The sequence below is a fragment of the Natrix helvetica genome (genome assembly GCF_964273705.1).
Source record: "Natrix helvetica genome assembly, chromosome: 7".
NCBI classification, from domain to species: domain Eukaryota; kingdom Metazoa; phylum Chordata; class Lepidosauria; order Squamata; family Natricidae; genus Natrix; species Natrix helvetica.
Genome location: NC_138558.1, coordinates 73,448,525 through 73,707,620, shown reverse-complemented (window position 1 = coordinate 73,707,620; position 259,096 = coordinate 73,448,525). Strand labels below are relative to the sequence as shown.

The following is a 259,096-nucleotide window of genomic DNA, read 5'->3' as shown; positions in this document are numbered from 1 at the left end:
ACACACACAGAGAAAGGAGAGAACAGAAAGAGAGAGAGACACACACAGAGAGAACAACAAAATTGAATGATGGTTTCCAAGGACTTAGCAGCTTGTTCAGGACTGAAAGTTCGCTCAGTGCAACAATGCAAGATTTGATTATTCTCTGGGGTGAGCCTGTTCAGGGGAAGCACAAAATGGACAGAACAAGATGTCTCCGTGGGGTGACAAGATCTTCAAAAGGAATTGAGATCTTATACTTCCCCGAGGCCTGAGGCACCAAGTGCCAAAGGTTGATCCCAAGGTAGAACTTTAACTGAGGAAATCAGAATAAGTTACTGTATCTTGAGGAGGACAAAGTCTAAAGTCTCATCAACTTTGCTTGCTGGAGGACTTTAACATTTGAGGGTGTAACTCAATAAGAAGACCGAGAGAAATAGCCAAGGGGGAAGTGGTTATTTAAATTGTCAACTTATGTTCCAAAGCACCAAAAGTCAAGACAAGAAGTAATGGATGAAACCAACCAAGGAGAGATTCAACCTAGAACTAAGGAGAAATTTCCTAACGGTGAGATCAATCAACCCGTGGAACAGAAGTTGCCTTCAGAAGTTGTGGGAGCTTCACCCCTGGAGGCTTTCAAGAAGAGACCTGTCTGAAATTGTATGGGGTCTCCAGCTTGAGCAGGGGGTTGGACTAGAAGATCGCCAAGGTCCCTTCCAGCTCTATTCTGATTGATTGATTGATTGATTGATTGAAATAAGAGGGAAGATTTAAGACCAACATACGACTGGTGTGGTGGCCTAGAGGTGGAGCCCTCACAATCAGGAGGCTGTGAGTTCAATCCTAGGTAGAGGCAGATATTTCTCTCTCTGGGCACAATGAGAATATATCTGCTGCGAACTCCATTTGCAACAGGAAGGGCATCTGGCCAGGTAACACTCAGCTGCATTCAGTTGCCTAGACTCCACCTTGCAAAGGATTATGGGATCATTAAATGACCCCCAAAAATATTTAAGACGCATAACAGGGGCTGCAATCTTTCACCTATCTTGCATACTGAAGTCAAAGCATGGCTGACCCTGGTCGCCTTCACGGTTTCAGGAAAAAACAAGGACGGGAGACAAACTTGTGTTCTCAAAGAACTTTAGCACAAATGTTAAGTGGAAACAGGGGTAGGATTCAGCCGGTTCGAATCGGTTCGGGAGAACTGGATGTTGCAAAGACCAGGTCAGTGGTAGGTTCCTACCGGTTCTGACCACTTCAGCCGAACCGGTAGTGGTTTGGTGCCCTGGGTCGCTGGAACCAGCAGCGACCCAGGCCTGCCACACCTCCAAACTGGTTCTCCTACAGCGGCGCCATCTTAATTTCAGTTCTGCGCATGCACGGATGTATTCTTTTCATTTTTTTAATGTTTTGCGCATGCACAGACATATGTACATGCAAATGTGCATGTGTGAAGAGCGTGTGTCTGGCATGCGTGCAAGCAAAGCGAGTGCTCTCGCGCAACATTTTTGCGCGCACCGAACCGGCAGTAATGCCGGCAGCAACCCACCCCTACACCAGATGGCCCTGCCCACCCCTCCCCTCTCAGGAGTCTCCATGCTACCCGTTCATCATGCCAGGTAAGTGCAGGGCCCGTGGAGGCTATGGGAGGGCAGACACACACACCCCGGAAGTCCAGAAACGGGCCAATTTCCAGCCTCCGGAGTCCGGAGGAGGCCGTTTTCACTCTCCTAGAGACTCAAGGAAAGCCTCCGGAGCCTAAGGAGCGCGAAAATCCCCCCCTCTGCTGTGGTGCATGAAGCTGAGTAGGCCACACCCCACTTAGCAACCAGGCAGACAACTGGTTGCTAAAACTTTTGAATCCCACCCCTCAGTGGGAGCCTCGAGATTCAGTGCTCCTCCATAAAACGGCCACTACATGAAGGAAATCAGAATAGATTTGTCGGTCCAGAACAAAGGCGAACAGAACCCAAAATAGGATAACAACTTTTATTAGACACACACACACACCCGTCATCCCCCCCCCAAAAAAAGAGCACATGCTTTCAAGAAGGCAGGTAAAAGAGGAGCAAAGGGAAAAGCACCACAAAGGTTTTTAATTAGGCTTGCGAAATGTGCCAGCTGAAGCGAATGAGGTGCTCCGAGCCACATGGACAGATGGTGCCGCCTTCTGCCATTGCAAAGGTTTGCATTTTGTAGAAGGATTCCATAGGAAGGCTGATGTTTGGTGTCCTGTAAGCTTTGAGCCCTTAGATCTGTTTCTCAACCTTGAAAGTATATGGACTTCAACTCCCAGAATCCCATTCCCCAGCCAGAATTAATAGATTAGAATTGGAATAGGAATAGGAATAGAATAGAATAGAATAGAATAGAATACGGAAAGAATAGAATAGAACAGAACAGAATATGGAAAGAACAGAACAGAACAGAATATGGAAGAATAGAATAGAACAGAACAGAATAGAATATAACAGAACAGTACAGAACAGAATATGAAAAGAATAGAATATAACAGAATAGAATAGAATATAACAGAACAGAACAGAATATGAAAAGAATGGAATATAATATAACAGAACATAACAGAATATGGAAAGAATAGAACAGAACAGAACAGAATAGAACAGAACAGAAATATGAAAAGAATAGAACAGAACAGAATAGAATATGAAAAGAACAGAACAGAATAGAATAGAACAGAACAGAATAGAATAGAATATGGAAAGAATAGAATATGGAAAGAATAGAATAGAATGTAACAGAACAGAACAGAATATGGAAAGAATAGAATAGAATATAACAGAACAGAAATATGAAAAGAATTGAATAGAATATAACAGAACAGAATAGAATATGGAAAGAATAAATAGAATAAAATAGAATAGAATAAAACAGAACAGAACAATGTGGAAAGAATAGAAGAGAACAGAATAGAATAGAACAGAACAGAACAGAAATAGGAAAAGAATAGAACAGAACAGAATAGAATATGAAAATAACAGAACAGAATAGAATAGAATATGGAAAGAATAGAATAGAATATGGAAAGAATAGAATATGGAAAGAATAGAATAGAATTGCAGTTGTAAGTTCAGGACAATCTTGTTTAAAAAGCGAGTGGCCTTTGAGCATGTGACTGGGACTAAGATCTTGATTTTTTTTTGCAGCGTTTCCCAGACACCAACCCTTCCATTCCAACTCTTGTGGTGTGAGAGCGGCCAGCAGAGCTGGCAGCAGATTCAGCCAGTGAGGAGGTTGGGGAGGGACATGGGCCAGTCCCGGTGGCTGGGGAAGGCTCTGAGGAGGGCTCTGTGTCAGAGGCAGAGAGGGGTCCAGAGCCATATGCCAGCTATCAGCTGCCTTCAGAGTCAGACATCAGTGAGGCAGAAGAACAGCTGGAGCCTGTTCCAAGTGTGTGCATGTGCAGAGTTGCCAGACGAAGGGAAGAGCTAAAGAACAGGGGTCGACTTGGGAGTAAAGCCACAGGTGGACGATGGATGGCTGAATGGCCCGTCCCAGAGGAAATAAAAGAGGAGCGAAAGGGGAGGGGGCTTTTGCAGGAAACAATTTGTTCCTTTGGTCATTAAGATTCATTTCAGGAGTGTGAAGATCTGTCCGTGAATCTCAGAGACTCTGTGCCAAGTCTTTCCTTGCAGAGCACCTCACTTTTTACATGGCAGCTTTCCAAAATAGATAAGGTCTGTGATCATAAATATTCCTTTGAAAGACTGTTTACCAGGCCTTGCTGGATGTGAATGAGAGGAATTCACATTCATTTAATAAAAGGGGTTTTGTCGGGACCAGGACTCTGCCTCGGACTTTTTGGGGAAGCCTCGGTCAGAACACCAATTTCCTTTGTGCATGAAACCCATGCAAAAGAAATCTAGAATGGAAATCTTATCCCCTTTTGGCGTTCAGTGAAGGAGAGAACTGTTGAATAGGTCCCAGATTCTCTACTTATCTCTAATTATGCCTTTTTATTTTATTTTGTCGCCCCAGGCAGGGTATTAACATATCTGGCAGCCTGGCCTTATTTTCACAGAACGGCTGTCATCACAAATCATAAAAACCCGAATCTATAACAACGTGGCCCTTTGAAGATCAATTTTTATTACATTCCATGACTTATCGTATTAAACTCCTCGCTCCGTTCCCGCATACCGTCGGCTTCCTTTCTTTCTCATAACACTGTTTTTCAGAGAACTGCAGTTCGTCCTCGACTTACGACAGTTCATTTAGTGACCATTCAAAAAAAAAAGAAAGAAAGAGGAAGGGAGGGAGAAAGGAAGGAAGAAAAAGGGAGGGAGGGAGGATGGAAAGAGAGAAAGAGAAAGAAAGAAAGAGAAAGAAAGAACAAAGGAGGGAGGGAATGGAGGGAAGGAAGGAAGGAAGAAATAAGGAGGGGAGTGGGAGGGAGGAAAGGAAGGGAAGAAAGAAAGAAAGAAAGAAAGAAAGAAAGAAAGAAAGAAAGAAAGAAAGAAAGAGGGAAGGAAGGAAGGAAGGAAGGAAGGAAGGAAGGAAGGAAGGAAGGAAGGAAGGAAGAAAAAGTGAACAAAGGAGGGAGGGAAGGAAGGGAGGGAGGAGGGAGGGAGGGAGGAAAGAATGAACCAATGAACAAAGGAGGGAGGGAAGGAGGGAAGGAGGGAAGGAAGGAAGGAAGAGAGAGAGAGAAATAGAGAACAAAGGAGGGAGGGAAGGAGGGAGGGAGGGAGGGAAGGGAGGGAGGAAAGAAAGAAAGAACAAAGAGGGAGGGAGGAAAGAAGGAAGGGAAGAAAGAAAGAAAGAAAGAAGGAAAGAAAGAAAGAAAGAAAGAAAGAAAGAGGGAAGGAAGAGAGTGTGAAACAGAAAACAAAGGAGGGAGGGAAGGAAGGGAGGATGGATGGAGGAAGGAAAGAAAGAATGAACAAACAAACAAAGGAGGGAGGGAAGGAGGAAAGAAAGGAAGGAAGGAAGGAAGAGAGAGAAAGAGAGAACAATGGAGGGTGGGAAGTAGGAAGGGAGGGAAGGGAGGAAGAGGGAGGAAAGAAAGAACAAACGAACGAACAAAGGAGGGAGGGAAGGAGGAAAGAAAGGAAGGAAGGAAGGGAGAGAAAGAGAGAACAAAGGAGGGAGGGAAGGAAGGGAGGGAAGAGGGAGGAAAGAAAGAAAGAGGGAAGGAAGGAATAGAGCGTTTAAGAGGGAACAAAGGAGGGAGGGAAGGAGGAAAGAAAGAAAGAATGAACAAACAAAGGAGGGAGGGAAGGAGGAAAGAAAGAGAAAGAAAGGAAGGAAGAGAGAGAAAGAGAACAAAGGAGGGAGGGAAGGAGGGAGGGAAGAGAGAGGAAAGAAAGAAAGAACAAAGAGGGAGGGAAGGAAAGAAGGCAGGGAGGAAGAAGGGAGGGAGGAAAGAAAGAAAGAACAAAGAGGGAGGGAAGGAAGGAAGAAAGAAAGAAAGAAGAAAGAAAGAAAGAAAGAAAGAAAGAAAGAAAGAAAGAAAGAAAGAAAGAAAGAAAGAGGGAGGGAGGAATCCCTTTGGCAGCAATGGTGATTCACTTCTAAATTGTTCCCGAGAAACTGCATGAATTTGTCTCTAAAGTCAGCAAGAGAGGTTATACTTTAAAAAAAAACAAGTCTTTCTCTTACACAACTTTGGACGCCAACAGTAAGGAAAAAAAGAAGGCTACTTCCTGCTCTGACAGGAGGGAACTTACCTCCTTCCTTTCCCTAGAAAATCGGATTCAGACACGCCCCCCCCCCCTTGCAGGGAACTTCAGAATTTGGCCGGGCAGCCAAAAATGAAAAGTCCTCTTAACATTGTGACCATTTGCTCTCTTTGGATGCAGCCGCTTAGGATCCATGAGATATGGCTGACACTGGAAAGGCTCCAGCTGGGAGAAATCTTTCATTTTAAAAAAATATATTTTTAATTTTAATAACAGAATAACAGAGTTGGAAGGGACCTTGGAGGTCTTCTAGTCCAACCCCCTGCCTAGGCAGGAAACCCTATACCGTTCTAGACAAATGGCTATCCAACTTCTTCTTGAAAACCTCCAGTGTTGCGGCATTCACAACTTCTGGAGGCAAGGAGTTCCATTGATTAATTGTCCTCACTGTCAGGAAATTTCCCCTCGGTTCTAAATTGCTTCTCTCCTTGATTAGTTTCCACCCATTGCTTCTTGTTCTGCCCCCAGGTGCCTTGGAGAATAGTTTGACCCCAGTGGTGGGTTGCTCTTACTGTCTCTACCAGTACAGTTCTCACAAGGCCGTGCGTCCATTCGTGCACATGCGCTGCGCACACCTGCGCACTCCCCCGCCCCTGCAACACCCAGCTGCTTGTCGGAGCTCATTCAGGTGCCACACGCTGGTTGACCAGTTGCTTTAAAAAATGGTATAGAACGCGGGCGGGCAGGTGGGCCAAACAGGCCACCGTACCGGTATGCTGTCAGCTGCTCTCGACTACTAGCGGTACGTCCGTACCGTACCGGGAGAAACCCACCACTGGCTGAGTCCCTCCTCTTTGTGGTAGCCCCTCAAATACTGGAACATTGTTTTCATGCCACCCATAATCCTTCTTATCAGTAAATTAGACATACCCCAGTTTCTGCAACAGTTCTTCATATGTTTTACCCTTCAGTCCAGAGGTGGGTTCCTACCAGTACGGACCACTTCGGTCAAGTAGGCAGTAACTCGGCTGGCCACGCCCTCAAACTGGTTTACCTACTGAGCATGCACGCGGAGACACCCGAAGTGCATCCCTGAGCAAAACGGCAGTAGAAGAAGCTTCAGTCCCCTAATCATGTTTGTTGCTTCTTTTCATAACTCACAACAACAACAACAACAACAGCAACTCCAGAAGGTTTAAAAAGTGTTGGCAAAAACAGCCTTCTCCAAAGCGCAGATCTTCAGAAGCTGGAACACTGATTTCCCACGTCATCAGCGCTGGGTTTCACATTTTGTTACCACTGGTTCGCGGGCGCACACGTGCCCCTTTGCACATGCACCCGCCCTTCTGCGCATGCGCCTAGTTGCCATGGGCGAATAGGCAACAAAAATAAAATAATAAAATAAAATAAAATAATAAAATAAATAAAATAAATAAATAAAATATAAAATAAAATAAAATAAAATAAAATAAATAAAATAAATAAAATAAATAAAATAAATAAAATAAATAAAATAAATAAAATAAATAAAATAAATAAAATAAATATAAAATAAAATAAAATAAAATAAAATAAAATAATAAAATAAAATAAAATAAAATAAAATAAAATAAAATAATAAAATAAAATAAATAAAATAAAATAAAATAAAATAATAAAATAAAATAAAATAATAAAATAATAAAATAAAATAAAATAAAATAAAATTTGTACTGTTGCTGTAGAATTTTTTGGGGGAAATAAGCATATAATTAAATAGCATACCATGGGAAACAACTGAAAGACAACTAAATCCATACATACTGTAGGAGGAACTGAGATTCTTTGAATGTTGAGAATGAACACTAGAGGGGACTAAAGGACTAGATAGAATTAAATATATATCAGTAAGTGAATCTTTCAACTAAGTTTTTAAAATGGTCAATGGTGGTACAATTTTTGAGCTACTTAAAAAGTTGTTTGAAAAGAGGACACCAAGATTAACACTAGACCAACAATCAAGCCGTAAAGAACTTAGGCAAACAAACAGTAAAGAGCAGCCTAATCAAGGAAGCACCAAGAAGAAAACAACAGTCCCACCAATGCTGACATGGGAAAATAGCTAGGTGTTGTGGGCTGCCAGCAGACTCCGACAGTGAGGAGGTTGGAGAGGAACAGGGGACAGTCCTGGAGTCTGAAGAAGGCTCAGATGAGGGCTCTGTGTCTGAGGCAGAGAGGGGGCCAGAGCCATATGCCAGTTATCAGCTGCCTTCGGAGTCAGACCACAGCGAGGCAGAAGAACAGCTGGAGCCTGTTCCCAGTGTGCGCATGCGCAGAGCTAACAGACAATTGGAACAGCTAAAGAACAAGGATCGACTTGTGAGTAAGGCCACAGGTGGATGATGAATGGCCCCTCCCAGAGGGAATAAAGAGGAGCGAAAGGGGAGGGGAGTTTGCAGGAGACAATCAGTTCAATTCATGAAGGTGAAGATCTGTTCCTGACTTCTTGCCAAGTAATTGCTGCTACAGCATGGAGTTTCAAAGATAGCGGCCTGGCAGCTCTCCAAGCCCGATAAAGGTCTGTAGCTGTGAAATCTCTTGATTGTTGGCTGGGATTTTGCTGGAGAGGAATTCACTTTAAGCTAAATAAAAGCAGTTTTATCGGGACAAAGAGTCGGCTTCCTGCTGCTGGCGAAGCCTAGGCCAGAACACTAGTATATAAACAGAAAGCAAAGCCCACTTCCTTCTACACTGATGATATTACCTAGTTGGGTCATGAAATGGCTGCAAGAAAACAACCAGGCTCAGAGAGCACCAAGGACTTCATAGAAGTGCAGATTGTTTTGCATGAAAGCAAATTCAATGTTTTAGAAGACATTGTTAAGATAAAATACAGGTAGTCCTCATCCTTATGACCACAATTGAGCCCAACATTTATGTTGTTAAGTGAGAAATTTGCTAAGTGAGTTTTCCCCATTTTACAACTTGTCTTGCCAACTTTTGTTAAGTGAATCACGCCCCCAAACTGGTTCTCATGCGGAGCTGCCACGCACAGACCTATTTTTGTGCAAAAGCCTACGCGCGCAGAGAGCGTGTCTGGCATGCATGCGAGCGAAGAGAGCACGTGCGCACAAAATATCTGCGCGCACCAAACCGGCAGTAATGCTGGGAGCAACCCATCCCATCCAATTTTGGTCACCACACTACAATAAAGAGGTTGAGACTTTGGGGAAAAGTGCAGAGAGAAGCAACGAAGATGATTAAAAGCCTAGAGACAAAAACATAGGAAGAACGGTTGCAGGATTTGGGTTAGAGAAAAGAAGGACTAGGGGAGACATGATATCAATATTCCAATATTTGAGGGGCTGCCCCAAAGAAGAAGGAGTCAAGCTATTCTCCAAAGCACCTGAGGGCAGGACAAGAAGCAATGGGTGGAAACTAATCAAGGAGAGAAGCAACCTAGAAATGAGGAGAAATTTCCTGACAGTGAGGACAATTCATCAGTGGATCGACTTGCCTCCAGAAGTTGTGAATGCTCCAACTTGAAGCTTTTAACAAGAGGTTGGACAACCATTTGTCTGAAATGGTTCAGGGTTTCCTGCCTGAGAAGGGGGTTGGACTAGAAGACCTCCGAGGTCTCTTCCATCTCTTCTTCTGATTTTTTCCCCCCAAATGGTTTTAAACTGCCAGGAAATATGATATGTAAGGGTTTTAACTTAGTAAAATATTTCCTGACAACACAAAAATTACTTTCCGAGCATGGAAACCATTATAAATCTTTGGCGTCCCTCCTCAGTCTTTTTTAGATACATGGACTGAAATATTTGTTTGCTAGATATTTCCTTTCTCGTGACACAGGTCTTGGACAGCTCATGTCACACTGGGGGGAGAAGATGCTGCGGTGAATCACGATGCCCTAGTTTGAGTGCCTTCTCGGCCAAGGACTTAGCAGCCGAATGCTTCGTTCTTCTTTGCTTTGAAAATACAGAATAACAGAGTTAGAAAGGGACCTTGGAGGTCTTCTAGTCCAACCCCCTATTCAGGCAGAAAAACCTATGCCATTTCACACAAATGATTGTCCAATAACTTCTGTAAAACCTCCAGTATTGGAGCATTCACAACTCCTGGAGCAAGTTTGTTCCACTGATTAATTGTTCTCACTGACAGGAAATTTCTCCTTAGTTCTAAGTTGCTTGTCCCCTTGATTAGTTTCCACTCATTGCTCCTTGTCCTATCCTCAGGTGCTTTGGAGAATAACTTGACACCCTCTTCTTTGTGGCAGCCTCTGAGATATTGGAACATTGCTATCATGTCTCCCCTAATCCTTCTTTTCATTAAACTAGATATACCCAATTCTTGCAACCCTTTTAAAATATGTTTTAGTCTCCAGGCCTTTAATAATCTGTGCTGCTCTTCTCTGCAATCTTTCCAGAGTCTCTGCATCTGTTTTGCATCGTGGTAACCAGAACACTAGGAATCCTGCATCCAGTTTTGGTCGCCACAATGTAAAAAAGATGTGGAGACTCTGGAAAGAGTGCAGAGAATAGCAAGAAAGAGGATTAGGGGACTGGAGGCTCAACCATATGAAGAACAATTGCAGGAATTGGGCATGGCTAATCTCATAAAGCAAAGGATCAGGGGAGACATGATAGCAGTCTTCTGATATCTCAAGGGCTGTCCCAAAAAAGAGGGAGTCAAGCTATTCTCCAAGGCACCTGACGGCAGAACAAGAAGCAATGGGTGGAAACTAATCAAGGAGAGAAGCAACTTAGAACTGAGGAGAAATTTCCTGACAGTGAGAACAATTAATCAGTGGAACAGAAATTGCCTCCAGAAGTTGTGAATGCCCCAACACTGGAAGTCTTTAAGAAGATGTTGGATAGCCATTTGTCTGAAACGGTATAAGGTTTCCTGCCTAGGCAGGGGGTTGGACTAGAAGACCTTCAAGATCCCTTCCAACTCTGTTATTGTATTATATTGTATTGTAAGTGTGGAGTTAACCAAAGCAATAGTCTCGTTTTTAATATTGGTGATAATTCTGGCATACCTTACAGTGCTTGTACCACCACACAATTATTTGCACGGTGTATAGGTTAGTTCTCAACTTATGACCGTAATCGATCCCCAAATGTATGTTGCTAAGTGAGACATTTGTTAAGGGATTTCCCCCCCCTCCCAGTTTATGACTTTTCTTGCCACAGTTCTTACGGTAAATGAATTGTGGCAGTTGTTAAATTCATAACCCAGTTGTTCCACAAATCCTTCTCTAGTCAGAAGGTCGCAAAAGGGATTCATACAAAGTGAGTTTTGCTCTGTTTTACGACTTTCTCGTCACGTTCGTTAAGTGAATCACTGCAACTCTTAAATTCGTAACATGGGCTGTTAAATGAATCTGGTTTCCTCACTGACTTTGCTTGTCAGAAGGTTCACGCTGCAACCGTCATAAATCTGAGTCAGTTGCCAAGCCTCCAAATCTTGGCCACATGACCATGAAGATGCCGCAATGGTCATAAGTGTGAAAATGGTCATAAGTCACTTTTTCCAGTGACGTTGTAACTTCGGACAGTCACTAAATGAACTGTTGTAAGGCGAGGACTACCTCTATGATTCTTTTGACATCAGGCTCCAGGTAAAAGAAATATCATCTTCTTCTTCTTTTAATGACCCCATAATCTCTTGCAGGGTGGAGTCTGGGCACCTGAATGGAGCAAACAGAGCGTTTTAATGGCCAGATGCCCTTCCTGTCGCCAATGCAGAGTTTTGTTTGGCAGATACAGTATATTCTCATTGCGCCCAGAGAGAGAAATACCTGCCTCTACCTGGGATCGAACTCACAGCCTCTGGACTGTGAGGCAAGAGCTCTACCTCTAAGCCAACGCAATGCACATCCAGATAACAGAAATGTAATCGAAGAGCCATAAGAAAATGGCTCGAAGAAATTACTAAACATCAAGTAGATATGAATTAGTAGACCGGAATTATTTCTATTGGGAATACTTACAAAGAATTATGACAAAAAACCCCACAATATTTAATTATACATATCATAACGGCAGCGAGAATAACATAGGCACAAAATTGGAAGAATAACAATATGCCAACAGAGAGGAAGGTTACAATGAAAGTGTTAAAGTGTGCAGAGACGGAAACATTTACAAAAGAAATAAAAGAAAAGGAGGAAACAGAATATTATATGGTGTGGAATGAGTGGAACATATGGCTAGAGAACAGGTGCGAAGCTTAAGGAAAGACTAAATGAAGAAGACACAGAAATTAGCAATGTATGGGTAGAGGTGAACAAACATGTATAAACGGAATGAAGGACTGTAAATTAAGGACTGTATATAATCGCATCGTATGTATATAGACAAAGAGAAACTGAAATAAGGGGGGGAGGAGTGTATTTACAATGGATGTATGTCGAGGTGAAAATGTTGTACAGAAGGAAATTGGGGGGGGGAAGAATTTTTTTTCTTATTTAAAAAAAACCTAATAAAATATTCTTAAAAAAAAAGAAAGAAATGTACTTTTTCCATTTTGGCCGGGCAATCTTGATGCACCTGGTAGGGAATCAAATCTACTTAAGGGTCTACATTGAAATGTGATCCTGTGCGACATATTGTCAACCTTTCTCCCCTTTTTTTCCCTTCAAACCCTTTCGCTGCCCATCAGTCAGATCTTTGTGATTTGATTGATGTGGCTGCACGGGCTTGAGTAACCGATGAGTTTGCCCTCCACCTGACCCTTTGCTGGGTGTTCTTCTACCTTCACCTGTATCCTTTGAGGCTTCTATTATGTATGAGACCCTTGTATGATTCCGTTGCCTCTTGAATTATTCTACGCAAAGGACCTGCCATTAAAATTCTAGAGATGGTTTGTATGATCATTTACGTACATCAAGGGGAGATATTCAACAGGTTCTGACAGGTTCTGGAGAACCGGTGGTGGAAATTTTGAGTAGTCCGAAGAACCAGCAAATGTCACCTCTGGCTGGCCCCAGAGTGTGGTGGGAATGGAGATTTTGCAATATCCTTCTCCCTGGAGTGGGGAGGGAATGGGGATTTTGCAGTATCCTTCCCCTGGAATGTGGAGGGAATGGGGATTTTGCATTATCCTTTCCCTGGAATGTGGAGGGAATGGGGATTTTGCAGTATCCTTCCCCTGGAGTGGGGAGGGAATGGGGATTTTGCAGCATCCTTCCCCTGGAGTGGGGAGGGAATGGGGATATTGCAGCATCCTTCCCCTGGAGTGGGGAGGGAATGGGGATTTTGCAGTATCCTTCCCCTGGAGTGTGGAGGGAATGGGGATTTTGCAGTATCCTTCCCCTGGAGTGGGGGGGAAATGGGGATTTTGCAGTATCCTTCCCCTGGAGTGGGGAGGGAATGGAGATTTTGCAATATCCTTCCCCCTGGAGTGGGGAGGGAATGTGGATTTTGCAGTATCCTTCCCCTGCCATGCCCACCAAGTCACACCCACAGAACCGATTGTAAAAAGAATTGAATTTCACCTGGATGGTCTCAAAGACGTTTTTTCAAGAGGCAATTGGACTTTCTTGGTGGGTTTTTTTTTCTTGGAAGACTCTTGCCCAACAGCCGGCACTGGGGTTCAACAGTGGACGGACACACAGGGCAGAGAAAAAGATTCTGCAGAAAACACAGCTCCACAGCACAGTCCTTTCAGCTCCATACCCATTGGCGCCACTCAGGTGACCCCGAGGATACAGGCAAGCCTCCAAGTGGCCTCAACAACTTGCTAAAAGGATGCAAATGTCCAGCTGTCTGCAAGGAGCGTGAATCCTTCCATCCTCCACCATCCAGTCAGAGTTGAAGAAGCTTCTTGGATGAGAAGCGAAAGGTCTTCAAAGGAAAAACAAGGACGTCCAGTTGCCTCTTGAAAAAAAGCACCTCTGGGAGTGTCCCAGTTATTGTCTCTCAGCCAGGTGTTGGCTACTTTGTACTTGCACCTTTGGTTTTTCCTCCCTAGGTGAAAAACCTTAATTTTCTCCACCTTAAATTTCATTTTGTTGGATAGGTTTAAGTCAGGGGTGTCCAAACTTGGCAACTTTAAGACTTGTGGACTTCAACTCCCAGAATTCCCCAGCCAGGAATTCTGGGAGTTGAAGTCCCCAAGTCTTAAAGTTGCCAAGTTTGGACACCCCTGGTTTAAGTCTATGAAGATCTTTTTGGCTCCCAAGATTGTCTTCTGGCGTGTTGGTGATTCCTGGCAGCTTGGTGTCATCTGCCAATTTGATGAATTATGCAACTGTGGGGAGAGGGGGCGACTAATAAGTTTAAATAAATAAATAAATAAATAAACTCACAACATCATCATCTCATCACGCATCGTAAAAAGGACCCCAAATATGTGGGTTGCCAAAATCCAGAGACTCCCTAAATGCAGCAAACCTCAATTCCTATGGTTGAATGGGGTTTGGGTTCCGATCTGGCAGGAGGAGCATGTGCAGCTTCCCAATTGAAGCGCTATATCTGTGATGGCAAATCTATGGCATGTGTGCCAGAGGTGGCACTCGGTGCCCTCTCTGACAGCACATCAGCCGTTGCTCCAGTTCAGCTCCACTGCGCAAGTGCACCTGCCTCCCGCCGGCCAGCTGGTCTTTGGGTCTCTGCTGCGAATGCGCGGGGCTGGAGTGCATGGGGGCAACGTGCACATTTGTGGGGGTGGGGCACGTGAAGGGGATGCGTGCACATGCACGGGCAGGGTGCATGTGGGAGGGGGGGCACGCACATGCATTTTGGGGGTTCAAGGCCGCTTTGGGCCCTCAGTCCAGAAAAGGTTAGCCATCACTGCCCTGTATCATAACACAGCGGTGTCAAACTCAAGGTTGCGGGCGAGATACCGGCTGCAGGGTGCTTAGATCTGGCTTGCGGGGACGTACTGGAAACAGCAAAGGACAGGCCCTCAGTGCTTCTGCCAATGAAAAGGGAGCTCATCCAGGGGTCGGTTCCGTTCTGTTACTGCCATTTCACCCAGGGACGTGCTGCGCGCATGCGCCGTACTAAAAAAATTGCCACCGAGAGAACTGATTTGGGGGCATGGCAGGCCAGGTTATTATCTACTTGGCCGTCCAAACTGGTAGGAACCCACCTCTGAGCTCAGCCCCTCAAGCTCCATTTTTGCTGGCAGGGGGATGCAGGAGAACGTTATGGCTGAAAACAGAGGTTGCGAGGACTCCTCGTGGCCCTCGCGAGCTCCATTTTCGCTGGCAGATGGTTGCAGAAGGCTGTCGCGGCCTAAAATGGAGTTTGGGAGCCCGTTTTCCCTGGCAGAGTGCTCTGGCCACCACAGGCGCTCCTGACATGAGTGACATCAAGCTGGCCATGCCCACCCCAGCCCCTCCGAGGTCAAACACAACCCCGATGCGGCCTTCAACGAAATCGAGTTTGACACCCCTGTCATAACACCATCAATGCATGGAGGGGATCCAGTTGTGACCCGTTCCCCATCTTGCAGATTTTCTCTCTCTCCCCCCCCCTCCCCATTCCATCCCTGGGTGGATTTTATTTGAAATCATGTGGGTCGCACCCTTCACAGAGCTTGAGTTACCATAGACGGTATTCACCATTTTAAAAAGAAAGTTGGGAAAAAGGAGAACAGAATATTGGTGTGGAAACGGACAGGTGTGGAAAGTACAGTGAAAACCGCAGGAGGGAAGAAAAACAAGGCAGCTCTAGTGTTATGATTTAAAATTGTTTTTATTTAGAATTATTTTGTGTTGTTCTATTGCTCCAAAAGTCAGGCATCCAGTTTTGTTCACCGCACTATCAAAAATACATTGAGAGTACAGAGGATGATTAGGGGACATGTGAAGAACAGTTGCAGAAACTGGGCATGGCTAGTCTAGCGAAGAGAAGGACCAGGGGAGACATGAGAGCAATCTTCCAATATTTGAGGGGCTGCCCCAGAGAGGAAGCGATCAAGCTATTTTCCAAAGCACCCGAAGGCCAGAAAAGGAATAATGGATGGAAACTGAGCATGGTAGAGATTCAACCTGGAAATAAGAAGACATTTTCCAACAGTGAGAACAATCAACCCGTGGAACAAAAGTTGCCTTGGAAAGTTGTGGGAGCTCCATCCCTGGAAGCTTCAAGAAAAGACTGAACTGCCCTCTGTCAGAAATGGTGTAGGGTCTCCTGCTTAGGCGGGCGGGTTGGACTAGATGACCTACAAGTTTCCTTCCAACTGTTAATCTGTTATTATTCTGTTATTCAGAAGCTGTGGGAGATCCACCACTGGACACTTTCAAGAAGGGACTGGACTGCCATCTGTCAGAAATGGCGTAGGGTCTCGTGGTTGGGTGGGGGATTGGACTAGATGACCTACAAGGTCCCTCCCAACTCTGTTAATCTGAAAGCATTCTTTTTTCAATACACATTGGAGTTTGGGTCCTAATAATATTTTCCTTTATTCTAAATTTGTTATCCTCCTTATTTACTATTTATGACAATTATGTGCCTCCTTAGCTCCAAGGAGTGATCTGAAGTGCAAGGAGATTGTTTTACGGTTACATGTTATTAATCTTGAGACATAATTTGGACTCTGCCACGGAATAAATTCAGTGTGGATTACAACACCGACTTAAATCAAATCAAACACTGGGTCCACCACAGCATTGCTCTACCTTTGGTAGGTTTCTGAAGGGTCTCAAACCCCCAGTCCAGATGTTTCTATCATGTGTGCAAACTAAACTTAAGAATGATTCTTCTGAACACATTTGCTTGAACCTGTTTCAAAGTTTAGTGCTTCAAGTTGCAAACTCAAATCCTAAATACACATATTCTGCTCACTGATGGGCCAGAATCAAAAGCTAGTCAAAATAACAGAATAGCTGTTTCGTAGCTATGCTAAAGAACATCAAATACAGGCAGGTCCTCAACTTCTGACCACAGCTGAGCCCCAAATTGATGTGAGAAATTCATTAAGTGAGTTTTGCCCCACTATACGATTTTTCTCACCGCATTTATTAACTGAGTCTCTGCCATTCTTAAATTAGGAACGCGGTGGTTAAGTGATTCCAGTTTCCCCATTGACTTTCCTTGTCAGAAAAGGGATCTCGTGGACACTGCAACCGTCGTAAATGTGAATCCATGGCCAAGCATCAGAAGGTAAATCACGTGATCATGAGGATTCTGCTACGGTCATCGGTGTGAAAAATGGTCATAGTGTAACATCAAAGAGTCACTAAACAAGCTGTTGGAAATCGAGGACTAGCCATAATCAAAATTATTAAAACGAATCATTTTACCAACTTCTAATTTCTACCTTTATTATCTAACCATTGATAAAGCAAATCCCAAGTTAAAAAATATTCTGTATCTTCTTTGTCTTTTATCTTTAATGTTAACCTAACCATTTCCGCACAATCTAATATTTTTTAAATTATACTTTCATCTGTAGGAGTTTCCTCATTTTTCCAGTGTTGTGCAAATACAATTCTTACTGCTGCTGTCAAAACATGTAATATTAAAAATACATTGATCATATTTTTCTGGCAAGATACCTAACAAAAATATTTCTGGCTTTTAAATGTAGGTGTTGCTTTATCGTTTTCTCTAGCCATGTAGGTAGTTTTCTCCAAACTATTTTTGCCTTTGGACATGTCCACCACATACGATAATACTAGCCCGGTATCTGTTTACTAAATACTTATAATATGTTAAAGAAAAAATATATATAAATATTTTTTTAAATGAATCATTTTAGTAATTCAAATTGGTAAATCAATTTTTTAAAAAATAAAATTAAAAACCATGATCTCCAGAAACATGTATTAGAATTGCAGCCCTGTTGTTTTCTTTCTTTCTTTCTTTCTTTCTTTCTTTTTCTTTCTTTCTTTCTTTCTTTCTTTTTCTTTCTTTCTTTCTTTTCTTCTTTTCTTCCTTTCTTCCTCTTCTTTTTTCTTTCTTTTTTCTTTCTCTTTCTTTTTTCCTTTCTTCTTTCTTCCTTTCTTCTTTTCTTCTATTTTCTTTCTTCTTTCTTTTTCCTTCCTTCCTTTCTTTCTTTTTCTTTCTTTCTTTTTCCTTTCTTCTTTCTTCTTCCTTTCTTCCTTTTTCCTTCTTTTTCCTTTTTTTCTTTTCTTTCTTTCTTTCTCTTCCTTCCTTTCTTTCTTTCTTTCTTTCTTTCTTTCTTTCTCTTCCTTTTTTCCTTTCTTTTCCTTCCTTTCTTCCTCTTCTTTTTCCTTCTTTTTCCTTTTTCTTTCTTTTTCCTTCTTTTTCCTTTTTCCTTCTTTTTCCTTTTTCCTTCTTTTTCCTTCTTTTTCCTTTTTCCTTCTTTTTCCTTCTTTTTCCTTTTTCCTTCTTTTTCCTTTCTTTCTTTCTTTCTTTCTTTCTTTCTTTCTTTCTTTCTTTCTTTCTTTCTTTCTTTCTTTTCTTCTTTTCTTTTCTTTTTCCTTAAAAAGCTTTCCAGATAACTAAAACACTCATGAAGAAGACCATAATGAAAAAGATCCACATGAAAAAACGGTCCATCACTTTTGCGACTTTTTTCCACTCCACGCCTTTGGCGTGGTTGGCTTTGTGGCGCCTCACACAATCGGCGATATATTCAATGTTCTTGACCAACGCTCGGTAACAAGAGCAGCAGCCCACCGGGTCCCGTATCCCCAGTCCGTTCGCCTCGTTCTCTCCGTCCATCATCTTCTTGAGGGGGGTCCCGTCCCTGATGCCCACCTGAGGAAGGGACTTCTTTCTCTCTTCACGTCTGCCATGCTCTGTTGGACTTGGTTGTGACGCCGATTCCTGCTCTCCTGCACACTGCAAACTGGTGCAGTTTTCACCCACGTCGTACACAAAGAAGATCTTGGACATGTAATCCAGGATGATCACCCTGGCCCACTGGGGGACGGGCTTAGCTCCGGAGCCACAATAATGAATATTCATTATAATGATGGTTAGCGCCGTCGATGCAGTGATCATTGTCATGGTGGCGATGTAATATTTCCCTAGGATATAAAAATTAGAGTCACAAAAAAAAAAAGAACAAGGGTAATACGGGTTGTTCCCCGCGTACGACCGCAATAAAGCCCCAAATTTCTGTCACTACGTGAGATATTTGTTAAGCGAGTTTTGCTCCATCTTACGACCTTTCTCACCACCTTTGTTAAGCCAATTACCGCCGTTGTTCCATTAGGAACGCGGTTGTTAACTAAATCTGGTTTTCCCCGTTGAGTCTGCTTGCTTGTCAGAAGGTCGCAAAAGGGGATCATGTGATCACACACACACACCACCGGGGCATGGCGGGACCATTGTAAATGTGAGTCAGGCCTCCGAATATCAAATATCCGAATATCAGTTACCTGACCGTGGGGATGGTGCGGTGGTGGCTTCTCTGTGACGGGCCCGACCCTCTGGAACGACCTCCCCCCTGACATTAGAATCATTACTGACCTCCGCTCCTTCCGTAAGGAACTCAAGACCCACCTGTTCCAATTAGCTGGCCTGACCCAATCGCAATCATGATCTAATCCCTTGATCTTCCTGACTGGTTATTTTAAATTGGGGTATTTTAATTTGGTTTTAATCATTAATTAATCTAGGCATTATTGTACAGACTTATGTTTAATGTGTTTTATGGGGTTTTGTAATTTGCTGTATATAATGTTTTTTATAATGTTTTATTCTGTCTGTACACCGCCCCGAGTCCCCTAGGGGAGAGGGAGCGGTTAACAAATCCAATAAAAGTAAAGTAAAGTAAAGGTTGCAGGCAGTACGCCCTCTCAGTGTGTCCTTTGTGCCTTGTCCTGGGGTCATCCCATTATCGTTTGTGACTTTCTGACCAGATTCGCTTAACGACTGTGGAAGGAAAAGTCACAACGCGGGGCACAACTCCCTCAGCAACTATCTTAGCAACAGAAATTTGGCTCTCAGTTGTGGTCGCAAGTCAAGAATTAGTTATATTACCTTTATGTGCATGAGTCTGAAAAATACTCATTAAGTCTACACACACACAGAGATACATATATCTTCAAACTACAGTTTCTCCTCATTTAGCGGGCTGTCTCCAAAAACAGCTAGGTGCAATCTGATTTGTGTTTTAAAATGTTTTTTTTTTAATTATATAACATCTTTGTTGAAACGCTGTCTCGTTTTCATAAAAAATGGGACCGTTTTTGGCCTGGTGCTTCTCTGCAGAGAAGGGCAAAAGCGGGACATGTGGAGGCCTTCGGAGACCAAAAACATTTTTAGCAAAGACAGGATATGCGGAGGATTCGGGAGTCCAAAAACGGGCCTGTTTTTGGCCTGCAGAGTGCTTCTGGGAGCTGGGGAGGGAAAAAAACGGGATGTGGGGAGACAAAAAACTATATTTCCTCTTGTTTTCCTCCTCTAAATCTAGCTGTCTTATATCCTGGTGCGTCTTATAATCCGAAAAATATGGTAAATACATGCAAATACCTACCTGTTCTGTCCCGTGATTCCAATGCATATGCAGACCCAGGTTTGGCTGTCTGCCACGACTAATTATCTGATTATCTGATTATCTAGACCCGCGCCAGTCCGGCTTTCGCCCCGGGTACAGCACAGAGACGGCCTTGGTCGCGTTGGTAGATGATCTCTGGAGGGCCAGAGATAGGGGTTGTTCCTCTATCCTGGTCCTATTAGACCTCTCGGCGGCTTTTGATACCATCGACCATGGTATCCTGTTGCACCGACTGGAGGGGTTGGGGGTCCGGGGCACCGTTTTGCGGTGGTTCGGCTCCTACCTTTCTGGCCGGACGCAACGTGTGTTGGCAGGGGAGCAGAGGTCGACCCTAAGCCCCCTTACTTGTGGGGTGCCACAGGGGTCGGTCCTCTCGCCACTCCTGTTCAACACATACATGAAGCCGCTGGGCGAGATCATCCGTGGTTTCGGGGTGGGATATCATCTGTACGCTGATGATACTCAGCTGTACATTTCCACCCCGAACCACCCCAACGAGGCCGTCGAAGTGATGTCCCGGTGTGTGGAAGCCCTACGGGTCTGGATGGATGACAACTGACTCAAGCTCAACCCTTCCAAGACGGAGTGGCTGTGGGTTCCGGCCCCCCGGTTCAACCAGTTAATCCCATCTCTGGCCATTGGGGGCATTCAACTCGCCCCCGTGGAGCGGGCGCGCAATTTGGGCATCCTCCTGGATGCCAGGCTGTCCATGGATGACAATGTGACAGCCGTGGCCAGGGGGGCGTTCCACCAGGTTCGCCTGGTGCGCCAATTGCGCCCCCTATTGGACCGGGACGCCTTACGCACAGTCACTCATGCGCTGGTGACGTCTCGCCTGGACTACTGTAACGCTCTCTACATGGGGCTTCCCTTGAAATGCACTCGGAGACTGCAGTTGGTCCAGAATGCGGCCGCGCGGGTGATTATGGGGAGTACTAAGTACTCCCATGTGACACCTCTCCTGCGCGAGCTGCACTGGCTTCCTGTGGTCTATCGGGTGCGTTTCAAGGCCTTGATTACGATCTTTAAAGCGCTCCATGGCTCAGGACCTAGTTACCTGCGGGATCGTATTCTGCCCCATACATCCCTACGACCCATTCGCTCGCACAGAGAGGGACTTCTCCAGGTGCCGTCCACCAGACAGTGCCAAGGGGCGGCGCCTAGGAGCAGAGCCTTCTCTGTGGCAGGCCCAGCCCTGTGGAATGACCTCCCTCCGGATATTAGGACCACCACTGACCTCCGCTCCTTCCGTGTAAAGCTCAAGACCCACCTATTCCAAATAGCTGGCCTGGCTCAACCATAACTTCATAACGCTCCTGACGGGTTTTTTAATTTGGAAATTTTATTCAATGGGATTTTAAATTGTGTTTTTTAATTGTTTTCACTCATTAGTCTACCTCCTCCATGCACATGTATATGTCTTTGTTTCTTATGTATGTATGTTTGTTTTTATCTGTATTTTATTTGCTTTGATTGTACGCCGCCCCGAGTCCTTCGGGAGAGGGTTGCGGCTAATCAAATAAAATTATTATTATTATTATTATTATTATTATTATTATTATTATTATTATTAATTAAAGCGCTCCATGGCACAGGACCTAGTTATTTGCGGGATCGTATTCTGCCCCATACATCCCTTCGACCGATTCGCTCTCACAGAGAGGGACTCCTCCGGGTGCCGTCCACTAGGCAATGCCAGCGGGCGACGCCCAGGAGTAGGGCCTTCTCTGTGATGGGCCTGACCCTCTGGAATGACCTCCCCCCGGATATCAGAACTACCACCGACCTCCGCTCCTTCCGTAAGAAGCTTAAAACCCACCTGTTCAATTTAGCCGGCCTGGCCTAGTCCCAATTTTAGTCCCTCAGGTCTGCATTTTTAAATTTTTAGGGGTATGCTTTTTAGTTGGTTTTAACTTTTATTATTCTGTACAGCTGTGTTTAGGTTTAATTCGCTTTTAAGGGTATTTATCTTTTGTATTTGTTTTTAAGGAGACGCCTGTACACCGCCCCGAGTGCCTTCAGGGAGAGGGGGCGGTCTATAAATCTTGTAAATAATAATAAAAAAATAATTACATAGATAAAGCCACCCCTTGGCTGGAAGCCTAGAAAGTTCTCTTCGCAAACACAAGATAACACTTACAGAAGGCTTTCGCAACGGCTTGAATATGGACTGTTGTCTCCTGCAAAGATTCCCCTCCCTTCGCTCCACTTATAAACTCCTTGGGAGGGGCCACACCCTTAACCAGCTGTCCCTACTTCCTTCTATGACGTCTTCTCCACAGCTGTTCCTGTCTCCTATCAATTCGACGTCTTCGCACATCAGGGACAACCTCCCTTTGTTCCTCCTCACTGCTCCCTGACTCAGATGCCACCTGGTGGCCAACAGGCTTCTCTAGTTCCTGCTCTGACTCCAAACACCCTCCAGAGTCTTTCTCATCCTCCAGAGCAGTCCCATAATGGTCTGAGCTGTCAGAGTCCAACAACAACTCAGCCGGCCGCTGCTGGACCACAACACCTACCTATCAAGGGCACGTTGTCAGACGGCGGCATGCTTTCCGCAACCATGAGCTGGAAGACAGTTAGAGAAAGCAGCACCGTAACCCCGAGAGATACTTTTTCTCCAGAGTCTGCAGGAAGGTAGAATCCCAGCGGAGCAAGGAATGATATCAAGAGACAAGGAAGCAGCAGGTTAAATATATAGAATGAGGACTTCCTTTTCAAGATGAGAGTGAAGGTAACATCTGGATAAGGCTCGGAGCAACAACCGTAAGTAATCACGTTCTTCACAGCTGGCATGCCATGGATCTCCCACTCCACGTCTTCTATGAGGTCCGAGAGGTCGCCCGAGTCTAACATGGTGAAGATGTCCACTTGGTCCCCATTGTAAGTCCAAGAACCAAAGGTCAGGTTGCACTGCTGGCTGTCGAAAGGAAAGTAGGATACGTCCACCACGCAGGAGCTCTTCGTGATGGCCGGGGCGTCCCAAGTGATCTTCCCATCGGACCTCAAGACGATATTGGTGTTCACCGGTTCAGAATAGTCATCATCAGCCCTAAAATAAAAAGACAGAAGAGTCCAGAGCAATATTATTCACACTGATCTATTTAACTATTGACATTTATCACAATCTTACAAATATAGAAAACATGGTTGGGGTCACTTTCTTGTCACCCTGGGTCTCCATCTTGTTTTGCAACAACCCTACTCCTTCTGTCTTCTCAACCTCCTTTCTCTACCTTCTCCATTCCTCCTCTCCTTCCTCTTTTCTTCTTCCTCTCCCTTTCCCCCACTCCTCCTCTCTTCTTCTGCTTCTTGCCCTCTCTCCTACTCCCCTCCCTTACTTCCTCTGCTTTACCCTTTCTTCCTTTCCCTCCTCATCCTTCCTCCTTCCCCTCTCTTTCCCTCTCTCCTCCTCCTTCTTACCTTTTCTCCTCTTAATTCCCCTCCCTTACTTCCTTTGCTTTACCCTTTCTTCCTTTCCCACCTCTTCCTCTCTCCTTTCCAATGTTGCCCTTATTTATTTTCTTTCTCTAATGGATTCTTGGGGTGACCCGATGTTATGAGAAGTACGATTATCTTGGCTAGGAGAGTTGCTGTTGTGGCTTGCCAGCAGCCAGCAGAGCAGGCAGCAGATTCAGACAGTGAGGAGGTTGGGGAGGAAGATGGGCCAGTCCTGGAGTCTGGGGAAGGCTCTGATGAGGGCTCTGTGTCAGAGGCAGAGAGGGAGCCAGGGCCGTATGCCAGTTATCAGCTGCCTTCAGAGTCAGACATCAGTGAGGCAGAAGAACAGCTGGAGCCTGTTCCCAGAGTGCCCATATACAGCATTGCCAGATGAAGGGAAGCCTGTTTGGAAGCCGTTGGGGTCTGGATGGGGGACAACAGACTCAAGCTCAACCCCTCCACAAAGCACCACAAAGGTTTTTAATTAGGCTTGCGAAATGTGCCAGCTGAAGCGAATGAGGTGCTCCGAGCCACATGGACAGATGGTGCCGCCTTCTGCCATTGCAAAGGTTTGCATTTTGTAGAAGGATTCCAGAGGAAGGCTGATGTTTGGTGTCCTGTAAGCTTTGAGCCCTTAGATCTGTTTCTCAACCTTGAAAGTATATGGACTTCAACTCCCAGAATCCCATTCCCCAGCCAGAATTAATATATTAGAATTAGAATTAGAATTAGAATTAGAATTGGAATTGGAATTGGAATAGAACAGAATATGGAAAGAACAGAACAGAACAGAACAGAACAGAATAGAATATAGAAAGAACAGAACAGAACAGAATATGGAAGAATAGAATAGAACAGAACAGAATAGAATATAACAGAACAGTACAGAACAGAATATGAAAAGAATAGAATATAACAGAATAGAATAGAATATAACAGAACAGAACAGAATATGAAAAGAATGGAATATAATATAACAGAACATAACAAAATATGGAAAGAATAGAAGAGAACAGAACAGAATAGAACAGAACAGAACAGAAATATGAAAAGAATAGAACAGAACAGAATAGAATATGAAAAGAACAGAACAGAATAGAATAGAACAGAATAGAATAGAATATGGAAAGAATAGAATAGAATATAACAGAACAGAACAGAATATGGAAAGAATAGAATAGAATATAACAGAACAGAATAGAATATGGAAAGAATAGAATAAAATAGAATAGAATAAAACAGAACAGAACAATGTGGAAAGAATAGAAGAGAACAGAAGAGAATAGAACAGAACAGAAATATGAAAAGAATAGAACAGAATAGAATATGAAAATAACAGAACAGAATAGAATAGACTATGGAAAGAATAGAATAGAATAAAATAGAATAGAATTGCAGCTGTAAGTTCAGGACTCTCTTGTTTAAAAAGCGAGTGGCCTTTGAGCATGTGACTGGGACTAAGATCTTGATTTTTTTTGCAGCGTTTCCCAGACACCAACCCTTCCATTCCAACTCTTGTGGTGTGAGAGCGGCCAGCACAGCTGGCAGCAGATTCGTCCAGTGAGGAGGTTGGGGAGGAACCTGGGGAAGACTTGGAGTCTGGGGAAGGCTCGGACGAGGGCTCTGTGTTGGAGGCCGAGAGGGGGCCAGGGCCTTTCGACAGTTATCAGCTGCCTTCAGAGTCAGACATCAGTGAGGCAGAAGAACAGCTGGAGCCTGTTCCCAGAGTGCCCATATACAGCATTGCCAGATGAAGGGAAGCCTGTTTGGAAGCCGTCGGGGTCTGGATGGGGGACAACAGACTCAAGCTCAACCCCTCCAAGACTGAGTGGCTGTGGTTACCGGCACCTCGGTTCAACCAGTTGACACCATCACTGGCCATAGGGGGCGAGCAATTGCCCCCTGTGGAACGGGCACGCAATTTGGGCGTCCTCCTAGATGCCCGGCTGTCGATGGACGACCATGTGGCAGTCGTGGCAAGGGGGGGCGTTCCACCAGGTTTGCCTGGTGCGCCAATTGCGCCCCCTACTGGACCGGGATGCCCTACGCACGGTCACTCATGCGCTGGTGACGTCTCGTCTGGACTACTGCAATGCCCTCTACATGGGGCTTCCCCTGGGACGCGCCTGAAGACTACAGCTAGTTCAGAATGCAGCCGCGCGGGCCATCACGGGGAGTACCAGGTACTCCCACATAACACCTCTCCTGCGCAAGCTGCACTGGCTGCCTGTGGTTTTTCGGGTGCGTTTCAAGGTGTTGATCACCATCTTTAAAGCGCTCCATGGCACAGGACCTAGCTACCTGCGGGATCGCATCCTACCGCACACATCCCTGCGACCAATTCGCTCTCACAGGGAGGGACTCCTCCGGGTGCCGTCCACCAAGCAATGCCAACGGGCGGCGCCTAGGAGTAGAGCCTTCTCTGTGATGGGCCCAACCCTCTGGAATGACCTCCCCCCCGACATCAGAACTACCACCGACTTCCGCTCCTTCCGACAAAAACTAAAGACTCACCTGTTTCGATTAGCCGGCCTGGACCACTCATAGTTTTATCTTACTTCCTGGCAGATATTTTAATTGGGGAATTTCATGGGTAATTATTTTAAATTTAATTTTTTGGGGTATTTTTAGGGGTTGTTTTTAAATACTGCTTTTAATGCTTTACTTGAAGGTACAGTTTTATATAGCCTCCTCCATTTATGTATTTATGTATTTATTTATATGCAGCCTATTTGTGTTTTAGCCTGACTGTACACCGCCCCGAGTCCCTTTTGGGAGAGGGGGTGGTCTAGAAATACGAAATAAAGTAAAGTAAAGTAAAGCTAAAGAACAGGGGTCGACTTGGGACTAAGGCCACAGGTGGATGGTGAATGGCCCCTCCCTTAGTGAATAAAGTTTGCCCCACCCTCCCATCCCCGCTGTTCTCTGTCCTATATTCTCTTGTTTCTTTAGTTCAGCTGATTGCCGTGTTGAACAACAGCTCAGCTCACCAGCGCTGACACCGAGGGAAGTCTTTGAGTGCTACGCATTCATGCGCAAAGCGTGTGTTAGGCGTGCATGCTCTCTCATAGAACCGGTAGGAAAACATTTGGAATCCCAGACAGGCTTACTTGTTGTAGAGTACAATGTCTGGTCTCCATACCAGATTGCTGGGGATCCGGATGGAATCTAATCCATCGTATCTGTCTTTGTCCCACTTCAGATAGGCATCGTGCCACGTCAGGCGTATCCACAGGTAGACTGTCAAAATTTGGTTTCTCTCATCCTAGAAGATAATTACAGCCTTAACTTGGGAACATTGGGAGGTGTTTATCCAACCTGCCAAAACTTAAATCTCTAAATAAAAATAAAATAAAAAATCAACCGCTCCATTTGGTTATTATTGCTTATTAGGTATAATTTATTAGGCATCAAGTGTATTGTGGACCAGACAGTGTCTGATACCAGCTTAAGATGGTGGTTGATCTATTCTAGTATTATCTGTGGTCAGTCCATCACTTCAGACTTCCTGAATTTTTCTATCCCTTCAAATTCTCTCTTATCATGATTGTGGATCATTGAAGGTGGACTGTGATGACCCGGGGCGTGGCACAAAGGCAACATAGACAGAGAACATGTATTAGTCCCTTTATTAACACCAGCTGTGCCCCCAACGCCCCTTTCAACTCTCCAGCCTGGAGAAAAGCTCTCCCACAAACCTGTAACAGCCTTTGGCTGAAAATACTCCAGTCCAAATGTTGTAAGCAGAAAACTTCCAAGTATAAACCCAGAAAGGCAAGATAAGGCAATTAATCCGGCAGGGCAAGCAAGATAAGGAGTTCCAGAAGTGAAGTAGCATGGCAATAAATCAAACCAGTTGGGAGGATGCCAGGAACTCAGATAAGCAGTTAATACCAGATTATCTCAGTGTTTGTTTCCGACAACCCCCCTCCTATTTGCCTCTCCTTTAAACTCCATCCCCAGGTGTGCCTTGTGAAGGGAACCAGGGCCTTTTCCTCCCTTGTAAGCTATGCAAACTCCGTTGCTCTCATCTGCATTCTTACCTGCACTCCCTAGGATGAAGAGGGGGTGGGCCTTCATCTGAACCCCCTCTCCCTTGTTCTACCTCTCCCCTGCTCTGCCCAGCCTGACTTTGCCCTCCCCCAGTTTCCTCCACAACCAGCAGAGCCACTCTCCCGCTCTCTTTCAGCTGTTCATCTTCCCCCTTGGATTCAGATTCCGACGGGGGCATGACAGCAGACCTTCCTGCCACCATAAGATGAAAATCATAGGGAAACATAACAGGTTTCTGCATCCCATTTTTGGTGTCTGCGTGGCCCATTTTTGGCCTCTGTGCACACCATTTTCCACCCATTCTGATCCCCGCTGCCCAGAACAGGCAGAAAATGGGGCATGCAGAGGCCAAAAACAGAGTATGCGGAGGCTGAAAACGGGATGCTGAGGCTGAAAATGGGGCACCTGGTGGCAGCAATAGGCAATCCCTGCAACCTGAAACAGGTGATCGTCGGGAGGCCCAACCATCAGCTGCTTGTGTTAATCTGGCTATGCTAAAACTGAAACTGGCTGTTTGCTGCAAGGAGGCAAATTGCTGGTAGGCAGATTGCAGATTCCCCCCCCCCTTTTTTTTTTTTCCTCCCCAAAAGCTAGGTGCGTGTTATACTTCAGAGTGTCTTATACTCCAAAAAATACGGTAAATTCAATGGCATTGAAGTCTAATCTGAAAACCTCTCATTATACTGTTGGAAGAAATGTCCTTCTGGGTTCAGGTCCAAGTGGGGAAAAAGACACTGGAGACATGGAGGCTGCTTGGAAAGATGGTTTTAATGGTGGACAGGACCACATGGCTTGAGCCCTGAACAAAAAAGGTGATCACATGCTTCAGTGTTGGTGGAGAAGAAGAGAAGGGAAAGGAAGGGGGTGAAGAAGGGCTTGCAGGGCTTTTTATAATCTGTTCTGCCCCACCTATCTGTTTCCTGTTCCTGTGTAAGAAATGTATTCTGATTGGCTGTCAGACTCACATGGGCCCGGGCAAGGGCAACCCTCTAGGCTGAGTTTTGAATCCAGGTTTGGTTGAGTTCTCAGATGCCATGTGGTCAGTTGAGTAAAAGGCAATATTATCCTGCCTTCATTCCCATCTCCCTGGAGCTGAAGGGGAGAACTCTTTATTATGTAAAGTGGACTAGCTTGGCCTTCTTAATGGCCCATTGACAAAATGGGGATGGGCCGGAAGCTGCAGGAATTTACTTTGTGTTTAAAATGTGTTTCTCCCTTTTTCACATCCAGGAAAATATAATATTCTGCCTTTTCAATATTTCCTGGGATATTTCATTTTTCTGGGAGAGGGCTGGGTGATAACCTCCTACAATACAAAGCATATGAATCAGATTTATTTAACATCCTAGTCCAGTGATGGCGAACCTTTTTTGGCGGGGGGAGTGCAGGGGGATTGTGCGCATGTGTGCCACACCCATAATGCAATGCGCTACCCCAGAGCACATGCACACCTGACCAGCATTCCCCCCCCCCCCCATTTTGCATGCTTTTTTCGCCCTCCAGGCTCCAGAGGCTTTATAGGAGCCTGGGGAGGGTGAAAACAGCCCCCTGGAGGCTTCAGGAGCTTCCCAGGAGCGGGAAAAAACAGCCCTAGTTCGGGAACGGACTTCCAGTTTGCTCATAGGGATGGTTTTAGCCCTCTGGAGCCTTCAGGGGCCTTCCGGAGGCTTCTCTGAAGGTTCTGGAGGACAAAAAATGATCCTATGAACAAACCGGAAGTCACCTGACAAATGGCTTCGCATGCTATAGGTTCGCCACCCCAGTCCTAGTCAAAACCAGGGGAGACACACAAAGTCTTTAAAGCTTTATGAAAGGTCAACCTGGCTCAAAAACAGTAACTGTGAGAGGGATTTTAGAGTCTTAATGGACCATCACTTAAATATGAACCAACAGTGTGTCCCAGCAGCCAAAAAAAAAAAAAAAAAGCTAATGCAATCCATGGTTGTATAAACAGAAAGGTAGAATCAGGATCATGAGAAGTATTTATACCATTTTATAAAAGACCACACCTGGAATACAGCATCCAGTTTTGGTCACCACATTATTAAAAAAAAGATGTTGAGACTTTGGAAAGAGTGCAGAGAAGAGCAACAAAGAGGATTAGGGAACTGAAGGCTCAAACATATAAAGAATGGTTGCAGGAACTGGGTATGTCTAGTTTAATGAAAAGAAGGACTAGGGATGACATGATAGCAGTCTTCCAATATCTCAGGGACTGCCCCAAAGAAGAAGCAATGGGTGGAAACTAAGAAGCAACTTAGAACTAAGAAGACATTTCTTGACAGTTAGAACAATTAATCAGTGGAACAACTTGCCTCCAGAAGTTGTGAATGTCCCAAACTGGAAGTCTTTAAGAAAATGTTGTCTGAAGTCGTGTAGGGTTTCCTGCCTGAGCAGGGGGTTGGACTAGAAGACCTCCAAGGTCCCTTCCTACTCTGTTAATTCTGTATATAACTTCTTAAATTCCAACAAGATTTGAATTGGAAAGTTCAAAACGTTTATTATTCTGCCTCTACATTATTTCGATGCTTACCATATCTTTGATTTGGGAAAGCGTGATCTGAAGGGTAACATTCAGAACCATGTCTGTATCTTCCACAGGCCGGAGGGCATTGGAGTAATCTTCAAACAGCTCATTAAACAGCCTCTGAGCATATTTTCCTTGGGCGGCGTCAGTGCCTGGGTGGAGCCAAATTTAAATTGTTCAAAACAGATATTTGGAAAAAGACACGGGCAAACAATTGTTGCGTTCAGGGGAATGGACCGGCAGCAAGATGGAAAAATTCAGGGAATGGTGGGATTCAATTTTTTTTACTATAGGTTCTGTGGGCGTGACTTGGTGGGCATGGTGTGGCTTGGTGGGCGTGGCTTGGGAAGGTTACTGCAAAATCCCCATTCCCTCCTGATCAGCTGGAACTCAGGAGGCAGAGAATAGATGGGGGTGTGGCCAGCCAGAGTTGGTATTTACCCGTTCTCCGAACTACGCAAAATGTCCACTACCGGTTCTCCAGAACTGGTCAGAACCTGCTGAATACCACCTCTGGAATGGATTCAGGTAATCCTCAACTTACGACCATAATTCTCAGATCCCCGTGGTCACGTAATCCAAATTCAGATGCTCAGCAATTGGCTCATATTTATGACCGTTGCAGTGTCTGGGGGTCATGTGATCCACTTTTGCGACCTTCTGACAAAGAAAGTCAATGGGGAAGCCAGAATCACTTAACAACGGGGTTACCAGTTTAACAACTATGTCTTTATTATTTCAGACAGATGAAAGTGTAATCAAAAAAAAAATTAGAATGTGCTGAGATGGATAGATTGACACTTAAGATAAAAGAAAAGGGAAAAAACAGAATACTTTTTAACATGGGATACAGTGGTGGGTTGTTAACCAGTTTACTACTGGTTTGCTCGCGCACGCATGCGCAGAAGCGTCACCCTCTCACCGCTGCTACTGCTGGTTCAACCAACTGGGAGCAACCCACCTCGGATGGGATATATTTTACCAGTGGTTAATTAACAAAAGTAGAGGTTAGAATTTAAAAAGTATTCAAAGAGAATAATAAAAACTTTGTATGGAAAATTTTGCAAGATGGATAACTTCATTGTTTTATTATTTTAAGATTAATATTGATGTGTTTATTAAGATTACTAGTATGATTATGGTTATCGTAGTACCTTTATTTAAAATTAATTATGCCCAGACAATATGCTGTTCAAATAGACATGGAATTTATGTTTTTAAAGAAAAAAAATGTACCAATAAAACATATATTTAAAAAAAAAAACCTGCACTGCTTCACTTAAAGACGGTGGCAATGAAATGGAGCAACATTCATTTAAGTTAACAACTGCACCAATTCACTTAACAGAAAGAAAGGTCCTGAAGGGGAGCTTAACTCCCCTTAGCAAATGTTTCACTTAGCAACATAAGATGTTGGGCTCAATTTGGGGTCCTAACTCAAGGGCTAAGACCAGGGGAGACATGATAGCAGTCTTCTAATACTTGAGGGGATGCCACAGAGAGGAGGGGGTGAAGTGTTTTCCAAGGCACCCAAAGGCCAGACAAGGAATAATGGAAGGAAACTGATCAAGGAGATTCAACCTGGAAATAAGGAGGAATTTTCTGACAGTGAGAGCAATCAACCCATGGAACAGAAGTTGCCTTCAGATGTTGTGGGAGCTTCATCACTGGAAGCTTTCAAGAAGAGACTGGACTGTCAGAAATGGTATAGGGTCTCCTGATTGGGTGGAGGGCTGGACTAGATGATCTACAAGGTCCCTTCCAACTCTGTTAGTCTGTTATTATTCTGTTATTCAGATGTTGTGGGAGCTTCATCACTGGAAGCGTTCAAGAAGAGACTGGACTGCCATCTGTCAGAAATGGCATAGGGCGTCCTGATTGGGTGGAGGGCTGGACTAGATGATCTGCAAGGTCCCTTCCAACTCTGACTGCCTGTACAAAATAACTGGTTCCTTCTGGAAGCTACGATTCCCACTGACCTATAAAGGAAATGATAGCAACTGCAGGGAATCAGTTTGGTGCTAGCTTTCCTCCCCCGTCCTTCCTCCGGCTCCCAAAAACCCTCTACTTACCTTGAAGCCTTCCTGCTGTGAAAACCACGAGCGAGAAAATCCCAATAGCCTTCATGGCAGAGACGGACACACATTACAACGCTTTACCAGCGACGAGAGCCATTATTCTGCCTTACAAAGCCATCACAATCTGTAGCCAGATTGGTCGGGCTTCCGTGGGATCACTTTTTTCGTTCCGTGATCTTGCTCCTTTCGGGCCAGGTAACTTGAGAACGAGTGGAACGAAGCGAAGGGGGATGGGGATGAAACCAGCCGCGGGAGTTCAGCTCAGCGCTCACATTTCTCCCGCTTCCTAGAATTACCTTGTGCGCACTCTCCCGTTGGAAGGCACCCCCAGAGTTGTGTAGGAAGTTAGCCCCCTCCCGCTCCCCTAGAAAAATGAAATATTCAAGGAAATATTTTTTTAAAAGGCAGAATATTATATTTCCCCTGGATGAGAAATGGAGAAACGTGTTTTTAGGCAGGAAACAAACTCACTTTTAATAGCCCCCCCCCCCCTCAATAGCTCAACAGCAGATGTCAGCCCTTAAGAGATAAAGAGGTAGCTAGGTTTTGGAAGTTGCAAAGTTGTGTCCCACCCATCGCGACTGCATGGACATCGTTCCTCCAGACCTTCCTGTCCATCCTTGGGAGTCCATTTAAGCTCACACTGACTGCTTCGGTGACTCCATCCAGCCACCTCCTTCTCTGCCGTCCCCTTCTTCTTCTTTTGCCCTCCATCTTTCCCAGCATGAGGCTCTTCTCCAGGGAGTCCTTCCTTCTCATTAGGTGGCCAAAGTATTTGAGTTCCACCTTCAGGATCTGGCCTTCTAAAGAGTAGTCAGGGTTGATCTCCTCTAGGACTGATCACCTTGCAGCCGAAGGGACTCACAGGAGTCTTCTCCAGCACCAGAGTTCAAAGGCCTCCATTCTTTGGCCCTCAGCCTTCCTTATGGGCCAATCTTCATAGCCATCCATTGCAACTGGGAAAACCACAGCCTTGACTAGACGCACTTTTGCTATTAGCTTTCCTCCCCAGGAGGGTCTTTTAATTTCTTGGCTGCTAGGTCTATTCATATGCAAATGCCCACATCCCAAGATCCAACATAGATAGCATTAGCCCTCTAACCATCTAGCAAAAGGACTCACCAAACGACACCTGGGAAGATTACATCACCCAGCAAGGCTCAAATAACCTGGGACTCAAAACACAACCTAGAAAGTTACCCCTGCATGGGAGTCTGATTGGAGATAGATAATGTTGTATATTGGTTATCTCCAGTCTACAACAGTCCTTTCAACAGTTCCAAGAATTTTCCACACCCATTTGCTGGTGATCCTGATGACATAAGATAAATCTCCAGGTGACCTTAATAGCCCACTAAAAGAATGCAAATGACCCGCTGCCTGCAAGCTGAAGAAGCTTCTTCGGGGAGAAGCAAGAACCCCTGGGACAGCCACCTTCGTATCTCCCTAAATCTTAGTAGCTGCCAAACTGAATGTATGTGTAGGAATGCAGTTTTCCTGTGCTATCCATGCCTGTCTTCCATTTCAGTTTCCAGGCATGGAGAAAATGAACTAGGGAGAATCCAAAGGGAGATGATGAAAAGTTAATTTTATATATTGAGCAATAGCAGAGATAAGCTACAAGAGTAAAAAGCTTTAGAAAATAAAATCTCCAATACCATTGAAGTTTTATATATACTTTATTCAGCATTACAAAATCCATTTGTAGCAAAGAAGAAAATAGTTCATTCATTGAGCAAAACATTAAAATGCAGGAACAATATTCTAAATACATTTGGGGTTCTATCTATAGGTAATACATAATATAAAATACAATCGCTAGTCCTTTCCCTTCTCAAATTTAAGGAACCAAAGACGGCTTTAATCCCTTCTGTTGAGGGGAGTACAGTAGTGTTTGCTTGGGCAATGTAAGAGTATTAAAAATACTGAGCTCGGTAAGTGCATATACCCCACTCCCACACTTCATGGTTACAACATGGCTTTTCCCTAGGAAATTTAAAAATATATGCAAATCACAACAGAGGCGTGAATTAGCACAGCATGCAAAATTTCAGACCCAAAGCTGGACACTATTGTTTCAATATGAAATAGGAAAAGTCGTGACTGTTGTACGAAAAACAGTCTTCCTAGAAAACAGTCTTATGAAAGTTTGATTCCAAGATACCATCACATACACACACCGGAATGTATGTATGTATGTATGTATCTATCTTATCATCTATCTTATCATCTATCTTATCATCTATCTTATCATCTATCTTATCATCTATCTTATCATCTATCTTATCATCTATCTTATCATCTATCTTATCATCTATCTTATCATCTATCTTATCATCTATCTTATCATCTATCTTATCATCTATCTTATCATCTATCTTATCAACCATCTATTTCTCTGCTCTGTGTATGTGTGCTTGCGCATGTATGTTCCAGCATAACCCTGGAACATTTCGAGCAATTTCAACCACACTTGGTACACAGATGACTTCCTCTCTGGAAACAAAATACGGTGGGGGTGAAGACACCCTTAAAATCCCTTGGGGTGTGTATTCTGTTAAGATACAGCCTGTTGTGCCTTAAAATGGCCTCTACTGTACAGCGCAGTGGAGTTGCCATGGTAACAGCTTTACAGTACTCCACAAGGGGGCTCCCTCTGGTTGGTAAGAGGGAAAATCCAACATTAAAAATTAGGTTTGGTCCAGACATTTTCACTCTATAAATACCCGGGCAAGACCGGGTTATCGGCTAAGTTATTAAAAGAATTAAGCACAGTCCATTGTAAGACAGACTTTGTAGGAAAGCCAAAAGCATCAGTACAATTTTTGACTTTTAAAATTGGCCAGGAACTACTGGTCCTGCCAGAAGCGGTCTGCATGGCCACCTGGCCAAATGGAGAATAATCCTTTCTGGGTAGCGAGAGCACACTGCATGTGTGAGAGAACCCAGCCAGAAAGAGTGTATGCGGTACCGTTGTGCGGGGAGATCAAGTCTTCTTAGGGCATCGTGAAAAACTTCCATGAACCGGCGTTTGCACAGTAAGTGCCAGTTGTCATACAGGAAGAGAGGTCCTTCACCGTGAGGCCTCACCGCCAAATAATTTTTGAGTGCCAGGACAGGACAAAGGGAGGATTGCTCAGAGGATCTTAACCAGTACGTGAAGCGCCCTGTGCCCATCTCGGGAGCCGCTATATGAAGGCCGACACGGTTTTCCTCCACTTCAATGTCATCCATGCAAAGGAGGTCTGGATGGAAAGTTGTGCAGGTCTTAGCCACCACCTCTCTAGGTCGCAGCGCTGCGTGGAAAGACAGCAAAAACACCGCCCGAAACATAAGGCATTCGTAGAAACTCGCGCAGACTCCTTCGAGGGGTTCCATCAACGACTCCAGGGTATCCATGCTCAGCGGGATCGGAGGTTCTCGCTGCCACCGCATGCCGGCGATCATGCGGGACGTGAACAAGTCTTGAAGCGGATCCTGGAAATTGAAAGTCTGGGATAGGTAGGAAAGGCCGGACAGGTAGGACAATATTTTGGGCGCGGCGACGCCCTCCGTATCCAGAGACAGCAGAAAGCCTCTGATCTGGTGTCCTGGGATGGGCCAAACCGAGGGGAAGCGGACAGTTTCTCGATAGGCAAGGAACAGCACCAAGCCCCCATTGTACATTTGCCAAATCGTGGGGTGCCCTGATCTCTCAAGTAGGCGTAGGGCCCGTATAGACCACCGGGATACATCATGGGACGGGCAATCACAGGAGGCTTCGTCTCCAGTACTCCATTCCCCTGGAAAGAAGGAAAAATGAAACCATCAGCCACTATTCACATAGAGCAGGGGTAGTCAACCTTTTTTTATTACCTACCGCCCACTTTTGTATCTGTTAGGAGTAACATTCTCTAGCTGCCCACCAGTTCCACAGTAATGGAGATTTATAAAGTAGGGAAGTAACTTTACTTTATGAAATTTATAAAGCAGAGTTACAGCAAACCCCTACCGCCAACCATGAAAGCTGGAACACCCACTAGTGGGCGGTAGGGACCAGGTGGACTATCACTGACATAGTGCAACATTTTAAAAGCCTAGAAACAGAGGGGTTGCAATTTTGGCTCTAACAAGCTAGTGCACACACACTTATATACAGTTTTAAATAGCAGCAAGGCCTCTTATATATATACACTTTATTGTCAGTAAACTTTCCCCAATCGCTTCTTACCTATTGCTAATCTAGGAAGAAATTTTTGTCTAAATAAAGCAATACAATAGCAATAGCACTTATATACCACTTTACAGCCTCCTCTCAATTTGGGACCTCATTTCACCCACCTCTGAAGGATGGAAGGCTGAGGCAAGGTAGTAAAAGAAATATTTCCTGCATCTTTTAAAATTAGAACTCAACTTCCCCGGCTGCAACTGGGTTGCAAAACCATTAGAACAGAATTCTTTATTGGCCAAGAGTGATTGGCCACACAAGGAATTTGTCCTTGGTGCATATACTCAGTGTACATAAAGAAAACAGAATACATTCAAGAATCATAAGATACAATACTTAGTGATCGTCATAGGTTACTAATAAGCAATCAAATTATAGTAGGAAACGAAATATGAAATTTAAAGATACAAGCAACATGGTTAGTCATAAGTGGAAAGAGATAGGTACTAGGAAGGAAGAGAAGAATAATAGTAATACAGTCTTAGTAGATAATTTGGTAATTATCTAGATATTTACCAGAGTGATGGCATTGGGGGAAAACTGTCCTTGTGTCTAGTTAACAGGCCATTTACAGTTATATTCCCATGCAAAGCAGCACAGTAAAAGCAGGGGCCTCCAACCATGGCAACTTTAAGCCTGGTGGACTTCAACTCCCAGAATTCCCCAGCCAGCTTTGCCAGTCCGCCAGGCTTAACCTTGCAAGGTTGGAGGCCCCTGCTTTAAAGTTTACTAGGGGCGTGGGGGGGAACCAGCATGGAAAGTCCATGCAGTGCAAACAATGCCCCCCCCCAGCAATCATCGGACCTGCCAATCGTTTTTAAATTGCTTTTAAGTTTATTTATTAAACTTACATGCCACTGAGTCGGCAGCCGAAAAGGGGAGCGAGATTTAAGCAAAACACGCATATAAAGGGCATTCTTAAGAAACACGTGTCCCCTCGAGGTAAATAAGAATCAGGCAACTCATAGGGGATCGAAAATAATAAACCTTAGTCCCAAGCCCGCAGTTCTCGGCAACAAATTGCGTATCTTCACACACACACACACAAGATCACAAACAGCACGTTCAGACAAGCAAAGATCTCCCGCGATCTTCCAGCGCTGTGAGAAAGCGCAGGGAGCCGAAAAGCCACGTGTGTTTTTCCTCCAGCCCTCGGTGCGCAAGCGCAGAAGAGGAAAAGAGGCAAACCGCTTCGTGCATGCGCCCGGAAAAGGGAAAAAAACCAGTTCGCCCTCAGCACGCATGCTCGTAACTTTAAAAGAAACGAGGGAAAATGGTCCCTTCCCCTCGGCACGCGCCGCTTTCTGCGCATGCCCAAAACAGAACTGAGCCCTTTTTTACCCCCCGCCACTTACCGTCGTCGGGGAGATCGGGGTGTCCTCTCGTTTCCTCAGCGTGAGGTAAATCCTCAGCCGTTCGGGTGTTTCCCGGCGGAGCAGCCGCTTCTGAGCCGCCTTCCAACGTCTCCGCGACGAAAGCGTCGGCTCGGTGAGGCGAGTCGAAGGACGAAGCGTCGGCTCGGTGAGGCGAGTCGAAGGACGAAGCCTCGTCCGTCGCGCCGGGAGGAGCGGAGAGCGTTTCCCGCAGGAATTCGAAGGCCGGTTCCCTGGCGAGGAGCAGCAGTATGTCCCAGAAGCAGCAATTGAGGTCTCGGGGCCTGGAAACGAAAGTGCTGAAGTGGCTCATTTTCACACCGGACGTCTCCGAACCGAGCACCAACGTCTCCTCCGACTAAGGTGAGTTGTGAGGCCCGAGTGCGGCCTTTTTATAGGCAAGAGGGTGGGTTTTCCTGGGAGCCAATGAGCGATCGGGCGTGTCCTTAGCGTGTTCTGATTGGCTCCTCTTTGAAATGGACATGCCACTTGCTTTGGGTGTACGTGAGGTCGGCTTAAGAGGCGCGAAATTCAAAACAATTCAAGGCTAATTGAGGCTACTTTAGATAAGAGGCTGACCTCCGCTTATCTGATTAACGATTAGGAATGTTGATGGTACGAAGTTGAAAAAACAACTATTGAAAGAAGCTGGGCCTGGCCCCGTAGGAGGGGGAACTCTTGCCTGTAAAATCACCAAGAGTCCCATTCCAGTAAATGGTTAAAAACAAGCAAATACATGTTATTTAAAACCTTTTTTTAATTGATTGTTTAAAAAAAAGCCGTACCAAAGGCCCTTGTAAAAAAAAATGAAGCACAAATTAATTTGGTTAGGCCTCTAAAGATATTTCCTCCTCCAAATTCTGCTTCGGTGAGAAATTGCAGAATTCATTTATAGTTCATTCTTGGAGGAGAAGCAAAATGTCTTCAAAGAAAAATCAAAAAGTCCAGTGGCCTCCTGAAAAAGCACCTTTGGGACAACCGTGACCTATATGACTGAGAATCTCCATAGACATTTAGCTATAACTACAGAGTTGAAGAAACTTCTTGGATGAGAAGAGAAACATCTTCAGAGAAAAATCAGATGAACTTTGTGATGAACTGGACTGATGTTCAATTATATTATCTGGAATATTGGGGGGTTTATTTATGGTTATCCTGAAGTTGATTCCCCACCCCACCCAAATGGCAGCTGGATTTTATTTAATTCAAAGTCCAGTTGGAAAAAGCATCTTTGGATTTAGGCTTCAATATTAGCTTTTTACTAAAGGTGATATTAGCATTTTAGCATGGCAATCATAAGTTCAAGAAAACTTTTTTATTTTGAGCTCAGGCCATTTTTTTTAATATGTGACAATCTTTTCAGCAACTGAACAATCAAGAGTGTGTTCTGGAAGTCCTTGAATACACAATGCAAGTTTTAAAATAAGATACAAAAGAAATACACTTGCAATTTTTAAGATATAAATCCAGCTGGACTAAAAAGTGGCTGGGGAATCTAGCCACTTGTTAACTTTAATCAGTATTTACTGTGTTTTAATTCTATATGTAATCAGTGATTTCTGTTTGATTATTGCTTTCTGATGTATCATATATACTGAATGTATCAATGGAATGTACCCTCCCTTTTTAATAAACACATTTTGCTTTGGCTGAAATACTTGCATTTCAAGTATATTCCTATTGTTGGATAAGGACAAAAAAACCCTCTCTTTTGCCAAAGGTAACAAGTACTGTTTTTCTCCCAAATTCAGAGAAATAGATTCCTTTAGATTCCATGAAACTCTGGGTGCCTGAATAATTGGACTGGGTGTTATTTGAAGCTAGCCAATGCGATCAGTTAAGCCTAGTTTAGGATTCACTTCAGTTAAGGCTCAAGACTAAGAATGGACAAATCTTAGTTCTAGTGTTGTCTTTGGCACAGAAATCAGTTGGGTGATTTTGGGTCATTCACTCTCTTTTAGACCTGGAAAGAAGGCAAAATCCCTTCTGCCAAAAATAATTGTATGGATTTGTTAAACGAAATAAATAAAAAACACACTTTCCTGGAAATTAAGAACTACACACATTTTCAGGATTCAGTGACAGAGGAACTTCTGAGTAAACACGAGTAGCAATCAGCTTCATAAAAATATGAAACTGCCTGTTTTCCTCTGAGAAAGCCCTGTCCTGCCGTTGCTTTTCCTAACCATGCATTGTTTCAATTAGGAAGAATTGCTTGAATTAAATTGCCTGGTTCAATTAAATTTAAAATATATTGATAGGAAGAAAAGTGTTTGGTTTCTCTTCAAGACAGTTTGAGTGAAGTACTTTTTTATTTTCTTTGGAGTGACAGGTGTTTCCGGTATAAAAAGAAAAACATCTTTGTGGTTACCCAGTTTCCTTTAGTGTATGTGCCATCACGTTAACCAACTGGCTTCTCTTGCACTAAATTGCAACACCATGTTTCATTAAACATTTACCTATTTAAAACAATCCCACTCCTATTTTAATAGATATAATATCTATAGTACAGATTTTGATTTGATGGGGGTGTTTGAAAAATTATAGCAAATTATGGTTGGACTTCATCATTCAAGTCCAAAATGTGTCTATTTTATTTCTACCTGCCAGACTTTAAGTTATTTGTCTTTTAACATGGTTTTTTAAACTGTATAGTAAAATCGCTCAGGTTTTATTTACAAAAAACAGTATGTTGGCAAAAAGGTATATTTTACATCCATAGTTAAACATGATCAGCTGGGCTATTTTTGCAATTTGGCTAGAGAACTAAGATGTACAGTTGTCCTTGACTTACAACAGTTCATTTACTGACCGTTCAAAGTTACAACTGTTTCACTAACTTTAACCGCAGTGATTCCTTTAACAACTGAGGCATAAAGGTTCTGCCGGGACAAAATTCACTTAACAATTGTTTTGCTTAGCAACATAAATTTTGGACTCAATTGTGGGCCTAAGTTGAGGACTACCTGTATTTAGATTTACCTATGATGCCTGAAAGTGCACCCGTTTGTGTCCAACACAGGCAAGATAACTTTTTTATATTGGCTTAATTCAAAAATAATAGTGTTCTTAGTGTGTGAAAAGAAAGATCTAACATCAAACTTCATGTACTTAATAATGTTAATAATAAAATCCATCCTGGCTATAGGAAAAATAACTAATGCTCATAAAGTAAATACTTAGCCTACCACAGGAGAAAATTTTGGATTCTAAAACAAAATGTAAATATTTTAATTTGACTAAACTAAAATAATAAAATAGAAAAACAATGCCAGATCTATAGAAATATCACAGAATCGTTTCCATATTCTCTGTAACTCTTCAGTATAGTTATTAAATGAAAGGAGAATGTAGCCCTAATATTAATGCCTAACATTTTAAGGTAATCAGAAAGATGTAATTTTAACATAAATCTGTGGGAGCACACGATGAAATTGAGTAGGAACCTTTTGACTAGGCCATGTGATAGTCTGTAATTAGTAAAAGAATTAAGAAAATAAAGTTTGGGTGAAATAGGCTTCGATTAATTTCTGCTAATTATTAAACTGTTAAGATTGCCATTAAGAGTAATAGCCTATTAATTTCTGCTTATTATACAATAGAATAAAGTTCAATCTTACATAAACGATGGCAATTCAATTTACTGTGTACTTTAATAAAATGCTCACAAGTCAACTCTTTTCCCAGTTCTGGAGCCATGATGTAGCTACATTTCCTTCATTTTTGTGGGGCATTGTATAAAAACAATTTGCATTAGCTTGGGGATGATTGATGAGGCAAGAGCACAGACAGAATAATTACCCTGTTTGTAATTTACAAAATGGTCATGGGGCTAATTCCATTGATGAGATTAGTCTGATTTCTGTTGATAAGATTAACAGTGTAATTGACTAGGTGTAAAGGAGTGTGAATCATCATTATAAATTAGCATTGAACAAAATAACATTAGCAAGAATCTCTCTTCACCAAACTGTTAGTGTTTTAATTTCCTAAATGTGCTTTCACATTTCACATGATTCAGGATTCATATTTTTGTGCATTCAGGATCTTGGGTAATTTTTTGTTAAATACATATGAACTAATAATAAGCATCATAGTGGAACCTACCTACTTCTAAGTAAACATGTGTGGGATTTTGCTGTAGGTAGATGATGGTAAACCAGTTATGCATTTTTCTTCATATAATATCAGTGAGTAAACTTTGGCTTAAAACATAGTTAATACTAACTAACAAACAAAACAACTATTAGCTGTGGTATTGACTGGATTTTTCTGTATTTTTTAAAAAAGTAACTTTTCAAGTGATAAATCATTTAAATTCTTTGAAGTAAGATGCAGTTTAAAATTACTTTGTGGTATTCCTGCAAAAGCCTTTATGTTGGATTATAATAAACATAAAATCTACCCTGAACAGAAGGTTTACATCTGTTGTTACTGAGGCTCAAAAGATTCATTTAAAAAAAATAAAGATTAATTGCACCACATTCCTATGTAGAAATTTGTAAAACCAAGCTTATTAAAACCTTGTTTTAGGAACTAAGCAAATGCATATTCATTGTGGAATGAAATGATTTTACTCAGAACTTAATAAAAACAAATCATACCTTAAACCTTCCAAAAAAAATCTGTTCAAAGCATTCATTGTCTGAAATTGATTGGGAAATGGATAGAAAATCATTTCTGTTACTTTTGAAATTTGAAAGTAAGGTTATTGTTTAATTATAAAATTAGACCTGCCTGCTTTGGTGCCTCCTGTCTTAGTAGCATCATTTATATAAATCAGCAGATAAATGTTCCAGAAACATCTTGCTGCTGCTGGATTTCTAATTTGTATTCATTTTTATTTTGTCCCCTTCAATTAATATTAGCTTCTGACAACTGCATGAACAAATCCCCATAGTTTGGTGCTTGTTTGGGGATAGCTTTTTTGTTGTTGTTGCAAGATTTCAGAAGAGGTTTGCTGTGGCCTGTTTCCCAGGACTAAGAGAGAATGATTGTCCCAAGAACACCCAGCTACTTTTGAACCTAAGACAGAACTAGAACACGCAGTCTCCCAGTTTCTAGCCTGATGCCTTAAACCAGGGGTGTCCAAACTTGGGAACTTTAAGACTTGTGGACTTCAACTCCCAGAATTCCCCAGCCAGCATGGCTGGCTGGGGAATTCTGGGAGTTGAAGTCCACAAGTCTTAAAGTTCCCAAGTTTGGACACCCCTGCCTTAAACATAGCAACAAGACCACCACTGTTGTTGGAGGCTACCCTGTCCTTTTACAGCATTATTGGAAGAGCATTTTTTTGAACATTCAGGCTGCTTCTGTTTTCTTCTAACAATTTCAAAAGAAAATAATTCAGCTTGCTTTTGCACAGGAAGGGCTTGTAGATTACCATCATATTTCCCCTTAGTTTTTGTCTCTGCAGATAAACATTCCCAGGTTTAACTGTTACCCATATGGTTTTGCTTTATAAATCCCTTCTCCTGCTGGCTTCTCCATGTTTCTGGTGCACATCTTTGAAACAACACACTAGACTATGAAAGTTTTCCTTTAAATTGTGTATCTTGTGTAGCACCGGAGAGATCCTTTCTGCTCTCTGTGTTTTCTTGCTGACCTTTTATTACCCAAACTAGGTAACATCATCAATGTTAGTGAGGAATGGGGCTTGCACTCCATTTTTTTCCTGGTGGCTTGCCCTGTCAGTGTGGATGGGAATGGTCTTGGAAATCCTTTGGTTTAGACTGTTTACTGTTGTTTGTTTGCCAGTTCCTTTTTTTCCCCAAAAAAGTTTTTAGTTTGCCCGTTCCTTTGATGTTTCCCTTAACCTTGGAATTAATCTATGCTCAGCTGGATCTTGATTGCTGGTGGAGAAGTGCTTTGGTCTTTTCATTACCTTTATTGAACAGCATTGTTTGGTTTCCTTAGAAACACAGTGAATAGTTGCCAGCACATGAAATCTGTTCCCATTTTCAAATCTGATTAAGAATGGGCAATGTGCAACTCCAGATAATGTAAGTCTGATGTTTCTACCATCTTTTTCTGCTAGTTGTGATTGCTAAGAGCACAGCATCCATACAATAGGCCGCTGGGTTCATTTTTAATCATGATAAATCTTGTTTTATTTCACCTTACTGTAGCAAAGAAACAGTAGTTGTCTAGATGCATACTATACATTAGGGTGATGCTTTGGATTCAAACGGGAAAATTTCCTCTGAATGTGCTGAATGGCCTTTATAGTAGCTTTGTTTTCTTTGGAGGACATAACTAATGTGCCTGTGTGCATTCTGATGCACCTTTTCTCCTTTTGTATCCCTAGTGCTGCACAGCCTTAATATTCATACCACCAAAACGAGAGAGATGATATTTTAACTTTGGGTACTGCCCTAGATAGTTTAGAAATATATTCCAGTCAGAAGTGAAGCCTGGAATAATGTGGAAATAAAGGGTAGCCCACTTGCCTCCTTAAGGATTGGCCTGGTACTTTTGATATTTGCTGTTCAATGAGTCTTCCTGGCTCATTCTTATGTGTTTTTATTTTTGTTTCCTTGTGTATGTTGCAAGAAACTGGCTCTGGAAATGCATCCCAACCTGCCAATAAGTAATTGGCAGCTGTCAGGTTTTCAAATATAAAAACACAGGACATGATTAATTACTTCACGGACCCCCCCCCCCTTTTTTTTTTAAAAAAAAAAATTGCATCCCAGCCATGTTCCTCTCTTTTTCATTATAGCTTTGATTACAGTCATGAGCATGTAAAAAGATGCTTTTCTATGTTCTAAATAAATTGTACAGATTTCTGTGGACAGGTGGTTCTTTTCCCTACATTTATTGCAGTCTTTAAAGAACCCTTTCTTAACAAATGAAAATTAGGTGTTGCATATACCTTTTTACTACAAGAAGTTTAGTTTCAGCAAACCTATAGTTTAGGAACATACGGTATGTGTATTAAAACAGAGAATACAGTATTTTAGTGTTTATTTAGACATGATCAGTAGTTTAGGGGAAAAAACACTGTTCAACCTGCCTATTGTTTGACCAATTAAAATGCATATGCTATTTTAGTTGGCTTAAACTTCTACTTTTTATAGGAAATGACATAAGTTTTTGTTAGCATCTACATCAACGGTTCCTAATTTAAGCACAATCTTGACAGAATGTTTTAAAATGGGAAGTAGTTTCCATTTGGCCTACCCAACCCTTGTCCCTTGAGAATGACAGCCAATTAACGAGCTCTTAAAAATTAAAAACAGATCAGCTTGTCAAGGTAATTGCCAGTAGCTGAACTGAAACCATAAAAACATAGTTCAAAATAAAATTTTGACAGCGTTCTCAGGGTCTTACAACTCGAATAGTTTCCTGCTTTCTGCCTTTGTCATGCATGAGACTAATTCAGATAAGTAAAAAAAAAAGATCAAAGGTCAGAGAGTCTGCATGATCACAAAACAGCTCCTACTGTGCAGAGGATACTAGGGCTTTAAAAACTGTCCCTCCTTATGCCTTGGAGAATAGCTTGACCTCCAAACATTTCCTTTCATGATAAGAAAGTACCTCATGTTCTTTAAAGTCCTCCTACCAAATCATCAAAGGCCCATAAGTGTGGTAGTCCTCTGGTTTTGAAGAAGAAACCCAGAGGACTACCATATTTGAGTGCTCTCTGAGCTCGGTTGTTTTCTGGCAGATGCTTCATTATCAAATAGAAGAGAATATTTGTAGCTCAGAGTTGAGCCTAGTTGGGGCATGAAATGTCTGCAGGAAAACCACCAAGCTCAGAGAGCTCCAAGGACCCTGGAGCGGTGAAATGGTAAGTATGCTTTGCTTCCCTCATTGTATACCATCGTTCACCAACCAGCAGAGCTTTGCAGGCAATTCAGCACTACACTTGATAATTGCTAATTCTGACAGAAGACAATATTTCACAGATGATGAAGATTCTCCCAAAGGTGCTTTTTCAAGAGGCAAGTGGACTTTCTTGTCTTTCTTTGAAGTAAAGAAAAACGTCCAAGAAGCTTCTTCAACTCTGAGTGGATGGTGGGGAATGGAAGGGTTTAGAATCCTTGGAAGGAATATAGGAAAACAGGACAAGAATCAGCAGTCCATCTGCATTTCAAAGACATTTTGGACAGAAAGGACAGCAGGTTTGAATGAAGGGTCAAATAGGCCATTTATATCAAAACTGAGCAGCCCTCTCTCCACAGAGGGGGAGGAATGCGACATCATGTAACTCCAGTCTACAACATGATCCTTTCAGCAGTTCCAAGAAGGCTCCACACCATTTGCACCACTCAGGTGACCCTGAGGACATGGATAAACCTCCAGGTGACCTTAACAACTCTAAAAGGATGCAAATTTCCAGCTGTCTGCAAGGAATATAAATCTTTCCATTCCTCACCATCCAGTCTGGTTCATATTTATGATGGTCGCAGTGTCCCAGGGTCATGTGATCCCCTTTTGTGAACTTTGGACAAGCAATGGGGAAGCCAGATTCACTTAACTGTGTGACTAACTTAACAAATGCCGTAGTTCATTTAGCAACTGTGGCAAGAAAGGTCATAAAATGGGACAAACTCGCTTAGCAAATTTTTCACCAAGCAACCTAAGTGTTGGGCTCAATTGTGGTCTTAACATGAGGACTTGTATCTTATTTTCACACTGGCAGCTTTTATTGAAAATAGAGCTATCAGGACAATATCTCATTCTGGCAGGATGCTATAAAGTATAAATTAAACCAGGTTAAACTTGGTAGGATCTCCTTTTTTCTCCCACCAGGAAATCTGATCTCTTGGCGTGTAAAAGGTAGAAAAGACTTATATCAGTAACAAAATGTTCAAAATTGTCAGTAGACAACAATCTCTACAATACATTAGAGGGGAAAGACATTTAATTAACTTTCTTTATTTCACGTATTCCTGACCTATTCAGCTTCTACTGCCATATAAATTATCCATCCATTATCTCAGGTGTAGAAAGCAAGCTCTTTTATGAATCCAACAGAACTTGTAATAAATAAACTCTAACATTTCCATCCTAATAAGAAACTAGGCTCCGGCTTGCTACTTGTACTCTCCAATGCACGCTGCTGGATATCCCATCACAGTCTTGCTCCTCTCTGCTTTGAAAGTTCCAGGTGCCACGGTTGAACGGCCCCTCCTAAGGCCCACAGGAGGAGAGGCTCGCGTTTACTCCGCTACGAAATCATTTGGTGAGGTGAAGGCAGAAAACAACGCCGTGTTCAGTCCAGTTTCAAAAAACTTTGCATTCGTTCACTGAAAAAATGTTCCTCCTTGAGCGTTTTTTGGCTTCGTTCACCGCTGTCCGGACGGCACATTCAAACACCTTTTGAACTCCCTGATTGGCCAAGGAGGAGCACTCCACGTAACCCTTCGCCCGGATGTCCTTAGCCAGTTGCTTGCCATGCACCAGGCTGATACAGGTTGCGCTGTGAGGACCAGCGTCCCTTTGGTCGGTCTGGGTAGCCACCACCAAAATCGGGATTCGAGGCAAATGGGTCCTGACCTCCGTCACCCACTTGTTCCTTAAGCTGTGGAATGAGCTGTGATTGGCCACCGAATAGCACATCAACACCACGTCGGCTTGTTGATAGGACAGAGGGCGGATGCTCTTGAAGGAATCATTGCCAGCGGTATCCCAAAGGCCTAAGCTGATCTGGGTGCCATCCAGGAAGACATCCACACCAGTGTTTTCGTAAACGGTCGGTCTGTAAGCATCTGGAAAGGTCTCTGAAATAAATCGGAGCAGCAGGGCTGTCTTCCCCACGGCAGCATCGCCTACCAGAACACATTTGACCGAATCCAACATGTCCTCCTTCTCAAGTGGAGTTTCTAAACACGTCTCCTAGGAATGCTGCTCAGGAAATAGAAAATAATGATGTAAAAGAATCACCTTACTAAGGTGACTTGTGGCATTTCTCTCCCAAAACAATCAAAATGTCCTGCTGCCTTTGGCCACGGTTCCACAATTCACTGAGTCAAAGGAGTTTCCTACAGCAGAAAGAGAATACGGTTGGCGTTTTGGTTGCACATCATTTCCCCATTCCATCCCGTTTCATTTTTGCACACGTTTGCATACGTTTATACAAATTAGAACAATATTATCATTAGTTAATATGTAACCCTCCCCCTTGAAGGAGTCCACCATTGTGTACATTATTTTTAACTACCGGTAGATAATACCCTGTTTCCCCGAAAATAAGACTTCCCTGGATAATAAGCCGAGTTGGGCTTTTGAGTGCATGCGCTAAAATAAGCCCTCCCCCAAAATATTGCAACACAGCAGCAGCCATGAGGTGACCACGCTCATCACCTCCTGCATCTCAAAAATAATAAGACCTCCCTGAAAATAAGGTCAAGTGCTTATTTCGGGGATCAAAAGAAAACAAGACCCTGTCTTATTTTGGGGGAAACATGATAGGATAAAAGATCTGATTTCCTTGATTTAACACAAATGCTAAATACTCAGAAGACTTAAAATGGAAACAGAAACCAAACCAATGAACAACTGACAACCTGACATCTAGAGCAGTGTAAATCTAGGAGTTAAGGCTAAGGTTGGGCAGGTTACGTTCAAAAGCACAATTAGCAATGGAAGCAAAGTAGGTGCTCTCAATTCAACCTGCTTTGCAGAGTTGTTTCCTCCCCCCCCCCCGAAGAATTACAAGTTATATGCTCTTTTGAATTCCTTTGAGGAAAAGCAGAGTGTAAATCTGTCAAACCGAGATCCAATTACCAACCAAAATGATATGACTCTCTATTAAAAAATTGAATATCAGGCTTCAGCGATTGACAACCGGACCATAGAGATACTTCTTGATCAACCTGTATGATAGCGACATAGCGACCGGATCAATATCACCAAATACATTTGTGAGTGAGATCTGAATCCAATTAAATTCTGATTTAATTCTGCATATATATTTGGAACGCTGACACCAACATTATCTCCTATGTCATGTTATTTATTGCGGACTTGAAGAGAGAAAAAAATCAGATCTTTTATTTGAAAAGTTCAGCCATGCTTCTAATAACAGCCCTGCAAAGAACATTCCTCTGCTAGAGATGATGTGTAGCTGAGATCCAAGAAACGGCAACGAAAGCAGTTGACAGTTAAAAGGGCCACGAACCTACATGGTTTTTTCCCCCCCATAGTTCCCCAGTGTCTGTTCCTCGTCGCTAAAAGCTAAAAGCGGGGCCTCTGGTTGTTTAGCAAGCCGCTTCCCTTCTCTTGCTTAAGGTGCCTTAAAATTCAGATAAAATCAAAGACGCCCACCAAACCACAGAGCAGATAAACTATCAACTGAAGTAGAAACACGGCTTGTACCACTCCGTACCACTCTGTAAACGGTGCTTAGTTTTGTCCAATGTTGTGTCTTTTGGTAAACTCTCTCCCCCCAAGTTTCCTTAACCGAACCGTCAGATTCTACATTATATTTCATACAATCGATAAGCCTGAAACCCAGTTTATGTCTTTCTCAGTCAACTTGTTTGCTATTTTGCTTTCCAATCTCTCGGGGTTTTAAATCCAAGCATGTACCTATTTGTAACTTGAGTGCCACCCAGCATGAGTTGCATTTAGCATACCGTTATTCTGTTCACTTCTGTGGGAGGAAATTGAATCTTACCTACGGTACAGTTGCCTTATTTTTTTCCCTTAATAATGCCAAGATAAGAAAAAGAAGCAAAAGTTTAAATTCATTTTGTTTTCTCTGTTCGGCTAAAGGAGCTTCTTACCTGAGGAGCGCTCAATCCCAATACAATGCCGCTGATAATTTTTTTCTTTTTCTGTTGCTGCTAATCCTTTTGAGAACAGATTTTCAACATCTCCTCGGCAGCTTCCAATCTGTGGCTTTCCCCGACTGCTGCTTGATGGTATTTATGAAGTCATCTTTGCAACAGTTGGCATTTCCTGGTTCATGAGAAATACAGACAACGCAAATGATTCAGAATACTTAGAAAAAGCCTGAGCTATCCAAATACGCAAACACTCCTGAAATCGCAAATTTATGAATAGCTTTCATCTCACCAGAGCCGAATCACATAATTGGTGGTGATTGTTTGCAATCTCAGGTACTTAAAAATAAATAGCTTGGAGCAAATTGTGTGTGTGGGGGGGGCGAACTTCCCCATTTGTGACTGATTTGTAATTTTTAAAGTAACAGAAAGAGAATTTTTTTCTTAAAAACTGGATGATAATCGTGTATATTTAATTAATCAATGAATTAAAAAGAAGGTGACCAGATGTTTGTTCTGGTTTGTCCTTTTTTCCTCTAATCTGATCTTTAAGAAGTGGCTCACAGGACTTCAAGAGCCAAGTGCACCTCGGTGTCTGAAATAGTTGGAGTGGGTGTCCTTTTTAAAAGAGTCCTACTTGTTTTAAAATATGCAGAAACTATGGCAAATGCAGATAAAGAAAAAACTAAAAAGGGGAAAAGAACAAAAGCTCCATCTCTCTCTCTCTCTCTCTCTCTCTCCCCCCATCTTTCATCAATCTATCTGAATTTTATATATTTTGAATTTTATATATACGCCATCCATCTCGCAGTTTGAGGCAACTTCGGTGGATTTTTATTTATTGAGTTTATATGCTTGCCCTCTCACATTTAAAGGCAAACAAATATGCCTATGTGGAATTAATTAATCTAATCTTCAATTCATAAAATATATATTTAATGCTCCTTAAGACTTGTTAGAATGGGGTTTTCCAACTCCTATTCAAAAGTTCACGGAAATGACCAATATTCACTTTAGCAATACTCTTAAGATATCTATTAAAATACTGTGGATTTGGAATAATCCCATATATTTTTTTACTGCTAATACAGGAGTTGTTATCTTGCAGAGCTAATTCAGAATTGAATTATTGTGCTTAGAAGTTTTGATTAAATTATTGCCATTTCAAAGTTTTAGACAAACCAAATTCCTCAGACGATGAAAACTTGAATTTCAATAAACTGATCTGAAGTATAAATGCCTTTATTAGCTTATGAAGATATTTAATCACAATTTTTAAATTTGAATTATTCTACAGGAATAATATACTGCAGTTGAATTAATAAAGGTCAAAATTTAAGACTGATTTACATCCAGTAATACTGGAATTATAAATGAATTTTGACTGAAAAAGAAACCAAACTCTTGCCAAAATTCCAACCGCTCCTATTATAGATTTCCACTTGGGCCCATAATGGTTGTTGAATTTGATCGCTGGATTCCATAAATAAATATAAATCAAAATACATGTCCACTGATAAAGCTTAACACCAGGAAAGTTAGAACTCCTACCATCGTATGAAATCTATAGTTTAGATAAAATCTGGAAGTTTTGTCCTTGCTTTAAAAATATAATAATTGATTATATCCCAAAATAGTTCTGCGCTCCAGCCAGAGTTGATTGAAGATTTAAAAAGTGACAGTAATAAGGGTGAAATTGGGTTACCAGATACAGGCTTGAGTCCTAAAGTTCCCCTTGTCCCAACTGGGTAGATGTTCTGACCGAGGCTTCCCAAGAGCATGAAGCAAACACCTTGTCCCAAACGAAAACCGCTTTTATGAATTTCCTGTGAATTCTGCTCATTCACCTCCAGCCAAGTCTTTCAAGGGAGGATTTACAGTCACAGACCTTCTCTGGCTTGGAAAGCTGCCATGCCGATATCTGCAAAACTTGGCAAGGAGTCTTGGAGAGTCACAAAACAATTATGCAAATTGATGGTCTCCTGCAACATCCACTCCCCTTTCACGCCTCTTTTATTTCCTCTGGGCCATTCATCATCCACCTGTGGCCTTCCTCCCAAGTCGACCCCTGTTCTTTAGCTGTTCCCTTCTCCTGGCAACTCTGCACATGCGCACACTGGGAACATGCTCCAGCTGTTTGTCTGCCTCACTGATGTCTGACTCTGAAGGCAGCTGATAACTGGCATTCGGCTCTGGCCCCCGTCTCGGCCTCCGACACAGAGCCCTCATCAGAGCCTTCCCCAGACTCCAGGACTGGCCCATGTTCCTCCTCAACCTCCTCACTGTCCTAATCTGCTGCCAGCTCTGCTGGCCACTGGTGGGCCACAATAGAAGAAGATATATTGTACTGAACAATGGTAGCTAAAAAGAAGAACATTCGGGAGAAGAAACTAGAACCTCTGCGTTTGGCTTCTTATGCAGGTGGAAAGAAAAGATGAAAGAGAAACCGATAAATAAAACAAGAAAGGGGGGCTATTAATCAAGAAACCAAACAGCTACTCATCCAGAGACAGTTCTGGCCAATGCAACCCTCAACGCCATCACCTGTTGCCATCTTCCATTAGTGGCTGCTGCTGACTTGGTTAACTGTCAAACTACCCGTTGTGTCTTACTCTGTGTGTGAGTGTTAGTGTGACCAGCTCTTACTGGCTTATTAATATATCTCTGTTCATCTTCCTTGTCCCCAGCTGCCTTTCCAAAGTGCTGAGACCCTACACAACCCCATCCAGTTTAGCTAATTAATATTTTTAATTTAGCAGCCGGGCTACAGGAAGCATGAAGACAACATTCAGAGTTGCTGTTATTTAAGAATAGGAAAATTGGTCTTTATACAGGTAGTGCTCGACTTACAGAAGTTCATTTAGTGACTGTTTGAAGTTATGATGACACTGAAAAAAGGGACTCACAGCTGTTTTTCACACTTACGACCGTGGAAGCAGCTTCGTGATTTACATCCAGATGCTTGAAAACTGACTCACATTTATGACAGTCGCAGTGTCCCGGAGTCACGGGATCCCCTTTGGCCACCTTCTTAAGGAGCAAAGTCAATGGGGAAAAGCCAGATTCCCATAACAACCGGGTTACTAATTTAACCACGGCCGTGATTCGCTTAACAAACGTTGCGGGAAAAGTTGTAAAATGGGGCAAAATTCACTTAACAAATTTCTCACTTGAGAACATGACTTTTGGTCTCAGTTATGGTCATATGTTGAGGACTAGAGGTATTGTCTTTCAGAGGATAATTAATATTGGAATGGTTCCCCAAGTGTGGGACTCTAAGTAAAATCTTTCAGAGGCTTGCTTTTCTTGTAAATCTCAGCAATTGTTGAAATGTTACTTTTTAGCTGCTTCTTGAAGTGACTACTCTCTGCATTTCAAACAGAGGCAATCTTTCGGCCATCACCTGCTTAGATCCAGTCTTTCTAAGAACTTTTACTGTTGAGTTAAAGTGGGATTCCTTTGACAGAAAACAATCCTGCCATGAAATTAGCTGTATCCATTGTGTTGGAAGGGGCCAACACAGCACCGTCCCTTCTTCCAACACCAACACTGTAGTGTTGGAAGAAGGGAAATAACACAGCTAAATTGTTGAATTTAAGGCCATTCTCACCCCTGGGTGGCGGATGAACAGAAGCCACAAGGCAAGGGAGAAATCTTTTTCCCAGGTGTTTGAGTAGGTGCAGACAAAAGATAAAATTTTGGACTGGTTGGATTTTATTGTAACTGCTACGATTTCTTGATTCTGTTCCATTCAGACTAATTTTAACTCAAGCTATTTTTTTTCCACGCGCAAAACCACCTTTCTCTTTCCCTCTCTCTGACAAACAAACCACTTTTCTCGGATTCCCAAAGCAGTTTCCCTACCACTGTTCCAATAAGAACAAGTGTGTCATACTTTCTGCCAAGTGGTCACCCAGAGTGGAGGGTATCAAATATATTCATAAATCTTAATAGGTCTCAATATTGTAGACACTCGGTTTGATAATAAACTATCACTGCTGCCGTAGCCCGAGACATGGTGGCTTGAAACAAGGGTGCACACATACTGGTAAACCTTGAGTCTTGCTGCATGTGGGGCTCCTGAGCACAGACCACAAATGTAAGTTGGTGTACGGTCAAGCAGCCAGAGGGATGTTTAGAGAGGTCATCTTATTTATATATTTGGGATTATTAGCATGCCACTTCTTTTAACCCGGGCATATCAAATACAGGTAGTTGTTGACTTAACAACAGTTCATTTAGTGACCGTTCAAAGTTACAAGGGCACTGAAAAAAGGGACTTATGACCACATTTCACACTTACGACCTTTGCAGCATTGTCATGATCAGGCCATCAAAATTCAGATGCTTGGCAATAAAGTTCATAGTTACTGTCCGAAGACGTCTCCGTGGTCATGTGGCCGGCATGACTAAACGCCGAAGGCGCACAGAACGCTGTTCCCTTCCCAGCAAAGGTGGTTCCTATTTTTCTACTTGCATTTTTACGTGCTTTTGAACTGCTAGTTTGGCAGAAGCTGGGACAAGTCACGGGAGCTCACTCCGTTATGCGGTGCTAGGGATTCGAACTGCCGACCTTTCTGATTGACAAGCTCAGTGTCTTAGCCACTGAGCCATCACATCCCTGCACAAGGTCATAAAAACACAGTATAAAAGAAATAAAAATAATAAAAAATAAAAATAATAAAGTAATAACCCACCCACCCGGCGATGGCTAGTTCATACTAGCCATTTAATGGGCTCCATCCCGCTCCAGGTTCCCAAGCCTACTGGCACAACTCGGTCTTCGGGGCCTTCCGAAAGTGTGTGAAGAGTGGGGGCCAGTTTAACCTCTGGGGGGGCGGTGATGTTCCAGAGAGAGGGAGCCACCATGGAGAAGATCCTGTTGCTGTGTGCCAAGCTGATGTGATCACCCTTTGTGACCTTCTGGGGTAGCCAGATTCGCTTAACAACCAGATTACCAATTTATCAACTGGAGTAATTCACTTAATAACAACTGTGGCAAGAAAGGTTGTACAATGGAGCAGAAACAAATGTCTCACTTAACAATAGAAATTTGGGGCTCAGTTGTGATCATAAGTAGAGAACTACCTGTATTCTCTCATATTTAAAACACGACAAATGCTCTTTTATGCTTCAAAATGGAATAGGAAATGCTGATCATAGCCCGTCAATCCCTTTGCAAAACGCAATCGAGACCTGTTAACATCTAAGAAAGCATCTTGTGCACAATCCCTTTGTTCATGAAGGTCATCTGAGGATATTTGATTAGACAAGACCTCACCTCCGCCCCAGATAAATTTTACTTCCTTCCCCTCCATCTTGTTCAATTTAATTGTAACCAAATTTTCAATTTAGGATCTCTATTGCTGAGTGAGTGGCATAAATTTTAATTAAATAAAATCCAACTTCTATTGTTCTGTTATTGTTTTGTGGCAATTCCGAGTTGGATGCCTTCTTAGCTGCACTTAAGCAAAACCTTTCCTGCTGAAATAGGACTAACTTCTTTTAAGTCTCTGTAAAGATGCTGGCAGTGATCTAATTCTGGAATAATTTTTAAAATGAAATTCATAATGGGCCAGTTTATTAGCCTTGCCATTCAAGTAAAGAATGGAAAGCACTTGGTATATTTGTATTTAATCCTTCATAAGGCCAATCCATCTAATTATCACCGAATCACCTTACTAAGTATAATAAACATTAAAACCAAGGCAACATTATGTCAAGTTGAAGGAATATCTAGCTCAAGGAAAGAACTTAGCAGTGGAACAAGCTGGCTTTAAGCTTTCAATTTTTGATCCAGCAGCATTTGGCAGAAAAATATTCTAGAATATTCTATTCTATTCAGAATACAGTCATTTCCTCTATTTACAACTTTGGATGGTGCTTATTATTTATAATGCTTCATCAGGATACCTTGCACAAATCAACTGTGCCCTCATACCTCAAATTCCCACTCCAAAAACAGCTGAAATTAAGACACTATCCTTCCTTTCCTCCTATTACTTTAAGGCAGGGGTGTCCAAACTGGCAACTTTAAGACTTGTGGAACTTCAACTCCCAGAATTCTGGGAGTTGAAGTCCACAAGTCTTAAAGTTGCCAAGTTTGGACACCCCTGCTTTAAGGTCTGCCCTCCCCTAAACACGATTGTCATCCTCTTCTGCTAACTCTCAGATTAATGTCTAACCTCCTTTATGCTGAGAGCCAGCTGTTGTTTCTTTGACCCAAATAAACCGCCCTTGTTCCCTCTGAAATATTGAGGATTTGGAGATAAATGACTGTGCTAAGAGATCACAATTTGAGTGGGTTTCAAATTAATGGTGTTCAAAGGGAACAGATCAAGGTATCCACGTATTTAAGGATTCTTCCCGGTCTTATACGCCATTCAGGAAAACACACCAAAGAAAACTAGAAGACAGGGCCTTTTCTGCAGGGCCCCAATCCTGTTGACTTTTTTTTTTTTTTGCAAACTTTACAAAGTTGATTGTGTACCCAGGCCTGGGGCTCAGTGTATTAAGAGCCTCATTTCTTGGCTTTATCGATGGCTGGTTAACTTGGCTGCTGTATTGATTTATACTTTGTATGTTTTTAACAGTTTCAGCTGTTCTATAGTTCTAGAATTGTAAGCTGCCCAGACAGAGGGCAGCTATAGAAACCTTTGGGACTTAACCACAATAGTTCCCAATTCAATTAATAGACTGGGATCTCTCTTTGATAGGCATGTACACTTCTCAAACCGTACTTTATGCATTCATGCAGTTGATCTAACCCTCTCAATACTTGTAGACCAGGGTTGTCAAACTCAAGGCCTGGGGGCCGGATCCAGCCCACGGGGTGATTAAATCTGGCCCACGGGGCCGCCCTGGAAACAGCGAAGGACCGGCCCACGGTGCCTCTGCCAATGAAAATGCGGCCCTCCCAAGCTCCGCTTTCCTGGCAGAGTGCTCAAGCCACCCCCTCGACATGAGGGACATCGAGCTGGCCATGCCTACCCTGGTCCCCCAAGGACAAACACAACCCTGATGTGGCCCTCAATGAAATGTAGACTCTAGGTGGCGTATAGTCTCAATAGGAACACCGTTATTGGGATGGTGATTTGCACCCTGATTTCAATGGAGGGTGAAACTCCGGGAGTGACAGTTGTGGGAGCATCGTTATTAATCAGAACTGTTTGGGCTCCAAAACTGAGCCGGGTCAACTTGCTTGTTATGAGAAAAGACCAACTGGAAATTCTAAGCCAGAAGCTGAACTGGTAAATTGGAAAAAGGAGGGGAAAGAGGACAGTGGCAATCTATTTTTTTTATTACAGTGCCAAGAAACATTGCAGGTAGTCCACAATTTGCAACAGTTCACTTAGTGACCGTTCAAAGTTACAACAACCCCGAAAAAAGTGACTTATATGATCATTTTTCACACTTATGCCCATTGTAGCATCCCCATGGTCACATGATTTACATGTTTGACAACTGACTCACATTTATGACGGGTTACAGTGTCCCGGGATCACGTGATCCCCTTTTGCGACCTTCTGACAAGCAAAGTCAACGAGGAAGCCAGATTCACTTAACAACCGTGATACTAATTTAACAACTGCAGTGATTCACTTAACACAATGTGACGAGAGAAGTCATAAAGTGGGGCAAACAAATGTCTCACTTAGCAACATAAATTTTGGGCTCAATTGTGGTCGTAAGTTGAGGACTACCTGTATGGTTGAGTTACCCTTGAGGGCATCTTGACCTGAAATGGATAGCAAGTTTTGGTTGTGTGTGTGTTACTAATTTAAATACATTTTTAAGTATAAGGAGAAACTGTAGAGCAGGGGTGTCCAAACTTGGGAACTTTAAGACTTGTGGACTTCAACTCCCAGAATTCCCCAGCCAGCATGGCTGGCTGGGGAATTCTGGGAGTTGAAGTCCACAAGTCTTAAAGTTCCCAAGTTTGGACACCCTGCTGTAGAGTATAATGGGAATATTTATACCTTGCCTTTCAGCCCTGGTTCACAAAGCAGCTCCAAAACATCAATGTTATAAGAATCTGAATGGTTAAGAACTGGCTTCCTGGACAAACGTTTTACCATTTGTAACCCAAGTGCATTTTCACAGTGCATTTAAAAAAAAAACCAGAAAGAAAATACATAAGAAAAAGCAAAATGGTGCACAATATCACTTCATTAGTAAGGGAACCAGGACTCCTTAATCTAAAAGCAACATTCAACTGACCAATCTTAAACCTTGAATAAATAAATAAAAATCTGCTTTTATTTCAACACTCTAACTTTGAATGTTCATTGAATGAGGCAGTCGGTAAACTCTACTAAAGTTTTGTGCCTGTTACCACAAGGCCAAGAAAACACACGCACGCACGCACACACTTTTTTCCCACCAGTTCTTGAGGCTCAGATTAATATAGGAGCAGTACTTCCTCAAAAGGAGGCTCAAGTCGATCTGAATCACTTCTCCGTCTTATCACTTCCACTAGAAGGAAATACACAGATTTCCTCTGGTTGAAGTACACAATTGTTCGATGTCTATGGAGATTCTCAGCCCTTCAGGTCATGGTTGTCCCAAAGGTGGTTTTTCAAGAAGCAACTGAACTTTCTTCTTTTTCTTTGAAGATGTTTCACTTCTCATCCAAGAAGCTTCTTCACCTCTGAGTGAAGGGTGGGGAATGGAAAGGTTTAGAGTCTTTGCAGACAGCTAGCCATTTGCATTCTTTTAGAGAGTTGTTGAGGCCACTTGGAGGTTTATCTGTGTCCTCAGGGTCACCTGAGTAGTACACATGGGCCTGGAGCTTTAGAACTGCTGAAAGAAGGCTCCACACCCATTTGCACCACTCAGGTGACCAAGAGGACACAGATAAACTTCCAAGTGGCCTCAACGACCCTCTAAAAGGATGCAAATGACCAACTGTCTGCAAGGAATATAGATCCTTCCATTCCCCACTATCCTGTCAAAGCTGAAGAAGCTTCTTGGAATGAGAAGCAAAATGTCTTCAAAAGAAAAAACAAGAAAGTCCAGTTGCATTATTCATTCATTGGCAATATTTGTATATCCCTTTGCATAAAATGTATGGAACCCTCTAGGGCAGTGTTTCTCAAACTTGACAACTTGAAGATGTCCGGACTTCAACTCCCAGAATTCCCCAGCCAGCATTCGCTGGCTGGGGAATTCTGGGAGTTGAAGTCCAGACATCTTCAAGTTGCCAAGTTTGAGAAACACTGCTCTAGGGTCACCCTTCAAAAGAACCATCAAAATGCTCAATGGGTTCATATAAAGCATACATGAAAGGAGACACCAATTAAATTATTTGTGTGTCTCCATGTTTGCCATTCACTCAGGGAAGACCAAGGAGTCTCAACCAAACTTTCCAAAGAACAGTTGCCACCAGAGAGAGCAGTTGCCTGGAAATGGTTGCAAGATGATGGGCCATGGTGTCCTGGCAACCCCAGCTCTCAGGTGATCTTAGGGAATGAGATGATTTAAAGTAACTCCTAGCCAGGCTACTAAGTCTTCTGCTCCCATGTTGCTCATGGCTTGATGCGCCAGTGAGGTTGCATCTCACCTAGCAGCAAATTGGAAACCATTACAGTTTCTACCATCTTCTTCAAGGTCCAGCTAATCCACTCAGCCGATTCTCCACCTTGTAGCTTCTGTGTCAGAAGTCCCCTATACAAAGTATAGCTAGTCTTCAACGTATGACCATAACTGAGCTGAAAAATCGAGGTTGTTAAGTGAGGTTTGCCCCCATTTTACACTTTTTTGTTTTTTTGGCCACATTTGTTAAGCGAACCACTTCGAGCTGTTAAATTAGTCACATGGTTGCCAACTGAATCTCGTTTCCCCATTGACTTCGCTTTGTCAGGAAGTTGCCAAAGGGGAAATCACATGACTGCGGAACACTGCAACCGTCGTAAGTGTGAGCCAGTTCCCAAGTGCCTGCACTCTGATCGCGTGACCACGGGGATGCTACAATGGTCGTGTGTGTGAGAAATGGCCATAAGTCACTTTTTATCCTTGCCGTTGTAACTTCGAGTGGTCACTAAACCAACTGTTGTAAGTTACAACAACAACCGAGGACTACCAGAATTTGGCTGCAAAAAGAAAAACCCCAGCTGATAACAAGGGTGGCAACTGAGGTCTATAGAAAACTCTTTGCTGCCCTCTAGTGATGGTCTGGATTTTTTCCTCACTCAGAGCTGGAACTCCTGTTCTTCTTGTTATTAGTTGCAAAGTCATATCTAACCCATCGCAACCCCATGAACAACGTTCCTCCAGGCCTTCCTGTCCTATATCATCTCCCAGAGTCCATTGAAGGTCACACCGACTGCTTCAGGGACTCCATCCAACAGCCTCATTCTCTGTCGTCCCATTCTTATTTTGCCCTCCGTCGTTCTCCAGGGAGTCCTTCCTTCTCATTAGGTGGCCAAAGTCTTTGAGTTTTCTCTTCAGGATCTGGCCTTCCAAAGAGCAGTCAAGGACTCCTCTAGGACTGACCGGTTGGATGGCCTTGCATTCCAAGGGACTCAATGCAGGAGTCTTCTCCAGCACCAGAGTTCAATTCTACAATTCAATTCCTCAGTTGAACCTCTGGAACTCCTGCTGTCATTCAAATGTGAGGTCAGCAACGTATAAAGCTGGTTTCGATTTCCTCTTCCTCCAGGATGTTGCCTGCATCCAGCCAAAGTTCACAAAGGCACTCGTGGTCACAGAGATGCCTTGAGAAAGACTCTTAAGAGGCTTGGGAGAAACTCTTTCCCCTGGTCCTTAGCAGCATTAAATAATGTTTAAACAATCAACTGAGGCTTCAGCAGTCCATGTCCTTTCCGAATTTGGTTTCAGAGTGCGGTTTTACATTCATCTGGGTTCATGCTAATTTGGTTAGGGTTTTCCGCTATGCGGAAAGAAAAATTTGAATACTGTCCAAACAGCGCTGTCCTAGGCTTCTTCAAAAAAGCTATTGTTCGATGATAATTATCTTCCAAGCCTATCTGCTAGATATGAGTGCCAGCCCCATTTGTTCTCTTTTGAAGCAGAAATCCATTCCTGAATATTGCTTCTGTTCTGATGAACAACACTTTCCCCACTTTCTGCCTTTGTTCTCATCCGCGTTTACCACCAGCGATCCCAAAATCACCATCCCCAAATTGGGTATCTACCTGGCTAGAAGTCCTGGCAATCGCATTTCATCTGGAAACACTTGGAAAAAGACTTAAAGCGAATGTAAATTACAACGTGTGTTCATTTCCACCAGTTAACAATCTGTCAGGAAGTTATCAACATTTCTGGATCATTTTCACCAACGTTTGCTCCTCTAACTCAGCAATAATGCAGACCAAAATCTAATGATAGTTGTGACTTCCTTTGGGGGGGAATCTAGGCTTAATTTTAGCTAGAATTAACCCACAATCTAATCTGATTAATTTGGATTCTGCGTCCCTGGTTCAGTGGACATATTTTCGATATGAATAAATTTAGGTCCATTAACGGTAATTAATTTCAATGAATCTGCTGGCCCAGGTTTGCATTATCTGTTTGAAGTAAAGCCACCATTTCAAATGGAACAGTCAGATGATAATAGAGACCATAACATTTTGGCACAATTATATCATATACATTGTTGTGTGTAGCTTCATAAATGGGTTCAAATAATTGTTAGCGAATGTTTGCTTAAGAACCGATGCTTCTCTGTTTTTTAAACATGTTCACAAACAGTAATAAAATATCGGCACTTTACATTAAAAAGATGTACAAGATTTGTTATTGCTGTCTGTGACTTTTTCCCCTTTAGTTCTAGCTTTTATAAACCTTTGAAGGCCCATTCCTTCAAAAGATTGCATTCTTTCCCCCTCTCTGGTTAGAGCTATCAGATCTGGTCTGCAACTCTGAATGTCCATTAGATGATAGCAAAGACCTATAGAAGAGAATATTTGTAGCTGGGGTTAAACTGTGGGGTCCTTGGTGCTCTCTGAGCTTGGTGGTATTCTTGCAGACATTTCATGACCCAACTAGGGAACATCTTCAGTGCTTAGAAGGGAGGGGGTTTGCTCTCTGATGATGTCCAATAGTTTGCCCTGTCAGTTGGTGGGGATAGCTCCTTGGTAGTCTCTGATTGTTCCTGTGGTTTACTGTTTGATTGTCCATCTGAGTTGGTAGTTCATTAATTAGAGTACTGTTGGTTTTGATTATTTATCAGGTATTAATCCTGGTATTAATGTCTGTTTATCTGATTGTTGATTGCTGGCCAGGAGGTGCTCTGCTCTTTTTGTTTCCTTTTAGTTTTTCCACTGCTATTCTGAATCAAGTCAAGGTTATTTATGTGCCTGTTGGTGACTGATTTGTTGGAGTGCCAAGCTTCTGGGTATGCTCTAGTATTTTGGGATTTAACTTGGTCTAGGATGCTCACAGGTTACCAGTTGAAACTATAGTTCATTCTAAGCACATGTAGATATGTATTATGTGGTAACAGCAAAGAAGTAGAGATTTCCGTTTCTCTTAGCAGTTATCTAGTGTTGGCCAGATTTCTTAGCCCAGATATGGTATTGCTACTGGCAATCTGTATGATCACCTTTCTTTCTGCCTTCATAGTCCCCCCCCCCCCCCCCAATCTTCTTTTCCTACAAATAAACCAATCTACTGACTGTGTAGGTGTATTAACACAAAATGACATGATTTTCCTGTGGATAAGGGGAACAAACTTCCTGTGTCAAGCAAAGGATTGGGTTAGTTGACCCAGTCTTGGGGTTAAGAGTTGGTTAAACTAGAACTTCTTCTATGCCACACATTTTGTGATTCTATGGTTTTTGTCCTAAAGGTCTTCTCCACATGGAAATATGGTCTATTGAACTAATAAGAACATCTCTGCCAAACTATATTTCTTTCTTATGAGCTTCAGGGCCTGAACTAACGGTTGGGTGGCTTCTGTGCTAAGTAGTAATTACAATGAATTGCAAGAAAAACAACACTGGAACACACCCCATCTCTTTCATGCCCTATTGATTTCAGCAGGAGCACTGAAGCTTGTCATTAACTAACCCAATATCCAAACATAAGAAAGAAAGAAAGAAAGAAAGAAAGAAAGAAAGAAAGAAAGAAAGAAAGAAAGAAAGAAAGAAAGAAAGAAAGAAAGAAAGAAAATGGAATGGAAAGGAAAGGAAAGGAAGAAAAAGAAAAAAGGAAGAAAGAAGAAAGAGAAAGAAAGAAAGGAAAAAGGAAGAAAGAAGAAAGAAGAAAGAAAGAAAAAGAAAGGGAAGGAAAGAAAGAAGGAAAGAAAAGAAAGGAAAGGAAAGAAAAGAGAAAGGAAGAAAGAAAAAAGAAAGGAAGAAAAAAGGAAGGGAAGTAAGGAAAGAAAGAAAGAAAGAAGGGAAAGAAAGGGAGGAAAAGAAAAGAAAGAGAAAAGAAAAGAAAAAAAGAAAAAAAACTTACCAGATTGAGGCTGCCAAATACGGTCCCTTGCAAATGTTGGTAACAGTCTATTTGTGTGAGAAGGCCATCAAGGAAAAAGATGAGGTCCTTTCTTCCTAAATCTAGTGGGCGACAACCTTTAACCTCCAAGAGCAAAGAAACTCCAGCCAAGCGACCTAGTTTTCAAAAAAGCACCCCTGGAGTCCAGGAGCTTCCACTTTGTCCACGGATAAAGCAGCAGCAGCAGCAGCAGCAGCAGCAGCAATAGCTGATGCAAAAAGACCAAAAAAAGGAAAAAAGAAAAAGAAAAAAGGCGGCAGCTTGAGTCAGTTTCCTGGGGCGTTCCAGCTCTGCCCTTGTGGGTTTCCCTGTGGTGGGTTTATGCATAGGCCCAGGAGGAGCAAGAAAACAAGTGTGCGGCTGCCCACACTCTGCCCACACTCGATGGGGAGCTTAGACTGTTGTGAGGCGGCATGAAAGAGGCGGATTTCAAACAAGTTGAGGAACAACCGCCAACAATCCCTTTCATTTATTCATTTCGGTTTTCCGTGGTTTAACATTTTTATTGAGCTATAAAATGAGATACAAAATACAAAGTAAATGGAAAAGCAGTGGGGAGGAAGAGGGGGAAGAGAAATGAGGAAGGGTGAGAAAAAAAGAAGCAGCAGCATTGACTTCTGACCCTCTTCTCTGTTGCAGTAAAATAAGGCATTAACATCAAATCCCAACTTTTTGCTTTTTCATAATAATAGGAACAAGCCATTTCTATAAAGATCTGTCAGCCTACTTGGTAAAACCCAAAATCAAAGTTTCATTCTTTTCCACTTCAAGCATGAAGCTCAGAAGCAGTCTCTGTGTGCGGAAAGAAAAGCATTCCTATTATTTTCTTCCGACAAAATTGTCGATTTTGCCATTTCGGCCATCTCCATCAACTTCTGCAATCATTCGCCCATGGTGGGAATCGAAGTGTCCTTCCATTTTTGCGCACCCAATAGTCTTGCTGCGGTCAAAATATATAGTGACAAAGTTCCATTTTCCCCCCCTCCAGATCTTTTTCCATTAGGCCCAAAAGGAAGAGACTTTTTGTACATGTCAAATGTATTCGTTTTGGTCTAACTGCCACTCGTTGATGAAAATAGAATTCTTTCCTGGCCAAGTGCGATTGGACACACAAGGAATTTGTCTCCGATGCTCTCCATGTACGTACAAGCAACGAGTGACAAATCACACACTGGAGTTGGGGGGAAAAGGACAGTGAATGAGATGTTTGACCCTCTACCGTAGTCCATAATCCCATCTTATTTGAAAATAGGAATTTATATTTATTTATTTTTAAATGATTTATATCTCGCCTTCACTATTTTTGCAAATAGCTCAAGGGGACGAATATATGCAACAGACCTTCCTCCTTCTGTTTTGTCCACCACAACAATCCTGTGAGGTGGGTTAAGCTGAGAGAGGGACTGGCCCAAAATTACCCAGCCAGCTTTCATGGCTAAGACTGGGCTAGAACTCACATTTTCCTGGGTTCTAGCCTGTTGCCTTAACCCAGTGTTTCTCAAACTTGGCGACTTTAAGTCCTGTGGATAGCATAGCTGGCTGGGGAATTCTGGGAGTTGAAGTCCACAGGACTTAAAGTCGCCAAGTTTGAGAAACACTGCCTTAACCACTAAACTGCCTGACTTCTGTGACTGCCTGACTTCTGCCTGAATAGTGTTGGGAACAAACCTGTGGCTTTCTCATGGCTGCTGAACTACAAATCCCAGCATCTTTCACCACTGGCCATATTAACTCGATCTGCTCGGAATTGTCAAAAAGATCTGGATGGCTACACCTTAGTTACTCCCTCTGCTTTAAGATGCCCCGTTTTTTCATGGAATCGGCAACGAGGTGTATTCTTTCAGCCAGCACACGTGGTCCGAAAATCCTTTTATCAGATTTATGAAAATGAGCCATTCATGATTATTAAAGCAGTCCATGGTTCTTGTGGCTAATTTGGGTCATGCCTTATCCGCACTGGCTGACAACAATTTTCCAGAGTCTTAGGTTGGTGTTTCCGTGTGATTAAGCCAAGTATCCTGCAGCCCCATTGGGTCATCTTCCTGCAAACATGAATCTGGAAAATTGTACCACAATAGTGTGTTTGCATTGTTGTTGGTCCCCTACTGGGGCTGTTACGATTTAGCAGAGGTTTTGATATGTTTCTGCTTACAAAAAGAACATATATAAAGATTGAAGATCAAGGAAGAAAACCTTGAGGGACTTCGGGCCGTACTTCTGTTTATTCATTTATTCATTTATCAAATTTATTTCCGGCCCATCGTAATCTTTTTAAAAAGCTCCTGACATTCACAGAACGTTGTGAGAAGAACACTTTGGAAAAAGTGCAAGATCACGGCTCCTGAGTAATACAAAACTTCCTCTAATTTTATTGAATTAATTTTACATTACAGGCAGCAGAGGAAAAGGTCTAGTTTAAATGAGTATTTTTAACATGAACAGTTAAGATAAAAATATTTGGGTTTTTTTACATCAGAAACTGAAACGTAGTACTGTAATGGTTATTGAAACTAATGATTTGCCAGCTATGAAGCATCTGGAGTGGCAAGACAGCTGTCAGTCTTCCACTGAACATCAGTTAGCAATCACTGAAGGAAAACAAAGTATGTGGTCCATTGTGTCCTTTGAGCTCGGTTGTTTTCTGACAGACACTTCAGAACCCAACTAGGTAATATCATCACAGGTACCTAGTTCATACCTACCTACACCCAGCGCTAATGATGCTCCTTAGTTGGGTCATGAAATGTCTACAAGAACATAGCCAAGCTCAGAGAGCATCAAAACAATCTTTTCATTAAAAAACAAAATGCGTCTTCTATAAACTGCAGGACCCAGATAGAAGTCTGTCGCTCCCAATCTTATTGGTGTAAGAAGCAGAATGTTAGGTATTTACATCATGGCTAGATGAATGTACCTAATTCTCACCAGTGTTATGGGTGAAACACAGCTGTATGCATGAGTAAGAAACTGTAAGTGACATATACAATTCTGTGCTTAGTGGAAAGATATAAACTTCTCTGTATGCAGCACATAAGATGTGAAAAGTTGTGGGTGAATGTCAGACCTCTTTCACTTCTTGCTATATTGGGAAAAACTGTGAACATTGTAGGCAAAATAACTAAGCACAGACATAATAAAAAATAGCACTGGTGAAGCAATGATCATGATAAAAAAAATTGACTTCTAAAGCCACAATAATATATCTGTCTAAAGCAGCTGTAAGACTTCCCATGTAAATACAAGTGAAGATGAGTTTTGCATAACTTGTTTATTTTTCTTTGTTGAGGCTATGTGCTTGAACTGAATTTGTCAGTGTTATGAAAGGCAATACAATACAATATTACAGTATATTCTCTTGAACTTTTGGGTTGCAGGCAATAAGAAGCAATGCCTCGTTATTTTATATTTCTAGTACAAATAACCAAAACTATAACTATTGCCAGATTGTAAGCCCGTAAAGGAATTAATTTTGTTTTTAAAAAATCATGTAATCGCTTAGCAATAAAGGAAAAAGTTTCCGCTGCACATATGTACCACAATATTGTGTTTGCATTGTTGTTCCTGACTCTAGGGGGCGGTGCTGATTTCCGTTTCAAAGCTGAAGAGCCAGCACAGTCTGAAGATGTCTCCGTGGTCATGTGGCCGGCATGACTCAACGGAAAAGGCGCAACGAACGCTGTTACGTTCCCACCAAAGGTGGTTTCTATTTTTTCTACTTGCATTTTTATGTGCTTTCGAACTGCTAGGTTGGCAGAAGCTGGGACAAGTCACAGGAGCTCACCCCGTTATGCGACGCCAGGGATTCAAACCACCGAACTGCTGACCTTTCTGATCGACAAGCTCAGCCTTAGTCATTGAGCCCCCACATCCCTAGCTTAGCAATAGGATACTGTATAAAAATTGTAGACACACAGTTCCTGCATCCTTCAGGCGTTTAATATTTAAAAATCACCTGCCCAGGTGAAAAAAGAGATGAGCACCGAAGTGTCCCTTTTAGATGGCATTCTCTCGACAGGTCCACAGAATCACGAAGGGAATCTCCTTTGTGGCCACCTACTTAACGTTGTTTAGTGATGACACATAAAGAAAGGCCTATAATGACGATTCAAGGGTTCAGACAAATATATATGGGAAGGGATAATTTTAAGGTGTCCATCTTTGACAACTTTAGGACTTGTGGACAGGCTGGCTGGGGAATTCTAAGAGTTGAAGTCCACAGGTCTTTAACTTGCCAAGGTTGGATGTCCCTGTTCTAAATTATTCTGAACTTTGCCCCAAGTTTCATTTAATGCTTGGAAGTTCACTTGAACTGATTTTAAAAGGGGATCGGAAGACACATCCCAAGGAAGCAGTGGCATCCTTAATCATATTATACAATCGGCAATATCTTAAGTTCTTCGATTTGCCTGAAATTTGAAGGCCAGACAAGGAGCAATGTCTGGAAACTGATCAAGGAGAGATTCAACCTAGAAATAAGAGATTTTTTTTGACCATGAGAGCACTCAGCCAATGGTACAGAAGTTGCCTTCAGAAGTTGTGAGAGCTTCATCCCTGGAAGCTTTCAAAGAAAGGCTGAACTGCCCTCTATCAGAAATGGTGTACAGTCTCCTGCTTGGATGGGGGTTGGAGTAGATGACCTACAAAGTCCCTTCTAATTCCGTTAAGATGTTAAATTTCTGAACCATTTTCAAAGCTAGCTTACCAGGAAATCGAAAGACAGCAATGAATGAAACATGAGTAGACTGAGTGCTTATTACCAGAATATACAGGAGCATGAATCACAAAGCTGATGCAATCGCCCCTCTGCCATCTCCAAGCTATTTACAGGATGCTCAAAAACACTCAGACTGTATTTGTGTTTCTTAACGACAACATCTCCAAATGATGTAACTGAAGTTTCAAAGAAAGCAGAACACGTAGGATATTCTTCTAGAAAAAAAACAAACACCCGTGAACTCTTTATGGTGCCAATCCACAAACTCAGATAATCCTCACCAGTATTTTATTAAACAAAATGAGGATTTCATTGAAGCCCTAAGAAAGAATGTAATATAATTATCACAGGACAAAGCAATAATCTCCTAGCACCACCTTCTGGTAATAAGCCTAAACATGTACAGAATCACCATGAAAGGTTGGCTCCGCTAGGATGTTATATTCGATACATCAAATGCTGGCGAGGCATCTAAAAGCACTGTAGATATGTTCTTTCGCTATCTCTTTATCACTGCAAAAATCCTTTGGCATAGTGCCTAATACCGTAACCACTCTAGGAATATCTCGGGGGCTGCCAGAGACAAGAGGGAGCGAAGCTATTCTCCAAAGCACCTGATGGCAGGACAAGAGGCAATGGGTGGAAACTAATCAAGGAGAGAAGCAGCCTAGAACTACGGAGAAATTTCTTGCCTCCAGAAGTTGTGAATGCTCCAACATTGGAGGTTTTAAAGAAGAGATTGGATAACCATTTAACTGAAGTGGTGTAGGGTTTCCTGCCTAAGCAGGGGGTTGGACTAGAAGACCTCCAAGGTCCCTTTTCCAAGTCTGTTATTATAAGATTGAATGGATTCAGAAAATCAGCTTAATCTAAGAACGCATGAAGTTTGGCAATTTCTGCCCCTTGTAGGGGTCTTTAGTGCTCTCTGAGTTGGGTTGTTTTCTTGCAGACATTTCATGACCCAACTAGGGAACATCATCAGTGCTAGAAACAACCTCACTCGCTTCTAGTACTAATGATGTTATCTAGTTGGGTCATGAAACGTCTGCAAGAAAACAACAAAGCTCAGGGAGCACCAAGGTCCCAGTCACCCTCCCCCCGTCCCCCCTAGCACTGAGGATGTCCCCTAATTGGGTCATGAAACATCTGTAAGAAACCAAAGCTCAGAGCAAAAGGACACCACAATTCAACCCTGGGCTACAGATATTTTCCTCTATTGGTAACTTGCCCTAGAAGACACAAGTAGAGAAACATGGATGCAGGGACATGACATCGACATCACCCAAATGACACAACTTAGTACTTGCATCACGTATTGGAATGCGAGTTTGTTGTAAGAGTGCCATTGATGAGGTATCATTGGGCATTCAATTTCATTTCATTGGCTCCCAGAGATTCCAGCTGGCTTTTTATATCTGTGGTTTAATCATAGATGTGTCATCCTAAGGAGAATTTGTGTAGTGGGCTAAGCCTTAACATGGTGTAATTTTACTTTCTTTTATTCAGGGTGATGTGTGAATCTGCCATGCAGGTCATAAGGTGAATGTGGCTTTGTTCATAATTCCGGCTAAGCAAAACCTTAAAGTCTATGACAATTAGTACCGTGTTTCCACGAAATTACAACATGTCCTGATAATAAGACCATGCCATATTTTTCCTGTGGGCAAAAATAGACACCCTCCCCCAATAATAAGCCCCCTGGACAACCGCCCCCTCCAGCCAGGCAGAATGCCACTCACCAACCTAGCTATATCCCGAAGGCACAAAGTCGCTGGAGCCGGGGGGAGGAGGGGCAAAGGCACTCACGTTGCTTGTCGCCTTTGGGATACCGCTAGGTTGGTGGGTGGCGCTGTGCCCAGATGGAGCAGGGGGTTGCTGGGCAGCTGCTCTCATGAGCAGATGCCCGGCAACACCCCTTTCCAGCTGGGCAGAGTGCCACTCATTGACGCAGTAATATCCCAAAGGCGCTAAGCTGTGTGGCGCTCTGCCCGGCTGGAAAGAGAGGTTGCGCGACCACTTGTTCTGCCTCCAGCTCGCATGCCTCCCTGCCTCACCATGCCCAACTCTCCCTGCAGGGCTGGGCCAGGGCGCCACTGCCACCTCGCTGCCTCCACCGCCGCCATGCTCCGACCATAACCAGCTTCCAAACTTTGGAGATCCACTACGGAGCAGCCGCTACCGGAAGACTCGGCAGCGGATCTCCGGAGTTTGGAAGCTCTTTATGCTTGGAGCATGGCGGCAGCAGGGCGGCAGTGGCGGCGCCCTGGCCCATCCCTGCAGGGAGACTTGGGCATGGTGAGGCAGGGAGGCATATGAGCTGGAGGCAGAACCGCATACATCCCTGTGACCAATTCGCTCTCACAGGGAGGGACTCCTCCGGGTGCCGTCCACCAAGCAATGCCAACGGGCGGCGCCTAGGAGTAGAGCCTTCTCTGTGATGGGCCCAACCCTCTGGAATGACCTCCCCCCCGATATTAGAACTACTACCGACCTCCGCTCCTTCCGACAAAAACTTAAGACTCACCTGTTCCAACTAGCTGGCCTGGCCCATTTATAATCCCATTCATACCTCCTGGCAAATATTTTTACCCTGGGATAGTTTTTAGGGGTGTTTCTAATGTATTTTTAAATTTTTAAAATTTTAATCTAACTTTAACTATTGTACAGTAAACTATTGCTACCTCCTCCAGCCCTATATTTATTTTATATTTATATTATGTATATTCACTGTTTTTAATATGAGTGTACACCGCCCCGAGTCCCTTCTGGGAGAGGGGCGGTCTAGAAATTAAATAAAAGTTAAAAGTTAAAAGTTAAGAACAAGTGCTCGTGCAACCTCTCTTTCCAGCAGGGCAGAGCGCCGCGCAGTTTAGTGCCTTTGGGATATTACTGCATCAGTGAGTGGCACTCTGCCCGGCTGGAAAGGGGCATTGCCGGGCAGCTGCTCATGAGTGTGGTCACTTCATGGCGGCTTTGTTGCGCTGCTACGACAGCTCAACACAGCCGTTTGCCCCTGAGACTGTGCCCGGCTCTTTGGGCGCCAGCTCGCAAGAGAGCAGCCACCCGGCAACCCCAAACCAATAAGCCCCCCCCCCCCTGATAATAAGGCCCAAGCACAATTTTGGGGGGGTGTCAAAAAAAGACCCTGTCTTATTTTGGGGGAAACACGGTATTTTTTTTAAAAAAACAAAACAACATTGATTTTGAAATACTATATGAATATTTTCCTATGAACTCGATGTGATGTAATACATAGCGGTCACAATTAGTCTGGTATTGGTTACCCATGAAAGCTGTGTGGGAAAGATTTTATTAGTGGCCCCAGCGTCAACCTTATAAGGAAGTTGCACACTTGGCAGAGTCATTTCCCTGCCATCTTTCCATGAAACGTTTCTTTTGCTCCAGAGATCTTCTAATTGCAGAATCACCCACCAAGGAACTCCGTCAATCCACAGCTGCTTCTCATAAACTCTTCTTGATACATTTTGCATCTCATCACCGCACCTCTTTTCTGCCCCATATAGCCCCCAATAATCTGAGATTGAGGGAGGCGGTGGCTCAGTGGCTAAGACGCTGAGCTTGTCGATCAGAAAGGTCGGCAGTTTGGTGGTTCGAATCCCTAGCGCTGCGCAATGGAGAGCGCGCCCATGACTTGTCCCAGCTTCTGCCAATCTAGCAGTTCGAAAGCACGTAAAAATGCAAGTAGAAAAAATAGGAACCACCATTGGTAGGAAGGTAACAGCGCTCCGTGCGCCTTCGGTGTTTAGTCATGCCGGTCACATGGCCACGGAGATGTCTTTGGACAGCACTGGTCATGAACGACTAGCACATATGTATGAGGGGAACCTTTACCTTTAAACTGAGATTCTGCTGGAGTGGGGGGGAAATTGGGGGAGACATGAAAGCGTGGAGCTTCAGGAAGGGGAATCCCCACCCAAAGCTAAGATACACTTCCAAATGTAATGATTTTGTAGGTGAATTTCAGTTGCACGATTTTGGGGTCAGCTTGGAGAGTCCAAGGATGTTTTGAAAGGTAAATAGGGAAGCTCCTCAGCGAGAGAACATTACAGGCATCCTTGGCTTACGACCGCAGTTGAGCCCAACATTTCTGTTAAGTGAGGCATTTGTTAAATGAGTTTCCCCTCCGTTTTACAACCTTTCTTGCTGCAGTTGTTAAGTTACTAACCCAGTTGTTAAGTGAATGTGGCTGAATCCCGTTGATTTTGCTCGTCCAGGTCACAAAAGGATGACGTGACCTAGGAACGCAGCAACGGTCGTAAGCATGAACCAGTTGCCAAGCATTTGAATTTTGATCCCATGATCGTGGGGACGCTGCAAAGGTTGTAACTTTCAAAAACGGCCATAAATCCCTTTTTCAGTGCCATTGTACCTTTGAACGGTCAGTAAAAGAACTGTTGTAAGTCAATTGCTGAGTTTGGGGTTACGGATGGCTGTTTTTCAGGTAGGGGGTGAATTTATGTCACTTTCGAACCCGGTTTTGGAAGAGATCCAGTGGCCAGTTTCTGCTTCTTGTATTGTCCACCGAGTTTGTCTTGTTGTTTTTCTGTTGCCTTTGTCATTTTGTGCAAGGCTGCAAGTGAAATTATAGAAGTTGCTCAGGAAACCCTGGAAGGAACTTAGCCCACGTTGCCAGTATTGTACTGGTGGTGTTGGTTTTTTTAAACTAAAAAAACAAATTGTTTCCCCAGCTGGTGATGATACTGCCACATTTTCTACCGTGGGAAAATGGGAGGCTTGAAGGTCCAAATGTAAAAGATGGCTTACAGGTCTGACAGATATGAAAAGAACAGGCAGCCAAGATGGAGGACTCGACTGGTTTCCTTTGCCCGTTGTGCGCTGCAGGCTTATAAATCAAAACACAGGAAGTCCTCGACTTGTGACCACCATTGAGCCCCAAATGCCTCCCGTTGCTAAGTGAGACATTTGTGAAGTGAGTTTTGCCCCGTGTCAACAATGTTCCTTGCCACAGTTGTTATGTGAGATCGCTGCAGCTGTTAAAATTAGTCACACGGCTGTTAAGTGAATCTGGCTTTCCCGGTGGAAGATCATAAAAGGGGATGATGTGACCCTGGAGACGCTGCTGCAACCACAAGCCTAGCATCTTAATTCTGATCACCTGACCGTGAGGATACCACGGCACTTGTGTGAAAAACGATCATGTCACTTTTTTCCCAATGGCGTAACTATAAACGGTCACTAAATGAACTGTTGTAAGGATTAGCTACAAAGCAATTCTGGCAGTGATTTGCTGTGCATTAAACCAGGGCTCTCCAACCTTGGCAACTTTAAGCCTGGCAGACTTCAACTCCCAGAATTCCCCAGGCAGCTTTGCTGAAAGTTGCCAAGGTTGGAGACCCCGGCCCTTTTGGGCTATCTCTATAGAGCAGTGTTTCCCAACCTTGGCGACTTTAAGTCCTGTGGACTTCAACTCCCAGAATTCCCCAGGCAGCTTTGCTGAAAGTTGCCAAGGTTGGAGACCCCGGCCCTTTTGGGCTATCTCTATAGAGCAGTGTTTCCCAACCTTGGCGACTTTAAGTCCTGTGGACTTCAACTCCCAGAATTCCCCAGGCAGCTTTGCTGAAAGTTGCCAAGGTTGGAGACCCCGGCCCTTTTGGGCTATCTCTATAGAGCAGTGTTTCCCAACCTTGGCGACTTTAAGTCCTGTGGACTTCAACTCCCAGAATTCCCCAGCCAGCTATGCTGGCTGGGGAATTCTGGGACTTGAAGTCCACAGGACTTAAAGTCGCCAAGGTTGGGAAACACTGCTATAAAGGACTACCTCTATAGCAGCGATGGCGAACCTTTTTTGGCTCGCGTGCCATAAGTGGGGGGAGCGCAGGGGGGTAGTGTGCAGGCGTGCCGCACCCATAATGCAATGTGCGACCCCCCCCAGTGCACATGTGCGCACTACAGGCGCTCCCCCATTTTTTGCGTGCTTTTTTTGGCCCTCCCCAGGCTCCAGAGGCTTTATAGGAGCCTGGGGAGGGCCAAAAAAAGCACGCAAAAAATGGGGGAGCTCCAGAGGCTTTATAGGAGCCTGGGGAGGGCGAAAACAGCCTCCCCCTGCCCAGCCCGGAAGCTTGAGGGACCTTCAGGACGCTTCCCTGAAGCCCCCGGAGCAGTCAAAACGAACCTCTGAGCAAACTGGAAGTCCGTTCCTGAACTTCCGGTTTGCCCGTAGGGCTGGTTTTTTGTGCTCTGGAGGCTTCAGGGACGCTCATGAAACCTCCGGGGGGCCTTCGGGGGGGGCGGGGGAGGCTCTTTTCACCCTCCTCAGGCTTCTATAAAGGCTCTGGAGCCTGGGGAGGGCAAAAAATGGCTTTAAAAAAGGATGAACTCGGCTGGCCAGCGCGCACATGCGTGCTGGCCAGCTGACAGGGCAGCGCGTGTGCCCTGACAAATGGCTCTGTGTGCCAACTGTGGCACACGTGCCATAGGTTTGCCATCACTGCTCTATAAGTAAAGGTAAAGGTTCCCCTCGCAATATGTGCTAGTTGTTCCTGACTCTAGGGGGCGATGTTCATCTCCATTTCAAAGCCGAAGAGCCAGCGCTATCCAAAAATGTCTCCGTGGTCATGTGGCCTGTATGACTCAATGCCGAAGGGGCATGGAACACTGTTCCCTTCCTACCAAAGGTGGTTCCTATTTTTCTACTTACATTTTTAAATGCTTTCGAACTGCTAGCTTGGCAGAAGCTGGGACAAGTAATGGGAGCTCACTCCGTTACACAGTACTAGGGATTTGAACTGCCAACCTTTCTGATCGACAAGCTAAGCATCTTAGCCACTGAGCCCTTTATAACTTCTATGTTTATTGGAGGTATGGGCTAATTTCTGCACAATCTTATTTTTCTTTATGCATAGAAAACCTACTCCTCTAATGCAAATAGGACTTTCGTTTCATTTTAAACTGAAGATTGACTAAATGAAAGATGTTTAAATAAATGACCTGTAACTTCTTGATTAAGGTATTTATTCAAAATTCTTTATTTAAAAAAAAATCCATGTGCTAACAACCAAGCGATATAAAAAAAAGGAATTAGGTAAGATTTGTACGCTTAACAAAAACAAGAGGAATTCATTTATATACCGTATATATTCCATAATATGATAGTGAGTACTGCAATACTGGATGTTTCATTAATATACCTTTTTGCACCATTAATGCAAAATTATTTCCTGTTCAGTACTTGAGACTCCAACGTTCTAGGGAGGATTGATAATATTTTCATCACTTTGAACATTCACTTGCAATTTAGGTCCACATGAATAACTATTAGTAAGTAATCACATACGTCTGTGTTTCCAAAACTGGCAGTCATATCAAAAAATGTTGTGATTGCAAGTATTATTGAAGCGACGTATGTAGTCACTTATTGATACCAATCCATGGGAAAAGCTATATGATGTCAATTCATTTATATTTCGCTTCACAATGTCGTTTTTACTTAGCATTATAATGTAAATTCTTCTCAATAAAGGCAATTAACAAACACCTGTGAAATTTAACAGCACACATTTCACGCTGATCATATTTATTCACAATTTTCTCTGGAAAAAAAGGGGGCTGGGAAGGCTTTATTTTCCTTAGGCACTTCTCTTGGAAACGGCTACCCTGAGAAACGATTTCCCCCAATAACAGAGCCTGTCTTGCAAATCTTCCATCCTAACCAAAATCCCTACCTCATTAAGGTTTTTGGAGGTTAATCTAAATGAGTTTGATAATAAAAACCGGGTTCAGGAAATGTTTTTCCCCCCTCAATTTAAGACTAAAGAAAATCTTAATTTTAATAAATTTTAATGCTGCTTTTACTGAAGCCCAGTAAAGTAATAATATAATTATGGAAATGTTGGCAACCTATTTAAGAGTAGGCTTCTCTTAATATCTTTGCAGTTCAATGACTATCACATTCATTTTTCTGAAGTTCTTAAACCCCCGTTTTATTTGTGTAATCATCTTCTAAAGTTTTTGCAGACTACTTGAACAATATAAAAACATCTTGGCTAACTCCTATTGAAGGATTTGCATGAAGGGACATTATAAATATAAATCATTATAAATGATTTAAATCCCTCTATCTCTGGGGGGGGGGGGAATCTGCCATACATTTTGGCATATTAAAAGATAGAATTTTCCTCCATTTTTAGTTTTCTATAACAAATGTTACTTCTGGGCATGTTGTGATGTTGCAATCAATGTTATTCAGGGTACAAAATGTAGTTTTTCATTAGAAACTTGTAAGTCCTGATTATTGTAGAGGCATTTTTTCAACATACATTAATGAAGTAAGCATATATTTAAATATTTGTTTCCTTGAACACACACATATAACAAAGATTTACAAATATGTCACATTTCTCAATGAATGGAGAGCTGAAGCAATCAATTATCTTAATCAGATAACCCCCCCCCTACTTAATATGCTCTGCCTACAGCCAGTTATACTAGGTTTTCAAACCTAGAAAATAGTTGATCTGTAAAATTATTTGTCTCTCGTTCTCTCTCTCCCCCTCAGTAATTCCATATATTCATAAAACAAAAAGGTAATAGGGAGTTTTCTTCTGATTGAGGGTGGGTGGAGAACGTTCTGGCATTGTCCTCTGCTACTCCCTGGGACAAGAAAAGTTACAAAAATCCTTTTTTGGGGTAAGATTTAGCCCTGGGAGGACAGGCCCTGCCCCAAACTACAGAAATAGAAGCAAGCAAACGGCAACTAAGGGGCGGGGGGTAATGTACAATAAAAACATAATACTCTCAGGAAGGGTGAATTTAGAATTGTCAAATGCCCTTGGGTTGTGCAAAGAAGGAATCACCCCCCAATTCCTGTGGAATAGGAGATGAAATCATGGGGACAAATGTGGAGCCTTATGGATGACCGTTGAATCTGGTTGAAAAACATCTCACTCCTTGGACGGAAAGACCGTTCTTAAGCCAATCCGGGTCATGAGTCCACCTTCCCTAAAAAGCATTTGGAGTTAAATAATCAAAAAACAAAATGTAACGACAAGATGACCTTGACATATTGTATTCATGTTACTTTGTCCTACGATCCTTGCACAAGTGATGGTCAGACAGACCCAGATGCATCGGCATGCCGTTTGAAAGATTACAGGACAGTTTTAAAACCATCTATTTCAACTATGAGTTGGGTGGGGTAACACTGACTGCAGTGGCTTTTATTGGGCGTGCTTGCAATTTATTCCCTTCTTGTTCTCAGCTTCAGGTTTTACTGAAATGCCCTTTTTAAAGGAACTGAAAAATGTCTGAAACTCACAATGCGGGCTTGCATAAAATCTGCATTTTTAAAAAAAAAAAAAGGAAAAGGCTTACTGAAAAGAGAAAAGTATTTGAAAAAAAAATGCTGCTCTATTTTGAAAGGAGAAACATAAAATTGTCCATTCCGTTTTTCTCAAGAAAGTAATAAATGATCTTAAAACATTTCCATTTGTCTTAATTGGTTCGGTGGAGAGGAACTGAATACCATAGCAGAAATTCAGCTCAGGAATCACCCTATATATTCCGACTCAGAAAAGTGTTTTTAAAAACGCCATAAACAGTCACATATTCCCTTCAGCAATCTCATCTTTTTTTTAAAAAACAACCACAGAAAAACATACTAAAAGTACAATTACGTTATGCCTTAAGGAAAGATTTTAAAAACCAGGTCACAAAGATATCACCGAGACCTGCAAGGATGCACAGCAATGCTTTGGCTTCCCAGATGCTAGTTTGACAAAACCACTGTAAATTCATGGCAAAATGACAAGGGGAAAAAAAAAACATCAGTCGATGCAGAATGATCGGAATAGCTGCCATAGGAGTCTTCTATTTGTGTTCTACTTAATGACATGATGATGTGCTCAGAACTGGTCATCTTTTATACGCAGTCATAAAACGGATGCTGGTGTTTTCTCTAAGAGAACCTGCGTCGTTTTCATGGCGTTAGGACCGAGAAGGTGCGGTTTCCTTATATTCTTTTCCAGAAGTATTGGCAATAACTATTGCAGGCTGGTGTTTTGCTCACATCTCTAGAAGCCACAATGCAAAGGTACACCTGAATATACACTTCTGTATTCGTTGTTCAATGCTTGTTGCACTTAATGGCAGAACTTAATATTGACAAGCTCGGCCTGCTGGTACCGAGTTCCGTGGGAGTACTGAAAGCTCCCAAGTGGTGAATTATCCTTGCAATGACAGGGCCCAATTCTAGCAAATGACACTTACCCAAATAAGCAGTCAAGGCCAAACCTCTAAGTCAGGGGTGTCCAAACTTGGGAACTTTAAGACTTGTGGACTTCAACTCCCAGAATTCCCCAGCCAGCCATGCAAGTTTGGACACCCCTGCTCTAAGTAAACAGGCCCTGCCAGTTCTTTCTCACCACATTTTTAGTAACCCATCAGGCAGCCTGTCGGTGCATTAGAGAGATAAACAGGAGGAGAAAAGACATGAAAAGCTGAGATACAAGCGACAACATTTCGTTTTTGCCCTGAAAATAAATGCAACCCATTTTCTCCTCGTTTTCAGAAGTGAGCCAAGCATTCTTGTGAAAAATACACCGGAGGCAATCGTTAGCTCTTATAACCCGAAACCTCGTAGAGTCCTTTGAAGCATCCGATGTAAGCTCAGCCATAATTTCAAGAATTGCTTTAAAATGGAATAGAGACCATTTTTTTTAAAAAAAAGCACTATATTCCAGGTGTTTATGGGTATTTGTTAAAAGTCTGAAAAGGGCAGAGTTTTTCCAACTGGAACCTCTGCTTTTCCCTTTGAAAAATGTATTTCTTGTTACTGGATGTACTTCTTGATAAGCAGGCAGCTTATAAAAATACTTCTCATTAAAACACACACACACACACACACAGATTTGGTAGAAAAAAAAACACATTGACACAAACACCTGCTGACAGTTAAGCCCTTTCCACTGAAATCTTGTTTTTGACAAGTCACACATTTATCCCATTAAAACGTGACATTATTTCTGCTTTGGTGTAACCTCAGCTCTTCCGATCTTCTTGGCGACTTTCTTTTTATTCCAACAAGATCTTAAAACAGCCCGATTTTATTTCTGTGAACCTGCCGAACAGGAAGAGATTTCACTTAAACACTGTTCTGAATAATGAATACAAACAACAGTGAATAGAAGGAACAAAACTATTATGATTTCTTCTGTTTCAATTACGAGGTTAATAACAAAACTTCCCTGGGCTTCCATGAAGGAGAACATAATCTTTGGATTAAGTTTCATTATTTGGGTTCCAAGTTGGGTTATTTTTGGTGACCCTAGATACACACAGTTGGCGTTTTAAAAAGTATCACAGGTGCAATGGTGTCAGCGTATGAGAGTTCATGAATTGGAATAGATATGGCAGCGATGGCGAACCTTTTTTGGCTCGCGTGCCACAAGTGGGGGGAGCGCAGGGGGGGCGTGTGCGGGCGTGCCGCACCCATAATGCAACACGCGACCCCCCCAGTGCACATGCGCGCACAATGCGAGACTCCCCCCATTTTTACATGCTTTTTTCGCCCTCCCCACGCTCGAGAGGCTTTATAGGAGCCTGGGGAAGGCGAAAAGAGCCTCCCCCGCACCCCCGGAGGCCCTCCGGAGGCTTCAGGGACCGTCCGGAGGCTTCCCTGAAGCCTTTGGCACGCTTAAAACAACCCTCTGCGCAAACCGGAAGTGTTGCTCGGAGGGTCGTTTTAAGCGTTCCGAAGGCTTTAGGGACCGTCCGGAGGCTTCCCTGACGCCTTCAGAGCGCTTAAAACGATCTATCACTGAGATAAGGTAACAGGTCAGCCAACGGGGACTGTTTGGTGACCCAGATGGCTCGGAGCCTGGGCGTGGCTTAACTCAACTGTTATGTATAAAAGAGTTGGTTTGTCCTCGCAGTGATGGCTAACCTTTTTGTCATCACGTGCCAAAAGCGTGCAGGTGCAACATAATGCATGTGTGACACCCCCCCCTGCATGCCCCAGACCTGTGTGCATGCACACACAACGCCCCCAGGCATGGGCGTGTGACACCCCCCTTTGCCACATTTTGGGCCTAGTAGGCCTCCCTGCAGCCTCCTGGGACCAAAAATGGGCTGCAGGGGGGGTGCGCCCCCGTACTCCCTTCCCGCCCCCTGCGCATGCTTGTGCATATCCCACATTCTCCACCCCTGTGCATACACAGCAGAGACTCGAAAATCAACTGGCCGGTGGGAGGAGCGTGTCCATGCACGGTGGAGCTGACCTGGGGTGACGGCTTGCGTGCCCGTAGAAAGGACTCCGTGTGCCACCTGGCATCAGGGCAATATAGCCTCTGATTATATTGATTCTGTGCTTTTGGATTCTGTGATTTCTGGTTCTGGCTTCTGCTGCATGGGTATTGTATACATGCATCATGCTTTATATTAGTATATATAAAGAAGTTTCTTTTATACATGAATCCTGCTGAATTATTTACTTGTGTGCTGGCTGGATTGCTGCAAACTCTAACACAGGGGTGTCCAAACTTGGGAACTTTAAGACTTGTGGTCCACAAGTCTTAAAGTTCCCAAGTTTGGACACCCCTGCTCTAACAAATGGCTCTTGTGCAGAGAGAGTTTACCAGATCGTGAGAAAGGCTGCCCTAAACACTTGACAGTATTATCCAACTATTGATACAGGCAGTCCTCGACTTAACAACCACAATTGAGCCCAAAATGTATGTTGCTAAGCGAGACATTGGTTAAGTGAGTTTTGCTCCCTTTTATGACTTTTCCCTGGCCCCGCTGTTAAGTGAATCACTGCAGTTATTAAATTAGTAGCACAGTTGTGAAGTGAATCTGGCTTCCCTGCTGACTTGGGCTTGTCAGAAGGTCGCAGTCCTGGGACGCTGCAAGCGTCATAAATAAGTTAGTTGCCAAGCACCTGAATTTTGATCACAAGACCATGGGGATGCTGTCACAGTTGTTAAGTGCAAAAAACCCGTCATTAGGTTGCTTTTCTCAGTGATGTTGTAACTTGAAATGGTCATTAAACAAACATGTCCCAAGGGCCATGTGATCCCCTTTTGAGACCTTCTGACAAGCAAAGCCAATGGGGGGGGGGAAGCCAGATTCACTTAATAACCGGGTTACTAACTTAACAACTCCAACAATTCATTTAACAACCGCGGCAAGAAAGGTTGTAAAACTGGGCAAAACTCATTTTAACAACTGTCTCACTTAACAACCAGAAATGTGCGGCTTAATTGGGGTCGTAAAGTTGAGGACTATCTGCAGAGAATCACGACCAGACTACCAATTTAGACTTTCTAGAAAACAAGAGCGCCAGTCCTGAAGCAGTTAAAATATAGACTGCCAACGTTCGGTTACCAGATGTTGAGAACTCACCTGAATTTGTGGCTGGTGAGGTATTTCGTAACCGCTGGCTTGATCCGAGCAACCCCTCCCTGGCTATGGTTTCCCCTTCCGGTGATCACGTAGAGATACGGTATGCCGCCTGCCAGGCTGTACTCTGTTTCGCAAGAATGACAGATGTGCTCTCTTCAGAGATTCGGCATTTAAACATACAGATTAACAGAGTTGGAAGGGATCTTGTAGGTCATCTAGTCCAGGAGTCTCCAACCTTGGTAACTTTTAAGACTTGTGGACTTCAACTCTCAGGATTCCTCAGACAGCTTTGCTTTGCCTTAAAGTTGCCAAGGTGTTCTGACCCAGGCTTCCTTAAAAAGCATGAAGCAGAGTCTTGGTCCCAGCAAAACCCCTTTTATTTACATGACTGTGAATTCCTTTCATTCGCAGTCAGCAAAGCTTGGCAAACATGTCTTTCCAAGGAATGTTTTATCAACACGAACCTTATCTCGTTTGGCGAGCTGCCAGACAACAAGTTCCCAAACGCAGGGCAAGGCAAAACTTGGCACAGAGTCTCTTATAGTTACGAACAGAACAACCAAATGAACAAATTATTTCCTGCAAAAGCCCACTCCCCGTTTACTCCTCTTTTGTTTCCAATCATCTCCAAGGTGTGGCTTTACTCCCAAGTCGACCCTATTTTCTTAGTTGTTCTTGTCTTCTGGCAGCTCTGTGCATGCGCACACTGGGAACAGGCTCCAGCTGTTCCTCTGCCTCATTGCTATCTAGCTCCCTCTCTGCCTCCGATGCAGAGCCCTCGTCTGAGCTTTCCTCAGCTTCGTTTTCGTCCTTCCAAACCCCCCAGGTGTGTCATTTTTGCTCTCCTCAGCCCCCAGGAGCACTCCGAAAACAGACACGTAGGGCGGGGTTTTGAGGCCAAAAATAGTCGTATTCGTTATAGAAGACCTACCAACATTTCCACTCTCTTTGGGGGGGGGGGGGAGTGTGTCTTATACTCTGAAAAATATGGTATCTACTTTTAACCCACCCCAGATCACAATTGTGCCACAGCAGTTAATTTTGATGGCATATCATGTCCCCATTTCTGTACTTGTTTTCTGGAAGAATTCATCTGTTTACGTGGAAAGATGACTCTTACGTCAGGGTAAAGATTTAAGAGCTGATCAGCTGCTATGATGATGTAATGCTGGGAATGAGTCAGTAAGGTTTTTGGGCTGATATCACTTTAAGAGCCTATAAGAAGAAGAGACCATGTTGGGGCGTATCTCTCTTTCCATGTGTGCTTCCATGCTGTAATTGCTGATTGCTGTTTGTTTGAGTTCTGACTAAAATATGTGTATGTATATATTCTTGGATAAAACCATTATGCATCCTCTGTTTGTTCCTGGGTTGTCTCCCATAGTCACACTGTGCATGCTCTGACATCTTACCTTTGGTTTTCTCCTGCAGGACTCTAGAGAGGTGGCCCAAAGCTTCATCCACGTGAAGACCATGAAGGTCCAAAAGGTTGATAGGCAGTTTTGAAGCGTTGACTTTCTCAAAGATTTGCTGAGCTGCGTCTTCGTTGGCTTCTTTCATCTTCTCCTCATGAAGCTGACCCTTCAAATACACACAACAGCAACTTAAGTGCGATACCGGTTACGGAGAGAACCGTTCCACCACAAGCAAAGAACTGAACCCTTCTCAGCATCTCACAACAATGAGCTGAATCTTTTAACCACACTGGTCAGTTACCTCTTGTTGCGGGTAGCTGCAGTTCAGCGGAACATAGGTATGAAGCAGGAACAGGAAGAAGGAAGGGAGGAATGAATGGAAAATAGAGGAAATTAAAAACATCACAGGGTATTTATCCGTGACTAACTACAAAAAGCAACTGGTCACGGATACGGGTAGTTCTCAACTTATGGCCACAATTGAGCCCTAAATTTCAGTTGCAAGGTGAGAAATTTGTTAAGTGAACTTTGCCCCATGTTGTGATTTTTCTCGCCAGATTTCTTAAGTAAGTCAGGATACAGGTAGTTGTCGACTGACAACCATTCTTTTAGTGTCGGAAAAAAGTGACCTATGACTGTGTTTCACACTGACCACTGTTGCTGTATCTCCATGATCATGTGATCCAAATTCGGATGCTTGGCAAGTGACTCACCTTTAGGACGGTTGCCGTGTCCTGGGATCATGCGATCTCCTTCTGCGACCTTCCGACAAGCAAAATCAATGGGGGAAGCCACATTCGCTTAACAACCGCATTACTAACTTAACAATTGCAGGGATTCACTTAACAACTGTGGCAAGAATGGTCGTAACACAGGACAAAACTCACTTAGCAACAGAAATGTTGGGCCCAATTGTGGTGCTAAGTAGGGGGCGGCCTGTATTCATTTGATCCTCGATTCTTGCCTCCTGGAAGGCCCGGAGGGGAAGGGAGGAGGATTTTGAAACAAGTTTTGAGAGCCACAGAATTATATCATCTGAGAAACCACGTCCTACTTTCTCATGTTCCTGTGCAGTTTGTGGCTTTCCGGAATGGCTGCCTCTGTGCTGAAATGTTGCTTCATCACTGGTGAAAATAAAGTTACCTGTTGCACATAAAACGCCGCGACTGGCTTCATCCCCATGCGATATGCTTCTCCGGCTTTCCTTAGACATTCTTGCCTTTGCTGTTGGTGAAGGAAGGCCTCAGCCCTGAAGTCCATGTAGCCTGGATATTCAGTGTCTTGGAATCCCTTCTCGCTCAGAATATCTTCCAGTTCTTTCGTCTTCTTAGCCTGGGATTGAAAAGGGAGGCGTTTATGGACACAATTCAAAGGCAAACCTTTATTGGCTTATTAGCTCAAGGACAACTGAGAAAAAGCCGTACTGTGAAAAAGTGAGCTACGCTTTAGTGCCAATACAAGACTATATTTGTACTAATAGATTTGTACGAATGAAGACAAGTATACGTGTCCCAGGATAATGTTGCAGGATTTGTAGCTCAGGGTGGAACTGTGGGGTCTTTGACGCTCTCTGAGCTTGGTGGTTTTCTTGCAGACAAATTTCAAAAATTTCAAATTTTTAATTTGTTAGCCGCTCCCTCTCCGCAAGGGACTCGGGGCGGCGTACAATAAAAATATACATACATACATATAGACATACAGATACACACATATACATACATATACATACATGGAGGAGGTAGTAATCAAACATATATCACATTAATAATAATAATAGAAAATTAAAATTAGCCATTAAAATATCCCATGATAAAATACAATTTAAAAAGGACTGTCAGGAGGAGGATAAACTACGGTTGAGCCAGGCCAGATAATTGAAAGAGGTGGGTCTTGAGCTTTACACGGAAGGAGTGGAGATCGGAAGTAATCCTGATGTCAAGGGGGAGGTCATTCCACAGGGCTGGGCCCATCACAGAGAAGGCCCTGCTCCTGGGTGTCGCCCCCCCGACACTGTTTAGCGGACGGCACCCGGAGAAGTCCCTCTCTGTGTGAGCGGATTGGTCGTAGGGATGTATGGGGCAGGATGCGATCCCGCAAATAACTAGACGTTTCATGACCCAACTAGGTAACATCATCAGTGCTAGAAAGGCTTTGCGGAGTGGAGCAGGGGGAGAAGGAAAGGAGAAGGAGGAGGAAGAGGATGACCATGGGGTCCTTCAAGCTCTCTAGAGTTTTCTTGAGGAAGTTTCATGACCCAACTATGGAACATCATCAGTGTTAGAAGAGAAGGGGATTTATGGAGAAGGAAGTGGTGGAAGAGAAAGGCTGTGGAGTCCTTGGTTCCCTCTGAGATTGGTGGTTTCCTCTTGGACATTTCATGACCCTATTAACTAACATCATCAGTGCTGGAAGGGAGTGGGTTTTTCTCTCTGTTTCTATATAAGCGGCTTGCCCTGTCAATGTTGTGGGAGTCTTGATTAGGGTATTGTTTACTGAATTTGTAATCCCTTAATTGGGGGTACTGTTTAGCACTTGATATTAATCTCTGCATATCTGACTGTTGGTTTCTGGTCGGGAGGTGTTGTGATCTTTTTGGCTTTTGGACTGTCTCTTTTCCCCTCCTTGCCTAACGAAACGTCTGCAAGAAAACCAACCCAAGCTCAGAGAGCATCAACTTCACTTGAGTGTTTGTAAAAAGCCCCTTTCCAAAACCAGATTTGCAGTGCTCATGCGAGGCAGTCTTTACCATTTTCTCTCGGGTCTTTGAAGTGTTGCTAGGAGAACGCCTGGCATTCTGAGCGGGCTCTTTCGCGATCACTGTTTTTATGGGATCTGCCTCTAGAACGCTATTGAGAAACTGGACAGTTTGCTCCAAGGAATAACTGGCAAATTACAAAACAACAACAAAAACACAAGGAGTCACTTCAGGTAGAACAACTTTCATGTAACTGATGCGCATCGTATTATGAAAGAAAGCCTCACTTGTAATCCTTGAAGATGTCCATCAAAAAGGTTGCGTTGATGGTTGGGAATAACTCCAGAAGTTGTTTCTCCTTCAGTTTCGCAGCACAGTCTTTTTTAGCAATGCAAGGGAAAGGTTTCTATCCCGCAAAATGAAAAAAAGAGAAAAAAACAACTATACCTCTAAAGTATTTCTATGATACAGTGCAAGTATTAAATCACAGCACAATTTTTAGTTTTTACCATATCTACTTGCATGTAAGCTTATCAGCCAATCCTCAAATCTTTAAAGGATCATGAAAATTGCATTTTTCAGGGTACTTTGGATTAAAGATTTGAGTTGGCTTATCCACAGATACATATGGGAAATATGGGTACTATACTTTTAAGAAGTATCATCATATATACTGGGGCATAAGTCCAGCCACCGATAAAGTGAACCCAATTTTTTGATTGTATTTTGGCACCTAAAATTCTTGGCTTATCCATAAATATACAAGTAGTCCTTGGCTTACAACTACAATTGAGCCCAACATTTCCGTTGTTAAGCAGAGGTTATTGAGTTTTACCCCATTTTATGACCTTTACGAGTTGAAGTCGTCCAGGCTTAAAATGGTCAAGGTTAGAAAACCCATGAAATAGAGAGCACAATGCTGCAAAGCACTGGAAGACTGGCAGCTGAGTTGTTGGGAGCCCTCATCACAACATTGTTGTGGCTTGCCAGCAGCCAGCAGAGTAGATAGCAGATTTGGAGAGTGAGGAGGTTGGGAAGAAACATGGGCCAGTCCTGGAATCTGGGGAAGGCTCTGATAAGGGCTCTGCGTCGGAGGCAGAGATGGGGCCAGTGCCCTATGCCAGTTATCAGCTGCCTTCAGAATCAGACGTCAGTGAGGCAGACGAACAGCTGGAGCCTGTTCCCAGTGTGCGCATGCGCAGAGTGGCCAGACGAAAGGAACAGCTAAAGAACAGGGGTCGATTTGGGAGAAAGGCCACAGGTGGACGATGAATGTCCCCTCCCAGAGGGAATAAAAGAGGAGCGAAAGGGGAGTGGAGTTTGCAGGAGACAATTAGTTCACTAAATTGGTTCATGACTCTCCGAGACTCCTTGCCAAGTTTTGCAGATATCGTCCTGGCAGCTCTCCAAGCCAGATAAAGTCCGTGACTGTAAATCCTCCCTTGAAAGACTTTGCTGGATGTGAAGGAGCAGAATTCACAATAAATTAATAAAAGGGGTTTTTGTCGGGAACAGGAGTTTGCTTCATGCTCTTGGGAAGCCTCGGTCAGAACAAACACAACTCAGGATGAGACACCCGGGAAGTACACCCAGCAGAGGCAGCAGCAATACCGTACCACTGTTAGTCTTTCTTGCAGCGCAATTTCTTCCGACATGATCTCCCGAAGCGATACTCTCTGAGTGTGAACATTCCAATGATCCATGTAGGGGAAAACATCGGAAGCCGCCAAGGTTTCAGCCGACCCAGCTGCAGGTAAGTTTTCCTGCTCTTGAAAATCAGCAGCGTAGTGGGAAAGTTCAACTGAAATTATGAAATGCAGAATTGGACTGTTGCCTCTTTGAATGTGGACAGGGAAATAAATGTATTACACTACACCCCAAAATACATCATGTGTATCAACTCTATTTTAGTGTTCTTTACTAAAATGGTTACTATTATTTATAAAGTGTTTGCTTAGCTCTATTTAGTGTATCTCCAGGGATGACATTGCCCCCAACAATCTGGGTCCTCATTTTACCTGACCTTGGAAAGACGGAAGGCTGAGTCAACCTTGGTCCGGTGAGATGCTGCACTTTTCTTTAAAATTGCCAAATATAAAAATAGGCCGCCATAAACCACACTGACTTATACACAAAGAGAACAAAGTCACAAAAGAAATACATTTCTGCTAAAAAAAAGAAAGAAAGCAGCCTTGAAACCCATTGCTGTTTGCCAGCTTAGCTTACATCCCATCAACCACAGCAACTTTTTAGATGTGTGGACTTTAACTCGCTGTATACATCAGAGGTGGTGTTTCTGCTTGTTTGGCCCGATCGGGCGAACCGGTAGTGGCGTCGGCGGGAAGCTCCGCCCACCCGCCCAGACGCTTTTGTGCCTGCACAGAAGCGTCGCACGGTCAAGCACGAGCACACGAGCAAACCAGTAGTAAAAAAAATGGAACCCCACCACTGGTATACGTGATGTACAATGGCAATAAAGGGTTTGAATTCCCAGAATTCCCCAGGCAGCCATGGGAGCTGAAGTCCACACATGAAGAGACACTGGTAGTGGGAGCAGGCGGAGAAAGAAGCAAGACTTTGCAATGGTAGACTTTACGAACAGGAGAACCGCGATAATTGAAGGCGGTACTTACTTTCTTCAAGGAGTTTGTGCAATTCTTCTTCTTCTCTCCTATGACGCTTCTAAATCAAAACATTCATAAAATTAGTACATCGTTATGTTCTAACAGGACATTTAAGACTGACATTATTTTGTCAGTGCCAAAAAAAAGGTCTTCAATCCACAGGTCTTAGTGATTATTGCCTGGTGGCACTTACTGTATTTTTCGGAATATAAGACACACCTCCCCCTCCCCCCAAAGTGGGTGAAAATTTAGATGCATCTTATAGAACGAATATGGCCGTTTTTGGCCTCCTGAACCCTCTGTGCATTGCATTTTTGCTCTCCCCGGCCCCCGAAGCACTCTGTAGTACTACGCATGGCCGGTTTTTGCCAAAAACGCACAATTTTTGCCTTTCAGAGTGCTTCTGAATATTCAGTGTTCCTCCAGGCCTCCCTGTCCTCTACCATCCTCTGGAGTCCATTTAAGGTCACATTGACTGCTTCAGTGACTCCATCCAGCCACCTCATTCTCTGTCGTCCCCTTCTTTTTTTGCCCTCCATCGTTCCCAGCATGAGGCTCTTCTCCAGTGAGTCCTTCCTTCTCATTAGGTGGCCAAAGTCTTTGAGTTTCCTCTTCAGGATCTGGCTTTCTAAAATGCAGTCAGGGTTGATCTCCTCTAGGACTGACCGGTTGGATGGCCTTGCAGTCCAAGGTACTAGCAGGAGTCTTCTCCAGCACCAGGGTCCAAAGGCCTCCATTCTTTGGCGCTCAGCCTTTCTTATGGTCCAACTTTCACAACCATACATTGCAACGGGGAAAACCATAGTCTTGACTATATGACTATCCTATCCTATATTTAAATACGCCTCTCCGGTTTTTTTCCTCAACCATCCTCAATGGGGGGGGGGGGGGGATTTTATGACCTAACTAAGAAGGTTGACCAACAGATCGAAGCTGGGAGATCTATAGCTCACCGTGTATGTTTCCCGCCTATAGTCCTTGTCTGGAGAAGAAAAAAGAACTAGCTGTACATATTTTTAAAGAAATGTGCTTGGACCAAATGCAACATAATTGTTCTACAAATTATTGAAATGTCAATAATTTATAGAACAAGTAAAAAAATGAACATTCTGTAATATAATGCATGCCAGGTAATATTAAGTCATGAACAACAGTAAACCTATCTGTAGATTTAATTTAAGCTGACTAACCATAATAGATGCTTTCCATTTGTTATGAATTTCTCTGGCCAAATTCAGATCAATATGAACCACATAGTCATCAGGAGTTAGTGATCCTTATGGAAGGAGGGGGGAAAAAATGAGAGATAAAAGTCACATACAAATTTAAAGAGAATCTCATTCTATTGTACTGGTATTTAGTTAATCCTTTTTCTTATAAGACACAATTGAGCTTTCATTGCTTTTTTTTTTAAAGGGCCATCTAAGTAATGTGCAAGCATGGAAAGGTTATAATCTGGGGATGTCTAACCTGGACAACTTTTAAGATTTGTGGACTTCAACTCCCAGAATTCCCCAGCCAGTCAGTCAAGACCAAAATCATATTTACTTGTTTTTCAAATCACTTGGCAGGTTATATAGAAATGTTAATTAAGGTGATGAAGTCACAAATATTCAGGTAGCATTAGATCACCCCCACATACTAGATTCTTGGCTCGTAATTGGGACAGATTTTGCCATTATAAGATAAAATAACATTAAAGCTTTTACTACAACTGAGTAATTAGTTATAGTAAAATGATTTACTACAGTCTCCCCCATAAATTAGCAGCTAGCTAGCCACAGAACAACAAAAGTCAAGCCTATGTAGCAGGCCAAAAATAAACTATGAATCATGAACAATGACCCAAAGTGGCTTAATGCAAAATAAATGCTTGAGATACTAATACATTATCGCCTAATATATACCAACCTATATTATTTAACCTGTTCTGTTCTTTTATATCTTAAGGTCTGTTAGGTACCCTGTTTCCCCCCAAAATAAGACCTCCCTGGATAATAAGCTCAATCGGGCTTTTGAGCGCATGCGCTAAAATAAGGCTTCCCCAGAAATATTGCAACACAGCAGCGCCATGAGGTGACCATGCTCGCCGCCTCCTGCACCTCAGAAATAATAAGACCTCCCCGAAAATAAGACCAAGCACTTATTTTGCGGGGGGGGGGTGTTGTCAAAAGAAAATAAGACCCTGTCTTATTTTCGGGGAAACATGGTATATACAATCATCAGTTCCCTGTTCAGAATCAACTCACTGTTTTATTTAAGTAAAATAGTCACTGATGTTATTACCTGCATCAACTCCAACCGGTCCAAATATTTCACTTAACTGCATGGCTAATTCCGGAGCCAAGACCAGTTCGAGACAATCTATGGTCACGGACTTGGAGTGAGATACAGAGTCCTGCAACTGGATTGTCCTATTGTCTTGATCGGAGCTGTTCTTCTCTCTTTGTGTTGGAACCACAACGCCGGGCTTACAATCCGTTTCTCTGCACGGCTCAAATGTGTGGCTTTCTGCAACGCTCAAATTTGTAGCTTCCATTAGCTTCAAATCCGAGATCTCTTCTGAAAACGGAGCCTCCTGGAAGTTTGCTCCAAGCTGATCTTCTTCCCCATCACAGGTGGCTTTCAAAGGGCCGTCACCTTCGTCAGGAACGGCGACTTCCATTTCATTAACCGAAGATGTCCTTCGCGGCTCAACATTTTCACTGTCATCACCAAGGGGGACTTTCGCTATTTCGGATTGGTGAATAATCCTAGAAACCGCAGTCAGTTGAGGAACTGCCACAGAACCTGCAAATCTGTCTTCAGGCGCAGCGTGCCTCTTCGAAGGAAGAGACACGTCCGGGAGCCGAACCTCTGTTTCCTGTAGGGCTCCGCTGTCGTCTTCTTTGCAGAGCTTCTCGGCAGAGTCTAACAGGAGTCCCGTGGCCCAGTCCATATCTCGGTTACATCGTTCATACAGATCTTTGATGGCATCGAACGAAAGAGACCCAAAGAGCTTACACAAAATATTGAGGTTCTCGGATTCATCGACCCTCACCAGCTCCCTTTCTTCTACGTAGGTGCTTCTCTCGTAGGTTACTTTGTAGGGTATTTTGTCTGGACAATCCGGGACCGGGTCAACCCTCTTGGGTACAAATCCGTCGAGTCTGCCGTGTAAGACTTTGGTATCTTCCGAAAAGACAATCTCTCTCTCCAGCCTCCACAGGAGGGCAAAATCTCGCGGTTCTGTCTGCGAAGATTTGGTAGCCTGGGACACAACCCAGGGGTTGGGTTTTTCTTCGGCCCAAGTGCACAGTGGCTCCCCTGGTGTGTGGAGGGCCGAATTGTTGGTAAATGTTAAAGCCAATTTATGATGCTTACGCGTTCTTTTATTCGGCACTGGCTTTTTCTCACCAAGAGGTTCAGAAGCTGTGATTTCAACTCCTGGAATACGTTCCTCCTTTGAAGAGGCCTCCTGCTCTTTAACATCTGCAGACGTTTCGTTCAGCTGAGACGTCGCAGTCCCATCACCCATGCTGACGTCATCCTGACGGTTTTCTAATCCATCTGACTCGCTAATGTCTCGCTTGGTTTTTCTTTTCATTTTGTGTTGTCTTTGCTGTAAAGTTTGGACCGGCCAGTCTCCTACCATCAGCAATTCTATCGTATGGACTTCTGCATTAACCTTAGGCGCCGACGTAGAAGGAAAGTTACAGTTGCTTTCTTCACATTTGTCTTCACACCTATCTTCAGAAAGTGGCAGGTCCTGATGACTGTCTATCCAATCCGATGCTTTATCTTCACTTGTATTTTTGAATGAATCAAGAGTGGATATCGGCATACTTAAATCTCCTTTGTCCTTCCTGACCCGTTTTTCTAATCTTTTAATTCTTTTCACTCTTTGGCCCAAAGTTTGTTCTACTGGCCAGTCTCCCACAAAGTTTAACATTTTGGGTTTTATTGACCTGCCAGAATTTAGATCTCCATCTTCATGTTGTGTTTCTGTGAATTCTGGCTCCGCTATTTCATGATATACAGTTGCTTCCATCTGAAGTTTCAACTCACTGTTATTGCACGACAGAGCATTTTCACTGGAATCCGAGACTGGTCTTAACTCCGCTTCAAGAATGGATTCCATTTTGATTCCCGCTGGTAACACAGCATCGTCCAAGCCATCTATTCTACATTCAGAACTGGATTCTTGTAAATCATGTCTCACTCTTCTGTTTTCATTTTGAAGGCTCTGATCGTCTGCCATAACTTCTTCTAAAGTAGCTTTTTCATCTGGATTTAATTCTACGCTCTTCAAAGAGGAGGCAAAATGTTCTTTCTGTTCTTGTTTCCTACAAGACATATATTAATGCATATATCGCTGAAATTTACTTCTGCTAAAACATTTTAGAATATTACCTAAAATGGCATAAGTAGAAAGAAGGAAGAAGATAAAGTTTGTTAAAGGACTGGCCGCTCAAAACTCAAAAACAATTTTCCTTGGACAAAAGAGGATTTTTGTTGAAATGAAGACTGGATGCTTAAGGAATGGCTTAATGCTAAGAGAGAGGATAAAGTAAAGGTAAAGGTTCCTCTCACACATATGTGCTAGTCGTTCCTGACTCAAGGGGGCGGTGCTCATCTTCGTTTCAAAGCCGAAGAGCCAGTGCTGTCTGAAGATGTCTCCGTGGTCATGTGGCCAGCATGACTAAATGCTGAAGGTGCATGGAGTGCTGTTACCTTCCCACCATAGATGGTCCCTATTTTTCTACTTGCATTTTTACATGCTTTCGAACTGCTAGGTTGGCAGAAGCTGGGACAAATAATGGGAGCTCACTCTGTTAAGTGGCGCTAGGGATTTGAACCACCAAACCTACTGAAAAAAATAGGGATGTCTACAAAGATGAAGCTGTTCTATTTTTTTTTCTTATTAAAATCTGCCACTGGATACGGACATGGCCTACCACTTTTACAATTATCTTCACAGAATACTATACGTTTCCTACTATGCTAGTGTAGCAAACCAGCTTGAGCTCTGTTTTGCTGCTGGAAAAGTGCAACAGCAAATAATAATAATAATAATAATTTGGATTTATTAGCCGCTCCCTTTCCAAGTAGGACTCGGGGCGGCGATCTCCAGGAAACACAAAATATCAAGGCAAATTATGTCATTTCTACTTTAGGGGTTTTATTGAAACTTGTTCGGAGAATGCCTCACTTAGGGAACTCTCACAGATGTCCTCACACAGCCTGATATTCTAGCACAGGGGTGACAAACTCAATTTCATTGAGGGCCACATCAGGGTTGTGTTTGACTTTGGAGGAGTGGCAAGGATGGGCGTGGTCAGTTTGACGTCACTTGTGTTGGGGATGCGTGTGGAAGCCCAAGCGCACAACTCTCCTGAGCCCCATTTCTGCTGGCAGAAGGCTGCAGGAGGCCGTCACTGTCGAAAACGGAGCTCCATTTTCACTGGTAGAGGCACCCACCGTTGCTGTTTCCAGACCAGCCCCAGGGGCAACATCTGAGCACCCCACGGGCCAGATTTGGCCATGGGCCTTGAGTTTGACACCCCTGTTCTAGCATGAAGGCTAGATGCTGCATTAGATAACTGCACCAAATGCTATTTTCTTCCATGCCTCTTAATGTGACCCATTTGGATCATGAAATGTCTTCAAGAAAACTACCAAGGTCCGAGGGGAGCCCACGATAAAGCTTTGTACTTTAAACAGCAAGCTTAAAACATCTGTAGACAGTTTACCCCTGCCTTTTCTCGCGATGAAGAACTTCCCCACCGGTTTCACGCTTCCTCATGTCATCTGAGATTGAAGAATTCAAAATTGAATTAGCAGTCAGGCAATGTTCATATCGTTCCAACATTCTTTTGATCTTTTCTTTAGATACACCATGAACATTTCGCCTAAATATCGGAAAGAACAAAATACTTGAGAGGCTGCCACCACAAAACAGGCACTGCTGCATGCAACTTTAACATGATTGAATGTTTTTAAAAATCAACTACAAATGAAGTTTAAAAATCTACTGTTTCATGCCTATCTGCAGCTCACGAAGATTACCTACTTCTCATACTCTGGTCTAAATGAGGGACTTTTCCTTAAAGACTTAGGCAGATGATTTCTAAAGCTCTTCCAAAATTATAGGGAATTGTAATTTTTTTAAATATATCATAAGTAGCCTATTTATTGACTTATTTTAAAGGTGAAAAGAAAAGGACAGCTCTAAATCAACACGTTTTATATCAGTGAGGAAACAATTAGACCACAGGAAGACCAGCTGTCCTCAAATTTCGTTAATGTCAACTGAAAAATATTTATATACCCTTGAGGCTGTTTAAGTGAATGACAGCACTCAAAGGAAGGTGGTATTTCTGAGGTAAAAAAGAAGTATTCAGAAAATAAAGCTGCCATTCCTACATATTCCATGAAATCTTATAAATACCAATAAAAACTAAGCAAAAACAAACAAACAAACATCGAATAGCACCACAGAAATATAGGTAAATTGAAGGCAGGCTGAGTAGAAAGTTTCTGCAAGCAAGCAAACTGATTCCTGAGATACACTATATTGCCACAAGTATTCTCTCACAACAGAGTCTGATTATGTGGATGGGTGAGCGAATGCTTTTGGCAATATAGCAGGGGTGTCCAAACTTGGGAACTTTAAGACTTGTGGACTTCAACTCCAAGAATTCCCCAGCCAGCAGCTGGCTGGGGAATTCTGGGAGTTGAAGTCCACAAGTCTTAAAGTTCCCAAGTTTGGACACCCCTGCAATATAGTGTATGTTTATTATATATCTCTCATTGACATTATACCAGGGATCGGCATGTGGCTCTTTCATCCCTCTGCTGCGGCTCCCTCTCGCCGGTCGGCTCCACAATTGATAAGGTTTTCAGTTAGGACAGGTAGAGAAAAAAGGACGCCGCGCTAGGAGGAGACTCTATGGTGGGGGAACCGGACTTCCGGTCGGCTCCAGAATTGAACGGGGGGCTTCCGGTTAGGACCTTTGTGGCTCTTTCAGTGTTTAAGATTGCCGACTCCTGCGTTACACAGTAATGTTGTTACAGAATTACTATGGTTGCTATTATTACCTTTCCAATTCCTTTGGTTTAAACTTCCACCATGTATCCGGTTCACGAAATATAACTTTGTATTTGTGTTGCTGTGACTGAAGAAAAATGTAAGATAAATAAATAAATAAAAAATCACCATTCTAGTTGATTTTGTAATAGCTTTGTACTATATATAGTATCAACTTTGTTAACTCTCAAGACTTACCCCCCCCGCTATGTGTTAAATATGGATCATGATTCATATATATGTTTAATGTATTAGATTAATATATTATACATACATTATATGTGTGTGTGTGTATCTCATATGTATATGTATGTACATGTATATGTATAGGTGTGTGTGTGTAAAAACACACACACACACTTTTGAAAGCGGGCATCAGAATTTAATTTTTTAATGTGTGCCAGTATGTTCACAGAAAAAAGTGAAAATAAAGCTTATCTCATCTCATCTTCTAAAAAATGAGCAGCTAAATATTACCAAACTAGGTAACATCGTCAGTGCTACCGGTAGAAGGGAGTGAGGTTTGTGAAATGTAGTAGTAGAACTGTGATAATAACTGCAGGGTTCTTGGTGCACTCTGACCCTGGTTATCTTCTTGCAGGCGTTTCATGATCCAACTAAGTAACATCATCAGTGCTAGAAGGGAGTGGGATTTGGCACAGGTGTTTAGTGTAGCACCTAGTACTGATGATGTTACCTAGTTTGGTAGTGAAATGTCTGACAGAATACCACCAAGCTCCAAGGACCCTGTAATATTACATTATTGGTGTACCTACAGGATATAGTAAAAAATAAATAAAAATGGCAGACATAAAATTACAGTAAAAGCTCTACTTGATCTTTTTTAGGTGGAGATTGTTTGTGCAGACCATTGATGGCCCTATTATGGCCACCATCTTTATTTTTTTTTAACTGCACCCTCTGAAGCACTATATGCCACCCGCTGATTTATCTACAAATAAACAATATTCAACATAATAACACTAAAAAATATGGAATACTGACCAAAGTAATGTAAGGCTTCATTTCCCAAGCCTGCGTGTTTGTATTGTCTATGATTATAGGAGTGATCCTTTTCTCAAAGGCATCTTTGGCTGACAAATAAATTGAGGGAAAAAAACTAATTGTTAACTCACGAACAATTTCTATTATCATTACTTAATGAAAAATAAAAGATGTATGATGTTCTTCTCTGATAATCTGTTTTGAATTCTCCAGCTTCTCTGTTTTTGAAGTAATTGCAGTAACTATAGATATTGAACTAAACTCCAGGACATTTAAAAAGGAACTCTAGATCCCTCAAACAACACTTCTTTTATTAATTTCATAAATTTACATATAGGTAAAGGTTCTCCTTGCACATATGTGCTAGTCATTTCCGATTCTAGGGGGCGGTGCTTATCTCTGTTTCAAAGCCAAAGAGCCAGCGCTGTCCGAAGACGTCTCCATCGTCATGTGGCCGGCATGACTAAACGCTGAAGGTGCACGGAACGCTGTTCCCTTCCCACCAAAGGTGGTTCCTATTTGTCTACTTGCATTTTTTATGTGCTTTAGAGCTGCTAGATTGGCAGAAGTACGGGAGCTCACTCCATTACGCGACAAGCTCAGTGCCTTAGCCACTGAGCCACTGCATCCCCTTCGTAAATTTATGGTCTGCCTATCTCATATACATGTAAAACCAACAAAAATGGCACAAAATTAGCAGCCAGGAAGACTCACAGCCAATACAAGTCATAAACGGCTTGGTGGCAAGCCAGGTTTTCTGTGCCTTGTGAAAGGACAGCTGGGTTAGGGCAAGTCTAATTTGGGATGGGTTGTGGAATAATGTTCCAGAAGGCTGGTACCATGGGGGGCAAAAAAAAAAAAGACTCAACAGATGACACTTGTAATGAGCTTGGTGATTTTCTTACAAATGTTTCTTTACTAAACTACAGTTTCTCCCCCAAAATAAGACTGGGTCTTAATTTTCTTTTGGGCTTTGAAATAGGCACTAGGGCTTATTTTCAGGGGAGTGGTGGTTTTATTTTTGTTCAGCTGCCCCACGCACCCTGCACCACCTTACCTAAGGGCCCCTGCAGCCAGGCCGTTCACACCCTGACACCTGCCTGCCTCGTGGCCGGCACTGGTATGTTGCTCGGCTTCCTGCTCCGTTATGGCCGTGAGGAAGCTGAAGTGGGCTGGCGGCCACGTGGGTTCCTGCTGCACATAGCTGCTGGTGCTGTCACCACGAGGGAGTTGTCGCAGCATGCATGGCCTGGTTGTGGGGACTCTGAGGTCAGCCGGTGTGCGCATGGGGCAGCCCCCACCCTTGAGTCACCTCGTGTTAGCAGCACCGCAAGCAACCAGACAGAATGGGCAGCCGGCTGCCCAGGCACTTAAGCAGGGCTTATTTTGGGGGCAGGGCAAACACGTGCTAGGTCTTATTTTCAGGGAAACATGGCAACATTGTCAGTGCTAAATGGCATTCTCTCGCAGACAGGAGCTTCCTGCCAGGATCTGACAGAATGAATAGACACCACCTTATGGGAGAAATGGTTCCATAATTAAGTCCCCAAGGTGCTTTTTTCAGGAGGCACCTGGACTTCGTTTTTCTTTGAAGGCGTTTCGCTTCTCATCCAAGAAACTTCTTCAGCTCTGACTGGGCGGTGGAGAAGGGAAGGATCCACCATCCAGTCAGAGCTGAAGAAGCTTCTTAGATGAGAGGCGAAACGTCTTCAAAGAAAAACAAAGGAAGCCCAGGTGCCTCCTGAAAAAAAGCACCTTTGGGACCACCATGACCTGGATGGCTGAGAATCTCCACAGACGTCCCATAAATAACCAACATCCCCCCTCTCAGGCCATGATACCAGTAGCTTGAATTCCACCCGGAAACATCCTGGTAACCAATGTAATTCACATGTCACGTGTCCTGAATGACTGGCACTCATAATTGTCCGTACCTCCATATTGTGCACCAACTGAAACTTCCAAGTACTCCTCAAGGGACAGTTTTTCCTTACTTTAATACAGGGGTGCCCAACTTGGGAACGTTAAGACTTGTGGACTTCAACTCCCAGAATTCCCAAGCCAGAGCTGAAGTCCACAAGTCTTAACGTTCCCAAGTTTGGACACCCCTGCTTTAATATATTTGCTAGTTCAGTGCCATGTATGATTCATTGGGGATGGGTTTTTCAACTGATACGGGGCACAGGGACAGAAAATGTATGTGCCTTTTATCTAAAACGGTCTAATTTTGCAGATGTTTAAGATGCGTCTATTGCAAAGACAATTAGCATCAATCCTGACAGAAATATCCCTTTAGGACACGTTCTGCTGCATTGAATTCTTACCACGTTTCCAATTCCACTCGTGTGCGTCTGCTAAGCAGTCAGCATCAAACTGGTACTGCCCGTTCTTTTGACAAAAATAGTCGTCTGTGCTAAGAATGATCCCACCACAGTTATCCTCAAGCAAAACCCTGTGAAAAATGATAAACACAACTCTCATCTGTTTTTCCCCCAACACGTTCTTCTGGTCTTCTACAAATCATGTGAAAAGAAACCTGGGTATCATTCGTCCTCGTGACTCTCACTATTCAAATCTTCTAGGAAAGAACTACAACCATCTGTGACCGTGTTTTGATGTAGTAAGGGAAGCCATATGTTCATCGGTGGTCATATACTGGGACTATATTGGCCGTAATTTATAGTTTATTTTATTGATTACATTTCTACACTGCCCATCTCGTTTAAGTGATTCTGAGCGGCTTACAATAAAAACATAAAAAGTAGTATCAAGGAATAGAGTAATCTTGGAGGTCTTCTAGTCCAACTCCCTGCTTGGGCAGGAAACCCTAAACCAGGGGTCCTCAAACTTTTTGAATGGGGCGAAAATGGGCCCATTTTTTCTCAAAAAGAGGGCATGCATAGCCTTTAGGAGGCTGGGGCCTGGTGGAGCAATATTGAGCAAAAAATGGCCCATTTTCCGCTCATTTCTGCCCTCCCCAGCTCCCAGGAGCACTCTAGAAGCCTCCTAAAGGCAATGCAAGGCCATTTTGGTGAAGGGGGCAGGGTTTCGGGAGGCCAAAAATGCTGTATTCATGGTATAAGACGCACCCATATTTTCACCCTCTTTTTTGAGGGGAAAAGGTGCGTCTTATACTCGGAAAAATATGGTATTTCCACCAGGGAAAAAGAGCACAAACTTTCTTGCCACTTATCTAACTTCATTACAACAGCAGCTTCAGGCTCCTTAAAATAGGCCATTAAAAAAAGAATAAAACAAACAGGATTTCCTTCAAAATAACTCCTGATCATATGTTTCAGATGACCACACAATAAAGCAGACTGAGAACTGCACCAATTAAGACTGCAACTAAAAACCCCTGTATGGGCACTGAGAGACATTGGAAGCAGGTGGAAGAAGGGGAGAATCAACACACACACACACACACACACACACACACACACAGCCTCCAATGGTGAATTAAGGAGGGATAATGGTCCCTCAGACTGTTGGGGGCGGGATTATAGTTTGAAAAAAAAACATTTTTTATGCACATATCTTCATTTGTAGTGCAAAAAACCATGAAATAATGCAATATTTAAAATGAAGAACAATTTTAACCAATTGAATATACAAATTCAATGGGAAATGTGGGCCTGCTTATTTGGGATTACAGGGCGAAAGGTCTTTTAAGCCTGGAGAATTCACAAACTGATTTGGCTTTTGCCACACTTGTGCACAAAATTGTTCAGCAACCAATTTGGTGGATGTACTTTATATATGGGAAGAATCAAAGCAGTGGGTGAATTCTCCTTCAGGCATTACACTGCGATTGCATTTGAATTAGTGTTAGCCAACTTCAGCTGATTTTGAAAAACCTCGGAGACAATGTCGCCCACAGCTCCTTCCCTAATCACCCACCGGCCCTGGACCACATGGCTGTGAAAAAATCTGACTTTTAAAGCTTTTAACACACTACTTTACAAGGTGACAGCTGCTTTGCAAGCCGGCACCACCCCTTCTCCTACTCACCCACCTCACTGCATCACATGGGTATGAAAAACATCTGAAAGGCTGTTTTTAAAGACTTTTAAAAATCTTTAAAAACAGCCTTTCAGGTGTTTTTCACAGCCATGTGATCCATTAAAAGTCTTTAAAAATCATTAAAAGTCTTAATGACTTTTAAAGACTTGTAATGGATCACATGGCTGTGAAAAACACCTGAAAGGCTGTTTTAAAAGACTTTTAAAGCACTTCTTTACAAGCTGGCAGCTACTTTTCATCCCACCACTCCATGGGCCGGATACTTTGCATTGGTGGGCCGTAGTTTGAGGATGCCTGCCCTAAACCATTTCAGACAAATTGTTGTCCAACCTCTTCTTAAAGACTTCCAGTGTTGGAGCATTCACAACTTCTGGAGGCAAGTTGCTCTATTGATTAATTGTTTCCACTGTCAGGAAATTTCTCTTTAGTTCTAGGTTGCTTCTCTCCGTGATTAGTTTCCATCCATTGCTTCTTGTCCTGCCTTCAGGTGCTTTGGAAAATAGTTTGACTCCCTCTTCTTTGTGGCAACCCCTGAGATATTGGAAGACTGCTATCATGTCACCCCTAGTCCTTCTTTTCATCAAACTAGACATACCCAGTTCCTGCAACCGTTCTTCATATGTTTTAGTCTCCAGTCCCCTAATCATCTTGGCTGCTCTTCTCTGCACTTTCTAGAGTCTCCACATCTTTTTTTACATTGTGGCGACCACAACTGGATGCAGGATTCCAAGTGTGGTCTTACCAAGGCCTTATAAAGTGGTATTAAGTATTCACGCGATCTTGATTCTATTCACTCTGTTAATGAAATATCCAGATATATACATCTGGATATCAGGAGCATATTGAGGATATGCTCCTGACCGTCCGTCCTTACGGAATGACTCCTCATTCCGTAATGACGGACGATCTCAGCCAGCAACTTTGTGTAGGTGCTAATAAGGAGTGAGGACAGCCACACAGCACTCCCACACGCTACGGTCTGACAAAAATCAGCAAAATATTGTGCCTCTCCCCGTCACTATCCAGGCCTGAAACCTACCTGAAAGTGGCCCAGGTATGACTAGGGGTTCCTCCGCCCACTCTGGTGTTGCAGATATCCTACGAACAACTCAGGGGTCACACTTGGCTGCCATCATGTCACAGACAAACTAAAAGACCTTGCAAAAGATGGTCAGGAAATCCAGCAATCATTTTAAAATTGCATGCTGTGCGTTAACAGGCCACGCTTCTTACTCGAGAGTTAATCACGAACTGAAGGGGATCCCTGGCTTCTACACTGAGTAAATCAGGGGTGTCCAAACTTGGGAACTTTAAGACTTGTGGACTTCAACTCCCAGAATTCCCCAGCCAGCATGGCTGGCTGGGGAATTCTGGGAGTTGAAGTCCACAAGTCTTAAAGTTCCCAAGTTTGGACACCCCTGGAGTAAATGAATAGAGAGAGCTATGAGTTGAGACCACACTTGAGCCCAACATTTCTGTTGCTAAGCGAGACATTTGTTAAGCGAGTTTTGCAGAATTTTATGAAACTAATAAAAACTTTGTTACTGTTGTTAAGTGAATCACTGTAAGTTGTTAAGTTATTAACATGGTTGTTAAACGGTTCTGGCTTCCCCATTGACTTTGCTTGTCAGAAGGTCGCAAAAAGGGGATCACATGACCCCATGACACTGCAACCATCGTGAGTACAAGTCAGTTGCCAAGTGTCCAGGTTTTAATAGCCATAGAGCTTAGACTTATATACCGCTTCACAGCCCACTTTAAGCGGTTTTACAGATTCAGACTCTTTCCCCCAACAATCTGGCTCCTCATTTGACCGACCTCGGAAGGATGGAAGGCTGAGTCAACCTTGAGCCGGTCAGGATCGAACTGCTGGCAGTCCGCAGAATTAGCCTGCAATACTGCATTCTAACCACTGGGAGAGAGGGAGGGAGGGGGGAAAGGAAGGAAGAGGCAGGCAATAGCACAGACTTATATACCGCAGTGCTTATAGCCCTCTCTAAGCGGTTTACAGAGTCAGCCTCTTGCCCTCAATAATCTGGCTCCTCATTTTACCGACCTCAGAAGGATGGAAGGCTGAGTCAGCCAGGATCAAACTACTGGTGGTGGGCAGAATCAGCCTGCAATACTGTATTCCAACCACTGCACCATCATGGCTCTTGATCACATGACCATGGAGAGACTGCAACAGTTGTGCGAAAAATGGTTATTAAGTCACTTTTTCAGGTGCCCTTGTAACTTTGAACGGTCACCAAATGAGCTGCTGTTGAGGACTACCTGCATATGGTCGGAAGGGAATCTGGCATACTGGTAGAATTTAACGAGGGGCCTGTGCGCGAGCAAGAAAAAAAACGTCCCATTTCTGAATCTTTTGTACGTAGAACCTACCTTGCCAAATAGGATTTGCCCGATCCCGGAAGCCCTCGAAGGAGAACCAGAACGTGACCTGCAAAGGTCATCCTGTTCGTTACGTGAGTCCCAGGCAGTTGGGGGACTTGAGGAAAATGCTGTCTTTGTCGCCCGTTTTTATTCCCACATCTCTTGGGCACAACATCCCAGGATGTTGAAACTTCCGGAGGGAAAAAGCTCTTTTCTTGACTCCTCCCATCCAAAGCCGGTCTCCATTTCCTGGGACTGATTGCGATGGGAGTCACAAAGCTGTGATTTCTACATGGGGATTCGAAAGCAGGATAAAAATTAAGCTGCTGAGGGTATTTCTGAAACAGGGAAAAGGGCGAACTCCACGTTCGCTGAGAAGGATTGGTCTCCTTTGACAAAGGTGCTGATTTCGCACTGGATCCCATGCACAGGTCAGGAACGCAAAATTGTTTCAGATTATGACAGAAAGTCACGATGTTTTCTTGCTCCTCAGCCGCCCGTGAAGAAGCGTGAGAATTAGAGAAGGCATTTGTCTCTATTTTTGCATAAACCTGATGGTGTTGAGCAGTGAGGGTGCTTACTGTCTTAAAGTCAAACAAGACATTGTGCATTTGATGTGGCTCAGTGTAAGACTCTGCCTTGTCGGTTAATGTCGCCGTTTCCGAAACTGCACCGCTGTCGAGTACAACTTCTGGCAAGCTGCAATTCTCTGGGTTTTGGGTCAAAATATCCTTCATCTCAATCTCGGATATGGACATCGACTCAGCTGCTTCATTATAACTTGGTTTCAAGGCTGGGAACCAGTTTTCTATTGCTGTTCCATTGGGTTCGATAGATAATTCAGTGCAATTGGAATTGTTGTGGTCCCAAGTCAGAGTCAGGCTACCTGAGAGACGATCCTTTTCTGACTCATTGGCTTCACTTTTTTGACTGCCTTCCTCAAGAGAATTCTCTATCAAGGGTGCCAGGTCTTCAGAGGACGAGGGCTGCTGCCATTCTTTGCCACGCTTTGCAATTGCAGTAGTATCATTGCCCTCAAGTTCGTGAGTACTACGGCTTGAGTTAGTTTCACCAACTAGCAGTGCGGACAGGGAATCAAAACCTGAGTCTTTGGATGGACAGACTGTATCCTTCGCCGCTGTGGACAATTCCAGTAGATAATCCATAGTCTCTTCCACTAGTAAAAACAGAAGAAAGGACACAATTACTTTACTAAGCTTATTCCCATATTCTGAACGTCAACTTCAGTAGCACTGCAGAAATAAACAAGGCAGCGAATTTTCATTTTGAAGATTACCTGGGTCTCCGTCTGCCTTGCAGCGACCTTTGCCCTCTCTTCAAAAAAAGACTGGTTAAAGGACGCTCTTCATAGATTCAGCTACCTAGGGGGCCAAAGAGCTGGGCCTTGAACTAACAGGGAGAACTCCAAGCAAGCAAGTTTTTTTAAAAAAATTATAATGCTGGATCTAAATATTGTGTCTACACTTAAACATGAATTTTGAGTTATGGGTGCAAAACCATCGGTTAGGTGCAACTTGAAAAGAAAATCTCAACTATTATATTAAGTTAACGACTTGTCAAATATTCATGTGTATTTAATAAATAAAGAAAAACGAAGAGAGCTAAAATGTCTTTTTAACAAACAAAGCAAGGTAAATAGAGTAATGCAATACTTTGCACTGAAAATCTTGTTTTATTGTAAACTGGCCAGAGTCACTCAAATGAGATGGGCAATACCCTGTTTCCCTGAAAATAAGACCTCCTCGGAAATATTGCCAGTGACGACGCTCATCGCCTCCTGCACCTCAAAAATAATAAGACCTCCCCGAAAATAAGGCCAAGTGCTTATTTTTTTTGGGGGGGGGGTCAAAAGAAAATAAGACCTGGTCTTATTTTTGGGGAAACACGGTATAGAAATTTGATAGATAGATAGATAAATAAAAGCATTAAAAATGTGGATTCTATGATGTCATTGGGAAGAGTTCTTATGTCTGGTTTGGCTTTGCAACCCAACAAGACAGACACAGACTTCAGAGGATACTTAGAACTGCAGAAAAAACAATGGCTACCAACCTGCCTTCCATCGAGGACCTGTACACTGCACGAGTCAAAAAGAGGGCCGTGAAAATATCTACAGACTCATCATATCCTGGACAAAAACAGTTTCAACTCCTACCCTCAAAACGACGCTATAGAGCACTGCACAACAGAACAACTAGACACAAGGACAGTTTTTCCCCAAATGCCATCACTCTGCTAAACAAATAGTTCCCACAACACTGTCAAATTATCTACTAAGAATGTATTACTATTATTCTTCTCTTCCTTCCTAGTATCTATCTCTTCCCACTTATGACTATAAACTTGTTGCTTGTATCTTTACGATTTATATTGTTTTATTTGTTTCCTAGTACGATTTGATAGCTTATTAGTAACCTTGACTATCACTAGGTGTTGTATCTTATGATTCTTGATGAATGTATATTATTATCCTTATGTACACTGAGAGCATATGCACAAAGACAAATTCCTTGTGTTCTCAGCTTCCTTCAAAGTCGGCGATCACTGGGGCAGAAGAACAGCTGGAGCCTGTTCCCAGTGTGCGCATGCGCAGAGCTGCCAGACAAAGGGAACAGCTAAACAACAAGGGTCGACTTGGGAGTAAGGCCACAGGTGGACGATGAACGGCCCCTCCCAGAGGAAATAAAAGAGGAGCGAAAGGGGAGTGGAGTTTGCAGGAGACCATTAGTTCCCTTAATTGGTTCGTGACTCTCTGAGACTCCTTGCCAGGTTTTGCAGAGATCGGCCTGGCAGCTCTCCAAGCCAGAGAAGGTCTGTGACTGTAAATCCTCCCTTGAAAGACTTTGCTGGAGGTGAAGGAGCAGAATTCACAGGAAATTCATAATAGGTTTTTTTGTCGGGACCAGGAGTTTGCTTCATGCTCTTGCAAAGCCTCGGTCAGAACAGGTTGGAGGCTAATCTCCCTTTCTCCATCAACTAATCCTGAGGTCTCCTTAGACAAGGCATTGGCTTGGCTGAAAGTTCAAAAGCAGAAGGCAAAAGGCAAATCGACAGAAAAATGCAAAAAAAACCAAAACCAACCCAACCCAAAGAAGAGGTCGAAGAGGTCCCAGTGACTCGATAGAATACAGGAAGTCCTCAACTTACAACAGTTCTTTTAATGACCACACTGAAAAGTGCTGTTACAACAGCCATGCTCTTACAACAGCACTGATAAAGGTGACTGTTTTTCAGTTACAACCTTTGCCGCATCCCCACAATCATACAATCAAAATTCAGACGATTGGCCACTGGTTCATAATTATGACGGCTGCAGCGTCCCCGGGGTTATGTGATCCCCTATTGCGACCTTCGGACAAGCAAAGTCAACGGAGAAGCCAGATTTGCTTAGCGACCGGGGCTACTAACCTATCAACGGCAGCGATTCGCTTAACAACGGTGGCAGGAAATGTCGTGAAATGGGACAAAGGTCACTTAAGAAATTCTCACTTAGCAACACAGATTTCAGGCTCAATTGTGGCCGTTAAGTCGAGGACTACCTGTATTTTCTGGAGCTGGAATTGTTCCCTCGAACAAGCACAAATGTCAACATCCTTTTTTTTTAGACCCTTTATAAAGTGAGTGGGAGGGAGGGAAATATCGACTTTAAGCTGGCTTTTGCTGTCGGAAAAGGACAGGATTGACAGACATTGATTTGATTTACCTCTGAAATCACATTCAGACAGCATCATGTAGATGACAGTCGGATCCAGGTCCGAGAACATTTCGGAAAGTCCGCTAAAAAGTTTTTCTTTATTGATCTCATGTAACGAAGCTGGTGAGGACGAGGCGTCGGTAGCACAAACCCTCTCTGGATTTGCATTTTTTCTCGATGGGCTCATGCCAAGGTTTTTCTTTTTCTTTGGCATTTTCTTTTCCAAAATGCAAATTGCCTTGGAGTTACTCTACCCGCACGACAGTGCTTGCATCAAGAACGAGACACTTTCAGGCCACATGTTCGGGTCGAGAGCAGCAACCTAGAAAGGAGAGATGGAGTAAAGTATTTTTAGAAGCTGCCACTAAATCCTGAAGTCAGATCGAATGTTTCTCCCCCACCGCGCTTTCTAGCAGGCTCAAAAAAGTGGAATTCTTTAGGCTTTAAACTAAAAAAGTTTTATTACAAATGGACAGAAAATATAAACACAGTATTAAAGCAAAAAAACAAAAAAAGGATAATGGTTGAATATTCAAGCAGTAATTTTGTTTGAATCTAAAGTACTCAAACATCTTTAAAAATCATATAACAAAATGTAATGTTTACATATGAAATGTTTAAGGTTGAAAGCAGGGGAAAATGCTTTGTATAAGCAATCAAACAGATAAACATGATTTGACTATTTATTCTTCAATGGTACAATTAAGTCTTGATATTATCAATACTGCATTTTTATTTATTTATTACTACCGATAACCCGGTGTTGCCTGGGTATTTATTTATAGGGGGGAAATGTCTGCACCAAACATAATTTCTAATGTTGGATATACCTCTTATCAGAGGGAGCCCCTTTTAGGAGTACGGTGAAGCTGTTACCATGGCAACTCTACTGCGCTGCACAGTATAAGCCATTTTACGGCAGTACATTAGAAGCCACTTTAAGGCACTACAGGCTGCATATTAACAGGACAGACACCCTGAGAGGTTTTAGGGGTGCCTTACCCCCACAGTATTTGTTTCCAGAGAATAAGTCATCTGTGTACCAAGTTTGGTTGAAATTGCTTGAGGTGTTCCAGAGTTATCTTGGAATATATGTACATACAGCCTTTTTTATTAGATTAAAAAAGATTAATTATTATTATATAGATTATATACAATAATACAAATAAATTATATATATATTTATAAATCGCCAAGATATTCTCAATCTTACACGGGAAAAGACCCGAATATGAACACACACACACACACACACAAGCCAATCTCCCAGTTCAATAGAACTCTGGACAGTTTACAATTCAGGAATATGTTACCAGCAGAACAAAAATCTATTACATGTTGCAAAACAAATACTGTAAAGAGTTAATTGCCAAGATGGTCTCTTAAGAAGGGCAGATTTATGTCAGATAAAATATTTCACATGATTGATTTCTAGGAAGAGAGGGAGAAGAGCAATTTGATGTACTTTAGCACAAAAGGATTTTAAAAATTAGAAAATGAAGAAAGGTCAGTATCAGCCAACATCCACCCAAATTGTAAAAGGACTCAAATCAAGATAGCTGATAAGACAAGTTTAAAGTTATCTACGATATCACATGTAATAACATACAAGTCCTTAAAGCACACGTGATAAAAATTAAAAAACAGTGATTAATCCTTGTGAAAAATTAGACAAGACCCCTTACACACACACACACACACACACACACACACACACAACATAGCAGGACAAAATAACAGCTCTTATGTTATGCCCCTATATAGATAGTCTTCCAATTACAACCATCATTGGAACTAGAATTCCCACTAAGCAAAGTGGCTGTTGAGTCATGCCTGATTTTACAACTGTTTTTGCCACGGTTGTTAAAGAAGTCACTACAGTTGTTAAGTGACTTATGTGGTCATTAAGCAAATCTGGCTTCCCCCACTGACTTTGCTTGTCGGAAGCCTCTGGTCATAATCGATCACATGACCTAGGACCCTGAAAGTGGCCGAATTTGATCACATGACCAAGGGCATGCTGTCATGGTCATAAATCAGTTGTAACTTTGAATCATTGCTAAACAAATGGTTTTCAGTCAAGGGCTCCTCCACCTGCCCACTTATCCCACAGGTTCTGTTGCTTTTTTATTATAATGGGGGGGGGGGGGAAGAGTGCAGCACCAGTTTAATTAAAAGATGAAGAGAGATCAAGCGGCATCAGATAATTATGTTAAGACTCATTTAATTCTTGGCAAACTCACGCATCTCATTTTTACTTAATGATTTTGCAACAGGAAAATCTGCAGAAGGTTTTTTTGGGGTAAGAATGTCAGACTTCTCCGTGAATTGTCACAGGGATGGGATGGGAAAAGCTGGATATTTAAAATCCTCATCCAGGGTAGAACTAGATCTGGAAAGTGGGCTTAATTTTGCTGTTCTCCTTCAAAAATACCAAAACACAGTATAAACATTCACAAAATAATTTCTTGCTCATTTATTTCCCTCCTCATTTTTATTGAAATCACATCAGCATTCATTCATAATCAGCACTGAATTTCCTTCCTCAACAACAACAAAGGTATAGTCACACCTGTAATGTTCGCTAGTTTTGGTTCCATGTGTTTCTATTCACTCTTAGGCTCCAATGATTTATTTCAGGTATTCCCAGTTGAAATGCATAGATCGGAATTGCTTCTCCTTAACAAATGATTTTGTGTATCTTTGTTTTTAGCTGTATTTGTTCATTTGTATGATGGATTGGTGTACATTAAGAAAAATCAATGTAGTTAAAAATCGGGAGCATTCCTGGAATTATAAAAATAACAAATCCATTAGGGTTTGATGGGAGGCACATGTCAATTTTTGATAACATTAAAAAAAACCAATGCAGCTCATTCAGTGACCGTTCGAAGTTACAACAGCAATGAAAAAAGGGGTTTTTCACACTTATGACTGTTGCAGCATTCCCATGGTCATATGATTTACATTTGGATGCTCGGCAACTGGTTCGTATTTATGACTGTTGCATGTTCTGCAACCCCCTTGGAAGCAAAGTCAATAGGGCAGGGGTGTCCAAACTTGGGAACTTTAAGACTTGTGGACTTCAACTCCCAGAATTCCCCAGCCAGCATGGCTGGCTGGGGAATTCTGGGAGTTGAAGTCCACAAGTCTTAAAGTTCCCAAGTTTGGACACCCCTGCAATAGGGAGACAGATTCACTTAACAACCGTGTTACTAATTTAACAAGTGCAGTGATTCGCTTATCAAGTGCTTAACAAGTGCAGTGATTCGCTTAACAAATTTCTCAGCACGATAAATTTTGGGCTCAATTGTAGTCCTAAGTCGAGGAGTACTTGTAAAAGAATTTCAAGTGCTATTATAAAGGTATTTTTTAAAATAATGTTCAATACATTCCAGAAAAATTGCTCCTCTAGTTTCTTTTCTTCTTCAAATATAGATCAAAAAGAACTGTCTGTCTCCCTTGAATTCAGTGTGATTGTTTAAAGATTTTCAAACAGTTGCAAAATATATGCTACTAGCTGATAACTCGGCGTTGCTCGGGTATTTATTTATAGGGGGAAAAGTCTGGACCAAACTTCTAATGTTGGATTTTCTCCCTTACCAGAGGGAGCCCCCTTGTGAAGCCGTTACCATGGCCACTGCGCTGTACAGTAGAAGTAATATTTTGGCAGTATAGTAGAAGCCATTTAAAGGCACAACAGGCTGCATCTTAACAGAATACACACTCCGAGGGGTGTTAGGAGTGTCTTACCCTCACAGTATTTGTTTCCAGAGAGTACGTCATCTGTGTACCAAGTTTGGTTGAAATTGCTTCAGGCGTTCCAGAATTATGCTGGAAGATATATACACAGACAGCCATTTAAGGCAAACTTTTTCTTCAAATACTGTTAACTCTAGAGACACTTACAATTCCTAGATAAACATTAATGGATAATTGAAGATTTATATATCATTTTCATTTTGGGTATTTGCTAAAGAAACCTCTGGTGTAACTTCAGGAAAATTTGCTGGGCTTACAAATTTTCTTTTAAAAAAGTATTTTATCTCTAAATATGTTGTATATATCCCTTTGAACAAGTCTTATATTTCAACTGCCGTAATATATGAAACAGGCACGGGCAATATGATTGAATGAGAAACGCCCATGTTGCTTGTTACATCAATGTAACCTTTAATTAACTCTTATACACTGTTAATTTGCTCAATAGCCTTTGAGGCATTTGGGGACCAGGAAGAACAGAATTACTAAGAAGAAATGAGTCATAGTCTAATTTTAAAAACAGTGAGAAAAGCTGTTGTGTTTTTACGCAATGCCCAGTTCTTTGTCATCATTTTCCAGGTTGACTGTAAGAAATAGGACAAAATTTCTGATATTGAAAGTTTAAGCATGCAGTGTATATTGTAACAATCTCCCTGAAGCTGCTTTATTTGATATTAATTTAAACCACATATTTTGAGTGGGTTTTTTTCCCTTCTCTCTCTTGGATGATAGAAAAGTATTAAGCAGCAGGGACCAAACACAGTTATTATGTCTTTTTAACAGGGTTAAAGATTACATCACAATTTATGATCACAAAAGGGTAGGTTGCAGATGCTTTTAAAAAGAACAGAACTAAAGATAACATTGCTAATCCTTCATTTATTTAATAAGGTTTATGTACTTGCTTTAATCTTCATAGCTCTAATCTAGTGTACACACATCACCAATTTATAAAATAAATAAATATAAAAATAAATAAATATAAAAATAAATAATACATCACATTTATCAGCAAATGTTAATTTATACATAGTGCATTTAGTATATGCAATATAAATAAGTGGCCCCTAAAAGCTCCATTAATAGAGTTACACAGTTTTTCATCTCCTATTTTAAATATTTTTTCAAACCCTAGGATTTCACAATAATTTTATAGGGTTTTATGAAAGGCTAAGGGAAAATAAGCTTGTTTAAAAAGGCGCAGAGTTTAAATTAAAATACTTTATGATAGTTTACTCAACAATCAGTATGCAGACTTTTTGCAGCCTCTGAAATTTCACATTCATTAATTTTATTGGAGAAATTAAGCAAGGTTCTTAAGCATTGACATTCAAAAGCAGAAAGGAGAAAAATTAAACTGTTATTACTTTGGGAGTTTTTAAAACAGATTTCAGAAGAAGAGGGGATTGACTTAAAGAACAGGACAATGACAAACTCTTTCTGTAACACTGTTTAGAAAACTGAATAGATGCCTCCAAAATCCAGCTGGACTACAGAGCTTTTATTGGACTTTTATTTTAATCTGCATAACTACTACGGTCTCATTATGATTATTAAACAGATGCCTAGTGGAGATGAACAGATAATAGACAAACTTATTTTCTATCTGAGCTCCAGAAAAAAAGAAAAGAAAATGCAACATTTCCATAGCTGAAAGAAAAACAAAAATCCAGAGTCAAGAACACTAGCATAAAACTTATATTGGAGATGATGGAATGCCGTGTTCAGAAATCTCAAGAATAAGGATATTGAAGACATTACTAAATTACAGTAAATAGCTGGTCCAATTTTGGTACAAGAGGAAAGAACTTTTCCATGCCAATTTCACTCTAAAAGCAAAGTAACGACAAAAATAAATAAATATGCTGCACTATAATTACAAATAGTACTGGTATAGAATAGATAGTCCTCGACTTACGACCACAACTGAGTCCACCACTTCTGTTGTTAAGTGAGACATTTGTCAAGTGAGTTTCCCCCCATTTTACAACCTTTCTTGCCATAGTTGTTAAGTGAATCACTGCAGTTGTTAAATTGGTAGTACAGTTGTTAAAGTGAATCTGGCTTCCTTATTGATTTTTGCCAGTCAGAAGGTTGCAAAAGGGGATCCCGAGACCCAGGGACACTGCAACCGTCATAAATACGAGTCAGAGGCCAAGCGTGTGAATTTTGACCATGAAGATGCTGCAAGGGTCGTTAAGTGAGAAAAACGGTCCTAAGTCACTTTTTTTCAGTGCCGTTGTAACTTGGAACGATCACTAAGCAAAAGATTGTAAATTGAAGGCTACCTGTATTATTTTTTAATGTTATCCAAAGTTGGCCCGTGCCTCCCATCAAACCATAAATGAAATTATTGTTATTTTTTAATAATTCCCGGAACGCTTACTTTTAACTACAGGTAGTCCTCGTCTTACGACCACAATTCAGCCCAACAGTTCGGTTGTTAAGCGAAGACACTTGTTAAGTGCATTTTTCTCCATTTTACAACCATTCTTGCCACTGTCGTTAAGCGAATCACTGCAGCTGATAAGTCAGTAACCCGGCTGTTAAGTGAATCTGGCTTCCCCGTTGACTTTTACTGTCAAAAGGTTTCAAAAGGGGATCACCTGACTTTGGGACACCCCATCGGTCGTAAGTATGAGTCAGTTGCCAAGCATCTTAATTTTGACATGATTCTGCAAATGTCACAACTGTGGAGAAAAAAAACAAGTTACAGGTCCCCTTCCCCTTGCCTGCCGTTGTAACTCTGAACGGTCACTAAACAAACGGCTGTAAGTTGAGGGCTACCTGCAAATTGATTTTTCTTACTGTGTGTACCCCAATGCATCCTAACAATGGACGGTCACTAAACGAACGGTTGTAAGCCGAGGACCGCCTTGGGGGGGGCAGATCGACCTTTCCCACAAAAGGGGGGAAAAGAGAGGACCCATTGGGGGGGGGGGGGAGGAGGCGGCCCAAAACCGGGGATCGATCCATAAAAAGAAATAAATAAAAATAAAAGCAGGCAGGGCGCCCTTGGGGCGGGTGGTGGGGGGGGTGAAGTTAGTTAATCCTGAGGGGAGACGGGCCCTTCACCACCTCGAGGGGCTTTCGGGGAGGGGGATTGAGGAGAAGGGGGGGTCTCGGACCTTCCTTTTTATGAGGCGGGCCAACGTTTCGGGGCCGCCGCGGAGAAGCCAAGCGAAGCGGCCTCACTTTTGGCGGGAAAACACAGGCGCCGCCATTGAGGGCGCCTCCTTTCCTTCCCCCCCCCCCCCCTCAGCCCCTCCGGCCTTCTCTGAGGGCCGCGGCCTCCCCTTACCTCGCCGCCAGGTCCGCCTCCTTCCGCAGGGCAGGCCCGGCCTCAGCGGCGGCAACGGCAGCATTTCCCGGCCGAGGAGGAGGAGGAGCAGCCGGGGAGGCCCGAGCGCGCCAGCGAAGGAGGAGCTGCCGCCGCCCTCGCCGCCTCTCCCTCCCAGGCCCTCCGCTGGCAGGCAGGCCTGGCGGAGTCCACGCGGAGGCAGGCCCTGAGCGAGCCGCCTCCGGCGATCCGCCGTTCGGGCTTCTCGCCAACGAAGGACAGGAGGGCGGCGGAGAGAGCTGCCTTTCCGGGCTCCGGCGCGGCTGACGTCTCGGGAGTTTTGCAGGTCGGGATGCGGGAGCCCATCAGGGAGAAGATGGATAGGCCGGGGCTGGTGGTTCATTTGCATTACTCACGTAGGCAATATCATCGAGGGATAGGAAGGAGTGGGGTTTGGGGAAGAGGAGGAGGAGGATAGAAGAAGGAGAAGGAGAAGAATAAGAAGAATTTAACAGTAAGAGTGTCGCAGAAATGAGACCAAAGCAGCTCTTTGTCGAAGGGTTTATGGCGCAAGGTTCAGCAGCCATAGCTCAAGCAGAATCTGAACCCCGAAGGGCAGTTGGTTACAGAGTTTTATACTTTTATCAGGCAGGATATTGATCCTTCTCCTAAATCAGGGGTGTCCAAACTTGGGAACTTTAAGACTTGTGGACTTCAACTCCCAGAATTCCCCAGCCAGCCATGCATGGCTGGCTGGGGAATTCTGGGAGTTGAAGTCCACAAGTCTTAAAGTTCCCAAGTTTGGACACCCCTGTCCTAAATGCACATTCTTCCCGTGTCACGTATGCCTTGTACACATTAACCCTAGTGACAGGATATCTGGATTGCCTTATATGAGGATAGAATAATACCAATTTCCTAGCTAGACCTGGTCAGCTAGATAAGGGATTTAATCCCCTGTGGAATGGAGAAGGCTGGTGGCATTCTTGTCCACCTTAACTTTACATCTTATGTTAACCCTTTAATAGAGTTGGAAGGGACCTTGGAGGTCATCTAGTCCAACCCTCTGCTCACACAGGAGATCTGTACTAGGGATGCCCAACTGTGGACCTTTCTGATCGACAAGCTCGGTGTCTTAACCACTGAGCCACCTAGTCAGGGAAAAGAAGAAGAAGAGGACAAAGGCGGAGAAGAAAGAAAGAATGAAAGGAGAAAGGGAGGAGGAGGAGGAGGAGGAGAAGAAGAAAGGAGGACAACTGTGTCCTTCTTGGTGGTCTCTGAGCTTGGTGGTTTGCTTGTGGACATTACCCAAACTCGGCAACATTATCAAGTGCTAAGAGGGAGTGGGATTTGGGGAGAGGAGGAGGAGGATAGAAGGAGGAGAAGAACTGAAAAAAAGGAGAAGAGGAGGAAGGAGGACAGCTGTGGGCTCCTTGGTGGTTTCTGTGCTTCGTGGTTTGCTTGTGGACATTGTGGACCCAAACTTTGCAACGTCATCAAGTGCTAAGAGGGAGTGGGGTTTGGAGAGAGGAGGAGGAGGACGAAGATGAGGAGTAGAAGAACAGAAACGGAGGAGCACTGCGGAGTCCTTGAGGGTCTCTGGGCTTGGTGGTTTGTTTGCGGACATTACCCAAACTAGCCAACATTACTGGTGCTAGGTAGGAGAGGTAGAGAGGCCCCATCCACTGCTTCCAAACTTGGGAAACAAAAGTGGGACGTCAATCTAACGAAATCATTTTGGATGTGCAACTGAGGACTGTTAAAAATCCAGAGCTCCCCAGTCTGGGTCCTTGGTGCTCCCTGAGCTTGGTGGCTTCCTTGCAGATGTTTCATTACCCAAGTAGAAAACACCATCAGTTCTAGTAAAGAATGGGATTAGCCTCAGTTTATATTGTACTAGTAAGGAGTGGGGGTTGGTCTCATTTTTTTTATTATAAATAGGTTATAATACAAACCCCACTTCTTACTAGCACTGATGATGTTACCTAGTTTTGTCATTAAACGTTTACAAGAAAGCAACTGAGTTCAGAGAACACCAAGGACCACAAACAGCAATTTTGGCAAAACAGCAATTTTGTGGGGTGTTTGGGGTGAGAGGATTACCCCCAAGTCAAAAGTCCCTCAGTGAACTTACAAGACCAAGGGTGGACTTCTCTTTGGCTCTGTCCTTGGTGCCGGTGCAAACACCACAGTCACTGCGCCACACCCACAAGTTGCATGTATTTTCCAGCTCTTATTCTGCAACAAAGGAATAATTCAGTCCTGCCAAGAGTTTGATCACAAAGTGAATTAAAAGCCGGATATTTTCAGATTTGCCTGTGGGTGATGATTCAAGGATGCCTCAGCATGCCCACAGAAGGGGTAAAAATAATTAAAACATTCCCTTCAGGTCAAGAGAAGGTTTAGTGTTAAAAGAGCCAAGAATGTGTTTTTTTTTAATGCACTAATTGGTTATAGACATCATAATAATCCTAACTGATAGTGAGGGGAATAAATCAAGTGCATACATAGCACACAAGTGCAGATATGTGCTAGATATGAGAAAGATGCAAAATCACGGTTTTTATAAAGGGCCAACAGAATTAGATAAAATCCTAACAGAAAAAGAAGAAAGATGAATAAAGAAAGTGTATCATTATTTACTGAGTGAAAAGCTAGCAGAGGAATAAGTAAAGGAGACAATGGGCGAAAAATTTTGGTTATGCGATAGAACTAGATAAATGGCAGAAATTGTGGGACAGGAATTATAAATTAGCAATGTCATCTGCATATAAAGAGAATTTATACAAGATGTCTTCTAGATGGCATCTCCCACTGGCGAGGTTGGCAAAGATGTTTAAAGGCAAATCAGCTAAATGTTGGAAGTGCCACCAGATATCTGGATCTTATTATCATACGTGGTAGACATGTGGAGAAGCAAATAAGCATGGGACAAAAATAAAGACTTGGTTGGAAAAGATGATAAAACAACATATTGAGTTTAAATATTTTTGTGGTGGATCTTGCCTGAAACTTATAACAAAGAAAATATATATTTAGTTATTCATGTATTAACAGCAGCTAGAATTGTATTTGCACAATATTGGAAACGTGAAGAGATTCCTACTGAAGAGAAAGTGATTAGGAAAATATTAGAATGTGCAGAAATGAATAGACTAACACCGGCAATTAAGGAGAAGGAATAATGATTATTATATGATATGGGAAGCATTTTACCAATGGTTAGAGAATAAAAAAGAAAATTGGACATAAAGGAAGAAGACAACAAGAATAGAAAATAAATTAAGATAAGAGATAATAAAATGGCAACTGATAACATGAGTATGATGAGAATAATCATGTTTAATGTTATTTTATTTTTATTAGAAGATGTGAAGGAAATAAAGAGTTACACATGGTATAATTGTTCAATGTATATAATTTGTGGAAGGATGTTGCACAGAAATATTTGTACCCAGACAACACACTGCTTAAGGAGAGATGAAATGTTTGTATTTTTTAAAATGGAAAATAAATAACTTTTTTTATAAAAAGGAATGCATACATAGTGTACCAGATTTCTAGAATGATTATCTTTTCATCACATTATTTCATTTTGGGAACAGCAACCTTACACAGAGTTAGTGAGAGCAAGCAAAGAGATTAACCACAAGGGGCAAAAGAAAGGAAATGCTGCTTAATCTATTGTCAGTTAAAATATTATTTTAGCTTAGTATTGTTTCTACCTTGTCTATTATACAGAGAGTCCTTGACTTACAACCAGAAATGAGCCCAAAATTTCTGTTGATAAGTGAAACATGTTAAGTGAATTTTGCCCCATTTTATGACCTTGCCACAATTGTTCAGGGAATCACTGCAGTTGTTTAGTAACATGGTTGTTAAGTGAATCTGGCTTCCCCATTGACTTTGCTTGTAAGGAGGTCGCAAAATGTGATCATCTGACCCCCGAACACTGCAACCATCATAAATATGAACCAGTTACCAAGTGTGCAAATTTTGATCACATGACCAGGGGGATGCTGCAATGGTGGTACCATTGTAACTTTCAGCGTTGACTAAATGAACTGTTGTTAAGTCCAGGACTACTTGTATTGTAAGCCACCCAGAGTGGCTGTATCAGTGAGATGGGAGACATAAGGTAAAGATTCCCCTCGCACATATGTGCTAGTCGTTCCTGACTCTAGGGGGCGGTGCTCATCTTCGTTTCAAAGCCGAAGAGCCAGTGTTGTCCAAAGACGTCTCCGTGGTCATGTGGCCAGCATGACTAAAAGCCAAAGGCGCATGGAAGGCTGTTACCTTCCCACCAAAGGTGGTTCCTATTTTTCTACTTGCATTTTTCTCCTGCTTTCGAACTGCTAGGTTGGCAGAAGCTGGGACAAGTCACGGGAGCTCACTGCGTTATGTGGCGTTAGGGATTTGAACTGCCAAACTGCCGACCTTTCTGATCAACAAGCTCAGCATCTTAGCCACTGAGTCACTGCGTCCCTAAGACTTCTTCTACCACTAATTCATTCAATGCTTTATTTTTTAAATTCTCCCATGTTTTTAAGGTCTAATAAACTTTATTCAAGCATTACTTTCTTCAACTTTTCTTTCCTTTTGAGTTCATTCATTGAATTGACTCCACTAATACAGCAGGGTTTCTGAAGCAGATTGCAGAACCTGGCCAGATTAATATGAGTGCAGGCAGCAGTTCAAATTGGGGCCCAAATTCTTTGAGACCTGCTGTTTAAGGCAGAAATAATAGAAATAATGCAAAATTGATATAAAATGACTGGTGCAAAATGACTTTTTCAAAACGGGTGTAAAATGGCAAATATACATAAGATTGCAATCCCCTTGAGCCTTGACATTATTTTGAAATAAGTATAATGTCAGCTGCTTTCATAAGTTGTACACAGTTGTACACAGTAGGCATTCACATTTCTATTGCATTTCACTAGAATGAAATCCAAAGCACTGCAGAGTCTTAGGAATGGAAGAAGATTGGTATGAGAAGAAGCACTTGCTTATAACTCCAGCTAAACCTGTTTTTTCAGATCCAAAATGCCAAACTAGCTTTCCCTCTTTGAAGTGTGTTCAAAGCTACATATATTTTTTCCCACACAATTAAACTGAAGGCACTGAAATCTAAACCAACGTTCCTACATATCCTTTTTTCGATCTATTTTTAAGGTTTTATACACGTCAGATACTCAGAGAATTGTGAAACTCACAGCCACTTATAAGCTACTAATATAATATAACTAGTAGTGGACATTAATATTAGACACAGTAAGTGAAATATAGTAATATGAAATAGCTAGATGTCATCTAGATAAAGCCTCAGGTAGTGACTACAGTTTTGCTTTAAAAAACATTTAATATATTTATATAGTCACCCTTTTCCAGGCAACTTTGAGAGGCTCCCAATCAAAAATTAAAACACGTAACATTGCTATGACAGTTCTATTTGCATTCAAACTTGCAAATATCTGCATTTTCTCCTCTTCACGTTTGGTTAGCACCCTAAGTAAAAATAATAAATAAGCTGTAAGCCATCCAGAGTATCTTAATAGTGAGGTGGGTGGCATATAAATTTAATTTATTATTTTTATTTATTTTATTAAATTTATAGACCGCCCCCTCTCCCTGAAGGGACTCGGGGCGGTGTACAGACAGAAGCTAAAATACCGTATACACAATAAAAAATATATTAGAAACCCCTTAAAAACAAATTAAATATAGAGTCTGTACCATAATAGTAAAAAATAAAAAACAGCTTAAAAAGTCTACCCCCCGAGATTTAAAATACCGGCCAGGAGGATTGAAGATTAAAACTACGATTGGGCCAGGCCAGCTAATTGGAACAGGTGGGTCTTGAGTTTCTTGCGGAAGGAGCGGAGATCGGTGGTAGTTCTGATGTCGGGGGGAAGGTCATTCCAGAGGGTTGGGCCCATCACAGAGAAGGCCCTACTCCTGGGCGCCGCCCGCTGGCATTGCTTAGTGGACGGCACCCGGAGGAATCCCTCTCTGTGAGAGCGAATTGTGAGAGCGAATAAACAAATAATAAAAGTTACTTTGATACCAGAGTGTGACATACATAATGCTGGCAAAGGTTAGAAACATGGCTGAAATAGCACGACAGTGACATAGGGAAACGGAACAAGGGACGGGTCAATAGCAGGTTCAGTTTAGAATAGAGCAGGTTTAAAAAAAAAGTTCCCATTGACAATGAGTAGAAAATTGTCATTGACCAGTTATGAACAATCTTACTTATGAATAGTAAGCTGTATTTGCCCAGCTCTGCAACCCATTGTGTCCAAGCATCATTATCCTACAACCGGATGTCATACACAGCGCTGATAAGGTTACCGTAATCATGTTTATTGAAATTCGGTCACTTTCACATATTTTTTAAAATACCTTTTTATCCAGTCTTCATTATTTTAACTCAAGGCCGTACCTAATAACTCCTCAAAAAGAAAGATTTTTTTTACTGCAATGCTCTAACAAACTCTGCTACAATTGAAAACACAGCATCCAAAGAACATTCTGTACCTAAATCAGGGGTGTCCAACTTTCACAACTTTTTAAGACCTGTGGACTTCAACTTCCAGAATTCCCCAGGTAGCAAACAGGCTAGGGAATTCTGGGAATTGAAGTCCAGAAATCTTAAAAGTTGCCAAGATTGGCCAAATACCAAGGCAGATTCTCAGTCTCTCCTTTTGGTGCATTTAATTTCTCATAGTGGGAATTTCCCATTACTCCTCTTGAGAGCCAGATAGATACCCTAGTAGATAACCGAATAACAGAAAAATTAAAAGAATAAATGTGATCAATTAAATAAATTCATAATTTTATTTAATTAATAAATCAAGATAAATTAATGCATTAAGAAATAATAAAGTAGATAGATAAAATACTTTATTTGGCCAAGTGTGATTAGATACACAAGGAATTTTGTCTCTTGTGCAGGAGTCTACATGCAAAGCAACAGAACGATAAAATCATCGCGTAATATCAGTAAGAGTGGGTAGTAAAGAAAATAATAAGGATAATACAGCCCTGCTATATGGGCAAATATACACGATAATAATAATACTGCAGGCATACTACATGGATCAAATATACATAACACTGCAGCCATACTACATGGGTAAATATATATAATAATACTGCAGCCATACTATATGGATACATATACATAATAATACTGCAGCCTTGCTACATGGGCAAATATGCATAATAATACTGCAACCATGCTACATGGGTAAATATACACAATAATAATACTGTAGCCATACTACATGGATACATCTACATAATAATACTGCAGCCTTGCTACATGGGTAAAATATACACAGACATTTGACAGCACTATGAGAATTAGTTGAATTAAGATGAATCATGAATTAAGATGGACAGCATATAAACTTAATCAATAAATCTGTCTGAAATATTGGAAATAGTTCATATAGTTCCCAAATAGAACTCCCTACCCACCCCCACCCCCAGCTTTCCTGCAAATAATCTTTTTATTACAGGAGCCAAACTTTCTTATTAGCCTTTTTATTCCTTCTTTATAACCTGGGGAAACTCACCCAGGGCCCCCTTAAAGAGCTTTACTCCGAAGTAAGGGCTTTTCAAGAGGTTTACTCCGAAGTAAGGGCTTTTCAAGAGGTTTACTCCGAAGGGCCCTACAAGAGGTTTACTCAGACGTAAGGGTCTTACAAGAAGTTTACTCCGAAGTAAGGGCCCTACAAGAGGTTTACTCAGAAGTAAAGGCCTTCCAAAAGCTTTACTTCGAAGTAAGGGCCTCCAAGGGGACGTTTTGAAGGGAAAAGACACACACAGACACACAATCCCGGAGGAAAGTCCCACGGCGGTTCCCGGCCGGCCCAACGCTCCGTCTTTCGGGAGAAGCAAGCCAACCAGGCCCGGGTCTCAAGACATCCCCGCTCGGAGGATGCGGCCTGTTGCCCCCGCGGTCCGGAGAGCGCGGAAAGGCCCCATCCGGCTGGGCCGGCGGCCAGGAGGGCGGGCCTGCTCGCTCCCCGCCTGCGTGGAAGGAGGAAGGACGGCCGCCGGAGAGAGAGCGCCGAGCAGCCGCCTCTCCTCCTGGGCTGTTTTATCCCGGCCGGCCGAGGAGCGGCACTGTCTCCTCGCGGCCAGGCCCCGCGCCAGGCGCACGCTCGGGCCAGCCGTCCCCGACAGCCGCCGGGGCCTGACTGAGGCGGCAAAGAAGCGCGGGGCGGGCGGCGGCGGGGAGGAGAGGAAAAGCAGGCCGGGCATCGTGGCAGCAGCACCACCAGCGAGCGGCAGAAGCGCCCGAGGCCCAGACCGCCACCTTCCGCCTGCTCGATGCTGCACCTCCCGGAGCTGCATGAGGTAAAAAGGCGGGCCGGGCGCGGGGAAATCTGTGGGGCGGCGGGGGCGGCTTCGAAACACTCGCCGGTGAGGGCAGGGGGCGACATCCTGGCCCGAGCCGGGCGTCGCCTGAGGGGAATCCTGAGGTAAAAGTTGCCGAGGGAGCGGGCCCAGCGGCCGCAGAGTGGCCTCCGGCCGTGTGAGGAACCCCTTCCCCCCACCCTCACCGGGTGTTTGCGGCCTAACTTCTAGGCCTCGCCTAGCCGCTTGCTTGCGGGAGGCGCCTCCCGGCGGCGGGACTCTCCCTCCCGGCTCGGACCTTTTTACGGCCCCCCCACCCCCCAATGTGGCTCCTTCTTCCCCCCTCCGCTCCCGTCGAAGCCCCGGCCCTCATCGTGGAAGCGACGCCGAGAGGGGGTGGGGGGTGGGGGGAGGAAGGCTCGGCCCAGCTCGGCCGCTGGGAAAGGTGGATTGGCGGCGGGCCCGGCTCCGGAGTCGTCGTCGTCGTCGGGGAAAGGGGCCTTTATTTCCCACTCGGGGCTTCGAAACGGGGGAAGGGAAATCAAACGGCCTGGGGGGGGAAAAAAGTCTGAACTTTTGTTTTGCGACCGGCAGGGGCCGGTAGAAGCCTGCGAAGAAGGAAACTTTCTCGACGGCGGCGGCGGCGACATCGGCATCGGCGGCAGCGCCAGGATGGACTTCCCGTCCGCCCAACCCAAGCCTCCCCCCGATGGCAAGATCATCTTCTACCCGCCTGGAGTGAAGGAGATCACGGATAAGATCACCAACGACGAAGTGGTCAAACGCTTGAAAGTAAGTAAGCAAGGCCTTGGCCTGGATCAATCCCCCCCTTTCCCCTGATAGGCTGGGCCTTGCTTCACCGTCCATTGAAGAGCGGCCCTGGAAATACTCGTCGCACCTGGCTGGGAGTTATAGTTCGGCCTGAGGCACCGAAGCGGGATTGGGTGACTCTGGGCCAATGGCCAGGGGACGGGGAGGTCTAGCTGTAACTTAAGAAATCTGGCTGGGTGACTGGGCCAAGCACTGGGTGACTGGAGTTCTAGTGCCGATTTTGATATGAAAACCAGCTGGGTGAGTGGGCCAATCATCAGGCGACTGGAATTCTAGTGCCAATATTGGCATGAAGGCATGAAAGCCGGCTGGGTAGCTGCGTCAATCACAAGGTGACTGGAGTTCTAGTGCCGATTTTGATATGAAAACCAGCTGAGTGACAGGGTCAATCACCAGGTGACTGGCGTTCTGGTGCCCACTTAGGCATGGAAGCCAACTGGGTGATTGGCTCAATCACCAGGGAACTGAGTTCTAGTGCCGACTTAGGCTTGAAAGGTAGCTGGGTGACTGGAGTTCTAGTGCTAATTTAGGCATGAAAGCCAGCTGGGTGAGTGGGCCAATCACTAGGTGACTAAGTTCTAGTGTGGACCTGGGCATGAAAGCCGGTTGGCTGACTAGGCCAATCAACAAGATGTCTGAGTTCTAGCGCCCACGTAGGCATGAACGCCGGCTGGGTGACTTTGGGGGTCAATCATATCCTCTGTTTGAACTTGCCTTAGGGTGATTGCAACTGCTGTTGTTTGTAAGCCCTTTATTAATATGTAAGCTATTTTTTAGTTCAGTGTAGCAGTTAAGGTGCTAGAAGCCAGGAGACTGAATATTAGTCCTGCTGTAGGCATGAAATTCAGCAGGGTGGGCCAATCACCAGGAGACTGAGAGTTCTAGTTCCACCTTAGGTAAAAAAAATCTGACTGGGTGTCTTTGGGCAAGTCACTAGGAGATGGTGAGTTCTAGTCCAGCCTTAGGCATGAAAGTCAGTTGTGTCTCTTTGGACCAATCACTCTCAACCCAACTCATCTCGTGGAATTGTTGTGGAGAAAATAGGAGGAGGAAGGTGTGCCGCCTTGAGTTATTTATAAAAGTAATTAATATGGGATACAAATAAATAAAATATTGCATTGTGTAGGAGGGACTGGTTATTGTGTTTGACCTCAGAGTTGTTCTCTTATCTGTATAAGCCATTTCATTCTCTAGCGTCACTTTGATTCTCAAGCCTTCTGCCTCATGTGCACACCTTAAATGTGCTTTTTTATGAAATTGCACAACAGCTGCAGAAGGCAATACTAAATACAAATAACATGCTTAGGTCTAATAATAATTAGAAAATAATAGCTGATGATAGAAAAATTCTGCAGCCATATTTAAGGCTGACAAATTACCTGTCCTCAAATTTTCATGAATTTCCAAGAATGGTGAAATAGTTAAGTGTATGCTTGTTGCTTTCACGGTTTTGTTTTTTTTGCCAAGAAGAAAAATGTGATTTTCTCTTCTATAGAAATTAGCTTAATCTGAGCAAAGTGGGGGGTAGGAAGTGAATATGAGAGACAGAGATAGAAGAGAGGAAGTGAAGATTGCTCCAAGGTGGCAGGGAAGAACTTGGCTACCCAGAGATAGTATATAACGCAGCAGTTCTTGGTACATTGAAAATCAAGATGCTCTGGAAGCAATGAGTGATTGTGTTCACCCTGCATACTGGGATCACAAATTAGACTTTTAGCCTAGTCTGTAATGCAAAACATGATTTGTTTTGAGTTCAGTGTGACATGGCACCATCAAAGTAGCTTTTCAATTTGATCCTTTTTATGGACAGGTTGAAAAACAAATGTAGTTTAGGGTTCAGATGAAACAACTGTCTGCTTTACCCATATGGAGGTGATGATTTTAATTAGAAATAATTTAAAAACATGGTGTTTTATTTTCAGAAAAGAAGCTATTGCCATACAGGGCATCTTTTTTTTAAATACTAAAGAAAAAAAATTGGACAGTGGGAATGGAAGCTTGCATTTTCTTTCTTTTTTTTCAAATCATGTCCTCTATTTCAGAAGGAACAGTTATTAGTTACCAGAGTGAAAGTTTAGCAAACTTTGGAGTGTTGTGTGCATTGATAGAAATAATGATCCTGGATTATTAAGCTTTATTCAGTGTAAGAGACACCGAAGCACACTATATCAAGATCTTTGGCTGCCAGATACATAGATCTCGTGGAAATTCACACATTGTATCAGAGATTATATTGTTTTGGTTTTGTAGGTTGTGTAAAACCAGTCATATTATAAACTGCATTTTATTGATTATTAAATGTTAACCATTTATAACTTACCTGAGCAAATTGGATTACTCCAAGGTGTAAACCGTGTTTCCATTAGCAGAATGTAATATGTAACCCTTAGATATTAGAGTAGTAGTGCTATGGGCCTCAGAATGGTTTCTAACATACATATGTATAGGTATGTTTTGCTTAACATGTTGTTTGAATGCGGTTATCTCTGTTTTGAATGATGGCCAAGCAGGCTATGATTGAACCAAGCCAACTCCTTGTTATAATGTCGGAATTCTTTCTGAAGCTCTGACTAGTATAACAACAAGCCAACACGTTAGCCTGAAAAACCATATCACTTCCTTAATATGTGGCATGACAATCCCAAATTTCATTTGCCGAAAGTTCTATTTTAATTTTTAATTAGGAATGATGTTCTTGGTATCCCGATTTAGTGAAAGAGGAGAGATCATTTGATAAGGAGGAATTTAGTGGTCTCTGTTTTGCATACAACTTGTTCTATATATCGCTTGGAGGTTTTTTGGGCAGGGGGAAGGAGCTGCTTCTCCTCCAAGCCTCTATTCTTGGCTGCTTTGTGCTCTTGCCTTTTGCCACAGAGAAAGTGAGGGGGTTCATTTCTTGTGCTAAGTCATTAGGTGGCTTGCCTAGTATTTTTTTATGTGTCTTGCAAATTGTGCCATGTCTCAACCTAATTGTGAAGAGCAATAATAACAACAACAACAATAACAACAATAATAATATTTCAGCAGACATTTGAGGTTAACTAGTCCTTAATAGAAGGCAGGGAATAAGTGGAATCCTGATGTTTCTTATCTCTTCCTGCTTTCTCCCATCCTCCAGTATGATGGAAAGTGCATTTGGAGAAGCAGAGGGGAAAACCTTTGGCTTTCCCAGGGAAAAGCCCGGATGAAGAGGCTGCACAGTCACAAGCTGGATGGGGGAGCAGGAAGAGGTTTAGGGTAGCCATACCCCAGAATCCCTTAGGATAGGTCTAGTACAGGGGTCCCCAACCCCCTGTCTGTGGACCGCTAGCGGTCCGCGGCATGCCAGAAACTGGTCCATGCAAACAAACAAAGCCCCATCTGCGGGATGCAGGCAGCATGCAAAGCCACGCCCCCTCCGGATCACGGAAGAATCTCTCTGCACGGAACCGGTCCCTGGCGTCCAAAAGGTTGGGGGCCGCTGGTCTAGTCGGTTGAGTTTGGCAAGATTCTGTCCATTGCGGTAAACAAATAAAAGGATTGAACTCAACTGGACTTTGCTGTGTCATCTCTGGCCTCAAGAAAACCCATGAAGTCATAGATTCTGTCTTCTCTGTACAGCCAGTCCTCAAGTCAACAACTATTCCTTTAGCAACTGTCCAAAGTTATGACATTGCTGAGAAAAGTCTGGTCCTTGACGTTATAACCATTGCACCATCCCCCATGGTCACACTATTGCAATTTGGGCTCCGGGCAATGTAGTTGCTTGCTTTTATGACCAGTTGCGGTGTTGGTCCCTGCTGATGGTGATTGATGGTTCTTTTCTTGCCAGTTTCTGGGAAAATCATGCCTGTTCGGAAGAATAAGTTTGCGGCGTTTGCTTAAAGCAAGGGGTGTCCAAACTTGGGAACTTTTAAGACTTGTGGACTTCAGCTCCCAGAATTCCCCAGCCAACATGGCTGGCTGGGGAATTCTGGGAGCTGAAGTCCACAAGTCTTAAAAGTTCCCAAGTTTGGACACCCCTTGCTTAAAGACTGCAGATTTGCTTAATCACCACTGTGATTTACTTGACCATTGTTAAAAATGGTAGTTAAATCAGGTCTGGCTCGACTTAAGGACAGAAAAGACTTACGACAGAAATAATTGTAGTCGTATATCAAGGACTACCCGTACTTTTTACTGCAAAATTGTTTTTTTGACTTAGGATGGCCTTTGTGAGAAAGACTTTACTGAAGGTTTCCTAAGTGAACAAGGAAGATTGCATCTGTTTTGCTGGCACTATATGTCCTAGTTAGTAAGGCTTGAAGCTCAGGGCATTGAATAAATGATTTACAACTCAAGCCATTTCCTACATTTTTTTTTCCTTTGGCAACTTTCATGTTTCTTTTTAATCTCATGTGTTAGTTTAAATTTGTATGCCACTCAGCATCTTCTGGAGTCAAGCACCGTTGAAATCTTAAGAAGTGGAATGAACTATATCAGGGGATTAAGTCTTTCAATGGAATTAGAGAAACTGCTTTGTATGAACGCATTCGTTTATTACAATTATGTCGCACACTTCTCCTTTTGCTTCTGTCTTTTCCTTCTTCATCAAATTTTTGTGTCATCTCCGTGTTTGAAAGATCACTGAAATTCTGGTACATGAAAACAAATGTTCAGTAGAATTGGTGCTTTTAATGCACTGGAATTGTCTGTTGTGTGGAGGAATCAATGGCAAATCTTATAATGTAATCCACATTTTCCTCCCAGCCTGATATATAGTATACCTTTTCGGTATGTGTTAGAATATGTGATTTATAATTAATTACTTAGCTGTTAGAAAAGTACTTTATGTGTAATAAATTTAAAACAAATGCCATTTTCCCCCCTAGAATGATAAAACTAGTGATATTATTGGACATGTTCAAAGTATCCATCAGATATCAAATGAATGAAAAAATCTATCAGCCTGGAATACAGGTAGTCCTCATTGTGGTTGTCACAGTGTCCACTCTAGCCCTCAAGCCAACAAAATTAATAGTACTAAAGAAATGATAAATGTTTCTGAGATTGTAGGGCTATTTGGCTCAAGGTCTGAAGGTTTTAGAAAGGTCCGGGGAAATAAACAGAAGTTGAGCATAAATTTGTCATAATGCAAGCATTTGTTCATCAGAAACAGTTGTAGCAAGGAAAATAAACTGAAGAATGTAATGAATGACAAAAATTTAAAAATATAATAAAGGGGAAGTGTGCAGTACAGAACAAAATTTCAGGTAGGGTTTCTAGCCTAGATGCTCTAGTGATGTTTGAACTTGAGCTCCCAGAATCCCTCAGCTGACATGACTCCTACTGAGAATTCTGGGAGTTGAAGTCCACAAGTATAGAACCTGCCCACAGTAAGACCAGGAGGGGAGGCAGGTTGAAGCCAGGACTAGCTGCTGGAAGCTGTGGAAGCTGTGCTGTGTGCTGGAACCAGGCAGAAAGGGGAAGAGGGGCAGAACAGGGCTTCTGCAGTAGGGGCAGAACAGGGCCTGTCCTGGAAACAGGCAGGAGCCCCCCCCCCACCTGTCAGACTAAGATCTATTGCCCCCCCCACCTGGCAGACTAAGATCTACTGTCCTTTTGCAAACTACCTGCCATGGCTTGTGCCCAGGTGCCCCTGATGACTATAATCTGCCCGCTTAACATCTGGTATCCTGCTGACTTCCTGCTATTTATGACTTATGGCATTTCACCTGCCGGGCTACTCCTACTACCTCTCCCCCTCCCACCCTCGCCATCTGCTATTTTATAACAACTAGCTACTACAAACTATCTGCCCTCTTCCGCCCATAATGGACCGCACCCAGGCCTCCATCTATTTATTTACCATCCATCTTCCAACCGATCACCTGGCCAACATAAGATCTTCCCACCTAGTTGTGATCGTGGACATTTCTTTCCTCCCATTAGATCCTGGCTTATTGATTTTAACATCAACAGCACCCTGACTTTGTCATAGCTTTTTACCATTACGTATTCGAGGTCGGACTTGCTCCAGCTGCGGGAATCCCCCCTCTCGCAGGCATGGCCCTTTGCCCCCTCCGGGGCCCACCTTGATGACGGGTTTGTGAACCCAGAGAGGTGGAGGAAGCGCAAACTTAGGGGGTTTTTAATGAAATGTTTTCTATCCTTTTTAGGGGGCTCCAGGGTGGGGGGGCGGGGGCGGGTGGGTCAGATCAGGAGCGATGTGAGAGCTGGGCCTCCAGGTGTGGTTGTGAGCGGAAGGGAGGAGGAGGGGGAGGATATCATTCCTATACAGGGCTCTTTAATTCCAACGGTCGCAGGGAGGGGCAGATACGAGGACAGATTAAGAACTTATAGTCGGTTGGGAGACCGTGGTTGCTGGTTACACCCGGTCGCTTGTACCAATCCCCGCGGTCTAGGTGGTCAAGAGTTACAGACCCAGGGCCTGAGGCTGTTGTTATGCAATGCGAGGTCCGTTGTTAACAAGGCCCCCCTCATTCACGATCTAATTTTAGAGGGGGAGCCGGACCTCACGGGAATAACGGAGACCTGGTTGGGCCACGAGGGAGGTCTTCCCCTCGTGGAAATGTGCCCACCAGGCTACCGAGCATTTCATCAGCCCCGGGCCCAGGGAAGGGGCGGTGGGGTGGCAGTAATTATTCGGGAGGACTTAGAGCCGAGGGAGTCTACTGCGCCACAGACGTCCGGATGTGAATCCCTTGTTGTGAAATGGGGCCCTGGGAGACAGTTGGGCCTGCTGATAGTATACCTGGCTCCTTGCTATACATCAGCGGCCCTGCCTGAACTCCTCGAGCTGATCGCATCGGTGGCGGTTGAGACCCCCAAACTTTTAGTGATGGGGGATTTTAACCTGCCATCGATGGGAGAAGCATCAGAGGGGGTTCGGGAGTTCATGGCTTCCATGACAGCCATGGACCTGACTCAAATGATTCAGGGCCCGACACACGAGGGAGGACACACTCTGGACCTCATTTTTGTCTCTGGCCAGTGGTTGAGTGATCTGGGAGGAGGGGACTTAACCATCACTCCCCTGTCATGGTCAGATCACTCACTCCTTCGTCTTGACTTCCCTGGTGCTACCTCCCGCTGCGGGGAGGCGGAACCGGAAAGCACTAGATGGTTCCGCCCCAGGCGCCTGATGGAACCAGATAGGTTCCAGACGGAGCTTGGGCCACCTCCTGTAACCTTGACCCGCCCCCGGGTAGAGGACCTGGTGGTCGCGTGGAATAATGCGACTTCCGGGGCCTTGAACCGGGTGGCGCCTTTGCGGCCTCTCCGGCGGCAACGATCCACCCTGGCCCCTTGGTTTACCGAGGAGCTGAGGGTGATGAAATGCCGCAAGAGACGTCTAGAGAGTCGTTGGAGATCCTCTCGTTCCGAACTTGATTGAACACAGGCACGAGCCCATTTAAGGACGTACCTTGTGGCATTGAGAGTGGCCAAACGCCAATATTGTGCCACTCTCATTGCATCCGCAGAGAACCGCCCTGCCGCCCTGTTTCGGGTGTCCCACTCCCTCTTGTTTCAGAGGCCGCGGGAGGCCCCTCTACAGGGCAGAGCAGAGGAATTTGGGAAATATCTGCAGGATAAAATCGCTCAAATTCGGAAGGATTGGGTCCCTGTTAGTGGTCCAATGGAGACATCCGCGGCGAGTCTTGAGGAATCGACCTGGGAGGAGTTTGACTTGGTTGCCATCGAGGATTTGGACAGAATGCGTGGACGACTGCGACCCACCACATGTTTATTGGACCCGTGCCCCTCCTGGCTTGTACTGGCATCCTGGGAGGTTACACGAGACTGGCTCCTGGACCTAGTGAACGCCTCGCTGAGCGAGGGGTCTCTCCCGGCCGCCTTGAAAGAGGCGGTGGTGAGACCCTTGCTCAAGAAGCCTTCCCTGGATCCTTTGGAGCTGGCCAATTATCGTCCTGTCTCCAACCTTCCCTTTTTGGCGAAGGTTGTAGAGAGTGTGGTGGCCTACCAGTTTCCACGGCATCTGGAGGAAAATGATTATCTAGACCCGCGCCAGTCCGGCTTCCGCCCCGGTCACAGCACGGTGACGGCCTTGGTCGCGTTGGTGGATGATCTCTGGAGGGCCAGAGATAGAGGTTGTTCCTCTATCCTGGTCCTATTAGACCTCTCGGCGGCTTTTGATACCATCGACCATGGTATCCTGCTGCGCCGGCTGGAGGGGTTGGGGGTCCGGGGCACCGTTTTGCGGTGGTTCAGCTCCTACCTTTCTGGCCGGACGCAGCGTGTGTTGGCAGGGGAGGAGAGGTCGACCCTACGCCCCCTTACTTGTGGGGTGCCACAGGGGTCGGTCCTCTCGCCACTCCTGTTCAACACATATATGAAGCCTCTGGGTGAGATCATCCGTGGTTTCGGGGTGGGATACCATCTGTACGCTGATGATACTCAGCTGTACTTTTCCACCCCGAACCACCCCAACGAGGCCATCGAAGTGATGTCCCGGTGTGTGGAAGCCGTACGGATCTGGATGGATGACAACCGACTCAAGCTCAACCCCTCCAAGACGGAGTGGCTGTGGGTACCGGCTCCCCGGTTCAGCCAATTAATTCCATCATTGGCCATCGGGGGCATTCAACTTGCCCCCGTGGAGCGGGCGCGCAATTTGGGCGTCCTCCTGGATGCCCGGCTGTCCATGGATGACCATGTGACAGCCGTGGCAAGGGGGGCGTTCCACCAGGTTCGCCTGGTGCGCCAATTGCGCCCCCTACTGGACCGGGACGCCTTACGCACAGTCACTCATGCGCTGGTGACGTCTCGCTTGGACTACTGTAACGCTCTCTACATGGGGCTTCCCTTGAAATGCACCCGGAGGCTACAGTTGGTCCAGAACGCAGCCGCGCGGGTAATTATGGGGAGTACTAGGTACTCCCATGTGACACCATTCCTGCGCGAGCTGCACTGGCTTCCTGTGGTCTATCGGGTGCGTTTCAAGGTTTTGATAACAATCTTTAAAGCGCTCCATGGCTTAGGACCTAGTTACTTGCGGGATCGTATTCTGCCCCATACATCCCTGCGACCAATCCGCTCGCACAGAGAGGGCCTCCTCCAGGTGCCGTCCACCAGACAGTGTCGAGGGGCGGCGCCTAGGAGTAGAGCCTTCTCTGTGGCAGGCCCAGCCCTGTGGAATGACCTCCCCCCGGATATTAGGAATACCTCTGACCTCCGCTCCTTTCGTGTAAAGCTCAAGACCCACCTTTTTCAAGTTGCTGGCCTGGCTCAACTTTGATCCAACTATATCGCTCCTGACGGGTTTTTTATTTGGGGTATTTTAATTGCATTCAATTTATTTAGGGGTTTTTAAACATTGTGTTTTTTACTTGTTTTTATCTATCAGTTCACCTCCTCCTTGTATATGTCGTGTATATGTCTTGGTATATGTTTTGTTATATGTATGTCGATATATTTATTTCCTATGTTTTGTTGTACGCCGCCCCGAGTCCTTCGGGAGAGGGTGCGGCTAAGAAATAAATATTTTTTATTATTATTATTATTATTATTATTATTATTATTATTATTATTATTATTATTATTATTATTATTATTATTATTATTATTATTATTATTATTATTATTATTATTATTATTATGAAACTCTGGCTTAAAAGAATGATTTTATGAAGTGGCAAGTATGATCCCATAGCGGGGGAAAAGGTTAATTGTGAAAAGGATAATATGACTCAGATGTTTGAAAACTTGGGAGTATAATTTATTCTCTTTTGCAATTGAGAGAGGCTCTTGTTGCTTTTAAGAAAAGCAACATTTTGCTTTTCTTTGCATTTTATTTTTTTATATTATTTATTTTTTTATCATAAGAAGTAAAAAAAAAAAACAGAAATATATATTCAACCCTAACAACAACAACAAAAGAAACAAATAGTGTTGGTAAGAATCCATCTAACCAGCTGGTGATAACTTGAGTTTTTGTACTTTATCTTTGAAAGATAAAAGGGTTTTCCCCCTCCCCCATTTCTAGATAAAATTGGGGACAAAGATGAAAACTTTAGTCACATGCTAAATAAATATTATTTCTATTCTTTACTTTTGACCTCTTAATCATCCTAAAGGCAGGGCAGATTGTGAGAGTCTTCAGATGATGAACAGCCGGAGAAGACAGGTGGTAGCAGCAAGAACTATCCATCTGTTGCTTCACACAGGAGACAGAACGAGGATTTTAGGATTTTAAAAGGAGGTTTGGTGTATGGTAGAAAACAGATCAAGGAAAAAGTGTTGGATTACAAGAATTGGTGTGCTAGTTTAACTGAGCTCAGGAAAGTAGAAATACACTCGCTTTCGTGGTGTGGAGACAATAACTTGGCCCTTAATACCAATAAGACCAAGGAGCTTCTAGTGGACTATAGAAGGAATAGATCAGACATCCAGCTCTTGCTTATCAATGGAGACTGAATGGAGCAAGTGGCCAGTTTTAAGTTTCTGGGTATTGTCATAAAAGAAGACCTGACCTGGGGCAACTCACATTGCAGCCCTGGTCAAAAGGGCCCAGCAGAGATTATACTACCTGAGACTTCTCAGGAAGCAACAACTGAATGGAAAACTGCTGGTAACCTTCTACCGCTGCACCATAGAGAGTATTTTAACTTACTGCACCTGTGTATGGCTTGCCAATTGCACAGGGATAGATAGGACAGCGCTCCAGAGGGTCAACGTCATTGCCCAGAGGATCATTGGTTACCCCCTCCTCTCTTTGGAAGAGCTTTATAGCTCCCGCTGCCTTAAGAAAGTTCAAAACGTCCTTAAAGATCCATCTCATCCTGGGCAGCCTTTTTTGTTTGAACTATTACCATCTGGCAGATAGTACAGGATAATAAACAGCAAGGGCAAATAGGCTGAAAAACAGCTTCTATCCCAGGGCAGTAACCATGTTGAATTCTACAGCATAGTGCAATATCGGGTTTTCAATTGCAATTACATAGAAAGTAAAAGTTGTATGTGTTTTTATTTTTATGGTTATAATGTACACTGAAGACGGCATTTAATTTTGGTGTATGATGTGCAATAACAATAAAGTAAAGTAAAGTAAGCTTATACACACCGAGAGAGTATGACAAAGGAATGGAACGAAGAAAGGAAAAATACTTGTAAACAAATGGAGCTGGTGAAAGAGGAGAAAGTTCTGTATCTCAGGCATCTCAGAAGCTCAAAATGCTGCTGGTCCATACAGTGTTGTTAACAAATATTGTAGATGTGAAGATTGCAATTGGGTAACGTCTGATAAATGATATTTATCTTTTAACCCTGCGTATGTTAAAAATTCATCTGCATTATCAAACAGTTGGTCCAAAGTCCGTACCCACGCTTCCGTTCTATTTTTTAACGTCACTATATTTTTTCTAATTTCTAAAGTTATGTTTTCCCATAAAGTCAACTTACCTAGTAAGGGAAAAAGGACCACTTTTTTATTTAGACATTATATTTCATTGCTTTCTAACTGGTTCAATTGTTTCCAGAGCTGCTAGACTTTTAATGTATTTAGAACCGAATACTCTTCTATCCAACTGACTCTTGGTTTCTCTTCTGAGTGTATAAATCTCATACTGTAAATTATTAATGTTTTATAATATCATGTTTTTACTTTAAACCAGTGGTTTTCCATTTTTTCTTTGCCCTGAAATCCTTTTAAATAACTTTTATGGCCACGGAACATCAGGACTTAGCTCAAGAAATGTTTAAATTGTAACATTTCAAGTTTTTATGGATCCCCCCCAAGCCCCCTGAGGAGGACCTAACCCAACAGATGCTATAAAAGATTTTAAAGGGGCAGGAGGAACTGAAGAATCAACTAAAAGAAATGAACGAACAGCTCAGAGAAAATCAGAACCGAACGGCCCAAAATACGCAAAGATTGGAAGTTTTGGAGGAGGGGACGGCTGAGATGAGGGGGGAGGTGAGGGGAGTCCAGAGAGGAAACCAAGAACTTGAGAACCATCAGATAACAATGGAGTTTGAAAGGATGTCTTTTTTCCTTAGATTTCAAAATGTAATTGAGGCTGATGATGAAGATTTGAGGGAAATTATGACAAAATTATTGGCTGAATATATCAAAAAAGACAGACAACAGCTGGGATGGGATATTGACCTGGTCTATAGAGTTAACTCAGCTTATGCCAGAACACATAATGTTCCAAGGGAGGTCCACATTAAATTTCTTAGAAGGACTACAAGAGATGAGATTCTGAGTGCACAAAGGGGGCAAGTGTTAAAATACAAGGATAGAGAAATAGCCATCTTGAAACAAATCCCAAAGAAAGTTAGAGATAAAAGAAAAAATATTTGCTCTTAGCGAAGAAATTATACCAGAAAGGGATTTGGTTCAGATGGCTCATGCCAGAAGGTATGCTGATATTCTGGGAGGACACTAGAGTTAGAATTAATACAACTATGGAGGCTGAGGCCTTCATGGAAAAAAACAAAGTCCTCCTGGATAAAGCTGATGATACCACACGGGACATACAGGACACGGGAGGTGCTGGAGCCTTGCTGGTGGGGGGAGAAGAGGCAACACCGAAAAAACTTAGATCACAAAAGTGAATTAGAAAAACAATGCAATTGCTAATACAGAGAACTTTTTCTGTTTGATATAAAATAGATTGAAATTATTTGAAGATAAAAGGTTAAAATATACTGTCAAAATATTGTTAAGTAGTAACAACTTAATGTATTAATAAGTGAAAGTTATGAGAATTGGGGGGAGTGCCATTTCCTGCATAATGTAGCTGTCAAAATTTGTAACACTATCCACTATCCCTTTTCCTGAAATTTTTTGTAAAACCAATAAAAATTTTGTTTGAAAAAAAAAAGTTGTAATGGATCCCTGTGACGATATCACAGCCCCTCCCCCCCAGGGGTCCGTGGACCCCAGGTTGAGAATTCCACTGCTTTAAACCACATTCTGTAGGCTATCACAGTGATGGCTAACCTTTTTGTTGTAGGATGCCAAAAGTGTGTGCGATCTTATCCCGCGTGCACCCCGCGCATGCGCACCCCCACGGTCCCCCCTGCGCATGCGCACACAACACCCTTGTGTGCCCCTTCCTCCGCACATGCACGTGCGACCTCCATGGCATGCGCCCCGTCTCCCTTACGCATGTGCGGCAAAGACCCGAAAACCAGATGGCTGGTGGGAGGCACGTGCGCATGCGCAGTGGAGCTGAACTGGGGCGACAGCTTGCGTGCCTGCAGAAAGGGCTCTGCCATAGTTTCGCCATCACAGGGCTATCATATATGGGGCGTATATTGATGATTTCAAATAACTATTCCAATTTTTTTTTGGGAAGCAGTCTTGTTTGGAAGTTAATGTGAGTAATTGTTCTTCGGATTGTGGTTATTCTTGCAGTCTCTGTATGCGTGCATGGGTGTGTTGTATTTGCAATATTTTGATACTAACGTATCAGTAGAAGGTAGAATGCCAGCCTTAATAATTATCTTGCTACCCTGGACCCCAGTGGATTCTGTAAATTGATGGCACGACCGTCTGTGGACTAATTCATTAAGAGTTGTTGAGGTGGATTGGAAATGCAAGTATTTCATCAGCCACGTTCTTGTTGTAAGCATGGCACTAATTAATAGCAACCACGCACACGCAGTATCATTGTGAAGGTCTCCTGGCAATCAGGGAACATGCCAGGAGGCCCTTACGGATATATCTCTGTGTGTGTGTGTGTTATACATTGAAAAGATTGTGTTTAAATAATAGTGGGATAATAAGATGGTCTATTAGGTTGTACCCATTTGCTGCTCCTCTGTGCCTCTGCTTCATTCACTCTTATGTGGCCCAAGGATTGAGGCTGAAGAGGTAATTCCTAAAGCAGCCCCGTTTTCCATTTAACAGCTTCATCTCTTTTTCTGCAACAAGATAACTGCAAAACAGCTGATCAGCCAAAATTAGTTGAGTCCTTCTTTATCACTGACAGGGTTATATTGTTCAAATACCAAGGTGGCACTGTTAAATTTGTCATGTGAAGTTAGCTTTAGAGTTGAAATAGGGTTGAACTAGACATAGCTAAATAATCTACCCTGTTTCCCTGAAAATATTGCAACATAGCAGCAGCCATAAGGTAACCATGCTCGCCACCTCCTGCACCTAAAAAATAATACGACCTCCCCAAAAATAAGACCAAGCGCTTATTTCGGGGGTCAAAAGAAAATAAGACCCTATCTTATTTTCGGGGAAACATGGTATTGATTTCAATTGCGTTACTCTAAATAGGGTAGGGAATTTGCAGCTTTCCAGATGTTGAGCTGATCCGCATAAGCCCCAGATAGAATGACCAATAATTTGGGATGCTTGACATTGCAGTTCTGAAATTTGAAGAAACATAGACCTAGTGCTTGGATCCTCTATCTGATATGTCTCTTACCAGTTAAACATATGGTAAAATTAGCAAATAATTTCCTTCCACCGGAAACTCAAAACCCACCTGTTTCACCTAGCCGGCCTGGCCTAATTCCAGCTTTCCCACCTCAGTTTGTATTTTAAATTTTATGATTTGGTTTTAAGGTCTAAGTTTTTAATTTTTATAAATTTGTACAGGGGTTATTTAATTCAATTTTAGTTATTTATGTCTCGAGTATATGGTTTTTTAAATTTGTACCTGTACACCGCCCCGAGTCCCTTTGGGGAGAGGGGGCGGTCTAGAAGTTTAATAAATAAATAAATTAATTAATAAAACAATGTACATATTTTGATCATAGATAGAACTAAAAAATAAAATGGCCATATAGCTGGGCTACACTTAGTTCCAACCAAGTTCCCTAACCTTACCTTTTCAATTTGCTTTTGGAATTGTTTTAGAGCCATGGTGGCGCAGTAGTTAAAATGCAGTAGTGCAGGCTAATTCTGCCCACTGTCAACAGTTCAATCCTGACTGGCTCAAGGTTGACTCAGCATTCTCTTCTTCCGAGGTCGGTAAAATGAGGAGCCAGATTGTTGGGGGCAAGAGGCTGACTTTGTAAACCACTTAGAGAAGGCTGTAGAAGCACTGTGAAGCAGTATATAAGTCTAAGACACTGTGGCTATTTTAATACATTTAATAAGAGCGAATTAAGCCACTTGCAGAGCAGCAGACTCAACCAGTTAGCTTTCATGGTATTCCTTTACAATTAAGTATTTAATTGCATATGATCTCTATTCATTTTTGGTGTAAATGAGATGACAGAAGTCTGTGAAAGAAAAAGAAAAATAGCTATTTTAAAAAGAGAGAGTGAAGCTGCACTAATGTCTGTCCTGCCTTTGCAACTGACAGATTTTCTAAATCACGAGGGCATCCATAGTTTTCACAAAGATTTTTTTTCTTGACTGCAAAGTTTGTGTGGCATTGCAACTTGACAACCACGTGAAAGCACATTGGATTTTCTTACTTCCTATAGGTTTAGAGGGCACATACAAGGTTCTTTATCTTCCTTGTTGATAATAAATGTGCCGAATCTAATCATAAATGTGGTTGCCGGCATGCTAATGTTTGCTAATGTTTTGGTAGGAGATTATTTTGAAGAGTCTTATTTATTGAAACTGAATTATTATTCCGTTCATTCACTTCGTAAATGCAAACAATGTTTAAAAATTAAAATGAAAAATTAACCCAGCAAGATTAGTTCAACAATAATAGATCACACAGGAAAAATCCAAGGAAATATCTCATATATTGTAGTTCAGAAGCCGCATTCCGTTTTGAAAAAGCTTCATTCAACTTGTGATCTTAACTCTAGAAAACAAAAGCAAAATAGATTTTTCGGTGTTCCTTGCCCAGCTTCCTCATTCAACAACGAACAGTGATGCATTTGAAAAGTTTGCCCAAGTTAAGCATTCGTATTTCAGGGATTGATGTTGACATTTATCTTCTTCACTGAAACGGTTCGACATACAACCGTTTGTTTAGTGTCTATGCAGAGTTACGACAGGGCTGAAAACAGGAACTTCCACCCACTTGCATTTAGGACAGTTGCTGCCTCCCATGGTTTGCAAGCTTCCCAGTCAACTTCCTACAAGTGAGATTAATAGGACATCCAACAGGGAAGGTTGCAAATTGCCATCATGTGATGTCTTGCATAACACCACTTGATAATGAATTTTCCAGTCTCAATTGCAGTTGTAAATTGAGGATTTCTCTCTCTGTCTTTTTCTCTTTCTGTCTCTGTGTGTGTCTCTTTCTCTTTCTGTCTCTGTTTCTCTCTATGTGTGTGCGCGCGTCCATCTCTCGTCTCTCTCTCTCTGCGTCCATCTCTGTCTGTCTATCTATCTATCTATCTATCTATCTATCTATCTATCTATCTATCTATCTATCTATCTATCTATCTATCTATCTAATGTCTCTTTCTCTCTCTCTCTCTATCTATCTATCTCTCTCTCTGTGTCTGCCTCTTTCTTTCTCCCTCTCTTTCTGTCTCCATTTCTCTGTCTCTCTTTCTCTCTCTCTGTTTCTGTCTCCATCTCTCTCTCTCTTTCTCTCTCTCTCTCTCTGTCTCTCTCTGTGTGTTTCTTTGTCTCCGTCCCTGTCTCTCACTCTCTCACACACACACACACATACACAGTCCAGAAATTTCCCAGCTTCTTTGCAAGCTCATTTAAAGGAAATATCATTTTTTCAAGATCTGCTCTGCCCCCGCATCCTGGGGGGGGGGGGGAAAGAAAAGGTATTATCACTTAATTGATAACGGCCTGTGCTTTCCATATTCTTTCAAGCAATCTCCATTGTTTTTAGCAAGGCTATTTTAAAGTTCTCAGATTATCTGGGTAGCATTTATGAGATCACACAATTGAAAGGGCAGCCCCCATGTGCTGTAATCAGGTGTTAAAATAACCTCCCTTGCTGTTAGCAGAAGTTATTTTAAAGCCTAATTACTACGGATAAGCTTGGAAGCCCATTGGGGAGTATATTTTTGTGCGGTGAATTGAGCTCTCTGGAACAATGCCACTTGGACCCACCCACCCACCCCCCAAATATATTGGATTGTGGTTTCTTCAGTCCCAGGGTTGTTTTTGTTGCTGTTAGTTGTGAAATCATGTCCGACCCATGGACAATGTTCCTCCAGGTCTTCCTGTTCTCTACCATCCTCTGGAGACCACTTAAGCTCACACCGACTGCTTCAGTGACTCCATCCAGCCACCTCATTCTCTGTCGCCCCCTTCTTCTTTTGCCCTCCATCGTTCCCAGCATGAGGCTCTTCTCCAGGGAGTCCTTCTTCCTTCTCATTTGGTGGCCAAAGTCTTTGAGTTTCCTCTTCAGGATCTGGCCTTCTAAAATGCAGTCAGGGTTGATCTCCTCTAGGACTGACCGGTTGGATGGCCTTGCAGTCTAAGGGACTCACAGGAGTCTTCTCTCCAGCACCAGAGTTCAAAGGCTTCTATTCTTTGGCGCTCAGCCTTTCTTATGGTCCCACTTTCACAGCCTTCCATTGCCACTGGAAAAACTTCCCTAAAGGGAACAAATTACTTCCTGAATTGTACATTATGAAACAGCTGGGTATTATGCCTATAACACAATTTTGCATACATCCATTTAATCACACTCCAGAACACTGAAGAATATTTGGGATTTTTTTCCCTTGGTTTGATTTTAATATAATAATCATCGTCCAGTATTAAAGCCGCCACAAAAGGATAGGAGGGGAAAAAGAATATCTTCAGAAAAAATGCAATGCGGATTGGCAAATAATATTTTCAGTTAGCGAAAGTGCATTACACTTTTGCCTGAATTAGGGAAGGGAAGTTGGGTGTGCACTGTAATCTTTATCCTTTAAATGTTTGCTTGTTTATTTTTATTTATTTACCAGCCCTAAGCATTATTCCAATCAGGTTATAGTTAGCTTTTTGAGATCATTGCCAGCTGAATTCTTACCCCGGGAGGAGAAACTAACATTCAAAACATTTTTGCCCATGATAGCCTTATGCGTACCGTGCATGTGTTCTGTAAAGTCTTCATCCCCGTTGGCTGTGTTTATTAATGCAATGGTTCCTAACCTTTGCAGCTCGGTGGCCCAGCTGGAGGGGGAGAGAGAGGAACTGGGCCGCGCGAGCAGCAGGCCAGCACACATGCATGCAGGCAGCCTTTGTGCGAGTGGTGGGCAAGTGCACATGCTCACAGCTTGACTTGCGCCAGCAGTGGTCCGCCACTTGAGCAGGCTGAATTGCATGAGCATGCGTGCTCCAGCCAGCCACTCGCAAGGTCCAATTCCAAATAGGCCATGGCCCAGGGATCGGGGACCCCTGTATTAATGTATTAAGAGAAGGGTAATCGTGCCATTTAGAAAAATGTAGCTGAAAGATGACAGAAGTGAAGTCAGCAGAACTCAAAGGTTTGACTTTCTAAAGGTAAAATAAAGGTAAAATTTCCCTTCGCACATATGTGCTAGCTGTTCCCGATTCTAGGGGGCGGTGCTCATCCCCGTTTCAAAGCCAAAGAGCCAGCGCTGTCCGAAGACGTCTCCCTGGTCATGTGGTCGGCATGACTCAATGCCGAAGGTGCACAGAACGCTGTTACCTTCCCACCAAAGGTTGTTCCTATTTTTCTACTTGCATTTTTACATGCTTTCGAACTGTTGGTTGGCAGAAGCTAGGACAAGTAAGGGGAGCTCACTCCGTTACGGAGCGCTTGGGATTCGAACCGCCAAATGGCCAACCTTTCCGATTGACAAGCTCAGCGTCTTCGCCACTGAGCCACCTTTGACTTCCTAGCATGCTCTAATTCAGGGGTGTCCAAACTTGAGAACTTTAAGACTTGTGGACTTGAGTTGAAGTCCACAAGTCTTAAAGTTCTCAAGTTTGGACACCCCTGCTCTAATTGTATGCATTTCAGGTGCACCATACACAGGTAGTCCTTGACTTTACCATCATTGGTTCGACGACCTTTGAAACCTACGACTGCGCTGAATGAAAGGACCTACGACTTGTTCCCAGAGTTACGCCATTTGCAATGCCCTCTGCAACTGCACGATGGTGATAAGGGCCACATGGCAACCCGTTTGCATTTATGACCGCGACCACGTGATCCCCATTTGCAAGTGTTCCTTACTGGCTTCTCCAGAAAATCCATGCTTTTAGCTTGTTGCAGATAACCCCTGGCTCACAACGGTTCATTTGGGGACTGTTCGAAGTTACATCAGCGCTGAAAAAATGGACTTTGGGGTTGTTTTTCCACACTTACGCTCTTTCTCGCGGTCACGTGATCAAAATTCAGATGCAAAAATTTGGGGCTGAATTGTCATAAGTCGAGGCCTACCTGTACTGGTGAAACCTGAGAGGAAGAGGAGTCCAGAAAAGACGACGTGTTGCTGTGTCCTTAGAAACCAACATGAAGCTAAACCAGAAAAACTGGTAAACTGGGAAGCAGATTTTATCGAAGTGATTTAGACCGTAACGTTGCATTCCCTGGGCGACAGCCAATTTGGCAAAAGGTGGTTTCCCTCTCTGCAGTCAGAGAGGGAGGGGGAGAGGCAGGTAGGAGGGGGAGTGAAAAGAGTGTGCATCTCTTGCATCTTAAGAGTTGGATAGTGCTCGTTAGGTGATATATATCGGGTAGGTAGGATGAGTTGATGGATTAGTTATCAGTATTGTGTATATGAGTGAGAAGCCATGAACAAATCAGACTTGTAGAAGGTGGCAAAAGATTAAGTGGTATTTGTTTGGGCATGTAAGGTTGGAGACGGCAGCAAATCTTTGTTCTGTTTCATGCTTCCCAAGATCACGAAGCAAACTCCTTGTTCCCTCATTCCCATCCAGCAAAGTCTTTCAAGGGAGGATTTATGGTCACAGACCTTATCTGGTTTGGAGAGCTGCCAGGCTGACCTCTGCAGAACTTGGCAAGGAGTCTCGGGGAGTCACGAACCAATTAAGCGAACTAATTGTCTCCTGCAAACTCCACTCCCCTTCCGCTCCTCTTTTATTTCCTCTGGGAGGGGCCATTCGTCGTCCACTTGTGGCCTTAGTCCCAGGTCGACCCCTATTCTTTAGCTGTCCCCTTCGTCTGGCAGCTCTGCGCATGCGCACACTGGGAACAGGCCCCAGCTGTTCCTCTGCCTCACTGATGTCTGACTCCAAAGGCAGTTGATAACTGGCATACGGCCCTGGCCCCATCTCTGCCTCCGACACAGAGCCCTCATCCGAGCCATCTTCCTCCCCAACCTCCTCACTGTCCAAATCTGCTGCCAGCTCCGCAGGTCGCTGGTGGGCCACAACAGTCTTCAGGCCTTTGGAGAGAAGTGAAATGATGTAAGTTCAGATTGATGATTCACAAGCCAGGGCAGGTGCGGCAGGGGCACTGTATATAAACCAAGATAGGGAGAAATCGGTTCTGGTGAATTGGTTTTTTTCTGTCCTGTGCCCAGATGGCAGAATTGTTCTTGCTCTTTAGCAGCCTGTTTGCGATTGGTTAAAAAAACAACAACCCCACACACATGTCCATGATCAAACGCTGCAGGAAGGTAGGCCTTGACTCTCAACACTCCATTTAGTTCAAAGTTACAACGGCTCTGAAAAAAGTGACTCATGATCATTTTTCACAGTTACGACCTTTGCAGCCATCAAAATTCTGATGCTTGGCAACTGGTTCACATTTATGACCGTTGCGACATGTGATTCCCTTGTGCAACCTGACAAAGCCAAGTCAGTCGCGAAGCCAGATTCACTTAACAACCGGGTTACTAACTTATCCACTGCCGTGATTCGCTTAACGGCTGAGACAAGACAGGTCGTAAAATGAGGCAAAGTCCACTTAACAAATATCTCCCTTAACAACTGAAATGTTGGGCTGAATTGTGATCCTAAGTTGGGGAACTACCTGTAAAAGAGATCTGGCTGGGCACCATGGGAACATTGCCGCGTCAAAAAATACAGCCACCCCGGATTCACATCTTTCTTTTTGGTGCCCCTTCTCTTCCCTAGCAGCTTTTAGTGATGGTCTTATTCTATTAAGACAATGCTGCGACCCTTTAATACAGTTCCTCATGTTGTTGTGACCCCCAACCATAAAATTATTTTTGTTGCTCTTCAGAACTGTAATTTTGCTACTGTTATGAATCGTAATGTAAATATCTGGTATGCAGGATGTATTTTCATTATTACAAATTGAACATAATTAAAGCATAGTGATTAATCACAAAAGCAATATGTAATTATATATTGTGAAATGGTTTGTTAATGAAAATAATATACATAATATAATATAATCTCCAACCTTGTTACAAAAAGTCCATGAAACATTTCAGTTGGTAACAAAATAAAAATAAAACAGAGAAGAAAGACAGTAAAAAAAAATGGGTCAAAGAGAAATACAGTACTAGGTTGCATATCCCCTCCTATTTTTCATCTTGTGCTACTGGTTTTTTATGATTTATCAATTGTTGTTTGTAACTAATGATTGTAACTATTATTATGACCTATGACGTATTACTTGCTGTTTATATGTACAGTGAGTTGGTGCACTGGGGACAAATTCCTTGTGTGTCTTATTATACTTTACCAATAAACATTTCTATTTCATTCTATTCCTATTTCATTCTATTCTATTCTATTTTATTCCTATTTCATTCCCATTCCATTTTCCTGTTCCATTCCATTCCATTCTAAGCATGGAAGCTTAAAACTAAAAAGATGTAGTGCTTTATTTTTTTTCAAAGCGGCTGCTGAAGATGTTTTGTGACGGCAGCCTTTTTTCCCCTCCACCCCTAAACTCCCGGAATCCTCTCCATCCCAAGTTTTCCAACCACTCATTCATTCATAGATATTGCGGGAAGGAAACGAAGGTGGGTCTCCTTGTGAATGGACAGAGGTTTTTACAGAAAAGGGAAAACCCAAACGTCTGGAGCCAGCTGCTGCAGAGTGCCCGTGTGAACTTCCGAGTCTCCGAGGAGGAGGCGGCTGCGGACTGAAGGGACATTGTCACCATCCTTCCCACCTCGGTTCTCGGCTCCTTCTTCCCGGCCTCCCCTCCCCGCTGGGAGACCGAGCTCGGCCCGGCCACCTCTCAGGGCACTGCCTCGACGGCACTCAGGCGCTCCATCCTCCCCCCTCCCCTCGTCAAGCGTACTGTCTGATCCGCCCGCCGGTGCCTCTCGTGTCGCAATTGGCTGGGTGCTGGCTATCCTCGCGCTGCCGCTTTTGTCAGGTAGCCCCTCCCTTTCGCAAGGCAGTGCCTGCCGCCGCCGCTCCCCTGGCTCCAAACACTGGCATGCAGGTGTCTCGATTCCTAAGACCATCGGAAATATGTGTTTTCCGATGGTCTTAGGCGACCCCTGTGAAAGGGTTATTCGACCCCCAAAGGGGTTGCGGCCCACGGGTCGAGAACCGATGTATTAAGAGTATTTTCCTCAGCTTACCGTATTTTTCGGAGTATAAGATGCACCTTTTTCCCTCAAAAAAGAGGCTGAAAATCTGGGTGCGTCTTATACACGGAATACAGCATTTTCGCCTCCCGAAGCCCCGCCCCTTCACCAAAATGGCCATGCATAGCTTTTAGGAGGCATTCAGAGACTCCTGGGGGCTGGGGAGGGCAGAAATGAAAAAAAAAAGGCTCGTTTTTTGCCTCCCCAGTCCCCATCAGAACCCTATAAAGGCTATCCATGCCCTTTTTTTGACAAAAAACAGACCCTTTTTCACGAAAAAACAGCCTGTCTTTTGCTTGTTTTTGCCCCCCCCCCCCTCCCGGAGCACTCTACAAGCCTCCTAAAGGCTATGCATGCCCCTTTTAAAAAAACAAACGGGCTCGTTTTGGTGAAAAACGGGTCATTTTTGGGAGGTTTGCAGAGTGCAAAAACTTTTAAAAAACTTTTCCTCTTCAAAACCTTACTGCGTTTTATACTCCGGTGCGTCTTATACTCCGAAAAATATGGGTATATCCATTTCCTTTTTCAAATCAAGAAAAGAATTCTTTCTGCCAGCTTTTCTTTCTTACTGTTAAGCAGTACAGATACCTGAGTGTGCCTCCATTATATTTATTGTCCTGTGCTTTTAAATTTATTTATTTATTTATTCCATTATATTGCTTTTTCAAAATTTATTTTGTTTGATCTTGTCGGGAGAACATATTAATCATGCAATTCCTATATGAAAAGTTGAGCCAATCTATCTATTTTTAATGGTTTAATGGTTGCATGTATGTATGTTCCAGCATAACTCTGGAATGCCTCGATCAATTTCAACCAAACTTGGAAACAAATACGGGGGGGGGGGGGGGAGCCACCCCTGGTGTGTGTGTGTTCCAGCATAACTCTGGAATGCCTGGCCCGTTAAGGAGAGTGAGTGTGGCATCCTGTAGCAGCAATTGTTTGTGATGTCATGGGAGGGAGAAGGGAGCGTTCTGGGCCATTAAGGAAAGCGTCCTAGAGCGGCAATTGTTTGTGATGTCAGTTCCTTCGCAGCTTCCTTTGGAAAGCCAGCCGTAACATTTGCCCTCCAGTGGACCAATGGGGAAGTGCCTGATGGATTTGGGGCAAGGTGCCAGGATCGTAGACAGGGCAGGAAAGAGGAGCGCATGGGAGGGAAAAGGGAGAGGACAGGGATGATGGGCATGGGAGTAGTGGGAATAAAGGCCCCCCTCAATGGCTCCCTCTCAGACAAACACTTCAATGTCAATATATACCCAGGTAATGCTGGATCATCAGCTAGTTAATTATATAAACACTAAAAAAGAATCTTGAAAGATATACATTTGCCAAATCGTCATTTTCAGCTCATTATAAATGATATTACAATTTGGAGGAAAATAAGGAAATGTTTTTATTGTTCGTTGATTCCTAGATGGTAGTGAAAACCTTTATGGATATGGACCAGGATTCAGAAGATGAGAAACAACAATATCTCCCTTTAGCCTTGCACCTTGCGTCCGAATTCTTCCTCAGGAACCCCAACAAAGATGTCCGTCTCCTTGTAGCTTGTTGTTTGGCTGATATATTTCGAATTTATGCCCCTGAAGCACCGTATACTTCACACGACAAGCTCAAGGTAAATTTAATACATTATTTCCACCTTTGGCTCTTGAGATTTTCAAAGAAATGATGGTTGCCTCCCAAAGTCAGAAACAGATAGTAGCACAATGCACCTGTGATAATAAACCAGGATTAATTGTGATCTGAACAAACTGAGGCAACTATTAATCTTGCAGCTTGCGCTTCCAAATGGAGAGGAAATGGAAACATTTGCATTGTTTTTTTATTGAGGGGGGGGAATCAAGTTTGTATGTCTGACCCCAGGCAGATTGAATTCTATAATTTAATTTTAGCCTCGGTTTATTGGATAATCATGCAAACTACATGAATCAGAAATGAATGCAGATTTAAGACAGTGCCAACTAAGGGGGACAAACTCAAAACATATGTCGTTTTGATCATGTAAGCTTGAGTCGTATAGTGGTGCTTAAATACCTTCCCTAAAAGGTATTTCAATATACGGAGGACTAGCATTAATAGATGTGTCTGGATTGCAAACTCATTAGCTTAATTGGGTTCGCTTTATCTAGTTTTATGGTCTCCTCATGAGGAGCAACTGCCTGGAGCACTTGTGAGTGATTCCCAAGCCCTCTCCTTTCCCAGCGAGGAATTAGGAACAGCCAAACTAGTTGCTAACTCTTCATTCCACTGCAATCACTAGCTCTGGGGAAGAAATAGCTAATGCAGTGATGGCGTGCTAAAATTTGTAACGGCATGCCAAAATTGTGTGTGTGCACACTATCACCTCTGTGTGTGTGTGTATTCACACCCACAATTCATTGCGCCCCTCCCACGTGCGCATGCGCAGTTGCCCCGCACACATGCATGCATGATACCTCCCCCCCCCCCCCCCAGGGCAGGGAGTTTTAGCCCTCCCCAGGCTCCGGAGGCTTTCCTGAAGCCTGGGGGAAAGTGATGGCTCACACTCCGGCAAATATGGCTCCGCATGCCATAGGTTTGCCATCACGGGTCTAATCAAAGCATTCACAGACCTTTACGCATCACTGTAGTTAATCGTTACCTCTGAACAAAAGCTTTTCTTAATGCTGGGAGTATTAAGTTGCAAAAGAATACAAGATAGAAATCTACAGACAGTAGAATTCATTAAAAAAAACCTTCGTTCTTGTTTTGCAGGATATATTTTTGTTTATTACAAGACAGTTAAAAGGATTAGAGGACACTAAAAGCCCTCAGTTTAACAGATACTTTTACTTATTAGAGGTAAGGATTCGTATCAAATCAAATCAAATATGTATCAGTGCTCAATAAAATTTCAGTTATATTTATGAATGTTGTAGCGTTTCTGTTGAAAAGTAATAAGGCAAAATATTTTTCCCTTTGTGCCTTTTCATTTTAATATATCAAAGCGTACAAAAATGTCATGCTTTCCCCCCCAACAAACCAGTGTCTCATCATTGGCAAGTTATTTTGAGGTTATGCTGACCTTTTGCCATATAAATGATAATATTAATGCTTTGTTTTTGTCACAGAACTTAGCGTGGGTTAAATCTTACAACATCTGCTTTGAGTTGGAAGATTGCAATGAAATTTTTATTCAGCTTTTTAGGACTCTCTTTTCAGTTATCAAGTAAGTTGGAGTACTATTGTGCCGTTTCAGAAAAGTGCAAGTGCAAATTTGCTAATTCTGTTACGTTAATAAAGGTATACGGTATTTCTGCAACGTAATTATGTTTTTATTACAACTTTATAAAACAATACTAGCAATGTTATTACAGATGAACTTTAGGGTTGCAAAAATCAATTCTGTAATGGCAGAACTACCTGGCTGAGAAATACACCATTGCAACCATAGGCATGCCTAAATATCAATATCAAATTCTTTATATCTTATGAATCTAATATATCCAAGCAGTGAGCCTGAATAGAGGTTCATGAAAATTTTGCTTCCTTTATAGCTTCAGTTTAATTCTGTGAGTCAAGATAATTAATTGTCAAGGCAGTTGACGGAGGGCAAAACTATAATCTGAAAGAATCTGGGACAATTTTTAATTGCCTGTTGACTGATTAATTGACCCACTACTTGTCTGGCGATTGCTTGATGATGCTACCTAGTTTGGTAGTGAAATGTCTGCAAGAAAACTAGCAAGCTTAGAGAGCACCAAGGGCCCAGAATGGTCCACAAATAGAACATATTACTTTTCCCACATAAAAATATGGGGGTGGGAGGTGGCCTTCGGGGTACAGTGACATTGGCAAGAAACTAAAAATTCATCCCAAATTGCTCAACTCGTTTTTGCCCTGAGAGTGAATTTCAGAGCAAAGATGTTAGAAATCTTCCTGATTAATCATGTAACCCATCTCCTCATCCTATGCAAACGATTTGGATAATGAGCATTAATGAGTCTGTGAGTTAGTGGGAAAGGTATGGGGAAAACAGAAGAGCCCGAGTAACATGGTGTTTCCCAGTAAAACCAAGAGAGAAATAAACTTACGATGTCTTTCATATGACCTGGTCATTTTTATCCAAAACTAGCCGATAACCTGGGGTTGCCCAGGTATTTATTTATAGGGGGGAAATTGTCTGGACCAAACATAATTTCTAATGTTGGATTTTCCCCCTTATCAGAGGGAGCCCCCTTGTGGAGTGCTGTGAAGCCATTACCATGGCAACTCCACTTCCTGCACAGTAGAAGCCATTTTAAGGCACAACAGGCTGTATCTTAACAGAACACACACCCTGAAGGGTATTAGGGGTGTCTTACCCCCACAGTATTTGTTTCCAGAGAGTAAGTCATCTGTTTACCAAGTTTGGTTGAAATTGCTCAAGGTGTTCCAGAGTTTTGTTGGAACACACACACACACACACACACACACACACACCACACACGTTTTTATATATAGACAAGTGGAAAATATTACTGACTGAAATTTAGTAGCAAGTTGTTTTAATTGAGTACTAACACCATTGTCACTTCTTAATCTAATTTTAATGTTATATTTAGCAATAGCCACAATCAGAAGGTCCAAATGCATATGCTAGATTTGATGAGTTCTATCATCATGGAAGGCGACGGCGTGACTCAAGAACTGTTGGACTCCATTCTTATCAACCTCATTCCTGCACACAAGGTTTGCAAAGATCCCTCTTGCGTTCTTGGGATAGAAATTGAAAGTCTTCTCTTACAGGAGGGGTGGGGAACTATGGCCCTTTTATGACCTCTGGACTTCAACTCCCAGAATTCTTGTCATCTTGAATTCTGGGAGTTGAAATCCACCAATCATAAAGGGGCCCTAGTGCCCCACTTTTATCTTACATGATGTATTGCCAAAATAATAAGAAAACTTGCTAGCCTTCTGCTGATCTTTCCTTTCTCTTACTTCTACTGGAACTTCACAGGGGCGACCTTAATTTTTAAATACAAAAATGTTCAGAAAAATGATAAGGGACATGTTGGTAAAGACAACTGCACATATTTTAACTTACATTTTCTTGTCAGGATATAATTAGCGATGTTATAATTTGTGAGCCTACTAGGGCAGTTTTTTAAAACGTTATTTTAAAATAGAAGTTAGTGATTTGTTAAGTCACTAAGTGCACCATGCAGTGAAACCTGAAAAGACTAAGTCTTGATAGACACATGAGATTTAGGCCATTGTTTAAATTTTGCTATGTTTTGGAAGAACTCTTGGTACTGTATTGCAAACTTATAACTCTTCCTGTCTCCCCCCCCCCCCAAAAAAAAAAGATTAAATAATGGATTTAGGAAGATTTTATACACACACACACACACACACACACACACACCCAGAATGTTTTTAATGCTTCTAGACCGCCCCCTCTCCCGAAAGGGACAGAATGTTGCCTAATCATGTTCTGCTACCTATAAAAGGATACATTATAGTAACATTCATGAATGTAAGGTTATGGCAAACCTTTTTGCTGTGCTTTATCTGCACACTTTGTATGCACAAGTGCTCATCAGGCTTGCAATCTGGAAGAAGAGCTGCCCGGGGGCCTGCTCACGCCAGAAAATGAAACTTCTGGTTTCCGGCACGCGCATGCATGCCAGCCAGCTAGCCTTTCGGTTACTGGCACGCATGCGCACTCGGCGATCAGCTAGTTGGCACTCTTGCTTATGCAGGAAAACAGAAGACCAGCTCTTCCGGTTTCCTGCACCGCCGCCCGCGCGAAGGCCAGCTGATCATCGCATGCGCATGCGCACCAGAAATCTGGAAGAGGAATGGGCAATGCCGCCGGTGCCAGGCAACATGGCTCCGCGTGCCACTTCGGGCACACATGCCATAGGGTCTTTTCTGACCCTTGGGGGAGGTGGGGGAGAAGTTTGTAATTTTCCCCACTTTCTCTACCTGTTTTCCACTGGTAAATAACTATACTTCCAAAAAGCACATCTTAACAGCATCTGTTAAGTCTGTATAGTCTGAAATCTAACACTGCAAACAGTGTATATTGTCTGTACTGTTTGTTGCAAGGAGGCAAATGGCTGGGAGGCAGATATTTTTCCCTTGCTTTCCTCCCCAAAATCTAGGTGCGTCTTATACTTCGGAGCATCTTATACTCCGAAAAATATGGTATCTATCTATCATCTGTCTGTCTATCTATCTATTTATCTATCTATCTATCTATCTATCTATCTATCTATCTATCTATCATCTATCTATCTATCTATCTATCATCTATCTATCTATCTATCTATCTATCTATCTATCTATCTATCTATCTTATCTATATATATATCTATCTCATCTATCTATCTATCGTCTGTATGTTTGTCTGTCTCTGTCTGTCTGTCTTCTATCGTATTCATGTATAGATATCACACTTTAGAGTTTGGCTCATACCTTGTGTTTGAAAATGTCTAGCATGAATTGCTTGATAACAACTGAAATTTCCTTAAATGTATATTTTTCTTTTTATTCTAGAACCTTAATAAACAGGCCTTCGACCTTGCAAAAATCCTGTTGAAAAGAACAGTCCAAACCATTGAGCCATGCATTGCCAATGTATGTATGGCACATTTTAACATACTAGTGATTGCTGCATTTTTAAAACCTGGATTGTTTTGAATATTCCTTTGGATTCATTATAGCAAATTTATAAAATTTGAAAATGAGTATTCATATTTTACATGCGCCATGAAGCCAGTTACTCAGCAATCATAATCCCATATCTATTACACATCTCTCTCTTCCTTCCCACTATTTGAGTCAAGAGATAAGCTAAATTCATGACAAGGTAGTCATTCTGTGTGGGCCAGGCTTGATAAACAAAAGAAATGACTGGGTGTAGCACATCAAATTTTTAGATGGTCCAACATCTACAGGTAGAAATAACAGTGATGTGGGTTATAACTGTCTTGTCACTTACTACAAATGCTTACAAAGTGCCTAATTTTAAAATCTGCAAACCAATTATAGGGGGAAAAAATCGAGTATCCAAATAAAAGCTAGCTTTAAGGCTTAGTACCTACATAGGGATAATTAATATAAATAGGACTACCTGTGAACTTGTTAATGTGTTTGTGATGCAGTGATCGAAGTGAAAGGGTTTGTGTGTGTAAAATACAGTTAGGTAAAATTATGTTGCATCGTCTTATTAAATAATTTAATACAAGGCCATCAATATGATCATAGTTTCAGCTGTTTCTTAAATCTGGGTAGTATCATGTTTCGCTGAAAATAGGGTCTTATTTCCTTTTGCCCCTCGAAATAAGTGCTTGGCCTTGTTTTGGGTGAGGTCTTATTTTCAGCTGCAAGAGGCGGCGAGCGTGGTCACCTCATGGCTGCTGTGTTGCAATATTTTCAGGGAGGGCTTTTGGGAGGGGGAGGGCTTATTTTTGTGCATGCGCTCAAAAACCCCAATTGGGCTTATTATCCAGGAAAATCTTATTTTCGGGGAAACAGTATTATATGACTAATTCCTTTCTCAAGCTTGCTTGTTCCAGTTTCATTTCCACGCTATCAGATTCTAATAACTTGATTACCAGAATGTTAGTCCACAATTTGCACTGAAGTAGAATGCTAATCTTTTAACTTGTTAGCGTCCTTGTTGGCCAAAATATATCTCACAGGATAATCTTGCTTTATGATTTCAAAGATTACCATTCCACTTTTTAAAAAAAGACTTTTAGCGGCTACACTTTTTACATTGGCTCTACCGCTTGAGATGCGAATTTTTGATGCCTTTTGCTGTCTTGAGAATCCTGGCAGCCTGTAATCTGCTCCAGCATATGTGTGAGAGTGGTAGAATGTCATCTTTGATACTGTGTGTTGAATAGAAATTGAAACCACTATTCTATTTATTTACTAATCAAATTTATACATTGCCCCATCTCACTGCCAAAGCGACTCTGGCTGGTTTACAAGTTACAAGCAATAAAATCCACATTAAAAATCCATTCAAAAATAGGCAAAAGTTTTTTTTAAAAAGGAGGAAGCGCCCTCAAGTCACCAGTCTTCCTCAGGGTTATGTCCCACACTTGGATCTCCATACTAGTTGACACAGCCACGTCTTAACCAGAACGCCAGCTGAGGATGATGGGCAACCATGCCTTAGGGGGTCAAGAGGTCCCATAGGGCAGGACGAATGCTTTAATATTGAACAGAGTTTTGCAAAAATATGATAAAGAGTTATGGCAACAACCAGTTAAAATGTGTAGGCCCTTTGAAAATATTTACTTTTTAAAGCAAAATGTTTTCTCTTTTATTAGTTTTTTAATCAGGTTTTGGTACTAGGAAAGTCTTCTGTGAGTGACTTGTCTGAGCATATATTTGATCTAATACAAGAACTTTTCGCTGTCGATCCTAATCTACTGTTGTCTGTCATGCCACAGCTGGAGTTCAAGCTGAAGGTAAGAAAGGATTGATCTCGCCTTCAATTCTGTACGAAAGAATTTGTATGAAAGCCTGTAGCATTTGCATATGGAAAAGTGAGTTTGTTTTCTGTGTCTTTTTGCACGTTGCTGAGATGGAAGGACAGAAGGACAGAAGGGCTGCATTACAAATGTGTATTGGCAGTTTTGACACGATGATTAAGGATAGGCAGGCATGAATCTGTGAGGTTTTCCAGAACAAATTTGTTTCTATACTTGCCAATGGAAGTAATTATATCTTGGACAACGTCCAAAAAATCATTGGCAGGCTCATGAAACAGAATAAGTAATGCCATCCTAGGCTGTATCGCAGAAGGATGGAATCGGGAGCTGTGGTGGTGCAGTGATTAGAATGCAGCACTGCAGGCTAATTCTGCCGACTGCCAGCAGTTCGATCCTGACTGGCTCAAAGGTCGACTCAGCCTTCCATCTTTCCGAGGTTGGTAAAATGAGGACACAGATTGTTTGGGGGCAGAAGGCTGACTCTGTAAACTGCTCAGATAGGGCTGTAAAGCACTATGAAGTGGTATACAAGTCTATTGCTTCCTTCCTTCCCTCTCCCTTCTCCCTCCCTCCCTCCTTCCTTCTTCCAACCTATCTCTTTCCATCCTTCCCTCCCTCCTTCCTTCCATCCTTCCTTCCTTCCTTCCTTCCTTCCTTCCTTCCTTCCTTCCTTCCTTCCTTCCTTCCTTCCTTCCTTCTTTGTTGGCACAGTGTTTAGAATGCAGTATTGCAAGCTAATTCTGCAAGCAGTTTGATCCTGACCAGCTCAAAGTTGTCTCAGCCTTCTGTCTTTCCGAGGTCGGTAAAATAAGGACCCAGATTGTTGCGGGGCAGGGTGGGGAGCAGTATGCTGACTCTGCAACCACTTAGATTGGTCTTTTGACAAGCAAAGTCAATGGGGAAGCCAGATTCACTTAACAACCCATCTGGCTAATTTAACAGCTGCAGAGATTCACTTAACAACAGTGGCAAGTGAGGGCATAAAATGATCCAAAGCTTACTTAACAACTATCTCGCTTAGCAATAGAGGTTTTGAGCTCAATTGTGATCATAAGTCAAGGACTACCTGAATTGAACCTGGTAAAAGATTTCAAGAGGAGAGCCTAACTTTAAACTACATTACTTTGATTTAACTTACCATATTTTTCAGAATATAAGACGCTCCTAAGTATAAGACGCACCTACCTTTTGGGGAGGAAAACAAGACAAAAAATTGCCTCTGCCTCCCAGCAATTTGCCTCCTTGCAGCAAACAGCCAGTTTCAGTTTAGCCTGATTAGCGCAAGAAAAAAAAATCTGCCTCTGCCTCCCAGCAATTTGCCTCCTTGCAGCAAACAGCCTGTTTCAGTTTTAGTTTAGCCTGATTAGCACAAGGGGAAAAATCTGCCTCTGCCTTCCAGCAACTTGCCTCCTTGCAGCAAACAGCCTGTTTCAGTTTCAATTTCAGCACAGCCTGATTAGCACAGCAGCTGATTGTCTGTTGGATTGGCCTCCGACAATCAGCTGTTTCAGGCTGCAGGGATTGCCATAGTCTATTGCCACCTCTGTGTGCCCCATTTTCGGCTTCCACATGCCCCATTTTCGGCCTCCACACACACTCTTTCGGAGGGGAGAGGGGAAGTGCATCTTATACTCCAAAAAATACGGTACTTTGTGGAATGAGAGCAAATATTCCAACCTGCTTAAACATTACATCCGTACATTTATTATTATTATTTTTTAACTGACAGAGCAATGATGGAGAAGAACGCTTAGCTGTCGTAAGGCTTTTAGCAAAGTTATTTGGTTCCAAAGATTCGGATCTTGCAACACAAAATCGTCCACTTTGGCAGTGTTTTCTTGGCAGGTGAGAAATGTACCTATATATATTTGGTTGGGTTGATTTTAGCCATTTTTTTCCCGGTAAATACCTTTTAAAACACTTTTTAATTTTTTAAAAAGCCCTATATAAAATTTGTAACACAGTGAATACTATGTCTATTTATTGTATTACAGTAAATGACATATTCTGAAATTGAAATGCCATCTATAATTTTGATGTTTTAGCCAAATAGATTTTTCCCCTTGGCTTTATAATTATGCTGTTATCATTCCTTGAAATAATATGCACGTATAGTGAATACATGTTTGTATTTAGATTCACCTTGAATAACTGAATATAGTAATTACTTTTTGCTTTATCTTAAGAAATAGAGTGGTTTTGAGAAATTATCCATTTTAATTTTCCTGTCTGTTCTGTGTTTTAAACTGAAAATACTTTGTGTTCTATTTATTCAATTTGCTTTATTGTGTGAGATGCTCAGTATGTTGGATTATATATTTGCTGCATTCTGAAAGTATATTTTCATAAAAGCATATTTAGTTTAATATGTTCGTCACTGAAGCCAAATATAATTTTGGATTTATATATTCCTCTCTTTTAGATTCAATGATATTCATGTTCCTGTGAGATTAGAAAGTGTGAAATTTGCAAGTCATTGTTTAATGAACCATCCAGATTTAGCAAAAGACCTCACTGGTAAGATATCTTAATTCAGAAGTGGTTGCCCTCTCCCCTCCATGGAAGAGCTTTATAGCTCCCGCTGCATTAAGAAAGTTCAAAACATCCCTAAAGATTCTTTTTTTGAACTATTACCATCTGGCAGCCAGTATAGGACAATAAAAACAAGGACAAATAAGCTGAAAAACAGCTTCTATCCCAGGGCCGAACCTATATTGAATTCTATGGTATAGTGCAATATTAATGCAATATCGGGTTTTCAATTTCAATGATATAGCATGTGAAGGATGTATGTTTGTGTTTTTATTTTTATAATGTACACTGAAGATGGCATTTAATTTCGTTGTACGATGTGCAATGACAATAAAGTAAATTAAACTAAACAAAAAGGCATGTTGGAGGTACATTTCTTCATAGAAGGAATAGGAAATGTTAATGATGCTTATATCTTGCACCACCCAACATATAAAATAAGAGGAAGTGTTTATCAATCCATCTGTGAAATGCAATCACATTATCAACTCAGTGCAACAGGCTTTCTACAAATCAGACCTTCCATTGTCATCCCTCTGTGAAGTTTCCAAAAGATGACCTAATTAAGTTACTTGCCTATTTAACTTTATATATATTTCCTGAATTTACAGTTAGAAACAGATTGTGTTAACATCACTAATGTTGACTGTCAATTTGTTCTGCATCAGATCTCTTAATTTTAATATCCCTAAAGACTTTTGCTCTTTAGTTGCAGGCGTATGAACATATAGTATATTTCAGGAGTTAAAAGTTAAAACACTTTTCTTTTCCTTTTTGAAATAGAATACTTAAAAGTCAGATCCCATGATCCAGAAGAAGCCATTCGCCACGATGTCATTGTCACAATCATCACTGCGGGAAAAAGAGATCTTTCTTTAGTCAATGACCAGCTCCTTGGCTTTGTCAGAGAAAGGACACTGGATAAGCGGGTAAAGTCACTTGAATCTTAACAATTGTTCAGAGTTCAGTCGCCAGTGCCCCCTTTCATCTGAATATAAAAATTGATGAGCTGTTTTATGTTGAGAAGGGATGCGGTGGCTCAGTGGCTAAGACGCTGAGCTTGTCGATCAGAAAGGTCGGCAGTTTGGCGGTTCGAATCCCTAGCGCCGTGTAATGGAGGGAGCTCCCGTTACTTGTCCCAGCTTCTGCCAACCTAGCAGTTTGAAAGCACGTAAAAATGCAAGTAGAAAAATAGGAACCACGTTTGGTGGGAAGGGAACAGCGTTCCAAGCGCCTTCAATGTCTAGTCATGCCGGCCACATGACCACGGAGACATCTTCGGACAGCGCTGGCTCTTTGGCTTTGAAATGGAGATGAGCACCGCCCCCTAGAGTCGGGAACAACTAGCACATACGTGCGAGGGGAATTTTACCTTTACCTTTTTTATGTTGACAAATACAAAACTGATATTTCTTGTCCGGGAGTCTGTCCCGTGTGTGAGAGATCATTTGCTATCGTTGCTGTAGTATGTTTTGCAAAAGAAAAAGACTTTTCCCAAAAGCTTTGGGAATTTACAAGCTGTGTTGATTTTATCATTTAGAAATTACAATCTCAATTGTTTACAGAGGTTCTCAGTCATCCAGGCCATGGCTGTCCCAAAGCTGCTTTTTCAAAAGGCAACTGGACTTTCTTGCCTGTGGAAGAAATTCCATTTGGTGTGTCTGATAGGAAGGTAGTTTGCTTTCTGTTCTCCTGAGAAGTTTGCATTAAATGGTTCTTGAAGAGGGTCAGGTGGGATTCAGAAGTTCCACTAACGCAGTGATGGCGAACCTTTTTCGCCTCGGGTGCCAAAAGCACATGCATGCACACTATCACACGAACTCGAGTGCCGACCCACATAACTTAATGTCCCCCCTCACCTGTGTGGACCGTGCATTTTTGCACAAGGCTTCCTTGCCACTCCCTGCTCTGGCTGCTTCCCCTTGGCTAACACCCAGCGAGGGGAGAAGTTGCTCTGCCACAAACGGGCAGAGATTGGGGTGGGGGTGGGGGGGTTGCTCAAGTGTGCTCCCTTATCATTCTCCTGTGTAAAGATTGAGCCCTTCTTACTATGGCAGGTGTGAGTCCAGTTGCTAAATTCCCCCCTTCTATTAAAGAGGATCCTGGGCACTACAGTCAATAGACAAATGAGGAAGGGAGCTGCTGGCACAGGGGAAAGACAAGCGGCAAGGAAAGAAGAAAAAACAGCTTTTTCCCCTGCAAGGTGGCTCCTCTGTTGCCCTTTTCTCCATTTCAGCACCACTCCTTGGACCTGCCCCAATCCCCCATCGCCCAGGTCCTCGCTTCTCCCAAGCATTTCTTTGCCTATTTAATTTTCCCTCCGTAGCATTTTTCCATCGTTTTTCTTGCCGTTTTGGACAGGAAAACAAAGTTTCTGGGACTAAAAAAACCCCCTTCAATCAATCAATCCCAACTTTGTGAGATCTCCCCCCCCCTCCAAGTTGTAAGTGATTGATTGAAGGTTTTTTTTAATCCCACAAACTTTTTTTTATTAAAAAAGTTTTATACAAACAAATTTTCCCCCTTTTAACCCCCCCACCATACAATGTAAATCTCATACAGATGCTATGCCCCCTCCCCTCCCCCCAACTCCCCCCAAAATTTTCTCGTTCAAATATTATATTAAATACTTTACCCCCTCCCCTCCCCCATCTTAAAATAGATTACTCATTCACATATTATACCCCCTCACCTCCCAACAAACATAATATAAGTTTCTCTTAAAGTAACAATAGCCCATTAATCCCATCTTCTAAGTTAATTGAACATATATAAATCATAATATAATTTTCTCTTAAAATAACAATATTTCATTAATCCCATCTTCTAGTTTAATTATGCATATATATTACCCCACCCTCCACCCTAACCCCCCCCACCTCCCACTCAACACCCCCCCTGGGGGGGGAATCCCACAAACTTTGTTTCTCTGCACACGATGGCAAGAAACGCGATGGAGCTGGAAATCAGGTAGGCAAAGAAATGTTTGGGAGAAGCGAGGACCTGGGCGATGGTGGGTGGGGCAACCTCGATGGCATAGCACTGAAATGGAGAAAAGGGCAACAGCAGCCACGTTGAGTGAAAGAAGCCTCTTTTCTTCTTTCCTTGCCGCTTGTCTTTCCCCTGTGCTGGCAGCTCTCTCCTCATTTCCCTTTGGATTCCAGCGATCGGGCAGGATCCTTTTTAGTAGCAGGGGGAGGAGGGGGGAACAGAGCAGCCAGCACGAGTGAAAGAAGCCTCTTTCCTTGCCGCTTGTCTTTCCCCTGTTCTGGCAGCTCTCGCCTCATTTCTGGTTTGCATTGGGCTGTTTTTCGCCCTTTGGAGGCTTCAGGGAATCCTCTGGAGATTAAAAAAAAAAACTATCGAAAATCAGCTGGCCAGCGGGCGCATGCGCACTGGAGCTGACAGGGCAATGCCTTGCGTGCCCTCAGAAATGGCTCCGCGTGCCACCTGTGGCACGTGTGCCATAGGTTCGCCATCACGGCACTAACGGGTTCACTGCCCCGTTGCTGGGTGGGCATGGTGGGCACGGCCTAGTTGGCCTCTTGCACCACGGCAGGGGCACGGGGGGTTGTCCTCCCAAGGCTCCAGAGGCTTTCCTCAAGCTCTGGGAAGGCGAAACCTGATTCCCCAGGCTCCAGAGGCCCCCCAGAAGCCAGGAACAGGCCCATTTCCAGACTTCCGGAACCACCAGTAGGCCCGTTTTTCGCCCTCCATGAGCCTCCATGCGGGCCCTGCACTTACGTTGCATGACGAATGGGCCGCGTGGAGACTGCTGGGAAGAGAAGGACGGGGTGGGCAGAGCCAGCCAGGGGTGGCATTTGGGGTTTTCCAAACTGGACAGAATCCTACCTAAAGGAACATCCGAAGTTGTGCGAACCCCCAGCAGCCCAACCCTGAAGAGGGTTCAATCCTTCAATCCTTGGAGGGGCGGCCACAAGAGTTTACAAAGCCCCTGAGGACAAGAAGCAACAGGTGGAAGCTTGTCAGAAGGGAGACCTGGAACTCAGGAGGAATTTCCTGACATTTGAGAACTATTAATCAGTGCCTCCCGAAATCGTGGGTGCTTTGTGGCTGGAGGTGTCTGTGAAGATTCTCAGCCATCCAGGTTCTGCTTGTCCCAAAGATGCTTTTTCAAAAGGCAACTGGACTTCCTTGGTTTTTCTTTGAAGACGTTTCGCTTCTCATCCAAGAAGCTCTGGAAGAAGCTTCTTGAATGAGAAGCGAAACGTCTTCAAGGAAAACCCAGGAAAGTCCAGTTGCCTTTTGAAAAAGCACCTTGGTCCCATCTCCATCATCAGTATGGTTTTGATAACGGCTCTAACATAAAGAGTGCTGCCTTTTCTGCGGTAAGTCAAACTACAACTTTTCCGACGTGTCCTGGTCATTCATTTTTAAGCTGTTTGTAACATCACCTCCCTGGGCTTGTGTTTCCTTTTCTTTTTTTTAAAGTGGCGGGTAAGAAAAGAAGCGATGATGGGACTCGCTCAGCTGTATAAGAAATACTGCCTTCATGCTGAAGCTGGAAAAGATGCAGCAGAGAAAGTCAGCTGGATAAAGGATAAACTTTTGCACATATATTATCAGAATAGCATTGATGATAAGTAAGTGAATGGATCTGCTCTTTCATCCTCTTTTAACGACCCCATAACGCCTTGCAGGGTGGAGTCTGGGAAACTGAATGGAGCTAGCAGAGCGTTTTAATGGCCAGATGCCCTTCCTGTCACCAATGCGGAGTTTTGTTCAGCAGATATATTCTCATTGTGCCTAGAGAGAGAAATATCTGCCTCTACCTAGGGTCAAACTCACAGCCTCCTGATTGTGAGGTGAGAGCGCCACCTCTAGGCCACCGCACCACTCCAATGGATCTGCTCTTTCCCCAGAATAAAATCACAAAGCAGTCTGACCCTTCTCTCCATCCTTCCTCAGCCACCTCCCCTTGGCGTCTTTGCCTTGCAGACCGCACTCAGCCATATGTAGGATAGTTTCCCCTTTAAAAAAAAACCTTAAGATATTAAACTATGAGCAGTTTAAACAATGCCTGCGTTTATCTTCCTTTGCAGATTGCTGGTGGAGAAAATCTTCGCCCAGTATCTTGTCCCTCATAATTTGGAAACCGAAGAGAGGATGAAGTGCTTATATTATTTATATGCTAGCTTAGATCCAAATGCTGTCAAGTGAGTATGGCTTTGACTGGGAAAACCGCTACGTTTTTAAATCGGTTTCACCAGTCATTTTAAACATTCCGTGCGCAGACGTTTTACGTTAACGTGTCTTGTAGCTCAGCAGACTTTCTTCTTTGGTGTGATGGCCAGTGCGTTGAAGTCACTAGCTACATTGGCTATTCAGTAGATTTCAGATCAAGGCAGCCTGCTATTCTTCAGAATGACCGTATTTTTCGGAGTATAAGACACACATTTTCTCCCTCCTAAAAGAGGGTGAAAATTTGGGTGCATCTTATACACCGAATGTAGCCAAAAATGCAAGGCATGGAGGCAGCAATGGTCTGTGGCAATCCCTGCAGCCTGGAACAGCTGATTGGGGGTATTCCAGGAGGCCGATCCACACGCCAATCAGCTGCTCGTGCTGAATTATGCTGCAATAATGTGCTGAAGCGGACCTGGCTGTTTGCTATTTGCTGCAAGGACGTGTCAGAGTTTGCAGCGCAATCCCATTCAGAAAGCACACACAAGTCACTGATTCAGCAGGATTCAATAACTTCTCTTTATATATATAATACAGGGGTGTCCAAACTTGGGAACTTTAAGACTTGTGGACTTCAACTCCCAGAATTCCCCAGCCAGCCATGCTGGCTGGGGAATTCTGGGAGTTGAAGTCCACAAGTCTTGACACCCCTGATATAATATAACACATTAAGTAAATATACCAAAACAGGTTTCCCAATGCGGTAGTTCAGCAGAGAAGTTTCACTTTCAGTTTTAGTTTCAGATATCAGCACAGCATACAGCTTTAGTACAGAACAAGCCACGCCCAGGCTCCTTGCTGTCTCCTTCCTTGTTGCTCACACAGCAAATACTGTTTGTTTCCAAACAGCCCTCAACTCTCTCACACACTGACAGGACGCTACCATGAATGCTGGTAGTCAAAGGCAAAAAAAAATTTCCTTATTTTTCTCCCCAAAAACTAAGGTGCGTCTTACACTCTGGTGCATCTTATAGTCTGAAAATTATGGTACTTTAAAAAATTGTATCTTGTGATAGGAATACTTAGGTATTTTTGGTGTACGTGGACGTGGAGTGTCTGAATTAAAATTAAGTAAGAAAGGATAGGAATCTGGGACTCAAATATGTGCCTAAACTTTTTTTGGTGGTGGTGGGGGAATATGACATTACTAAGGATAGAAGAGCTATCTCATTTTTAAAAAGCTGCTGGGTGGAGAATGCCATGGAAGTCCATATGCTATGTATGAAGTCATTTTTTTCATGTTTTAATATATTTTTCATGTCTTTATGCCCAGGGCACTGAATGAAATGTGGAAGTGCCAGAACATGCTTAGGAGTCATATGCGGGAATTGCTAGATTTGCATAAAACACCCACCGTAGGTTTCAAAATAACATCATGGTTCTACTTTGCATGATGCTGCATTTTAGAATATTAATATTTCATGTCTCTTAAGATTGCTGCGTTAAATAACTCTGAATTTGTTCTTTGAATGCTACTAGTTCTCAAAATAATTGCCTGTTAAGAGCTTTATAATGAGATGAAAACTATGGCACAAAAAATGATACAATATCATTTTGACGATGTATTTCCTTACAAAGGCAAATTACTACTAATACTGTATATAACACAGATAATCCTCGACTTACAACCACAATTGAGGCCAAAATTTCTGCTGCTCTTTGTCAAGTGAATTTTGCTCCATTTTGCGACTTTTCTTGCCACAATTATTAAATGAATCCCTGCAGCTGTTAAGTTAGTAACACAGTTAAGTGAATCTGGCTTCCCCATTGACTTTGCTTGCAAAAGGGGATCCCATGAGCCCAGGACACTGCAACTGTCATAAATGTATGTCAGTAGCCATGTTTCTGAATTTTTTTGATCACAAGACCATGGGGAGGCCACAACGGTCATAAGTGTGAAAAACAGTCATAGGTCACTGTTTTCAGTTCCATTGTGACTTCAAACGGTCCCTAAGTGCTGTGAGTATGCTTTACTGCTTTGAGTAAAGAGCTACCCGTGTATGTGCAAAATATGGATGGACTATGGGAAGAAAGAGGATCTTTTAAAAAATTGCAATCTGGCTTTTACAACCCATCTGATAACAGTTATATTCATTTATTGCCAAATCTTAAAAGTGGGTTGGACTAGAAGTTATTCATAAATTTATGAACAAGACAGAGAAGGGTCACATCAGCGGTCCCCAACCTTTTGGGCACCAGGGACTAATTCCGTGGAGATACTGCAGACTGTCGGCCGCCAGCCCCTCCAACAGTCAAATCAGATCAGGAGGAGGCATGGGAGTCAAAGTCAGCATCAGGGCAAGGGGGAATGGAGCTGGAAGAGAGAGAGAGAGAGACCAAGCAGAGCCTGGGCCATCCGTCAGCCCTCAGATGGAGAGTCAACAGCCCCTAGGTCTGGAGGTGGCTGATGAGGAAGAGGAGGAACAGCTGGGTCCAGTGCCTGATGTGCATGCGCAGAAGGCAGAGGAGAGGAGAGCAGTGGAAATCTATGGGCCGGTCCCTGGGACAGAAGAGCCACCACTGCTAGCAAAACCCCACCCTAGCTCTGGGAATAAAAGGCAGGGGGCGGAGATGGATAGATGTGGCAAGCAACTATTCATTTCCCTGCTGGACAGACTTGTTTGCCTGCATTGAGAGAGAAGCGTTTTGCCAGGGCTGCCAGGGCTCCTAATAAAGGAATCGTTGATTTAACTACAGAGGGTTTGTTGTGTTTGGGGAGCTGGGTCAGAACAGGACAAAAGTTTTCCCACAGACCAGAGGGGGGCCAGGTTTGGTGTGCTGCCTGCATCCTATGGATGGCGCTTTGCTTGTTTGCACAGCCCGGTTTCTGGCACAGACTGGGGGTGGGGGGCCCTTGGGTCACATGACGAATCCCCTGTGTGAATTCTCCTCTCAACTTCTCCTTTCAGTCAGAAGCAAACAGTGCTGCTATGTTTGGGAAGCTGATGACCATCGCAAGTAAGGCCCGTCGATTAGAATTAAAATTTTAGTGTCGCTCGGAAGTCGCCACCCAAATTGACACTTTTCCATTATCGTTCTGTAGAAAATCTTCCGGATCCTGGAAAAGCCCAGGATTTTGTGAAAAAATTCAACCAAGTCCTTGGGGATGATGAAAAACTTCGTTCTCAACTTGAAGTGCTAATCAGCCCTACGTGTTCCTGTAAACAGGCAGATATCTGTGTGGTAAGTTCCTTCCTCCCTCCCTCCCTTCCTCTCTCCCTCTGTCCTTCTTCCTTCTTTCATTCCTTCCTTCTTCCCTCCCTCCTTCCTTCCTTCCTTCCTCCCTCCTTCTCTCCCTCCTTCCTTCCTTCCTTCCTCCCTCCTTCTCTCCCTCCTCCCTCCCTCCCTTCCTTCCTTCTCTCCCTCCTTCCTTCCTCCCTCCCTCCTTCCTTCCTTCCTCCCTCCTTCTCTCCCTCCCTCCTTCCTTCCTTCCTTCCTCCCTCCTTCTCCCCCTCCTCCCTCCCTCCCTCCCTCCCTCCCTCCTTCCTTCCTTCCTTCCTTCCTTCCTTCCTTCCTTCCTTCTTAACACTGATCCCATTTTCAGTTTAGAACATTCCTGAAAAGTTTGTAACAACTTAGGTTTCTGCCATGATAATGTCATGGTAGATGAAGCACCTAGTTCATTTTTTTAAAACTAAAAAATCTTAAATTGGAAATATCAGTGAAGTCCACAGGAGATCACTTTGAATTAAGAGATGCAAGAGGTAGTCCTTCGGCTTACGACCACAATTGAGCCCAAAATGTTGCTAAGTGAGAAATAGGTTAAGCGGCTTTTCCTTGTTTGACGACTTTCCTTGCCACAGTTGTTAAATAAATCACTGCAGTTGTTAAGTGAGTGACACAGGCATTATGTGAATCTGGCTTTCCCCATTGACTTAGTCTGCCAGAGGGTTGCCAAAGGGGATTACGTGACCTGCCCCCCCCTGCCCCCCCCCCCAGACACTGCAACCGTCATAAATATGAGTCAGATGCCAAAGGTCTGAATTTTGATCACGTGACCATGAGAAGGCTGCAAGGGTCGTAAGTGTGAAAAACAGCCGTAAGTCACTTTTTTTCTGTGCCGTTGTAACTTTGAACGGTCGCTTAATGACTGTTGTTAAGTTGAGGACTCGATCTATTTTATTTGTTAAATTATATTCCATTTTTCTTCAAGCTGCAGATGGCTTAAATAGGAATCTCCTTTTAGTCTCTTGTTACTAATATTTATTTTGTATGTACACTATGAAAGCAGGCGGATTTTTAAAAAACTGTTTCTGTTCAGCGTATTGTGTGAGCACTTTCCTCTTATTATCCAATGACTTAAACCAGGGGTGTCCAAACTTGGGAACTTTAAGACTTGTGGACTTCAACTCCCAGAATTCCCCATGCTGGCTGGGGAATTCTGGGAGTTGAAGTCCACAAGTCTTAAAGTTCCCAAGTTTGGACACCCCTGACTTAAACCTTCCTGTGTTGCAGAGAGAAATAGCCCGGAAGCTTGCAAATCCTAAGCAACCAACCAATCCTTTCCTGGAGATGGTGAAATTTCTTTTAGAAAGAATTGCTCCTGTGCATATTGACTCAGAAGCTATCAGGTAAGCACAGTGCATGTTGCAATTTTCACAGCTTTAAAAAATAATCTCCAGCTGCTTTGAATACAGGTAGTTTTCAAGTTATGAATGGGCATTTAGTGACTGCTCAGAGTTACAGCCATCTCCCTTGTTACATCAGAGGTGATATTCAGCAGGTTCTGACTAGTTCTGGAGGACCGGTAAATACCACCTCTGGCTGGTCCCGCCCTTATCTATGGTCTGCCTCCCGAGTCCCAGCTGATCGGGAGGGAATGGGGATTTTACAGTATCCTTCCCCTGCCACACCCACCACCAAGCCATGCCATGCCCACCAAGCCACGCCCACAGAACCAGTAGTAAAAAATTTGAATCCCACCACTGGGTCACATGACTGCATTTCAGGCACTTGGCTCAGCTGTTTGCCATGGGCGTGGTCCGTATTACGACCATCATGACTTACAGCCATAAGGCTGAGACTCCTTGAGGGTCATAAGTTGAATACTATCCCTGATCTGGAGAATTGTGAAAATAAGCTTGTCAGACACGAATGAGAATGTCGGGATTGCTATATAAATGGATTAGTTGGGAGAAAAAAAAGGAATAGATTGAATGCATTAAACATAATAAGCAGTGATTCTTCATGTAACTGAGCCTGTATATATTTTGAAATGTCTTGTTTTAGTGCATTAGTAAAGCTGATGAATAAATCAATAGAAGGGACAGCCGATGATGAAGAGGAGGGTGTAAGTCCTGACACAGCAATCCGTTCGGGACTTGAACTTCTCAAGGTACTCTATGTTCTAGTATACCATATGAAATGACCACGATCCAAACCATTCCAGAACATTTTCAGCCCAAAATCTGTTTTCTTGCCAGTATTTTAAAACCCTTTTTTTCCCAGCAAGGCTTGGGTTACATTAGAAATCAAAAGCATTTCAGCAAATGATGCAGCTGTTTAGTGAGATTAAAATTGGCATGGGCTAAGATAAAATCACATTTAGAATGAAAACTTCAAGATTTCAGACTCTAGAAAGAGAAGAGCAACAAAGAGGATGAGGGGGCTGGAGGCTAAAACATATGAAGACCGGTTGCTGTAATTGGATATGTCTAGTTTGATGAAAATAAAGACTAGGGGAGACATGATAGCAGCGTCCCAGTATCTCAGGGGTTGCCATAAAGAAGAGGGAGTCAAGCTAATCTCCAAAGCACCTGAGGGTAGAACAAGAAGCAATGGGTGGAAACTAATCAAGGAGAGAAGCAATTTAGAACTGAGGAGAAACTTCCTGACAGTGAGAAGAATTAATCAGTGGAACAGAAATTGCCTCCAGAAGTTGTGAATGTCCCAACACTGGAAGTCTTTAAGAAGATGTTGGATAGCCATTTGTCTGAAGTGGTGTAGGGTTTCCCGCCTGAGCAGGGAGTCGGACTAGAAACCTCCAAGGTCCCTTCAACTCTATTTATTTTATTCTACTTTACTCTACTTTTCTATTTTTTAGAAGACAGTTTCACTGACTTACACTGTTTTTTCCTTACACTTAAAATGAGCTTCTGTGAGAAGAAATCATAGCTCCTCTAGATCAGACCTGGGCATTTTACAGCCTCTGGCCCACCTGTGGTCCTTCGTCTGTCTCTGTGTGAATTTTTCTTCTTCAATTTACATACAGGTAGTCCTAAACTTAGAACAGTACATTTAGTGACCGTTCAAAGTTACAACAGCACTAAAAAAAGTGACTTATGGCCGTTTTTCACACTTATGAGCATTGCAGCATCCCCGTGCTCACTTGATTTACAGTCAGATGCTTGACAGCCGACTCACATTTATGACAGTTGCAGTGTCCCGGGGTCACATTGTTCCCCCTTTGCGACCTTCTGACAGTCAAAAGTCCATGGGGAAGCCAGCTTCACTTAACAACCGTGTTCCTAATTGAAGAAGTGCAGTGATTCACTTCACAGATGTGGCGAGAAAAGTCGTAAAACGGGGCAAACTCACTTAACACATTTCTCATTGAACAACATCAATTTTGGGGCTCACCTGTGGTCGTAAGCTGTGTTTGTGTGGGTGTGTGCTTAGACACCTTTACAGCCCTATTTTGCCCCCCCCTCCAACAGTCTCAGTTACTTCAAATGGGCCCCATTGGGAAAATGAATTGCCCACTGGTCTAGAAGCATATAATCGTGTGCCACTCTTTCAGATAACCGGCTTGCCTTTATTAAAATGTTTTTTGGTTTGATATGTATCCATAGGTTTTGTCTTTCACACATCCTACCTCGTTCCACTCCGCAGAGACATACGAATCTCTCCTACAGTGCCTCAGAATGGAAGACGACAAGGTGGCAGAGGCAGCCATTCAAATATTCAGGAATACTGGCCACAAAATAGAGACCGACCTGCCACAGATACGATCGTGAGTGCTTTCTGGCTTGCTTTCCCTCACTTAGCATGGGAATAAGGAAACATTCCCCACTTTCTTACAGTGCCGTGTGCTGTGTGTACAATCTCTTACTGATGCAAATGATTACGGGTAGTCCTCGACCTATAACAGTTTGTTTAATGACCATTCAAAGTTACAGCGGCACCGGAAAAAGTGTCTGAGGGCCGTTTTTTCACACTTACGACCGTTGCAGTATCCGCATGGGGATGAGATCAAAATTTGGATGCTTGGCAACTGACATATTTATGACAGTTGCAGTGCCCCAGGGTCAAGGGTTCATCTTTTGAGACCTTCTGATAAAATCAAGAGTGAAGCCAAATTAATTAATGTAATTAATATATTATTTATTAAGTGTGTGTATGTGTGTCCCGTTTCTCCAAAAATAAGACCTCCCCGGGGGTCTTTTAGCATGCGCTAAAATAATCCCTCCCCCAAAAATAAGCCCACCCCCAAAATATTCAAATATTCAATCAGACACCTCCATTTCTTGTGTTTGCTTGCGCGCAGAAAACATGAGGTCAGGAGGTGAGGCCGGAGGGGGGGGAAAGGAGAGGGGAACATGCCGCATGCACCCCACACACCTTTACCTAATGGCCGCTCCCAGAACCCTAGCCACTGCACCCCTTCTGTCCCATTAATGGCCGTCGCAAAAAGAGCAGCAGGCCCAACAATGAGCAACACAGCAGCAGCCATGAGGTGACCACGCTCGCCGCCTCCGGCACCTCAAAAATAACAAGACCTCCCCAAAAATAAGGCCAAACTCTTATTTCGGGGGTCAAAAGAAAATAAGACCCTGTCTTCTTTTCAGGGAAACACATTGTGTGTGCGTGCGTGTTCGATTGCGTATTAATAATGAAGTGTTAGTGCATTGAAAAAATGTGAAACAATTGAATAGTTTTATTTAGTTAAAGCTAATATAGATTGCATATTTTGTAGAAGAGGTATATAGTCGTCTCTTTCAAAAGAAGATTCCTGAAGATGCCCACAAATTTATTGAGGGACTTCATCAAGTTCAAGCACTTCATTTTAGTTTTTAATTTACATTTTGTCTCCAGTACGAGATAACAATTGAAAAATTATGCTGAAGTAAAGAATTTTTCCATTTTTGCTCTATATTAACTTTGCCGTTTACAGACAATTAATAAATTCCCCCCCCCCCCAATATGAGTATTTATAAATTTAGTTTTTTAAATTGTTGTCTTTTTTTCAAAATTGTAAGCCAATTCAGAGTCATTGTCTGAGATGGGCGGCTGTAGAAATTCAGTGAACGAGTGAATGAAACGTATGTGTCTTTACAGAACGCTTATTCCAATCTTGCATCAGAAAGCAAAGAGAGGAACCCCTCACCAAGCCAAGCAAGCTGTCCATTGCATACACGCCATATTTTCCAATAAAGAAGTGCAGCTTGCTCAAATCTTCGAGGTAAGGTTCTGCTACTGCTTTCAAAAATGCTGTCAAAAATTGGAGCCCGCTTATTGTTACACCATGGAATTTAACTTAATTTAATTGGGGGGGAAATGTACTATTTTTACTCCCACAGAAATAGCACTTAGACTTATATACCGCTTCTTAGTGCTTTACAGCCCTCTGTAATCGGTTTACAGAGTCAGCCTATGCCCCCCCCCTCCTCCCCAAAAAACAATCGGGGTCCTCATTTTACTGACCTGGGAAGAAGGGAAGGCTGAGTCAACCTTGAGCTGGTCAGGATTGAAGTGGTGGCAGTTGGCAGAATTAGCTTGCAATACTGCATTCCAACTACTGTGCCATCACGGAAGGAAGGAAGGAAGGAAGGAAGGAAGCACTAGCAATAGGACTTAGACTTATATACTGCTTTACAGGACTTTATAGCCCTCTCTAAGTGGTTTTACAGAGTCAACAATCTGGGTCCTCATTTTACCCACCACGGAAGGATGGAAGGCTGAGTCAACCTTGAGCTGGTCAAGATCGAATTCCTAGCAGTGGGCAGAATTAGCCTGCAGTACTACATTCTAACCACTGCACCACCACGGAAGGGAGGGAGGGAAGAGCAATAGCAATAGCACTTAGACTTATATATGGCTTCACAGTGCTTTATGGACCTCTCTGAGCAGTTTATGGAATCAGCCTCTTGCCCCCAACAATCTGGGTCCTCATTTTACCCACCTCGGAAGGATGGCAGGCTGAGTCAACCTTGAGTTGGTCAGGATCGAACTGCTGGCAGTCGACAGAATTAGCCTGCAATACTGCATTCTTCAAACAGCAAGATAAATAAAGCTATATTTGACTTTCTGGTAGCTGGAAAATTAAAGGCAAAATGTTAGAAATTTTGGGAAGCTGTTCTAATATACTCTTCTAACAGTATATTAAGAAACAGAGCTTGCATTGCATTGCGTTTTTGGAGATATATATATGTAATAAACTTAGTCAAGACAGTACAATAATTTATTTTTAAACAGGCAGTTTTTAATCCTTTGTTTTCTCTCCCTTCAGCCTTTAAGTCGAAGTTTGAATGCTGATGTTCCGGAGCAGCTCATAACTCCCCTGGTTTCCTTGGGTCACATTTCCATGCTGGCCCCAGACCAATTTGCATCCCCCATGAAATCCGTAGTTGCAAATTTCATTGTGAAAGATCTTCTTATGAACGATAGGGTACGTTGAGTACAATTTTGCCAAATGCAATGGGAAGGGGGAAGGGGACAGAGGATTAGCGTCGATACCGAAATGACTGTCTTGGATAGATTTTTAATCGTTTGAAATCTTGCAGTCTACAGGTGAAAAAAATGGGAAATTGTGGTCTCCGGATGAAGAGGTGTCCCCGGAAGTCCTAGCAAAGGTATGAAGTTCCTTTAACTATGAAGCACGGACAACCCATGAGTGTTGATATAGGTTCTGTTAGTTACAGGAAAGTGTGGCCCGGCAACGGAGCTGGCAGCAGATTTGGACAGTGAGGAGGTTGGGGAGGAGCATGGGCCAGTCCTGGAGTCTGGGGAAGGCTCTGATGAGGGCTCTGTGTCGGTGGCAGAGAAGGGACCAGAGCCATCTGACAGTTATCAGCTGCCTTCAGAGTCGGACATCAGTGGGGCAGAAGAACAACTGGAGCCTGTTCCCAGTGTGTGCATGCACAGAGTTGCCAGATGAAGGGAACAGCTAAAGAACGGGTTGATGGGAGTAAGGCCACAGGAGGACGATGAATGGCCCCTCCCAGAGGAAATAAATGAGCGAAAGGGGAGTGGAGTTTGTAGGAGACAATTAGTTCGCTTAATTGGTTCGTAACTCCCCAAGACTCCTTGCCAGGTTTTGCAGATATCGGCCTGGCAGCTCTCCAAGCCAGATAAGGTCTGTGACCGTAAATCCTCCTCTGAAAGACTTTGCTGGATGTGAATGAGCAGAATTCACAGTCAATTAATAAAGGTTTTTTGTTGGGACAAGGAGTTTGCTTCATGCTCTCGGGAAGCCTCGCTCAGGACAGGGAGGGCTAGACTAGAAGATCTCCAAGGTCCCTTTCAGCCCTAGGATTCTAGGCCAGAAGGTGTTGCAGCTTTGCACAGTCTCCCCATAGAGAACAGGGTGGGGCCTCTCTTGATTTGGAAAGATGCCGGAGAGGCTTTGAACCACATTGGGCCATCTCTGCTTTTGCATTCCTTATATTTAGTTTTCTGGCATTGGCAACCAGAAGACCTGTCCCTTTTTCTTTGGAACTGATTTTCGTGGAGTGGAAGTGAAACAGACTTCCTCACAGCGGTCTTCCATGTTTGTATAACAGGTTCAAGCCATTAAACTCCTGGTGCGTTGGCTCTTGGGGATGAAGAACAACCAGTCCAAATCTGCAAATTCAACGCTTCGGTTACTGTCAGCCATGCTGGTCAGCGAAGGAGACTTGACAGAACAGAAGAGAATTAGGCAAGGCTTTTGACATACGTCACCGCTCTGATCTCTTCATGTGTATCGATATGCCTCATGCAAGGCAGCAAGGGACATCTGTTCACCCAAGGGAAAAAAGGTTCTTTACTTTGCATTCCCTTGCTGAATTTGGAATAGTGAAGATGCACAGACGTTCAGCGTGGGTTGAGCTGTTCAAATTTCCCTTCAGTACGAATGAGAAATGCAACATTTTTGTAATATTCTATGCTATATACGTTTTAGTCGGTGTAGAATACAGATTAAGTAAACTTTATGGCTTCTTTAATGGGACACGATGGCTCAGTAGCTAAAACGCTGAGCTTGTCGATCAGAAAGGTCAGTAGTTTGGCGGTTTGAATCCCTAGCACCGCATAACGGAGTGAGCTCCCGTTACTTGTCCCAGCTTCTGCCAACCTAGCAAAAGCACGTAAAAATGCAAGTAAAAAAATAGGGCCCACCTTTGGTGGGAAGGGAACAGCGTTCCGTGCACCTTTGGCGTTTAGTCAAGCCGGTCACATGACCACGGAGACATCTTCGGACAGCGCTGGCTCTTCAGCTTTGAAACGCAGATGAGCACCACCCCCTAGAGTTGGGAACGACTAGCACATATGTGCGAGGGGAACCTTTACCTTTATGGCTTATTTAAAGGGGGGGAAAATAAGATACTTGGTAGAGTCCACAGAGGGGGGAAAAATAGAAGTTTAATACTGAAGTTATACTTTCTAGCTTGTATGCAACTTGATTTTGGATATATCAATCTATTTGCAGCTACGTTTATAACCCTAAGGGTGCTGATTCAGATCTAGCACAAATACAAGATTTGACCATCGGTATAACTTAGGGGTCAGCAATCCGCGGCTCTGGAGCCACATATGGCTCTTTCATCCCTCTGCTGTGGCTCCCTGTCGCCAGTTGGCACTATACTTTTGAGAGGAGCTTCTGGTTTGGGGTGGGAGGGGTGAGGAAGCACAGCGCGCCAGGAGGAGACTCTATGGCAAGGGGTGGGTTTTCTGGTCAGCTCCACAATTGATAGGGCTTTGGGTCAGGACAGGTAGAGGAAAAAGGACGCTGTGCTAGGAGGAAACTCTATGGTGGGGAACCTAAAGTTCCTGTTGGCTCCAGAATTGAAAGGGCGGGGGGCTTCCAGTTACGGCTTTGTGGCAATTTGAGTGTTTTAAGGTTGCTGACATCTGGTATAAATTGTCACTTGTGGACTGTAAGTCAACATAGAATCTTAGCACAAACATGCAGTCTTATAAAGATGAACAGCTTAAAACAAAATAACCAAAGTTGGTCATGAAAATCTGGGTTTGTTAATTGATGTGAGACTTTTAAGAGAGGGTGACAACTGTCATCTCAACCAGAACTCATTGTATCAGCGTGATACATTTTGTTATCAGCCGAATTGTGTATCTTCGGATTTAAGTGCATTTGTCTTATAAATTATACTCCCCCCCCCTCTCATTTACAGCAAGTCAGACATGTCGCGACTACGGTTGGCTGCTGGCGGTGCCATAATGAAGCTTGCCCAGGAGCCCTGTTACCACGAAATTATAACACCCGAACAATTCCAGCTCTGTGCACTGGTCATTAATGTAAGGAGCTCTTGTTTCAAGCAGTGTCTGAAGCGGGTAACAATTTGAGTTAAAACAGGATAAAACTTGTGTTTGGGCTACCTTGCCTTTCTCTCTTTCTGTGCAGTGTTTTTGCGAGGAGGCATGAAATGGAAACAAAAATAAAATTACCATATTTTTGGGAGTATAAGACGCACTACTCCCCCCCTCTAAAAGAGGTTGAAATTTTGGGTGGGTCTTATACACCAAATGTAGTCCCGCCCACCCACCGGCCCCTACCCTTTGGCCTCTGCCTCCTAGCAATTTGCCTCTTTGCAGGAAACAGCAAACAGCCTGTTTCAATTTCAGCTTCAGTACAGCCTGATTAGCACAAGAAAAAAAATCTGCCTCCCAGCAATTTGCCTCCTTGCAGCAAACAGCCTGTTTCAGTTTCAGCTTCAGCACAGCCTGATTAGCACAAGCAGCTGATTGTTAGTTGGATCGGGCTCCCGACCATCAGCTGTTTTAGGCTGCAGGGATTGCTATAGCCCATTGCCGCCTCCGCGCACCCCGTTTTCAGCCTCTGCATCCTATTTTTGGCCTCTGTGCGTTTTCGGTTCCACATGGCCCCTTTTCTGCCTAACCTGATCCCCACTGCCTGGAATGGGAAGAAAATGGAGTGCATGGAGGCCAAAAATGGGGCGTGCCGATGCCAAAAATGGGACATGTGGAGGTGGCAATGGGCTATGTGGTGAGACCAGACAATCAGCTGCTTGTGCTAATCAGGCTGTGCTGAAGCTGAAACTGAAACAGGCTGTTTGCTGTTTGCTGCAAGGAGGCAAATTGCTGGGAGGCAGAATCAGAGGCAGATTTTTTTTTTTTGTGCTAATTGGGGTGTGCTGAAACTGAAACAGGCTGTTTGCTGCAAGGAGGCAAATTGCTGGGAGGCAGATTTTTTTTTTCTTGCTTTCCTCCCCAAAAGCTAGGTGCATCTTATACTTCGGAGCATACTCTGAAAAATACAGTAAATAGATTGTATCAATGATGTACCTATAATGCCATAGATCAGTGGCCCCCAATCTTTTGGGCAGCAGGGACGGGTTCCAGGGAGAAAGGTTTTTCTGTGGACCGGAGGGGGGCGTGGTTTTGCGTGCTGCCTGCATCTCGCGGATGGCGCTTCGCTTGTTTGCGTGGCCCGGTTGCTGGCATGCCACGGACTGGGGGGTTGGGGACCTCTGCCATAGATTTTTCCCATCTCATACCACTGTTCTGAAAGTTTGCTTGCCCTCTTTCGCTTCATCGTTCGCTTGTCCTTGTCTTCTGCTCCTATAGGATGAATGTTACCAGGTGAGGCAGATATTTGCTCAGAAGCTGCACAAGGCACTAGTAAAATTACTGCTCCCATTGGAGTACATGGCAATATTTGCACTGTGTGCCAAAGACCCTGTCAAAGAAAGAAGAGCTCATGCTCGGCAGTGTTTGCTTAAAAATATAAGCATACGGCGAGAGTACATCAAGCAGAACCCTATGGCAAACGGTGAGTAACAATTATTGGCTCTTCTGCTCTCCATACACCATATTTGTACCTTATGCGTCACTTTCTTCTCCCTCTCTCCTCCCCCTCCCTACCTCCTTTCTTCCCTCTGTCATCCTTCTCTTCTCTACTTCCCCTTCCTCTCTCCTTCTCCTCTCTCCTTTTTCACCTCCTTCTTTCTCTCCTCCTCCCCCCGCCCTCTCCTATCCTTCCCTTACCTCTCTCCTCTACTTCACAACCTTCATCTCATTTACTTGGTATATTTCAGCTTCTGAGCAAGCTCCATTCTATGTTGATGGTATTTATAGTTCCTTTTCAATATATATATTTAATTTTAACATATATCTTCTTTTTAAAAAAAAATAGAACAAAAAAGTATACATATATAGTCATTGTGCTTTTAAACCTTCACCACCACCACTGGCCTAATTAAGTAAATTCTTGGATACTTACTCTGTTTCCCCCAAAATAAGATCTCCCTGGATAATAAGGCCAATCGGGCTTTTGAGCGCATGCGCTAAAATAAGCCCTCCCCGAAAATATTGCAACACAGCAGCAGCCATGAGGTGGCCACGCCAGCCGCCTCCTGCATCTCAAAAATAATAAGACCTCACCCGAAAATAAGGCCAAGCGCTTCTTTCGTGGGATCAAAAGGAAATAAGACCCTGTCTTGTTTTCGGAGAAACACGGTTGTAATTGAAAGTTGGTATGCCAGTTGCTCACGTATCACCTTTAGATTATGTCTGTCTGACTTCTCTTTTCCTCTTCCAGAGAAACTCGTATCTCTGCTGCCCGAGTATGTGGTGCCATATATGATTCATTTGCTGGCTCATGATCCAGATTTTACGAAACAGCAAGATATCGACCAGCTTCGCGATATTAAGGAGTAGGTGTCACTCTGTATTTAAACGTCTTCAAAGTGTTGGATTTCAATTGCTAAATTTCTCAACTTTTTAAAATACAAATTTGATGTCCTGATTTGTTAAGAGAAGAAAAGAATAATTGTCACCTCTGGTGCACTGGTCCAAAGTATTCGGCTTCTTTTGCTTTTTTAATTTTTATTTCTTGGTACATCTTTGCCATTTGAATATTTGTCATTTGAATTTCATATGGGAACTGGTGATACATAAAGGGAACAAGCCTGAAAGAACAAACAGTATCATAGTTCTTTCGTTTTTTGATTTCCTAAGCATAGTAATTAAGGGATGTGGTGGCTCAGTGGCTAAGACACTGAGCTTGTCGATCAGAAAGGTCAGCCGTTCGGCAGTTTGAATCCCTAGTGCCACGAAACAGGGTGAGCTCCTGTTACTTGTCCCAGCTTCTGCCAATCTACCAGTTCGAAAGCACGTAAAAAATGCAAGTAGGAAAAATAGGAACCACCTTTGGTGGGAAGGGAACAGCGTTCCGTGCGCCTTTGGCGTTTAATCATGCCAGCCACATGACCACGGAGACGTCTTCAGATAGCACTGGCTCTTCGGCTTTGAAATGGAGATGAGCTGCGCTCCCTAGAGTCAGGAACGACTGGCACATATGGCACATACGTTTACCTTTAAGCATAGTAATTAAAGATTCAATTTGCCAGTGTAAAAAATTAGGAAGGAATTAGGGCAAGTTATTTCGTTCGATAGAAGCTAATATCCCCCAATTTAATTAACTAAAACAAGATTTGGAAGTGAAGTTGGTTTCCTTTAAAGCTTACTTTTATAATAAAATGTGACAAGTGTCAAAATGTGACAAATCAATTGGTAATGAAATGTCTGCAAGAAAACCAAGTTCAGAATTCCATCGGAATAAAGATTCAAATGAGTTTTTTCATCATTAATTTCCCAGTTGTTCTTAGCTTCATCAGCAGAATACACTCAGTGTCTTGAGGCCATTCTCTACGATTTTTGTACTTCAGAAATTATACACAAATGAATGTAATGCTGTGTTGCTGCAGTATAGCTTCTGGGCTTTCTTAGATTAGAAGGATATTTCCCAAATCTCAGATCTGCAGAATTTCAAAATCTTCTGGTTTTATGTTACTGAGCCCTATTGCCTTGAAAAGGTTCTGTTCCGAGTGGTTTTACAGGTTGTCCTTGACTTACAACAGTTGACTGTTACAAGGGCACTGAAAAAAGTGACTTATGACTATTTTTCACACATGCGGCCATTGCAGCATGCCCATAGTCAAAATTCAGATGCTTGACAACCAGTTCATATTTATGACCCATTGCTACGTCCCAAGGTCACGCGATCACCTTTTGCGACCTTCTAACTGGCAAAGTCAACGGGGGAAGCCAGATTCACTTAACGGCCGTCTAACTTACTTAGCAACTGCAGGGATTCACTTCATAACTGCCCGGAAAAATTATACAAAGGGGCAAAACTCACCTAACAAATGTCTCACTTGGCGACATTAATTTTGGGCTCAATTTTGGCTTTTAAGTCGAGGACTACATGTGCAGATTATATTTTTGCGATAGGCGCACTCCTCTGAACTTCATTAACCTTACTTTGTAACTCCTACATCCAAAAAAATAGTTTACCCTCTTGCACAGGGGGGGAGCACAGAATTCTAATATATATTAGTGTCCAGGGTCAGGTCTGCTGGAGTTCCTACCACAGTGATGGCTAAACGTTTGTGCCAAAAGCATGCACACATGCGTGCGACAGTGCACCCACCTGCCCGCACCCGTAATGCAATGCGTGTGTGATCCCCGCGGTGTGCCCACCACACATGTGCATGCAAACCCTCCATGTGGGCCTTGCACATGCGTGTGAGCCTTCCAACGCATATCCATGCAACGCCCCATGCTCCCCCAGCACCCTGTGTATGCGCCCCATCCCCCTCATCAATTATTTTCTTCGGTGTTGGTGCAGGAGGCTTTCCACACCCCAAATGGGGCACAAGGGGGGCTCATGTGGTGTCCTTGCGCCACGTTTTGGGCTCCACCAACCTGGAAGCCAAAACGGGGCATGAGACCCCAAAATGCAATGCAAGCCCCCCTGTGCATGCACTTTGCCCCCCATGCAGGCATGTGTACATCGCCCCGTGTGTGCCGTGCCCCCCATGCGGCAGAGACCCAAAGACCAGCTGAATGGCGGGAGGAGCACACATGCGCGGTGGAGTTAAGGCAACAGCTGACGTGCCCACAGAGATGGATGGCTCTGCGTGGCACCTGTGGCACGTGTGCCATAGGTTTGCCATCAGGGCCCTATCAGGTTAAAGTGTGCCTTTTATCTTGAGAAAAGTGTTTCCGTATCTTCCCGGCCGTTGGCTGTTTAGGTGCCTTTGGTTCATGCTGGAAGTTTTAATGACCAAGAATGAAAACAACAGTCACGCCTTCATGAAAAAGATGACAGAAAGCATCAAACTCACCCAGGATGCCCAATCCCCAGACGAGCCAAAGGCCAGCGAAGTAAGAAATGGGAAGAAAGAGAGAAAGAGGGTTGAAAGGCAGTTTTTGAACGAGTGGGCAAAATGCTTCGGGTGGTCCCTCATTTCTCTCCAGAGGAAAAAATGAGGTGTAAGCATTTTGTGTTAGCAATCTCAAATAACAGAGGGAAAGAGAGAGAAAAAAGTTGGTTTAACTGTTAGCCAAGCTAAGTGAAAACAGCATTCTGTAAGGGGGGGAAATATTACAGCTGAGATTTCAAAGCATATTTGCCAAAAATACAGTGAGTGGTACATTCACAGAATAGCAAATTATGTTAGCAAAAATAGCACCTAATTTTGGTGGGAACTTGTAGCTACATCATGTGTACTGTAAATTGTGAATTTTGTGAGCCAGAATTCTCTGGATCAGACCTCATTTAAAATACGTTTGCTATCTTGGAACAAAAAGCTGTCTTTAGTTTGTTCCCAGGTATAATCCAGTGAAAACAAAAAGCATAACACTCTTACGCTAGATGATTTATTGAAGGGGATTAGCAGATATTTCAATTAAAAGTGCAAAATAACATCCAAATTTCTCTTGTGTTGGTTTCCTTTGTGCTTCAGAAACTCTACACTGTATGCGACGTAGCCCTCTGCGTAATCAATAGCAAAAGTGCTTTATGTAATGCAGAATGTCCAAAGGATCCGGTACTACCAACTAAATTTTTTACGCAACCTGAAAAGGTAAGTTGGCAAGCCATCAAGTCCAATATTTGAGTTTATTCTTTTTCTTCAGTGTTTCCTCAAATATGACAAGAAAACACTGTATAGGTTTGTGCCATGTTTTCTGAATTATCTTTTTTTGTTTTTTAAGATGGTGACCTGAATTTTAAAAAAAAACTGTATTCCAAAATGTTGTTTGCTCCACTGGAAGCACAATGCTGAAAATGCTTTACATTTAGTGTTTGTTCAGATATACGGTGCTTAGTTTCTAACACTAAGCAAAAAGAAAAAGAAATCCTGTGTGTATATAATAGATGGATGTAGAGCTGTCTTTATAGTTAATGTATTATATAAGCCAATTATATAAAGGCCAGGTCATAAAAGAAAGAAGGTAGTCAATAAAAATGATGTGGTGGCTCAGTTGCTAAGACGCTGAGCTTGTCGATCAGAAAGGTTGGCAGTTCAGCAGTTCAAATCCCTAGTGCTGTGTAATGGAGTGAGCTCCCGTGACTTGTCCCAGCTTCTGCCAACCTAGCAGTTCGAAAGCACGTAAAAATGCGAGTAGAAAAATAGGAGCCCCCTTTGGTGGGAAGGTAACATCGCTCCGTGCGCCTTCGGCGTTGAGTCATGCCGGCCACATGACCACGGAGACGTCTTCGGACAGCGCTGACTCTTCGGCTTTAAAACAGAGATGAGCACTGCCCCCTAGAGTCGGGAACAGCTAGCACATATGTGCGAGGTGAACCTTTACCTTTACCTAGACAATAAAGTCTATTTTAGCTTAAGCACACATAAAATGCCCATGGTCCTTGATGTCTTTATCAACGTAGACTGTTCTGGACTGCAGGCTCCAGTTTTTAATTTATCCAATTGAAAATATTCTAAAAACAAACAGTCTCCTGAACTGTTCCCTTTTTAAAAAGTGATTTGCAGCACAATATGATAAATAGCTTGCAGATATGCCGCAGAAACAGACAGCAAGTCCAATCATTGGATTTAGGGCACTTATTTCACCATTTGTGGGATTGTGATTGTGATTCCCCCATGCTGGCTGGGGAATTCTGGGAGTTGAAGTCCACAAGTCAGTCACTCCTGCTTTCCATGAGCTTTTATTTACTTAAGGAGCATCTAGAAGCAACAGGGTGGGATTATTGTCAAATTGAATAACCAGAACCTGAAAATATTAAAGACTTGATTTTTCAACTTACAATGAAATGCTTCCCCCCTCTCCTTTTCTTTGAAGGATTTTTGTAACGATAGGAATTATATCTCCGAAGAGTTGCGAGTTCTTCTCTTAACGGGAAAGGTATTGTTTTTATGGATCTAATTCTTTATTTTATTTTATTTATTTATTTACTTTGTCAAACATGTACGACATAACAGGTAGAAGTATAAACCTGGACATGGGTACGAATAAATGGGGACAGTAGGAGAGGGACGGTAGGCACGCTGGTGCACTTATGTACCCCCCTTTTATGGACCTCTTAGGAATGGGGTGAGGTTGACGGTAGACAGTCTTAAGGTTAAAGTTTTGGGGGTTTGGGGATGTAACAACGGAGTCAGGTAGAGCATTCCAGGCGTTGACCACTCTGTTGCTGAAGTCGTATTTTCTGCAATCGATTTTGGAGTGGTTGACCTTGGGTTTGTATCTATTGTTTGCCCATGTATTATTGAGGTTGAAGCTGAAGTAGTCGTTGACAGATAGGACATTGTAACAGATAACTATGCTTAGGTCAGACTGTAGGTAGTGTAGCTCTAGAATTTAAAAGTCATTCTTGATTTGTAACAATAATATATCACCTGTCTTTCTGTTTGGTGGAAAGTTAAAAATAGATTGCAATCTGGATTGTTAACAGAGAGGAAATCATGAGCATTGTCAGGATTGAATTTTAGGATTGTATTCTTCAAAGCACTTAGAATTCCACTTAATTGAGCTCTTAAATTTGGAAGGGTGCAGCCAGCAGGGCTGAATTTTGTGCTTGCAGGATAATAATTTTCAATTGTACATAGCGCATGTACTACGGGAACTTAAACTTCAGAAGGTGGCAGACTCAATTACAGTTATAAATCGAGGATTATATACCCCTCTACCTCTGTTTAAAAGCCTGTTTGCACTTTTACCTTGGGTGCTTTGGATGGTTGCCATCAACAGACAAGAAAAGACTTGCAAATTTTAGTGGTAGAAAAAATAAAATAAAATGATTCATATTCTCTCATTCTCTCTCTCTCTCTCTCTCTCTCTCTCTCTCTCTCTCTCTCTCTCTCACACACACACACACACACACACACACACACACACACACACCAAAAACCTCCCTGCCTTCCCTGTGGTGTCTTTTATATCTGCAATACTCAGTAGCTTCCAGCACGGAAGAGTAATCCTGAATTACGCTCACAGCCTCACTCAGCAAAACAATTGTGTTTATGTAGAAAGTGCAAAAGAGACTGAAGAACTGCAGCAGGCAGGGCAAACAAACAAGTTCAAATGTGTCCTTGAGGCAGAACAATTACTTTTTTTTTTTTTTTTTTTGGTAAACCACTTTTCTATTTTACAGCCGAAACCAACCGGCGTCTTAGGGGCAGTAAATAAACCTCTATCTGCAACGGGAAGAAGGCCATATATTCGAAACACAGGATCAGAAACTGGGAATAATAATAGTGTAAATTCCGAGTTGAATTCTCCAATAGAAAACAGAACAAGGTTCGTGGCATTTCCAGTATTAAAAGAGCCCCTTGTGTTAACATAGCTTTCCTTCTCAGCATGAAACTGTACTGAAGTCACTCTAATATGGAAGAGGGATGTCTTTTCTGTTGATGCCCTTTTTCAATCTGATTGCAGAAATTTAGTTAATAATTTAACTTTCCTATTTACCGTCTAAACCAGTGTTTCTCAAACTTGGCGACTTTAAGTCCTGTGGACTTCAACTCCCAGAATTCCCCAGCCAGCTGTGCTGGCTGGGGGATTCTGGGAGTTGAAGTCCACAGGACTTAAAGTCGCCAAGTTTCAGAAACACTGGTCTAAACACTGCATTTTGGGATTGAATTTACTATACAACAGAGCCCGTAAATAGCAACACTTGTGTATCTCCTGCATAAATAATATTTCTTTAATCAGTGAAACCTTCATTCTCCATTCTCCAAACCTTGTAATGTTTTGGGGAACAATGAGACTTGCTGATTAGTGATTTTGTATTATATACCTGCCTTTCAGAAGTGTTTTAACTGACATTCATTCCTTCAGGGAAACTTCCTTTAAATTGGTGGCCTCTGAACTTGGCAACTTGAAGACTTCAACTCTCAGAATTACTTAGGCCAGCCAGGAGTTCTGAGAGTTGAAGTCCATAAGCCTCAAAACTGCTGACCTTGGAGACCTGTGCTTGAAGTCATGTTTCATAGAGTAGCAGTATTTGATAGGGCCGTTCAGTTGTACCAAGTTGGAGGCAAAATCGTATTTGGAGGCCTGTGAGCACCTCCTTATCCAGATGCATCTTTTCCTGGACTCATGCTAGAGTTGCAGCCCCAGGAAAGACACCGCTGCTTTAAGCAAAGGTTGACCGAGGCATTCGTACAACTCTTAATACTGTATAAATAACATTCTCTACGTAAAGCGTGACGGTTGCCTAAGAGGAAATCTTCACTTTTCACCCACCCTCAAAGATGAGTAGGACTAAAAGCACAGAGCATTTTGTGCTTTTTGAGTATTTTCTAAATGCACTGAATTTGACATTGAACTTCCAATTCAGCCGGCCATCGTTTCCTTATTGATCATTTGATTTCATAGCTCCAAGGGGCAGGGGGTGGGGGAACCCATGCTTATGTTAATCTTTTAAAAAAATTTCCAGCAGAGAGCCGAGCTCAGATCTATCAGAGACGGGGGTCAGTGAAAACGATGAAAATCCCATGAGAATTATTTCAGTCACTCCAACCAAAATGGAACCTGTGAAGAACAAGGTATGATCAGGTTTTCTTTAAAAAAAATTGTTATTTAGGTCAACGTAATAAAGAAGCCATTAAAATTACTGTTGCAATAATTAAGCAGTATATGTTGAGTGTCTATAACAGGGGTGTCCAAACTTGGGAACTTTAAGACTTGTGGACTTCAACTCCCAGAATTCCCCAGCCAGCATGGCTGGCTGGGGAATTCTGGGAGGTGAAGTCCACAAGTCTTAAAAGTTCCCAAGTTTGGACACCCCTGATCTATAATGTTTCCAGTTTGGTGAATTACAGGTCATCCCCGCAGTTGAGGCCAACATTTCTGTTAGGAGAGACATTTGTTCAGTGAGTTTTGCTCATTCTACGCCCTTTCTTGCAGTTGTTAAACGAATCACTGCAGTTGATAAGTTAGCAATGCAGTTGTTAAGTGAATCTGGCCACCCCATTGACTTTGCTTGACAGAAGGTTGCAAAAGGGGATCACGTGATCTTGGGAACACAGCAACGGTCATAAAAATGAACCCACTGTCCAACATCTGAATTTTGATCACGGGACCACGGGGATGCTGCAAAGGTCGCAAGTGTGAAAAAGGGCTGTAAGTCAAATTTTTCAGTGCCGCTGTAACTTTGAACAGTCACTAAATGAACTCGTAAGTCAAGGACTACTTGTAATTCCTTTTAAGCATAAAACGTGAATCAGAGGCTAATTAAAAATAACTTGGGCTTTTTATTTATTTATATCCTGCTTTTATTATTTTAAAAAATAACTCAAGATGGCAAACATACCTAATATTCCTCCTCCTTCCTGTTTTCTCTATGATAACCCTGTGAGGTGGATTGGGCTGAGAGAGAATGATTGGCCCAAAGTCACCCAGCTGGCTTTCATGCTTAAAGTACACTAGAACTCACCATCGCCTGGTGATTGGCCCAAAGTCATCCAGTTGGCTTTCATGCCTAAGGAGGGACTAGAACTCACCATCTCCTGGTGATTGGCTCAAAGTCACCCAGCTGGCTATCTTGCCTCACTCCTCTAACTAGAACTCTCTGCCTCCCAGTTTTTAGCCCGGTGCCTTAATCACTAGAGCAAAGTGGCTCTCCCATTTTCCAATCAAACTGGACCAGGAGTTTGCCTCAGTCATGATAAAGCTACTGCCTTTTCATTGTTATATGGCCAAATGATGACTTACGTATCCTGTGAACAGAGTGTGAGAAAGGGCCTGGTGTAGAGACGAGAAATCCCTTTGGCAGCAGTAAATCCCCGTGGATTAATTACCCTTTCAAGGTGGCTGCTGGTCTTGCCAATAGTCCTGGAAATGTATTTCAGCAAGCAAGACAAGCTGATTCAAACAGATACAGTCTCCACCTGCTACTCGCTTGACAAAAAACCCAAGTTTTTTTTTTTTCCCAGGAGATTAATTCTGACCAGGCACCCCAAGAAAATGTCAGTGCCGATCGGGGCAAAAAAAGAATCACGACAGCAGCTGGAACGGAGAATTTCCATCAAAAAGCAGAAGAGAAGAAAACCGACGAAACGGGTCAGCCAGCTCCTCCCAAACCCCGGCGAGGACGTCCCCCCAAGTCCGAATCTCAGGGCGCCACCACAAAAAGTGCCGAAATGAGTAAATCCTCCGGACGAGGACGGAAAAGGGCAGCCCCGGCACAAGAAGGTCCGGGCGGACTGGAGGCAAGCAATGCCAAGGCACCAAAGCAGCAAGAGGCCACAAAGAAAACAGCACCAGCACAGAGGCAGATTGACCTGCAAAGGTAAACACAGGCTGGCTTGGTCGGGGAGGGGGAGGGGGTTAGCCAATCACGTCCAAAGACTCCTTAAGAGTTGAAAGGAACTTTAGAGGACTTCTAGTCCAACTCTCTGCTCAAGCAGGAGACCCTATACCAGGGGTCGGTCACCTGCAGCTCTGGAGCCACATGTGGCTCTTTCATCCCTGTACTGCAGCTCCCTGTGGCTGGTCGGCTCCATAATTGATAGGGCTTTCAGTTAGGACAGATAGAGGAAAAAGGATGCTGCGCTAGGAGGAAACTCTATGGAGGGGGGGGGGGAACGGGGAACCAGACTTCCAGTCAACTCCAGAATTGAAAGGGGGTTTCCAATTAGGACTTTTGTAGCTCTTTAAACTTGCCGACCCCTGCCCTATACCATTTCAGACAAATGGCTGCCCAGTCTCTTCATAAAAACCTCCAATGTTGGAGCAGCCACAAGTCTTGAAGGCAAATTGTTTTGCTGGTTAATTGTTTTCATTATCAGGAGATTGGTGATGAGGTTGTTTGTTTATTCTCTGGGACAAATCTTAACCTGTCTCCCTATGTGCTCTTTGCCTCCCTACCCGTCTCTCCTTGCTGAATTTCCCCTAGAGACAATTCTGCAATTTTTCTTCGTCCGTTGAGTACATATCTTCCCTTCTTCAGCCACTTAGAATCCTCCAAGGTTTTGTGATGATTCAAAAGTGAAAGGAATCACATACTTAAAATCCTTTGAATAATAGCAACCTTCATAGTTTTTTTTTCAAAACTATGTCAAGGCTGCATCTGATTTAACCTCAGCAGGGGGATTTGTAATATTCCAGTAGCAGATCCAGTTGTGTTGATAACCCATGTTGTGCCTCTGAAACCGCAAATTGCGTGGCAACCCATCCACAAATCTATGTGTATCTGCTTATCGTATTTTTCAGAGTATAAGACACACATTTCCCCCCTCCTAAAAGAGAGTGAAAATTTGGGTGCATCTTATACACTAAATGCAGCCCCGCCCATCCGCCGGCCCCCACTCTTTGGCCTCTTCCTCCTAGCAGTTTGCCTCCTTGCAGCAAACAGCCTGTTTCAGCTTTAGCACAGCCTGATTAGCACAAGCAGCTGATGGTTGGCCTCCCGGCCATCAGCTGTTTCAGGCTGCAGGGATTACCTATTGCCACCCTGAGCACCCCATTTTCGGCCTCCGTATCCTATTTTTTATCCCAAATGTGTGCCCCATTTTCCATCCATTGTGATTCCTGCTGCCCGGAACTGGGTGGAAAATGGAGTGCACAGAGGCGGCAATAGGCTATGGCAATCTCTGCTGGCAGATCCAACTGACAATCAGCTGTTTGTGCTAATCAGGCTGTATTGAAACTGAAACTAAAACCTGCTGTTGGCTGCAAGGAAGCAAATGCTGGGAGGCAGAGGCAGATTTTTTTTTTCTTGTGCTAATCAGGCTTAACTGAAACTGGCTGTTTGCTGTTGGCTGCAAGGAGGCAAATTGCTGGAAGGCAGAGGCAGATTTCTCCCCCCCCCCCCCCTGTTTTCCTCCTCAAAAGCTTTTTATACTCTGAAAAATACAGTAATTTGGGGAGCAGGATTCACACCAGGGCCATGATCTTAGGACATCCAGTGCATGAAAGCAGAATTTCTTCTGAGAAGCAGTAGCAGCTATTTGTCCTTGTGTTTCTTGACTGTTTTCTTCCCCATCAGCACTGCCGTTGAAAATACTAAGGATTTGGTAGTCTTTTGTTCATGGAAGGTGTTGTCTTCTATGCGTAACAGAAGTCACAAACCACCCAAAGAATCTCAAATCTCTTTTACCATTAGCAGTATCATCTGCCTGGCTACCAATTCCTTGTTGAATTAAATGCACAAAACAGCCTTTATTGTTTCACTAGTATCCCCACTCTCTTCCACATCCTGACTCACCTGTGGCTGTCCTCCTATCTCTTCTCTCACAATTCTTCTCCTTGCACACTTGGATATGTTATGCACATATGCGTGTGAAATTATTCAAGGAAATGACTGCCAGCAGGGGTGACTTCTTTGGACCTGGTTTTTCCAGGAGTCGGAGTGTGATCAAACTATCTCCTATTCTACTATGACGGTTAGGTCTCTTGAATTTTTAAGATTTCTGATTTCACAAAGGACTTGAGTCTTCAGGGATGACAGAACAGGGAAATAAAAACTGCTGCCTATTCTTATTTACACTTTGCCTAAGAGGAAGCATTTTGCTTTGTTCTGGTTTTAAAGAAGCCTCCACTCTTTTTAAAAAATATATTTTTATTTTTAAACAAACAAAACAAACAAAAACATAAAACATATACAACCTTCTTCCATTTCATATAGTGTGTCATTTCGTTACAAGATTTTGTGCGTCCTCCCATGGTTACCACTTACAATTATATATCGGATCACAAATTGTTCATTAGATAAACATAAGTACATTATTGTTATATGTCAATTTTTCAATTGTAATTATTATTCCTTAATTTAAAATATTCTAAATGTTGAATCCATACATACAACATCATTTTGCATCAATGGTTCAACTCCAATTATTATTCCTACGTTTTAAACAAAATATTCTATATATGGAAATCATACATACAACATCATTCCATTACATCGTTCTAATCTGTTTAACAGTGCTAAACCCTTATAGTATTGCATATATCATTCTATTACTCTTAAAATATTAAAAGTTCTCCCACTTTTTCCATTACCATGATTTTTTACCTAACCATTGATAAAACAAATCCCAAACCTTGTAAAATTGTTCATCTTCTTGTTCTCTAATTTCAAATGTCAATTTACTCATTTCCGCACATTCCATAATTTTTTGAATACTTTCCTCCTGCTTTGGTATTTTCTCACTTTTCCAATTTTTTGCAAATACAATTCTAGCTGCTGTTAAAAAGTTTACAATCAAATATTTCAAGTCTCTATTATATATTTCTGATATAATTCCCAATAAAAAAGTCTCTGGTTTAAAGTCTATATGTTTTTGTGTCATTTTCTCCAACCATGTGTGGATCTTAGTCCAATATCTTTTAGCTTCTGCGCAAGTCCACCACATATGGTAATATGAACCCGATGTCTGATGACATTTACAACACTTTTCTGATTTATTCTTGAACATTCTTGCTATTCTCGTCTAGGGTAGATGCCACTTGTAAAACATCTTATACAAATTTTCTTTATATGCTGTTGACATTGTCATTTTGTAATTTTGAGACCACAATTTCTGCCAGTTCTCTAATTCAATCCCATGCCGAAAATTTTCCCCCCAAGCTATCATAGTTCCTTTAACTTGTTCTTCTTCTAACTTAACCTCTAGTAAGTTGTCCATCGAGTTTTTAAATTACTTTTTCATCAGTACCCATCAAACTTTTATCTAACTCAGTCATTTTATCATAAAAACCTTCCTCTTTACAGTCCTTGTCATATCTAGATTGTATTTGCACATATGAAAACCAGTTCATCTTTATACCTTCCATTTCCAGTTCTTGCATAGATTTAAGTTCACCTTCTGCATTCAATATTTCACCATATCTAACTCTTTGTTCCTGTTTGTAAATTTTGCGTATGAAAAGGCTTCGATAGTTGATAGCTACACTGGAATTTTTAAATAATATTGTCTTTTAATCTTCTCCCAATTTAGTAGCAAAGCCTCCTGTAGGTAATGTCTTCTAAAATACCCCTGTGTTTTAGATCCCTTGTACCATAAAAAGGCATGCCATCCCAACAATAGATCATGTCCTTCAGGGGTCAATAATCTGGTATTCCTTAGTGTTATCCATTATTTAACCCACATCAAACTTGCTGCCTGATGATATAGTTCCCAATTGGGCAGGCCCAATCCTCCTCTTGTTCTTGCATCTTGTAACAATTTTAGTTTTATTCTTGCTCCCCTCCCCCGCCATATGTTCTTCAACACTATTTTATTTAAGTCATCAAAATATTCCTTCCCTAGTCTAATTGGAATCGTCTGGAACAGATATAAAATTCTAGGTAGAATGTTCATTTTAATTGTAAATATTCTCCCTATCATTGAGAGTTGTAGCTTTTCCCATTTCTTCAGATCCATCGCAATCTGTTGTTTCGAGTTTATAGTAGTTGTTGTCTTTAAGAGCGCTGCATCTTGCTGTTAAATATATCCCCAAATATTTAACCTTTTTGTAACTTGCATCTCCAAGGTTTCCGCCAACTCTTCTTTTTCTTTGTAAAGATCTTCGTTTTGTCTTTATTTATTTTTAATCCTGCTACTTTTCCATATTCTTCTATTCTTTCATATAAATTTAGGTGCTGTTTCTAATGGATCCTCTAGAATTAAGACCAAGTCATCTTCGAATGCTTGTAGCTTGTATTCTTCCTTTTTGATTTTTATTCCTTTTATTTATTTTCCTTCTCTTACATTTCTGTTTAAAACTTCTAACGTTAAGACAAAAAGTAATGGTAATAATGGGCAGCCTTGTCTTGTCCCTTTCTTTATTTCAATAGACTCTGTCAAATCTCCATTTTTGATTATCTTAGCCGTTTCTTTATAGTATATAGTTTATATGGCTTGAGTAAATTTCTCACCAGTAAATTTACTCAAGCCACACTTATATGGCTTGAGTAAATTTCTCATTATAAACTATAATATATAGTTTATATGGCTTGAGTAAATTTCCTGAGTAAATTTCTCTACCGCTTGAGTAAATTTGCTCTCTAAGCAAAAGAAAAATAAATTCAAAACTTTTATAAAATGAGAGCCTTTCAGGCTCACTCCAGGCTTACTCTTGCAGTTGTTATCTGTTCTCTCCAGGCAGAATTTCAAGGACTGAAAATTTCAGAGTGAGCACCTGTGTAAATAACTCTTCTCCTATTAGTCCTGGCTGAGCCAGTAACCTTAGAGAGCAACCTTTTCCAAACATTCATTCAAACAAAAAATAGAAACAAAGTTTCAAGGCCTCTAGGTGGCAGTGTTACTTATCCAAAACTTTCCCTCTCTGTATTGCGTTCTCTGCCTTATTAAGAGAAAAGAAAAAAAGAATAAAAAGCCAATTGAGAAAAAAGAAAATAGTAGAATGAACTTTAAACTGTTGTATATCAATCAGTCCAAAAAGTGAAAAACGGAAAAGAAAAAAGCCTGCTCCATTTAACACTATGCTGAATAGAAAGTCCACTCAGGCTTCCGACAATAAAAAGGAGGAAAAAAAAGTAAAAACTTTCACTTTGACTGTAATCTTATATTTGCCGCTTGCTCTCTCTCATCAGTCTTTATTTTAGATTAGTTCTCTTCATTTAGGGTGTTCCCATAAATCAGAAAGAAGGTAAAAATCTCACCATGAACGACACGCTCTCTCCAGCACTTTCACTTCCAAAGCTGTCAGCAGTTTCACCAGCCTTAATGGCTGCTTCCTAGCCGCTGGCAAAAGGGCTATTCCTGGATCACCAGAAACTTTGCGGGTGTCTCTGGGATCAGCAGGATATGCCCCTTCCTATCATCGTCTCTTCGGGACGGTTTAGGTCCAGTTGGACCGTCCTGTGACAGAAATTTCGGCGGCGGTCTCGGAGCCCCGATATTGACCGTCGTCACCGCGTGTCACCGCAACGTCAGCTTCTGGTTCTCCAAGAAGCCTCCACTCTCTCTCTATTTGCCAGGACATGCAGAGAACTCAAGTGAGTGGGATTAATTTGATTTTGCTCCTGTGCATCAAAGCAAAATGTGTTTTGCTTTGATACATTCAGAGGTCTTTTGGGTCAACGAGAGCAAGAAGAGCCAGATAAAATTTGTAGAGCCTTTTGTTGTTAGATGCAAAGTCGTGTCCGACCCATCGCGACCCCATGGACAACATTACTCAGGCCTTTCTGTCCTCTACCACCCTCTGGAGTCCATTTAAGCTCATGCCGACTACTTCAGTGACTCCATCCAGCCACCTCATTCTCTGTTGTCCCCTTCTTCTTTTGCCCTCAATCGTTCTCCAATGAGTCCTTCTCATTAGGTGGCCAAAGTTTTTGAGTTTCATCTTCAGGATCTGGCCTTCTAAATAGCAGTCAGGGTTGATCATCTCTAGGACTGACCGGTTGGATTGCTTTGCGATCCAAGGGACTCACAGGAGTCTTCTCCAGCACCAGAGTTCAAAAGCCTCCATTCTTCGTTATTCAGTCTTGCAACTGGGAAAACCATAGCCTTGACTAAATGTACTTTTGTTGGCAAGGTGATGTCTCTACTTTTTAGTGTGGTGTCTAGACTTGCCATAGCTTTCCTACCCAGGAGCAAACCTCTTTTAATTTCTTGACTGCAGTTCAGTGGTGGGTTGCCAAGTTTTTTACTACTGGTTTGGGTGCGCCCATCTGGGCGGGTGGGCAGAGCCTCCCGCTGTCACTACTATTGCCTTGCCCGATCTGGGCCAAACCAGGAGCAGCCCACCTCTGCTGCACTCCCCATCTGCGGTGATCTTAGAGCCCAGGAAAATAAAATCTGTCCCTACCTCCATTTCTTCCCCATCTATTTGCCAGGAATTGAGAGGGCTGAATGCCATGATCTTAGTTGTTTTTAATGTTGAGTTTCAAGCCAACTTTTGCAGTCTCCTCCTTCACCCGCATCAAGAAGCTCTTTAGTTCCTCTTCACTTTCTGCTATTAGAGTGGAACCTTAGTTCATTCTTTATAGCAAGCTAATTTCGAAGTCTTCTTAAAAGCAGATTATGATGTGATCCTATTTCAAAGTGAAAAATGTAATAAGATATGAGCACATTTTTGGATCGCCTATGTAATTGGGAGTATACTTGACAAAGAGCTTATCAACATCTCTAGATCTGAAGTTGGCTGGGTATCATTGTTGGAGTATCTCAACGCAAGTAAGCCATATTCTCTGGTTCCCTCAAAAGCAGCTGAAAGTATATTTACACACAGTTATTTCTAAATCACACCTGTGGTTTTTAAAATCGCGGAAATGTCTCATGTCAACCTATTCCAGTTTTGAAAAGGGAAAAAAAATCCAACCAGAAATGAACCGAGTTCCACTTTGGAAGGAACAGACGTAGATGTTAAGTCTATGACAGGGGTGTCCAAACTTGGGAACTTTAAGACTTGTGGACTTCAACTCCCAGAATTCCCCAGCCAGCATGGCTGGCTGGGGAATTCTGGGAGTTGAAGTCCACAAGTCTTAAAGTTCCCAAGTTTGGACACCCCTGGTCTATGATTTCCGTCAAAACTTTTCTCCCCGTATGATTTTGCCATTCTGACCTTTTTTCAGAAGCCAGGTGCTGGGCAGTGATGGAGATTCAGTCTTGGAGGTAGAGTCCAGTCCAGGATATTCCGCGAGTGAAATGGATCTTTTTAAGCTTTGTGAGAGCAGCCAGGACGACCTTGAGGAGAGAGAACTAACAGAGGCAGGCTTGCTGAAGGTGCATCAGGCAGCAGATTCAGGGCTCCGTCGATGGTTCATTAAATTTCCAATACTGGAGGGAGACGGTGAAAATAGGGGCCATGGCTTCTCTGTCCCTCTCGTTACTGCCCTGTTTCCCTGAAAATAAGACCTCTCCGGATAATAAGCCCAATCGGGCTTTTGAGCGTTAAAATAAGCCCTCCCCGAAAATATTGCAACACAGCAGCAGTCATGAGGTGTCCACGCTCGCCGCCTCCTGCACCTCAAAAATAATAAGTCCTCCCCGAAAATAAGGCCAAGAGCTTATTTTGGGGGGATCAAAAGAAAATAAGATTATTTTCAGGAAAACATGTTAAGAATGATATATTCAGTTAACTCAGATAATGGAAGATAATTTATTTAATGCTTTAAAGACAGTGACAAAAATAGGGAAACAAAGATAATTTATGGTAAAGATACATAGAGAGTATATTTTTAAAAAGTGGAAAAAATACAACAGAAGAAAAAAAAGTGGGGGGAACCAATAATTTTAAAGAGTAAATAGTTACAATTCTACATACAGGAAGTATGCAATCGTTCATTTAGCGACTGTTTGAAATTACTGTGGCACTGAACAAAGTGACTTCCAACCAGTCCTCACACACACACACAACTGTTGTAGCATCCCTATGGCCATGTGATCAAAATGTGAGCACCTGGCAACAACCAGCATATATTTATGACAGTCGCTGAGTCTCCCAGGTTTGTTACATTTGTTATCTTCCTGAATCGGCTACTGCAGGGGTGTCCAAACATGGGAACTTTAAGACTTGTGGACTTCAACTCCCAGAATTCCCCAGCCAGCATGGCTGGCTGGGGAATTCTGGGAGTTGAAGTCCACAAGTCTTAAAGTTCTCAAGTTTGGACACTCCTGGGCTACTGAGAAGCAGAGACAATGGCGGAAGCCAGATTCGCTTAACAACGGGGGTGATTCCCTTAACAACCATGGCATAAAAGTTTGGCATCAAAAGATCTATGCGCGTTTTATAGTGCTCAGTAGGCAATTCATCCAATCCTGCAGTTTTACCAGTTGCCAATTTTAAATTTATTTATTTAATCTCTACCGCAGATAGAGGAGTAAATAAAAACTGGTTTTGTATATCATCTAAATGTGATAGGTTAACTTTATTTTAAAAGGCCTTTATACCCATGTTCAATGCATTCCCTAGTTTGCTATATAATCTGAATAGAATTTTAAAAATTGACACTTTGTATCTATTGAAATTTTAAATATTTCATCTCCTTTACACCTCCTGAGTAATTTGAATCATTGCCTTATTGTTTGTTTCATTTAAACAATTTTTAAAATGGTTTTTTTCCTGTTTTCCCAGTAGTGTCCCTGTTGTTAGCCTAAATTCTGTCTGCTTAATAGTGTAGTAGTTAATTCATATTTCTTTTTCCATATTTCTCTCTACAAAATAATTGATGGGCAGCTAGCCATCCTTGTCCACAAACGTTTCCCTTCATCTTACAAATTATTTTTTCTCTGTTACATTTAATCTTATTTTTGTATGATTCGTAAGAATAATTCAACCTTGGATATATGTTTTTTATATCCTTCCCATTCCTAAAGTCCAGCACTTGGATGTTTCCGAATTCAAGACAAAGTATTGTAATGTCTTAACGCTAACCCTTACTGAGATCATGAAAGTTGGCAAACCAGAAATTCGTGATCATATCCTCCCCTTTGTTAGACTTCAGTCTGGCTTCTGAATTATTCTAGATTCATGATGGTTAGGCTTTCGTAAAATATTGCAGAGCGAACTTTGAAAACAAGTTGTTAGAAAAGTTGGATCCAGTTTTTTTGTCTTCTATGATAAAGGCCTGATATGAAAAAACTGAGCTAGCAATGTAAACCTTTGCAGGCGTATTTGGATGCTCTATTGCAGCGATGGCGAACCTTTTTTGGCTCGTGTGCCACAAGTGGGGGGAGCGCAGGGGGGTTGTGTGCGGGCGTGCCGCAGCCATAATGCAATGCGCGACCCCCCCAGTGCGCATGCGCGCACAACAGGCGCGACCCCCCCCATTTTTACATGCTTTTTTCGCCCTCCCCAGGCTCCAGAAGCTTTATAGGAGCCTGGGGAGGGTGAAAAGAGCCTCCCCTGCCCCCCCCCCGGGCCCCCTCCGGAGGCTTCAGGGATCGTCCGGAGGCTTACCTGATGCCTTCAGAGCGCTCAAAATGACCCTCTGAGCAAACCGGAAGTCACTTCCGGTTTACTCGGAGGATCGTTTTCAGAGCTCCGAAGGCGTCAGGTAAGCCTCCGGACAGTCCCTGAAGCCTCCGGGGGGGCAGGGGAGGCTCTTTCCGCCCTCCCCAGGCTCCTATAAAGCCTCTGGAGCCTGGGGAGGGCGAAAAATGGCTTTTAAAAACAGTGAACTCAGCTGGCCAGCGCGTGCATGCGCCAGCTGACAGGGCAGCGCCTCGTGTGCCCTAACAAATGGCTCTGCGTGCCACCTGTGGCACGTGTGCCATAGGTTCACCATCACTGCTCTATTGTGTTAAATAGGATTTAACAATCTAGATACAGGTGGTTCATGACTATTAACCCCAATTGAGCGAAGTGAGACTTTTGCCCCATTTTAATGCCTTTCTTTTCACATATGCTAAGTGAATCACAGCAGTTGTTAAGTTAGTAACATGGTTGTTAAGTGATTCTGGATTCCCCATTGACTGTTTATTAGAAGGTCGGAAAAGGGGATCACATCAGGGGCGAACTTCACCAGGTACTGACAGGTTCTGGAGAACAGGTAGCAGAATTTTATATAGTTCAAAGAACAGGTAAATAACACCTCTGACTGGCCCCAGAGTGGGGTGGGAATGGGGATTTTACAGTATCCTTCCCCTGCCACGCCCACCAAGCCATGCCCACTTAACCGGTAGTAAAAAAAAATTGTATTTCACGACTAGGTGAGATGACCCTGGGATGCTGCAACCGTTATAAATATGAGTCAGTTGCTGAGCGTCAGAATGTTGATCACGTGACCACGGAGATGCTGTAACCGTGTGCAAAACAGTCATAGGTCACTTTTTAAACTAGCATCGTAACTTCAAACGGTCACTAAACGAACTGTTTGTAAGGCAAGGTACTTGTACCCGTTTCCCATCTGAAATAGTTGTGGGAATGTTGACCTAACCTGCAGCCCTTACCAGCCCAATGACAATAACACTTGAGGTCTCCAGTTCAATGCATTTTTAATGCAAAAACCCCAAGACGTTCAGTTAGACCAGGGGTGTCCAAACTTGGGAACTTGAGTTGAAGTCCACAAGTCTTAAAGTTTCCAAGTTTGGACACCCCTGAGTTAGACCCAAGGAATGGCATTGTGTTGATTCCGAATCTTTCAAAAGACAACAATGCAAATGATGTAAATAAGGCTCCTTACACATATTTAAAATCAATATCTCTACTCCACCCAGGTGATCCATACAGTTGAAGATTTACGGTTGGTCCTTTAAGATGGTAAAAATTGATTTTTGAACTGAATGTTCTCCTGACTTTAACCTCTTTTTTCCCTCCTCCTCCTCCTCCACAAGGTAAAAAGAAAAGTTTCTCGCAAAAGGAAGAAAGGAGGGCCAAAGGAAGACATGCTCCCTGCTTCTGCAAAACCCAAGAAACGTCCTATGTAGGAACTGAAAATAACTTCCGATCATACGGCTTTCAGCTCTGAACACCGAAGGAAAACTCTGCTTCCCTTTTCAGATAAAACGAATCTGCAGAAACTCTTTGAGAGAGGCTAAAAGCATCTGTACTTATTTCCCCAGAGACTTTTTTATGAAAAGTCAATAATTAAGCAAATTGCTTAACACTTAATTCCAGTTTCCGCACATCTGGAGTTTAAAAGTGTTTTACTCCATTAATTTTCATGCTGCATTTTTTAAAAAAGAAAGTCAGAGAGAGAGAGAGAGGTCCTTATAGCATTGTTTTAAAATTCACATACCTTATAATTGGGTATTGCTCATCATCTATTTTATTTCTTTCAAGAAAAAGAAGGCGGCTACCGAATGGTTTTTAATCTGAGGCATAACCGCAAAACCGAATTCTCATCTGCTTTCATTTTAAAGACTTATGTATAATTTTTTTTTCCCCAGCAAAAATAAGATGTACAGATTTTGGTTCCTGCTTTGAGAAGTCACCTAGTGGCAATTTTTATACATGTTGCTTTCTGACTTTTATCAAGAGTAGGAGACTAATCATTTGATGATTGATTTTCAAGTAGACATTTCATCTTTTTTTAATTTCCTCCTCCGTTTTAGTTTAATATAAGTTGCAATAAATGTACATATTGTTCGTTTTATAAAAAAAAAACATATATCACTTCTGAGTGGGTTTACTCCTGTGGTTTTGTTGGAATATTCTAAATCTAAATGGAGTAAAATCATCCCAGGATTTGATTTTATAATGTTTGTCACCAGATTTTTATTATTGATGTAAAAAATCAATTTTTTAAAATAGTTGGATTTTTGGCAGCTTTGTAAGGAACATTGAAAATGTTTAGGATTTCAAGCCTTGTCTTGATTGAAACTGAGTCTGTTTTACGTTTTCCTTCCCTTTCTCATTTTTTAACATTTAATTTAGAAAACTTGCATCAATGTTGATTTTCCCCCCCACCAGGCATTGTTCAGCATATAGTGTACACTTTTAAGTACACACCATCATATTTAAGTTGGTTGCATAAAATAAATGCTTCTAGGTGTCATTTGGTATCTTTCTGCTTTCCCCCCCAAAGTGTACACAACCATTTTTCCGATATGCAGCCATTCCTGCCAAATGTTGATCGGGCACCAAAGAAATGGAAGGTTTTGTGGAGCATAATCTATCGGTAAAACAAATGGCAGCATAGTTGATAAATGCTTAGCATGCTGGGTCAGGTATCGAGCTGGGGGTGTACAACTTGGCAACTTTAAAAGTTGTGGACTTCAACTCTCTGAATTCCCCATGCAACTGTTGTGGCCCACCAGTGGCCTGTGGATCTGGCAGCAGATTCAGACAGTGAGGAGGTTGGGGAGGAACACGGGCCAGTCCTGGAGTCTGGGGAAGGCTCTGATGAGGGCTTGTGTCGGAGGCAGAGAGGGGGCCAGGGCCATATGCCAGTTATCAGATGCCTTCAGAGTTAGACATCAGTGAGGCAGCTGGAGCCTGTTCCCAGTGTGCGCATGCGCAGAGCTGCCAGACGAAGGGAACAGCTAAAGAACAGGGGTCGACCTGGGACTAAGGCCACAAGTGGCTGATGAATGGCCCCTCCCAGAGGAAATAAAAGAGGAGCGAAGGAGGAGTGGAGTTTGCAGGAGACAATTAGTTCACTTAATTGGTCTGTGACTCTCCGAGACTCCTTGCCAAGTTTTGCAGATCTCGGCCTGTCATCTCTCCAAGCCAGAGAAGGTCGGTGACTGTAAATCCTGCCTTGAAAGACTTTGCTGGATGTGAAGGAGCAGAACTCACAGCAAATTAATCAAAGAGCTTTTTGTCGGGAGGAGGCGTTTGCTTCATGCTCTCGGTAAGTCTCGGTCAGAACACTTATTGCCATAAAAGTGAGAGGATGAGATAGAAAATGAAATCAAAATGCTTTTGGTAGGCACCGGGCCAGTCTATCCGATGCCCCTGAGAAAGAGAGTCTGACTACATTCAGGGTTTCCAGGGAAGGTGCTGCTTCTCTTTTTACTTCTAAACCAGTGGCTCTCAACCTTCCCAATGCCGTGACCCTTTAATACAGTTCCTCATGTGGTGACCCCCAACCATAAAATTGGTGTCTCGGTTCCTAAGACCATCGAAAATATATGTTTTCTGATGGTCTTAGGCGACCCCTGTGAAAGGGTGGTTCGATCCCCAAAGGGGTCCCGACCCATAGGTTGAGAACCACTGTTGTAAACTCTTCTTTGATGCCTTTGGGGCTCGAGAGCCGCCTCTCAACTGGGCAGGGGGGGGGATCTCTTCCTGGGGTTGGTAGCTCCCCTCTTGAGGTGTGGGAGCTGCCAAGACAAGAAAAAAAAGAAACTTGGGAAGGAAAAAAAAAGCGGAAGGAAGGATATTTCCTTTGCAACCTGCTCCAAAGCTTTCCACATTGTCTTTCAAGTAAAAGAATTTGAATTTATATTTAGTTGGGGAAATGATGTGTGTTGATTAAATATTTCAAACAAAAGACAGGCATCCTGAAATCTCATCCTCATATTTTCCAGAAAGCAAATGTCTACATTTTCAGGATGGACCAAGTGACTTTTTTTAAATATATAAAAAGTTTTTATTTTTTAAAATATGAACATTCTATCTTCCTTTAAATAATGTCATCTGGGTACAACCACCACAATTTACAACATCATTCACATTAGTGTGAACTCTCTAATCTTAAAATGATAGTATATTAAACAGTTGAACATAGTAAAACCTTTTTGTTTTTTGCTCTTAACATATCTTCTAATAAAAATGCAATAATATTTAATATAATCCTTATCATAATACGATTATATCTCTATCTTGACATTTTCTCTTCTTCTTTAATCTTTTATTTCCAACTTTTATTCTCTAATCATTGATAAAATGACTCTCATCTTATATAATATCCAGTTTGTTATTTCTCCTTAATTGCCAGTGTTAATCTGTTCATTTCTGCGCATTCTAATATTTTCCTAAAACCAAGTGACTATTTAATGTGCCATTAGACAGACCAATGGCTGTCCTCACTATCAGGAAAGTAACAGCAGAGTTGATGGCTACCTTTTTCCATCCTGTCGGGAGGCCAAGTCATGGAAAGATTGTCACAGAGAAAAGCTACACCTCAAGTTATTTATAAAAATAATAAAAGTGAGATGAGAAATAAATAAATCTGAAAAATCCAAAAGCGAACATGGACTTGACAGCTCACAATAAAAGTCCTGCTTTTCCCCCCCTAGAAATCCCTTAGAGCAGGGGTGTCCAAACTTGGCAACTTTAAGACTTGTGGACTTCAACTCCCAGAATTCCCCAGCCAGCAGAGCTGGCTGGGGAATTCTAGGACTTGAAGTCCACAAGTCTTAAAGTTGCCAAGTCTGGACACCCCTGCCTTAGAGAAATAGATAGGTAGATAGATGATAGAAATAGATAGATAGATAGAGTGTGTGTCAGCATAAATCACACCCATGCCATTCCAGAAATAAATCGGAGCTATGGGACTGGACTCCATTGATAGAAAACTTAGAAATTACTCCTTTGGTGAACAATCACTGGAATAAAAGTGGGGGAGGATCTAAAGCGATCCCTATTGGAGAGTCATCGTTATAAGCCCCGCCCCTTCAGCACGCACCTTTATTCTTCGGGTTCCGATTGCAGCCAGCTCGGCAGCCCCGCCCTCCCAATGCTAAGACGCCCGCCGAGTCCCTAGAGCCAAGAAAGTAGAGAGGTGTCTTGAGGGTCCTCTAATAACGAACATTATTAATGACGATTAATTTAGTTCCAGTCACCCGCTATATACATAGACATTAATTGAGAGGTCGCAATATTTAAAATGATAGTCATCTTGCGGGCTAAAAGATAAAGATCAAAAGAAAGTGTCCAAGCCTGAGACAGTTTGACTGATAAATAAACCGAGGTTTTTGTCAAAGCGGCTGGGATACCTACCTCCGTGAGGCTGGGGTGAAATTTTCCACAGGTCTTCCTTCCCCTCTGACTCATTAACTTATCATAAGCTTATATATATATTTAAATTTCCACTCCGAATAATGGTCACCTCTTCTCTTTAGTTCTTTGACTATCTCTAGGAAATGTCATCTCGAGAGTGACGCTAAGGCGCTTGGTGCCCGGGCGGTCGAGTGCGCGTGCGCGTCTTCTTTTCCCTCTCTTTTCGCTGAGGCGAAAAGAAGCAGGTGGAGGGTGAGGCGTCGTCGTCGTCGTCGTCGATACGGAGCCGAGGGAGGGGCTTTCCCGGGCTTTGAGGAGCTCCTCTGTCCGCCGTCGCTCGGTTTCCGCTGCTAGGAACGGGCTCTGCGCTTTCCCTTTCCTCTCAGGCGCCCGCACGTTTCCCGGTTGGCTAGGATAGGCGGCTGTTCAACAGGTAGGCTTTTCTTCCTCCGTGAGGAACGGGGGCGGAGGGGGAGAAAGCCGTGGAATGCCTGCCTGCTCAATTGGGGGATGAAGAAGGAGCCTCCGCCGCTGAAGAGCCTGGACGGCCATTTGTCTGAAATGGTGTAGTAAGGTCACCTGCTCGGCCAGGGGGGGGGGGTTGGACTAGATGACCTCCCAGGCCCCTTTCTTTTTTAAAAAATAAAAATAATAAATACGAGTAATGCAAACAGTAAGTAACAAAAAAAGAAAGAAAAGGGGGAAAAAACCCAGATATTACAGTGCAACCCCCCCCCCCCCGCGACCCTTTAAAAAAAAACCTTATATTTCTTCGTCTATAACAGGGGTGTCCAAACTTGGGAACTTTAAGACTTGTGGACTTCAACTCCCAGAATTCCCCAGCCAGCTATGCTGGCTGGGGAATTCTGGGAGTTGAAGTCCACAAGTTTTAAAGTTCCCAAGTTTGGACACCCCTGGTCTATAACAACTAAAGGAGGCGATAAGCCGCCTGGGAAAGCCAAGGGAAATCATCAAAGTCATTACAAAGTGAAAGTTAGAATATTTTGCCCATGGGATGCAACACTTGGAAAAATACGGCATCCTTCACTTAATCCTCCAGGGAAAGAGGGCAAAGGAGGCCCAGGCAAAAGAAGAACATCATGGCTTTAAAATCCAAGGGACGGGTTGGGAGTAAACTCAGCAGCACTTTTTCATGCGGCTGTTGACAAAAATAGGATTGCCAGCAGGATCCCCAACATCAGATATGTCACAAAAAGAAGATAAAATATATGCAATATATTCCAATTGTGCCCTTATCCCCTCCAAAACAACATACAGTCTTGAGGAGGTTTATCCTCTTGGCCTTCCACCAACACTGGTGTTATAAAATCCCCCCATATTTCATTATAGTTATTTGTTTTGATCATCCCCTTTTTAAAATTTAATTTCGGTTGTTAACTTTCATTTGTTGCCATGCTCCAAATTTCATTATGCCACTCATTTCTTTGAATATCCCAATTTCGTCCCCAATATTTAGCCATCACTAATCTAGCTGCCATTATCAAATGGACAATTCCTTTTCTGTTTCATTTATATCCCAGGAGCCTTTCAACTCAGTCTGAAACTTGTCAGGAGAGGCATTTTATAGAGGGGGATGCTAGGGTTCCCCGGGGTGAGTTTGGATGAAGCTGCAACCTTCACACAACTGGGGAAGCTTTGGGATGGCTGGACATGACTGGGTGAATCCAGGCCGGCCTTTGGGGTTCATCAGAGGCAGGATGGCCATTTGTCTGAAATGGGATAGTCTCTACTGATAGATGCAATGAAGGTTTGTGTTGCTGCCGAGAGTCTCCCCCTTTGGGGTCTTTTTGTGCAGGTCGGAGGGGGGCAGAAATTCCGACTTGGTGTCTGCTTCAGCCTCCTGGTGCGGAGCTTTGGGCGAAGGCTGGAGGGAAGTGCCACTGGTGGTGAAGAGCTGTAAGGTCTCGTTCCAGTGGGACTGCATCATGGCCTGGAACTGCAAATTTAATCACACTTGAAGCTGTTTAAACATAGATGGACTTATATCTGTCAGTAAATATTATTTGCTGTGTTTCTTTATACTGCCAACAAGAGAGAGTGCTGGCCTTTATACAGATGAAATATGTTCTACAGTTTGAAATAAGGCATTAAAAAAACTTACAAATGTATAATTGTCACTCTTTCCACAGCAAATATTTATCCTTTTAGACAAGGATGCATCTAATGCCCCTGTGCAATTTGCTTGGCAAAAACATTAGGAAACTACATTGCTGTTACAAGGTAAGATAAAAAGAAAAAAATAAAGATCCTAGATGTCTTGATTTTACATTGCAGAAATGCAATGTGTGGAATGAAAATTGTATCTCTTCGTTTATCTTAGCAATAGTAATAGCGCTTAGACTTATATACCGCTTCAGTGCTTTTACAGTCCTCTATAAGCGGTTTACATAGTCAGCCTCTTGACCCCAACAATCTGGATCCTCATTTTACCCACCTCGGAAGGATAGAAGGCTGAGACAACCTTGAGCCGGTGAGATTTGAACTGCCGAACTGCAGCTAGTAGTCAGCTGAAGTAGCCTGCAGTTTGGCACTCTAACCACTGCACCACCTTCTTCCAAAGTTATGAAAAAAATGTGTTATTGATTTTAGATGTGTGTAAAAAACATTGTAATTCTTATGAACTTTTCTTCATTTGTTTAAAAATACAGTCATATTGTCAAAGTCTTTGATCGCCATGGTCAAATGAAAAATGAAATTATTTTACCAGGGTAAGTTTTAAATCTCAGGTTATGACCTTAAATGTCCTCTAAATTTAAAGCCTCACTTGTGGATGACTTAAAACAGATACTGGAGCTTTTGAAAATAAGGCATCTACCCAAATAGATTTTCTCCATCTAGTATGCCAGTATCTTCATGTGCAGTTTTAAAATATGAGTAGGACAGACAATAAAACTGATGTTTATTAAAGAGCATTTGAAAATTTTTGTCTTTCAATAGGAACTGCATCGCTATGAATTGGGATCAAGATGGAGATACTCTAGCAATTATTGCTGATAAATCCAGTGCTGTTTATCTGTGGGATGCCAACACAAACAAAACCAGTTTGATGGATACTAGCATGAGGTAATTTATTTATCAAATTAATGTAACGTAATGTAATGTAATGTAATGTAATGTAATGCCATGTATTTCAAAGGTCTCCTCATTTGGTGTGTGTGTCAATCTCACTGCCATCTTGGGAATTTAATTATTCTCCATATAGAGTAGATTACCTGCAGGTTGGCATCTTCTGTGTGTCACTGTTATGTAATTTGCATGATAAATTATAAAGCATCCAACAAAGATGCCTTCATTGAATCTTAAAAGATTTGCTGTTTTGTCCATGTTGCTAATGAAGAAGTGTTCCAAAAGAATTTCTCCTGCAAATAACCATAATACAACAATATTCATGCAAGTCTACCTGCCTAGACTTCCTCTTGTAAAGCAAGGAGTTGTAGTTCAGTCTGTCTTTAAAATACTTTCCCTCCACTCTGGTCTCAAAACAAAACGGCTCCTTTTGTTTTCTTAATGGTTTATGGATAATTTCTCTAAAGTCGTCTCCATGGATTATTATTGTTTCCTCCATCTTATTTCACTTCTTCCTTCTCTCTTAGAAAAACAATTAATTTTAGGCAAGGGCAATATCTGCATTTTTAAATAATTTATCCAAATGCAAATGTTAATTTTGAATTTGGAAGTTGGTAAATTTAAGGTATGGGGTTTGATATCAGAATATATTATCGTTTTGTTTTCTGTTAATTTTATGTTCACACCAAGAACTGTTGATAAATGTGCACATACTTTATGCTCCATTTTCTATTATTTTAATTATAATTGAATCATGCTAGTTACCTTTGGCCTGGTGTTTTATTCATTCATTTTGGAATCTTTCTCTCATTCCTTTGTGTAAATTTAACTAGTTAATTCTTTTGAAAGCCATTCCAAACTATTGAATTAAAAGAATAAAGATTTTGATAAACTAATCATTTTAAGGCTGATTCAGATCTTTGTTTTTGTAATCAAATTGGCATTTATCATATCTCTTGTGCTTTTACAAGTCAAGAACATACTTATTCCATGTTTTGGAGAGAAGGCAGGTTTCCCCTCCTGTTTTTCATACGATGACAACCTTTTGAGGTGGATTGGACTGAGAGATCATGATGCATCCTAAATCCCCTAGCTGGCTTTCAGTGGGAAAGTGGGACTAAAATTGGCTATCTTCTGGTGATTGGCACAAAGTCATCGAGCTAGTTGTTATGACTAAAGCGGAATTAGAAGTAATTGTCTCCTAATGATTGGCCCACAGTCACCCAGCTGGCTATCTTGCCTCACTCCTCTAACTAGAACTCTCTGTTTCTCAGTTTTTGCCTGGTACCTTAATCACTAGAGCAAAGTGGCTCTCCCATTTTCCAATCAAACTGGACCAGGAGTTTGCCTCAGTCATGATAAAGCTACTGCCTTTTCATTGTGATATGATGACTTACGTATCCTGTGAACAGAGTGTGAGAAAGGGCCTGGTGTAGAGACGAGAAATCCCTTTGGCAGCAGTAAATCCCCGTGGATTAATTACACTTTCAAGGTGGCTGCTGGTCTTGCCAATAGTCCTGGAAATGTATTTCAGAAAGCAAGACAAGCTGATTCAAACAGATACAGTCTCCACCTGCTACTCGCTTGACAAAAAACCCAAGTTGTTGTTTTTTCCAGGAGATTAATTCTGACCAGGCACCCCAAGAAAATGTCAGTGCCGATCGGGGCAAAAAAAGAATCACGACAGCAGCCGGAACGGAGAATTTCCATCAAAAAGCAGAAGAGAAGAAAACCGACGAAACGGGTCAGCCAGCTCCTCCCAAACCCCGGCGAGGACGTCCCCCCAAGTCCGAATCTCAGGGCGCCACCACAAAAAGTGCCGAAATGAGTAAATCCTCCGGACGAGGACGGAAAAGGGCAGCCCTGGCACAAGAAGGTCCGGGCGGACTGGAGGCAAGCAATGCCAAGGCACCAAAGCAGCAAGAGGCCACAAAGAAAACAGCACCAGCACAGAGGCAGATTGACCTGCAAAGGTAAACACAGGCTGGCTTGGTCTCCTGGGGGGAGGGGGAGGGGGGTTATCATTAGCCCTTTCTGGTTTTATTAGCAGTTTCATTAGATCCTCTCTGTTGCAGCATGTGCTCTTCTCCTCCTTTGCATGGAAGATGGCAGCTGGAACGGCCCCACTTCCCTTCTCTGAGGGCACCCATACTTTTTAATAAAAAGTCCTCCTGAGGGGGGAGTTTCACTTGCAAAGTGATAGGTTGGAGAGAGGTGCCTGAACTGATTCAAATCGAGCACTCCTCCCAAGCGTAAGTCTTGAATACTGACTGCAAGGTAAAGATAGAGGAGGTGCCTACCTCGCCTAGAGGGGTCTCCTTAGGTTTATGTGTACACCTGAAACTGACAGGAAGACGTGTGTTGGGTAGGGGCAAGGAAAAGGGAACTTCCACTTTGCATGTTGCCCAACCTCTCCCATCAGGAAGGTTGCTGGAAGCCTGGATTTAGGCATGGGCACGCCTGCTTTACCCGGGAATGAAAAAGCAAAATGCACAGGATTTATGTAAAAGAAAATGGACTAAGATATGGGAGGATACTATTGTAATTTAATTTATTTTGAGAAAACAAAGGCACTTTCAACTGTAATGAAAGAAGCCTTAAAAGAGCTTGAAAAGTTCTTTCGGAAAAAAACTCTTTTTCTTAAAAAGTTGTTATTGAGGCTATGATTGTTTCTAGTTTAAATTGAGATTATTTTACCATCATTGTATATGTTTGCGTATTGTAATGTTATGTTTAAAGGAAGAAAAGTTAAAAAGGTGATTTAATGATGCTTCTTTGATGAGCTATAAGAATCATTTTACCTATGTTTACCAGCTGGAGGCTGAGAGGGAGACACTTTAATCCCTCTCCACTCTGCTGCCCTTCTGACCTTTTTGCAACTTCTAAACATTTCTTCCCTCTAAACCTCTGGTTTTTCTAATCAGATGCTAATTAAGGGGAAGAAATTGCAAACCCATAATCCAGGAAAAGCTTGTTTCCCAACTCCATCATATTAAAAGTAATACTAGCCCCATTCTGTCTTTGTGCTTGTAAACTGCATTACATGAGATGAGGGAAATGTATGGATAAACATAGCTGCCACCTTTATAGCTGTGATTTTCATAAATGTGTATGGTTGTAAGAAAGTGAATGATTTATAGCTCTTACTATGTGGAAAGGGGAGTTTAAGAAATAGGTGAGATGAAAAAGGAAGGGAAAGCTTATACTGCATATGAACAGAAAGAAGATAGTTTTAAGAAACGTGATTCAGGAGATCTGAAGCCAGCATATGGTGTGTAGCAAAATGTAAGTGATTTTGGCATTTTAATCTGGATATACCCATAATAATGACTTTGGAACCAAAAAGTGAAGACTAGGTGTTGCTAAATGTGTACGCTTGTTTTCTTTTAATCAAATTAGCAGATAACTAACCAAGTGTCACCCCTAGAAAAATCTGCTGGAGTACCCATTTCTCTGCAGCCTGCCCCTAAATGCACCCTCTTTTGATTTGGGGAATAAATATTTCTTCTTTCCTCACAGCTTGTCTGGATCTCATGTTTATTTATTCTTCTGCAAACCCCTCCCCCTCCCCCTGAAGTTGGAACCGCCAATTAGTCTTCTGCCCCATTTGACTACTTTCCTTGTCACAGTTGTTAAGTGAATCTATGGCAGATGCTAAGTTGGTCAAACGGTTGTTAAGTGAAGCTGGCTTCCCTGTTGACTTTGTCAGAAGGTCGCAAAAGGTGATCCCATGACCCTGGGACACTGCAACCCCCCAAAAGAATCAACCAGCTGCCAAGCCACCTGAATTTTGATCAGGTGACTTCAGGAAAATGCTGCCAATGACGCAAGTATAAAAAATGGTCATAAGTCCCCCTTTTTCAGTGCTGTTATAACTTTGAGTGGTCACTAAATGAACACTCGTAAGCAGAGAACTACCTCTATCTGCAGCGACGCGCGTTTGGGGTGCCATCTGGACACATGGCCAACCATTGTTGGGGAGGGGGTCAGGGCTGCCCCCCTCGCGCAAGCAGGGCCGCGGAAAGACAGGCGTGGCAGCCCTGCTAAGACCGGGCCGGGGTCTCCGGGGACTGGGACTTCAAATCCCATCAAGCCATCGTTGGCCGGGGATAATGGCGCTGTGGTTCCAGCCTTAACCCTGGAGCCAGAATGAAGCCGAGGAGTTTCGGCAGCGCCTCTTGAACGTCATCAAATCCGGACGGACGCGGGTTTTGCGGTCAGCGGCATCCGTGCTCTTCGTTGCCACTGCAACCGCCGCCGCCTTCTGAAAACGCACGTGTTTGCCGCGGCTTCGCTTTCCCTGTTTACGCAGAAAAGCGCACGCGCAGACCAAGGCCCTAGGTTTCGGCGTGAGAATCCACAGCGGCAGGAAGCCGGAAGTGAGCGTTTCCGGAACCGGAAGTTTTGTAAAGAAAGGCGACCGAGGACTTCACCCGGCATGGACAGGGAAGGGGGGGCGGGTTTCCTCTTGGCGCTCACGCTGAGAGGGATGGAGAGTGAGTGGCAGGACCTCGGCTTGGCTCAGCTGCGCCTGACTGGAGTTGTAGTACAGCCTGGCATAGGGTTTCCTGCCTGAGCAGTGGTTCGGACTAGAAGACCTCGAAGGTTCCTTCCAACTCTTGTTATTCAGCTAAGCTCTTCTGGCGGCCTCGGCCTGGGAGGTTTGCCAGCGATAGATGCACAGGTGAGCAGAGGGGCTCCCCTCCCCTTTGGAAGGAAACGAGGAAGGGGCAAAGGTCGTAAAAGGGGATCCCACTAGCCCAGGATGCTACAACCGTCGTAAATATGCATCAGTTGCCAAGCCTCTGGATTTTGTATCCTGTAACCCTAGGGAGGCCGCAACGGTCGTTAAGTGTGGAAAACGGCTAGTCACTGTTTTCACTATTCTTTCAACTTTGAATGGTCTCTAAATGAAGCCCATTACATGGAGGACTGCCTTTATTCCTTCCTTCTGTTTTGTGCACAACCACCCTGCGAGGTGGCTGAGAGAGTGACTGGCCCTAAGTCACTATTAGCTTTTGTCCTGATAACGAGACTAGAACTCACTGTCTCCCACTTTTCTAGCCCCTATACCTCTGTTCTCTTCTTATTGTAATAACAGGGAGTCCTTAACTTACAACAGTTCATTTAGTGACCTTTCAAAGTTACAACAGCGCTGAAAGACGTGACTTATGACCATTTTTCACACTTACGACCTTTGTACCGTCCCCATGATTATGTGATCAAAATTCAGATGCTTGGCAAACCAGTTAATATTTATGACCGCTGCTGTCTCCCAAGGTCACCAGATCCCCTTTTGCGACCTTTGGACAAGCAAAATCAATGGGGAAGCCAGATCTACTTAATCACAGTGTGACTAACTTATCAATGACTGTGATTCACTTAATGACTGTGGCAAGGAAGACCATAAAATGGGGCAAAACTCACTTAACAAATGTCTCAACCACAGAAATTTTGGGCTCTATGTACCAGTTATAATATAATGCAGGTAATCGTCATCTAGCACCCACGTTTGGGAAGCAGCAGCTCATGTCATTAAGCAAAGTGATTTCTAATTAGGAAATGATAAAAACTGTACTTTTTATGCACCTCCCCACCCCCAAGCTGGCACTGCTTCCTTCGCCTCCTAAGCATTCCACCCCCAGCTGGCTTCTTCCTAGGAAGGGAATGAATACATGTATTTACATTCGTTAGAGAGGAAAACTAAGATCATGGCATCTGGCCCTTTCAATTCCTGGCAAATAGATGAGGAAGAAGTGGAGGTAGTGACAGATTTTATTTCCATGGGTTACAAGATCACCGCAGATGGGGACTGCAGCCAAGAAATTGAAAGACGCTTGATCCTGCGGAGGAAAGCGATGGCAAATCTAGACAGCCTACTAAAAAGCAGAGACATCATCCTGCCAACAAAAGTGTGTATAGCCAAGGCTGTGGTTTTCCCAGTTGCAATGGATGGCTGTGAAGGTTGGACCATTAAGAAAGGCTGAGCGCCAAAGAATGGAGGCCTTTGAACTCTGGCGCTGGAGAAGACTCCTGCATTGCGCCTCTTGGACTGCAAGGCCATCCAATCAGTCAGTCCTAGAGGAGATCAACCCTGGCTGCTCTTTAGAAGGCCGGATCCTGAAGAGGAAACTCAAAGACTTTGGCCACCTAATGAGAAGGAAGAAGGACTCCCTGGAGAAGAGCCTCATGCTGGGAAAGATTGAAGGTAAAAGGAGAAAGGGACGAGAGGAGGAGGTGGCTGGAGGGAGTCACCGAAGCAGCATGCGTGAGCTTAAATGGATTCCAGAGGATGGTAGAGGACAGGGAGGCCTGGAGGAACGTTGTTAATGGGGTTGCGATGGGTCAGACACGACTTTGCAACTAACAACAAGAGAGGAAGGGATTGTCAGTTGGTCTTACCTGAACTGCATGTCTCGAAGATGACGTGGGAGGAGTCACACATGGGTATTAACACAGCCCTTTTGCCCTGGAGACTGAGGCAAACCTGAAGGCCACACCTCCATTCCTCCTCTGACCACCCACCATTAACCTCAGTCTCTGGCCCAGAAGGAGTGTTTTACCTGACTCTCCCTCACTTCGAAGACAAAGGTTTTTTTCTGCAGGAAATCGGACACGACTTTGCAACTAACAACACGAAAGAGAGGAACGGATTACAAGGAGGTATAGGTAGTCCCCTGCTTACGACCACAGTTGAGCCCAGAATTTATGTTGCTAAGTGAGACATTTGTTGAATTTTCTCCCATTTTACAGTTTCTCTTGCGACACTTGTGAAGCGAGTCACTGCATTTGTTCAGTTAATAACAGGGTTGATAAGGGAATCTGGCTTTTCTGTTGGCTTTGCTTGTCAGGTTGCATAAAAAAGACCCCGTGACCCCCAGACCACTGCAGCCATTATAAATGCAAGTCATCAAGCATCCGAAAGAGAATCGTGGGACCGTCGGGGTGCTGCGACAGTCATAAGTGTCAAAAAGGGTCATAAGTCACTTTTTTCAGTGCTGTTGTACCTTTGAACGGTCACTAAGTGAACTGTTGTAAATCGAGGACTCCCTGTATTTACAATTCATGAGAAAGGAGGGGATTGCAAGGAAGCCGTAAGGAAGAGGCTGGCCTTTTTAGTTCAGGCAGGGCTGCTGGTGCCACTGCATTGCTTTCGATTTGGACTCCGCATTGTGTCCCTGCGTAGTCTTGTCATCCTTTCCGCTGCAATCTGTCCTCTGGAAGGTGGGCCGGGGGGGGGGGGGGGCGGTGGAAACGAACCAGGCAACCCAGGAAGTACCTAAGTGGTGCAGTGTAGTTCCCATTGTGCACATCCGCCATTAAGCCCCCTTCCAGTCCCTGCAGAGCAATCAAGTCCTTTGAAAAGTTCAAACAGAATTTTGCTTACCTCGGATGTCCACATTAGGGGAAGAGGAGCTCTGATTGAAGCACTGATGGCCCAGGTGGTCCTCGACTTACAAAAGTTCATTTACTGACTGCACTGAAAAAGGGGACTTGTAGCACTAGCAACAGCACTTTGATAGTATTTTTGCAGCCCTCTTTAAGTGGTTTATAGTCAGCCACTTGCCACCGACAATCCGGGTCCTCATTTTACCCACCTCGGAAAGATGGAAGGCGGAGTCAACCTTATGACTTATGACCATTTTTGATACTTATGCAGCATCCCCATAGTCACGTGATTTACATTTGGATGATTGACAACTGGTTTGTATTTCTGACCGTTGTGTCCCGAGGAGGGGGGGGGGGTCACCTTTTGCGACTTTCAGACAAGCGAAGTCAACGGGGGAAGCCAGATTCACTTAACAACTGGCTGACTGATTTAACAACGGCAGCAATTCATTTCAGAACCGTGGCACGAAATGTCGCAAAATCGGGCCAAAGTCACTGAACAAATATGGGCTCAGTTTGTGATCGTAAGTCGAGGACTACTCGTATTTTGGTAACTGGCCACGATGTCCATGGCGTTAATAAGAGAATATTACAAGATCTGGGCCAAATTTGAAGCATAATAGGAGTTGAATGTAGAAATGCTGCTTCTTTCATACCCCAGCAGGAAACTCTACAAGGAAGGAAATCCTGGAGCTTCTATTAGAATGTGGATAGCAATAGCAGTAGGCACACAGCAGGCAAAGATGGTGTCCTTGGTTGGAGTACCCATGTTTGGCATCCTCCATCAAATTTGTTGTGGCCTGCCAGCGGAGCAGGTGGCAGACTCGGACAGTGAGGAGGAACCTGGGCCAGTCCTGGAGTCTGGGGAAGGCTCTGTGTCGGAGGCAGAGAGGCCAGAGCCATATGCCAGTTACCAGCTGCCTTCAGAATCAGACACCAATGAGGCAGAAGAACAGCTGGAGCCTGTTCCCAGTGTGCGCATGCGCAGAGCTGCCAGAAGAAGGGAACAGCTAAAGAACAGGGGTCGACTTGGGAGGAAGGCCACAGGTGGATGATGAATGGCCCCTCCCAGAGGAAATAAAAGAGGAGCGAAAGGGGAGTGGAGTTTGCAGGAGACAATTAGTTCGCTTATTTGGTTCTTGACTCTCCGAGACTCCTTGCCAAGTTTTGCAGATATCGGCCTGGCAGCTCTCCAAGCCAGATAAGGTCTGTGACTGTAAATCCTCCATCAAAAGACTTTACTGGATGTAAAGCAGAATTCACAGCAAATTAATAAAACGGTTTTTTGTCAAAACAAGGAGTTTGCTTCATGCTCTCGGGAAGCCTCGGCTGGAAGAAAAATGATGGGTTCCAAGACACTCAGTGAGTATCCGTGGCTGAAGGTCAACCAGGATCCCAGTTCTTCACAGTTCTGGTCTAACAGTTTAACCATTACAACTCACTTCTGTCTAGATTCCTCGAATCGAAATGGTTGTCTTGGCTAAGATTTCCTCCTAAGACGAGCTGTTCAAACCGAACAACAGCGAAAAGAGCACAAGCTGAAAGCCAGAGAGATGCCGAGAAGCAGTTTTGGGGCTTGGCCATCTGTAGAGCTGAAGATCTTCCATCAACCACTTCCAGCTTTTCTTCAGGCCTTGAGGAAGTCTCACCTGTTCTACTTCCTGCGGGACCCTTAAGGGTTGGCCGATGGCATCCTTCACTTCCTTTACTGTCCATATCCACCATTTGGCAACTGAGCCTGGGCATTTGGAGACATTATACCCTCTGTGAGGGATCCCATGAGCCAAAAAACCCTCAAATCCTACCAGGGAAATCACAAGAAATGAAGAGCAGGGATTCACGTCTCCCGTCCCCACCCCTGCACACTGTTTTCTCATGCCAGGGCCGATCTCTATGGTGCGGCAACACCTCCAGGGGCCTGTCTGCACACACCTGCTCCGTAACCAAGAGTGAGAATTTCAAGGGCTAGGAGCATCTCCTCAGCCAAGGTCATCACAGTAGGAACAGGGTTTCTGCAGCTCTCTAAATTACAGGTACCGTTACATTTGCCCCCTTGCTGGCCAGGCTGCTTTCAAGTCTACCTTCATCCCCCTGCAGCTCCTGCGGATACCTGGCCACCCCATCGTAGTCTTCTCCGGTGCCAGCTGCCTTTGCTCTAGCAACAGGCTTTATGTCAGGGGTGTCCAAACTTGGCAACTTTAAGACTTGTGGACTTCAACTCCCAGAATTCCCCAGCCAGCTGGCTGGGGAATTCTGGGAGTTGAAGTCCACAAGTCTTAAAGTTGCCAAGTTTGGACACCCCTGCTTTATGTAGAGGTCTGCATGGGGTGAGAAGGATGAGAGGCCGGCCACTTTCTGTAGCCTTAGTTACACACACACACACACTCCTCCTGTGTCATTCCTGCCCTATATACCATTCTTGCTCTGCTACACCTGCGCTAGACTGCTGCAATTGCAGAAGTTGACGTTCCGTTACAAGGCCATTGAGCCCCTTCTCAAACAAGAACCTGTGGCAGGTCAGGCGGGTCGTAAGAACTGCGGTTGGGCCAAAGAAGCGTTATCTATCGGCAATTAAAATGATAAAGTACGAGCCAAAGTGCCTTTTCCAAAAACAAGGATCCTGCGTCCCGTTTGAGTAAGTTTACTCGCGCTGCAGCCTATTCCTTTCATTTACTCTCCGCTATTCCCCAAACGAAAGCAGGAGGAAAATGCTGCATTCATAGAAATCCGACCACCGACAACAAAATTAGCACTAAATGCTGCTGAAAAAACACGAGCCTCCGATTAAGATCAGCTGGCATGGGGAATCCAAGCTCGGTAGTGTACGGTACTCCACCCCTTAAATGGGATCTCGTGATAGGGAAAGAGCGTGCATGCGATAGGAACTTTTGGAAAGGGCTTCCATACGATGTGCATTTTTGCCCTTTGCTTGAGGTCTCTGGGAAAAAGGCTCCTTTCTGAATGAGTAACTGATCCCAGCCCACTTCTGAAAAACATTCCAAACTAAAACTGGACTAGTTCAGGGTTCGGTTCTGTGCAGGAGAAATTACGCCAATGTTGTTTGGAGAGAGTGCATTATGCAGCAGCTCCTTTACCGCACACGTACATCAAAAAGGTTGCTCAATTGATGCTTCATAATATTTATTTTTTTTAAAAAAACTGAAAACTTAGCCAATGTTAATCATTTCCAAGTCATTGCTATCTGTGATTAGATTATCCCGACAGAATTTTAACCTGTTCAGCTCAATTGCCTTCCAAAGCCAACCTAAGTATCTAGTCCCTCGCACTGCCAGTTATGATCAGTCTTGGTTAAACATAAATATAGGCCAATATGGTTCTTCCTTTCTCCATAAATCTCTCTCCCTTTAATCAGGGTTGAAACACTAGTCACACGTAGTACTTCTAGAGTTTCCATAGAAATTGGCTCTCCATCGGCCAATGTTCTCTCTCTTATGTAGAAATTTATTAAAGTTCAGGCGAAATTATCACTGTGAGCAAGGAACCCCTGAACAGGGATGTACAGCTAGTTCTCGACTTAGTTCTTGGTTCTCGGCCAACAATTCTGTTTTTAGGTAAGACCTTTGTTAAGTGAGGCTTGCCCCATTTTACGACCTTTCTTGCCACAACTGTTAAGTGCATCACCATGTGATTGGTAAGTTAGTAACACGATTGTTGAAGAGAATCTTGTCAGAAGGTCGCAAAAGGGGACCACATGGAGATGCTACAAAGGTCGTAAATCTGAAAAATTGTAATAAGTCCCATTTTCCAGTGCTGTTGTAATTTGAACAGCCACTAAATGAACTGCTAATAAGTCGAGGACTAGATGTATATATCATGAGCCCCTTTCTAATTTCATTTGACACCACCACAGAATTTTCCTTAGAAAGGTTATCGAAATACAAAAAGGAGAAGACATTTTATCCCAACTAACTACTCCCAAATTCTTTCTTTTAATAATTCGCCAAGAACAAGGAAATATGAAATCTATGTTTACACAATTACCACCAGGGTAAATAATATTGTGATGACCTCTTCAAAATATAGACGGTTAAAGAAAAATACAAACACAAATGGCAAATTTCCAGGGCTGTATTTGCCCCGGCTAGTATTTTAACAAAAATGTTGAGCAGCAACAATTTTCTTTTTTAAAAAAAAAAAAAATATCAAGGAAATACCAAGGAAAAAAAAGGGGGAGTCACATTTCCTTTGGCTTCTGCCAGTGATTTACATGACTGTGAGATAAATCACACAATCACCGAAGGCAGAAATGGGATGTGAAAAAGCAGTGTTTCGTATTGCACAAATAATTTACTATTTTCTGTGTCATAATATCTGAAACTATAGATAACTTGAATATCTGGCAGGAGAGAATCCTGCATGCCCATCTCGACTTCTCATTATTATTATTATTTTTTACAGTAATGTAACACGACAATTTCGCAAAAACGTACGAGTAGCCCATTGCCTGTCCTTCAGTTAAAACACATATTATGTAATGTTTAACATTTCTATCTACAGTACATAAGAAACTGGATTGAGGAAAATAATTTGATATGCTCCACGTGTGCCATTGCCTTTTGCTCAGAAAAATTGGCGGGGCAGCGCTGAAATTCTCCAACTTTTTAGTTTTATAGAAAACTTAACAACCCGAAGAAGAGTTCAGATCTCTCCAGAGTGAATACAAAGACACAGCGTATGTACAGTTGCTTTAGCAAGATCATTCATCCTGGAGAAATTACTATCGGCATTTAACATATATGTACAGTTTAAAAAAAAAAAACCAACAAGATTTCCAAATGTCAGCTGGGGAAAAACACACACAAGTGGCTCTTGCACAAACAACCTTGTATAAGCAACTGATTATTATGACCAAAAAAAGCTGACAGCGTCACAGAAAAAGGAATGGTATTCTCAAGTGTATTTTTTTTAACAGAGACCCGGGTTTTTTCAGCAAATTCATTCTAGCCAGAATTTATTGAAAGAGGTTTTGATTTCTGCAGAAGAAAGAAAACAGCAGCTCCACTGGTTTGTGCTATGTCCAAAGATACCAAACCTTTTTTATACAATTGTGTAGAAATTACAATGGTGGAAACACTTGTATGGATTATTCCAGAGAGACCACGCAAAGTGGGAAAACTAGGCTAGGATGGCACAGGTACCCACACATTCCGGAGAGGTTCCTAGTGTGATTATTGCAACTGTGCGTGCAGCTGAAGGGTTGGGGGGGGGGGTGGAAGGAGGAGGAGGAGGCTGGGAAGGAGGAGGAGGGTGCTCAGGATCACCCCACCCCAAGGTGGTGAAAATATCAGAGTGAAGCCCCCCTCCCTCCCTCCCAATGTTGAGTTTCGAGGCCATCTGGAAAAAAAAACCTTTAGGCAAAAAAAGTTTACAAGAATGGAATACTCCTTAAGAACTTCGAATGGTGCTCTGGTTCAATTCACCCTACTTGCTTCAAAGCATCTAGGTAAAAGTACAGGCATGCAAATATTAAGGTCAGTCCACAGGCATGTAAGATCCATATTTTTTTAAAAAACGGTAAGGGAGCCGGGATGGGTGACATCAACGATTGATGATTACAGACACACAACCTGATGTGTTCTGGACAAAGTCAAAATTCTGATGCAAATTCCAGCTCGCACTGCTAACACTACAGCAGACAAGGTTGTCCCCACCAGTGAATATTTCTTTTTTTTAGCCAAGCTTGAGAATTTACAATATTTAGTAAGGAAAAAAAAAATTAAAGTATTTCTCCCTTGGGTTTTTTTTTTGTGTTTTGTTTTGTTTTTAAATTTACACAGATGTTTAATTCGCTTTATTTACAAAGCAGTTTTTTTTTTTGTCAGTCTCCAACAGGGCCTAGATAGCATCAGGCAAGAATGCCAGTTTTAAAAGAGAATCTATATTGAAACCTAAAAAGAACAGATGATGTGACGTTTCCTCAAGAAGAGGCAGGCTGGGCTACACTGAAGCAGTTTCTGCACGGGGCTCAGTTACTCAGGAGTAGTTCTGTTGCTCTTTCTACGTCCCATGATTTTGATGACAAGGCCACTATTACTGCATTCTGCAAAAAAAAAAAAAAAAAAGAAGACAAGAAGCAACTAAGGTCAGAAGGAGCACCTCTATCAAAAATATATACCGTATTTTTCGGAGTATAAGACGCACCTTCCCCCCCCCCCTTTAAAAGAGAGTGAAAATTTGGGTGCCTCTTATTCACTGAATGTAGCTCTACCCACCGGCCCCCACCCTTTGGCCTCTGCCTTCCAGCAATTTGCCTCCTTGCAGCAAACAGGGAAAATGGGTTTGAAACAGCTGATCATCCGGTGCTTAAATTGTAAGTGAAACTTGCTGTTTGCTGCAAGGAGGCAAACTGCTGGGAGGGAGATTTTTTTTTCTAATCAGGCTAAACTGAAACAGGCTGTTTGCTGCAAGGAGGCACGTCAATAACTATAAATGCCCATAGAATATTCAAATGATTAGACTTATTTTTTAAAGACTGCTTTATTATTGTTCTAGACAACTTAACAAAATGAAGAAGCTTTTTAAAATAAATGCTCGATCTGAAGAGACCCAATGCTATTGTATCTTTTAAATAGCAGAGAACACCCCACTAATAAGAGAGGAGTGAAAGGGGAGTGGAGTTTGCAGGAGACAATTAGTTCATTCCTGCATTCTTGCCAAGTATTGCGGCATCTGAAAGATCTCGGCCTGGCCACTCTCCAAGCCTGATAAAAGTTGTAATTGTGAACTCTCTTGAAAGACTGTGGGAGAGGAAAGACTTTGTTAGAGGGGGATTCACTGTGCATTAAATAAAAGGGGTTTATCGGGACGAGGACTCGGCTTCGTGCTGCTGGGGGAGCCTGGGTCAGAACAGTAGGTAGCTCTCATTCTGGATCTTAGGAAAGCAGATTTGGTTTAAAAAACCCAACCCTTTACCACACTTGGTAACATTGAAGATAGCAGTCCATACGCGAAGCGAGGCTTACCCTATCAAATCCCATAGCACAAAGATTTTCTATCTTCTTGGTATATTCCGGACTAGAAACTGGTGCTCCAGCATAAACGTGCGCCCAAAGTCGAGCTGTCTGTTTAAACATTTCTGAATTCTGTTTGTACTGTGTCAAAGGAGAGAGGGGGGGGGAAAGACAAATTGAAATCTTGTGGAAATCTGTATGCTGTGGAGAAATGTGATAATCCTCTTCAACCCAGAGTGAAAAAGCATCTTTCTTTTTTCATGCTGGTTTCCAGATTTTTAAAACCCCCACGTCCGGGAGGGTGGGTGGGTTTGGCGAAAACCTTGGAAATGGCGGGTTTTCTAAAAGGAAAGGAGGGAGTAGCGGTTGTACCTGATTTGCCACAACTGCATCTTGTGGGTCATCAGGTTCTGCAGCTGCCAAGAGTGCTTGTAAGGATAACAACACTGTTCTTAAAGTCATCGCTGCGGCCCTGGAAAGTTAAGGTTGGAAAATGAGGACGGGACTGACATAGGTAACACCAAGATGTAACAGACTGTTAGTACAAGACCAGACCACTGTAATATCCCTTTGGCAGAAAATCACCACCTGAAACGCGGTGGCTAAGACGCTGAGCTTGTTGATCAGAAAGGTTGGCAGTTCGGCGGTTCGAATCCCCAGCGCCGCATAACAGACTGAGCTCCCGTTATTTGTCCCAGCTTCTCCCAACCTAGCAGCTCGAAAGCATGTAAAAATACAAGTAGAAAAAATAGAAGCCACCTTTGGTGGGAAGGGAACAGTGTTCCGTGCGCCTTCGGCGTTTAGTCATGCCGGCCACATGACCACGGAGACATCTTCGGACAGCGCTGGCTCTTTGGCTTTGAAACGGAGATGAGTACCGCCCCCGAGAGTCGGGAACGACTAGCACATATGTGTGAGGGGAACCTTTACCTTTATCTACGTCAAAAATTATCAACTGCATAATATTCACTTGGTTAAACTCTTTCTATGCATCAACTGTTTCCTTGATCCCATTTTTCCTGGCTATTAACTCTGCTTATTTCTACATTTTTTTTCTTTTCTTTTTCTGCTCAAAATGAAGCTACAGTGATATTCTAGCCTCTATAGGAGGGCGATAATCAGTGGTTAAAATATATGCATACATTCTATATTAGACCTCTCTGGGCAGCTTACACATCAAATCAAAAAGATGATTATGTCAGATACAAAGCAGTGTTTCTTTACATTCACTTTCTAGACTTGAGAAATGAAATTACTGCTACATTTCTCCATGTCTCAGTAGTTCAGGTATATGGCCAAATTAAGTTACACAAATGAAAATACTCTCATTTTTTTCTTCTCCCTCAATGCTTCATCATTTTTGTTTAGGGTATAGTTTGTCATTAAACTTTGGAAACTGTGATCAAAGCTGTTCAGAACTCACAATGTAAGCAATTTGGTAAGTCATTTGGAGAGCAGCAATAGCCAGTTTGAGACTTCAAATATCATATGGTAAACTAAGAAAGGATCACTATTTCCTCCCGTATCTACAAATATAATGCAATTATTTACAGGATTTCCCCCCCAACTTCGTATGGAACCTTACCACTGATCTTTTAGGATATCCAAACAGATAGCTCCGGTGACTGAGCTAATATTAGGATGCCAAATTTTGGTGATAAACCGCACCTAAAATACAAGAGAAGCTGTTATGAAAATAGCAGCTACACAATGAATAAGCAGCATACTGCAGTGATTTCCAACTTTTCCGGCTCTGGACTGCCAGCGGCAGGGGCGGGGGGGGGGGTGTAGGTGAGTGGTTGTAGAACAGTTTTGTGTGCGCATGCGCACCACTTGCACAAATGCGGCTTTGTGCGCCTGCTCGCCACTTGTGTGCTCTGGTTCCCAATGGGCCACAGCCTGGCACCGGGCTGCAGATCAGGGGGTTGGGGAACCCTGCCACACAGGACAATTTTACAGTGTTTTTATGCATAATGTTGGCTGGTCCTCAAAAGAGTGATAATCTTAACATCTGGCCTCTGCAGATTTGGACTCAGCATCTTATTACTTTGGAACATGTGTTCATGTTGTGCGCTCCGACGGTACCCAAAATCTAGATTTCTGAGAAACACTGCCCCGGTGTCAGGCCTGCAGCCATCTTTTCTTTCGGGTCTTTGGCCTGCCATACTTTTTATTATTCTGCTATGCATTTTCTATTGTGGCAAAAGGGGAGGAGGGATTGTAAGGAGTTAGATGATATGTAGCCATAACAACGTTCTTTCTAGAAAGCCAAGGTCATCCTTTGTCTTTGCACTTCTGCATCTGACCGGAACTGAATGGGTGGAAGCTATCAGTGTGGCTGTGGAAGATTGGACTATGTGGGTCTGGGGGCAAGATCTTGAAGTTTCAACTGGGTGGGGAAAACCGGGAAGCTTTCAGATTCGGGTTTTCCCAATTGTGCCAACGTGGCTCTCTTAATAAATTGGAACTTTGAGCAATCCTTTGCCTTGGACTCTGATTTACTTTTGGATGCTATTTGGAACCCTGACACCCAGGATATGGATTCTGCTGCTTAGTACTGTCAAGAGTTGTATTTTGTCCCTGTGACAAAAGAGTGTCTGTTGCTAGCTCCTACAGCCATGCTCACAGTCCTCTCATTCAGACCTTCTCACAAGTAACACAACTCCAGACTTAAAAGTCTGTAGATATTCTCAAATCATCCAGTTCATGGTTGTCCCAAAGATGCTTTTTCAGGAGGCAACTGGACTTTATGGTTTGTTCTTTGAAGAAGTTTCACTTCTCATCCCAGAAACTTTTTCAGCTCCAACTGGATGTTGGGGAATGGAGGGACTGATATTCCTTGCAGACAGCTGGTCATTTGCATCCTTTGAGAGAGTCATTGAGGCCACTTGGAGGTTTATCTGTGTCCTCAGGGTCATCTGAGTAGTGCAAATAGGTCCTGTAGTCTCTGGAAAAAGTAGTAGTAGCTCTACTCGGGTGACTCTGAGGACACAGATAAGCCCCCAAGTGGCCTCAATGACTCTCTAAAAGGATGCAAATGACCAGCTGTCTGCAAGGAGTATCAATCCTTCCATTCTCCACCATCCAGTCAGTCGAAGCAGCTTTTTGGAAGACAAGCAAAACGCCTTCAAAAGAAAAATACAAGAAATGTTCAGTAACTTCCAGTAAAAAGCATCTTTTGGGACACCACCAGACTAATCTCACTTCCAACAGCTTGGGGAAAGGGAGCAACATTAATTTAGATTTTGGTGAAGAGACAAAACTTCAACTCATGATGATCGGCAGTTCTAAACCACTTCAAATCTGGTTGTGTGTTGTTGTCTTTTAATCTTTCAAAATAAAGATTCCTGGGAGAAACTGAGAAGTAATACTTTATATTTCTGCCCCTCTAACTTAACCGCATTTCATTCCTCGGTAATTAAATTGTTCTTCAGAAGAAAGGTGCCATCAAGCTTAAATTTAGGTTCTTGGGGCATTTGAGAGTGAAACTTTTCATTTGATGGCAGCTTCTGTGAATGAAGGCCTCTTGATCAGATGGACGAAGCATGGCAGCAGCAGTGGGAATTGGGAGCGCTAGGAAATGTTTGGGACAAGCTTTCAAGGCCAAAGGGGGGGAGGGCAGGGGTGTTCTTTTCCTTCCTGAGTTTAAGTCGTCTGCATTTGGGGTGCCAACGACTGGATTTTGGTGGATTGTGTATGAAATTGTGTGCTTAACCACAACACAGGGCTTAAATGCTCATTTTTAAAATGTGTTGCTATTTGTACCCTGTTTCCCCAGAAATAAGACCTCCCCGGATAATAAGCTCAATTGGGCTTTGGGGCGCATGCATTAAAATAAGCCCTCCCCTGAAAATAAGCTCTCCGCCACCCCAAAAAAATTGCAACACAGCAGCAGCCGTGAGGTGACCACGCTCGCCGTCTCCTGCACCTCTAAAATACTAAGACCGCCCCGAAAATAAGGCCAAGCGCTTATTTCGGGGGTCAAAAGAAAATAAGACCCTGTCTTATTTTCGGGTAAACATGGTAAGAATTGAGTGAAAGAAATACAGGTTCACTGGCTCATTTAGAGATGCCCACTTTACATTAAAGTTGTATTAGGCTTCACCAATTCTCATGCTGCCCACAGATGAGAATATAGAAATTCTGTAAGAGGGTGTTTTTCTTTATTATTTTGCAACCGATATTATTGTTTCAGGGGGAAAACCTTACTTTGACAATTGCTATCATTTTATCATTAAGCTATTTGGCTCTTTTTTTAAATAGCCCAGAAAAGAAACCCTTCCACCTATCAGTTCCACTGAAAACGTAAGCATACAGTATATACAATTTTCTACTGTTGCACTTGAGCCACTGTAAGAAGCAATCTCATTAAATAAAAATCTTATTTAATTGAAGTGACATTAGTACATGCGATCACACTTAAAGCAAAGAGACAATGAATTAATTTTTACACAAATGGAAATTTTGATGTACCACAAAGCATTTCATAAGCAGGGAGTTTCCCAAAGTATCATAAAAGATAAATTGGGGTTTTTTTGGGGGTGGGGGGTTGTCCTGTATTCAATTAGAAAGACCTTGGAGGGGCAGCCAAGACAAATAAAGAGCACTGCACAAAAAGGATTCATAAAGAAAGAATCCAAAGAATTATTCACAATAATTATATTCACCATACCTTAGGGGGATTAAAAGGATACGTTTCTGGAATTTTTATTTCTAATTGATATCTTCCTCCTATAAAAACCAGAACATATAGCCACTAAATACTTATCAGACATTAATTTATCACAGCAATGAACTTTCCTTTAAGTTAAATAATAAACAACAACATTTTAAAAGTTTGCTTTGGTTCTAAGGCAGGATGGACACCTTTTGTAATGTAGCTGGAAATTGTATTGCTAGCCTTCCAGCATGTTTACCTCTACCATTGTAAGTATTACACAGAGATTACTCAGTTTGCAAACCCCTTGAGGTGGAAATCCTTCAGTGCATCATCTACAATACCACAGTAATTGTTCTTATTTCTTCCTGTTGCCTTTTTTCTCCCCTGAGAAAAGCTCTTGGCATATGGGCACAATTTACTAAAAGCTGTAATAAAATCCTCCATTTGATTAAATGAAGGTGAGGCTATTCCAATATTCCAGTGACAATTTAACAAGGAGCAAACACAAATGTAGATGTAAACTGACGATGCCAAAACTCTAGTTCCACTCCCTGCCCCCCCAAAAAACAAGTGTCAAGGACAATCAAATAAGAGTAGCAAATCTCCAAGGATAGAGTATGAACGCAAGAATTATCAGTATTTGTCTGGAAAAGATTGAAGACTGTCAGGATAAGATCTTGAGAACAGGAATGTCCAACCTTGGCAACTTTTAATATCGGTGGATTTCTGCTCCCAAAATTCTCCAATCAACCATGCTTAAAATTGCCAAGGTCAGTGAAGGAGAAGACCCGAAATAGAAGGACGTTGAAGAATGTTCTTTCCCAACAAAAACAAAGCGTTTAATTTGACGTGTCTTCCTAAGACGAAGCCATGCTCAGAGTTTTATTCGGTAACTGGCTACTTAAAAACGAGGGAGAGATGACCACAATGGTGGCCATCCATCCAAACATTATTCATTTTGCTTCAGCCAAAATAGTCCTCCTGAGAAGGAGGCTGTGTCTGAGTCATCGTTCCTGAGGCCATCCATAAAACAAACTAAAAGCTATGCAGACTGACAGTCTGACAAAGGCCAAGAGGGAAAGAACACGGGGGGGGGGGGGGGGGGGGAAACAACCACAGATCATCAGGAACCCAACAGGAACATTATGGCGGTGCTGAATATTTGAATGTCTACTTTCTTGAGTAGACATTCAACCTCTCACTATTTAGCCTAAGTTCAGAGGTTTTCTAGCTGGAGCCATGATCAAACACGCAGCCCTCTACAGAAACCACAAAAAAGATGGGGGGGGGGGGAGGAATCTTTTTTTTTAACTAATCAAGGAGAGAAGCAACCTAGAACTAAGGAGAAATTTCCTGACAGTGAGAACAATCAATCAGTGGAACAGAAATTGCCTCCGGAAGTTGTGAATGCTCCAACATTGGAGGTTTTTAAGAAGATGTTGGATAACCCTTTGTCTGAAGTGGTGTAGGGTTTCCTGCCTAAGCAGGGGGGTTGGACTAGAAGACCTCCAAGGTCCCTTCCAACTCTGTTATTCTAATTGAATGGGGATTTCATTATTTTTAAATAAGAAAAAAATCTACTTTAGGATCCTCCCAAAGAACACCATGAAACAACTATATATCCAAAGGAGCGACACCAATGAAAAGAGGTCTCCACGGGTATTTGCTAACTATTTTAAATGAACATCCAACTCCTTTAAATCAGGGGTGGTGAATGTCAATGACTCCTTGATGAAGGAAATGGATCTGAAATTTGTTGAAATTGCCTTGTAACGAAGGAAGAAGCATTGCCATGTTTCTGTTTCAAAAAAAAGTGTTTTTCTCCCCCTACGTTCTGCATTGACTCCAGTTCCAAGCATTTGTCTTTTATATTTTGTTTTAGGGACAGCTTTTCACTAAGGAAACTATTTGCTTTATACGAGCGGAAAGAAACAGATCTGAAGGCACTTAAAAACTTTCTAAGTATTCACATGACAACAGAATACCCACCAGCTGCTTGGAATTTTGTTGCTAAGCGGAGTCGGGGAAGAGAAGGTGAGAAGAGAAAAAAAAAAGAATTGAAAAACCTGTCCAACAGTTACATTTCCAGTGCAAAATCTCAACCTCTAGAGCAGGGGTGTCCAAACTTGGGAACTTTAAGACTTGTGGACTTCAACTCCCAGAATTCCCTAGCCGCTGGCTAGGGAATTCTGGGAGTTGAAGTCCACAAGTCTTAAAGTTCCCAAGTTTGGACACCCCTGCTCTAGAGAGGGGTTCCCCCAAATGACAGCTCCTAGCGCAAACTATTTGTGGGTGCTATCTGGCGTGGAAATTTGAGGGTTTTTTTGAACAAATTGGGAGTTCTCTAGAAGCAGGGACTAATATTCAGAATTCTATCCGTATTCAAGGAATTGCTAAGAATTCTCATGATTGAAATATACGTATCTTGAGGAAGCCCAGGTAACTGGTTTACGGAAACAGAATACCACATTTATATTTTTGCCTGTTTTATTAATGTAAAATGCAATCTTTCAGCAATTATTTCATTGTGCAAATATTGGCCAGGAAGAACGAGTGAAAGTCGCTTTAAATATTTAAGATGTTTTGACTGGTAAATTAAGCCAAACATTTATACACACACACACACACACACAAAACCCAGACCATAATTTTTATCTCATTTTTTAAATGTATTGTCCTATAAATTGGGTTTGTTTTTTTGGATATGTATTTAATTTCTTTTTAACTTTCGGGATGTGTGCTTTTTAATGTTGTACGCCGCCCTGACTCCTTTCGGAGAAGGGCGGCATATAAATCCAATAAAAAAAAAAAGAATGGTGAGAATTACAGAAGGACAGTTGGTCTTACCTGAACTGTTGTTTTAGGAGGTTTTCCAGGATGAGCCAGGATTGGGTATTGTTATATCCAATTGGCCTTGAGACAGAGTTAATTTGAAGCCACGCCTCTGTGCTCCTTGCTTCCGGTTCCCAGTTTCAACGAGGCACGTCCACTGCAAAACACCTGAAAACAAATCATAAGGGAACACACCCTACCCCCTAAACTCCCCCAACCCCTGGACCAACGCTAGGGCGGGAACCTGGCTAATCCTGCAAAACCTCCTAAAACAACAGTTCAGGTAAGACCAACTGTCATTTTCCGGACGAGTTTTGCAGGATTAGCCAGGATTGGGACATACCCAAGTTAATGTCACTCAGTGGGGACACTATTGGTCCTGGGCGCCTCATGCGCTACCACCTGTTGTAACACCCTACGACCAAACGCCGCATCAGCCGATGCAAATGCGTCTAACCTGTAGTGCCTAATGAAGGGAGACGGGGATGCCCATGTAGCTGCCCTGCAAATCTCTACAATAGGCACCTGTGTGGCCCACACCACCGAGGTAGCCACACTCCTAGTGGAGTGTGCTGTGATGCCCTGGGGCACTGGAAGGTGCTGAACCTCATAGGCCAATGCGATGGCCAGTTTGATCCACCTCCCTATAGCCGAGGAGAACAGATATAAAAGGAAATAGATAAAAGGAAACGAAGAGCGCCTCAGACTTCCTGAGGCCCTCCGTGCACCTCAGGGAAATGTGCAAGGCACGCCTGACATCCAGCCGGTGCCAAAGGCGCTCCCTATCATGAGACGGGTCCGGACAAAAATCCGTTAATACCACCTCCTGCGAATTGTGGAAAAGGGAGTTAACCTTGGGAACAAAAGTCGGATCCAGTCACAGGACGACCCGATTATTGTGGAATGTAGAAAGATCCGACCTGGAGGACAACGCCCCCAGTTCGGAAATGCGACGGGCTGAGGTGACCGCCACAAGGAACACTACTTTAAGGGTTACGTAATTCAGATCAACCGCCCTCAAGAGGTTCGAATGGTGCTCCTGTCATTGCTTGGAGAACCGTAGTGAGGTTCCATGTCGGAAACCTGTGGACTACGGGGGACTCCCCGCACCCTTCAAAAACCTCTTAATTAACGGGACCTGGGAAAGTGGAAGGAGCCCCTCTCCCCAAATAATCGTGGAGAGAGCCGCCACCTGTCTCCTGAGGGTGCCATGTGAGAGCCCCCTATCCAATCCATCTTGGAGGAACTCCAAGACTTACGGTACCGAAGCCTCGCAAGGATTCGCTCCCTAGATCCAGCAGCACTCTGCAAAGACCCGCCAGGTGGAATCATAAATCCTAGTAGTGGAACCCTTGCGTGAAGCCTCAATTGTGGAGATCACCCTCTGTGAAAGCTGGGCGGCCCTTAGGCGCTCCCACTCAATCTCCACACGGCTAACTGCAGCCACTGTGGCTCGGGATGCACCAGGTTCCACTGTCTGAGGTCCACATCCCTCCCCGGGATCCTCCACGGGTGTGACACTTACAGGCACAGTAGGTCCGCAAACCACGCCCGCCGTGGCCAGTAGGGCGCCACTAAGATGAGCTCCACTTTCTCTGATATCACTTTCTGAACTACCCCAGGGAGAAGGGGAAGGGGAGGGAAGGCGTAGAGCAGGCCCTCCGGCCACGGCATCCGAAGTGCGTTGACTCCCTCCGTCCCCCAAGCCGGGAACCGAGAGAAGAACCGATCCACCTGAGCATTCTGCAGTGTGGCAAACAGGTTCACCTCCGGATGGCAGAACCTGGAGCAGATGGCCTGGAACAGTTTCAGAGAAAGGCTCCACTCCCCGTGGTTGACCGTGGCCCGACTGAGCCAGTCGGCTTGATGGTTGTTTACTCCTGTGATGTGCTCCGCCCTGAGCAATTGAAGATGCCTCTCCGCCAGGCGCCAAGTGCCATTGCCTTGGTTCGAAGAGCCCTGGAGTGTGTTCCACCCTGTTGGCTGACGTGGGCCTTCACCGCCACGTTGTTGGTCAGCACCAAGACGTCTCGATCCCGAACTTGGTCCTTGAAGTGCCGCAATGCCAAGTGAATTGCCCATAGTTCCGGGCAATTTATATTGTGTTGGAGGTTCAACCAGGTCCAACGCCCCTGCCCCATCCGGGACTCCAAGAGAGCTCCCCACCCGTACAAGCTGGCCTCCGTTGTCAGGATGAGGCGCTCCGGCTCCCTGAACTCGCAGCCCTCGTGTAGCGCTGGGGAGAGCCACCACCTCAATGACAGCTGCACCTGTGGTGTCACTGGAACCTTTTCCTCAGAATTGCTGGAGTTTGACCTCTGATGCGGTAGGAGACACCACTGGAGTGGCCTTGCGTGTAGACGAGCCCAAGGCACCACGTCTATGCAAGAAATGAATTTCCCCAGCAAGCTGGAGAGCACTACTAAAGGAACAAAATGTTGACTTCTAACTTGTCTAACTAAGGCTAACAAACTAACTTTACGGTCATGGGACAGGAACACCTTCCCCAGCTTAGTGTCTATGATGGTCCCCAGGTGAGGAATCCCACTGGTGGGAACGAGGGAACTCTTATCTAGGTTAACCGAAAAACCTAACTGCTGTAGTGTGGATACCACCAACAAAATATCCTCCCTCGCCCGCTCAAACGATGCTGCTTGGACTAAGATGTTATCGAGATAGCATTGGACCCTGACAGAGTGCTCACGGAGGTAAGCTGCCACTGCGGCTAGGACCTTAGTGAAGGTCTGCGGCGCCGACTCCAAGCCAAGCGGTAGGGCTCTATACTGGTAGTGGCTACCTAAATAGGAGAACCTGAGATAGTTACGATGGCCAGGGAAGACAGGGATTTGGAGGTAAGCCTCCGTCAGGTCGATGGAGGCCATGAAGCCATTGCGCCTGACCCCCGCCAAGATGGATTTAAGCGATGCCATCTTGAATCTTCTATAGACTAAGTGAACATTTAGCAGTTTAAGATCCAGAATTGCCCTCCATCCCGCGAACTCTTCGGAATGACAAAGAGGTTGGAATAGAAACCTGACCCCACTTGGTCCTGTGGAACCGGTTCCACCACCCTAATCTCTAGGAGATGTCAGATCGTCTGCCTCATGACAGAGCATTTATCTTTACTCTTGGCGACCGAAAACGTCTGAAAGTGGTTCAGTGGACTGGAGAGAAACTCTAGGCGCAGGCCAAATCTGATGGTATTCAGTGGTAATCTCAGCCCATGTGTCGGCAAACAGAAGCAGTCTGCCGCCTATGGGTGGGGTCACTATTGACCTATCTGCCCCGGCGGTAGGGACGGCCACCTCCCCCCCGAAAGGGCCTCTTCCTCTAGGGTCGGAACCTAGGCCTATCCCTGGTGTAGTGCCTATCCAACTGCCTATCTGATCTCGGAAAATACCTGCTGTGCTGCGCCTCCTGATCTGACTGACGATAGGACTGCTTCCGAAAGTAAAGCGCAGATTTTTGTTCCGACTTCTTTGCGGGCGTAGGCATGACTTTCTTTTTATTCTTGTCCTCAACGAGGATTGGGTCCAACAGGGTTCCCCGGGAATAAGGCAATGATGCCAGGTGCCACTTTGCCTTGTTCTTAGCTTGCCACCCCCTCAGCCACAGGAGACGTCGGGAGGTCACCGAGGCCGCCATTGCCCGTGAGGCATACTTCATGGCATGCAGAGTGGCGTCCGCAGAGAATTGTGCAACAGCAACCAGCTTGTTGAGATCTTGATGAGTACGCACCTCCTCAGGCGGAATCCTTTCCTGCATCTGTTGTAGCCAAAGGATAGCTGTGCGGCTGAAGAATGACACAGAGGCAGCTGCCTTGATGGCCCACGCGGAAGACTGGAATGTTTTACGAGGGTCAGCTCCGCCTTCTTGTCCTCGGCCTTCAAGTAATCAGCCACATCACTGGACACCACCATTGACGTGGATGCCAATGCCACCACTGGAGGGTCCACTGTGGGCACCTGCAACGCCTCAGAGAAACTAGGTTCCATGTTAAAGAACCTCCTATCACTGCTGCTGGGGTTGGGTAATGTTCCTGGCTTTTCCCACTGCTTTTTAACTACCTCTAGGAACAACTTTGGGGCAGGGATGTCTTCTTTCGCTGGAGGAGGCTCTGAGTAAACTCGATCCTCCGGCTTTTTCTCTGGATCACCCTCCTTGGCACCCGACTTAGTGCCCTCCGTCTCACCCAGTTGCGCTGTGGCCCTGGTCTTGCGCAACAGTGACTTGAACAAATCCGGAGGAAACAGACCAGAGAATGCTGGTGCCTCAGGTTTTGAGGGATCCTCATCATCAGACATGTCTACCTCTCTCTGAACCTGATCCCCCGCCATGGGGATCCCCTCGCTAGCCAGAGAAGGAGAAACAGGACGGCGCACCTCCAAGGGGGAAGGCCTCGACCTGGCCTGAGCAGTGGCACCTCCCCAGGGACGTTTGCCACCATTGCGGGTCGCACAGACTCCTTCTGTAACCCAGAAGAAATTCCATGTGAAATTGCAGAGGAGATAAACATCTGAATGCTTGCTGGAAGCTGCTCCATGTCTCTAACGAAAGAATCCTCCTCCTCCTCTTGTGCACAGTCTTCAGACTGTGGAGCCAATGATGGCCTGATGGGACTATCCCCCCTGGCCCCCCTGCACTGAAAAGGATCCCTTAGGTAGCGGCCCTGTTCCACAATGAATAGTGGGGGGGAAGGTGAAATGTCCCTGAGATACACTGGGGAATCCCCCCTGTGAAGAGACCTAGACCTGGATCTAATGGGTGATCTAGACCTCAAGGGAGAACTAGGCCTACCCCTCTGTTCAGCCCTGGACACCTGCTTTTCCAGGGCCCTGTGCCTCCTTTCCTCATCCTTTTGCAAGGCCTTGGAGGATTTTCCAGCTGTTGCAGTTTTTCGCAGTCTCACAGAGGCTGTGGGCCTCACTCGGGCCCCACTGGAGGTCCCCTCCCCAGGGGACAATGGGGGGAAATCCAGCCTCTCCTCTGCATCTGCCATGGCACCAGGTCAGGGCTCCACCAGGCTCAGCCCACCAGAAACAGCAGCAACCAAAAAACAGCTTCCCCCAATCACTCACGGCCTCCACGCGACGAAATCAGCCTCTGGTAGACCTTTCCTGCCCCTTTTGCAAGGTGCGCGGCTGCTGGCAGCGCCACGCGGTCCTTGCTGTCCCGTGCCGCTCCGGGCCTCCTGGCGTCGATCTGGGCCTGCAGGGCCTTGCCGCCACTGCAGAAAGGATGACCACCCAGGAAAGCAGGGATGAAAACGAGGCTTCATAATAGCCTCTGCGGCCCGCAGGAATTGAGGCCCCCAAATGGCTGCCGTAATGGCGGCCTGCCTCTCAAGCCCCAAGAAGCAATTTTTAAACCCCTTACCGGTGGCCGGGAGCGAGCCACACCAAGGGGAGGCTTCCAGATATCAGATGGAGGCAAGGAGAAGAAGGCAGGGCGAAGGAATTTGCAGGATGGCACTGGATTGTTTTTGGAAGAATCAGGAACCAAAAGCAACTTGTCTTTCTTCGGCCAGACAGAGTTGAAACTGGGAACCAGAAGCAAGGAGCACGGAGGAGTGGCTTCAAATTAACTCTGTCTCGAGGCCAATTGGACATCACGATACCCAATCCTGGCTAATCCTGCAAAATTCCTCCGGAAAATAGCTTGAGTACTATAAACCACAACGCAACTTTTAGTTATCCTGCACGGATGATTAAATTTAGGGGTAAATTACAATATTTATATTTGCAACATATTTACGGTGCTTTGCAAAGGGCTTCCAAAACGAGACATATTGCACTTACGAGTTTTAACAACAAGATTAGAAAATCTTAAGACTGGCAGGAAAAAAAATTGCTTACCTTCATATGGTGTGTCTGGAGGCCCTGCTATTTCTCCTCTTAGTTCTGTAAAATTTTCATCTACAAGATCTACTTTAATTTGATTTTTGTTCGTCTGAAAAATAAAACAGAAAAAAACAAAACGATAAACCAGTTAGAGGTTTACTATTCATTGTATTCTTTGTTGGTTTGTTTACTTAAATTTAGAGAGATGAATTTGCCCTTTACATTTGTTTTAATAATTGCGTTTTAATTTCAAAATTGAGCCGAGTCCTTTCAGTTCTCTTTACATTGATTAAATACTCAATTTTAGTTGACACACTAGGAACAAATTCAACAGAAATCCTCCCAGGAAACACTAGAAAACAGCACCGGAAACCCAAAGCTGTATAAGCCACATGGGTTGCTACTGCTAGCAATTCCCAGCCTCAGCTTTGATACGGGGAGCACCCACCTGTAGTCAGGCCATGATTCCCTTGACCCCTGATCAATTAATAATAGATATTTCTAATTTCTATAATTGCACTAACAGTCTATACCAGGGATGTCACAATAAATTTCATTCAGGGCCACATCAGGGTTGTGTTTGACTTTGGGGGGTGGGTGGGTGAGGGGTGTGTGGCCAGCTCGATGTCACTCATGTCAGGGGCACCTGTGGGCTCCCGAGCTCCGTTTTCACTGGCAGAAGCCCCACTTACCAGTCCTTCGCTATTCCCAGGGGGGCCCCGTGGGCCAGATCCGGCCCCCAGGATTTTTGTTTGACGCCCCTGGTCTATGACTTTGTGACCAAAGGTATAACTCTACCACTGTACACAATCACTGGAATTCAATAAGGATATTTAAAATAATATAGAGGCAATACTTGACTTACGACAGTTCCTTTAGAGCAGGGGTGTCCAGACTTGGGAACTTTAAGACTTGTGGACTTCAACTCCCAGAATTCCCCAGCCAGCCATGCATGGCTGGCTGGGGAATTCTGGGAGTTGAAGTCCACAAGTCTTAAAGTTCCCAAGTTTGGACACCCCTGCTTTAGAGAACGTTTGAACTTACAATACCACTGAAAAAGGCGACCTATGACTGTTCTTCACACTGAGACTGTGACAGCATCCCTCATCCCTGTCAAATCACAGCAATCAAATGCCCAGTGTCTGACTGTTGAAAGTCTGAATCTGGGTTGGAAGTCTCTCTTTTTTTTTTTAATAATTTTTTTTATTTTTAATTTTCAAAACAAACACAACACATCCTTCTTTACATACTATAGAAAGTGTATCAGTTGGTTACAAAAAGGCTTTCGTGCATCTCTTCCACAGTCAACAAACATAATTCATATTAACTCAAGCATTTTAACTCAGATATTTATACGTTACCATCATCATACCTCCATTTTCATTTGACTATAATTGTTTAAACATCCTTCATCATAAAATATACCAAGATTTAATACATAACCACATACTGGCATTTCATTTACTATTTCTAAAATCCTCCAATGACACTAAATCCTTATGTCCTATTCTAGCTAAACATCCATAATATTTAATAACAAAATTTTCTAATCCTCCTTTCCAAATCACTGTTTACAATTTACATCGTTTCCTTATGTTGTACCCATACCTGTATATACGTTGTTATCATTATCCCTCCTTTATTTAACTATATCCTGCATCATAACATTTCCCCCCTAATAATCAAGACTTAACTGTATCTAATTTAGTTCTTTTGTATTAACCTTTATATATAATCCAAAAGGATTTCTAATCTTCCTTTCATGGGTACCATTCAATATTCATATCCAATTATTACTTATCATAACACTACACATTGTATACATTATTATCATTATCAATTATTTATTTAACTATATCCATTGTCACTAAATTTCCCTAAGTTTAACTAGTTTAAAATTATACTCTTCCATCTATCAACCTGTATCTTTCCAGTAGCAAAACAGTCTCATATCTTCTGCCATTTGTGGTGTCAGTCCTCTAATCATCTCCTTAATCAACTTTGTATGGACTCCTCTTAGCAACTCCTTGTTTATAAAATCTCTCATGTAATTTCGATGCCCTTCTTCTGTTTCCTTAATCAGCTTATCTTGACTGTCAGTAGTGTTATCAATGATATTGCTAATAAAATTTCTCTCTTTAAATCCACAAATTCTTTTGTTTTCCCTTCTTCTGTATCTTGCCATCTGGGGTAGATTTCCCCTCCATTTAATTCCTCTTTCAGTATTCCACTCTTTCCATTTTCAGAGACAAACCAATCACCATAAATATCAGCAAATTTAATTTCTTTATATTCATTTTCCTCTTCGATTTTTAGGATTTTAACCACCACTTTTTCCACTTGATACACATCTCCAACTTCTTCATCATATTTTACTGTTAGATGTTCTAAGTCTTCCAACTTCTTCTCTATCCTCTCATATGTGTTTGATAATTTCTGTATTTCTAAGAATATCTTTTGCAGACTTAAAGTTTCTTTCTGATGTTGAAATTGTGCCATTATCTCCAGCTAACAAAAATGACCGTTGTCTTACCTGAACGGTCGTTCTCATGGCGCTGCGGAGAGTACAAGGATGGGTTAACACAGCCTGTTTGCCCATGGACTGAGTAGATTTTTCCCCTCTGGCCACGCCTCCTTTGCCTCTTCTGGCTCAGTTTTAAAAACGAGGTCTTGTCCGACGAAGACGTTCTCAGCTCACACCTGTGCAAAGATACAATCTCGGAGCTAAACAATCACCCTGGGTGGGTCTTGTACTCTCCGCAGCGCCATGAGAACGACCGTTCAGGTAAGACAACGGTCATTCTCCATAGCGCTGCTTGGAGAGTACAAGGATAGGACATGCCCAAGCTATTGTGTCCCAGGGCGGGAAGAAGTGACATTGTCCGGAGCCTCAATAACCTTCTGTAATACTCTACGGCCAAAGGAGGCTTCGGCAGAGGCAAAGGAATCGATCTTGTAGTTTCTAATGAAAGCCGTGGGAGACGCCCACGTGGCTGCTCTGCAAATGTCCAAAATAGATGCTTGAGTCGCCCAGGCCGCGGTCGTGGCCGCACTTCTGGTGGAATGTGCCGTTACACGAGGTGGAACCGGCTTGCCCTGAAGGTCATATGTCATCTTAATGCAAGCTCGCAGCCACCGACCTATGGTTGAAGATGACACCTTGCGACCCAGCGAGCCTGGTTGAAAAGACACAAAGAAGGCCTCGGAGTGCCTGATGTCCTTAGTCCGTTTCAGGTAAATGCGGACTGCCCTTCGTACGTCCAATTTGTGCCACCTGCGCTCCTTGGAGTGTTGAGGGCTGGGACAGAAGTTCGGGAGGATAACCTCCTGAGACCTGTGAAAATGAGAATTCACCTTCGGCATGAAGGCGGGGTCTAACCGTAGGATGACCCTGTCTGGGTGGATGATGCACAGCTCTTCCTTGGCCGAGAAGGCCGCAATCTCAGATACTCTTCTGGCTGAAGTAATGGCTATGAGGAAGGCAGTCTTAAGAGTCAGATGTCGAAGAGATACCTTCCTCAAAGGTTCGAAGGGAGCCGCTGTCAATGCCTGCAGGACAAAGGGTAGGTTCCAGGTCGGGTACCTGTGCACCACCTGGGGTCGGATGTTGTAGGCCCCCTTCAAGAAGCTCTTGACCTGAGGATGGTGACTCAGGGATTGAGGTTGGTGTCTGGCTAAGATGGTGGATAATGCAGCCACCTGGCGCCTGAGAGTGGCTGGTGCCAGTCCTTTGTCCAAGCCCTCTTGTAGGAAGTCCAATAACTGAGGGATGGACGCTTCCACACTGTCAATGTCCCGTTTGCTGCACCAGGAAGAAAAGGCAGCCCAAGTCGCGTCATAAATGCGAGTAGTGGCCGGACGTCTGGAAGCTTGGATGGTTTTAATGACGTTGTCTGAGAGACTCTGGTCCTTTAGGAGCTGCCCCTCAAGTGCCAGACGGCTAACTGCAACCATTGGGGCTCTGGATGGTTGATGGCCCCTTGACGCAAGGATACCTGGTCTGGAGGAATTCTCCACGGTTGCTCCACAGACAGATCGACTAGGTCCGCGAACCAGGATCTCCTGGGCCAATGTGGAGCCACCAGAATGAGCTCCGCCCCCTCCTTCAGCAGCTTGTAGATCACCTGCGGGATCAGAGGGAGGGGTGGAAACGCGTAAAGAAGCCCTGGAGGCCAGTTGGACCTCAGGGCATCCGTCCCCTCCACTTGTGCTGACTTGTAGCGGGAGAAGAACCGCTGGAGCTGTGTGTTTGCCGCCGAGGCAAACAGGTCAACCTGTGGGAGACCAAACCTCCTTACCACCTGTGCGAACAGGTCCGGATGAAGTTGCCACTCCGAGTTCTCGATGGTCTGACGGCTCAACCAATCCGCACTCACATTGCTGGTTCCGGAGATGTGATCCGCCCTCAGCGACGCTAAGTGGATCTCTGCCCATCGTCCTATGGCCTCCGCCTCTGACATGAGTCTTTTGGAGTGGGTCCCTCCTTGTCGGTTCACGTGAGCCTTTGTGGCCACATTGTCGGTCAGTAGCAGAACGTGGAGCCCCTTCAGCTGTTCTGCAAATCTCTTCAGCGCAAGCCGGGCTGCCCTGAGTTCTAGCCAATTGATGCTCCGGGCTGCCTCCGCGCTGGACCACCTGCCTTGCGCCAGCTGACCTTGGCAATGCGCCCCCCAACCGTAGAGACTGGCGTCAGTCGTTACCACGATCCTGTCGGGTTCTCTGAATAGGCAGCCCTTCTCCACTGCTCGAGACTGCCACCAACTCAGAGACCGAGTCACTCTTGGTGGGATGCGAACTTTCCTGGTGGAGTTGCTGGTCTTTGCTCTTTGCATTGGAAGTAAGAACCATTGCAGTTCCCTTGCATGAAGACGTGCCCAGGGAACTATGTTGAGGCAAGAAATCATGATCCCTAACAGTTGGGATAGCTGCACCACCTGCCAGGACCTGTTCCTGCGACACGACCGGATCCTGCTCCTGAGGTTGCGGATTCTTTCCGGAGACAGGGACACCTGGCAAGATACCGAGTCTATCATGGCGCCCAGGTGTTGTATGCGTGTGGCAGGAGTCAGGTTGCTTTTTTCCATGTTTACGGAAAAACCGTGGTCTTGTAAGGTGTGAACTGTGACGTTTACATCTCTCACTGCTTGCTGCTGGGTCCTTGAGTGGATGATGATGTCGTCCAGATAGCACTCCAGGCGGACTGGAAGCTTGCGCAGGTGGGCCGCCACAGCTGCAAGAAGCTTCGTGAACGTTCTGGGTGCAGAAGAAAGTCCGAACGGAAGCGCCCTGTATTGGAAGTGCTTTCCGTTGTAACACAAGCGCAGGAACTTCCTGTGTGCAGGATGGATGGGCACATGTAGGTACGCCTCCTTGAGATCGATGGAGGTGAGCAGATCCCCTTGTCGTGTGCAGCTTAGGATCGACTGGAGAGACTGCATTTTGAAGCGCTTGTAGGCCAGATGTCTGTTCAGGCGCTTCAGATCTAAAATGGCCCTCCACCCCCCTGAATTTTTGGGGACCAGGAAGAGAATGGAATAGAACCCCCTCCCTTCCTGTTCTGGAGGAACTGCCTCTATTGCGTTGATCTGCAGAAGATGATCTATCTCTGCCTGCATGAGAGCCCTCTTTACAGGGTTCTTGGCTAGTGGGCAGCGAACAAAGGTCCGCGGAGGAGAGGATAGAAACTCCAAGGTTAGACCCCTCCTGATGGTATTTAAGACCCACTTGTCCGAGGTTGTTTCCTCCCAACGGTCTGCATAGAATTGCAGGCGGCCCCCGATGGGAGGAGACCCCAGACGGTCACTTCCCACGTCTAAACTGACGGTTGTGGGATCCCCCACGAAAGGGCTTCCGAAAGGACCCCTGATTGGATTGTCTGCCCCTGGAAGAAAAGTTGTTTCGTTCCTGGGACCTGTCAGAGGACTGGTTAAACTGTCTTTGGGAGGAATATGAAGAGGAGGAGGCCTGGGCACCTTCCTGTGCCCGAAAGGCCTGTTTCCTGAACGAGCCCTGACCTTTCCTGTCATGCTTCCTGAAGGTGGAAGGAAGGACCTTCCTCTTATCCTTTGTCTCAATTAGGAATTTCTCTAGGGAATCCCCAAAGAGGTTCTCTCCCTTGAATGGAGCTGAAGCCAGCTTCCACTTAGCCTTCATGTCCGCCTGCCAGTGCCGAAGCCAAAGCAGGCGGCGAGAAGTGATGTTGGACGCTAGTGCCCTGGAGGCGAATTTCGCTGCATGCAGGGATGCATCAGAGGCATATTCCACAGCCGTAATGATCTTGTTAAGATCATGTCGCCAACGAGATGCTTCAGATGGGGGCTGAGATCTGAGTTGGCGCAGCCATAATAGGGATGCCCTCGTAAAGAACGAGGCAGAAGTGGAGGTTTTGATCGCCCAGGCAGCTGCCTGGTGCGTTTTGAGACAAGCCTTTTCTGCCCTCTTATCCTCTGCCTTTAACCCTTCTAATAACTCGGCCGGGAGATTAGAATTAGAGGTCAGAGAGACCACAGGGGCATCCACTTCTGGAGGCTTCAATACATCCTCCAGCCTAGGTTCTAAGGGATACAATGATTTGTCTGCGCCACTGGGGTTGGCCAGGGTAACTGGCTGTGCCCATTGGCGCTGGATAACCTCCATGAACATGTCCGGGACTGGTATCAGTTCTGAGTCAGGGGTTGTTTCGCTGAACAACCCTGCCATGAGGTCCTGGGAAGTAGAGGGGACTTCCTTGTCCTTAGGTTTGGCACCAAGCTCAGTAGAGGCTCTGGCCTTGTGTAACATGGACTTGAATAAGGCTGGCTTAAAGAGACCAGTGAAAGAGGGCTTGTCTGGAGGCATATCCTCATCCTCCGAGAGAGCAAAGTCCTCAGCAGTCTCCTCCTCCCACGTAGACACCTCTGTGGTGATAGAAGTGCCCAGGGAATCGAGTACTCTGGTCCTCTTTTCCCCCAGGGGGCGAGTAGGCCTAGAGGCCTTGCCACCCCTGCCTTCCTGTAGTCTCATGGCTTCTACCACACCCTGGGAAATAGCCTGCGTGATGAGATCCCTCATCTCTGCTGACATAGCTGGGCCCTTGTCCTCTACAGGTCTGGATTGGGCATAGGCCTGTCCCCTGGCACTCCTAGGAGGATCTCTCTGATCCTCTGCATGAAAACAGCATTGAAAGGAGGGGATATCCTCCCTGACTGAAGAGCTAGGAGAACCTGGGTAACCCAGAGAGGCTGCAGGGGATCCTGACATGGAATCCCTATCACAGAAGGATGGGGATCTATCCCCCATCTCCTCCCCCTGCTCTATCTCCCTCTGGATGGGTGGGGAAGGAACTGGCCCAGCCTCACTTGGTAAGGGTGCAGAGGGAACCTGGGGCCTAGCAGACTTGTCCTTTAGGGAGTCCTGCCCCTTGTCCCCTTGAATTTTGGGGGCCTTGCTCCCAGCTGAAGAGTGGGAAGCTTTCCCCCCAGTGCCCTTGTTCCCCTTTCTCCCCTGGCCTGAGGGATCTGGCCTACTGCGCTTTGCAGATGGCCCTGCCAGCTCCTCCCTTCGCTCCAAACCTTCATCAGCCATCCCTGGTTGATCTTGAGTCGAAGAGGTCGCTGCTGTGGGAAGGGCAGTGGACGCTGGCCCGACGGCTCCAGAAGCGTCTGCAGACTCAGATGGGAGGCTGGATCAGGCACCAGGACACTCCTTGCCGCTTCCCCTTAGGTGTCTGGGGAACTTCAGGCTTGCTGGAGACCCAGGCAAGCCCTCGCAATCCTTCGCGGCTGTCTGTTTGAGGCGGAGAGGCTCTGCTGCTTGCTGCTGCTTCCGGACAGTAAAAAGACTCCAAAAAAATGGCCGCCGGTTCTTCTGCGCGCCAAAAGCCTCACTTAAGGGCCAGGCGCTTCCTATTGGCTGCAGCCGAAAAGCGCGCCAAAGCAGCGCTTTTCAAAATGGCCGCCGCTCTCCCGATCGGCAAAAGACGCCGTTTGGAGAAGCAAGGGCTTTTTTAAAAGCCTCTCCTCCAAAACGACCAGGGAAACACGGGGATTGCCGTCCTTCCCTGCGCTCGCCAGCAGACGCCGGACGAGCGGCCTCGCTTGTTCCCCCAGCTGCGACTAAGCAGCTGTGGAACCGATCGCTGCCTCAGCCTTGCTTTAGCAAATCCTCTTCTTGGTCAAAAAATAGAAAAAAGGAAAATAAAAAGTCAAAATAATAAAACCTGGGGAAAAATCCTAATAACAACTAAATATCAACACATAAAATACTCTAAAATTACTATTGGAGAACCCAGCCTATTTGCTCAAAGCTGAGTGTTCCCCAAACTCGTCCTACCGGGCAGACTGAGTAATTTCTGTATTTCTAAGAATATCTTTTGCAGACTTAAAGTTTCTTTCTGATGTTGAAATTGTGCCATTATCTCCAGCTAACAAAAACTGCTGCTACAGCTTGGAAGGTTTTAACAAGATTAAGCACAGATTCACAATAACGTTTTATTTTCACTTTTTTCTGGTTAAACATATAATTCAAAGGAACATCCGTATGCTTTTCTTCTTATCACTCTCTATAAACAAGCAGTGAGACCTTGGAGTGCCACGCCAGGATATTCAGTGAGAAAAGTAAGAGTGTTTCGTTTCCAATACACAAACCTCCAGCCTCTGAGTAGCAGTGTTATTGTTGCAATTTTCTTTGTTTCTTTTTGTATCTTTAAAAAAAAAGTCCAATTCTTGAATGAGTTAGAACACCCACAGTAATGAAAGAAGAGAATTTTAGTCCATAGGTTACAAAGAATAATACAAGAAAAAAAAATAGAAGAAAACTTAATCCATTCATTTTAAAAGGCTTGCATAAATTCCATCCATGAAAATAGCATTTAAAAAGTAAGATAACCCACTGTCCAAAACCATTTCAAACTTAATTCTGCCACTTATTTCTTCTGTTCTCCAATTCAAATTAATTTTAAGTTTTTTATAGGCAGTCTCTTTTAAAACAGTAAAAATTCCTCACCAGCTGGAAACACTTTCTCTTTCTGTAGCCTTCCGTTTTGGAACCGCCCTGACTTCATCAGCCTAATGGCTGGATTTTTTGTCGCCGGCTTCAAGAACTTCTCTTGGATCGATCAGGGACTTTGCAATGTCCCTGAGATCAGCAAGACGTATTCTTCCTGTTCACCGTCTCTGCGGGACGGTTTAGGTCCGAATGGACCACCCAGCGGCAAAAGTATCGGCTGTGCTCTTGGAGCATCGAGACTGCACGTCCGTATCGTTGCGACGTTGGCACCTCCTCCGGTTGGAAGTCTCTCTTATTGGATCCCTCATAACTTCCAACTGTCACTAAGCATGCAGCCATAAGAGAAGGAATACCTGTGTTACTGGGTCTACAAATATTGGACTTTTTTCTCATAACCACAGCACTTATTATGTACCACTTTACAGTGCTTTCCAGCCCTCTCTAAGCGGTTTACAGAGCCAGCATATTTGCCCCCAACAATCTGGGCCCTCATTTTACCACCTCGGAAGGATGGAAGGCTGAGTCAACCTTGAACCGGGTGAGATTTGAACTGCCAAATTGCAGGAAACCAGCAAACAGCAGAAGTAGCCTGCAATACTGCACTCTAACCACTGCGCCACCACGGCTCTCATAGACAACAGTTATGAAAACATTCCAATCAAACTGGTATTTTTTTAGAGATGCATATTCTGCAACATGTCTCATGTCTCAGGTAGAAGTATTGGACCAATATGATCTTGGCTTGGAAGCTCAACAGGTTTAGGATCCGTTAGTATTGATAAATCAAGAGGAAATTTCAAAGCGGTAAGTTATACTAGTAAGGGAAGCAATTTACTGGAAAACGTCCCAGGAGGGAACTATGGCAAACAAACTTTATGGGTATATCCATATAATTTCCAAGATTCAAGCTTGAGAGTATCTTCACATTTATCTTCTAAAATAACAACGTCTTCTAATTTTAAGTATTAGAAAATATTTTCAAACAGTGGCAGCAGGTGACAGGATATTCCACTCTTCTCTGCTTTTCAATCACTTGAGCTATTTTGCTGCCTATGCAAACCAAAACCAACAGGATAAAATCATCATCTTCTTTTAACAACTCCATAATCCCTTGCAGGGTGGAGTCTGGGAACTGAATGGAGCTGAGTGTTTACTGGCCGGATGCCCTTCCTGTTGCCAATGGGGAGTTACATTCAGCAGATATTCTCATTGTGGCCAGAGAGAGAAATATCTGCCTCTACCTAGGATCGAACTCACAGTCTCCTGATGGGGAGGCGAGAGCTCCGCCTTTAGGCAACCGGATCACTCAAGCAACAGGATGAAATGATTCATCAATATCTACTCTGCTAGGCATCCAATACCTAAATTTTAGGGCATGTCAAATTTTTCCAACTTTCAATTGCCAAACATTAGGGGATGCTCAAACGTTGTGACATGGCTTGGGGATTGTAGAGATATTTTGGTTACTTTAATATAACTTAGATGTGCTTGGTAAGTTAACTACGTAAGTATCGTAGCTTTTTAACCGTTTGCTTGTTTCATTTAACATACTTTAAGGCAAAACTAGGATGGTATCGCTGGGAAAATCAGAGAGGCTGTTTAGCCTGCTGAAAAAGCACCCTTGAGGCAACCACGACCTGGATGACGGGGAATCTCCATAGACAACTGGCTCTACAATGGAGCTTTATTGTAAACTGAGATATGCTTTGTTCTCATTTGTATATATCCTAAACCAGATAATGAATTCTACTTATGTTTGAAGGAATCAGATTAGTTGGGGGGGGGGGGGGGGAATGCAAATTCTCTCCCGAAATCCATTTGCAGTTTCAAATTAAATAGCAACCTAAGTCTAATTGGTCACTTCATTGAAAATGGAAATCCTTCTGATTAGCTCACCTTCCTTTGGCATGCATTTATACCTCCCTATTGTTTTTAAGTCATATAATACACGCCGTGGGCTGCTTGCTTACATCATGCCTAACTTCCGTGGCTATCCCTAATTATATCTGACACGTTTACATGTATGGTTAAGAAAATAATGATAGGTGTATTTCTAAATAATATGTATTTTTTTTTAGATTGTACTGCTTTTCGTAAGAAGCATAAACATATTTGTTTGGCCATTTAGTTTCTCACAGCTCAATTACATATTTACAATAAATCAATTACCAATGTATCCCCTACTTATGTCTAGGTGGTAGTTAAATTTTCCAGGTATGTTGGAAACACAAAAGGACTCAAGATATGGTATAAATCTTTAAACTGTTGTTTTTCCTGGAATGAGAAAGATCCCATTATCCGTTGGTGCTTGGCAAAGTGGCTTCAGTTTATATCAATTTTTTTTATTCCTACTGGTTAAAACCATTTAAACGATGCTTCAATAATGTTACAATCATTCAAACCAACAATTTTATAAATAAAAGCCCTAAATTACTCATTTCATTTCAAATATTTCCAGCAAGTTTTTATATAGCCAGCCTATGCTCTCCACAATTTTTCCACCTGAGCACAAGGTCCATATTACTGCAAATGTTATTGTATACAATAATGTTGTTAAACAAGTCACTCTGGTTTACTACAACTAATTTGCCGCTCAGTAGTCTTATGGCCTTTAACAGACGTAGCTGTCTAACTTTATAAATACATATTTGGTGATGTGTGTCTGCAAACGCTAGGAAGAACTGGAGTAGAATGAATGCTTCAAGCACCTAGAAGCAAAATAGTGTACCCATTTTTCTTTTAATGGAGATTCCTCCCCTCCAAAAATCAACTCACACACAATAGTATCCCACACGTTGTAGCTGCAAAGGAGATAACTAAACTCCTTTCAAAATTATAGATTGTGAAAAATAAAAAAAATGAAACATTACCCTTTGCAATTGTTATTTATAGCCTCCATTAAAATTCACCTCAGAGACCACATTCAATCATTTTCCTCTTCCACAGCTCGAAGTCAGCTTGCCTTGTCTTAAGAAATTCTCCATCTATTGTTATTTTACATTATCTTAACTATCATGGTGCCTGTTGGTTGAGATGGGCAGCTGTATAAATTTGATTAATAACTGGAATACATTTCATTGAACTGCTACAACAAACAGTCTGTGCCACTAATTTAGTGTTTCATCTTATCATCTCGGGGCAAGCCCTCAGGTTCCTAGAGCAGACTTTCTGGTTTCAACTGTCAAACGATGGCCGTGAATTTATTTGAAAATGTCTTTGTTGAAATTTCCAAATCTTGGCCAAGCAGAAAAAAAATTACATTGCAATTGGCATTGTTTGTATGATTCAACAAAGTTTGTCGCTTGCATCCATTTACATCATTTAGTGGTGCATATTACACGATGAGATACTTACCCCACCATGTAATTTCCGACATTTAGACAAAATCTTTTATACACAAGCCTGTATTTGCGAAAACATAACACCACCATTCTGGCCTTCTCTATTCCTTGAGACCTTCCTTCTAATATCGTTTACACTAGCAAACTCCATGGACATGGAGTGTGTGTGTGTGTGTGTTTCCCCACATTTATTTTAATTCACAGTTAACTGAATTGCTTTAACTCTATAATTGTGCTGGTGTCGTGGGAATTATTGTCTGCCGCTTTAAACAGCAGATGGGTAAAAATGCTTATGGCTCACTTACAAATCCCATCGACCTCAATCCCGTCAGCGTTACAAATCTAGAGGCTACAAACAAGTTGCCCAACAGTCAGTCAATATTTCTACCTGTTCATTTAATTATTTTGACACTGCTGTAAGCTGCCTTGCTTTTACAGTAAGTACCTGAACCCCTAGATCACAACACAAAAACCAGCCTGAGAAACGTTTGGTTGAAATGAACAGTTGTGCACAAAGTAATGTGAAAGTACATTAAGAGGATATGGACCTGCCAATCAAACAGCCAGGGTTTCATGCTAAGAGGTGGGTTTTGCTGAAAATAAGACATTGGCTTTTCCCATGATCAATTCTAAAGAAAAAGATCAGATTTCCTTGCCTTTTTCAGAGAATTATACAGCCAAAATTATGGATGTTTGTGTATAGGTAGTCATTCGTTCAGTGGTTGTCTCAAGTTACAATGGCACTGAAAGAAGTGATTGATCGGTTTTCACACTTACAACCGTTGCCGCATCCCCATGGCCCTGTGATCAAAATTCAGATCTTACTTATGACACTTGCAGCGTCCCGGGGTCATGTGATCCCCTTTTGCGACCTTCTGACAAGCAAAGTCAATGGAGAAGTCAGATTCACTTAACCATGTGACTAACTTGACAACTGGAGTGATTCACTTAACAACTGTGGCAAGGAAAGTCGTAAAACGGGGACAAAATTCACTTAAGAGCTGTCTTGCTAAGCAACGGAAGTGTGGGGCTGAATTGTGATGCTACGTGGAGGGCCAGCTATATTGCTGTTTTTTCGCAGAGCTCCCTCTCTTATTACCTGAACGGCTTTTCTAGCTGTCTTCCCATCTCATTTGTGATCCAAGGGCCTTTTGCTTCCCAACGCATTAGAGAAGGCAATCACACGCCACAAAAGTTGCCATCCCAGTCTAATTTCTAAAATGTCAGATAGAAAACCGATCCCATACATGGAAAGGAATTGTTACTGTTACTGAATTTTAAAATATAATATGAAAGAAATGAAACCAAGCTGCTCTCCTGGTTATATTTGGGAAATGCTCTATGGACGCTGCATTTCCAATCTGTTCAATTGGGATAATTTGGTAAGCATAAAGCATAAAACATCTGTTTCTTTAGTGGTATACAACAAAAACATTGTCATATTCGCATTTGGTTTACAAAATACAAGTTTTCCAATCACTCCCAGTATACCTGGGATGGCGAACCTTTTCGGCACCAAGTGGCCAAACTGGAAAGACCGTGCATGTGCTTGCTGGATCACCAAAAACCCAAAAAGCTGCTAGCCGGTGCACAGACACCTGTTTTCTGGTCGCTTTTCCAGCTGTTTTGAGGGTGGTTTTCCAGGCCATTTTTGGCCCGGAAAACAGCCCGGAAAACTGGTCTGTTTTTGGCCATTTTTCGGGCTGTTTTCAAGTACTCCGGCACCCATGAAGACCAGCTGGCCTCTGCGTGCCACCTCTGGCACGTGTTCCATAGGTTTGCCATCACTCCCAGTATACTGTTTCTTTATGCACCTTGAAGCACACAGTCAAGAAAGATTCTGCAGAATTTTTGGAACAAGGCAAAAGTTAATGGTACATCATTTTGCAGTAGATTGTTGAGCTATAGGTCAATTCCAAAATAGCTGCCTGGGAATTCAGAGACACTTATTCTTAGGACAAGTGGTATGGGACAGGAGCCAAAATATAATCCAAAGAAAGGTAAAAAGGTCTCATTTCTATTGATTTTTCATGCTAGTGATGAGAAACTTTAAACCAGTTTCTGTCTTGCAAGAATTTCTGTCATTTTCTTCTTCCAAAGTTGGAGGCTTGCTTTTCCAAAATTTTGCATTTGATATCAGCAAGATGAAGAATGCAATTTTATATTAGCATTCTGGTAACACCAACACTAGGAAAAAGAACTCTTATAGCATTTTAATGCTTGCTTTCTCAAAAATAACCAACTAACCACCAATAACCTTCACCTTTGACGGTTTTCTCTACTTTAAGATGAGTTTGCAGATTGCCTGTTTGAATTTTAACATAATTGCTTACAGAAAGTACCCTTCAAATGACTGGATATTTTGCAAGCACAAGAGTTGCTAAGATTAATCCATTCTACGGTACAGTTGGGTATGTTTCATCTTTGTCCCATTTAGCATAAATTTCTAATTGGCTTGAACTTGAATCTTCAATGTTCCTGAAAAGTTGTATATTACATAGCTGTTTACATAGGGTGCAGAACATACTTCTGCCTTCCTTTGGTCGACTATGCTGCCCACATTTTTTATTCTACAGTTGTGTTTGTGATACTCTGCAACACTTCATTAAAATTACATGTTTTTGGTTTCCTTCCCATTTTTTTTCATCGAAAGGCATATGAAAGTACATAAACAAGGCATATTGTAATGTCAGTTGTGTAACAATCTGAATATGTCACGCTATTCACAGAATGGTAACAGCAAAGTGCAATTATTCATTAATTTTACATAATGCTAAATTACTGAAGCTTCTGTGTAGTTATTGTATTTAGTAAATGCAGAAGGAGGGAAGTAATGGTGGATTCCCCTTGTGCACAGATGTTACAAATTATAGTTTGATAACATCACTACGGTTGGAAATGCCAGCAACTTATGGAATTGTTGTGGCCCGCCAGCAACCAGCGGAATTGGCAGCAGATTCGGACAGTGGGGAGGTTGGGGAGGGACATGGGCCAGTCCTAGAGTCTGGGGAAGGCTCTTATGAGGGCTCTGTGACAGAGGTACAGAGGGGGCCAGGGCTGTCTGACAGTTATCAGCTGCCTTCGAAGTCAGACATCAGTGAGGCAGAGGAACAGCTGGAGCCTGTTCCCAGTGTGCGAATGCACAGAGTTGCCAGAGGAAGGGAACAGCTAAAGAACAGGGGTTGACTTGGGAGTAAGGCCACAGGTGGACGATGAATGGCCCCTCCCAGAGGAAATAAAAGAGGAGCGAAAGGGGAGTGGAGTTTGCAAGAGACAATTAGTTTGCTTAATTGGTTCGTGACTCTCCAAGACTCCTTGCCAAGTTTTGCAGTAAATCCTCTCTCAAAAGACTTTGCTGAATGTGAATGAGCAGAATTCACAGTAAATTAATAAAAGGGTTTTTTGTCGGGACAAGGAGTTTTGCTTCACACTCTCAGGAAGCCTTGGTCAGAAGAGGAATAGATAAAAAAGATAGAAATTTCTTGCAGAAAAATTGTCATGTTATATATTTTTTCCCTAAAACCCTAACATTTTTAGAAATAAATATAATCAAATTTAAAGCTGTAAATATCCCTTTTCAGATCACCATTCTTAGGAAGCATGTCTGTAAATCAGGTTAGGTGTGCTGAACTCAATATATTAATTATTTTCAATATCTTCTCTTTACTTCTAAACACTTTAGGAAGCCTCAATGATTGAACATGATCATTTCCCAATTCAATTTTCTGGAGAAAACCCACACTGCTGAATTTTTTTAAAAAAATGGATTAAAAATTAATCCAGCTTTAGGACATTACATTTTCTAGAAAATCTTTCAATGTATATTGTGTGTTTAAAAGACTGCAGGAAATGGGGGGGGGGGAGTGTTTGGTGAATTTTTTTCCGGGTAAATGAAAATAAAGATCATAGCTATGTACTTTTTTAAAAAACGGAATCAATGTATAAAGAGGTATTGCAATGTTAAGTAAAATTTATAGACACGTCAAAAAGCAAGCACATCCCATTGATCTGTTTTAACGTTTTCATCGCATTTCAACATTTCATCACATGATCTACAGCTATTGCTCCTACTGATATCAAAGTGCATAAATCTACCACTAGAAAGAACTGCACAAATGACACATACAGGGGAGATCCCAAAGGTGCTTCCCCCCCCTCCCCGTGGACTTCTTTTTTCTTTTGAAGACATTTTGCTTCTCATCCAAGAAGCTTCTTCAGCTCAAACCTTCAGACTGGGAGGTCTGAGAATCTCTCCAGAGTTTTAGCTATACAATTTGGGATGAACACCAATGGTGGGGGGAGTAGGAATGGGTTTCCACAGGGAAAAAAACTGCAGACTAAAGGAACCATTTGCACCACCCGGGTGACCCTGAGGATACAGATAAACTTCCAAGGGCTTCAAGGACTGTCTAAAAGGATGCAGATTTCCAGCTGTCTGCAAGGAATATAAATCCTTCCATTTCCCACTATCCTGTCAGAGCTGAAGAAGCTTCCTGGATGAGAAGTGAAACGTCTTCAAAAGACAAACCAACGAAGTCCAGTTGCTTCCTTTGGGACAACCATGACCTGGATGACTGAGAATCTCTACTGAAAGGTGACACAAGGAAACCTTTGCTATCCATAAAGACCATCAAGACTAAAGTTTACTTATGAGTGGCTAGATAAAGACCAGGACCTTCTGGAACAATTGAGCCTGCAGATTCAAGAATTATTTGGCCCTTTGGAGAGATCCAAAGACAGAATTTGATCAGAAGAACCCCATAAAGCAGGGATGTCAAACTCAATTTCATTGAGGGCCACATCAGGACTGTGGTTGACCTGAGAGGGGGGCACGACTAGGTGGCGTGGCCAGTTTGATGCCACTCCCCAAACTGCTGGCATGTTTCCCCTTCGCATTGGGTAAACCAGGACGGCCCCCGGACCACATCAGACCACATCGTGGGCTGGATCCAGCCTGTGGGCCTTGAGTTTGACACCCCTGCATAAAGCACGGCGATGGTGGAAATGATGAGGTTTGTGGCTGCTTTGATGCATCTTGGACCAGGTGGCCTACATCCAAAAGGATCTTAGATTTTTTATTTAGCACAGTTGAGTAAGAAAAGTAAGCCTGCTGTTTAAAAATATGAATCTAGCTTTTATCTTTCCAAATGATCAGCTTTTTTAGAGACAGGATGCTTAACTGGATGATGGATAGCCAACTCCATCCATTCCTAGATAGCACAGATTATATATACTGTATGTACACTTTGATCTTGATTTTAAAAGTTAAAACTTCTTTACAGAGGGTAATGCAGAAACAGGCACCAGCACTGATGTTACCTAGTTTGGGTAATGAAACATCTGCAAGAAAACAACCAAACTACCTCAGCTATCTTATTTTCATTTCTTCAGCTGACATTAGCAAGACGATATCAAAGGAAAAAGTAGAACTACTTAAATCAAATAAATACTATCTCAAGAGTTTAAAACCACTGTAAAAATAGATAACACCCAGCCAATAATTATTGTATTTTCTATTAAAACAGATACAGACATCACATTCCTACACAAATTATGAATTTTAATATCCTTTGGCAGCCCAAACATTCCTAACTAACATTTCTAAGGTGTGATTTTCCATCAAGCTATACAAAATAGGTTTTGTAAATACATGTATATGGGTAGTCCTGGACTTACGGCCACAATTTTTTTGTTGCTAAGTGAGACATTTGTTAAGTGAATTTTGCCCAATTATACAATCTTTCTTCACACAGTTAAGTGAATGACTGCAGTTGTTAAATCAGTACATGGCTGTTAAGTGAACCCTGGCTTCTCCAATGACTTTGCTTCTCAGAGGGGATCACATGACATAGCAACGGTCATAAATATGAACCAATTGCCAAGCATCTAGATTTCGATCACATGACCACAGGGATGCTGCAACGGCTATGTGAACAACGTTCATCAGTCAGATTTTTCAGTGCCATTACAACTTCGGTCACTAAACAAACGGTTGTAAGTTGAGGACAACCTGTACACTCCGCGCTTGAAAAGTTAAAATGAAAGAAAGCTAAAGATGTTTAGATTAAACATGATGTGACACATCTTTGTTGGAATTAATTTTATGGCTCTTATATAAATAAATTTAGAATTGGGTCAACTGGATCTTTTTATACAATAAAGTTGAAAAACAGTACTTTCCAGCTGTTCAATGCTAGTTCCTGAAATTATTTTATTTTACTAAATCAGACTGTTAAAAGAATCACACGCATTCCAAAGAATGTGTCTTTGTTTTAACGTATATTAAACAGTGTCTCAGAAATCAATGCCTGTCTTTCAGGAAAATACATTCCATCTGAAGAAAAGACAGGATTATGTGGCCATCTATTTCTATCTGGTGGGCATTTTACTGATGTTGAGGAAAAGCAGAGTTATTACAACTATGACAGGGATGGAACAAGAATTTCTTAGTTGTAAACTAAACTAGTACTGAATATTGAGTAGCATCAGGTTAAAAATACTTCACATTTTGTGAAAATAGTACTGAACTAGTAGAAAATAGGGCTAAGACTATACATACCACTCTGAATAAATAGGAGTAAGACCAGGATACAAATATAATGCATTATAATACTCACTTTTTCACTAATATCAGTTGTGCCAACTGATATTATAATGTGTTCTTAATCCACTGAGATATACAGATCTGAGTGAAGAGTTAAAGGGCCTTTGGAAAGAATATCATGCTAATTGATAATACACAGCATCAACAGATAATATATTTTAAATGAAAGAACTGTTTTTTAATGGGGGGCCCTTCATCAATTTTTACAATCCATTTTATATGTATTGAGGGAAATCCTTTTTTTAAATAAAAATAATAAAAACATCCTCTCAATGAATTGTCATCCAAAAAGCAGTGTTATTGATGAACATTTAAAATATGTAAGAATGAAATAAGAGTTATTTTAATCAATGGTTATATAGGTTATAGTTACATCTGATTTTTTCCATATCTGTGTCGTAGGGAAATATATGTGTTCCATCTTAAATATATTTGGTTTCAATAATTTTTTCAGATAGTTTCTCCAGTCTAGTATAGCTTCCCACAGTCCATGCATTTTAACACACCATCCCATGCACTGCATTAAACTATGTTGTTGACTTGTTTTCAGCTTAGCATGTTGTACACCAAAGGCCAACAAACAGGCCATAGCTTAAAGCTTACTCACTACAATTAAATAAGACTACATCAACACACAGGCCTTTGCAATTCCCTTCCTTCCTTAGTGCTAATTCATATTTCTGGCTTGCTCAAGCTCTTAAGCAATCTGTAAAGATCCAAAACTTGTTAGAAGAACTAGGGATTGGCCAAAAAAGCCACAATCACTTGCTTACCTGGATTCTGGCTTATTCCACAAACTATGGTTTTCCTATATAATGAAGCCTTGCCTATTTTACATACTCTGATGTTTTACTCTTTCTGCGTTCACACATATACACGTGAATTACAGAAAACTGTGCCCATTACACCAATATCAGGGAAAGACCCCAGATTCTGCTGCCAGGATAAATCCCTCAGCAACAAGGGCACACACCACTACTTTTTACTTAAATCCCACTGGAAAAACTTTCCTCTGACCCGGTCAGGTTCCCTGGTCAACTGGATGGAGTAGCAGACTTGTAAGGATATATCCCAACCTAGAGGAAAGACTGCTGGATCTATAAATGGAAAGAGAAGGCTTGGCTTCTTTGTTAGATTTTGTCCTACCTTTATTACATTATAGGTATCTCAAGGTGGCAAACCTCTCTCTCCTTCCTCCTCCTGTTTTCCCTGAAACAATCACCTGTGAGGTGGTTCAGGCTGAGAAAGAGGGACCGGCCTAACCAAAGTCACCCAGCTACCTTTCTTGCCTAAGGCAGGCCTAAAATTTACAATCTCCTGAGGACTGGCCCAAAGTCACCAGCCAGCTTTTATGCCATAGCAGGACTAGAACTCCCAATCTCCTAGTGACTAGCCCAAAGGCACCCAAGCTACCTTTCTTAGGCCAAAAACTCACCATCTCCTGAGGATTGGCCCAAGGGCACCCAGCCGGCTTGTGTGGCTTATGGAGGAACAAGTACTCCCCTCACCCAGTACCTAGCTGCTGGACTAGAACTCCAAGTCTCCTGGTGACTGGCCCAAAGGCATCCAAGCTACCTTTCTTGGGCCAAAAACTCACCATCTCCCGCAGGTTGGCCCAAGGGCACCCAGCTGGCTTTTGTGGCTTATGGAGGAACTAGAACTCCCATCACCCAGTACCTAGCTGTTGGGCTAGACCTCCCACTCTCCTGGTGAGTGGCTACCTTTCTCGAGCCTAAAACTCATCATCTCCCAAGGACTGGCCCCCAAGTCACCCAGGTAGCTTTTATGCTGTTCACAGGACTAGAACTCCCAGTCTCCTGGTGACTGGCTCAAAGGCACCCAAGCTCCCTAAAACTCACCATCTCCCGAGGACTGGCCCCCAAAGGCACCCAGCCGGCTTTTTTTTGGTGGCTTTAAGGAAGAAACTAGAACTCCCCTCGCCCGGTTACCTTCTTTTTTCTTCAAGCAGCAAATGATACCCCACCCCCACCTCTAAAATCAGGCCTGACACTTCAATTTGTGGGAGGGGGGAGAGATCAGCCCCTTGAAAAGGGAAAGGATTTAAACCTCCCCTCACAGGGTTGGAAGCTCTTGGCGATGGGGGGGAGGGGAGACCTTCTTGGCCTGATCTCCCCCCCCACTTCCCCTCAGGCGTTGCTTTGGGGGGGCGCCCCTCCCCCCTCAGCGGACTCCCCTCGGGGCAGCCCCTCCCCCGTCATCCCCTGTAGAAGGAGGAGGAGCGGCACCAGGCCGCCTCAGCCCCGGACAGGCCAGGAGTCACGAGACGAGATGAGCCCCCTCACCGCCGCCCGGTGAGGGGTAGAAAAGGGGGGGGGAGGTAAAGGCTGACCTCCTCGCTCTTCAGCACTTCTTTGAACTCCCGCTTGATCCGCTGCACCGCGATATTGGCCATCTCGGCAGCGGGGCCCGCCAAAACCCAGGTCGCTCCCGCCGCCGCCGCTGAGCCGGGCCGAGCTCCGCCGCCAACCGTCACCACCGCCGCCACCGCGGGAGAAGCTCCGGCGGCCCGTCCAAAATGGCGCCCGCGCCGAGCATGCGCGCTGTGCCTCCCGGAGCCGGCCTCTTCCTCTCCGTCATAGTGGAGGGCGGGGGAGAGAAGCGGGCGCGCGGCGAGGCACGACGCGACGAGATGCAGCGCCGGCAAAGGGGGCGGGGCCTCCGAAGCGTCGTCACTCGCCGCGCGACGGCGTCGCCTTGGCAACCGGCGCGAGGCCCGTTTTGAAAGAGGAGGCGCCTCTTCCCCTCAGGGAAAAACCGACGAGGGGCGCTTTTTCTCCCCCACTCCCCGTGAGGCTGAGAGTCGTCGAGCGAGGCCTTCCCTCATGGCGGGCGGGAAGGCTCCGGTGAGGAAATCTGCCGCTCCCGGCTCTTTCGTTTACGTTGCGCCCTCCGGCTTGGTCTCCCGGGGGACACATCAACGCCGGGGAAGGCTTGAGGCCTAGTGAGGTGGGTGCAACTGACCTCTGAAAGGCTGGAGAGGTGTGGGGAGGGGGGAGAGGTGGACAGCTGGCAAAGGTACGGCCGTGTGTGTGTGTGTGTGTTGGAGAATAGAGATGAGCCCCTTCAGTGTATTCAGCGTCCTAAATATGAACCTGTTGCTAAGCGCCTGAATCTAGGTCACGGGACCCTGGTGAATGCTTCAACGGTCGTAAGTGTGAACAACGCTCGCAAGTCCCCTTTTCCGACCCCGTTGTCACTTCAAACGGTCACTAAATGAACTGTTCGACTACCTGTGCAGGTAGTACCCTTTGTCAACCCCTGCAAATTTGATGAGGTTGGCGATGGGCACTATTGGCTTTGTGACCTTTTGACTAGGACTAAGAAATAAGAAGTGGAGGTAGTGACAGATTTTATTTTCCTGGGCTCCAAGATCACCGCAGATGGGGACTGCAGCCAAGAAATCATAAGAGGCTTGCTCCTGGGGAGGAAAGCTATGGCAAATCTAGACAGAATCCTAAAAAGCAGAGACAACACCCTGCCAACAAAAGTGTATCTAGTCAAGTTGCAATGGATGGCTGTGAAGGTTGGACCATAAGAAAGGCTGAGCACCAAAGAATGGAGGCCTTTGGACTGGAGAAGACTCCTGCTAGTCCCTTGGACTGCAAGGCCATCCAACCGGTCAGTCCTAGAGGAGATCAACCCTGACTGCTCTTTAGAAGGCCAGATCCTGAAGAGGAAACTCAAAGACTTTGGCCACCTAATGAGAAGGAAGAAGGACTCCCTGGAGAAGAGCCTCATGCTGGGAAAGATGGAGGGCAAAAGAAGAAGAAGGGGACAGCAGAGAAGGAGGTGGCTGGATGGAGTCACTGAAGCAATCAGCTTGAGCTTAAATGGACTGCAGAGGATGGTAGAGGACAGGAAGGCCTGGAGGAATATTGTCCATGGGGCTGCGATGGGTCGGACACGACTTCGCAACTAACAACATTTCAAACTAGGTGGTGTTAGATTGTACTCTTGTTTTATGACTAAGGCGTGCAGAAAGGGTGGCCTGCCCTCATTTTTAATTTATTTGTTAAGGTTTTTATGCTGCTGCTCTCTCTACCGTGTGCGCCACAGGGCTACTTACCATATCATAAACGTCAGAATGAAGCAATTATAGAATTAAAACATCCGGTTATTGAATGAAATGGGAATTAGAATTAGAATTGGATAGAATAGGAATAGGAATTAGACTATTCGAAATTGGAATGGGAGTAGAATAGAATAGGAATTGGGTAGAATAGAAAAGAGCTAAAACATTAAAATTGCTATTTAAAGGGTTTAAAAGGCTAATAGGTAGGTGGGCTGGAGGTGAGATCGTGCACAGGTAGTCCTCAGTTTACAACGGTTCATTTAGTGACCGTTCAACAGCAATAATAGGATTAAAACATCCAGTCATAGAATGGAACTGGAATTGGAACTAGAATTGGATAGAATAGGAATAGGAATTAGATTACTAGGAATTGGAATAGGAGTAGAATAGAATAGGAATTGGAAAGAATAGAATAGGAATAGAATAGAGCTAAAATGTTAAAATTGCTTTTTAAAGGGTTTAAAAGGCCAATGGGTAGGTGGGCTGGAGGTGAGATCTTGTACAGGTAGTCCTCATCTTACAACTTTATTTAGTGACCGTTCAAAGTTACAACAGCACTGAACAAAGTGACTTATGACTGTTTTTCACACTTATGACCAATGCAGCATCCCTGTGGTCATGTGTTCAACATTCAGACTCACTGCAACTGATTCATATTTATGACGGTTGCAGTGTCCCAGGGTGATGTGATCCCCGTTTGCGATCTTCTGACAAGCAGAGTTAATGGAGAAGCCAGATTCCCTGAACACCTCTGGTGGTTCACTTAACAACTGTGGTAAGAAAAAGCTAAAATGGAGCAAAAATTCACTGAGCCGTCTCATTCAGCAACAGATGTTTTAGGCTCAATTGTGGTCGTAGGTTGAGCTCTACTTGTACTAGTCAACTAGCCGCTCCCAAAACTGGACACCCTCATTGGGACAGCAAGCCAGTTGGCAAAGTTTTTCCAGGCTCTTTTCGGAAAGCAAAGATTTTGCCTTATTTTTTCAAATTTACGGTTGTTCAAGGGCAAAGTGATAGTCTTTACAGGAGCTTATGGCATCTCTTTAATGTACAGGAGCTTCTCTGCCACCCAAAATAGATTCCTGTCCCGTCCCATCTTTTTTTTTTTAAAAAGATTGTTTAAAAAGATTGTTTTTTTCAAATGATGACATTTGAATTCTCCAAGACCGTCTTGTTTGCTTATTCCTTTATGGGTGATGGTTGATCCTAAAATACATATTCTGTCTACCGCTGTGATACCTTCATTATTAGTTTTAGGTTGGTTGTACCTATTTCGTTAGTTGATGTTCTTTCTAGTTTATTTTATTTTATTTTCCCACTGTGTCTCTTGACTTTTATTACTAGAGATTATAGATCCTGCATTTTTGGCCATCACATTAGTGTCAACAGCAAAGTGTTGGTCATTGATGTTTCTTCTCCCAATTTGAAAGCCATACTCTTTTTTCCTAATCTGGTTTCCCTTCACATATATTCATATAAATATAGGTTGGGGGGGAATCAAGAGAGAGCATACAGTTTGTCTCTTTTGCCAACATGGGGCTATCCGTTTCTCCATGTTCTCTACCCATACTTATAGGTTTCACATGAAGGTAATAAGATTTTGGGATTCTCATCTTTCTAAACAAATATCACAAATTGACATGATTGACATAATTTAAGGCCTTTCTACAATCAGTAATCGGGATGTGGTGGCTCAGTGGCTAAGACACTGAGCTTGTCGATCAGAAAGGTCAGCCGTTCGGCGGATCAAATCCCTAGCGCTGCATAACGGAATGAGCTCCCGTTACTTGTCCCGACTTCTGCCAACCTAGCACTGAATGCTCTTAGGTGGTAAATTGAGTCTGAGGTTTCATTCAATTGGATTACAACCTGATGTTGATTTCAGGGGCCTCAGATGTAAAAGAACAGCATCCTTCTAGATTGGCAAGGTGATTGCTCTTCGTGCCATGGGTTTATGGAAATGTACCATGCTTGGATCAAAACAGATTTTTGTAAATCTCAGAAATAATGAGACTGGAGAGGCCTCTGTTACTCTGCAATCAGACAAACAAGTGTAAACAGAGGAAATGAGAACAATTGTCATCCTTTATAGGAGCAATCATCCAGTAACAATTGCCTCCCAAAATAAGGTATAATTGTAACGAATCTGCAGGCTATTCTTGTATGGCCTGATGTCATTGTTCCATGGGCTTACCACAAGGAAAATATAGGAGGATATGAAAGCAGAAACTGCTTCCCAAAAGTATGGCCACTTATCTCAAGTTAAAGACCATCTAAAATGAATCCAGCAGAGTATTAAAACAGGAGATAGAAAAGTGGAACTTTCTGGCACTAGTGAGAGAAGTGCTTGAATGAACAAAATATTAAATTTCAATAAAAGAACTTGTTAAGTAATTAAGCTCCCCGTTAGAAGAGCGAGTATGCAGAGAAGCGTAATGAGAGTGATATGGAATAACATGCACAAACCAGCATACAGAGACACTGAAATAGTATAAAAATATAGTAGTTTACTATGTAGAAATATAGAAGTATTCAGAGTCCGGTTAACAGTCCAAGTCATACACAGTTCAGTAATTCAGTTATCAAATAGTCAGTCTAGCACACAAAGTATACCTAACAGAAGCTAACCACAATACCTCAAAATACACCAACCAGCTTCTAACAAAACAGAGAGAGAGCTAACAGCCATTCTGGCTCCCTCTTATAGCTGCTTGAGGTAACAAGCCAATTACATGTCTTAAGCATTTAAAGTAACAGTAAAGTAATCATAGCTTATATACATTGCCAAGCCAAGCCTAGGGTTACATCCCTAACAGAGCTTCCTCACCTGCAAACCATGTGAATAAAAATGCCCTGCAAGCTTCAGGGCACAAATGGCTTACAATCGTGGCAGGAACAGTGCATTCTAGATTGTACAGGAAATTCTACAGAATGTTGATTTCTACCCATGAACTGAAAGCGTGAGTGAGTCATATATTATAACAATGACCTAAAGACACAAATCCACCAGAATAGCTGAAGCAGCAGAAATTTCACGATTCAGAAGCTTTAACTATAATAACCAAACTGAAATTTTGTGGCATTACCTTGAATGGGCACTTCATGCAAGCAGTTTTTTTTAAAGAGAAGTAGACCAAAATGCCTCCAGGATAACATGCAACATTAATCAACGGATACCTCAAACGTTTTGTTGAAATCATTGCCAATAATAGAAATGCCACCAGTTACGAAATCTAAAACTTCAAGGATTATTTTTTCTAATGCAGGCAGAGAATATTGGCTGAGTGAAGGCAAGGAACAGTTTTTGGGGTGTTTCGATAACCAGAATGTTTGTTTGAGTTGGACTTAAAGCTTAGTTAAATCACAGCTGCAGGATTATAGATACATTTCCCATTGCTATTTATGCTGGGTATCAGCATACATACTCCAATGCTCTCATTTGAAACCTCACCAAGTCATATCCTCTCAAAAATAATTAAATACAGTATCAAAGTTATACAAAATATATACCAAAAGATGTACCCACCAAAGTCAAACCTTCAGCTGTAGCATGTCACCCTCCGGCGCTGGGTGAAATAACCAAATCTTAACTCATCTCCTGAAATCCAGAAAAGGAAGGAGTAGATTGGCTCTTCGTAATGAAATGAAAAAAAAAATGAAGGAATATGTTGGGCTTCTTGATAGGAGATATTTTATGTTAAAAAGTAAAATGCTATATTAGATGGACTAAAATGTAGCTGCTATACTGCTTTGGCAGGATACTGTGTTAGTTCAATTGATCATTGAAGGCACAGCTTTTGTAAGTGAGTTTAAAAGGTATGTGGAATAAAGCTGTATTTTTGAGATTTCTTAGGCAAAACCAAGGAAGTCTTCAGTCAGACTTTTTTTAATTAAAACTTTATTTTTATTAATATTACAACCCTGCAATTCGGGAAACCTCACAGTAATGTAAATTTCTAGCCATCAGCAGATTCCGGTTTATGAATTGACGGGTCCAAAACTCATCACAAAGCTATAAACATTGGCTATATTTGAGAAGTCCTTGTGAGCTTCATTGTTTTTTCTGCAAAGGTTTCATTACCCAAGAATTACCAAGAACCCTCCCACCAACACCGAAGAGGCAAGCCTTTGTATATAAAAAGAGAGCAAACCCCGTTTCCTTCTAGCACGGATGATGCTACCTACTTGGGTAATAAAACATCTGCAAGAAAACAGCCAAGCTCAGAGAGGACCAAAGTAAAGTGCCCAGGATTCAGTCAGCTAACACCCTTGCCCAACTGCTCACTTGTTTGTGGATCTTCCCATCATTGCAAGGGTTGGTTGGGGATGGCTCCACTAAAACATCAGCAGTCCAAAACAAATCTTGTTATGTCTTTTACTGCAGAGTTTTCTCAACTGCCGTTCTTGGAGGCCTTTGGATTATGTAAGAATTTGATGGAATTCCTTGAGAGCTGAAGGGCAAAACAGATCCAGCATTCATTTGGATACGGTGAGTTTTGTTCATCTGGGAATTTTTTATTTATTTGTTTTAGATAACAGGTTCCATAGCCTGGAGGGGAAAAAAGGAAATTTGAAAATCCCTGTCTTGATGCACTGTGTAAAGCAGCTTTCACTCAGTTGTAGTGGCTGATTATCTGATCTCTTATTGCATTCCATTACCAAGGAGTGAATGAGTTGCCTTTAAATATGGTGCTGATGATTTGATCAGTGTTATTGTGTTACTCTCCCATCCTGAGTGTGAACCGTTCAAGATAAGCTAAAGAATAGCATAGCATTATGGAAAGATGGCGTTGATTGGCTTGCCAAGTAAGCTGGCTTAGTTTATACCCCTGACTTGTTGTGCAAGCTAAAACATTGGGTTATTTTGGTAGAAAAACTAATTCAGTTTCACAAGTTGTGAGAACATAGCCAAACTATAAGAAAGCAGTTTTCAGCTTGGAATTCTGGAGTGAGCATGTTTATTTTAAATACTGGAATTTTAAAAAATCGGAAGCATCATTGCCTGATAAAAGGTTTTTGGAATTAGAATGCATTTTAGGTTTTTTTAAAAAGGAGTGAAGCAATCAATATTTATCTGGATAGCAACAGGTGCTCTGTTATATCATCACAAGAATTAGGGTTTTTATGAGAATTAGCAGACGAGTGGTGAAACAGAATCCTGGAATAATGTATTTCTCTCTTTTAAATTATAGTTATATATTTATAAATATACATTGCTTTAATAATTGGCATATTGTACTGTACATTCTGGATACTAAATCAGTCCTATGGTAATAAAAATCTTTAAGCAAGACTTGTTCTTTTTTTTTTACTGGGTTAGCTAATGTCCTGTTTGAATTGGCTTGCGTTATGAGACGGTTAGACTGTTCTGTTCTTTACTGTTTATGTTACGCTTAATGACCAATATAAACAACATTGCACAGTAAGGGCTTTAACATCTATCACTATGTGTAATGTAAAGTTTATTTTACTGTGTACAAATTAACTCTATGAATGTCAATCCAGATGCAAGTCTCAAAAGAGATTATTCCTATCACAGCACCCTACAACAATTCGATTTGGATGTGTCTATTTAGAAGTACCGCTACATTCATTGATATTTACAACAAGAACATTTCACAGGATTGTGTTTTTAATCTTTATAAGTCAAAATACCATCAGAGACCCAAGCGATCTACTTCAGTAAATATATCAGTGAGGTCGTGTGTGTGTGTATTTAATGGCACCTTTGTAGAATTGCAGGGTTATGATAGAGCAGGGGGAAAACTTGATTTCCTTCCTTTCTTTATATATTTCATTTTTTCTCCCTGCCTATGTTTGTATACTAATGGAACCATAAAGTAGTGAACTACATTTTAGCCTAAGTACCATGTGAAAA

The 259,096-nt window shown here is 43.2% G+C and overlaps 7 protein-coding genes across 18 annotated transcripts in view; 2 read left to right on the top strand and 5 right to left on the bottom strand.

Annotated features, from left to right (window-relative positions):
• Positions 1-18,010: 18,010 nt before the first annotated feature.
• On the bottom strand, positions 18,011-32,184 carry CHRNA9 (cholinergic receptor nicotinic alpha 9 subunit; the record flags this gene model as incomplete). Its single annotated transcript, XM_081959721.1, has 5 exons — positions 18,011-18,561; positions 22,556-23,088; positions 26,588-26,742; positions 30,064-30,209; positions 32,130-32,184. 5 exons carry the CDS (start codon positions 32,182-32,184, stop codon positions 18,011-18,013), a joined length of 1,440 nt encoding a protein of 479 aa, XP_081815847.1.
• Positions 32,185-33,916: 1,732 nt separating this feature from the next.
• On the bottom strand, positions 33,917-38,064 carry LOC309395707 (uncharacterized protein). Its single transcript, XM_081960184.1, has 2 exons — positions 37,698-38,064; positions 33,917-35,917 (listed from the first exon to the last, which is right to left on the bottom strand). The coding sequence occupies exons 1-2, from the start codon at positions 38,026-38,028 to the stop codon at positions 34,968-34,970; spliced, it is 1,281 nt and encodes a 426-aa protein (XP_081816310.1). The 5' UTR covers positions 38,029-38,064; the 3' UTR covers positions 33,917-34,967.
• Positions 38,065-46,110: 8,046 nt separating this feature from the next.
• RHOH (ras homolog family member H) lies at positions 46,111-63,097 on the bottom strand. 2 transcript variants are annotated; one of them, XM_081959046.1, is made up of 3 exons: positions 62,873-63,097; positions 49,451-49,625; positions 46,111-47,704 (listed from the first exon to the last, which is right to left on the bottom strand). In XM_081959046.1, exon 3 carries the CDS (start codon positions 47,520-47,522, stop codon positions 46,947-46,949), a length of 576 nt encoding a protein of 191 aa, XP_081815172.1. In that variant the 5' UTR covers positions 47,523-47,704; positions 49,451-49,625; positions 62,873-63,097; the 3' UTR covers positions 46,111-46,946. The 2 variants fall into 2 exon arrangements, with proteins under 2 accessions (XP_081815172.1, XP_081815173.1); XM_081959047.1 differs by having other exon boundaries at positions 46,111-47,567.
• Positions 63,098-78,580: 15,483 nt separating this feature from the next.
• On the bottom strand, positions 78,581-113,114 carry N4BP2 (NEDD4 binding protein 2). Of its 4 annotated transcripts, none has more exons than XM_081958926.1 (18): positions 112,988-113,070; positions 109,678-109,758; positions 105,934-106,246; positions 102,219-103,386; positions 98,135-98,262; positions 95,811-95,899; positions 94,817-94,893; positions 93,469-93,627; positions 90,023-92,061; positions 88,927-89,012; positions 87,746-87,794; positions 86,729-86,913; positions 85,400-85,518; positions 85,164-85,299; positions 83,561-83,749; positions 82,415-82,583; positions 81,003-81,126; positions 78,581-78,720 (listed from the first exon to the last, which is right to left on the bottom strand). In XM_081958926.1, the coding sequence occupies exons 3-18, from the start codon at positions 106,136-106,138 to the stop codon at positions 78,675-78,677; spliced, it is 4,968 nt and encodes a 1,655-aa protein (XP_081815052.1). In that variant the 5' UTR covers positions 106,139-106,246; positions 109,678-109,758; positions 112,988-113,070; the 3' UTR covers positions 78,581-78,674. The 4 variants fall into 4 exon arrangements, with proteins under 4 accessions (XP_081815052.1, XP_081815051.1, XP_081815053.1 ...); XM_081958925.1 differs by lacking the exon at positions 112,988-113,070 and adding an exon at positions 108,497-108,711; XM_081958927.1 differs by lacking the exon at positions 109,678-109,758 and having other exon boundaries at positions 93,475-93,627; positions 112,988-113,114.
• An 8,038-nt stretch (positions 113,115-121,152) lies between these two features.
• On the top strand, positions 121,153-205,990 carry PDS5A (PDS5 cohesin associated factor A; the record flags this gene model as incomplete). 6 transcript variants are annotated; one of them, XM_081958939.1, is made up of 34 exons in its annotated part: positions 121,158-121,336; positions 121,931-122,128; positions 145,926-146,129; positions 147,248-147,334; positions 147,604-147,701; positions 149,077-149,203; positions 151,016-151,096; positions 152,803-152,943; positions 154,697-154,812; positions 155,390-155,484; positions 156,283-156,428; positions 159,952-160,103; positions 160,563-160,676; positions 161,978-162,059; positions 163,614-163,662; positions 163,748-163,887; positions 165,160-165,275; positions 165,934-166,039; positions 167,496-167,656; positions 168,982-169,105; positions 170,153-170,311; positions 170,427-170,495; positions 171,426-171,562; positions 173,034-173,157; positions 174,448-174,652; positions 175,421-175,535; positions 177,918-178,050; positions 178,632-178,751; positions 179,974-180,036; positions 181,286-181,431; positions 182,576-182,681; positions 184,071-184,426; positions 191,660-191,810; positions 195,363-196,525. In XM_081958939.1, the coding sequence occupies exons 1-34, from the start codon at positions 121,310-121,312 to the stop codon at positions 195,453-195,455; spliced, it is 4,341 nt and encodes a 1,446-aa protein (XP_081815065.1). In that variant the 5' UTR covers positions 121,158-121,309. The 6 variants fall into 6 exon arrangements, with proteins under 6 accessions (XP_081815067.1, XP_081815066.1, XP_081815065.1 ...); XM_081958938.1 differs by having other exon boundaries at positions 182,573-182,681; XM_081958941.1 differs by lacking the exons at positions 184,071-184,426; positions 191,660-191,810; positions 195,363-196,525 and adding exons at positions 204,121-204,476; positions 204,563-205,990 and having other exon boundaries at positions 121,153-121,336; positions 182,573-182,681.
• Positions 205,991-213,016: 7,026 nt separating this feature from the next.
• Positions 213,017-251,740, bottom strand: UBE2K (ubiquitin conjugating enzyme E2 K). Of its 2 annotated transcripts, none has more exons than XM_081959049.1 (7): positions 251,476-251,740; positions 230,211-230,304; positions 221,536-221,594; positions 218,449-218,531; positions 217,236-217,335; positions 216,876-217,004; positions 213,017-215,953 (listed from the first exon to the last, which is right to left on the bottom strand). In XM_081959049.1, exons 1-7 carry the CDS (start codon positions 251,536-251,538, stop codon positions 215,879-215,881), a joined length of 603 nt encoding a protein of 200 aa, XP_081815175.1. In that variant the 5' UTR covers positions 251,539-251,740; the 3' UTR covers positions 213,017-215,878. The 2 variants fall into 2 exon arrangements, with proteins under 2 accessions (XP_081815175.1, XP_081815174.1); XM_081959048.1 differs by lacking the exon at positions 251,476-251,740 and adding an exon at positions 250,985-251,097.
• A 93-nt stretch (positions 251,741-251,833) lies between these two features.
• Positions 251,834-259,096, top strand: part of SMIM14 (small integral membrane protein 14) — a 37,442-nt gene continuing 30,179 nt past the window's right edge. Inside the window, exons 1-2 of one of the 2 annotated variants that reach the window (XM_081959051.1) lie at positions 251,834-252,092; positions 257,603-257,707. The gene's annotated coding sequence lies outside the window, so the exon portion shown is untranslated. Of the gene's footprint in view, positions 252,093-252,145; positions 252,162-257,602; positions 257,708-259,096 lie in introns of those variants that run through there. The other variant, XM_081959052.1, reaches the window with a different exon arrangement.

Excerpts from the sequence above, each read along its gene's own strand:
- LOC309395707 (XM_081960184.1), bottom strand. The coding sequence starts at position 38,028 with ATGAGCCACTTCAGCACTTTCGTTTCCAGGCCCCGAGACCTCAATTGC. Across the intron at positions 35,918-37,697 it reads CCCCGATCTCCCCGACGACG|GGGAATGGAGTACTGGAGAC; the intron begins GTAAGTGGCGGG and ends CCTTCTTTCCAG.
- RHOH (XM_081959046.1), bottom strand. The coding sequence starts at position 47,522 with ATGTTGGATTCGGTCAAATGTGTTCTGGTAGGCGATGCTGCCGTGGGG.
- N4BP2 (XM_081958924.1), bottom strand. The coding sequence starts at position 106,138 with ATGCCAAAGAAAAAGAAAAACCTTGGCATGAGCCCATCGAGAAAAAAT. Across the intron at positions 87,795-88,926 it reads AATGGAAAGCATCTATTATG|AAGCGTCATAGGAGAGAAGA; the intron begins GTTAGTCAGCTT and ends GTTTTGATTTAG. Across the intron at positions 83,750-85,163 it reads CAAAGACCCGAGAGAAAATG|GCTAAGAAGACGAAAGAACT; the intron begins GTAAAGACTGCC and ends TTTCAATCCCAG.
- UBE2K (XM_081959049.1), bottom strand. The coding sequence starts at position 251,538 with ATGGCCAATATCGCGGTGCAGCGGATCAAGCGGGAGTTCAAAGAAGTG. Across the intron at positions 217,336-218,448 it reads GATATCCTAAAAGATCAGTG|GGCCGCAGCGATGACTTTAA; the intron begins GTAAGGTTCCAT and ends TTAACTTTCCAG. Across the intron at positions 215,954-216,875 it reads GTGCTATGGGATTTGATAGG|AATGCAGTAATAGTGGCCTT; the intron begins GTAAGCCTCGCT and ends TTTTTTTTGCAG.